The sequence below is a fragment of the Stegodyphus dumicola genome, chromosome 11, assembly GCF_044657685.1.
Source record: "Stegodyphus dumicola isolate Sdum_Otavi_A_Nest chromosome 11, ASM4465768v1".
NCBI classification, from domain to species: Eukaryota; Metazoa; Arthropoda; class Arachnida; order Araneae; family Eresidae; genus Stegodyphus; species Stegodyphus dumicola.
In genome coordinates this window covers 78720851-78935500 of record NC_140778.1, presented here as the reverse complement: position 1 = coordinate 78935500, position 214650 = coordinate 78720851, and the positions used below count along the sequence as shown (strand labels likewise).

Below are 214650 nucleotides of genomic sequence, written 5' to 3'. Positions count from 1 at the left end.
AATTTTTAAATTTTAGACCTTCCTTAATCGATCTGCATTTAGAAAACCTCCTTTCACAACAATTAATATTTACAGCAATTGTCAGAAAATTTAGTAATAGTATTATAATGTTCAAGATACTAATTAGCAACAAAAATCACAGCAACGTACAGAAATTTGCAATAAGATTAAATAAAATCTTCGGCAATAGGCATGCTATCGCGATAATAGCACTGACATTTTGACTCCTGCAGCTGCATTGACGTTTGCTTAGTCTTCGAAACTAGTACAGTAATGCAAATTTGTGCATATTGCTCTCATTTTATTATTTAATATTTTTTTTCAGCGTAAATGCGTTCTAAAAATTATATTATAGAATAAATTGCAAAAGTTAAAAGCGATCGTCCTTCCACCTCTCTATTTCGTCTTTCCAAGCAATAATAGAAATAAAAATCTGCATTATTTCTCTCTCAATGAGAAATTCTTCTTTATTGTGATCATAATTTAATCTACATTCGTATTTTTCGTTCAAAAGTTTCGATGCAGCAAGGCAGCAAGGAAGATATAGCAAAAACATGAAACTGTTGAAATCTTGTGATTTCTTTGAATACTCTGTTGAGTTTATAAACAATTCCTTCTCAATTCAATTTCGTATGATAATTCCAGCATGTTGTGACTGATGCATGCATGTTCTAAGCGAATATGAACCAGTTTCTCGGAGTACAAAAATATAGTTTGTTCAAACTGAAGATCTCATTTTAGTTCAAAAAGAATCATTATTATTAAGCTGACAGCTTTCAAGCGCGTTTTATTAAAACTGTACTAAGTTTCTGTCTCGAGGTGGCGATGCGTCTCGAGTGTGGCGATGCATTCTGTCTCCAGTTGCCATTAAGATGCCGCTGTGGAATATAGAAAATAATTCTTTCTTTTCTTTTTTTCATAATTGCGAATCTATAAGAATCCAAAATATATAACTTTTCTTCCTCTTTCTCACAGTAATTTACTATGCTTAAGAACTCTCTTTTTGGTAACTCTTGAATGTATCGCCAAGCAATCGCAGAAATGTTTTCGGTCTCAGTGTTACGCTTTTACAAGCATAAATAAAAACGTAGCATGAAAGAATTCCAGCAAAGTGGAAATGTGTTTATAGCGTTTATTTTAATTAACGCGTGTAACCAATTCTTTAATAAAAACTTTGCAGTCAATATAAACGATGGTGGACTCACTCTAGCAAAGAGGGTGCCTTCTGGTGAGTACCCAGAGAGACTTCAGTAAAGGTCACGTGATAGGTGATGAATCGGTTACTTTGTATTAGGCTCTTGCTCCATAATATTCTTAGAATTAAATTTGATGTGCGTGTGTAACTTAAACCTTTTAATAAATTATTGTTACACTATAAAGGACTCATTTATGAACCCATCCTTCATGACCTTCCCCATATATGCTATTTCTTACGTTGAATAATCTTTCTTGCGCTTCTATTGTTTCGTCTAATCTACCATAAAATTGAAATTAAGATTTAGTCAGTTTACATAACAAAACAGAAGTTAAGTCAGCTTAAATAACACGATAGAAAAGAGTAGTTGTAAACTCCAAACCAGTAAATAATTTAGTGGCTATTGAAAGCCAAGACGGGAGGAAAAATCGTCCAGCAGTATAGTGAGGTTACTCGAGTAACCTCACTATACTGCTGGACTCGAGTAACCTCACTATACACGATCGTGTGGGTTTAGTGTAATTAAAGTGCAACTTCATAAGCTTACACTTTAGCTCCCTCAATTTGATATGTATAGTTCTTTCCTATAAAAGTATTTCATCTCAAGAACAGAATACAAAGCATTTTTTTACCCAGAATTTATTTTTGTATTTTAACACATATATGATAATACAGACGTTACATCATATTCGAAGATTGTTATATTATAAGCATGTTTTACATATGATATAAAAATACTACAGTTTTAAGGTAAACCAGATGTTCGAAGACAATCTCAGAATTTTATTTCCCAATAACGGGCTTTAAATTATTAAGCATATCAAAATAATTACTTTAATATAGATATAAGGTACTATGTCGTCATCATCGTAGACGCTAAGCTTTTTACCGTACAGGACAATCATCTCTGCTTCTATTAAATTCTGCCTGCCGGTGCTTGCTGAAATTCTAAAAATTTTGCCGCCTCTGGCACAATCGCATCGGCACTGGTTTACATAATGTATATATATATGCAAGATCTGCCCAAAACGAAACCGAACTTTAAAATTAGAGAGTTAACGCGTCAACAAGCAACCCCGCTGTGTAGCATCAACCTTGATTTTGGACAAGCTCTTTCCTCAAAAACACCATTTCATTTTGTAGCTGTTTAATGAGCGGCAGAATGAACCGGTATTTTGTGAGTTTGAAGATTATTTACATTTCAAAAACGAAAGATCTCGCAGTGCAGCGATTTTGTGTAAAATTGTTAAAAACCGTTTACTAAAGCATGTCAGATGTTGCAACGTCTTGGAAAGAATTATTTCAGTCAGTCTACGGAAAGGATAATTTCAGTTGGTCTGAGTGCTATGTCCCAATGTCAATGTATCAGATCGGGCAGAACACCAACTGAAGACGAACCGAAAACTGGGTGCCATTTCCAAGTCCACACACGACTTCATGTCGAAGGAGTGGTTTAATTCCTCTAAGTCATCGTTTAACTGTCCGTGAGTTTGCTGAAGATCTAGGCAGCAAAAGCTAATGTCACACAATTTCGACTGAATATCTACAGGCGCGTCAAAATGCAGAAAGATTTCTGCATTGTCTTGATAGAAATAAAAAGTTAACCTGTCGCAGTTATTGAGGAGTTGATAGATCGTTTAAATGCGCATCAAAATATGTCATCACAGGTGATGAAATACAGGTTTACAGATATGATACTGAAATAAAAAGAAAGTCGCCGCAGTGGGTACAAAGATCATCGCCAAGGTCAAAAATGCACGTCACAGTTGATAGAATGCGAATGTGATGTTGACCGCCTTTCTAGTTTGACTAAAAATTGTTTATCACCAGTTCGTTAAACGAAGCTAAATAATCAAAGCACACTTTTAATTGGATGTTATGAGAGATTTAAAATAACATTGCAACGGAAGAGGTTAGGTTATTTAATTACGGCAAAGCCTCGAGGGCTATCTGCCTAAGGGGAGGGATGCCTTCGTGGAGGACTTTGTATGGGAAACTAGCTCGTATGCACGTTACTGTTACACGGACTGCTATCCTGGGCCTTATTACTTTGCAGATTTAATTCCTGCCATTCTTTTTTTTTTTTTTTTCTCTGGGCGCGTGTGTGTTTGCAGAGCTGAAATCCACCATGAAAGGTCGCTGGTTATCAAAGATCAAAAGAAAACTGCATTTTCAAGACTTGCATTGTGATCCCACAAAATAATTTTCAGGAAGCATTCCAAAAACGGAATGTATGTTGGGAGCAGTGTGTAAATAGAAGAGGAGAATATTTGGAAAGAGACTAATCTGATTAAAAGGTGCCCTTATCAGTTAACTGATTTTTTTCAAAAGCTCGGTTTCTTCTTGGACAGACATTTTATGTGTGTATATATATGTATATATGGAATAACCATGAAGGTAACATAACTAATTTGTTCAGAATTGTAGAAGAATTTTAGCCAAACATTGAAAAAAAATCAGCACAAAATCTTAATGCTTTAATGTGTCAATATTTTTGAGGCTATCGCAGTATTACTTGTAGTTAGTAAACTTTTCAAATTAATAAATCACTTTTTAATATATAAAGTTGTGACACACATTTACAGCTGATGTTATCATATACAATGAAAAAAAAAATTTTTTTTCCCCATCAAACAGAAATCTGTTTTGTTTTACATGAGACAGACTGAAAAAGACTGGATTTCGTTAGTTTAAAAGTTAGTAAGATGACTAGGAAATGTATCTTTACTTTCATCTTAATGCTTATGCAATTGCATTTGATTTTAAAGAATGTGCATAACTTAAATATGAGAACTCAAGGAAATGAACGTACATTGGATATAAAAATATACTGATGGAAAGCCTGTAAACGAAAGCAAATTATGCGAAATTTAAGGATTAACACGATTATCAATCAATATTAAACACAATAAATCACGGTATGCAGTTAATTTAAAGGCAATAAAGATTGCTATATTTTAACTTCTCTCTTAAATGGAATCAAGGAAATGTAATACGATTCTGAAATGTTGAACAGTTGATTAAATACTTTTTTACATGTTGTTTTGAAATAAGAATTAAAATTTCGTAAACCAAAAGTACCATAAATATTCATGGCTCTTGTATGATGTTTAAAAATATCTAGTAGAAAAATATTACACCAAAAAATTATTTTTATGAATTTATAATTTATTTATATTGTTGGACATGTATTAAGAGTTACATGGCCAAAGACTCTCGATTGAGCTATGGGTTGAGGTTTATCGTTTAATTTAAGAGATCGAATACAACCAGTGAACTGTTCTAGAGTTTCGACACCTTTCTTTGATAACGATGATTCAGGTAGTCCTCCAATATACAACGGATCCTTGGTATCTGTTGATGAAACACCACCGACTCCTATTCCTGGTTCGCCGAAAATATCATCCAGGCCTACAGTAACAATATTGCCAGTTTTGACTACGCGTACTGTATGCCAGTTACCATCACAAGGGTAATATTCAGTTGGCGGAATATATTTTGCAGTTATTGGACCAGCGCCATTATCAACACTGAACACTAAGGCTCCATCAACCATCTGTAAGATCAGGTAATCAGATCTGCCATGAACAGCCAGTAAAATTCCAGATAAATTACGAGGCTTAATATCCATTTCAATTGTAATCTTTGCCCCCACGTGGAATTTGTCATCTGTAAAAGAAAAAAAAAAGAATAAGGACAATTTATTAAAATATGACTTCACGGCTTTTTAATAATATTTTATAAAATTATTAAAATCATAATGGGAATAATAAACTGTACTGCACTGAAAACGTACACAGAACAAGATATCCACCATCACTTGAAATAAATGTGCCCTCTTCAACTTTGTCTGAACAGCCAGTCACATTCTGCGACAAACTGGGTTTTTGATTAGTGATAAGCTCCCCTTGAGCCTCTACATTTCTTATACATCCTGGGAATGAAAAGGTTACACCCTGAAAAGGAGATACAAAAAAATTATTTTCCTTTGAATTGGTCAAAACAATAAAAGACTGTAATAAACATAACAATAATTTTTTTAAGAATTATTGATGCAATCATTTTTTTTAAAGTGTACTTTCTTTTTTGATTAGTTTATCTACATATCAGTGTAGTAAAATTTAGTATATTCAAGCCACCCCTTAGGCGACGAGGGAGATAAATTGACATAAAACGACATTGAAGCATAAAATAACATTGTATGGCATCAATGATAATATCGTACATGTGCTGTTTTGATATGACGACTTGACTGATTTATAAGTAGTCGCGATCTACCAAAAATTCAAGTCAATTTCTACATTTTAGTGAATTACTGAATTAGCATTATTGTTGTTGATGCATTGCAGTGATATTCTTGTTAGCTTTATTTATTCCATTGCTATGTTTTAACTACTTTTCGTAGAGTTGTATTACTGAAAATGACAATATTCGCCAACATATTTTTTATTAAATTATAATTTGAAATCAGCACATCACTGCATACACTCAGCAATTTTTTTTACTACTTTTAGTCAAAATAAGCAGAGTTAACAGCAGGGCTGTTCCAAGGCCATTGGCTGCCCGCATACTTTCCTAGGATTGCCCCCCCCCCCAAATTAAAAAAAAAAGCTGAATGATTAATAAAATTTTTATTTCATACTCACTAAGTACTTACATATGAAAAATTATATAAAAAGTACTTACATATGACAAGTACGTACAATGAATTTAATATATTTAGTGGTCTCGCGAGAGTCCCTGTTGCCCCTGACTGTCGCCGCCCGCGTATTTTTACGCGTTGCACCCCTATTAGGAACGGCCCTGGTTGGCAGTAACTGTGAGTTATATTGAAAATACTGAGTTCGAAAAAGTACCTTTTTGAAATGCAATATTAACGTATTTCTTTTCTAGAATTATGGATAATTATTACTGCTCTGTGATATGCAAATATTGTAGCATAGTGCAGGGCTTAATTTCTAAAATTAGACGTGCCGGAGACCTATGCAAGACCATCGGGAAAGAGAAATAAGAGTAAATAAATAAAGAAAATGACATTAACATCATTAATAATTAAGAAAATTAAATAGATCATTATTACCAGATTAATTCATAATGATTAATATTTGTATTGTTATTTAATTAATAATTATTGTTCATATAAATAATAATTAATTAATTAATTATTAGTCGTTAAAATAATTAAAGTAATTAAATGATTAAAATTAAATGTACAGAGATAAATTAAAATTTAATAAGCGAATTTAATATAATTTTATTGCTAAAAATAAAAGTTTCGAGATTAGATTTCTACTAAAATTGTTGTTCAGATACAGAAAAGTGCCGGAGCCTTCTTATTTAGGGCTCCAGTGCGCTCCGGCTAGAATTGTGATTTATTCCAAAAACTAAAAACTACCAGACTGCAGTGGGCTCCGGCACAATTTAAGCTCTGGTGTAGTGAAATAAATATTAAATAATGAATTCTGTATCAAGAAAGAATTTAACATCAACTATGAACGAAGAAAGAACAACTTCATGCCATTTGAAAATTCTAACATGAAATGTCTTTTGTAAAATACGGTATGCGAGAAAGAAATTTGAATACTACAGTTGATTCATTTTCAAACAAGCTTTTTTCAAAAACTTCATTTCAAAGTCTCAGTCAATAATTACTCCACACCTTGCCAAAATTCTAAAACAGTGTAATAGCCCTGTCACAGATCACAGAATGATAAAAATAAGCCTAAATTCATTATTTAATTCTGTAAAAATTAATAAGGACAACAGTTCTCTTAATCTCTCTTTTCTTGAAAAGCACATCCATAAACAGTAATAAATTATAAGTTTGAGCCAGTTATTGAAAAGTTCATTAAGCAAACTGACAAAATTTTGAACTCTGCGATTTTTAATCAACTATTGTCACCCAGTCCGATAAATAAAAATATCAATTTAATAGAAAAATAAAGCAGTTTCATTTATTTCAAGTAAGTTCAACAACAAATGCGACTCGCTCTTTAAACGTTTCACACATTTCAATCTTAATAACAATTGAAATAACTGTTTAAATTTATTGTAAATTAATAATCATACAGTTAAACTTTTAAATTTGCAGAATTATTAGAATTTAGAATTATTAGTATTTGCTGGGGCATAAGGAGCACTTTTTTTCTTTGAAAATAGATCTGAAAAACGGGGTGCGCTTACACGCCGATACTGCGTCTTATAACGTCGTTTGTGAATGGGTCAAAGCTTCATGGGATGCTGTGAAAAACAGACAGTGGTTAAATCATTTAAGAAGTGTGGCATTAGCAATGCAATGGTACAGAGGATAATTTGTTGAATGAGGATTCAGATGCTGATTTAGAAGAGATTTCAAGTGACTCCTTATTTAGCCTTGGCGATGAGTGTCTGGGTTTTGTTGAAGGAGATTAAAAAGTGTTCTTTCCCAAATACATTGGATATTTGCAGAAAGTATTACTTTGTATTTGTATTATTTTTTATTTAAAATACCGTAAATTCATTATAATGATCGGTAATAAAGTTTTATCCTTCAAAAATGTGTACAAAAACGGGGGTGCGTCTTATAGGCCGGTGAGTCTTATACTCCGGCAAATATGGTATATATTAAAAACCAGACACAGGCCGTTATAACAATAAAATACTAACCGAAAAAGGGAAGTACTGCCGTAAATTAAATCAGTTACTAAAAGTATATTTAAAATGATGGCAACTTATCAGGGATTTTGCATAAAAATTTTAAGTCAGTTTTTCCCATAGGTGAAGTCAGTTTTTTCCCAATTGTGACCTATTCACAGAGATACACCTAACCTTAAATCATTTAACTAATTCATAACCTTTAAAATTCTCGATTATCAGATACACTTTGCTTTTCTCACCGTAGGCTGTAACTATACGTTTCCATAATGTCATTCAGATATGAGGTATACCTGTGACAAAATGTATTCCCGATTTTTTTGTGTCTTTTATGTTGCTTGTATAGCAGATACCTGTTTTAATAATAACCTCTCCAAAGTAGTAAGTCCAGAAACAGTACGTTTTGTCTTTTATTTATTACTTTGACGATTTTACACACTCTGTGCGTTTTGAATTATTATGCATATAAAGTTATCTTAAAAAATAAATTAGTGGTTCATATTAATACAGCGCCGCAGCTTAGAGGTATAAAACCTTTGCTTGCTTTTAAGTAAGCCGTATTTAAGGCGGTAGAGACCAGCATGCGGTTCGACCCATCTTCCCCACCGCCTACCTGAATTTTCTCCTAGTGCTATAAACGGTACCAGATGCGTGATGATCCTAACTGCTACACAGGAAAAGTGACTGTTCTCTTCTTCACCTTCCACAATCTCCTACGAGGGATACATTTGATGTAAAATTCCTTCTCAGGCTGCGTAAGGAATTTAAATTTTCCGTGAGGTACAGCCTCAGAATAACACTGCAGTATCGCAGTATGCGGTTCGCGAGCTGAAGTTTGGCCACGCCTGCCATAGATCGCTGGCCGGTGCAGCTGCGGTTTGCGGTAGTGGAAGCTTTCGTAGAACAGACTCTGCTATAGACTCGTTATATTGCAGTGGAACAAGGGAGATCGGGGAGCCGTAGACAAAACAGCTGAAGGATACAATTTGGTTTCAAATTGTAACGGCGCTATGGCACGCACAAGTATGGCTCTAATTCAACACTATTCCCGAAGACCTGTTGAGACGCGTCATGGAAACCAAAGAATTTTAATTGGGAGAAGAAGTAAAGCTTCAACGCCACAGCAATGCCACGGAGAAAAATTCATTCTAAAATGGGTAAAGCCTCAACAAACTTTACAGGCGTGAAGACAGACCTTGAAATTCATCCACGACTGTGATCCAAAAACCGCCGGTAATATCTGAGAGCAAAGAAATCAAGAACATTTGGAAGTACCTCAGTCTGAAGTTTCTTATGTAATGCAGATTATCTGCCTCATTTTTAAGAACCAATGGATACCCAAAATTTCTAAAATCCGAACTTCATCAAATTCCTTAAATTTTAAGGACAATCCCAAAAATATCCTCTGAATAGAACAAAATAACATCTAACAGAAGCAATTTCAAATTAACTGTTATCTTAAAACCTAAACATTACTCCGAAACAATTAAAACACTAACCCCAATAAAAATATTTTCGAATTCTTTTGCACAATGAAGGAGCTCGAAAACATCTTCGAAAGCACTAACATTTAACTAACTAACATTTCTTATTAATAACTTGCTGTAATTCTACCTATGCCTTAGTTTGCGTATAATTCTGACCCTCTGTCGGCTGAGAGGTAAGAATCGGTTCCTTCGCCCTTCATCTAAAAACCAAGCAGTCAACGACGCGGTTAGTAATTGGGAGGATGACCTCTGAAAAGGGTTAGCTACGTTGCGCGGTTTTTTTAAATTATTATTATTAATAATAATAAATGTTACATCTATGAGTTTTATTTACGGAAATATATTATCTTTGGCATTTAAAATGAAAGCGTAATTTAATACAGTATAACATTAGAATATTAATATAATAGTAACCATTTATTAAATATTTTAAGTGAAAAAATGATTAATTGTAAACTGGACACTTTTTCTGTAAAATTAAAAAAAAAAAAAAAAAAAAAAAATCAAACGCAAAGTGCATTGCAGAATAAAGATTTTAAATATAAATAAGAGCAAAAGCTAATTCTCAAATAGCAGATTTATGCTTCGTACTTCACTAACATTTCAAGGAATTTCGCCAGCACCCTGCGTGTTTGCTTCACCGCACGCTGGCTTCGATTCGAAAGTCGCTTGAGGCTAGTCAAGCTGGTTTACATTATGTCTACGAGAGCTTGCCTTCTTCTGCCCTTCACATTCTTTGTGGAAGCTTTCCTGCCTCGCCTCAAAGCCATCATTAGAAAAGACTGTACCACAGATGCTCATTGATGAGTATTACCGTGGAACAATGAAGATCGCAAGAACTGTGGACAAGACAGTAGGAGAATGTAATTTGGTTCCAACAAAATGGCGCAACAACAAGCGCAAGTTGGCCTTATTCCGACACTATTCAACAAGACATGTTGGTATGCGTCATGGAAGCTGTCCCAACTCTCCAAAAACAGTGCATCCAGCAGAAGAGCATTTTAGAAAATACTGTTTCCATTGCTGTTTCACAGTCACATAAAGTATTACAAGTACTCATTGTCTTTCTATTATTATTTAAATTTGGTTCAATATGCATCACACTATTAATTAGTTCTTAGTATCTAGCCTTCCGTTATTCTGTAAGAAGAGTAAGACAGTCTTAAGGAGACAAAACACTTAACTTTATTTACTTAATTTGCTTCTTGAATTTATCTTAGGTCTGCTTACTACATGGAGAGAAATACTAAGCTATAATTAATAATGTGGAAAATGAGACACACACTGCAAAAACATGAATAACAACTGAAAGAAATTATTACGATGCAGACAAGTAGGAACAGCAGTGAAATACTATGGTAAAATATAATAATTAAAAGAAATTATTAAAGCAAAGGAGCGGGACCAGACTTACTCTTAAATTATTTTTTGCTTCTCTAGCTACTTCTTCTGACAAACCTCCTATATAAAATGGTGATTTGACATTGACTGAGCTAGCTGCACCTAGTGAATTTCCTCTAACTTCCTCTTCATCATCAATCACAAGTCTTCCTTCTACACCCTGGCGCGAAAATACAACTCTGTGCCACGTGCCATCATTATATTGATTTTGTGAAGATATAACAGCCGTTCCCGTACCGCAGTTGAAAACATAAATAATCTAGAAAAAAAAATAAATAGCAAACTTCAACGATGAACAAGTATTCACAGCTAAAAAATATTTACTAGCCCTCTGGGCGGCCAGGGTTTTCGCTAAGAAAGCACAAATTTCCCAAAACTACTATGAGAACAAATTATTTTTTTGATTTTAATGCAAAAACTCTCCTGGTATTTCATACCCGGATTTGTTTTCTTTTGATATATTGCCTTAATTTCGTTGACATATTTTAATACGCACGTATATATACGTTCCTACAGATATCACAATAAATATTCTAGGCCGTATATATACGGCCTTGCCGCTTAGAGGGCTAGGATGCATGATTAGAATAGTTATTTGTATAAAAAGATACAAAAAAATTCAAATTACTAACTAACATATTAATCACTAAACATATTAATAAATTTTTTGTTTAATCTTTCTTTGGATATCCAGAAATTATTTAGATTTCTAGTTACACAAAATTTTACACAAAAAGAAAGTAAAAATTATTCTTTGTTAATTAATTATTATTAAAAGAAATAAAAAATGCACATCCTACATCCACTTTACGAAACAAAAAAGATATAGGATAAATTCAAATAAAAATTTAATTTGGATTGGATGTTGATACTTTCGAAACTAACGTTTAATTTCGATGAACCCACACAAATGAACAATGTATTCTTTTCAACGTTGGATAACTTACTTTGCCACCTTGTAGAACTAATCCAACAAAATCTATATGATTGCTGCCAGCAACATAGAATAAAACGCCGTGTTTTCGTTTGGTGCGGAACTCTAAAGCGAATGTGCTGTCATCAAGAATGCTTCCCATGAATGAACCAGGCTTTGAAAATTCTTGTCTACTAGCTGGCGCGTTTCCAAAACGAATACCATCGCCAGGCTTCACACTGGTATCAATTCTCGGCTCCAGTGGAAGTGCACATTGTCCAACTGGCGTAGGTTCTGGGACATCTGGATATTCTGTGGTGTATTCCACATCCACTGAAGGAACGGTTGCTTCTGAAAATTAGTTTGAATTAAGCTTCGAAAGTTGTTATCACATTAATTTATGACTCAGATCAAAAACAGATTACGATTCTTTCAGTTATTTAAGGATGAGTTTATGAATATAAAACTGACGTTAAATTGCAATACCTCATGTATTAAACTGGTCCATTAATATTTTTGCAACCTGCTATACATTAAATTACACACTTACGCTCGCTCGTTAATAATAAACTGCAATATACCCCATGTTCTTAAAAAGTCTATATGTGGCCTTTATATTTGCAACCGTTGGTCGTTGACACATACTTTCTATAATAGGAATGTTTCAAATAAACAAAGTATTTATGTTTAGTCATATTTATTTGAATAAATTTGTAAAAATTAAGAAATCTAACATTTTATACGGTCATCAGGTCCATACAGTAATATTTAGTACAAATTTGTATTCATTCTGAAAAATAAAACGCTGAATATTTGGTTGTGGTACAAAAATAGATGAGTAAAATATTTAATTTTAAAGTTTGAGATCGGGTCACCTGAAATTCACGGATCGTACGCAAACTGAGCCGAGAACTCTTCAAACTTATACTAACTAAAAATGAATTATCAGTTCAAGCTGCCGTAAAAAGTTTCAAATAATATATTTTTTTTTTTTTCAAAAAGGAGATCTTATTCATCGAATAACGTCAAGCATCAGCACTGGCACATTGCTGATTCGTACATTATTTGCACAAATTAAAAATAAAAATGATTTCTAGCACAATTTTTTTGGTATGACTATTACATCATAATCCCGCAGTAATGAAACTACAAGTGAATATTGCTATTATATTTTTAAGCATTTGAAAACTTATAAATTATTTGTGCAAATACGTTTTGGCATGCCAAATGTAACAAAATTATAAATGAAAGGCTAATTTACTTATTGATAAATCACAAAACAATATCATTGGATAACATTAAAGTGAAAAAAATTTCAGCCAAAATTATTCTTATTTAATTTTTGGTCGATCAACTAAGGAAGCCCAGTCCTAGCACTGAAAATCTTTTTTGAATGCAAAACTTTGAAATTAGATATTTTGGTGAATTTTCGTCGCACAGGAATCAAACGTTTTGCATTTTATTTTTTTAGATTGAGGTCAAGCTTTTACCAAAATGAACTATATGTAATACGCTACCGGATAACACGCGGTGTTTTGTAGTTCTCTCAAAATCGACTTAAATTTTAAAATGCCGTAATATGAATATTGGTATCATTTAAATATTTTTGCAACTGGACCGATGATAGCAAACATAAATGCCAGATACGAACTTTTCAGGACATGCTGTCTATATCAGATATAGACAGCATGTCCTGAAAGTAGAATAGCAAATAAAAACTGTATGTGAAAAAAATGCAATATAAAATTTATATATAATACTTTACTATCAAAACTATTATTACTTCTCTGATATCATTCATATAATCTAAAGACTTACTATTCTTTAAAAAGAAAAATGCTATTCTTCCTGAAATTAGACAATATTTAATTTTAGAATCGTATGCTTTGTGCTTTTCTAAGAAATTAGGTAAGACAAGCGCATTATTATTATTAGCCCAAAGGGGCTTTCTCCCTAAAGGAATATGGTTTTCGTTTTGCGATTTTGCGTTGGTTCACTATAAATGTCCGTTTCACTTTTCAAACTGTTGCCACCAAATGTTAGAGTTCTGCATTATATTTGAAGAAATTAAATAATAAAAAATCTGCATAAATGTATATATATTTCTCGCATTGTGATAAAACAACGGTACATAGAGCCATCGAATTTTGAATGACGTAATCCTACTGCGAATATGGGCATCTGGAAGCCCAAATTTGAAATTTGGAATTTGTTTTAATATCGATTTCATATTTTGTAAAACTTTTACAAATTTTTGATTAACAAACTCAAGGATTTCAGAGCGAGCAATGTCAACGTTGTAAAGAAAAAAACATTTTTATCTCCAGCGCGCGAGACTGTGTCTCGAAATTCTAAACATATGCTCAATTTAAAACTATTTTGCGATATTGCCCTTGAACTGAATTTTATGGTTTAAGTGCGACAAACGTGATATTTAATAAATAAAGGTAACAGACAAATTGTTAAAAAAACACCCCTTTGGACGTAATTTAAAATCTGAAACCTTTCAGATTTTCTTTTTTTATTATTACTATTATTATTATCATTTAAAATTCAGCTTTATCTTAAAACCGTTTAAAACATCGTAGCATCCCTTTCTCAGTGAAAGTCAAAATCAAGAAAAAGTACAATTTAAGTACATTAAGATGCTTTTATTAGAGGAAAAATGTTCTTACTGTCCGGTGGAACATAGTCCGGAGCTGATGGCAGTTCCGAGATAGATGGAGGCGTTGGTTCTAAGGGATCTGCAAGTGGACAGCTAGCTAACGATACACCTTTCCTGTCCTGTGTATCAGCAAAATTCATAAATTTATTATTCACAGTTGTATCCCCAATACATCCAATAAAAGGTGAATATGATGACAATACTTCAGCAGTAATTGTATAATCATCAGGCACTCCTCCAAAATACATAGGAGTAGTTGTCGAAATGATGGCATCAACAGGGACTTCAACTTCAACAGAGTTAATGTCATCAATATCTAATCTCAGTTGTCTCACAGCTTTTGTTGCTGAAACATAATGCCACTCTCCATCATTGTATTTAACGTTCGGATTTGTTCTTATTTCACCTCCTGGGTTACTGCTCATAACAAGAACTCCATTATGTAATGCAATTAATAAATAATTTGATTGGTCTTCATTTGCAGTATAAAATATTAAACCATCTTCTTCAACAGTTTTGAATTTGAATGTCAGTTGAGCTAATTTTTCGAAATTATCTGATGGCATTGCTACATACCCAGTCGATACATTGCTGAAGGATACTGTTCTAGCAATCTGAAAGAAGATGAGTATAAATTATTTAATTTACCTTTAATAGGTATATTACACAACATGCACATATATATATATATATATATATATGTATGTACAATGAAGAAGCAAAACATTCTGGCCACCAGATTTTATGAGAGCAAACGCAGGTAAACGTAGATTTACTCTCTCTAAATAATCTTTAAATATTAAACATAAAATTCAAAAGAGAGTTGTTTAAAATCACAATTACTGTTGCTCTTAAGATGAAGAAGTAAATTTGACAAAGCTTAAGTTGTATAACAGGAGTTAAGCAGTTCCAAGATGTAAACATTTTCTTGATAAGGTATGTGTGATCAGCTTTTGGTTGATAGTGGTATGTAATGGTAATGGTCAAACGAAGAAACACTGTAAACCAGAAAACTGTGAGATAAGATAAGATATGGACTTCCTGACTCCGGAAATTGAGCCGCACTGTGAGTTTCTTTGCCCCTTACAACATGGCACGGAAGTTCAACCTTTGCTCTCGCACCTCGGAGAAAAGGACGCATCGCTTAAAGCGACACTGGTAGTCAATTTGCTACCTGCCAGTCGCTCGGGTTGCCCGTTGCAGTAGGATATTATCCAGCAAATCCGAGGCCGCCACCCCCGGGCTACTAGAGCCACACCGCTCTTGGACTCGCCAGACCACCAGGCCGGCCAGTGAGTGACTTTCCAGGGCCTCCAGAACTACTAGGTTAATACATTTTATACCTCCGTGGCCGAGACTACCTAGGTACAGATCTTAGCCAGTAGCTTCGCAGACTCAGTGGATACTGTCGGATAACCAAGGCTTGTAAATTTGAGTTCAAAAGGCTGTGTCATAGCAGATAGTAAATCAAACATTTTTGAAAATACACTGGCCTATTTGCACACTCTTCCAGTTACTTGTGTTTTCTTTGATTAACATCAAAAGTGCCATTTGAGCTTAGAGCTTTTTAACATCAAAAGTGCCACTGGAGAAAGAAAAAAAACCTAGATCTTAAATGACTGAAATAAGACTGCCTACTCCAGTAAAGCTCCTTTTGTGTTGTTTTCTGTGGACAAATGGCCTCAGTATATTTCACTTACCTGAGAAAGAGTTCTTACCAGAATGCAATTTAAGACAAAATTAAGCTTATGAAAAAGAATGCACATGGAGTTTTTCTGCACATAAACTGAATACAGGAAGCCACGAATTCAATCATCCATATGCAGAAAAGTATTTGAAACCAGTTACCTGCATGCCACTGTAGCCGAGGAATTCCATGACCATGTTTGTCATCTGGAATCTCATTTTGTCAGTAGAGTATTTTAATATGTCATACCACCATGCTGTTCAAGGATAGTTCCCAAAAACATGATGACGATTTGTAGATACTGTTTGGCCTCCAAATTCCTTTAGATATCAATCTAGTGGTATGTGTAGCAGATATGACAGAAATGCACACTTAATCTGAGTCTTAACCCTGATCACTTAACACTGTAATATAATATTTAAAAGAATCTGCTGGTAATGTATTAATATTATAAACCATAAAATATTTTTAATAATATTGCAGCATCTATGTCTTATTGCACACAAGTTGCTCTTGCAGTAAATGTAGTTCAAACTCTATATTAGGGAGGTGGTCATGAAATAGTTTTGTTCTTCAGTGTCTCTCAAAATTGCATTTGTAAATTACTGAAAATAAGTCGTTAATATTTAGCATATGGAAATACATAATTATGTTATGGTTCATACCATCACAGGACAGCCATTTACAACACCCAAAGCTTTGTTATTTTTGGTCAGATCTATCAATTCTGCACCAATCTGCATGTCCATAATGCAGCCTTCAAATCCAGAGGTTGTAACTTCCCTAAAACATCAAACATATTAAACATTAATTTAAAGCACTTTTAATCAAATTCAGCAAATGACTTCATGAAAATAAATTTACTCTAAAATATTGATTTTGCATTTGTAATATAAAACGACAAAGTATTTTTTTAGAATTTTCCATTTTTTCAGATTCACAATACACTTTAATTTTTAAATACATTTTATAAATACATTGTTTAACAGTTTCAAACTAAGCATGGTGGGGTGACTAAATTGTTTTCTTTTCTTTAATATATTAAATATTGGCATCTTGGGTACTCTATCAATCTCAATAGTGAGCTTTAATGTATTATCAATTTTTGATTTACGCAACTTTGGTACATCAAGTCAAGACCTTGGGTATAAGACCAAAAGTTCTTTATGTCTCCTTATAAAGTCATTGGAAACCTTTTTTCCCTTTACGTACACTTTAGCACCCTATTTTCCTCAATTCTGAACTTCATTTTATCAAAATATTTGCAACTATTATGGCTGTCCCTCCATCTGAGCTTGTTTGTGTGTTGTACGTATAAACATGCATTCTTGTAAAATAACTTAGAAAAGGGTGGAATAATAAAGTGAACAGATGTTTGCGCTCACAATGTACAATAATTTATAATACATTCACCACAGATTGCATTGCGTTAATTAATAAATTACATTTGTCCGCACCACAGATTGCATTGTGTTAATTAATAAATTACATTTGTCCATTTAATGTGTCAAAAACTGAAAAAACTTCGCATGTTTTGATACAATACGTATGAACACCCGACAAATATTTTACACAGTGCAGATCCTCATAGAGATTTTGGACTGTTTTTCAAGCGAATAATTTTTTTAATAACCAGGCTTATCTGATACAAGGCATAATATTAAATCTAGTATGTTATGATATTCATTTTTATAAAGGTATAAAGAGAAAATAAAGTTTTTTATAAAGTTCTTTCCCTCAGCCCCCATTTGTAATCTTTAATCCTTTCTCTACCAGTTTATTTTTTATACATGATTAATATTTTGTGTTATACAATACGTTCCAATTTTATGAAGCACAGATTTTTTAACTTAAGAGTAATTTCTCAGGGTTCGTGAAATAAAGATGTTCCAATGTTGTTTTTAATGGGATACATATTATACATATCTCAGTGAGTCAAAAATTAAATGAGACTTACATGACCCATTTTTGTAAAAAGGATAATTTCAGTAAGAGGGTTTTTTTTTTTTTTTTTTTTTTCTTTTTTTTTTTTTTCTAAAGTAGTATTATTCGAAAGATCGATCAACTGCTGTTTTTCTCTGACTGATAATCTGATAGCAGAGAAATAGTCAAAGAAACCAGTTTTTCTTTTCTCCAGATTTTAGGAAGCTTTCTCAAAAGTTACTTTAATTTTTTCTAGTAAGTGTTCAGGCATTTCCTCACTCCTTTTTGTTTTTTAGATTTCCAAAGAAAGCTTGTTTTGTTATGCAGAAATGTAGAGTTTTAAATACTTCACACTGAGATTTTTAATTCATGAATTCCAGAAGTTTAATTTTTCAAGTTTTTCAAATTTGCATGAAACATTGAATATCATTAATAAATTATTTCAAAGAGCCAAATTTTGATCATTTGTTTGGAGAAAAAAATTCAATAAATATGCAACAGCATAATGATAATCACAGTCATATTGTTCAGAAGAAGGTTGGAAAGGATGATCACCAAAAAACAAAATCTGAACACCATATCTAAGTTCAAATAGGTTATAGGATTAGACGCGAAAGTTACAGCCGACAACATCACGGCAAAAACATCGCGAACGAAGATGTCGCGGAGAAAACAATGCAAGGCGAAAACGCCGTGATATAAAACATCGTGGTTCTAAAACATCGTGGTCTAAAACATCGTGGTATCATGGTCGAAAATAAAGCAATTCAAAACCATCGTCGTCGAAAATATCGTGTAAAAAGTAAGGTACCTAAAACTCATCGCATGAAAATAACATCGCACACATGCGTTTCGAAATCCCATACTGACAAATTCTGTAACTCACTTTCGTCATTACTAAAAAATCGACATTCAAAAAATTGATTGTATGCTGTACATGAAAATGTTAAAGACACCTTAAGAAAAGTTTTTAAACGGAAAATTTTCCCTGAAATAATATCAAATTAACAAATGTGAAAGAAAATAATTTGATCATTAACTAAGCAATTTTTCTAGAGATAACCTCAAGCAGTTATTTATCTTCTTTTTCCTCAGAACGCTCAAACTCTATTTTTCATAAAAAATTATCAGTAAAACTTTATTAAAAAAGGTTAATTTATTAATGACTTTCGTTAAATAATTATGCAAATTTAAAATCAAGTCCCATAACTTGCATTAATTTTCTACTCATTTTCAATTTTTAATGCTTAAGTTTCCTTCTTATTTTTTCGGCAAAAATTTGTTAGTTCGTTTAAAAATATTAAATATAGAAGTAAAAGAATCCCTCTTTCCTTCTTGTGCTCCCAAATCATCATACGAACATGCATTTACAAATTTTAAAACCTGAAAACGCTTGTGTGCGATGTTATCGTCATGCGATGATCTGCAGATTCTTTATTTTTACCACGATATTTTCGACGACGATGTTTTTAAACTGCTAAGATTTTTAACCGCTTTATTTTCGACTGCGATATTTTGTACCACGATGTTTTAGAACTGCGATGTTTTTTCTTTGCTTTCTTTTCTCCCACGATGTTTTGCACCCCGACGTTTTCGCCTTGCGTTGTTCTTTCCGCGATGTTTTTAGCGGACACCCACCTTACTTCCGTATGAAAAGACAACGTATAAAGATTTCATTTAGTGTTTTGAAATTCTCATATTTGTAAATTCCCATATTTGTTTATTTTACAACAAGTATAATAACTTAATCGAGTTGTATGTATAAAAATAACAAATTTTATCATCTTCATTAGGAATGAATTCTGGTTCATACGGAGATTTCTAAGATATTAGGCTTTGCTTAATCATATGACAGTAACTCCAGCTCATCACTTTTCCGGCAGCACTAGCTAAACAACAAAATAATATCTTAACACAGATTTCCTCTCATCAGTGAACAGTTCGCATGAATTAAACAAATTATGCCCTTTGCCATTTTCTTTGAAGTAATAATCAATGGCATTGTCCTTACTTCTACTTCTTTTTAAGAGAAGACTGCAAAACAAAGAGTTTGCTTCGGCCATGGTGCGTCCTCTTAAGGAAGAGGTAACGTTTGTGACATACAAAGAGTGAACTAAGTAACACATGTGTTTTCTTAAATTGAATAGCAAAGAATTTATTACTTTTAATACTACCAATCAGCCCTTAAGTGCACTAGGACATATTGTAAATTCTTCAGGATGCTACATTGTTTGATGGAGGGAGAGAATTTATTTTTCTTTCTTGTCCTCGAAGTGTAAATAGAACAATGGCAAGCAGAACAGATGTACGAGTAAAACAAAATTCTCAACTGCAGCATGCCTCTTATCATATCTAGCATTATGATAATTTGTATGATAGAAATCCTCAAGCGCATTTCTTTTGTCTTATATACGACATTATATAAGACAAAGACATTATATGAGACAAATTGTCTCATATATTGTCTTATATATGACAGCATGGAGTCATACTCTGATGTGTCACTAAGCAATGAAAGAAGCTATATTCTTTGCTTGTACAGCTAGCATGCTATGATGGTATACGCCACAATAGTAAAGAAGGTTTCATACTACAGCTGAACAGTACTTTACACGTGGGATTAAGACACTTCTCATCTCATTTATACGAAAATCCATATTTTGTGTATTTTCTCATATACATGCTCTAAAAACTGACTTTACCCTTCCATTGTTTTATACTGAAGTGTTAGACGTGTTTCTAGAAATTTTCCATGATTGATTTATATTCAGAACATATTTCTCAATCATCGTCAGTTTTCATTTCATAACTAATAACTAACGAACGGAAGGCTCAGGTGCTGGGCACTTCAGCAGGCTCCTAGGCTGGGACAGCCACATCCTGTGCAGAATTCATTGTAAATAGGCGTATCTTTCCGGCATAACATGTTAGAGAATATGATTGAGGAAGAATGAATTTTTCCTCAAGAGAATTCAGTGGTCGTTGTATCATGGCATAGGTAAAGATAAGCAATTCCGAACGATAGTCAATTCATGAGCCTTGCGCATATACAAATCGTATAGTCAGAACGTCCATCAAGAGAGATAAGCGTAACAGTTACTGCTTCGACATCCGGCTCTCAAATGAGTGAGAAACAGATAGCAGGGCAGGTCCATGGCTGGATGGTAGGAGCTACTGGTCATGTGATCCAATGGGTGTCCTGGAAAGAGAGTGCATTTTCTTGCTCGACAGGCATTGGTGGGGGCAAATTTTAAAGTTTAAACTTGGTTGAAATCCTGAATACATTTATTTGATATAATAAAAAGAAATTTATCAAGTTACAATACAATAATGAGAAGTAAAGGGATCCTGGACTGAAATAAGTTGGCCTAATTGTGATGCGTTCTGAAATAAGTATTAAAATAAGATATATTGTAACATACAAGGTGTTGGTGTAACGAATTAGTGATTCATATTCTGAAATACAGATGGCGACACATGAGTGTGAGCTTTTAAGGGTTGCATATGAACGGTGAAGATTTGCAAACGTAAAACAAACATAGAAATACAGAAAAGCAGTACTTAAAACAGTTGATAAAATTAAATTAAGTGCCGGAGAACTGCTCCGTTTTTTTTTTTTTTCTTCACTGGTATAATCATAATTTAATCTTGGAATAGAGCTGTTGTTGAAGAATTTCCTTGCTATTTTGGCTATGTGTATACTAATGCTTTCAATATTTAACTCGTTCTGAATAGCCTCGTTCCTGAAGAACAAAGGACTATTGGATATAATCCTCAGCATAACATTTTGGCTTTGCTGAATTTTCAGCATGTGAGTTAACGAACGGAACTGACAGTTTAAAACTTATCAAAGGAAAGATGAGAGAAAACATGGAAGAAAAATCAGAAAACATTATTCATAGGAAAAGACTAGGATATCTGTTTTAGTTAAGGTAAAGAAGTTGAACCATTTGCATGATTATGAATAACATCCAGAAACTTTTGAGTTCAGAAAAAATACGATTCTTAAACTTCCGTTTTCTGCTATTTTTATCACACAGGAGAAAATTTATGCTTAATGGTTAATTAAGTAATAAGGTTAATGGTAATTAGTTATGGAGTTACAATGTTTTAATTTCGAAGAAAAATGTTTTCAAAGGTATCTGACGAAGTGATAAATTTCTCAAGGAATATTGCAGAATAGGAAGTGCCTCTTAGAACTCGAAATATGAAGAAAGCAAATTATTGCCACCTAAATACTTTATGGCGGTTTAACCGTAACTGAACTTTAAAACAAGTGTAACAATGAAATATTTATTACAAAGTGCATCTGAAAAATGAACAGTAGATGTGTAAAAATTGTAAGAACTATGAAAAATAAATTAACGGTTATTCCTAAGTAAATATTGTACATAAACTTATGCATTCTCACTTTGATCCTTAATCTATAACTTACGTATAAGAATGTCTGCCCTTATAACCTCCGACAAATATCTGGTTTGTAAAAGATAACACACTTTCTGAGCCAGGTGACTGCCCACTATCAACTTCAACTTGATCCACCTATAACAAATGAGATGTCTCAGAAAAGTACTGAACAAAATATATAAAAGAGGCATTCATGTAATAAAAAATAGAAATAAAACTTTGGTTCATCTTTAATTACAATTTATTTCACAGTCTGTATATTTACTATTCAATGAAATCAAAATAAGAAAATATTCTAAAGAGTCAACTAAGCCCTTTGTAGACTCTTACATGAATGAAAACTTTTTACAGTCTTTTTAAAGCTCTACTTTTCAAAGCTCTTTTAAAGCTCTCCAAGAAAATGAAGTTACCATGCAAGACAATTTTGAATTATTTTGTTAAGCAATCAGGCCTTGTCTGCTTTTCTATCTGCATCTGTTTATTTTAAACTTCTCACTCCAGAAGAACAAATGGGGAATGAAATGGAAACACTTTAGAAACTGAAGTTATCACGCAAGAGTTTTTTTTTTTTTTTTAATTATTATTATTATTATTATTATTATTATTTTGCGAACTAGCTAAACCCAATTAGTTTGCTTTCATGTCTGCCTCTGTTCATTTTTAACCTCTCGCTCCAGAAGGGCATATACGGAAAATGAAATGAAAAGACTTTAGGAAGGCATGAATACAGTTATTTAGCTTGAGTTTATGAATTTATTCACAACTTTAGGAGCATTAGGTATCTCCTTAAATTCTTTCTAAACCCTAAATATAAAGTAAACTGTCAGTGCTTAGATTTGCAGCTGCTCTGGAAGAAACAAGAGCCACACGGAAGTTGATTTGCTGAGGGGGGGCCAGTTGATTTAAATCAAATTTGTATAACCTATCACTTTTACTCTATTTATGTAGGTCTACTACCGACTAGCTGTTGGTTCACGTTCACTGCATACACGTATAAGCAGGAAACCATACTTAAAACTTTTATTAGTAACTAGTTACTTAACAAAACTAACGAAATTACACAGAAAATAATTGAAAATTGAAACTTAGATTCTTGTCTGGTGTAAATTCTTACAAAGCAACAGTTGGATTCAAAATCGATAATTTACAAAAGCTGCTTTACTGCGGAGGCACAATTTACTACGCCATCTATTACCACAATCAAACTTGTAAAATATTAATTTAAAATCTCACTTACAAAACGGACCCCTAAATTTTCTTACAATATCTTACTGACGCTACTAAGTCTGACTCTTTATGCCACAGTCGAGCACCTACCATCTGCTCTAGAGATGGACAAAACCGCAGATCAAGAGGATCGAATCAAAACGGTTCGCTTACTGAAATGAATCGGTTCTATTTTATAATCCACTACTCACTAACAGTAACCTTCACGAAGAAGTCCGGAATGACGGGTGAACCATGAGCGGTTAGCGAGCATGGTGGGAAGAGCAGAATGAATCAAACGGGTAGTGGAATCAGAAAAACCGACTCATTCAAACACTAACTTCCTGAACTGATTTCTTTCAGCTGCAGATTTCAGATTCCCTAATACCTCCTTCGAGGCCCTGTGGCTAGCGTGTTGCACAGCAGTGCCACAGGTCCAGAGTTCCATCTCTGGGCTGGGCAAAGATGACTCAGCCTTTCATCCCTTGAAAGAGTCTGTAAAATGAGTACTAAGTTCGCTTGGGACCTAAACATCGGAGGTCCTGCAACAAGCTGACGATTTGCCCAGGGTACTATCTGGCTACGAGAACGTTCCGCCACACTGTCTGGCTAGTGGTGGTCGCTATAGCAGCAGGGCTAGTATATTTCAAATAGGGGCGAACCAACAGTTGCTTTATCGTTATATTGTTTTTGGCGACTGTTGGCTGAGGGGAAAACAGTTTATCATTCAAAACTCCCCTACGGAAAATGGGTCAAGGCTCGTTCCTAAGGCAACCGACAGCTGTAGACTAACTGGCTAGAGCTTTTCTTATGATAGAGAGACTGTATATGCTCATCCACTCCGGGCCTCACGGTCAAGAAACCAGACATCATGGTACAACAGACCATGGCTCACTAACGGCTGTTGCGCCATTAAGATTTTAGTTTATTACCTCTTTTCTTCACAGAATTAAAAAATTTTGAAAAGGTTGGAAAATTATAATAATTGAACTCACTTATAACATTGGAGGACAAACATTCTTTACACCTCTAAAACTGAAATCGAACTTTTCTGTCACACTTTCAACAACAGTCCCGTTTTTTCGCCAGTCAGGCGTAAACGTGCCCATTAAAGTGAATTATTTCGTGAATTAATATCAGATGTCTGTTTCTCTCTCGCTTCCAACAAGATCCCACCGTAAACTGTAAAAGAGTTACAACTTCCCTTTCAGAAATTGGAGTAAATTTACCCAGTAAAGTGAATCACTGCCAGATTGGATCATCTAAATCTAATCCACTCACGCAAAATGGAAATCGCTCAGCAACTCATTTAAGAATTACTATACCGTATCGTATGAGTTGCTTTCTTAAACTACTTTAAACCTACTCCGAAACTGAGTAATGTGTTTCAGAAACGAGAAATGAAGGAACAGATCAATTTAAAGATTTTACCTTTCATGCTCCTAAAGTGAATAATTTGGTTCAGGAAAAGAGAACTGAACGAACAGAGCAATTTTAGAATATGATTTGATCTTATTGATGTTTCAGTAATGTCTCTGTGATGTTATGAATAATTAAATGAAATCGTCTACAGTCATGCTACAAGTTACAATATTTTTCAATTTAAAATTTTCGAAATCGAATGAGGTTAACAACTTTAATAAATTTAAGCTGTTGGTTATAAGCTCGTGAGCTTAATCCTAATTGAATCACTTAACTATTATGTTTTAATGACAAAACTTCACAAAGGGTAGACTTAAGTAAGGATTGAGAATTAGCGAAAATCACACAGACCTCATAACTGTTGTTCTTGACAGCATGACTGCAAAAGGTATTTGGAAAAGCTTTGAATCCTAAATCAGACGTGTCTGTTTGTGATCCCGTCACATACAGCCTGGCTTTCAGAGAGAGACTCTTAAAAAATCTGTCTTAAATAGTGTCTTTTTAGGAGGGGGCACTTAAATCTATCGATTCAAAATTCATCTAGAGCAGTGATTGTCAAACTTATGAAGCTTCTGACCTGCTATACCATTTTTAAAACCTGCTGTGAGCTACCTAAAAGAACTACCAACTCCTTTTTAAAAAAATCTTATATTTGTGTATTATAAACTTACATTTCTAGTAAATTTGAAATCAATTTTAATTGAACTGTATACAACGAAAATAAACTGAAATTGAATTTTAAATAGGAAAGAAATTGAAGTGCAGTTAGTAACAAATAACAAATGTAATAACAGACTTTTTTATCAGACTGATTAACATTAATGAAGAGGGTGGAACTCTATTTTTTTTTATTTGTTTGTTCGTCATCAACAACTTTTTAATGTTGGGAGAGTAGATAGTGACTCCATTCGAATACAGTTGTCCAAGTGTTCATCAGTGAGTCTATTTCTGTACTTATTTTTAATAAATTTTATACTGGAAAAAGAAACCTCTGACAGATATATATAGAGCTCAATATTATTGCCTTCACTCTGACAAAAACCTGGATTAAAACTGGGTATTTTTTTTAAGGAGCAAGAGGTTAAATATTTTCATAGCTTGAAGAAAGCGATTTTACAGATAAATGACTTTGAAAAATCAGTCAGTTCCAATTCCACTGTGTCTTCTTGTCAGAGTCAGCTCAATGGAGGAATCAAGATTAGGCAATCGAAGATGGTGTTGGTGTTGGTGTATTTAATTATGGCAAAGCACACTAGGGCTATCTGCCTAAGAGGAGGGATGCCTTCCGTGGAGGACTTTCTAAGGGAAACTGGCTCGTATACACTCAATCGAAGATGTCCCCGAACCGAAGATAGTTAATGCGATCTACCGAATATGTCTCCGAGCTACTAGTAGCTCGCGATCGATGGTTTGGCGAAGACTGACTAGAGAATGGTAAAGGAAAAAGAGACAGAAAGCCAATGACTTTTCAACCCCTGGGGTTATTACCTGTCAAAAAGTGGGACGGCGCTTTCATAAGTTCTGTATAAATTAAATCCCTAGTTAATTAAAATTAATAATGTTAATCTCTTTTAGAGAACAATTATATTCAAGCCAAATGCTGTTGCTGCACACTGAACTTTAAAAATGCTCAATTCCTTTTATGCTTTTAATTTTTGTGAAATAATTGAGCATTTTGTGAAATAATTGAGCAATCTCATTAGTAATTTTAAAAGAGGTTCATTTACCTTTAGAACAGCTTCTTTTTCAACTCTGGTTGCCTCCAGCGAGTGCCATTTACCATCATTGTACGCTTCTGGCGATCGCAAGACAGCTGTTCCACTTCCTAAATTATACTTCAGAACTATGTGACCCTCTTCCATTTGAAGGGCTAAGAATTTATTCTGTTAACAAAATTATAATTAGTATCATATCGCTTGAATCACATAGTTTATTTAAATTTACATAGTGCTGAAAGAGCAATACTACTAGCATTATTATAGTTCATATCATTATCATAACAGTATACAACGCAGCAACAACAAAAGTACAAATGTAACAAAACAACAAATGTAAACTACATTTATACTAGTACGATTTATTTTTGCTTTTGTTTGCATTTCTTTTCTTGTTTAAGGTGCCAGGCGAATCTCCATTTGTTTATGCGTTTGCATTAACTTTTCATAATTGGTTTAAGTTTATTTTATAGTAATAAATATAAAATAGACTAGTCCATATATAAATTTTGGGTATTCATGTATACCTATGTACACTGTGCCAATAAATAAATAAAATTTTTAAAAATGGTACAGTTCTAAATCTCCCGTTCTACTGGGCCGACTGAGGAAATTCAAATTGCGTTTTCCATGTCTCGAAAGCGCGACTTAGGATATATATTAGATTTATATATAGCATTGCTCTAACATAGGTATTTTGACAAAAAATCGGACTTTTTCTGAAATGACATGCCAATTTGTTTCCATATTTCAATTCTATGACTCAAATTATGCCTAGATATTAAATTTTGCAATTTGTGGTGCGAAATTTAAGGAGAAATTCAAAACTTTATCTTGGCGTATTTTTTTCAGTTTGCAACAAGAATAATTCACTTGGCGAACTTCTTAATTTATAGCAACCTATTTTCCTTTCCTTTTTACATTGTCTACAAGTGGAAAATAAATCATCGTTCACACTTTCAAATAACTTTAACAGAGTTCGTAAACCACATTTTCGTTATTATCGCTTATAATAAATACGCCAAATTTCAAAAGGCGCCAAAATGTAAATTCACGTATATCTTAGGCAATTTTGATTAAGAAACTCTAATGTTTTGCAGGTATGCTTAGAACTACATTTACTTTAAGATGATAGCAAAACTTTATAGGTTATAATTCAAATTTTTTTTCGAAAAAATTATGAAAATTATTTAAAAATACAAATTTTAAAAATAAATCATAAAAAAAGTCGAATTTTATTTGGAATGAAACTAAACTTCGAAATATGAAAGGAGGAATCAAATAAGTTTAATAAACAAAGAGATATTAATAAATATATATCAAATTCAATTAACATTGAGGAGCTAAAACTTTGAGAGCTAATTTTTTAAAATCTACACATGCGATTTTTTCAATACTTGGCAGTTTGGCATAATTTGAGTAGTAGAATCGAAATATGGAAAAAAAATTATTAGCATGTCATTTCAGAAATGGCTGGTTTAGTGTCAAAATACCTGTATTAGAACAACGCTATATATAAATCTAATACATATACTAAGTCGCGCTTTCGTGATATGAAGAACGCAAGTTGAATTTCGTCAATCGACCCACTAGAACGGGACTGATATAGAACTGCCCCCCTCCGTTTTTTTCCACAGTATACTTAACCGAGGCTCAAATTGTTACATTTAACTTATCCAGCCATAATTAATCAAATTCCAAGAACATGAAGTTTCAAATAAGAATTACAATAATAAGTAAAACAAACATTCAGCGCTTAATATCTAAACTTAGAAATGCCGGAGCCCTATGGAAAACCGTCAGCAAAGAGGAACAGAAGTAAATAAATAAATAAATAAAATGACTATTAAAATCATTAATAATTTTAAAATTAAATAATTAATTATTACCAAATTAATCAATAACTATTTAATTAACATTAAGATTTAATATTTATCAGTTATTATTTAATCAATAATTATTATTTAATTAAATAAAATTAATTAATTAATATTATTAAAATAGTTAAATAATTACAGATTAAAATAATTAAAATTAAATAAAAATATTTTACTGAAGTCGTTGTCCAGTTGCATAAAAGAAGTGCCGGAGCCTTCTTATTTACGGCTCCGGTGAACTCCGCCTAGAATTATGATTTATTCCATAAACTGAGAAGTATTGGAGCCGGGCTCCGGCGCAATTTAAGTTCTGCAAACATTCAAAAAAAATTAACTGATAACTATTACTATTATAAAAATCACTTCATTTTGCAAATAATAGGATATCACTTTTTCACTAAAAATTAAAAAAAAAAAAACACTAACATTTTTCCCTATCAAGAAGAGCAATCCCTCTTTTGCGTATGTTTTAAACTGCATTTTAATAATTGTTTCTGTCCCGAATTGGTGCTTCTTTCTGGGCAAAATAACGTATCCAGCTCCACTAAAACGAAGTCCATTTGAAGGCTGTAATATAACAAGCTGATCTCTATCTGCACATCCTTCGAAATTATTTTCGGCGTATACAAAATCCCAGAGTCCAACTGGAGTTCCACCAAACTCTACATCCTCTATACATCCTTCAAAGTGAAAGTGCTTTACGCTGTCTGGTAGCTGTTAAAAAATACAGAAATTACAAATTCATGCATTATTTTCTGCATATTGAAAGAATATCGTAATGGAATTATAAATATAAAAACATTTGCTTCAATTTAATTCACAAGAAAACTAAATCTTATCACATAATTTTAGTGGAATTAAATTTAAGCTTTTACATGTGAGTAAGAGACAGCAATTATTTACTTCGAGGGGGCGGGAGGGGAAACTTAATTTGAAAATCGAATTCTAACATTTAGTGCCCATTAATTTGAATTAACTTTTAACAGAATATAATTACCTACTCTTCCATATGCCTGTTTTTTATATTTTAAACTAGCGGAAGTACACGATGCCAGTTAATTTAGATTGAGAATAATGCATCTAACAACAGAGCGAACGATACCGCTGGAATCCTTCTCTAATAAGGATGCAAAAATTACTCATGCATTTTTCAGTCTGATGCGATATGGAACCCACATTAAAAAAAAAAAAAAAAAAAAAAAAAAAAAAAAAAAAAATTCGATAGAAAAATAAGCTAAATCTCTCATTATATCAACAACAAATGGTAGGCAATTTTTAATGATTTTCGTCTTTCTAATCAAATGGTCGTAAAAGTTCAAGTTCTATCCAATATTTCACCTATATTCACTTTTATTCGATTAAATGTGGCCAAAAATATTAATCATAATTGACCAGAAATCAATAACGCGAAAAAACACACAAGCACACAAACAAACATTCTTTATATGTATAGATCTTGTAAAACTTACAAATTTTTTATTAACAAACTCTACGATTTGAAAGCGAGCAGTAGCAACAGTTTTCGAAATAAAGCATTTTTATCTCCAACGCGCAAGATTGTTGCCTTTCGGAAAAATGAGTGCGAAAATGAGCGCTTTTAGAGTTTTTAATTAATATTTCGGCTGATTAAAATCGTCCGAAGATGGGAATAGTCGAAATGGCTTCCCACGAATTTTTGGAATCCGGAATATTGTATTTAATGTTTGGCAATGCTATTTTTATTTCATCGTAAATCTTAGAAGAAATTTTTTATTAGCAAACTCTAGGATTTGAAAGCGAGCAGTGGCAACAACTTTCGAAACGAAGCAGATTTTAATCTTCACCTTACGAGACTGTTGCCACTCGGCAAAATGAGGGCGAAAATTATTGTATTTCGAGTTTTAAATTAATATCTCCGATTTTATCTACTTTTTTTTTTTTTTTTTTTTTTTTGAAAATAGTGTACGTCGACCTTTTCCAGGGTTCAGAAAAGAATTGTAGAAAGTTTGGTGACGATAGCTGTAGTAATGACTGAGTTATTAGAGGACAAACACACAGATTTTCTTCTTTATATACACTGCTCGACATTGAAAAGGCAACACCAAGAAGGAGTGGTCAGAAAGTGATGAAATTTGGAAAAAAGACAGAGACAGCAAGCAGCAATAAGTGATCATTTCAAAATTATAGTCAGAACACAGAGCGGGAATGGCGTCGGCTCAGTAGGATGTAGGACCACCGCGGACAGCGATGCACGAAGAAACACGTCTAGGCATAGAGTCAATAACAGTGCGGATGGTATCCTGAGGGATGGCTCTCCATTCCCTTTCAATCATTTGCCACAGACAGTTCGTCTTCTGAACGAGGCAGGGGCACAGTCTGCAAACGGCGTCCAATCACATCCCACACATGCTCCATTGGTGACAGGTCAGGAGAGTACGGTGGCCAGGGAAGCATCTGTATACCTTGCACAGCAGGTTGGCAGATGCGAGCACTGTGTGGTCGGGCGTTATCCTGCTGAAAAATTGCATTAGGCAGTCCCTAAAGGTAGGGGATTGCCACCGGCCGCAGTACATTATCCAAGTATCGTTGGGCCGTCATAGTGCCCTGAATACAAACTAGAGGTGACCTGGAATCGTAGGCAATAGTGCCCCAAACCATTATACCACGTTGTCGCGCGGTGAGGCGTTCCACACTTACTGCCGGATTAGATCTGTCTCCACGTCGACGCCACACACGTATGCGGCGACCGTCACTGGATAAACAGAAGCGTGACTCATCTGAGAACACGACTTTTCGCCATTCTGCCATCCAAATCGCTCCAGTCCGGCACCATTCTAAACATTGGCGTCCATGCTGTGGGGGTCAATCGCAGTCTTCTTAACGGACGACGTGAGTGCAAGCCACTTTCAACCAACCGACGGGAAATGGTTCTAGTCGACACGGGAATATCCAGGGTATCTTGCACATGCTGCAGAATCGTGGTACAAGTGACTTGCGGGACCGCCGCAGCTTGTCGGCGGATGCGTCGATCCACGCGTGCTGACGTCACTCTGGCTGCACCTGCACCCCTCCTTCTTCCCATATTTCCTTGTTCCAACCATGTTCGCCATGGCCGATGCACCGTGCTCGCATCCATGTGGGTATGAGCTGCGATTTGACGTAAGAACCAACCCGCCCTTCTCAGTTCGATCACCATACCCCTCGTAAAATCGTGTATCTGCTGGAAGTGCCTTAGTTGACGGCGGCCTGGCATTCTCTCCTATTACACGTATCCTCCGGGACAAAAACCAACTTTCTTCGACAATTCGACTGGCAGAAATAACGACACGAATATTGCCCATTCTGCACGTTCTTTCTTTTACATCTTACTTCACGTGCGTCGGAGAGCTGCGCATTTCACATTATTCGTATAACTCAGTGACATGCGTCTACTCTAAAATTTGCATAAATTTCTGACCACTCCTTCTTGGTGTTGCATTTTTAATGTCGAGCAGTGTATATACATAGATAGTGAACTTGTGAATGAATGGCGGAGTGCAGCAACTTTTTATGAGCTTTTATTTAACTCATGGTATTTGCAGCTATGGTCAAAACTTTATCATCAGTTTTAAAAATTTTTTCTGGTAAGCTATCAAGCTCAAATTTGACTGTTTGTGAGTGACAATATAAGGTGCAGACATCACTTTTTCAAAATTCGATAAGTTTTTAAAAATTTAATATTGAAACGATTTTCTGCACATATCTTCGTTTAACTTACAAACTCGGTCTCACAGGGGAATGGTGTTTCATTTGTCTAACTAGTATAGTGCCATTATATATTCGGTTATATTGTAAGGACCCTAAGTTTTACTAACGTTTATTTTGTTTTAAATCTTTACTATCACTTCTTATTTTCTACTTCCGGCCAGAATTACTTATTTATGCAAATTTGTCTTGCTAACGACAAGTACTTAAGTTGTGGTTTTTTGCCAAGCAAGAGAGAGGAAAGAGTTATTGCAAGCCGCTTGCCATAGTAGTTTTACTCGGTTGATGGTTGCCTTCAAGGCCAGAGGTTTAGTCCTCGTGATAATTTTAAACGTATCGTAGTTTTAGCAGCTCTCTGTACTACATACGGATTTTGTTAAATAACGGCCAATCTTAAAGCTAGGCACTTGTATATTAATCCAAAGTTAGTTTTAGTTAGAGTTTTAGTTAGTAGTTTTATATTCTTACGTTCAGACCACAAGTGGTTGGTCTCTGTATTCCGAAGTTCCGGAAATCTCTGTAAAGATAAAGGGTTTCGTATACCTTTCCTGTGTGTATTGTCTACTTCACAATTTATTAAACATAGCTTGAGTAAGCTCCCTGTTCCGAGTCAGGAAAGTTCATGTTTCCAAAGCAAGTGAAGAGGAATACAAGTCCTGATAATATATATGTATAAAAGTGAACCTGGTTAGTATTACTTGTAAGTTACGATGCAGACTCATTATTCAGATCATTTTTATGCTTTTGATCTGACGACTCTACCTCAATCAGAGCAAAAGGATAAAAACAATCCAATTCGGAATTCGGCTGATAAAGACATAAAATGACAAACCTGAAAGGAAAATTCAGAAAACTTCAAGACAAGCAAAAGTCATATTTCCAGTATAACTTTAGCCATTAAAATAATAATAATAATAATAATAAAGTAGAATCTTAAAATAAATACTACTTCCAAACTTGAAGAAATCATTAACAGACCAAGATAAAGAAACTTACTGAATTTTTAAATTGTATCTATATCATTGTATGGAAAGGGGAGCATAAGCACTATTTTCATTTTGAAAAGAATTTTAACATTTAAAAAATTACTTTCCTTACATACACTTTATTAGTACTACAGGAATTAAACTTCAACCTTTTCAAACAGGAAGTAATAAAAGTTTTGAAACATGCTTCTTTGTGTTAAATGAGCTCTATTTCTGAAACTAATAGCGATGCATTTTGTCATTCTATCATATCAACACTTCCTTTTATTCATTTATTAAGTTAAAAATTTTTCTTTCTATAGCACAATAATTTTTCTTCTCTTCAGACTTATTAATTTCGGAAGTATAACTGCTTGCTTGCTTATTAATTTTAAACAAAATATCACATTCAATGTTTATTTCTTTCAAATTAAGCTTTCTAATTTAGTTATTGATTTTAGTCAGGATCTCTTAATCTTTAATCTTAATTTTGTTGTACTGCCTCATTACTAATTTGCTGCACGGTTCACCATAAAAATAATTACTGGGCAAATCTCAATAATTTCTTTCTATACATCTTGATGTTTATAGTTTTTCTGCAGACAAAACTACATCGGAAACTGGAAACTTTAAGCAGCTGTCCCCTTATTTATATTCCTGGATTACCTAACACATTACATTACATACAGCAGTTACATGAAATATTAATCGCAGCAAAATATTATCATATTTGCATGATATTGTATGTATTAATATTAAAAGTTATAAAGAATGAAGCATTATTGCAAAATTAATGTGTCATATATTGTACTATATTAATTTTGCCTCTTTAAAGCAGAAATTCACAGAGATAGTAGAAAATAAAATAGCATCATAACAGTGGGTTATATTACCGAAAGTTTTTCTGAAATTCCCCCAATGAAGAATTTTGAAACTTTCTTGTCTAAGTTGAAAACACTGTATGTGCCTGGTAAAAATCCTTCCACAACTGCATCCTTCTCACCTTCAGTTCTAACAGTGAGAGAACATGTTTTTCCAGTTCTAAAATTAAAAAAAAAAAAAAAAAAAAAAAAAAGTTTAATTTTGTATTTTGTATAGCTGTGTAAAATATAACATAATCAGTATCAAAACTGATTTCTAAAAACTTCATAAAAAATAACACAAAAAGTACATACCAACGTTTTTAAAAACTCAGATTACAGTTTCAATTCATTTTATTTCATCAAAATTAAATGAATTAAGTAAATAAAATAAAATAGCTCACGGATCAAAAATTAAATTACTAAGTATTTAATATTTCAATTTGCAGAATGACTGAACTATATTACAACTTTCAGCCTGGTTGCGCAAAAAGGAGATGAATAAGGAAAGATAAAATTCTGGAAAGTCAGTCCTGGATCCTCGAAATCGTGTTTTCCAAAATATTACCAAGGCTTGATAGACTTCAACAGCAAAATTAAGAGAATTTTCAAATTATTTTTACAAAAAATATTGAACCAAAGGTAATAGTTATGCCGCCAAAGAATTATGCAAATATTCAGAGTTGAATACGTAAGCATACACGTGCGTGTTAGCAAAGCTGTGATTGTGGATGGAGTTCAAGAGGCATTTTAGGCGATTTGGGTGCCCGTACTCTTTCACGACATTCGCCATGTCTCTCTCAAGAGTTCGTTAAATTTCATAAGGTATCAGGTAAAACTAGTAGCCACGAAGATATGGATGACGGAATGAGATGGACAATTGTCAGGTGACTGGAGAAAGGCCAATAACAAACGCAGATGGCTACAGAGTTCAATGTAACGCCTAGTATCGACTGCTTATTACTAGACACAGTTTCAGGGCATTTGATTCATATCGAAAGACCTGGGCAAAGTTGACCAATGGTTGTTCTGGAGCAAAAAGTCCAGAACAACGAATGAGGATCGTTATTTGGTATTTTCAGCCCATCGATACAGGAGAGCTACAGCTTCGCAGCTCTCACGTGAGCTGTATATTGCTACTGGAACCCAAGTTTCACGGTCTACAGTTGCCCGAAGACCTCATGAGATAGGGTTGTATGCTAGAAGACATACTATTTGCATATCCGCTCGCTCTAACACACACGACTAACACGTCGTGTGTTTATCTGAGCTATCTGAGTGTGGGTTTATCTGAGCTAACGAACACAACTAACGCAGTCGACCCATCTTCAAAAACCAGTTTTTCCCCATAGAGCAGCAAGTTGAAAAATCTGAACTGCAGACACAGCGGAGCTAGTCGACGCAGGAAACTGACTCCGTTAGCTCAGATAAATTGCCCGAAGACCTCATGAGATAGGGTTGTATGCTAGAAGACATACTATTTGCATATCCGCTCGCTCTAACACACACGCGAGCGCTTTTAGCATAGTGCAGATAACATGCGCTTTGCTACAGACTTCGGTGGGGCGCCGAACGGTTTACAGATGAGTAGAGATACAACCAGGACACTGATTCTAGGAATACCTGTATCTGGAGAAGGCCTGGAACACAATATCATCCCTTTCTCATTAGAGGTAAGCATCGTTACTGTAGTGGAGGTGTAATGGTTTAAGTAGGTATTATGTTGGATGGCGGCACACCTCTGCATGTGTTTGAAAAAAGGCTCCTAAACCGCTATGAAGTGTAGACTGTGAGTCTCTCTGACTGCGATGAGGATATCTTAAGGGCCGTTCCCACTGGGGTTTATCTGAGCTAACGAACACAACTGACGCAGTCGACCCATCTCCAAAAACCAGTTTTTCCCCATAGAGCAGCAAGTTGAAAAATCTGAACTGCAGGCACAGCGGAGCTAGTCGACACAGGGAACTGACTCCGTTAGCTCAGATAAATCCCAGTGGGAACGGCGATTTAGAGCCCTACGTTCGACTTTTCAGGAGCGCAACTGGTCTTCGGTTCTTGTTGATGGACGTCAACGCTCGACGTTGACGGACATAGGGTCAGCCGGTCAACAATTACCTGGAAAGAGAGGATATTCGCTGCATAGATTGGCCAGCCAGATCGGCTGACCTTAACCCTATACAGCATGTCTGGAAGGTTCCTGAGAGGGAAATATCATCTCGTCATCCCCCTCCGAGAACCATCCTAGAGTTAAAAACTGCAGGCCTGGGAGTGACTGCCACACGGACTTTTCAACTGCCTTCTGTGTAGCATGTTGTCATGCTACGTGACCTGTCTGGCTGTGAGAGGGGACCGTATACTATATTAGGCTCATTTTCAATTCGATATCCCAACGTGGATTTTGGACATCCCTGCATTGAGGTTTGTTGATAATCATGGGTACATAAAACGACTTTTGATTGGAACATCTCTTTCTCTGTTATAAATGTATATTCATATCAAATTTCATTGAAATCTGTCTATTAGTTTTTCAGGAATTCGTCATAATGTGCAGTTTCTCTTAATTTTGCACAAGAGTGTATAATGTTATTACTGAGGTGACTCGCCAGTACCCAGATTTATGGACGAAATGCTGTTATGACGGATAATAATTGCCCCTTTGACTGCTATTATCTGAGATTATTAAAGCAAAGAGCATCGTTAAATTATTAGTTTATGATAATTATAAAAAGAATAAATATTTCAGATTGAAAGCAGAAAAATCATATGAAATTAAATATACCTTTCAATAATGGCTTGATGCCACTTTCCATCAGAAACATAAGTATCATGCTTAATTTCTGATGCTGAGGAACCCAAGTCCATCACTAACACAAGTCGTCCACCTCTAATTTCTAACGCAAGATAGTCATCCTGAAATAAATATTGAAGCGGCGTAAAAATCGATGAAGTTATTTATTTCCTAATTTTAAGCTAAAAGTATGCTTTAATATCTTTACTACATACTGCGAAGAAATTTTGGAGGAAAAAAAAAGACAGCCACGCCTACTCAGTATTTATTTTATTTTCCTTTACTTTTTAACTACTTCAATTATTTATTAAACATCAATATAGAAGAAGATGAACGTAATTAAATGCGACTATTAGTAAACTCTCTTTATGTGTGTAGTCTGACTGATTTTAAATACAGAGAGAAGTTAAAAAATATCCTTTTTTTGAATTTACAGGTTTTTCTTTTCTTTTATTACTGTTTTTTACTCAGAAAATATTTCTGTGTGCATTAGAGTCAATTTTGTTATGCTTCTATAGAAACAGAAATTATTTTTGATAGATATGAAAAGAAAGATGAGGTATAATGAAAGAGATCAAGTTTCTGACTGTAGCATTATTTAAAATTGTGCTGGTAGAAATATTAAACTTTTAATTAATTAAAGTACTCCGAAATAAATTAAAAAGGGAATTTATATACGAAAACAAATGGATAAAAGAAAAGGGAAAAAATCACATATGCTGCTGGGCAGTTTAAAATTGAAAATTTCAATGTCTGTTCAAATTTCAAGTTACAGTTTTTGAAAAAAATTAATTAAACAACAAATTAATATTATTAATATTGATTATATACGTTTCAGAAAAAATATTAGAATTAATTTATGTATCATAACTGTTTTGAACGTTTCTTACAAAACAAAAAGACGTAAAGAAAAATACTACTTAGATTTTATGATTTTTCCTGAAATATTTCCGATCACATAAGGCTTTCAGATAAAAGCTTGCAAGTTATCTTTATATTCACTCATTGAACAGTAACGGGTTTAATTTTAGATATATGTTTATTGAAATTCAATAAGAAAAATATTAAAAAAAAAGAAATGTTTTGATAACCATTTTAAGAGTTTATTTGCATTTTTTCGATAAATCCTTTTACACAAAGTCCTAAAGCTTACACAGATGTGGACTAAATTATTTAATATTTTTACAGAATGTTTATTACTATGTACTTTATAAAAACAAGGATAGGATTTGCAAAATTTTGGAAAAACAAAAAATTATTGGAAATGAGAATGTAATTGAAATCGTATTTTTTTAAAAGTTTTTGTATATAAACATGCTTTTTATTTTCCCTCACAAACTAATTCATTAATTGCAAGATTATGATAGACATTCCAATAAATGCAATAAAAAAGTGGAGTAGAAACATTAAAAATTGTAGAAGAGAGAGATATTTATATCGTTAAATTTTTCTTAAAAAAAAAAAAAGAAAAAAAAAAAAAATTAATTTGAGAAAAATTATCGGCATTTTTTTCAGCTTAAAATTATTGCATCTGACAAAGCCATTTAATAATGTGGGATGGCATCGTTCATTATAATCGGATGACGCGACAAGCTGCGAGAATAAATCTTTTACTTTTCCGATGATAGAAGTCAGACCGCCATTAAGACGATGATGCGACTGAAAGATGTTTACACGTAAAAGACGGTCGATTCTCTTCATCTGTAAATATCATCTATGTAAATTCATCCTTCTACACATGTAATCATTTTGTAGTTCGTAGCAACTATTCATGTTTCCATTAAATATTCAAGTTATTTGTAAATTGGACTAGTTTATTAGCCCCTACACAGCCACAAAAGAAGTAAGTTTACAGACATCATATCCCTAGAATTCCTTTTTGTATCTTAATACATTAAAAAGACTAGAAAGTCTTTTTAATGTATTAAGATACACAAAGAGAGAGAAAACTACTTACCGTTAAAACATGTTTCATTTGCGCATGTGCTCCTTTCTCATTTCCAATGAAAGCTAGCAAACCGTAGCGTTCTATTGTGTTAAAGTACAATGACAGATGTGTATAAGTCGCCGCTTTTTCCATTCCTTCTGGATTACGAAGTTGCAAAGTAGTATTTTCAAAGAACTGAACTCCTAATTTTATCTGAAAATACACATTCAAATAAATTAAAATAGAAAAAATACATAAAATTAAAAAAAAATCTGAAAGCTTTCAAATTTTACATCACCCTCAAAGGGGTTTCTTTTTAACACTTTGTGTGTTACCCTTATTTATTAAATACCATGTTCTTTGAGTTTAAACCGCAAAATTCAGTTCAAAAGCAATATGGCGGGAAAAAAAAAAAAAACCTTAATTGAGCATATCTTTGAAATTTCGGTTCTTACGCGCTGGAGATAAAAATGTTTTCTTTCTTTTTTACTTTCTTTCTTTCTTTCTTTTTTTTTTTTTTTTTTTTTTTTTTGTACAGTGTTGCCATTGCTCGCTTTGAAATCCTTGAGTTTGTTAATCAAAAATTCGTTAAAGTTTTACAAAATATGAAATCGATAATAAAATAAATTCCAAATTAAAAACTTGGGCTTCCATATTCGGGTGGAAATATACGTTATTCAAAATTCGATGGCTTTAAATACTATACGATTTAGGCTTTATCACGATGCGAGAAACAGAAACATACATACATTTATGCCGATTCTTCATTTTTTAATTTTTTAAATATAATACAGGGCTGTAATATTTGGTGACAACAGTGAACCGACATTTATCGTGAACCAGCACAAAATGCCGAAACGAAATTAATAGCCCTTCTGGGCTAAAAATAGTTGACAAAATAATGTAAGAAACTTTATAAAATGCTTCAAATACGCTTTATTAAAACCATGCAAAAATCTCTTTTTGTCCAGATTTCAGAACTGGACAAAAAGAGATGCATGGTATGAAGAAACTGTGCTTTGTTTGGTATGAAGAAACTGCTTCTAATAAATTGTTTAGTAAAATGATCTTTCTAACAACTTAATTATCCAAGAAAAAAGAAAAGTTTTGTATATTAACTATCACATTAAATTTTGAATTAATATATAAATACTGTCTAATCTAAGGCATTTAAACAAATGAGTCAACAGTTTCCAAAATAACAGCTCTGAATTTTTGAAAGATTTACCTCATATAATTATTTATTTTTAAATCATCATTTTTTTTTTCAGATTTTAAATTACGTCCAAAAGGGCGTTTTTTTTAACGTTTTATGTGTTACCTTTATTTATTAAGTATCATGTTCATCGCACTTAATCCATAAAATTCAGTTCAAGAGCAATATCGCAAAATAATTTTAAATCGAGCATGTCTAGAATTTATGATACAGAGTCTCCCGCGCTGGAGATAAAAATGTTTTTTCTTTACAACATTGCCATTGCTCGCTTTGAAATCCTTGAGCTTTGTTAATCAAAAATTTGTTACAGTTTTACAAAATATGAAATCGATATTACAACAAATTCCAAATTTGGGCTTCTACATGTCCATATTCGCAGTAGGATTATGTCATTCAAAATTCGATGGCTTTAGGTACCGTTGTTTTTATCACCATGCAAAGAACATAAAACATTTACGCAGCTTCTTCATTATTTAATTTCTTTAATACAGGGCGATAGTATTTGGTGGCAACAGCTTGAAAAGTGAAACGAACATTCAGTGTGATTCGACGCAAAATTGCAAAAATATTTATGCAGTGTAATATGCAGTATGATGGAAAACTTACTCGATTTGCTTGATTTCTTGCTACGGCAACTTTCTGTCTTAATTTGGCTAGTTTTTCTGAAACATCAGTTCCAATTATTCTCATTGCTGATTCTCTTTTGCTAGCTTTGTCCATCAGCTTATTCGTATCAACCACAATAGGAGCAATGCGGTCAACTAAAGGTAAAATCAGTAATATCAGAAACATATATCAGAAGTTATATCAGAAACATATATCAGAAGTTATATCAGAAACATATATCAGAAGTTATATCAGAAACATATATCAGAAGTTATATCAGAAACAAATGAGAGCTCTTCTAATTGGATGAGCTCTCTTTGTTGAGAGAGCAACAGAGGGTGATGTGATGAGAGCTCTCTCTCTGTTGTTACATTCTAGTTTTTATTGAAAGCACCTTTGGTGCTTTCAATACAAACTAGGGCACTCCGCGAAATTGAGAAGAAAAATAAAAGGCAAGGAATTTTTTCATTTCTTTTCGGACATATTGATGTTCAACGATACTTAAAAACAACTATCTTTTAAAAAATATCTCCTCTTATGACCTCTAGGACAGCAATCGTCAACCCTTAGAATTTCACGGATCACTACATATGTAATTTTATATTTGGCGGAACACTAATATGAATTAAAAAAACACCTTAAAAACAACATATTAGTAAGCAAAAACAATATTCAACTTTCCAATACATGTAATATATGTAATTTTCATTTGTTAATATAATTTTCGAAACATTTGGTGTTCAGCGGCATGCCTTTATGGAAATTCAGTCTACGCCCCTGATTATGAGTAACAATTAAAACAATATTATCATTAATTAACTCACTGATGCACATATTTCGTTCACATTGAAAAATTATATGACAAGTACAAAAATCTTACCTTCTTGAACAGAAAGCATCACATTTCCATATCACTGAAAAGGAACTTCACGAAAAGCAAGAACAAATCAGCGAACGCAAAGTAATATCAATCAGCTGAAAGTGTTATGCCGCGAATTTTTAATTATTGTAAACATAATAATCATCGCTTACTTGGCAATGACGCCATCGATCATAGACAAAACAAAAGCGGAAACTTCCAGTGATTCAATTATAAACAAAAATACAGATGGTTCTCATAAAAATCCATCAACTTGCCTATTGACATGGAGAAAAACTGTGTTGTTAACAACTACAATAGGATATATTTGTAATTCAAAAGGAGAGAGAATTCCAGTTCGCGCTATTATCGAAAACGGCAGCATATTCATGGATGCCAACTCTCACTTTCAAATGTCGCTAGATACACCTGCAAAAGTAACCAAAAAGTCGCTAAATTCATTGAAGGAATTTCGCTAAAAGTAATAGCTAAACTTAAAAAAACTATAATCCATATTCCATAATAGGATTTGCTACTCGTCATTTTTTAAATTGAATCTTCATTCTTCATAAAAATATAAATATTGTACCAGTTTTTCTGCGGTTAATCAAAAAGTTTTCCCGAACCACCAATGATCCGTGGACCACCGGTTGCCGACCGCTGCTCTAGCACACTCGTTCAAATTCCTCTTCATAATAACATAATTCTCCCCTTCTTGATTGCATCTGAGGACCGCATAATACTTGGCTCAAAATACCCAGATATGTGAGAGGGACTCTAAGATCAAAATGGACAAATTATCTTTCAGTATTGGGAAATTATGCTATAACTCGGTGGAGAAATCCCAATAGGTCTCTGTATGTATATGCACCCCCCGGGGTTGACTCAGGCGAAGGCCTAAGAAGTACTGGTTAGGATCTGTAACTAGGCATAAAACAGATAGAGGGCATAATAACAGACTTCACAGAAGGCCTGAGGGCTCTCAGGATAGAGTAAGGCTCGGCAGGGACCGTACTGGTACTGTCTTGTCTGCCCTTACTCTGTGGAGTCGCAACATGGAGATTGATCCAAGGGCGGGGCAGTATTAATCCTGTTTGGCACCCTTGAGGTTGCATTAGGTCAGGAGCCGTCTCGTTCCAACAGCGTTGTATGTATATACACAATAATATGTATCCAGTGCTTTCGAACTTTTCGAACCTTACCACTATTAGAATATCTTCCTTTAGACAATCCTTTAAAAGTAGAGATCTTTTGAGAAATGCTATAGTTGGACACCTACCTAACTAAGCCATCCCTTGTAATGACACATAAACTCTGAAGACATATTATGATCGATCTTTTGAAGAGTAAGAATTAATAAAAAAAAAAATAAAATATACATCAGAAATAAAGAAATTGAGCATACCATAGCTATGAGCAGCTTTGATCGCATGATTAGCTTCTTCAATATCTTTTGGGACCTGTTCGGCTCTTTCCTGATCAGCAGGGAGCTTGCTGACTATTTCCTGTATTCTTTTCCGAGCTTTCTCAGCTCTTTGATCGGCAATTGCTGAGTCATTCGCTGCATGCTCAGCGAGTACCCACAAAGAATCTTCAAAAAATATTAGGAGATTGTTAAGCAAGTGAAGTTTTCATGACACATGAGTACAGTATGAGTTATAATAAAGCAGCTGTTAAAACTACATTTAGCTTTACTTGTGTGATTTTGAAAGTAAGTTGTACCACTAGTAAAGAGGCAAAAATGAAAACCCTAATATAGATTAGTTGAAAAAAACAGGGAGTAATTTAATTTAAATGGAAACTGAAAATAAATAAATAACTATTCAAAATAAAATAACTAATTTTCATACTGTAAATCAGGAAAATCCATTCCTATACCCGGGAACATAATGAAAATCTCTAAACTGTTTTCATGTGCCCACGTGTGCAAGTCCATAACGGTTAGGTTTATTTGGAATTTTTTACAAAATTGCACATCAGTAATTTTTATAAAATTTTTCAGTAACCGAAGCTAAGGATCTTGGACTTTCAAAGCGGCATTTTTGAACAACCCAGTTAAAAATGAGAGCTTACGGTACAGTAATACTTATTTGTTATTAATACAAAGCATTTTCAGTTAATATCTTTTTTTTCAAATAATACATGATCCAGCTTGCCTTCATACACAAAAGAATTGACTCATTTTTACACATGCTGTTTTCATCAGCAACGTTAGTTTTTAATACATACAGAAATTTCAGTTTTAAGTATTTTTCATTTGCATTATAAATGAAATAATATGGAAATGTAATTCATACGAATGTACTACAAGATTTATTTTAATAATTCAGTGAAATTTTGAAGTACACTTTTTGGTACTTAATTTTCAGAGATTTTTTTTTTTTCTTTTTTTTTTCAAGCACAACTTTTAATTCATATAATCCATCAATGGTCGTCGTTACTTATCCCTAGACCAGAGATTTCATTTCATGTTTAAATACAAATTGCCTCGCAGTTTATCAGCCAGACCGGGAAACTAAATTCAAGAAAAAGTAAAACTGGCTGCAGTTTATCAGCCAGTTTTACTTTTTCTTCAAAGTCAGTTACAGACTTGTTTTGACAAAGATATTTATAAAAAGCTTAGAAGTTGTTGAGACTGATTTATGAGAATGAAAACTTAGATAAACAGACAAAAAGGAAAGATCACATTTTCCCTAAATTCTTTGTTACTAAATACTTTGTTATTGAGTAATTTAAATATATGTTTAAGGCTATAAACAATGCACAGAACTCTCTCAAATGATATCTTATGTAGCATTTTCAAACACATACTTTTAGCTCAATCTGATGTTAATCGAAACTTCACCAAGATTTTAGAGAAATGGTTAAGTCTTATGTCCTAAATTTACTCAACGCTCCACGGGTATTTTTCATGAACCCATGAAAGTTCCTGATTTTTAAAGTGTTTCCCAACAAGTAGCGTTAACTCGGTATACTCTCAAGTAGCGTTATTCTTGCTTCAGAAAATTAGTTTTGATATCCTTTAAAAATAAGAAAGAATTATCAGTATCTTCTGCGACAACGTTAATCACAACATCGGAAATTATTTCTAATTAATGACTGATTTCTTATTAATTAAAAATAAAAAGTTTTCAAGCACTTCCATTATTATTCAGGAGGTTCTTGATCTAAAATTCCTGTGTTTTATATATTTTATAGCACTTATAGCTCATCGATAACTAACTCCCTGGTTATTCTAACCATTTTAATGTTAAGAAAATTGTATGCGCCTGGTGCCAGCAGTTTCCAGTCCCACTTCATGTTTCATGGCTTATGGTGCTTCAGAAACATATTCAAAAGATATATTTTTCTAGAATTAGCACTGAAGAATACTACAGTCTGTCTTTCATAAGAAAAGCTCTCGCCAGTTAGTCTGCAGCTGTCTGTTTCCACAGAAACGAGCCTTGACCCATTTTCCGTAGGGCTGTCTTGAATGATAAACTGTTTTCCCCTCAGCCAACAGTCGCCAAAAACAAAATAACAATAAAGCAACCATTGGTTCGTCCCTATTTGAAATACACTAGTCTTGTTGCTATAGCGACCGCCACCCGCCAGACACTGTGGGGGGTCTGTTCTTCTCATAGACAGACAGTACATTAGGTTTATTTTATCAACTCTAGGTAAACAGAAAGTTAAGGACCATTATGAATTATTTAATTTTATATCAGGGTGCAGTTTTTAAATTGATTTAAAATTCTAAGCTTTTCTACCCACTTTTTTTTTTGTTTTGTTTTGTTTCTTTCTAATATAAAATTTATGGAAATTTAGAAAATGATCATTATGAAATTCCAAATGATCAAAATACGATGGATATCTTTCTTCTTAAGACGAGGATGAGTCATAGTTTTAATTTATTTATTACATATACGAGGAAAAAATTTTGAAACAAAAATATAAAACATAGTAGCATTTTGTATAGTTTACAACACTATAAAAATAACTTAATTTCTTTTTATATAAACTGTAGCAAAAGTAATTTTTTTCCCCTGAAAACGCTCTGAAATTCATGTGTTTCCGTTCACATTTGAAAAAGAAAAATACATGTTACACATTTTTTGCTCATGAGAGAAGTTTCAATTAAGAAAGTAAATCCATTTACAAGTCCCAGATGGCTGTGAGATTTAACATTTACATTTATTCACCCCTTCGTCTGATGACTTTTATTAGTTCTGCATCACTGATTAATTAGTAAGGAATTCATTTATGAAAGTGAAAATAATAAATACTGGGCAAAATTTACAAGACCACAATTGTGTTGTAAATAAGATAGAATTAAAGTGATGGAATTTCAGAGGGAGGGTAACTAAATTCTAGCCCATGCAGCAATGAAAGTGCAAACCAGAAATGCATGTTTTACTATAATAATAATAATAAATAAATAAATAAATAAAACAAAAATTTTGAAACTAACGTAATGGTAACTTTTCCAACTCCTTTTTAATATTATCCAGTCCTCTTGATGTTTTCCCATTTTGTTTGGCAACAAGAGCTACTCCTTCCTTTGCATCCTCAAGCTGAGGTTCCAGTTCCTTAACTTTTTCCTCTAATTTGGTGGCAGAATCTAAGTACTCCTTTGTTAGATCTTTAGAATCACTTGTTTTATCCAAAACACCTTCTGACTACGGAGGGAAAAAAAAAAGCTCATAAAGCAAATGAGTTAAATTTTCTATTAACAAAAACTTCTGCATAAACAAATCATGTAGTTAAAAAATACACATAACAGATAACATAAATAAAAGAAGGTTTCTAAAATTCACAAAAAATATGAATTTCCAGTAACCCTAGCAAAATTCGATGTGACAACTAATGTAAATATGTTCATTTCTGCAGACACGTTTCTAAGCATACTATCTCAGAAAAGGGACATTAGCTAATTTACCAACACGATGCAGTCTTATATAGGATTATCGGCAACTCGAATTCATTCGTAGAAACAAATATGGCAGCTCACATTCTTGTTAAAATGGCGCCACTTGGGAATAGGAAAGATAATTTTGATATCCAAGATTCAAGAAAAAAGACCATTGCTGAAATGGAAAACTGGATTTATACAGAATGGAATTTTTGCTGAGAGTCGTCTAATAAGAAAAAAGAGTTAATGAAAACTAGAAAGTTAAAAAAGAAGATGAATATTATAAATAATGTTGATATAAATCAGATGCTGACTAATTATGGGCATTTCCCGGCTTATGTTAATCGGTTCCATCTACAGAATAATGATAAATGCTTAATGTGTGATAAGTTTGGGGAACTTCGTCGATGAATGTACGCTTATCCGGAGTGCAAGAGAGAAAAATAGAAAGACTGTTAAGGAAGATTTTAAAAGGAACTATTCAAATTTGAAAGATTTTGCAGAGACAACAATGAAGATTATGAATAGACAAAATTTGAATTCGGCACTGAGAATTCGGCACTTTTGAACTTTATATGTTTTTTCATATATATATATATATAAATATAAGAAAAAACATATATATATGAGAAGAAGATAAATTGTAGTTAGCTCGCCAAAAAGTTACCAGGAGCTGTGGCTCCAAGAAAAAGTTCAAAACAGTATTTTTTAAAAAACAATGACATTGAAGGGTGAAAAATTAGGCTACACGCGAAATGAAATGTATAATATAAAACACAGCAAAATACCCATCGATGTGATAGGTGAAAAGTTAAAACATATAAAACCTATGGATGGAAGAAGTTAAAACTAATAAAACAAATAAAAAAATATGAAAAAACATAAAAAATTATAAAGCGGAAAATGGTAAATTAGCTCAATTCGATGTCCAACCTGGCTTTTCAAGGAAAATTTCTAGTTAAACGTCCAACCAAGCTAACTCCATAACGCGTTTCGCCGAAACAGACAATTGAAACTTTTGTGTTACGAAAATTTTTTATAATTAGATGAATTGTCCTAAAAAATTTTTTTAGTCTCAATTCTCTGTTCCAATTTCCCGACGCGTCCGCACAAAACGACACATTAAGGTGTAAAAAATGTAAATGCAACTCCGATGTACAGCTGGCTAGTCCTATTTTTTGATCATATGGCCGGCTTGTGCCGGCTGAGAGGATCGGGGCTGTGCCCTTATGATAATAATGATGATGAATTAGCAGCTCATGAGTGATAATGTATTCAGTCAGTTTATTGCAAACTATCAAAGGACACTCTCAACAAGAACGAAAGGAAAATTTGAATACAAACAAAACATTGCAGCTATGACCACTACCAGCATTCAGCATGTCATACCAGATTATGTAGGCTGAACAAAAGATTATGTAGGTAATACAAAAGTCAAGCTAATTTACTAATTAATTGCCAGGAGCCACCCAAAATCCACAAGTTATTGGATTGTTCCTTTGAAGTCTTCATTTCCTATACAGTATTCAACATAATCCAGCGCAGTCTTTACTGCCAGCGAAGAATTTCTATCACTGCTTTTTTTCTTCTTAATGATTTGCAGTGTTTAAATGTATCATAATAATAATACACATGTTCACACATTCCAAGAAATCAAGGAAATGGATGGTCTTGTCATCTTAAAAAGAATAGTCATCATGAGCATCTGTGCTCATTACTGGCTCTTGAACGTTTTAAGGCCTTGGAAAAAAGGGATAGGACTAGTTTCTTTATGATTCTTCGTCTGTGGTTTAGAAAAGTATGCCTACGTTTTCTAACACGTTACAAAAAAATACAAAAGCGCTTCTTCATTCGCTTTAAATGTTTATAACAAATGAAAGTAAATAACTGTCATTTATCCTTCATATTGGATTTCAGTTGTTGGGGTACCCGTTTTGCTCACACTGTACGAATTAAATTGTGTCCTGGTTAATGTTGCATTTTTAATAAAATTCAAAGTAGCTGTAAATTACGAAAATATAAAATATCGGAACAGACGGTGCACTAAGACCTTTCAAAGATTCTTCCTCTCCTCCCATTCTTCTGCTCAGAAAGAGAGGTAAACTGCCAAAAGTTACTTTGCATTCTCAAAATAATCAAGAACTTGTGGTTCCGGACAGTGCTTCAAAGAAACGTCCCCTTGCCCAGGAAACCAAAAAAACTGAGACTACAGACAATATTACAAGAGCTCCCAAATCTTCCAGTTCTGCCTCCTTGCCGGGATGTCGGCGGAGAAAGAGGGGGAGGTTGTTTTTATCGTTTAATATAAACTTTGCTGCTAATATAAATTGCTGGACTAACTGTAAACACAAGGGTGCCCTCTGGTGAGTAGCCAGAGAAGGATTTCAGTAAAAGCCAAGTGTTTAAACCGATAGGTTGTTTCAGACTCTTGCTCTGTAATTTTCTTTAAAGTTAAATGTATTGTCCGTGTGTAACTTAAACCTGTTAATAAATAATTGTTACATATAAAGGACTGTTTTATAACCCCATCCACACAACCCCTTATAATATGAATTTAAAGAATGGTAGTAACTCATATTTTAAAATATATGCAAGCAGAAAAGAAAAGGATATATTATACCTTGATTTCAGCTTGGTCAGAAGCTCTAAGGGCTGCTTCAGCAGCTAAATATGCTTGATTTATAGCATCTCCTATATTTCCATAAGCATTGGCAGCTTTAACTGCAGCATCAGCACTATCTCTAGTATCTGCTAATGACCTAAAATATAATTATAGTATGAAGTAAAATAATTTATGTTGTAAAATCATGTAACAAGCACGATTTTTTTAACTCATTAAATCTCCAACTAAAAATAAACCACATGATTTTTTTCTTTTTTCCCCTGTATTGGAAAGGTGAATGAATGAGCTACATAAAAACTAAAAAATTAGACTATGCATATTTTTTAAGTTGTTTATACAAAATAGAAACTCTACAATCCATATTGTAGAATAAGACAAGAAGAAAAAAATTACTCAGCATTCATATTCATAAACGTCATATTTTGAATGTAACTAACATATAGAGCCGTAGCTAAGGTTTTCAGTGACCAGAGACAACTGAAGATTTCGCGCCCGCCTGTTTGGCAAGCATGGAAAATATTTCATTCTAAAATTTCGTACCGGAAGCTGAGCCCAGGGCAGATGTTCTCCCTTGCTGGACATATGCACAGAGTTACATACAGTGTTAAATGTTACTAAAAACACAACATCATTTTATCTTGGATAAATTTTTAAAAAATTCTTAAAAATCCTAAATTAAGAGTATATGGTAAGACTAAGTCTTTCTGTAGGTAAAAAAATGCAAATACCCATTTGTCTAAATTTTTTAAAAAATCAGCAAAACATAAAATATTTTAAAATTTCACATAATATTTGTAATCGAAAAGCAGATTTACATATATTTAAAAAATTTATAAGCATAAGATTTATTTTTGTGAAAAGTAATTTAATTACACACACAAAGAAATTTAATAATACTAATTAAATAATAATCTGTTACTAACTGGTCCAAAATATTTGCTTGCTCCACCAAAGCAGCAGCGTGTGCTGATGCTTTTTCAACTAACGGTTCGTTATTCTTTATGTGATCCGTATTCTCGTTTATAAGATCTTGCAAATCAGTTCTCCTTACACCTAGTTTATCTGTATCCGCATCTAAACGCTATGAGAAAAAAGATAAATTTAATTATTCAGTAAAATAAATTACATAATAGAGACTAATTTTTATTATTATTCAGTTGATTATGGAAGAAACAATAAAGTTTCTTCTGAAAGTACTGTCTTTTATTATAAATTTTGGCTTTACTATGAATTGTATTACATTTTCTTCTACAGGCAGAACTGAATGTTAGATGGAAACTGTATGAAAGGATGAGGAAAACATTTTAGTTCTGCATATAATTTTGGCTGCATTGAAACGTGAACATTATAACGAATTTCTTTTTAGAATTGATTTCAAAATTTTAAATTAGCAATTGTAGAAATTGGCTGTGCTGCCACTGTATACGTATACTACACAATACACATATGCATATGTGTATGTACAGGTGCGGTAAGATGGCTTCCCCGCAAAACAGTTTTAGGGTTGCCACAAAAATGGCTAGGGAAGGCAGGGTTGCCACATTTGGCGAGAAATCGCCCATTTCGCGACAAAATTGGCGATATACCATGGACGGATGGAGAACCTTCTGGAACGAATTCTTACCGGTTTAGCCCAGAATGTTCTCAAACACAAGCCGAAAGCTATATAAGCCCTGCTGGTCCGCAGTCAGTTAGTGTCTGCGTCTCTCATCGAGTGTGTGTGCTTCGTCTAGCGAGCTGATAGTCAATCATTGAGCGAGTGTCTCGAAGTCTAGCGCCGAGTTGGTCGTCGAGTGTGTCTCAGAGAGTGTGCCTCGTCTAGCGAGCTGTGCGGAGTCGATCGAGTTGACAGCCGGGCAACGAGTGCCGAGTGGGTCGTCGAGTGCATCGAAGGATTTTCTTAGTGTATCGCGGTTAGTGCATCGTCGAGAGAGCGTGCTGAGCTCCGTGAACGACTGAACCGAAGAGTCGAGAGCTGTGCTCGTGTGTCGTCGAGTGCATCACGAGTTGTAGCGTGGAGAGTCTAGAGAGTACGTGGAGTTTCGAGAACGACCAAGCAGAGTCAGGAGCTGTACTCTGATGCTTTGCAGGAAGCTGTCTCCACCGTCATTGCCTGACAGTGTGAAGGCTGTGTCACTGATTGTTCCAGCGTGTTTATAGTAGTTCATCGACGACTGTAAAACGTGTTTTGGAGCTGTCCTGACAATACTGACTAATAAAGTGTCTTTCGATACTTCATCAAGTGTCGTCGTTTTTCACTCTAAATCCACACAAACCCCGTACGAACGTGAAGGAAGAAAAAAACGTAACAGTTGGTGTCAGAAGAAAAGAAAAACGCAACAATATGTTACAATATCTTGAAGTCTTATAGCCATTCTCGACTATTCAGCTTTACTGTATTGATATTTAATATTTTATTTCATTTTTGGCACAACTCTATTGCAAATATAGGTACCACCGACCTATTAATATATAAAACTAGAAATACAAAATGTATAAGCATATTTTTTTCTTTTATTTTGCATTCGTGATAGAAACATCGAGGCTGTACACATAGAAAGTTGGCATCATTATCTCTCTTCATTCTATTTTTGTAACAATGATATTTTTAATTTAGATTTTCATGACTTGCTAATTTTGTAAATAAATTAGGTAGAAGCCTATTCAAGGATTAAAAATAATAAATAGAAAAAGCTCAAAAAAGTAGACAGAAATTTTCTTATATCAGACTTTCACATACATGTGTAAATCTCTCATTAGAAAAGCTTTACCTTAATTTAAAGATATATAAGTATATGCAGAACATTTTATGATTAAGAATAATAATATGGTGCAATTTTCAGTTTATTAACAGAAGTAAAAAATTTCTTTTTGATCTTCATGTTACTCTTGTCTGTAAAATCTAAAAACGTACCTTGTAATCTTTTCCAGCGCTATCGAGGGAGGCCTCAGAGAGTTTTAAAATATCGGAGGCATTTTGAAGTACCTCATAAGTATCTTTTGATCCTTGTTCAATGCTACCTATCAATTCCTATCATGAAAAAAAAAGCAAAATTATTATTAAATATCAATTACAATGCAAATAAATTACTGCAAACCTATATTTAGAATTCTGAATTGTTTAATAAAAAGAGTGAAACTTAACACATGATTATGTTTCTATTTTTAAAAATAAGCAAACATAATTGAAAACTAGACAAAATGAAAAAAGAAAAGGGAATCCTAATTGCACATAAATTAGATGAGTTAAACACATGTAAGCATATAAAAATTCCTCTCAGTATTTTGTGTAATTCCCTCGGTATAATAGAATACAGTTTAGCCTTTCAAAATGCAGTCGTTGCTGTTTTGATCAAGTCTTCCCTATTTCTGATTCATCAGTATTAGTATTTCAATACGCCAGTATATTCTTATGGCTTAGCGCCGTTTCAGCTTATTTCTACCGCAGTCTTGGTACAGTACAGCTCCTATTATCCGAACTCCGACTATCCGAATCGCTTTCAGAATTTAAGAAAATCAACGATTTCAGACATTCAAAGGAGCAAACCTACGATTTTAAACTTCGTGTCATTGCTTGAAAGAAGGTGGAAATTCTTCAAGAAAATCAATGAAGGCAGCAACAAATAAAAATTCAGAAGACGTCGTTTTCAAATGGTTTTCGCAGCAACGTTCTATGGGAAACCCAATTTCGTGCCGATTCATTGTGAAAAAGCTAAATTCTTAGCTCAAAAGTCTGGTTGTTCATCCTTTAAAGCAAGCAACGGCTGACTAAGAAATTTTAAGCGCAGCACAGCAGAACGGATGGTGTGTGATTCTTCAAATCCTTGGTTTCAAATTCTAAATGATGATGAACTTATTGAAAGTGCGAGAGAAGAAAGTGTAGATCTTCTTATACCCGAGTGTGACTACATGCACTTCTCATTGCCAAGCGGATGGGCGACTTGGCTGCCCAAAAATGGTTGAAGACAGTCAAATAGCTTACTTTGACCGAGGTGTTCAGCAAGTATTTACTTTCAATACTTGTAAGGACTGTACAGTACACTATAAAACATGTACGCAAAAAGTGTTGCCTTTTCATTTTAATTAATTTAAACCTCTTTTTCTTTAAAAATAACTTTTTCTCCCATTTTTAACATACAAGACATACAGTAATTAGTCAAAGTGTACATATACCCTTTCTTCGGGAAAAAATCCAATTATCCGAATTTTTCATTATCCGAATAGGGTTCGGTCCCAATTGATTCGGATAATTGGAGTTCTACTGTAGTTTTATTCCCAGCTCGGCCTCACCTGGAAGGATTCAATAAATTTATTCTCATCTGAGCCAATCTTGAAATATCGCTTCGTTTCACTTACAGCTAAGTCTGCGTTTTTGCACTCCGTTTTATGTGTAAAATAAGATCGAAATAAAGCCTTTAACGGCCTAACAAATTTTTAATGAGATTTATTGTTTTAGGATATGATTGTGTGTGGAAACAATACAACACAACTATTTTGGCATTAGGTTTATTTTGTACTAGCAGCTTTGCTGCCAGCCTTCGTCTGGCTTTTAAATGTATCTGAAAAATGGCTGAAGGAAACGCCTACGCAATTCTTAAATTTAACCAAACGTTAAATTTAAAAACTGCGTAGAATGTTACTCTGCAGAAAAACTTCATAAAAAAAAGTTATTACGTATAACAAAATTACAATGAAATAAGCAATATCCCTTAATATAAATATTAATTATCCTAATAAATAAATTAACCAACTCCCCTTTACAAAATCTTAAGAACTCAAATGGTATATAGGAGGTTAAGAGCTCTGTTTCCTAAAAAAATCACTCAAAACTTTTCAATATCTTAAAAACAGTGAAATGAGCAATAACTAACATAAAAGAATACAAAAAACAAAAAATTCTGAAAAGCAAAGTATAATTAATGATATTTTATCTTATATTTTCAAGAGAAAAAATTACAATGAAATAAGCTATATCCTTTAATACAATTATTAATTATCCTAATAAAAAATTAACCAACTTTCCGTTGAAGAAACAAAATCATGCAAAACTTTTCAATATCTTACAAACAGTGAAATAAGCAAAAAATAACATGAAAGCAACTCAAAAAACATAAAATTCCGCGCAGAATTTTACTCTACAGAACAACTTTATCAAAAAAATCAATAAAAATGTATTATATATATGTAAAAATGACAATGAAATATGCCAATCTCTTAAAAACAGTGATATAAGAAATACGATGAAAAATTGTTGCCAAACCCACATTTCTAAAAGAATGAAACTATTCAAAATGAAGCGATTTCATCAAAAATCCATCAACAACAATAAGACAGGAAAACTGTTGCCAAAATCACATTTTCAAAGATGTGAGATGTGAGAAGTGTACTCGGAAGCTTCATTAAAAGAATTTTTGTTTAAATACAAAATATTATCATTTTTCCAAAATTCTTTTTGTAAAAGCAGTCACAAGGATGAAAGTTTAACGTGTCCAAAAATCAAAGAAAAATAAACTGTACATTTTTAAAAATAAACTTTTTTAGAAAAATCCCATTGAAAAAGTGTTAAGTTCCTTTGTTAAATAAATTCGTATTTAATCGATTTATTGAAACACAAAAAATTTATTTTAAGTTCGTAAAATAGCTAAGTGCCTACGTTTCATGACGATGTGAAATTGGAGTATGTAAATTAAATTTCCCTTTCCTATAGCCCATTATGTCTCAAAATGACGCGATTTCGTCACAAAACATAAAATAAAAAAAATTCGAATTCGAATTTCGAAAAAATCGCTTCGAGGTGCACTGGCTCTTGTCTAGATGTACCAAATTTCATAAGCCGTCGGCGTATTAGCTTACCCGCAAAGCGCGTACGAAAAACACACGCACACAGACAGACTCTTTCTTTTATTATATGTAGAGATTATTTTAGTAGAAATTTTTAACCTTGCTTTAGGAATTTGCAAGAGATGACACGAGAAGACATCTGTTATCGTCTCATACACCTTTAAAAGCCTTAAGATCTTCAAATATGTAACTGTTGCAGAATTGGTATATTTTATTTATTTTAAAAGAAAATACTTCCAACTTTTTACAGCCGACTATATTATATAGCTGCTTTGGGAACTACAGTAATCAGAAAGTTTGTGTTGCAACAAATATTTTTATAATTTAATCTACTTTGTGAAAAAATTTTTATGCGTTCACGTCATGTTTCCACCTTGCGCGCACAGTTTAAAACATTTTTTTGCATAATTTAATTCTATATGTAATATATAGCTTTTTATAACATTTGTAAACTACTGTGAACCAAAAATCCTAAGAACTTCATGTTAAATTTTTATTTTATTTGGGGTTGAGTTTATAAAATGTATTTTATTAAAAAAATCTGTAATGTTTTCGGGCATAAATTTTTTTAATGTTAAAATATTCATCACATTTTCGGTCCACTTAGAAGATAATGCCCATTTAAAGAATTCCATCAAATTTCAAGTATGTATCTTAAGCCATTTTAAAAATACCATGCGCGCAAGGTGGAAAAATAACGTGAACGCATAATAAATTTTGTCACAGAGCAGATTAAATTATCAAAATATTTGTAGCAACACAAAATTTATGGTTAATAGTTCCCAAAGCAGCTATATTATGTAGTCAGCTGTAAAAAGTTGGAAGTAATTGGTTTTAAAATATATAAAATATCCGAATTCTTGCAACAGTCACATATTCGAAGATCTTAAGGGTTTTAAAGTGTATGAGTCACCTCAAACAGTTATAGCTACAATTTTTTTTTTTTTTTATCGTACTTCGTTGAATACAGCAAAGCATATAAAACCTATATAGCCTAAGAAGAGCAGTGCTTTAACAGAAGATTTCCTGAAAAAAACTGGATCGTATTAAAGTTACATTTCGAGAAATCCAAGAAATTATCCATGTAGCCAGCCTGTTTGCTGGGATTCAAACCGGAATCGAATTGCCAGTGTTCAGCAATCTTCGTTATTCAGTTACTGGTGGACACTTATCGCTGAAAATATAGACGATTAATTGAGTGAATTTTATAAACGGGCAAATATCGCAGAGAATGAAAAACTGAATAATCGTCTTCTTTGTCTTCATAAGTACGAATTTAAAGCAATTTCGAATCATAAAAAGGGAAATTTTTAACAGGAATTATTCAAGATAGTTTTCGTACTTCAATTCGCCTTATTTTCAAATATTTTACTTCCGTACTTGCACAATCTGCGGTGTAAATGGATAGGTAAAGACTGTTGGCTCAGAGTGTTAAGTACGCGGGTTTTGGTATCGTATGCTTGTCTTTATATCAAATTTTATTGATGGACGTTTATTTTAAAAATTATCAATTAAATAATAAATTAAGAATAAATTTAAAAATACACTCAAATAGAAATAAATGATAAATTATTTACCTCAACTGGAACTCGCTGCGTTTCGTCAGTCAAACTTTGAGTGTCATCAGCTACTATGAAAATATTCTGACTGTTGTTACTAATATCATCAAGCAAAGACATTATATGCGCAAGTTTGTCATTTTCTTCCTCAAATTTCAGTTTGTTTTCAAGAACAGGGATCTCAAATGATTTCACATTTTCAAACACTAAAAAAAGAAAAATAAATAAGTAACTAAATAAACTTGAAAGGTTTCAGATTTTAAATTACGTCGAATTTTTTTTTTTTTTTAAATAGGGATGAGCGCCAAACTTGGCGAAAGCTTTTTATCTGGTGCGATTTTGATTTGGTTGTGGTTTCCGACGGTATGTTTTCTTGTGGCAAACCTAGAGCTTTATTTCGGTAATTATAAGAGTGCGAATTTTAGTGTAACCTGCACATTTTTTTTAAATTTAATTTTGAAATACTGTGCTTGTTTTTAAAAGCTTTACTGTTTAACATTATATATATATATATATATATATGTTTAATATTATATTTAGATAAACGTTTGCAGAAGGTTAAAGTGTTGTTGATGGGAGAACATTGGATTTCAGATGACGTGAAGTTATGAATGTTATTTACTTAATTTTATTTAGTTAATTGATATTATTATTATTATTATTATTTTTAATTTTGTTTCTTGCATGTGGCAATCAAAAGATGTGGAATATTTAAAGTTTTCAACGAAAGTTGTTTAGTGTGTTGAATTCCACGACGTTGTTTTATCATAATCAATTTCAATTTCATTCATGTTTGCACATAATAATCGCTGTTCACCCCTGAAACAAAAATTTGCTATTATGCTTACGTTTAAAACTCATTTCGCAGTGTTCTTATCTCATAAGTGTATATATTTATTTACTCAATAATTATTTACAAGAATTGTTCATTCTATTATTTTGTGATGAATTATATTGATAAGACTATGTTTTTACTTGCAAAGCTCTTGGGCTCATCTAGTATTTTATCATCTCATTTTGCTATTCTATTTACACAAAATAACGATGTTTTACTACCGCAAAACTTAAAACTTACTATTCTGTTTACGTTTAAAAATCGCATCTTAGTGCTTTCATTGCCGCCATAAAAATTCGCTAAATTTTGAAGGCCAAAATAATTTGGCGCCAACTTACCCCGCTTATGGAATATTAGCCACATTTTGATTTATTAAATATCATTTCAAACCATAAAATTCAGTTCAAGAGCAATATTGCAAAATAATTTTAAAATCTTTAGAATTTACAATACACAGTCTCGCGCGCTGGAGATAAAAATGATTTTCTGTACAACGTTGCCATTGCTCGCTTTGAAATCCCTGAGTTTCGCAATCAAAAATTCGTTAAAATTTTACAAAATATAAAATCGACAATAAAACAAATTCCAAATTTCAAATCTGGTCTTCCAGATTCGGGTGGAAACGTTCAATATTCAAAATTTGATGGCTGTAAGTACCGTTGTTTTATCACAATGCGAGAAACATACATACATGTAGGTAGATTCTTTCATTATTTAATTTCTTTAAATATAACACAAGGCGATAATACTTGGTGGAAAAAAATTTGAAAAGTGAAACAACACTTGTGGTGAATCAATGAAAAATGCCAAAACGAAATTAATACTCCTTCTGGGCAAATTGCCCCTTTGGACTTGAAAAAAAAATTCTTAAAATGCTATTTTTATTACAATTGAGTTAAATTAGGTGAATAGCATCACAAAATACCAACCAGTACGTTAAAAAAGTTATAAATTTAGTTAAACTTCATAATCTAAGCACGCTTTAATATCTTCAAGTATGATAATTACAAAAAAAAAATTTATTTACCCATTACCTTAGAACAATCAGATTCCTGCTTTGACAATTTTTATGTAATTTAATTATAAGCTGTGTATAAATGATTTGGGAATTTTTCAATACTTATGCTTCGAATATCACATTTTTCAAAACTGAAAATTCTGTTGCACTTCTAGACATCAAGAATGTTTTTCAATTATTACTATCATCTTTTCACAGTATTTCAAGGATTGTTTTTACGTAAAACAAGAGTCATGCTCATCGGAAATATTATAGAGAAAATTAGCTCCCTTCCTCAATAAAAAAGTTGAATTTTACTGCTAGATTTTTTTCCTGATTATTTGAATTCCAAGCGCAGTCTCGTTACGTAGGTTCTATTGGCAAATGTGAAGTTGCTTGTCTTCGTAATATTGTAAAGGCTTGTAAACAGTTGTGTGATTTACCCCTTAGAAATCATATTTTTGTCTCGGTGTGATTTCAGAAGAAGAGGTTGACTGCATAGGAGTTTTCATGATTTCCGCCATATGTTACGTAAATGCTAACTAAACATATGACTACAACAATTTAATATCTTTATTTGTGGAAGATACGTTTCTTATATGCTACTTTGGATGAGCTTAAATCTTGATTTATACAAAAACAAAACATGAGATACTGTAAAAAAGTTCGTAGTATGTAAATTTAAAAAATTTTCAGTCATTGTCTTATTTAATATTTATTATAATATTTGTCTTATTATAATATTTGTGCCATGGCTTTTACAAAAGTTTATCAAACTGAGGAAATTAATTTATTCATACTTAATACATCAATGAAGCTATTTACTATAAATAATGTCTATAGAATTAATACTTACGTTCTTCACAAAGGTCATACTCTTCCACTGTATCATTTTGGGGTGCATCAAAATTTCTTTCTTTCATCTCATCCAAAATACTTTCAGCTTCAGAAACGAGTTTATCTACATTGGGTCCCAATGATCCTCCAAGACCTTCAGAAAGCTTCCCCAGTTCATCAACAATTTCTGAAATTTAAATATTTCATTTAAATAAAATAAGAATTATCGCTCAGTAACAAAACAGCAACATTCATAGCATTAAAAATAATTCGCCGCCCAGACGATATAGTGGTTAGGGAAGCCTGGCTGCGATACCGAAGTACCCGAGTTCGAATCCCGGAGAAGGCATGGATATAAAAATTGTCTGTACCCTCATAGGAGGCAATGGTGGTCCAATAAAGACCAGATAATAACCTATTAAGATAATAACCAATAAAGATAATAACCTATTAAATGCCTCCAAAATAAAGAGACCTCCACGTCTGATCTTAGAAGTGGCCGATGCCGGGATAGGCAAGTCCCGCCTTTAGAGGGGGGGGGGAGAACTTTAAAAATAATAGGTTTACAAACAGAAACTTAATACTCAGTAGCTATTAAAATCTTATGAATAAGGGGGGGGACTTAACTTGCTTTCATGCAACTGTAACTAAAATTCAGATACATTGAATTATTGCTTGTTCGTTCCCAAAGAAAAGATGAAGAAGATGAAGTTATTTTAGGTATTAGTACAATTTCTTTGTTCTGCATATGATGACACAATATCATTGTCTTTCGAAAACAAACAAAATGTGAACAAGGAATTAACTGGTTCTCATTTAGGACAAGTCAGTCCAGAATGAGAAAAGAGTAGAAATTAATAAAAATGTGAATTAGCTGCGATAAACTGCTTGTAAAATAAACAATTTAATATTTTCCTTCAAAGTTTTATATGCAACAAGATGTACTTAAACATTTCATATTCTATCATTCGTTACAGTCCAAAATGTCAAATAAAAAATATTCGCATCAAGGAGCACGAATCCTATGTTCCAAAACGAGGAATAAACATACCTTTGATAGTTGAGCATAGTTACGCATTTAACCGTAATTTTGACTTCGGCGAATACGTTATAGCACAACTGCGCAAATCATAGCCCATAACCCAGCTGCGCGAATCAAGGTTTTCCCCTTTGTCTGTCCGGGGAATTTAACGATCTTAACGAATTTAACGACCATTCCGAAGAAGACCCTTCCCTTTCAAGAAGCTGAGGGGTTACTATTTAATTCTGCTTTTCGAAGCCAACAAGAAAAGAAAAATAGTGAAATAGAATTACATATCACAAGAACACGTAAAGAATATCTAATAAGCAGGCTAATCATTTGAATAACAGTAATAAATGCAAGTGCTAGCAAGAGAAAATAAAATGTATTAGTAAACACACATATTAGCATTGGAAACACGTTTCATTAATTACAGGCCTAGAGCAAATAGTGTTATAATAGTATTATAAATTAAATACTTATAAAGCATACGAATTTTATTTCTTATAATATTCTTCTTTTTCTTAATTTCTTATAATATTTTATTCCTTCTAAATGTATATAACTTAGCTTTATAATCTTTCAAACAAGTTCCACTTTCGAAGACCTTCCTTGTGAGAAATAATCATGGACAGGAAATAAAATTTTTGAATTAGTTTGGAAGGCTGACTGTCATATCTTGTTATTAAGAAACATTTTGTTGAGGATACTTTAATATCTCTTATAACATATAATTTTTGTAAAATCAAATATATCTAAAATGAATTATAATGCTTTGCCTTTTGCTTTATCTACAGTTTCTCTAATCAATTTTTGTAAAATCAAATATATCTAAAATGAATTATAATGCTTTGCCTTTTGCTTTATCTACAGTTTCTCTAATCAATTTTTGTAAAATCAAATATATCTAAAATGAATTATAATGCTTTGCCTTTTGCTTTATCTACAGTTTCTCTAATCAATTTTTGTAAAATCAAATATATCTAAAATGAATTATAATGCTTTGCCTTTTGCTTTATCTACAGTTTCTCTAATCAATTTTTGTAAAATCAAATATATCTAAAATGAATTATAATGCTTTGCCTTTTGCTTTATCTACAGTTTCTCTAATCAATTTTTCAACTTCAAGTGCTTCAATTCTTGTACCATCCGCATCAGAGCTTACTGCATCTCCTTCAGCATGTAAATGAGTAGCCTGAAAAAAGAATACGAGTATATATATATATATATATATATATATATATATATTATCAAGCAAAGCAGTAATAACAATTTTGACATATATATATATTGTTATATGTTCATAAACTAAAACTAAATACTTAACAGCTAAATAAAGGGCTGACTGAATTTCCCTCCTGAAAATATGAAATTTCTCCCCAGTGGTGAATTTTCCCTGGTTGAGAGCCACTGCAATAACTTTTCGCATCGTTAGCTCGGGGTTGTGCAAAGCTGACCAAAGTGGGGTCAGGTTTTAGACCTTTCTGCGCCAGTGAGCCTTATATGCGTATTATATAACCTATTTCCATATCAAATTTCATTAAACATATGTCCTTCAGTTCTGGAGATAACTAACCAAATGTGACAGTTCTCTTGACTTTAAATGTAATTAAACGCAAAAGAATTAATTAAACGCAAAAGATATTAATCTATTTTTTCATTAATTAAAAACTATAACATTTAAACATTATAATGACGAAATATTAAAGTTAAAAAAATGCATGGCTATAAATAGATAAAGAAACTGCACATTTCTAAAGAGAAAAAAAAAAAAAAAAAAAAAAAAAAACACATGCAAATCTGGGGTTTGATAACATATTCTGATGCAATGGGAGGAACATAATTTTATATCCAAAACTTATTACTATACGTATTATATGTTAATATTAAGAAGTACATATGCCTTTCATTATTATTTGACAAAATGAACAAAATCTGCATTAAAAGTTATGTTAAGAAAATAAATTTTAGATTATTATGACTATGCTTCATTTAAAAGAAATTTACACAAATTTTCATCAAATTATTCAAAATACTCGGGCGTAACATTCTATTACAAGTCGTATTTTAATTGTTAAATCAATCCTCGGTGAAGAATTTCCAACAGTTTGCCAGAATATGCGAAAATACATAAAGAGCTATGGCACTTTATATACTTTTTAAAAATTCTTAACTAATTTTATAAATTATACATACATGCTTTTCCCATAAATTACTTTGAACACCGTCGTTTTATTCATTCATAAACTGACCCAAAAGAAAATATGTCAAAGCTCACGAAAAGAAAGTGTATTGTAATCTATCTATCTATATATATCTAAAGAAGAAAGTTTATGTGCTTGTCCTCTAATAACTCAGTCACTACTACAGCTATCGTCACCAAACTTTCTACAATTCTTTTCTGAATCCTGGAAAAGGTCGACGTCCACTTTTTTCAAAAAGAAAAAAAAAAAAAAAGTAAGTAGATAAAATCGGAGATATTAATTAAAAACTCGGAAAAACGATCATTTTCGCCCTCATTTTTCCGAGTGGCAACAGTTTTGTAGGCTGAAGATTAAAATCTGCTTCGTTTCGAAAGTTGTTGCCACTGCTCGCTTTCAAATCCTAGAGTTTGCTAATAAAAAATTTCTAAGTTTTACGATGAACTAAAAATAGCATTGCCAAACATTAAATACATTATTCGCGATTCGAAAAATTCGTGGGAAGCCATTTCGACTATTCCCATCTTCGTACGACTTTAATCAGCCGAAATATTAATTAAAAACTCTGAAAGCGCTCATTTTCGCACTCATTTTTCCGAGTGGCAACAGTTTCGCGCATTGGAAATAAAAATGCTTTATTTCGAAAAGTCTACTGCTCGCTTTCAAACCGTAGAGTTTGTTTATCAAAAATTTATAAGTTTTACAAAATCTATACATATCAAAAAGAATGTCTGTTTGTGTGTGTTTGTTCGCGTTATTGATTTCTGATCAATTATGATACGCTTTTTGGCACATTTAATCAACTAAAATTGAATATAAGTGAAATATAGGATGGAACGTGAGCTTTTACGACCATTTGATTAGAAAGACTTAACTGTTTGTGTCTTTATATATAATGAGAGAGAATTAGCTTATTTTTCTATCGAAATTTTTTACGCGGGTTCTATATCGCATCAGACTGAGAAATGTATGACTATGAATCGTATTTTCCCCATCGTATTAGAGAAGGATTACAGCGGTATCGCTCTGTGTTGTTAGATGTATTAGTCTCAACTTAACATAACTGGCATCCGGTACTTCCGCTGGTAGAAGAAATAAAGGAAGTGAATGTTGTTTCTCAAAATGCAAGTTTTGGGTACATTCGAATTTAGATGGCAAAATTTTACAAACAGTTTTATCCAACATTCACTGTAGCCATGAAAAACATAGAACTTATTTTGTAAAAATTTCATCAAGGTAACTTTTTTTAGCATTTGTTTATACTAAAAGCTACACATATATCTGAAATTTTTTAAGCACTTGTTGAGCAAAGTATTGGGTGAAGATAGTTTAAACAAAACAAATCAAATGCATTTCGTATTCTGTAATCTACTCACATTTCGATCTAGTTGGTCTCTTTTCTTTTCTAACGTCTGAACACTGTATACCAAAGGACTGAAATCTAGTTCATTCGGATCCAAAAGCATCTGATCAACACCGAACTGTTTAAAAAATAATTCAGCATAAAATTTAAGCGTTCAAATAATGAAAACATATTATTAAAATACGTTCAATAACGAAACATTTACAGATGTTAAGCATTAAAAAAATCATTACATATTTGCAAGACAGTTACAAAATTTTTGCTTACCCTCAGTGCATCAGCAGTTTTGTTTACATTTTGCAAACGTCTGTTTGCAAAATAACTCAAGGAAACATCTTTCATTTCCTCCATTACAGGGTCAATTAGGTTCTCCAACAAATCAGTTATATCCAACAAGCCGTGGACGCAAGGATCACATTCTAAAGAGCATATGAAGAAATAAAGTATTAAAATAAAAGTGTAACAGAACTATTTAACCGTAACCGAACTATTTTATTGAACGCCATCTGGTGAAAAAATAGAGCAATCTAAGACAGTCGGCCTCCAGCCGCGATGATGTTAGGTTACCATGTATTAGATGTCTCCGTAATTCGAATGTGTATTCTGTTTCGTATATGTTTTATTTTTATGTATATTTTCTTTGTACTCGTTCCTGCGTGCTCTGTTAATAAATATTTTGAGCTAGCCGGCGTTTGTGCTTATTCAAAAATGGCTACATTACAAAAGGAGGATATCTAAAAATTTTCATCTCTTAGTATATTTTTGCAATTTTTTCAGGCATCAGTTATTTCTATGGATCAAATTTTCACGATTGCATGCTCCGTTAGTAATCGGAAGATCCGGAGTTCGAATCCTGGTGACAGCATATCTGATTCCTTCTTACACTTCTCGGCTTCCGTAAATTTTAACCGCGCATCTACCGAGCTTAGGTTTAATTTTGACTAAATGCATAGTTATGCTCTGAAAATGTTTTATGGGAATTCTTGATTTTTAAAAATTAAAAAAAAAAAAAAAAAGAAAAGAAAAAAAACTACTAAAATTGCTTATGTTATTCGTGCAATTTCATGTCAAAGGAACACTTTCATAATGTACTACTTTTATTCTGCTAGAACACTAAACATGAAAAGACACTTTATGAGATATAAAAATGGAAGATTTTATTTACATTCTCTGTTCATACTGAATGTTAAAGTACTTGAATTGCAAAAACATATTAAGTTAAATTTTAAATACATGTAGCAGAAGCTAAGCACGATAATTTTTTAATATTTTCCCTATATGAGAAATTAATTGAATATAACAAAAACGTAATAGAAACGTTTCTTTGAAAAAAGCAAGTATTCTATGTAAAATGTTACATTATTTTAGTACTCTAAATCGTAAAAAAAAAAAAAAAAAAAAAAAAAAACCCTTATATTCCGACTGAAAAATATTGAAATATTGTTGCCTTTTTTTTCTTCTAACACCAGTTGTTACGTTCGTACGGGGTTCGTGTGGATTTGTAGTGAATAACGACGACACTTGATGAAGTATCGAAACACGCTTTATTTACCAATATTCACCAGGACAGCTCCACAACACGTTTACAGTCGTCGAAGATCTACTAAAAACGCGCTGACACAATCAGCGACACAGCCTCCACGATATCAGGCTATAACGGTAGAAACAGCTTCACTGCAAAGCACCAGAGTACAGCTCCCGACTCTGCTCGGTTGTTCTCGGAACTCCACGTACTCTCGAGATTCTCCACGTTACAACTCGCGATGCACTCGACGACACACAGAGCACAACTCCCGACTCTTCGGTCCAGTCGTTCCCGGAGCTTAACACACTCTCTCGATGATGCACTAACCGCGATACACTAAGAGACTCTTTCGACGCACTCAACGACTAACTCGGCACTCGCTGGACGGCTGTCAACTCGATCGTCTACGCACGGACTCACTCGCTGGACGGCTGTCAACTCGATCGTCTACGCACGGACTCACTCGCTGGACGGCTGTCAACTCGATCGTCTCCGCACGGACTAACTAGATGAGAGGCACTATCTCGCACTCCAGACGAGGCACTCTGACTCGCCCTCTCGACCAGGCACACTCTGACAGCGGACCAGCAGGGTTTATATAGCTTTCGGCTTGTTGTGTTCGAGAACATTCTGGGCTAAACCGGTAAGAATTCGTTCCAGAAGGTTCTCCATTTGTTCATGGTATATCGCCAATTTTGTCGCTAAATGGGCGATTTCTCGCCAAATTTGGGAACCCTGCCTTCTTTTACTATTTTATGGCAACTCTAAACCTGCTTTGCGGGAAAGCTATTTCACCGCGCCTGCACATTTCGTAACAATATGATAAAAAAATTTCGTTTTAATTTAAGTGTTTACTTACCTAAACAACCTTCATTCTTTACAAAGACCCATCGGTAAGGACAACTGTCACATTTGGGTCCAATAACTCCTGGTAAGCAGTGACATTGCCCATTGATAGGATTGCAACCAACACGAGCAGAATACTTTTCGTCACAGTTGCAGGCTAAAAACGTTTTACAAAGGTTTATTCATAAACAAAAATAACTATTAAAACATCAAAGACGGTATTAGAACATTAGAGAACAACTCTTTATACTACAACCACTCAAATAACAACAATTAAAACATCAGAGATATAAGCAGAATTTTCTTATTGAAAGTTCTAAAATTTCCGTATACAATTTAAGATAATATATGCGTTTATACAAGTAAAATATGACTTATTAATACTTAAAATCTATAATTACAAAAGCTAAGAAATCAAGTGTAAAATCAGTATTCTGCTATATGATTTTTTAAAGTAGTCTTTGAAAATAAGTCTAAAATTGGTGTGCAAAATCAAAAGATAACTTTTAAAAGTCTGCATTATTTGTGATTTATGAAGGGAACGTACTTGATTTTTTTTAAATAAGGTATTTCACCCGCCTTCTTAGCAAGCCTTCGTGGTGTAATTGTCAGCATGTTCGGCGCGTATTCAAGAGGTCCAAGGTCAAGTCCTGGCGAGGGCACTGCACTATTACTACAACAAGGGCACCGTAGAGATAATGAAGCAAGTGCATGAAAAGAATTATGTCAAAGAAAATGAAGATTAATGTAAAATGTAGAGGGGCGGCCAAACCGTCAGATTACTAGCAACGATTAGGACGACTTCCTAATCCTGTAGTGCCATTAACTTAGTTTGGCGTAACAGGTTAAATAAAGTGGCCATATATATCTCCTGCTTAAAAAGAAACTGATATCTCTAAAATTTTAAATGAATGTTCTTAAGGATTTAATGCGCTATTCATATACACATAATATTTGTATTGCGGAAATGTATACATAATCACAAAAGACACGAATCATGATACTTTCAGTATCTTTAATAGAAATCGTGTATTGTGTGTAATCAGGGTGAGCTAATACACATAGCTAAGTCTAAACTAAACTAAACTTAGCTGCGCAACAGCTCTAGTGGGGCAAGGCATGAAATCTGCCCGAAATCTGCTTTGGGGCTATCCGTGGGTTCGGCCCGAAATTCGTGGGTTCCGAGATGCGTGAGCATATGCCCTGAACAAGTGATCAGCTTGTTGCAGGACCCCCGGTGTTTAGTTCTCAAGCGAACCTGGTACTCATTTTATCGACCTGTTCAAGGAAAGAAAGGCTGAATCAACCTTGCCCAGCCCGGGGATCGAACCTCGGACCTGTGGTGTTGCTGCGCAACGCGCTATCCACACCGCCACCGGGCTTCCTAGCTGTGTTTATCCATGAAATTAAACAGATTGTGAATTTAGTCATATTGTGTTCCCTCAGTTTCCTCGCAGTCTAGGTTTTCAGATCTAACTCTCCTCTTTAGTTTCTTACATTATTAATCTCCTCTATTTTCAAATCACTCGTTTATATTGATGGTAAATTAATATTCAAATAATTATTAGCAAATATTTTTTTAATTTATTAGCAATTAATTTAATTGAATTTCGCTTTATGATTATTAAAACGAATTTGGATTCATTCTTAAGGCATGAAGGAATTAAAATTGATGCACAGAATTTTAAATAAAAACCCAACAGTTTTAAAAGAAAAGTTACTAAACAATGAAATTTTGTTCGTGAATTCATCGATATTGTAAGTTACTACATGTGTTTATACTTAGAAATACAGGTGTTGAATAGGTGATAAAAGATTTATGCCAATACATATAAATCAAATTCATTGTTAGTTCTCTAGTTTCGTGTCATTTCTTATTATATGCATTTTTAAAATTTTATCTCCTTTTGGGTAACATATTATTACTGAAAAATGCTTCTCTTTTCAGCATAAATGAGCATTATTAATATGGCATTTTAAATCTTTATTTATTTATTACATACAGTTATGTACACTGCGAAAAAAAGACAGTTCTATATCTCCCGTTCTACCGGGCCGATTGACGAAATTCAAATTGCATTTTCCATGTCTCGAAAGGGCGACTTAGGGTATATATTAGATTTTTGTATAGCATTGTTCTAACATAGGTATTTTGACACAAAATCGGGCTTTTTATGAAATAACATACCATTTTTTTTTCCATATTTCGATTCTCCGAGTGAAATTATGCCTTAATTTTAAATTTTGTAATTTGGTGCGAAATTTACGATGAAATTAAAAAATTTAATTTGGCGCTTTTTTTTTTTTTTTTTTTTCAGTTTGCTTCAAGAATAATTGACTTCACGAACTTCTTAATATATGGAAACCTATTTTCCTTTCCCTTCCATTGTGGATGGCCGGAAAAAAGGCCACAGCGTTCCTAGCTTTTGACAATGTGCATGAGTGGAAAGTAAGTCACATGGTTTCTACTTCCAAATAATTTTAAAAAAGCGCCTGAACCACATTTGATGTTATTATCGCTTTCAACAAATATGCTAAATTTCAAAACGCGCCAATATATAAATTTACGTTTATCTTCGGAAATTTTCATAAAAACTGTAATTTTTTTTAGGTATGCTTAGAAATACATCTACTTTAAAATGATGGCAAACAATTTTATAGATTATAATTCAAAATGTTTTTGAAAAATTTATAAAAATTATTTAAAAATACCAATTTTTAAAATAAACCATAAAAAATAAGTTAATTTCATTTGGAATGAACCTAAATTTCGAAATATCAAAGGAAGAATGAAATACGTTTCCTTTAAAAAAAAGATATTAATAAATATATATCAAATTCAATTTACACTGAGAAGCTAAAATTTTGAGAGATAATTTTTTAAAACCTACTCCTGCGATCTTTACAAAACTGAACAGTTTGGCATAATTTGAGTCCTAGAATCGAAATATGGAAAAAAATTGGCATGTCATTTCAGAAAAAGTCTGATTTTTTGTCAGAATACCTACATTAGAACAAAGGTATATATAAATCTAATACATATCCTAAGTAGCGCGTTCGAGATATGAAAAACGCAAGTTGAATTTCATCAATTGCCCCAGTAGAACGGGAGATCTAGAGCTCTCCCCCCTTTTTTTGTTCGCAGTGTACCATAAGCAACAATAAAAATGCATCCGTTTCTAATGACGGTTAAAGAAATATAATAACATTATTGTGACTATAAATTAAACTTCCACACAAATTAATTAATGTTTATTTTTATATATAACAAAGTTTAGTTTTTCATTTGGACTTTCAGTCTTTTTAATGTTAAACATCGATACTGCACAGTAAATAGTGTAACGCAAACATTGTTACTGGAAGATATTTTAGAAATTTATTGTGGAAAAAAAATAAACCATTTTCAAAGTTACATTTTTTAACACCGCCGTTTACTCATTGGAAACAAAACTCTTTTTTTTTTTCTTGGTGAATACTTTAATTTTGCATTAAAACTCTTAATGATTTTGACGGTGAGAAATTAAGACATTAACAGAAGCTAAAATTTTCATTTAAATTTATAAAAACACGTTTTCAACTGCGTAAATTAAAAGAACGAATACCTTAAAATACTTATTCAAATACAAAGCAGTTTTGAAAATGTCGCAAAATACTGGAAGTACGCTGCATTCTATTCGTGGTTGCTATGGTTGCATGAGGAGATAAAAGCCTAATGCGTGAGTACTCATTTGTAACTTAAATTTATAACTTGTTATTATTAACATCAATCTTAAGTGTACACCTTATAGTCTTTACATCTCGAGTATCATACATGAAACATCGATTCCGTGAACTGCACGGTCGCTGAGAAGTCGTACATAGGGGAGTTACTTTATGACCATCCTGTACATAACTGTACATTGAATTTTAAGTACTTTAAATAATAATCAAATAAATCGATTAACATATTTTATAACTGAGTATTAATATTCCATTATAATTTCTACGAACTGTTCTCCCATTCTTATTAAAATGAATACAAACAGAGATCTTCAAGAAAGTGATATATGAATTAAATGGTAGTGGATTGTTATAAAACGTGCATGTGAGTAAGTTATGTCTATATTATTTAGCAAATAAAGTATCTGCTTACAAATACATCCATCCACTGAATACTGCCAGTAGCCTGGTTCACAAACATCACAAGTTATACCCGCAGCACCAGGTTGACAATCACATTCACCAGTTTCTAAATCACATTGTTCAGCTTTTGAGGCAGGTCCACAATTGCACGGGCGACATCCACTGCAACCCGAAAAGCCCCAGTGATTTGGCTGTAAGCGAATCATGATATCAAAAATAGTATATCGAATGGAAAATAAATTCAGTCATTAATATAAAATAGATTTTTTTTTTCAAGCTTAAAAACATATTTTAAAGCCAAATACATTATACAAATTTTATAAATTAGTAACCTGAAATAATATATTTAATGTATAATAATAAAATTTAGTTTAATAATTATGTTAAATATTATCAAATAAATATGCAATTGAAAACGGATCTTAATAAGAGAATTTTATAACGAAACATAAATTGATAGTTGCCGTAAACATAGTTCATAATTATCATTGTAAATTCATAGTTAGCGTAGTTAGTATATTCATCACGTAAAAACACAGCATTTAAGTATTTCGCTCGCCTTCTTAGCATGATTAGGTCAGTGAAATGGTTAGCACACTAGGCGAGTATTCGAGAGGTCCGAGGTTCAAGCCCAGGCGAGGGCATTGCTCATTTTTCATGACTCCTGCTTCAAAAAAATCCTGATGAGTCTAACAGTGGCGCCCAAACTAAAGCAGGTGGTGGATGATGATTCTCCATCACCAGGATTTGGCGACTGGGTCCCCTAAGCCCCAGTGTTCCTTTAAAAGGGGGAGTATATAAAGTTTTTCTCCAGCCTTCGTATCAGCAAATTGTTCAGCGAAAAGTTCGGCTTTCTCGTCATCTGTGTAAGCAAAACCGCTCCCGTTACAGATGGGTTTGTTATGTGAGCTGGAGCTTAACAAATTTTTCACAAATTTCCAGACATTATTATTGTTGAGGTTAGATCTTCGATTTTGTGATTCCAAGCTGCAGTTTTGTGCTCTTGAATTTTTTGCTTCATGCGGCGGTTGAGGCCATTTGTTTCCTCAAACACCGTATTGAATTTTCATCAACCTCTGATAAGATGCTAAGAAGGAGCGGAGAAGGATGGCTGAAGAGTTACTGAATAAAAAAGAATTAGTTATATTCTTAAAATATATTTTGATATAATTGCCTTAAAAATGAAGTACTTGCCATAGCATGGCACGAGGTCCAATGGAATATGGTAAAAAAGTGACACCGGAAATAAGCGAACTTCTTGTTTCTTAAAAGCGCAGGGGGAGGGAATCCCACCTCAGTATTTCGCTAAGTAATCTTATTGCCAAGAAGGATTTCTGCAGACTTTTTTCGAGTGATAATTTGGTCATTAAAGCACTGACACCGATTTCCTAAGATGGCTGAGTATTCTTCCTTAGTAGTATTCATGTTTCACACTATTCTAGAAACAAAGGCCATATTAAGGAGCGATCGCCCAGCTGCTACAATTGATACAGCGCGAACTTTCAACAGGCATCATATGTCTAACTTGAGTAAAACATTATACTTTACTATACACATTTTAACACAGTTTTTCTTTAGACTGCTAATTCCTATTTCTCATTTGAAGCAGTCTTTATTGCTTAAATTTGTAAAATGTGTTGCATAATATAAGCTAGTAGAGTCTTTGTCTTTTGCAGAGCATTTACAGTAGACCCTACGTACAAGACTGCGTAGCGAAATCTCCCTATGAAAACAAAAATGTAAAATCACAATAAATTAGGATGGCTGAGCGATTGGCTCCTTAGTTATCTAAACTGCTAAATCGGCTGCACACAGCAAAGCCGAGCCTAGAATATAATCTGAAGAGGGTGGCTAATACCAAATATAGAGCTATTCCAAATACGCAGCATAAACTCGGAACTAACTCTGCTACTACTCCTACGAACTCTTAAAACGCAGCTTAAATACTGCTTTTTTAGAATTTAGCTTTAATTTTTTAGAATTTTACAAACTACGTCATTAAAATTTACTTTCTGGCAGGAAACTGAAATCAGGAGGGAAAGGAAAGTCAACTAAAAGTAATTGGTTAGAATACAATAAGGCTAATATTATGAAAGTCGTTGTCTGAGCTTTTTGTCAGCGCCGAAAACTGTCTGTTTCAACCCCACAGGCAGATAGCTCTAGGTTGCTTTGCCAGTATTAAACTATCCAATTCATTCCTATTTTATAAAGCTATTACTGCGTGTTGCCGTGTGTAACTACTGCAAAACCTTTCGTGGAAACCACCTCTTATACACAATTACCTGAGAAAGTAAGGTATATCTTAGAACATAAATCAAAAACAGGAATGACTATCACTTTTCTAACGTGACCATCTTCATGACCATTCAAACTGTCTGGAATTGTCTTAGGAACAAGAATAATGTTTTGTATATATCTTCAATACGACAGCTGTATAAACTACCATGTATAGTGAAACTCTCTAAGACGACCATCCTTAAACAGACCCTTGTATTTTGGTCTTCTGTAGAGCTAGTCGCTTTAGAAAATATAACAACTACCGATATTTAGTACAATTAAACTTCATTAAGACGGCCGCCATTGGTTCCAAATAATTTTGGCATTATGTAGAACTGGTTTTCTTGGTGAAAATGTTTATCCGTTACGTTCAGTACCCCATAATACGGAAACAATTAAATTTTTCTGTTTCACACTTTAGCTTCAGTTTGGCTTCAAAAGGTAAACTTAGCAGTAACCCTTCAACATTTTGAAAGGGAACAACCCTGTTAGATATTTTTTAAAGCTGCTCTGTCTGTCAAATGTCTTCTTCGGAAGGTGTGAAGATGGTTGTGATGTATGACGGTAAGGAAAATATTTTTTGCACATATGACTTTTTGAGGACAGAATATTGCTATTGCAATTTTTCGTCTTGTCAGTTAGACTACATCGACGATGTTAATACCCCACATTATTTTTTATCATTGTTTCCAAATCAAAACGCAGAAAATTTGGTAGATTATTAAATGACCATGGTAAATCATGTGAGGGTTATTTAAGAAGGTATGCTTAAGTTGAGAATTTTGCGTAGGAAACTTGCTCATATTAAGTCAAAATAACCATACAAAAGTCTTGTGAAGTCAGCTCTTTACTGTCGATAGAATCCGGACGGAAATACCAGTTCCAGCAGTCGTATCATCGACTGCTAGAACTGCGATCGCTCTAGCAGTTTAGCTGTTCGTTAGTGTAGTGCAGAAAGACTTACTTAAAGTACTTAGAGTCACAAAGCATTTGGCAAATTCAACCTGCACTTAGAATTTTCAGTAAAGGGGGCAAACAGTTTTCTTTCAAAAGCATTTTAATATTATAATTATTCTTTAAGCAGTACACTTTGCCTTCAAAAATACATTCTACTTTACAGCTTTGAATAAATTGTAGGCTTTTATGGCGCTACTTTCTGAAGTGAGATTTGTCGACTTGAGGTATTTAATAAAACTGTGTCTCAGTTACAATTGCGAACCATTAAAACTAATGTGATTCAAACTTACCGCACAGCGATCACAATACGGAGGTTCTACATTAGGCAAACAGATACATTCTCCATTCTCATGGTCGCAGGTTCTGTAGCCGCATTCATTACAATTGCATTCTAGAAAAAAAGTTTTCAGTGCATTGAAAAAGGAAATAACGACAAATGCTAAAGGTACAAAATTTAATGGCAGAAGCTTATCAATAAAATTTTTACTAAAGCTTTTAAGATAAAATACTTTTCATAAAGCATTTCTTTGGAAGATTTAACAGGAGTTTCTTCAGACAAATATTTCTTAACAGTAAATAAGAAATGTAGCTTTTCATTTTTACATTATAAATGTTTTCTTCAGAACTTTAGAAATATTTTTAAGAATATATATATAACATGAAGTTTTTGTATTTTGGATAATTCTAGATTTCCTGTTAGTCATTTTAATGTAACTCACTTTTACAGTCCTTTTTAGCGATAGCGTCTCCATAGAACCCTGGTGCACAGAGTTCACAGGCTGCACCATAGGTGTTGTTTAAGCATAAAATGCAGTCACCAGTTACAGAATCACAGCTCCCTGGTTTACTAGGATCAATGTTCCCGTGGCATTGACAAGGCTGACATGTACTCCCTGGTTTTTCAGGATTTCCAAAATAACCAATGTCACATCTAATCAATGAAAGATAAAATATGAGATTATATAAAAATGTTACACGTATGCGAGACATGAAATACCTCTCATATTATTCTACAATTTTGTGAGAAATACTATAATTATTTATGCATTTGGAATTATTGATGTATTTGCAATAACGTATAAATTACATATGGATATATAGTATCATTAGCAACATTGTTGCGGAATGCGAAAAATATGGGATGTACAGGGTGTACCATAAATGTTGCGACAAACTTCTAGGGGAGGTAGGGCACATCATAAGGATTAAGAATTGTATAGGAACCTATACCCGGAAATGTTAGGGGTAAGTGGTAGCAGAGGTAGAAGAAGGGAAAAGAAGCAAGAGTGATTAAGTTGAAACATTTATTGGACATGAATACCAATGGTGTACGACAGTTTGAATGTTACAACAGATGCTCGAAGTTTGCACCATCAGACGCCAAACATGCCTCACACTGACGGACCATTTGAATGCCGCGAATTATTTGATCTTCCTGGAGCAGGTTCTTCCCGATTTGCTTGACGATGTTCCACCAAATGTGAGGCGCAACATACGATTCCAACATGATGGGGGTCCCTGCTCATTTTGGACTGGATGTTCGTAGCCATTTGAATAAATCATTCTCACATCGATAGATTGGACGTGGTGAACCAGTTCCCTGCCCCCCCCCCCCACGCTCACTGATTCATCCAGCCTTGATTTCTTTTTGTGGGAAGCCATCAAAAGTATCGTGAACCACGATCCTATTGTGTCTGAAATGGATCTCGTGACAAGATCCGCCTGCGCAGCTGCTACAATCAAAGAAACTCCCAGTGTGTTTGAATATGTCCGGCAATAAATGATCCGTCGGTGTCAGGCATGTTTGGCGTCTGATGCTACAAACTTCGAGCATCTGTTGTAACATTCAAGCTGTCGTACACCATTTGTAATCATGACCAAAAAATTTTTCAAATTAATCACTCTTGTTTCTTTTCCCATCTCTACCTCTGCTACCACTTACCCCTGACATTTCCGAGCACGGATATGCGATTCTTAATCCTTAGGATGTACCCTGCCTCCCCTCGAAGTCTGTCGTAACATTTAAGGTACACCCTGCATACAATACTAATTAATTATATTTTTCACGCTTTTAGTTCATAAATACTTATTAAATTTAGACCTCAAATATAAAAAGATCTGCAACCTCAATTAATTTGCCTTTGGACTTTAAGTTCCTTTTCTGTTAGAATTTATTAAAAATTCTAAAAAGCTGTTCTAGTTGTCTGAAATTCTGTCAAGTCTTGGTTTCAACTTCTAAAACTATATAACGAAATTTTTAATGCATTAGACATACAGACAAAATGTGACACTATAAATACATATATACCAAATTTCTTAAAGATATATGTAAGCTATTACTAAATTGCAATAACGTTATTTTTTTTAAATCGTAAAATACCATTGTTATTGGCCTTTTCCCCTCTTGTAAGACAAGCATTTTCTTATCTGCCTTTCTAGAATTTCATCAGATACCAATTAAGAAAACGCTAGATTAATTGTCATAAAACCGCTAAAATGAGCAAAATTGGTTAAAAATTAATATGATTTCGGTATTCACTCAGAAGTTTTAAAATAGGAAACTGTTTACAAGATAATAGTCTCAGTAACGTCACTAGAATTAAAGGGATACTGAAAAAAATATTTGTCAAAATAAAGCCATTGAGAACATGAAAATAATATGTAAACCATATGAATTAAAACAAAATTTATCCACCCATAAAAGTGATACAGCATAAAAATGTTTACGGATAGGATTTATTACATAATATTGATAAGTCACTCAAATTAGGGACATTTTCTGACCTAAATAATAATTGAATTTCACACAGCAAGCAGGAACTGTCAGTGAATTTTGAAGAAAAATTAGATTATCAGATAAATAAAAAAATCTTTTAGGAAAACAGGCTTAATTGCATAAAAGCTCATTTCTGAAAAACAATTTTTTAATCAAAATGAAAACAATTACACAAAATTTGCAATAATTTCCAAGAAAATTGTCTTAATACAAAATTATAATACTAACACTTCACACCGCAATCCATAATATCCAGGTTTACATTTGCAGCTGATTTCCAGTCCACTTGGAGAAATTTCACAACTTTCAGCAAAACTAGAAAATGAATTTTAGGACGTAAATTTACATGATGTAATAAATCGTAGAAATTTATTGGATTATCCGGAAAGTTTTGCGTCTTTTCAAATCGAAGAGCCTTTTCTTCTAATTATTTTGTTACTGCTGACAAGGGATGACTTTGATCAAAGCTAATGTTTAAATATGGTCTTTTCTGCTCACATTGTGTAATTCTGGCATGTACTGCAGCATAATTTTTGTTTCAGTGTAGTGCGAAGAATGGAGAACTTAGAAATTCATTTTCGTCATATTTTACTCTTTTAAATTAAAAAAAAAAGTGCTACGAAATATGAAATCGATAATAAAACAAATTTCAAATTCAAATTAGGGCTTCCACATGTCCATATTCTATTGAAGATTACGTTATTCAAATTTTGCTGATTCCAGGTACCGTTGTTTTATCACAGTGCGAGAAACATACATACATTTATGCAGATTCTTCATTATTTAATTTCTTTAAATATAATACAGGGCGATAATATTTGGTAGCAACGATTTGAAAAGTGAAACAACGCTTATCGTGAATCGAAGCAAAATGCCCAAACGAAATTAATAGTCCTTCTGGGCAAATTGCCCCTTTGTACAGTCATTCGAAGAAGACTGGGAATGTAAGCCGCTATGATGTATGGGTAACCTACACTTTAAAAAAAAAAAAGCTCTTATCATTTTCTTAAAGGTTACTATGCAATAAAGTTGCAAGGGAAAGGTCATGGGGTAAGCCGAAAGAACCTTCTTTAGTAACATCTGGAGGAAACGTTTGTATGATCAGAATAAAAATAAATTGTATATTATGAATTGTTGTCACCACATCAAGCAATAAATTCGGAAAAATACGGTTCAAAATGGCAGTTATAAAAGTAGAAACTGAAGCAAAGTGACCAGAACTCCTTAATTGCCGAGGCGTTGTTTTCCATTATTATAATATTTGACCCCACATTTCGATGAATGTGAGGTAGAATATGGCTGTATTATTTTGTGTCACGCCCCCCCCCCCATATTCACTAGAGCTTGCCCCCCTTCGATTTTATACTCTTCAGATCACTTCAGAATCGTCTGAACGGCCTGAAAGTCATTTCTTTGAAGACTGTTAAATAGCATCTCAGTAACCTGCAATAACTTTTTTATTGTAAATGTAATGACTTCTTAAAAAAAAAATGAATTTCTAGCTGCAAGATAGATGGAGAAAAGTCATAGCGTAGACACATTAGGGTGTTTTGTTTGTTTGTTTGTTTGTTTTTTTAAGCAGGAGAGATGAAAAATTAGCAACGCTTTCGCCGGGAATCGAACCACGGACCTCTGGAATACGCGCCCAGCGTGCAGACCACCACACCAAGAAGGCGGGATAAATACCTTATATACTCCCCCTTTTAAAGGGTGACGGGAGTTTTAGGGGACCCTAGTCGCCAAATCCTAGGTGTGGAGAATCATCATCCAACACCCTTTTAGTTCGGGAGCCACTATAGAGACATTAGTTTTTTTTTTTCGGGGGGGGGGAAGCAGGCAAGATGAAAAACTAGCAACGCCTTCGCCGGAAATCGAACCGCGTAAATTTGGAATACACCCCCAGCATGCAGACCGCCACACCACGAAGGCGTGCCAAGAAGGTGGGAGAAATACCTTATAATAGAACAAAATGGTGCTTATGTGATTCCATGAATTTGTTTCATGTTTTTGTACTTCTTCATTAGCATTTACTCGTATCATCAAAAAACCGCAGAACTTTCCGGATGACACAATATTTCATGAAACGTGCATTCTTTTTTTAAAATCTATGCATAATAAATTTGAATATTTACATAAAGTATGCTTTAGAAATAATTAAATGCTGGTATATTAATAGCAGATTTGATGCAGCATACAATTACATAAATTAAGAAAACATGAATTAAAGAAATAGGAAGCATTTTTATATCATTTTTATTACAATTTAGCTCCAATATCAGCTGTAAGTCATATTAGACACGAAAAAAAAAATTGACAAATATTTAATGAATTTAGCAAATAGTAAATCGAGAAAGGAAAATACTTACTTGTTTGTCTCAGTTGGTAATGGGCAAGCACAACGCAAGCAGTCATAAGGTGTTCCTTGGGTAGAATCGCCATGAAATCCCACATCACACTTTTCACAATGGTCGCCAATTGTGTTATGCTGGCATCCCTGAATAAGTCATTTGAAGGCAAAGATAAATCAACTAACTAAGTATAAAACTCAGTAGTATTAGTTTTATAATTTCAATTGATATGTTAAATAATCACATCAGATAGTACATATTACATTAAAAAAATTGCAATCAGCAATTTTAAAATTTAAACACTAATTTATGATGAAAATTGTGCTTACTATACACTTCCCGGTGTTAACATCGCATGTTTGCGCGTGGCCATGACACTGACAAGGAACACAGTACCCTAAATATGGACCTGTCTTTGAGCGATAATAACCTGGAGCACATTCCTAGTTATAAAAAAGTAAACAACAAATAAATAGGTAAATAATTAAAAATCATTAAATAATACATAAATAAAATATTTGACAGAGGTAATTTGCAAAGTAGCATGAAATATCTTTATTCCGTGGAAAAAAAATAGTATTTGATAAACCCTCTATTTCCAATTCTGTTATAAGAGGAAACTATGATGTTAAAAGAAATCCCAGATGCACCGAAAGTAACTTTCAGAGTTAATAACTTGGTCTTAGGGAACCAGACTCGGCCTGTAGACTGAAGCCATATAATGACAACAAAGTAACGTTTCTAGTATTATAGGTTTCACACTATTTTCACTCTTCCAAAACATTCAGACAGGCACATAGTTTCACCAAATCATATGCGGAGGCTCTCAGGTTATTCAAATACTCATTATAAACATATCTGCAGCAGGCTGTACAGAGCCTACATTGTATTAACTCTTTTGTGATTTACAGGGATCAGATGACTCCCTTTCTGATTCTCCAGTGTTTTCAGCAGTTGAATAGTTAAGTGAGTAGCAGATCCAGTAACCCCTGGTAACATCCACTCTCCTTTCAACACTGGAACAAAGGACCGAATGTCTAGATACAAGTCCATGCATCTGAACTTTTGATACAACTGAACTTCTAGATAAAGTCCATGCATCTGCACTTCTGGTACAACTGAACTTCTAGATAAAGTCCATGCATCTGAACTTCTGATACAACTAAACTTCTAGATACAAGTCCATGCATCTGAACTTCTGGTACAACTGAACTTCTAGATAAAGTCCATGCATCTGAACTTCTGATACAACTAAACTTCTAGATACAAGTCCATGCATCTGAACTTCTGATACAAATGAACTTCTAGATAAAGTCCATGCATCTGCACTTCTGGTACAACTGAACTTCTAGATACAAGTCGATGCATCTGAACTTCTGATATAACTGAACTTCTAGATACACGTCCATGCATCTGAACATTGATTTTTGGACTTTTTCATGTTGAAAGAAAATGTAGTAGAATATTTGAATTACAACGTAACGCAAAACTATCTACAGCATCCAATCTTGTTAAAGGTTACTCAGAGTAGTGTTTATGCAGAACAGTGAACCTTTTCAAGCCAACCATACTGCTAGGCAGTTGTAAATATATCGGGTGTTTCTAAATGAATATCGGGGTTTTAACGCTTTGTAGTATTTATTACGTAAAACTTAAAATAATAATTAATACATAAAATGAAACAGCAACGACAACAGTTATACCTGCAAGCTTACAAGTGTTCAATGTGAGCACCTTTCGTCACACAGCGCACGTCAAGTCGAAAACCCTTGGTCGTCCCGTACTCTTCCCTTTGCAAAGACAGCCCGTATTTTCAAACTGATGATACCATCTATAGATGTTATTATCACTTGGGGGATCCCATATGAATTTAATCAGGAACGCACGTTGCACAATAGCTACAGATTCGGTCTTTGCAAACTGCAGAACACAAAAAAGTTTCTGTTCACTAGAAGCCATTTTTGCTACTAGCGCTTTCTGACGCATGCGCGTACCAACAGACAGAACTGTTTGAGCTGCTCATTCATTTCATGTACTAATTATGATTTTAAGTTTTACGTAATAACTACTACAAAGAGTTAAAACCCCGAGATTCATTAGAAACACCCTGTATGATGAAAATTGTGCTTACTATACACTTCCCGGTGTTAACATCGTACCCTGTATATTATCATCTCAATTTAGAACCATGATCAATGTATAAAAATTACAGTTTGCCTAGTTACTACATGTTCATCTCTGCCGTTTTATGTTTTTGCCTAGTTACTACATGTTCATCTCTGTTTTTGCCTAGTTACTACATGTTCATCATGTTCATCTCTGCCGTTTTATGTTTTTGAATGGAGTGATTACTTATGTAAATAATTTTAAAACATAAGAAATCACATTAGAAATTTTCTACAGTTAAAACACGCTGAATTCTAGAAAAATAAGAATTTACTTATCTTTATCACGGTAATCTGCTCATACCATACTCATAAGAAAAATATATGGGTATAATGAGTAAATAAGGAAAATACTAATTTTACAACAATTAGTCATCAAAGCCCATATGATAGGTATTCGCAATTATACGAAAGCGATTAGAACCTTCCAGCTAATTACAGTTAAATCGCTATATCTGTGATTACTTTAAGCAAGTTTCATTGCACATAGAATAAAATAAAGTTCAAATAATAGTTTTAGATGCAGCTTTTAAATTATTGAAGATCTAAAATTCGGATTAAATTTCTTACTTCACAAGAATTTCCGATGTAGCTTGGTGGGCATTGACATAGCTCAACTCTTAAAGCTTGAGGAGCATCAGCTACAAAGTTTTCGTCGCCAGTATCCAATAAAACATGTGCCAACCTGCAACATCAGCAATTGAGTAATACCTGTGTGATATAAGCTAAAAATGCAGAATGAATATTAATTCACAAATTTCATATAAGTATGCACAGATTTCATCAGCCTTGGAACTTCTTTTAAGTATATTTTTAATCATTCCTTTGTTTTGAATGCATTTAAAAGAATTTTGGCAACAGATTTTTGATAAGACTCTAGGATCCACTTGCTTATCTTCTAAGTGACAACCGTACGTGTAGTAAATTCGTGTAGTACGTGCAGTAAAACGTCAAAACTAGTGGCAGCAAAGTAAATGCTGTTATACCACGTAAATAAGCAATAAATGCGAAAGTAGCTCACACTACATAGGTAACGGCAGTGGCCTAACTCTCTAACTTTTCTCCTAAAACTCGGTATTTAAACTTTCTCCTCAAGGTACAATTTGCATTTTCTCACGCGCGCTACCAAATTTAAATATTCTGACATTGACAATTAGAGGAATGAAGGCTTATAGGAAAGAACGTGAAATCAAATTAACTTGGTTATTTAAAATAAATATAAATTCTTACAAGACAGAAAGAAAGAAAGAAAGGATCCACTGACATTGCAATTAAGAGAGAGGAAAAATTAAAATAAAACAAATTAAATCATTATGTTGTAGGGTTTATATTTATTTTAACTAACATTTATTTTTAAGCTATCTTTCCTGTCAAGCCTTTACTTTCCCCTAGAATTGCCAATGCCAGAGTATGTAAATTGTAGTAGAACGCGCAGTCTATTCACATTTTAGCAGAAGTAAGTTGAGTTTAAATAGAAGGGAAACGAGATTGTATGTGTGTTTCTTGAATCACGAGCGTGAAGGTTGCTAGGTAGAAATTTAAGAACCGCGCGTTTCGGCCTGTGTGCCTATTTCGGCAGTTCGTTGAATCTTCAACTGCTTAATCAGTAAGCTTGCTGAATCTCAGCTGTATCTTAGAACGCGGTTCAGTTAGTTACGATTTTACAGCCTCGTAGGTAGTGATCTCGTTATTTATTCATCCTGTCATTTATTTTTAGTTTCACATTTCTGTTTTGTTAAACCGCCGGGTCGGCGTAGTTTGTGAGCGTCGAGGGAACGCAGCTGTTATTTCTAAAGTGGAATAAAAAGGGATTTAAACCCTTTTTACGATTTTGTGTAATTTACAGTTCATAGCAGTCACTACCACCGTTGCTGACAAGTTGGGGCCTCGCAACACTATAATGTTAAAAAGTTAAACAAAAATATTCAGTGGAAGTAATTTATTGGTGTTATCAGAAGGACAACTTCTAGCGGAGGGTTTATCCTTCCAGTAACACTCCCTCCCCCTTCATCCCAAAGCCAGGGCCGGATTTACGTATAAGCAACACAATCTATAGCTTAGGGCTCCCAGCTTCTTGCCTCCAAAAGTTAAAATATAGTATAAATAGCATTAAAATATATTATAACAGACTTATAAAGGGTTCCATATCTCAAATAACTTAGGGCCTTATCAAGTTATCTTAACGAGAATAAACTTAACACTAAAAAGTTAAGTTTATTCTCGTTAAGATGCTCTCGACTTACATTTTTTCAACTTGCAAGGTTTATCTTAATTTATCTAACAGTTAATTTTTAGTTAAAAAGTTACTTTCCTGTCCTCTCTGAATTTCAGTTTACAACTTCCGGCCAGAACGTATATTCAGAATCGCGGTAAAATGCAAATGAGGAGAAGAAGTATTTAACCGTGAAGTTCTTTTGACTTCGTTAGAGAGCCAGAGATTCCATGCAGCGCGCGTTCGCCTTTCAAGCTACTCTCTCTCTCTCTCTCTCTTAAGGGGAGTTGGAACCCCAAAATCTGCAAAAAATTGTGATTTTGGATTTTTGCATTTTCAAATTCTCTACACTTTTATCTTCCTAAAAATACCATTCTTTAATCTCTATGAAAATTAGAACTGTAAAAAATATCTAGTTTAAATTTGTCATCTACTGCTTTGATCAATGAGGATTTTTACATAAAAACGCGTTTTTCGCCAAACGTGATTTTTTTATACTCGATGTACCTTTTCTCAGGAACTACTGCTCACAGGTATCTAAACTTTTTATGGCTTATTTATTAGGTTCCCTAATATTTACTAAAATGAGCTTTTTGTAATAAATGTAGAAAAAAAAAATTTTTAATTTTTTTTTGTGTGAGAAAAGTGCTAAATTTTACTATGCCTAACAAAATATTCTGTAGTTTACTCTAAAATTCAAAATGTTTCAAAAGCTCATTTCAGTATAATCAGATAGGTATACTTTAATTACAGAAAAAATTTCAAGCATGTATCTACAGCAGATTTTGAGAAAAGGTACATCGAAAACGGCCAATTTAACATTGTCGGTATAGGGGTTTCTGATACCCCTTAACCCTTTGCGGCACAGTGTGTCCGGTTTGGACACACCTAAAAATTTCTTTCTGTACGCACAGAAAAATTGAATGAAAAAGGATTTATAGGTTACTCTGAACCTTCAATATTTACAGTAGATGGCAGCTCAATACAAACCAGTCCATATATTTTAGTCATGTTCAGCCTCATTTTTCAAAGAAATCTTCCAGATTCTTTTTAGGGTATAAAAGGAATTGCTTGAAAAGAAATTTCTATGTTATATTTTTGGCTGTATGCTAATCTCCTTATTCTATATTAGTTTTAAATTTTTACTTTGAAATCTTGCCTAAAATCAAACGGCGAGCCCTAGGTCTGCCCAGACCGGGCTCACCGATAATCTAGGACAACTGAGAGTTTGTATTCTTTGTTTTTCCGCATCTCATCGGTCAGTTCATTGACAACAATGTTCGGTTCAGCACTCTTTTCGAAGCTCTATTCAAGCAGTGTGCCCACTTTGGGCACACCCACAGAATTAAACGATAAGTGATAGCACTTATCGTTTAATTCACAAAATTTTACTTGTGTACTCCTCTACGCCTAATTAGACTGCCTACCTTTTTTTCTTATCAAAACTTTAAAAGGTAGCGTGCCGGAAAGGCTTAAGCTATTATTACACTCGGCTGTACTTTAGGCCCTTGATAGCTTCGCCGTTAGTTAGCGTTAAGGAGACAACTCTGTTAGAATCTTGATAACTTCGGCTATATCTTTTTAGCTTAGTTAAGCTTTATTTCTTAGTTTCCTGAGTTCAAGCTTGAGTGGAGGCTTTATTGTAAACTCCAAGAAGGAGTCTACTGTGAACTTTATTTGGAATAATAAAGGGTATTTAACCCTTCTCGAGTATCTGTTCTCTGTTTACTGAAATAAAGCGATTATTCGCTTACCTGTTCTTAAGGTTCCTTAACTTTAGCTGTAACTCAGATAAGAATCTTGCAAACTTATTTGTATAAAATGACAATACAGCATAAGCAACGGTATTTTATGTCAGATAATTAAGCATTTATATTATTATAACTAAATAAACATGCGCAATATTCTAAAATTAAAATTTATTTCACAACTACCCATTCACTTAAGGTATTTTCAGAACTTCGCGAAATAATTTAGGACTATAAGATGTTTGTTTAACTGATTTGTTAAAACTGACATGTTCTATTATAATCATGAAGGTTTTGAAAATGACAAAGCCGTAACATTTTATTTGGCCAAAAATTTTAATTTCCGCATTTTAAGAGGTATTTTTAGACAAGCCACTTCTGATTCTGATGAATTTCTCATGATACAGCTAAATGAATGTTTTTCCAATTTTGCTGTGAGTAATTCTGGATGCAGCTGAGTAATTTGTTTTAAGGCAGTTTTTGCTACACAGATATTCATCATGTGACTCGCTAATTGTGATTTGAATTTATTGCATAACAATGCATCTATTATACTGATTTTTAATATTAGCTTAAAAGGAAACTATTTATATGTCAGCTACGGAAATCCTCTAGTGGCCTACTTACTGGTAGTTCACTAGAGAAATCTTGGCGACCTTTGTTATGAGAAAAGTTTTCTATGCATATTTCAGGGATAAAGGAATAATACCACAATAACTGAGAAGACGAATGCGGATTTGATTCAATATTTAATTTCAAACTAAATTTTAATTAAAGTATCATTTTTTGATTAGGCTCTCTGCCTTTGAAGAAGATTGAGTTTTGATCAATTGCTGAGACACAAAAAGTATTAGCCTAGCAGAATGATTGTCTTTACGGAATGTTTTTCAATGTGATTGTTAGTTTTGATTCCATCATTTGAGAAGTGATTCCAGATATTTCTGCAAAGGAAAAATGTGGTTCAAGTTTAGAAAAAAATTATGCTTCCTTTGAAATATTTTTTCTTCTAGAATACGTTTGTCATTTTTTAGTTAATGTAAATAATTTTAGCTAATAAAAGACGTTTCTAACGCCATATATTACGTTTCATGGTACAGAATAATACTTTGCTCGATACCTAACTATAAATTCCTAATAGCACATTCTTTCTAAAACACACTGTAGACAGAAATACATAAAAAAAGGAAATGTTCTTATTATTTTAATGGCAACCGAATGGAAATTAGGTGATATATATATTTCTCCCATCTGGCACGTGGGGATGAAATTAGGAGGAAGTGGGGTAGCTGAGAAAAAGTTACAGTTTGTGTGTTATAAGAAAAGCTCTCATCAGTTAGTCTGCAGCTGTCTGTTGCCGTAGAAACGAGCCTTGACCCATTTTCCGTAGGGGTGTCTTAAAGACGAATGATACTCTTTTCCCCTCAGCCAACAGTCGCCAAAAACAAAATAACAATAAAGCAACCCTTGGTTCGGCCCTATTTGAAATATACTTGTCTTGTTACTATAGCGACCGCCACCCGTCAGACACTGTGGCGGGAGCTCTTCTCGTAAGACTATTAAACCATTTCCGTTTTGGGCCAAACAGAAAAAAAGAGGCATGAATGAATTAGGAATTAGGTCCCAATTCAGCATTGGGACATCAACAAAAAATTATTTAATTGCATTCCTATAGCAGAAGTATGCATTAATATACACACTTCATCAACAAAAGTTGCAACACTTATATCTTAATATTACCTGATCTCAACAGCAGGATGAAAATACGATCCACGAATCAAAAGATGATCCAGATTCTCTAAAAGCATCATCATTTGCTCTCGAGTTACATCTCGACCACTGATGTGATGAAATTCATGCTAAAAATCAAATTAATATGTAGTCATCATTTGTTTAATTATATCCGTTGAAAAGAAAATATTGATAAAATAAATACCTCGATAAGATTCACAGTTATTCTTAATGGAGCACCTCCAGCAGGCTGTTCAACATGATTATGCACAATTGTGATATTATTACCCTAAAAAGAACAAAAATAATGCCATATGCATATTGATATATGTTATTTATATGTAGTTATTTAAGCTTTAGGAAGTCAAATGCATATGATAAAATTAACGCATATATTTTTATTTCTGCTATCAGAAATATTCAAAAAGTAATATCCTAGCTTAAAACACATCTATTTATTTTTCATTCAGCTAATCGTAAAAGGTTTTATGTCAAAAGTAATCTTGACTTATTTATCGAAAAACAAACATTTCGGAAACGATGTCCCCCAGCACAAAATCATGCCTAGACTGAACGAAACAAACGAAGCTTAAAAATAAATATTATCAGCTTTTAAATATTCAATCATTAAGTATATTAAATATTTTGTGCTCAGAGCGAAAATTAAGACCCAATTTTTTTTCTTATTTTTATCCTTTGATCCTCGCTATTTGTTGAGAACCAATTTTTTTTTTTTTTTTTTTTTAATTTGGCATTACCAAAACATGAATACCTTCTTCATTAAAAACCCATCTGTAATCGAAAGTATGTCTACGATTAACGATTGCGAAATTAAAGACCGGGTAAGGAATTTTAAACCGAGTAAGGTGTGTGTGTGTGTATATATGTATATAGAATATTTCTGGAGCATAGAAGAGGAATCAGCTTGCAGTCGTTGTGGCCTATGATGACAGCGCACACATGAAGAAAATAAAACATGAACTTGACGAATTTCCAGTTTTTATTTCCACGCATATAAAATCATCTCAGTAGATACTCGTATTTATTCAATCATAATGAAATCCGAGACATTTCTATGATTCAATCAATAAAACATGATAGATTGCTATGTATATTGGTTCTTCAAATTACGACGCAGGCATTTTAGACGGAGAAGCAGAGCAGCGGGGATATTTTAGCAGTTGCCGAAGCTAGGAAAAGAATTACGTAATTAGCTGCTATAGGTATTTATTTACACCAGAGTAGGTGCGATTCTAGAGACAAGCTATGATTGGTTAATATTAGTTTTGGCTGCCCTTTTCAGTAACGTTACATAACGTAGAAAAATCTCGAATTTGGGAGAACAGATGAATTTAGAGGGAGAGCACCAAATTTAGAATGTTAATTTGTGGTCGCCAAATATTTTTTAAAGCAGCCATCGTATTTTGTTATATCTTATATTTATAAGATAAAAAATACGTAAATCAGTTTTATAATTTAACTCATTAATAGCCTCTTAATTCCTCATTTTTAATTTCAGTATTTCCTCTCTGTAATCTAAAAATTGCAATAACTTTCCCGAACTGCGGGATTTCTAGATCAATCTATGATACATAGCTAGCGTGATTCTAGATCAATCTATGATACATAGCTAGCGTGATTCTAGATCAATCTATGATACATAGCTAATTCTAGATCAATCTATGATACAATGATGCCGCCGCTAATTGGGACCTTGAACTCAAGATTTTGAGAGCCGAAACTTTTTTAATCTAAACCAAACCCTTCCTTTTGACGATCTTACATACTGATAAATGCGCACTTCGCTTCTACTTTCTGGGGCTGCTTGGACGCTCTTTCGCTATGCTTTTCTTGCGATCACAAATGTAAAAAATGTAATGTGCTGGAAATACGCATGATTGAAGTGTCAAGCAGATTGTGACCACAAATGTCAATTTAAATAAAAATGGAATTTAATGCCCTCGGACTGGCAAGTTTCCTCTTCAGTATGCCATTTACGTTCTACGCCATCAACATTTGTTACGTCTTTTTCTATTTTTTTTCATCACACCCTCACCCGCCCAGCCACATATATAATACAGAAGTATTATTACAAAGTATAATTACAAAACAATTTTTTTAAAAACAAAATATAAATTCCTCTTCCGTTATGCTCTTTTTTCTCTAAATTTCATTAATTTTTTTAATTGAGGTACTGCTTGTTTAAAAGTTTGGGTTTTTACATTTATAAAATTCTTTGTAGCACTTATAGGATTATTTGAAATTTATTAATTATAAATTTCAAAATTTCTGGTCTTTGTGAAACATTAGTTCTAAATTTCTTACTTTCTCTCTCTCTCTCTATATATATATATCTACATACACGTTTGGTGTTGCCAATTGCGATAAAAAAGGGAAGTGCATAACTAAATGTTATAGCAGCCCCATTACAAAATTTGAATGTTCTACGGCAAATCGTTTTTGAGTCATGCGACATACTTACATACATAAATATGTACGTACTTACTTACATATGTCACAAAAAATACCTTTCGGATCCATTTTATAATCCTTTTTAGAAAAAAAAAAAAAAAAAAAAAGACTCTAATACTCTGGTCACACGTACAAACGTCACACAAAAAAATCTTCGAAATGAATTCGGTATCGGTCAAAATGGATTTTTTCCGCTGAAATATAATACCTAAAATTTTTTGCAATTGCAATACTTCCTTTGCTTTACATAAGGAAGTAAACAAGACTAAGAATGTTATGTGCATGCATTCGCAACTAATTTGGAAACACAGACAGTAAAAAAACATGAGATTTCGGTAAATGCTTTTAAACTTATTATTCATTGGAATGATGGGAAGTCCCCGAGAAAAATTTTGGGCATGCTGATCGTCAGAAAATCTTTAGTTCAGATCAGTTAATAAAAATAATGGCCAGCAGCATATCATGCTTTAATGCTCAAATTGTCTAATTATATTCCAGATGTTCCAATAATTTCGACTCTTTATTTGTCTCTATGAATAGAAGATGAGAAATATTTCATTTTAAAATTCTTATGATTTAATCAAATCGAAGGTAAATTAGTCTATGTTATAAAAAAGTGTAAGTTACAAAATATTTTTTAATTTTTTAAAATAAATTACTGAAAGTTATATACGCCTGGTATTTTTCTGTGTAGCCGTACATTTGAGAATTTCAGAAAATCTTTCACAGAATAAAAATTTAAGTAAATTATTTTTAATGGCAAATAGTTGACCTTTAAAGCATTTATTTTCATATATGACACTTATTATTTAAAAATTATGTAAAATTATTTTCGGATATTGGTTGTGACCAACGAAATATTATCAGCTAAATATGTCTAACTTAATTAGCTTTATATGTCAGAATATAACAATAAAAATGAACATTAAAATAATCCTAAAAACAAAAATTTTTAAGATCACTTACCATAAGAATGACATCTGCTCCAACAAAGCTATTTACAACGGCATCATCATCAGTGGATGTAACGATAGTATACTGTAAATTTCCACCGTAGGAGGATAGCTGAAAAAAAAATATTAGTTTTCAAAATTCTTTGACAGCATAATACAAATTAATTTGATAAAATGAAAATGCAATTTAATGTACACATTTTTAGATAAAACAGTATGATAAGTTGTTCTACATAAATAGCAGTCAAGGTATCAAACCGATGACCAACTTAAATATTACAGGCACTGTAGAGTTGTGCTTGACATCTCCAGTAGTGCTTTTCTACTCGGTTCTGTTATTCATTATCATTTAGATTCCATTTTGAAAGATGCTCTCAAAGGAAAATTAAAATATTCAGCAGATATGGTTGAAAAGTTGAAGAACAGTTTTTATGTCGATAACTGTATAAGCAGCATCAAAAATGATCAACAATTACATTACTTCATACAGATGGCTACAGACTGAAAGGAAACTCGAATTACGTGGATGGGATACACTGATACAGCAGAGAAGTCCTTAAACACTACTAATGTGTTAAGAATGCAATGGGAATGTAATAACAATACACTAAGCTTGGATATTATTTATGTTATTAATTAATTGCCCAAAAAGGTTGTAAGGTTTATCTTAAGGTTTTAACAGTGATCTTTAGTTGAAACTACTTTCCTTTATATCTCTCCTAATTTCAGCTTACAATTTCCTACTAGAATCTGTTTTTAGAATCGCGGTTAATGTAAATGAGTAAGAGCGGTATTTAAGTCAAAGTTCCACTGACTTCGTTAGAGAGCCATAGATTCTGACTAGCGCTCGTTTGCCTTTTGGCTACACTCTCTCTAAGCTATTGCTAAGCTCGGCCGTATTTCAAGCCCTTAAGAGCTTCGCCAGATATTTGATATTTAGGGACCAACTACCTAGAATTTTGATAGCCTCGGCTGTATCTTTTTAGTTAAGCATTACTTAACCCTCTAAGCGGCCAGGGTTTTTGTTAAGAAAACACAAATTTCCCAAAACTACTATGAGAACAATTTTTTTTCTATTTTAATGTAAAACCATATCCTGGTATTTCATACCTGGAATTGTTTTCTCTTCATATATTGTCTTAATTTCTTTGACATATTTTAATATGCACGTATATATACGTTCTTACAAACATCACAAAAAATATTCTAGAGGCCGCTTAGAGGGTTTTAAGTGTTATTTCTTATTATTTGAGTTTAAGCCCAAATGGAGGCGTTGTCGTACGCTCTTGAGAAAGGAGCCGACTCTTTATTTCTCATTTTGAGAAATAAAGGGCAATTACACCTTCTTGAGTTTACTTCTCTCTTCCTGAACTAAAGCGATTATTCGCTTACAAGTTCACGAGGTTTCTATACACTTAGCTGTTAGAGAAAAGTTTGGAACCCCACAAGGTAACTGAGAGGACAATTTTAGCAATTGCTCATAAAATATTCCTTTTCTGGGAATATTATCTCCTATTACCTTGCTTCCTAAACTCATGCTTCATAGTCTGTGGAAATCTACATTCTCTTGGGATCAAGAAGTTAATTCTGTAACCAAATCTGAATTTTATAAGTGGATAAATGATTTGAAATATTTGAAAGGTTTGAAAGTACCTAGGTGATTGCATTGTGAGTTTGAAATAATATCACTTCATTTCTTTTGCGATGCAAGTAAATTGGCATATTCAACTGCAGCTTTCATTCGTGCTGAAAACGGAGACTCTGTGAAAGTTAATTTGCTGCAAACTAAAACAAGAGTTGCTCCCACTGCGAAGAAAGAGATTGCCCGATTAGAACTGCTGGACGCTACTATTTGTGCTCGTCTATCTTTGTCCATTTTAAAAGAGTTTAAAGTGCAGAACGTTTGTTTTTGGACTGATTCTTCAACTGTACTGCCCTGGATGCAAAGAGATATAGCATGGGATGTGTTTGTTCACATCAGAGTTATGGCAATAAGACAACTTACTCCAAAGGATGGCTGGAAGCACATCCCAGGAACAATGAACTCTGCCGAGTGGAGGTTTGTTCTGCCCGCTATTTAGTCGCGTGCTTTTGGTGGGAGGGGCCAAAATGATTATATTCACCGCCAGAAAACTGGCCAAGCAACAACTTCATTGTAAACGAAGAAGAAGTAGCCAAGGAGAAGAGAAAAAAAAAAAAAAAAGAAAATTTTATCATCTTTGCATCTCATTACACCAGTTCCTTTGGCCTAATAAATACTCTTCGGTTCTCAACTTACCACCGAACTATTGGAATGATGGCTTGGATTTGTCGATTCATTCACCGGCTTAATGAAGCTGAAAAAGAGCTCATTCGTTTGATATGAACTGAATCTTTTGCTGGAGTTGAAGATAAGCGTTTACTATCGTTAAATCCATTTCTAGATCAAGAAATCATTAGGATGAAAACAGCAGTGTATCAAAGAGATGATAAGTCAGAGTTTAGAACTCCTGCCTTTCTACCCAATGACTATCCTCTTATCAAAACAATAGTAATAGAAAAATATCAAATTAAAGGAAACGTCAGAGTTTCTCACGTCTTAAATCCTCTACAAGAAAGATTCTGATTACTATCTGGACGAAGAGCTGTTTCATCCATCTTGAGATCTTGCATTATTTGTAAAAGATATTCCAGTAAAAGGGTCAATCCTCTAGCCCCACCATTGCCCAGTGATGGCGTTCAAGATGCCTCTGCGTTCCAGATTACCGGCATTGATTTTGAAGGACCTTTTGGTAATTAGAGATAAAAGAAAGGCATGGATTTGCTTGTTTACATACGTAGTGTATCGTTGCATTTACGAAGAACTTGTAAAATCTCTCTACAGAAACTTTTCTTCAAGCCCTTCATTGCTTTGTTTCTCGGTGAGGTAGACCCACTATAATTTATTCTGATAACGGTACCAATTTCGTAGGTGCATTTAATGCTTTTGCCTCAGTAGACTTCAAAGAAATCTCCAGAAGAGGAACTGAAGACCACCTTACTTAGAAATTTATACCTCCCGGTGCTCCCTGGTATGGAGATTGGTGGAAGCGTCTGATTGTATTAATTAAGAAAAATCATCGGTAAAGCTTCTTTAGATTACGAAGAAATGTACACTGTTTTGTGTAAATTGTGAAGCCACACCCAATGATAGACCTTGAACAGTTATATCAGCTGATTCAAATCCCACTGTTATAACACCAGCCACATTCTTATTCTTCCATTATATTACGAGAATACATTATATTAAGAGAATTACAGAACGATTTAGTGCCTTTTATAAAGCAAGAAATCAATTCAAACTTCTTCAGCCGTAGATTACGGTACACTCAGAATGCACGGGAGGCTTTTAGAAAGAGATTCCGCCAGTATCGTATCCGCCAAGAGTACTTAAGGATCCTGAAAATTTCAAAAGGAAAATCTGTCAGAAAAGAATAATTTTGGCCTTTAGAAAAAATCCTTGAATTATATCCAGGAGTCGATGGCATAAGTCGATATGCAAAAATTAAAACTCAGAGTGGGGAATTAATGTGCAGTACTACCCATTACGACTGTCATCTGCAGAGAGACTTAATCTAGATAGTGATCCAACACACCAATTCAATACGCCTGCTAAAGTGAAAGCACCTCAACACAGAAACATACCCGTTTCAAATGATGTAGTATCTCGTATTACAAGATATAGAAGGACTGTCAAGAAAACCCAGAGATTAGACTTATGATTACGAATGTTGCAATATTCAGTTCCTTATTTCTCATTGCCAGGTGAGAGGATGTAAGGAAAAATTATTACGAGCTCCATGAAATATGATGTCACTGTTCAAAACGAGAAGTACGAGTAATTTTAGAGACTTTTAATGATTAGTTTTTTTGTGTGTGGGGGGGGGGCAACGTTATTTGTATTCCATGAATTTGTTTCGAGTTGTAGCTTTCGTTTTGGTTTCAGTTGTAAACACTAGTAAATTTGAATTTAAATGAAAGATCTGGAATCTTCTTTTTAGAGTCTGACATATGCCTCAGTTCCGGGCATGCAGAAAATATTTGTAATTAGAGTCTGCTATATTATTTCCTTTTTTTTCCCCTTGGAACAGATAGGTTTTGCGTTATATTTGCTGTATATGTAAAACTAAATCATAATTCTGTAATTCAACAATCTTGCAAGCGGACACTTTAAAACTGCTTGTACCTTTATCAAATATCAAATTTCTCCGTGGCGCTCTTTTCCCATCATGCTTGTTTTTACTCTTTCTGCAAGTGTGTATATGGGTTTAGGTTAGCAAAAAATCTCTGGTTCCATTTTTTCCGTTACTGTGTTATTCTAAAAAGTCTATATTATCTTTCATTTTACTTCCCATTAAAACAAGTTGGTTATTATAATCAGAGAAGAAAGCTGTAAATCAGAAAAATATGCTTGATATTCCATTTGGTGGGACGTATTAAATACACTGAAGGACATTTTTTAACTTGGAGTTTCGTAGAAACATGCTTTCTTGAATCAAGAGCAGAAAAAACAAGAATTAATTATTATGTTCATATCGTACAGCCTTACCTTCTCTGGAAGTATAAACTAACTTGGGACTTTGGCAGGTGTAAGCGAATTTTCGTTATGGTTAGGAAATTATAACAAGACCTTTTAATATAACTCGGTAAATTAACAGAAGGCACTGAAGGCTCACAAAATCAACAAGCATTTATGGTGTAACTCAAAAATAATGATTCAAAATTTAAAACTAAGGTAAGTCGTAAATTAGCCAAAAGCTATACAGAAAGAATACGCGCAAACTGGCTCAAACCTAATACCGGCGTGGCAAGCCTAATGGCGGGAATAACGCAATGCCGCAGATAGACTGCTACCAAGAGATTCAACTAGTAACGTGGCCTTCATTAGATGGCACATGCTCTGGTTAAAAAACCTAAAAAGCTTCCTTTAAATATTATCATCTTCTACCGCATTTGAATATGCGCGAACTAAAATTAGCATTCTGGCAGGAAAACGGAAAGCGGAAATGACAGAAAAGCTACTGGGCATAAAATAACTGGTTGGTTAAAAATAAATAAATCCTTGCAGAGTAAAATAACTGGTTAGTTAAAAATAAATAAATCCTCACAGTGTAAAATAACTGGTTACTTAAAAAATAAATACATCCTTACAGTGTAAAATAACTGGTTAGTTAAAAATAAATAAATCCTTGCAGAGTAAAATAACTGGTTAGTTAAAAACAAATAAATCCTCACAGCGTAAAATAACTGGTTAGTTAAAAATAAATAAATCCTTGCAGTGTAAAATAACTGGTTAGTTAAAAATAAATAAATCCTCACAGTGTAAAATAACTGGTTAGTTAAAAATAAATAAATCCTCACAGTGTAAAATAAATGGTTAGTTAAAATAAATAAATCCTTGCAGTGTAAAATAACTGGTTAGTTAAAAATAAATAAATCCTCACAGTGTAAAATAACTGGTTAGTTAAAAATAAATAAATCCTCACAGTGTAAAATAAATGGTTAGTTAAAAATAAATAAATCCTCACAGTTTAAAATAAATGGTTAGTTAAAAATAAATAAATTCTAAGTGTAAAATCATATTAATTGAAAAGGCAAAATCCTTGTTAGTTTACTTTAAGTCTTGTATTCACAAATTCTTTTATTTTTTTTGAAAGATGTAAATATCTTGCTGTAGCTCTCAGAAAACCTATTTGTGGTTCTCGAATATTTTTAACTTTTTTAAGATGCGGCTCCTGCAGACATCAAGTTTAGCTATCCCTAGAAAAGTTTACCCTCGCAGTTCAACTAGTTGGGGTTCACTGAGAACATGTTGTCGTTAGTTATCATTCCTCAGTGTATCATCTGAGTTCTTGCATTAGTTATCATTTAATTATGTGCTAGCTAAAGAGCATTTTATATTTTAATTCATGGTTTAGCTCTGTTTTCATCTTAAATAAATATACTAGCAGTATTACTATATCATTGAAAAGATGGATATGACATGGAATCAAGTTTATTAAGTTAAAATAAAACAATTAGTTGAAATTTTCAGCGGAAAAAAAAATGTTATCACCTTTTGTATTCGTCACCCAAGCTGCTGACTCCAGAATCTGAGAAGAATAGGATTAAAATTAGCAAATGTGTTCCTCTAAATGAAACATTTTTCACGCCTTTTTCCCAGCGCGAGTTTCTTTAACAAATATAGATTCGCAGGGTCTCGGACTTTTCGCCGTCGCCATTTCACAGTGGTCATTTCGCCGTCGGGGACGTTTCGCAGTCAAGATATATTTTCTTTACATGACTGTATTATATCTTGCCGTATTATGCTCGTATTAAATTTATTTAGTTTAATCATTCTGTTTACCTTTTGTATACTGAATAAAGGTTGCTTGTAATATATATATATATATATATATATATATATATAGTTGTTTACAAATATGAGGCATAAAGAAATTAGACATAGTTAATTGGAAAATTATGTCAGTAACAAAGACAACTGGGGCTGAACCCCTGATATAACAGAAGTTATATTATCGATTTTAAAATTATGCGGGCACAATATTTACAAGATTCGTCACAATTTCTTGAAATTTTAATCAGCTAGTTCAGAGAAATCACTTATACAACAAGAAATTCACATTTTTATGAAATCTGAATGGGAAACTGAATTACTTTGGAATTTTGTCAACACATTACTCTCTTAAAATTAATATGTCATGTGTAACGATGTATTTGTATAAAATTTTACACAAAAACATCCTACACATTATCTTATATAAAATATTTATTAAATTAAATTATTAAACTAAACAGAATTATTAAACTAAATCAACTTAATATAATACGGTTAGGTTATTTAATTACGGCAAAGCCTCGAGGGTTATCTGCCTAAGGGGAGGGATGCCTTCGTGGAAAACTTTCTAAGGGAAACTGGTCCGTATACACGTTACACATGGGGAAAACCACGAAAACCCCATGCAGTCGGCCTGTTCGCGGGATTCGAACCTCGGACCGAACTACCAGTCTTTAGCGACTTTACTGCTCGGTCGCTGGTGGGCTAATATAATACGGCAAGATATAATATAGTCGAGTAATGGAAAGTATGTCTTGATGGAAACTTCCCGATGATGGTGAAAGGGCGAAACGGCCACGGCGATTAGCCCTATTACCAGATTCGCATTTGTTTAAAGTGAGTCTGAAAGATCAGATCCGGATTTGAAAAATGATAAATGTTTTTCTTTTTCAAATAACTCATTTTTTATGTACGTATTTTTATGTATATGCATTAAGCCATCCTATCCTCGGCATAAGATTGCAGTTAACGAAAACAATGAAATTTTAGTTACTAGAAATTAATCAAAATTCATTCAACACTTTTCTTTAGCTTTGAATTCAATCAAATATAACATCACAGAGCAGAAACAATAAACGGCATCTGTAAATTACCTCTTCCACAATAGGTTTACATCAAACGCTAAATTTTATTCATAAAATTACCTTATTTCCTAAGTATGAAGAAGGAGCCGAAAAATAAAACAGGGCACCACTTTCATCAGGCCATTCGTCAGGTAGCAATGCTTGAATACCATCAGCACTTTCGACAAGAGTGACTGGAATATTTACAACTGCCATATCCTTTGCAACGTCTATGACGGTTTCAACCCAGTTTGACATGTCAAGTATCTGTGAAAACATTAAAAATTAAATAAGATACCTTATGAAGTAAGTTTTATATAGGTAGTTGATTCCTAATTACGAAATCAACAACTTTTTTTTTTTTCAGAAATTTCTTGTAACTGCGTGAAATCATGCTCATGAAGCTTTATCAGGCTCATGAAAAATCCATGAAGTACTCAATAAATGATTAAACATTTGTTCATGGACACTGCGAAAAAAAAACCTGATGTGTACACCACATGACTTCCTTGTACGGAATATTAAATTATACGCACTTTTTCTTGCATTTCGTTTAAACTAATTGAACTGAATTAAATCTACTTCGCCGACAGCGCATAAACCACAACAGAATAAATGTATTCTTTAAAATTTACTCTGTTTGTTTACCATAGCGACACTCTGGCGCTAGGTTCACTTAACAGTATTATATTTCGTTCATATTATAACTCAGAATGCACAAAACTTATATCATTTAAAGAATTATCTAATCGTTGCCACATGTTCTATTCAAATATTATAATAAAGCTAGAACGATGTATAAAAAAATTAAGCAAACAAAACAAAAAAGAAACAGTTTTTCACAGACGATTGAGTATTTCTCATTCAATTAATTCAGATCTCACTTCGCGACAATGCAAAAATACATAAAAACTCAAAATATCTGTATTAAAAATTACGAAGTAAATCTTAAACACTTATTTCCTCGAAAAAATTTCCAGAAAGGATTAAGCATGATTTAATTGGCAATAATAAATGAAGGCGTTATCTTTGTTGTTGCGAAGCTAAGTTTCTCTAGATTGGCAACAAATCCACTAGTCTGCTGTTTGAAATGTAAACAATCAATGGTCGCCATAAAGAAAAGGCTTAGCGGCACTTAACACTTAAACAACTTTTAAATTGTTGATAATTCTAAAAATATTGCATACAGATTTACTAAAGGCATAAAAACCTTAACCGGAAGATAAGAACAATATAATTCAATCATTTTTAAAGCAAAAAATGTACAATTTACAAACATATAAGAGAAAAAAAAGCAGTTTTACAATTTTTTTGGAGAAAAGAGTCTTTTATTCTGTCCTTATGTACAGATATCACGCAAAAAATCTTTAAATTGCATTCGAAAGCGGTCAAAGTGGATATTTTCCTTGAAATATGCTGCCTGAAACTTTTCGCGATAACAATACTTCGTACAATACCTTTTTACTTCGTACAAGGAAGTAAAAAATGGGACAGTTCTATATTTCCCGTTTTATCGGGCCGGGCCGATTGACGAAATTCAAACTGTGTTTTTCGTGTCTCGAAAACGCGACTTAGGATATGCATTAGATTTATATATAGCATTGTTCTAATATAGGTATTTTGACATTAAATCGGAATTTTTCTGATATGACATGCTAATTGTTTTCCATATTTCAATTACTACTCAAATTACGTCAAACTGCCAAGTTTTGTAAAAATCGCACGAGTAATTTTTAAAAAATTAGCTCTCAAAATTTTAGCTCCTCCATGTTAATTGAATCTGGTATATATTTATTAATCTCTCTTTTTTTATTAAACTTATTTGATTTTTCCTTTCACATTTCGAAATTTAGTTTCATTCCAAATAAAATTCGCCCATATTTTATGATTTATTTTTAAAATTTGTATTTTTAAATAATTCTTATAAATTTTTCGAAAAACATTTTGAACTGTAACCAATAAAAGTTTTACCGTCATCTTAAAGTAGATGTATTTCCAAGTATACCTGCAAAAAATTAGAGTTTTTTATTCAAAATTTGTGAAGGTATATGTGAATTTATACATTGGCGCGTTTTGAAATTTGGCATATTTGTTCAAAGCGATAAAACATCAAATGTGGTGATAAACACAATGTAAAAAAGGAAAGGAAAATAGGTTGTCATAAATTAAGAAGTTCGCCAAGTGAATTATTCTTGGCGCAAACTGAAAAAAAGTCCGCCAGGATAAATTTTTCAATTCCTCCTTAAATTTCGCACCAAATTTTACAAAATTTAATATTTAGGCGTAATTTGAGTCGTAGAATCGAAATATGGAAAAAAATTGCCATGTCATTTTAGAAAAAGTCCGATTTTCTGTCAAAATACCTATATAGGAACAATGATATATATAAATCTAATATATATCCTAAGTCGCGCTTTCGAAACATGAAAAACGCAATTTCGTTAATCGGCTCACTAGAACGGGTGATAGAGAGTTGTCCTTGCCCCCCCCCGCAGTGTACATGGATTTTACAATTCAATTTATAATAAATAAGTAAAATATGAAGATTTGGAAATTATTTGTAATCACTACATTAATATAGATCTTAAACATTCTACGAACATTTTCTGAAATTATCATTTTCGCATATGTTCCACTTTCGTTTTAAAACCGCAGCTAGTCTTTACAAATGTAAAATCTTTAATTTAATTGCAAAATTTAAAAGCCATGTGCAAAAAAAGTGTGAGCGGATTAACTTACAAAAAAAATTTTAAGGGTAAACTTTATTTCAAAGTTCACTGTAGTCTGAAATTTTCTGATAGCAAGGCCTTTTTCCCTCAAAAAAATGCCCTTGAAAAATTGGATATACCTTGCAACTTGAGTAAATGTGGTACGCTGCATATGAATGTTTTTGTAAGTTCATAACTTTTATTTTTTAGATTTGTGCATATGATATGCAACGGATTTGATTTGAGACCGTAAAAGTTTGACATTAATTATCTGTATTCCGAAAATACTGTACTTTTTCTACGTTTTCTATCTGGAAAGAATATGAATATTTTTGCATGTGTGCGAGTTCGTAATAGATTAAATGCACGCGTGCGATAAAAGTTAATAAAATTTATTCTTATTACAAGAAAAATATAAGAAAAACGCTGGATTTTTCCTCAAAGATATTCGTACAGTATCGCAATATCACGCAATATAATCAGTAGCAGTAGTTTAAGCTACTAAAACATCAACTAAACGCAAACCGCAGAAAAAGCTTATCCGATCTCATCGCGAATTCTCTGCAGTCAACAACAACAGTTATCTAAGCAACTGAACTGAGATATTTCTCTCCGGCTTTTTAAAGCTTTTTAATCAGTCACGAGAAGCTTCTGTTAATTTCCGTTTACTCGAGATTTCTGGAAAATAAATGAGTAGAATTAAGAGATATCTATTAAATATTAAATGTTGCGTGCTCCTGTATTTTTACTTTTCCGGTGTAGCTTTCTCTTAAAATATGTTCGTGCTGCATTGCACGGGGATTTAAAGCAATTATAATGATAATTCTACTAAAAACAGCTAACTAAATAAGAAATCTGTAACAATATTAAAAGAATTATCTTGAAAAAATAGTAATAATAATAATAATAATAATGAAATCTGAAAGCTTTCAGATTTTACATTATGCCCAAAGGAGCCTTTTTTTCAACGTTTTGTGTGCTGCCTTTAGTTATTAAATATCCTATTCTTCGCAATCAAACAATAAAATTCAATTCAACATCAATATCGCAAAATAATTTTAAAATGAGCATATCTTTAGGATTTCCGATACACAGTCTCGCGCGCTGGAGATAAACATGTTTCTTTTTCCGTGCAGTTTTACTATTGCTCGCTTTGAAATCGTTCAGTTTGTTTATCAAAAATTCGTTACAGTGTTACAAAATTTTGTTTATCAAAAATTCGTTAAAGTGTTACAAAATATGAAATCGATAATAAAACAAATTCCAAATTTGGGCTTCCAAATGACCATATTTGGTAGAAGATTACGCTATTAGAAATTTGATGACGACGTCTTTTTATCACAATCGCAAACATACATACATTTATGCAGATTCTTCACTATTTAATTTCTTTAAATATAACACAGGGCTCTAATATTTGGTGGCAAAAATTTGAAAAGTGAACCCACATTTGTAGAGAACCAACGGAAAATGCTAGAACGAAATTAATAGCCTTCTGCGCTAACGCCCTTTGGGCTAATAATTCTGATGTAATCATATTCATATATCTCATTAATTAACTGTTCATTAGAAGATATTGCAATTCTAATTATATATATATGTTACCGTGAAAGACCGAAATTGGAGAATGTCGACTTTCACCGGAGAATATCAACATTCACCAAATACGTCGGTGAAAGACCGAATATTTCACTACATTCTTGTATATTCGGACCCTCACCGGTGTATGTCGACAATCACAGATATGCTCTGGTGAAAGTCGAAAAGAGAGGTCATAAAGTGCCATAATAGTTTAAGTTGTTGCAATAAATAAGATTTGAATCACATAATTTAGTAAGTTTTTTATTACTGTTATTTTATTTTCTCATTTAGAACGTACTGTATAATTAAGTAAGTTTTTAACTTCTATTATTTTCCTTTCTCATTTTGAATGTACTGTGTGTTTTAGGTTCTCATGTTCTTAAGTTCTTATTTCAAGTTTCAAGTGCGTTTATTCCCGACTGAATTACGGAGAAGAAAATATAATATTTTTATATGTTCAACATTCACCATTAGTACATGGTGAATGTCGACATTGACCGGTGTAAGTCAGAAATAAGAGTATTTGGAAAACATTTCGGATATACACCAAGAGACTATGTGAATGTTGACATTCACCAGTGAAAGTCGACATTCTCCAGATTTCCGTCTTTCACCGTAACATATATATATATTTCTCATACCATCAGTAAATAAGTAATCATACCTGTGTGAGTTTGGAGCTATTTCACGTTTCCAGTTTTCAGTTACAGGCAATTACAGCTTTGACGCGATTCTTTCACAGCAAATAGATTAAAACAATAACATACATAACTGACTCTATATTTTGGCAAAATTATCTCTTTATGACACATCAATTCCAATATATTAGACAAAAGTAATTTATTTTGACTCTTGTAATACCATAAACCATTTTGTAGTTAGTAAATAGAAACCTTTTATTGTTTGCCATTATATTTAAAAATTAACTTGATGATTATGAAACATACCTGAACTAAAGATAAATAACCACTTTGGCAACGATCCGTGGTTCCGAAGCAAAAGCATTTTGTGCACCCCGCAGGATTAACTTCTTCTAAATAGAAAGTTCCTGGTTTACATTGGTCACATGAATCTCCATATACATTTTCCTATTGGAGAAGGGGAAAGAAAAAGAAAATTTCTACACTATTCTCCAAAATTCGATGAGGATTTCTATAAGTTTAATTTCATGAAAAGCATTACCTTGCAAAAGCATCTAGCAGAATCTTTTTCACAGATATCTTCTGTGCTACCTCGTAGATCACAGTTACACAGTTGGCAGTGTGGAAATGCCCAGTAACCTGCTTTGCAGCTGTCACATGTTCTTCCAACAATATTGGACTTGCATCTAAACGGCAGAAAAAAAAGGAAAAAAAAAATTCCCACACTAAAAATCAATAAGTTTTTTGATTAATAGTTATTTTTTTAAAGTTTTTTTTAAATCTTTCCTTGTTATTTGCTTCGTTACTTGCGAAGAAAAAATTTTATTGAACTTCTACTGTACGAATCATATCAATAAACTAGGTTTTATTTAAATGATGAAATTTGAAAAGATCATGTGACTGCATAAAAATCACGAATAACATATTTAAAAATTAAAATATTAATATAGATCAGGGGTCTCCAAACTACAGCATCTGGCCCGTGAGCACTACTAATCCAGACCTCCAGGGGTTTCTTTAAAATAATTTAATAAAATTTAAAGTAACAAATAACATACACATTAACTATTTTATATAACATCCAGTCTAGAAATGCGTTGCCTATCATGCACGTTCTTTATTAACATATAAACATTATGCAACCGTTTCTAAATTTACTACGAGTGAAATACTGTGACACTCTATATAAAAAATCTCACTTGGACACACATGACTTTCTCATACGTCCTATTAAAATACACTAAATAAAAGTCCTATTAATATTCCCTCAGATTTCATTAAAGATATATTTCTCATTCAATTAATTCAGTTCTCACTCGCGGCAAAGCATAAATACATGAAAACTCAAAACGTCTTCAAACAAAACAAAAGTTTAAAATGAATCGTTTTAGAAGAAAGAACGTCATTTTAGAACTTCGTTTTAGAACAAATATTTATTCTGAAAGATTTTATTATAACTCACTTTATGCAGAATTTCGGAAGAATATTATTTTTAAATTTAGGAAACGATATTTTAACTCATCGCCAAAACCATCCCTCACTTTCCTTTTATATACAATATTAGCTTCATCCATGCAAATATCTGAGATCCTAAATATTTTTCGATTATTTCTTTTAAAAATTATTTTTTTAAAGTCTAAAAATGTTTTGCTTTCCTATATTTTCGGAGAGGCCAATGTCCAATCAGTCCCTCTGTAATCCCTTTGGGGAGGGATGTAATAAAGATTGATGATTTTGCAGAAACAGGAACGTTTTTCACAACCGCAGAAACAGGAAGAAACCAAATGAAGACTCTGTTTGTTGGAAATTGTTAACATTTTTACATGGCATTCATAGTAATGATAATGGGAATGAATACTTATTATGAAAAGCATTTATGTATATTTTATAAATAACAAATTTGTTAGCATAATCGAATTAAAACAGTGCATAACTGAAGTAAGACAACTCTGGATGAAAAAAACTAACCCTTTCATTCAAAAAAAAGTTAGATAATAAAAGACTTTTCAAAAGAAAAAAAAAAGAGTAACTCAAAAATTAATTTCAGCCTCCTATTTTTTTATCTTTCCAGAAATAAAACGTAAATTCACCTGCATTGACCACTTTGCAAATCACATTGAAGAAAGCCATTAGCAACACCCAAGGGATTACAGTTGCACTCCTGAAACACACAAATAAGCATTTTAGAAAATGTCTTTATATATAGAACTTTACATATGATTGCGTCTAAATAAACTTTAAAATTCTTACTTCACAGCCTATGATAGGATCAAAACCATATGTATATGGAACGCAAACATCACATCGATCCCCAGTTACCCTAGGAGGGCAAATACACTGACCAGTCACAGGTTGACAATATGCTGTAGATGGACAGTCACATGGTTTACAGTTTGGAAAACCAAAGAAGCCAGTACGACACTGTGAACAAGTTCTACCGATGACATTAGGTTTGCACTGGCACTGGCCACCAAATTCTTCACATTCATAGCTTAGGGATCCATCAGTATCACACTGGCATGGCAGAGCTCCATTGTTGTACTCAGACGTCAGAGAAAATGCAGCTTCCCGGCAAAAGCCTGAAGAAAACATACAAAAATATATCAAGATAAAGTACAAAAACAAAATTAGCCATTTAAAGTTGAATTATGATAAATTTCTTTTTGTGGTAACCAATAACTACTTCATGTAAAATGACTTGATACAAACAATCTCTCTAACTCACGTGAAGTTCTGTAAATGTAGTTATTTAGAGAAAAGATTATTGGTGATGGCGATAATTTAGCATAATGAATTCATCTTATTCCAGGTTCTGAGGCTGTGACAAAACTGCTGAAGTAGAAATGCAGTCAAGAGGTTTACTAAATATCAGTATACTCTTTAATGAAATTACTAATTAACTAATAATATAAGTAATGAATAATATTAAAGAATACAAAGCTTTAAAAAAACGTTTTATTTTGAACTCACGTTTTCTGAAATGCAGCAAATGAATAAAATTGTACAATATGGAAAACATGTCTCTTGTGTAAAACAAAATACATTGTATAAAAATAAGGAAATAAAATCGCAAGATTATTTTTGTGGAAAACAGTAAAATACATTAAGTTACATTCCTAAGTCTTACCATAATATCATAATTATTTCCATGGAAATAATCATGATATTATGGTAAGATTTAGGAATGTAACTCCTTGATCGTTTAATGCAAACAAATATTTTAGACCGACCAACAGCAATATTAAATATTTTGATGGTCATTTTATTAAAACCCCTTCGCGCCGAGTATCATGTATACGTGCCAGCAACGAACGCACTTATCTACCGGCCGACACGCAGGCGTGCCAGAGCATTGTTGCGTTTTCTACCGAATGTCACGTATTTGTGCCAGTACCTTGGAACGTTTTTCAAACTATAATTTCTGCCACAAGATTGCACTGTATGTCCATATGGTTTCAGATACATGTACATTAGACCTTCTACTTGACATGAGAGAAGCATGACTCACATACACGTGTTTTCGATTATATAAACAAACGGGGAACTAAATGTTTCCGAATGGCGTGATTTATGACATCTCTTTAAATCGCACTTTCTTCGCACGTGGTAGTTGTTTATTGTAAGTAGAAGTTTTATATGCGCTAAAGCGTTGAGTATTTTGGTTTACAGTTCAGTTTTTAGAAAATAATTAGATCTTGTTAGACGTGAATTCTTTCTGTTTTTACCGTTTCAATGTCGAAGCGTCGAAAATGTTTAACAGAGCATGAAATAGCAGAAATGATGCAAAATATTTCAGATATTGATTCTGAAATTCTGATATTCTGATATTGATTCTGAAAGATTAACTGAAAGACATTTTCCAAAACTTTGTTCCGAAGAGACTGATAAGAAAATGATACGACGATGCTTCGTTTGTTCTCATTCCCGGAAAAATCCTCCTAAACGGCAAATGAGTTATTACGAGTTCAAGGAATGTAACGTAGGACTGTGTGTAGATCCCTGTTTTAAAATTTTTCATACGAAAAGAGAATTTTAAGTAATATATTTAGTTTTCAGATGTATAATGTTATACATCTGAAAACTAAATATATAATAGTCATAAAATGGTGAGTAATTAAAATAAAATGTGTAAAATATGCATTTAAACAAGAAATAAGGTAAATAAAGTATATATATAAAAATATCTATAAAGCATAAGCCGTTTAAATACTCTATAGAGCATTATTAAACAATGCGTTGATACTTCGAAAATTTCATGGATTTAGGCTTAGTAGCAAAAAAGCCCCCGGCCCTGGAGAGACGCTCGCGGAAGACACTGCCGGCTTCCGCGATAAGCGCGCGTTTTCGCTACCCGACTCGAAGGGGTTAATAGTCTTGAATGGTTTCAGTGTACTTGTGTACTACAGTGTATCATGGAAAGGTTTCAGTGTACTTTACCTGTGCAGTGTGCTCTTCATCATTGTTAAGACTGTCTTTAGCAATTCTGAATAACTGAATAAAGCAAAGAAAAATAAAAAAAATAAATAAATAAATAAATAAAAGAGGCACTCTGGCTGTACGGCAAGTGCTAAAAAACAGTTTCTATGCAAATAATAAGCATATTATGGAAACATTACAGCTGCAAACAATTATATTGCAAGTGTTTCATGTGAATTTTATATTTCTTCAAAGATATTACGTGGTAAAGCATGAAGATTCAGAAAAAAAAATTTCAAGAAGAGACCTAAATCTTTTATTTTCAATGACAGATCTATCACGTTAAGTTATCATATGTAATATGTTAAAGATAAGTAAATTTATAACATATCAGCTGCGATTACCTTAAGACTCTAGAAAAACATTCCTATTACAATGGAGACTAACCTGAGATATCTGAGTCCAAATGAAAACTGTTTTGCCCACACTGAGTAATAAATTTTCCAGCTTGGTCTTGCCTGAGAGGATTTAGTACACTTTCATCGAATTGTTTTGCAGGAATTATTAATACATAGTCCTGAAAAACAAAACATTTTTTGGACATTAAACAAGTAGAACATAAATGAAAATTTTAATGCTGAAATTAAATTTAATACGGTAAATAATGGGGTGTACACTGGAGAATGTTATTAAAATTGATTTAAACAATTTTTTTTAAATATTATATTTAAATTGTAATATTTTGAAAGGATAGTTTAGAACATTACATTTGTTTCCTGTAAACTTAACCGTTTACTTTTTAGCTGCAAACTTACTTGCATTGCTAACAGATATGCAACAAGCACTACACTTATTCTTTTCCGTCCCCCACCTCTCTCTCTAATACCAAAATTAAACTCAATAATCTTAGTGGCGTAACAGCCCTAATGGGCCAAGCCCTGCAGTGTCCGAAACCTGCTTTCTTGACCGTGGGTCCCGGGGTGCGTAAGCATATGCCCTGAACAAATGGTCAGCTTGTCGCAGGACCCCCAGTGTTTAGTCCCCAAGCGAATTTGGTATCGACCCAAGTGATGGAAATCAAGGGATAAAAGGCTGAGTCTACCTTGCCCAGCCCGGGAATCGAACCCCGGACCTGTGGTGCTGCTGCGCGATGTGCTAACCACTCTCTTTTTTAATACTATTTCTAAAAATTAATGCAATTACATTTATTGTTCTTAAAAATGTATTTAAATCACGCTTTGTTATTGTTACTGAGGAGTTACAAGCACTACCTAATTTAGTGCTTATATCAATGAATTATCAAAATGCTTAGAGATAATCATTGGTTTAGGATGTGCTCGTTCTCTTTAAAGCTGATTTGATAATTTGGACATAGGACATCCACAAGAAACGTCACATATTGGTAGAAAAGCTTAATACAATACAACACTTACTCACCTTTTTGGTTGGGGTGATAAAAAATGAAATAGAAGCTAATAAAGAGAAAACTGTCTATCAGCCTTTCATTTTGAATAGACTACCATCGGACACGCCTTCATGTAAACACTCTAAGACAGAGGAGTCTGAGGATACCAAATACACAAGCAGTAACTTTGATTTAAAAGAAAATCTAACACAGCTTAAACATGTTGATGATGAGAGGAAGAGAGCAAAGGCGATAACAGTCTTAGGGAAATTGCCTGAAATAATTTGAGGATGTACTGGAGAAAGTCTTGATAAAATCAGTCTTAGTATTTTTGAATTCAATGTATAACTTGCACATAAAATAAATCTTAGTATACTGCTTTGAGGCCTTGATGATCAGTAATGATAAAGATTCCAACCTAGACTTTACAGCTGTGTGAATGGAACCTCGAGAACAACTGGTAAGCGAATAATCGCTTTAGCTCAAGATGCAAAAACGTAAACTCAAGAAGGGTTAATTACCCTTTATTGATCAAAATAAAGGTTAACAGATGGCCCTTTCTCGGGACGTACAACAAAACCTCCACTTGGGCTTGAACTCAAGAGTACTATAGAAAATCAAACTTAACTAATGCTTACCTAAAACGATATAGCCGAAGTTATCAAAATTCTATAGGAGTTGTCCCCTAAATATTAACTAACTGGCGAAGCTATCAAGGGCCCGAAATATGGCCGAGTGTAGTAATACTAGCTTAGAGAGTGTGTAGCCGAATGGCAAACGCGCGCTAGTTAGAATCTCTGGTTCTCTAACGAAGTCAGTGGACCTTCGACGTAAGTACTGCTCTTCCTTCATTTGCATTTAACCGCGATTCTAAAAACACACTCTGGCCGGTAATTTGTAAGCTGAAATTAGAAGGGATAGGAAAGTAGCTTTAACTAAAGATAACTGTCAAAAACTTAGGATAAACCTTACAAGTGTCATATTGTAATTGCAAGTTCCTGTTGTTGTTTTAAATGACTATACACCTGTAACTTAATCAGGAATGGCCGAAATCTGTTGATCATTATCCGCGTCATCATCGAGAACGTTTGAATGACCTCTGTGGTGCACAAAGGACGACTAAACTACCACAGAGACGACTAAACCACATCCATAGAACACACTGGGTGTATCCTCAGAAGAACTGTGTAAGGTATTTATTTACCTTCTGATGAGGAATCAAATGATGTATGAAGACGAAATGTCATCAGATGTCAGCAAGAGAAAAGTCTAGTTTTCCGATCCATTCGGTACAGATATTAGGAAATAATCCCAATGTGAACTTATTCCCCCATTTACTCAGCGAAATGTTCATAAATTAGTAGTAGAATAAAACAGCTACAGAAACCAGCGATATTTCTTTTATTTTGTACTTATCACCTCCTCAAATTCATTACACCACGTATTTATTGCTAGATGTTCATAAATTAGTAGTAGAATAACGCTGCTAAAGAAACTAGAGATATTTCTTTTATTTTGTAGCTTTCACCTCCTCAAATTCATCCCACCATACCTAGATGTTCATAAATTAGTAATAGAATAACACAGCTAAATAAACTAGCGATATTTCTTTCATTTTGTACCTTTCACCTTCTCAAATTCCTCACACCATACATTTATTGCTAAATATTCATAAATTAGTATTAGAATAACACAGCTAAAAAAACTAGCGACATTTCTTTTATTTTGTACCTTTCACCTCCTCAAATTCATCACACCACATATTTATCGCTAGATGTTCATAAATTAATATTAAAATAACACAGCTAAAGAAACTCCTACTGAAATTCTTCACACCATACATTTATTGCAGGATGTTCATTAATTGGTATTAGAATAAAACAGCTAAAGAAACTAACGATATTTCTTTTATTTTGCACCTTTCACCTCCTCAAATTCATCACACCATACATTTATTACCGGACTCTTACAAATTAAATAACACATCTTGTGTCCATAAGGCACAGAAAAATGTCGACTAGGTGGGATAAACCATTGTTTCTCAATCATTTTACTATATTTTTTGTTAAATATTTTTTAAAAGAAATTATCTTCTATAATCTATGATTATTGAGAAAAACAAAACTAGGAAGTTAATTTGAATTTAGTAACGAAATTTATTACGGTGCATTTTAGAAGAGTACAGTAAAAAGTGAAAAAGTTAATTTATTAAAAATTATGCTCAATAAAAATACACTTTCAGTAATTTTTTTACGGAAATAAACACTGCCTTACCATCCAGACTGTTTTATTGGACGGTTGCTTAATTGTTATATAAAAATTTTCCAGGATTTGAAATGCTGTTGCATCAGAGTCTTTTGCATGGATTACAGTTCGGCATCCTGACACACTAGGGCAAAAAGGCAATGGAAGGACCGCATCGTGAAATTCTCCATTCTGAATCATAACACTCGCTTCAAATTTAGGATGATCCGGCTAAAAGGGGAAAAAGCGTGGGTAAATAAACTGCAAACAGTTTCAGCTTTTTACTTTACTGCATAAAAATAAATAAAAAATTACCTGATAGTAATGCACGATGACGACGTATAAACCAGGAGATGGAACAGAACCTTGAAGATCAACAACATTATCATGCTCTTGAAGACTAACTAATCCAATCTCTGCATCAATAATGCCGTCAGGTAAATGTGAAGCTTTGTTATATTCGTGGTAACCAGATTCGAATTCCAGCTTTATCGACTCAGGTACGGGTAAAAACACAGATTCAGTGCATGTTCCATCTCTTCGAACGCACAGAGATTTTGGTACAATGTAATCCATATGCCAAAGATTTGCTGGGACCAGAGCTACATTATCTATAGCTAAATCCGCTTCTTCGTTAATTTCTATTGTTGCACTAACATAATTTGAATCCAAATTAAACACAGCAACTTCTCCGTATTGATCGATTACAACTTGACGGCAAAGAAATGAATATCCGCATTCGTAAAAGATAGCCATTCCTTTTTCCATTTGGTTGGCAGATGATACTTCAACTGTGGCTGTTGTGCCTTGAACGCTTTCTGGCGTATGGTATGTAATTATCATAATGTGAGGCCCCGGACGAGAGATTCTGAAATCCAGATGCAAAGTATCCTCTTCTTTATCAAGTAAAGCCATGCGTCCAGTCTGAAGTTCCTATAAAATGAATTAGGTTATTAAAAATTAAATTTCATTTCATGCAGAGGCATAACTAAAAATGCACTAGAGGGGAAAGTTAGATAAAACTGAGAATCCCAAATATTGTTGTATATCTCCCATCTCAAATAAAGTATTACTTTCCAACAATGTTTATTAAAAAATTTACTACTAATTACTAGATTTCTTGAGAACTTTTTACATATATGGTAATCTTATGACATTTGTCTGGGGATTTCCTACTGCAAAAGTCTCATTTAATGCTATGTAATGCAACAGCTGAGCTACTCAAATACGCTCCTGGGATCGAACCCTGAGCATTCAGCGGTCTTAATCTCTCGGCCACTGGTGGGGCCAATTAATTGACTAGTTGCTGGACTACTTTACAGCATAAGGCACGAGAAAAATTTCTGCAAATCTTGTATCTCTGTTGTTGTTATTTTGTCCATATTACATGGAACAATAGCTACCAGAGCCTACTCCAAAGAGAAGTTGGACTTCTATTTGCACCCCCCAATTTTGAGGATGAGCTCTCCGGGGAGTACCCGGGGGTCTCAAACCCCTCCCACCTTCCTCCCACCAATCCACACGAGAGGACTTTCGGCTCGCCGCATATTTAGAGTGCCGCCATGCCGCACCAACACTATACATTTACAAACATCCGTGTCTCCTCCGGGATTCGAGGCCTGGCCCTTCAGTATCGTAGTAAGCTGCCCTAACTACTATACCGTCTGGGCGACTCTTGTATCTCTTATACATGATAGAAGTCTCTGGTGTCTCATTCTCTTTTACCTGTACATGTCCCCCTTCATACTCAAACACAGTAAGCCCTTTACTGGCTTCCTGGCTAAAAAATACCAGTTACAAAACCTTGCTTAGTCCCTATGATTTATTCTAGACCACTGGCTAGACTTGTGTCTGGACTGCTCTGAACTGCAGAGTAAATAAACAGTCTTCACGGTATAAAGACTAGCGTCATCGTTCATTCGATGGTGATTCAGGCTTGACAGGCACCATATGGTACTGTCTTGTCGGTGACCAAAGCTGTGGGAACGTTACAAGATGGATGGTGCTGACCGTCTGGGAGGAAATGATTCCTCTCGGGTCTGTGTAGAGGGACGTATGATCTCCAGTTTAAAGCATACTGTCCTAGAAAATGAGTACCGCGAGAGGGAGTGGTACCCCCGCTCGTGGGAATTTAAACGTAGTTTTCACTGCAACTGAGCAAAAGCAGTCGGTGTTGGGATCCGCCCTGTGGATCTCTTCGTGATGGTCGCCCGGTCCCCTCACTGACGATTAAATCTGTGAGGGAAGTTTTCCCTCTGCAGCGACCGGGAGGGGTGGCGCCCTACCAGAACGGTCCTGAGGTTGCGGTTTTATTAAACCTTGAAAGGAAGTCTCATTCTCCCAGGCCAGGGGCTGTCTCCTTGTTGTTCAAGTCCCTATGATTTGGGGGCAATTACAAAGTTAAAACTTGTGCTTCAGGAGCACAGCTTTGAATTTTACTATTACGGATATTTCTACTCATTTAATAATTCCAATAATTTAATCAATCAAACTCTTGTTCAGCTTCCTAAACTAAAAATGTTTAAATTCTATAGCGGTTATAGAGCAAGGCTGAAATTTTCGACTCATATCAAAGTAGCGGTACGTAAAAATGGTTTACTGACAAAGTTCAATTATTTGATGACCTATTTTTAGAAGTCAGTGCTTTATCTTTTCTCTTAAGTGTTTCCTTCATAGATAAGAATGACTCATTCATTGTATTATTTGAGAAATAAAGTTTAACCATCAATTAATCTCATGAATGTACTGCTAACCATACCATCAGGGGAAAAAAGTTGTCAAAATACTGAGACAGCAATGTTGGAATTTATATAATTGTGTTGAAAGGATTTAATTATTTGCATGAAAATTATACAGTGAATGCAAAGTTCAAAATTTAAAAAAAAAATCAGAAGCACTAATACTTGCAGCTTGCAGTTACAGTAATTTGGCTACTACAACTGCCAGCTACAGTAATCAAATTACTCTAACTGCCGGATTTTCTAATATGCCTGCTATTCAACAGAATATGAGGCACTTAACTGCATTCCACAAAATTACTTCCATGCTTGATTTTAGGAATTGGAATGTTGTTTAAATCACTGCAAAGTCACAAAATGGGTATCTTGAAGGCGAGAGATTCACTTATATATTGTTCCATGCACATATTTCTAAGGTGCATTTCAGTAATTAAATTGTGACACTTTGCACATGCATAGTGTAGCATATACATGAAGATAGTCAACAGAAATACTAGATAGTCAACAGAAATACTGCTAAAGACGTATTGCCTATTAAGAATAATCATATACCGCATATCATAAATAGTCTGCATTCACATTACTGTCCTTGGAAAAAACTGAAAAATTTCAAATTTTCAAGTTACTTTACATAACGCATTTAGTAGTCTATGCTAAACAGAAAAAATAACAGTAACATTCCTGAAAGCAGAAATTTTTACTTTGCTGTGACGTCAAACAGAATTAAAATAGTTCAATTTAATTAGAAAATTTACGAATTTTAATAAAATTGTTGAAAACCCGAATAGTTATGCACACTGACAACTAAACGATTGTTTGTAATCAACTGCATGGGAGGGGGAAACCGGCCAATCTTGCAGCTATTGGTTCAGTTTATAAGGGCATTCAAATGAAAAAGTACGAAACTACACTATGGGTATAACTGAAGTCTTTATTCACAAGTAATCATCACAGGCATGAGCACAACTATCCCACTGTTTACGAGCCGAAGTATTTCCTGTTCCCAGTATTCCTATGACTGTGACAGGAGCCAGACTTCCATTGCGTTCTTCAGTTCGTCGTCCGAGTTGCAGCGCTTAACTTTGAGATATGTTTTTAGCGGATCAAACACATAGAAATCGCAAGGCAACATATACCTGCAGATGCTTAAGCTGCTCCCACTTGAAATGGGCCATTACACTTTCTGTGGCCTTGGAGACGTGTGGACACGTGTTATCCGTGGAGCAGAATCACTCCCACGTGAGCAGGATAGATCGTTTGCTCTAGATGGACTTTCGTAGATTACGGTCTGTCTCACAGTATACGTGATGGTTAATGTCTTTTCTGTGCTCGGGGAATTCGATGAGTATTGGACCTCGGACGTCGAAAAAGACGGTGAGCATCACCTTGCCTGCTAAAGACGCAGCTTTTAATTTTTTAGGGGGAGGTGACGATGCATGTCTCTGGCTCTGGCCCGCTTTGTCTCTAGCTCGAAGTGATAGCACCAGCTGTCGTCACCAGTGACGATCCGCTTTAGAAAATTGGGGTCTTCATGATATCGGAAAATGTGTTGAAGTGCTAGCCTCACACGCAGTTCCTTTTGCAGTTCGTTGAGCTTCTTCGGAACCCATTGCGCGCACAGCTTTCGGTAACCCAAACTGTCGTGCACAATTGCTCACAATGTTCCAATGCTGGGCCCACCATCACTGTCAACATTCGCATTGTGACACGCCGATCATTTTTCACGAGGTTGTTCACCTTGTCAATGACTTCAGTCGTGATTACCGTGTTTGCCTGGCCTGGCCTGGGATTATCACTCAAACACTCCCGGCGTTCACGAAAACAAGTACTTAACTTTCTCACCGAATTGTTGGACACTGTCTTCCCCGTACACGGCCATTATCGGGTGAAGAATATCGGCTGGTTTAACTCCTTCCACTATCAGAAAACTGATCTCGCTGCTTCTCAATTGTTGATTTTTACAACGTGAAAGCCACGATCTCCTCACACGCACTGGCCGCATCAATAGAACAGAACACATAACTGCCTACTTATCTCCTGCCTCGCGCATGCGCACAACCATGCAGGGCACTACATTCGCATCCCTAGATGTCCCACTACGTTGTCCCAAAACGGCATATTCGAATATCAACCGGTTTGATTGTCACGATGTTTCGTACCTTTTCATCTGAACTTTAGAAGAGACTGAGACTGCTACTTTTATTCCAGTCAACAAGGCTATGTACAGGGGTTGGACAAAAATATGGAAACACCTTTAAAAAAACATGTTTCTTTGCTTAATATGGTGTAGGAAACCCGCTGGCATCCAAAACAGCTTGCAGTCTTCTCGGAATGGATAAATACAGTTCCTGTATGTATTACATGGGAATATTATACCATTCTTCCTGCAAAACGGTGGCAAGTTCAGATAACGATGTTGGCGGTGGATAACGAGAACGCACTTTCCGTTCCAATGTAGACCACAAAGGTTCGATAATATTCAGATCTGGTGACTATGGTGGCCAGGGGAGATGGGACAACTCACCCTCATGCTCAGAAAACCAGTCCTGGACAATGTGAGCTGTGTGAACAGGGGCTTTGTCGTCTTGGAAGACACCATCACCATCGGGGAACAAAGTTTGTACCATGGGATGAACTTGATCGGCCAAAATGTTCACATAAGTTTTGGCAGTCGTGTGCCCTGACACAGTTATCATGGGGCTAGCAGAGAACCACGATATGGCTGCCCAAACCATAACAGAACCCCCGCCATGTTTCACTCTTGGCAACAAGCAGTCTGTATTATAGGCTTGAGATGGCGTTCTCCAGACGTAAACTCGGCCAGAAGTGGGAAACAATGTGAAAGAAGACTCGTCAGACCATATTACTCGCTTCCACTGCTCTTAGTCCAGGCTTTATGACTTAAACACCACCTTTTCCTGTTACGGGCATTAGCATCACTGATGAGTGGCTTCTCAATTGCAGCACGGCCAGCAATTCCCTGTTTATGAAGATCCCTTCTAATTGTTTTGGTACTCACAGGGTTCGGTAACACAACATTCATTTCAGCAGTAACTTTTGCAGCTGTGGTCTTCTTATTTTTCGTCACAATTGCCCTTAATGATCGCCTGTCACGATCACTCAGGACACACTTTCGTCCGCGCTGTGATTTAGCAGATGATGTTTTTCCGCTTTTCAAATATGCGGAATAAATCTTCGATACAGTACTTCTTGAAACACTAAACACCTCGGCCACCTTGCTTACGGAAGCACCTACCTTACGTGCTCCAACAATTTGCCCACGTTCGAAGTCTGTTAACTCTGACATAATGCAATGACAACCTCACATAACAGTACTCCGACAACAACTGAACTGTTTAGCACATTTACGAAGTTGTATAGGTGGCGTCAGTAGTCAAAAACGCCAGCGCCACCTACATATTTCATTAAAATCAATCTTTCTTTTCAAACATGCATTTCACAAGGTGTTTCCATATTTTTGTCCATCCACTGTACTTTCTCTCGCCTGTAAACTCTTAAAACGAATGTACTTGCAAATTTACCATATCTCTAGATTAAATGAAGTCAGTTAATGATGCTAGAATAGAAAAATAAATTAGAATGAGTGATATTAACATAAGATGAGACATTTTGAAGATTTATTTTTACACTTTTTTTCCACATATGGAATTTAAAATGCTAAAATATCACTGAAATGCTAAGAAAACTGGGTACCTACATTTATGAAATACTCGTAAATCTGGACAAATAGGATTTTTCTTGTATAAATTAAAAATGAAACGGTTTCGCACTTAGGTAATCGATGTATTTTCGTTTTATTCAATTGAAAGAAACGTCTGACCATTTTTTTTTTTAAACCAGCAGCTATTCAGACAGATGTGATGCTTATAACAATAAATGAAGTGTATGTATATTGAGAAAAATTATCTTAAAACGCTATATAAAATAAGCTACTCACAGCTAAGACTTGGCTATCCTCATAAACGTTCGCTTGTCTCCTTTCATCCTTATCTCCATCGTGGACATATCCAGCTTCACCTCTCACAATTTCAGAATCAGGAGGCAAAGGAGGATATCTGAAATTTCGGCACATTTCATTTTCTCCATTGTTTATAATACATGGTTCAGAAATGTCTTCCTGAAGAAGGGTAGCTTCATAATATGCCTGAGGCAGAAGAACCATATAATCCTGCAAATAATTACATTTGGTCTTTTTAAATATTGTTTCTTAATATTTATGCACATGCATAAAATGAATAATAATAATTTACAAAAATAACAAACACACTTAATACTATAAGAAGTTTAGCTGAACGCTTTCAAAATTTCAGTCATTACTCGTAAGCATGAAGAAGAATTATTAACAAATTCCATTAGCAACATCATCTTTAACATTGTGCTGCCACATTTTACAGATGAAAGTACGAAAAGAAACTACATAAAATTAAAGTTTCCGGTGAGAATCTTTACGCATATTTCAAGGATGTTTCTTAAATACATAGAGTGTTTCCAAAGTTCTAGGAACTGAACTCTGGTTCAATTTCCAAAGTTCTGACTGACATTGAATTATTTAAAAGCACGATGAAGAATTATTAGAGAAACAAATTTCATTAGCAACATCATCTTTAACATCGTCCTGCCACATTTTAAATATGAAAATACGAAAAGAGACTACATAAAATTAAAGTTTCTGGTGAAAATCCTTACACATACCAAGGATGTTTCTTAAATACGTAGGGTGTTTAGAAAGTTCTAGGAATTGAACCCTGGTTCAATTTCCAAAGTTCTGGCTGACATTGAACATTAAAATACTACTCTGGTTCTATTTCTAGAACTTACAGGCAAAGCAATCGGTCAGAGATAAGTCTTAACATATTTATGCAGCTACCTCGTACAATATTGTTTACTCCGATTTTGTTGTCTGGCTGACCCAGTTGTATTTTTATAGTACTGTTTTAGCAACTAAGAAGATGAGAAGCGCATTTATTTTCTTTTTCTGGAAAGAGGATGTTGAACTTCAGAAATTGTTCAACGTCAGCGACGAGTATTCTGTTCCCACATTTAAAAAAAAACCATTACAGGGTACTCGATTTGAGAGCTTAACCCTGTCATGAATAGGTTGGATTTAGGAAACACCGAAAAGTTCTCTAAAGCATGGCTTAAAAAATTAGTTTTTCGTTCGGATACGCATATTCAATTAAATGAGGATTATGTTTAAAAATGTCATTGTGATACTGATCAAAATTGACGAAAAAAACAATTATACCAGAATTCCTAGAACTTTGAAACCATCCCTTGTGTTTAATTAAATTTTTAAAAAAAATTAAATGAAGAGCATGCTTCTCATACTCTACACTAAATAATGTCATAATGAAAACATTAAGAAATATCTATCAGATAGAGAATCATATATCAAATAACTCTTTATGATAACGCTTTTTTCACGAAATTTATAAAGGGCTATCAGAATCTGTGACTAGAGGATTTAAAAAAATTAAATGAAGAGCATGCTTCTCATACTCTACACTGAATAATGTCATAAACAAAACATTAAGAAATATCTATCAGATAGAGAATCATATATCAAATAACTCTTTATGATAACGCTTTTTTCACGAAATTTATAAAGGGCTATCAGAATCTGTGACTAGAGGATTTAAAAAAATTAAATGAAGAGCATGCTTCTCATACTCTACACTAAATAATGTCATAAACAAAACATTAAGAAATATCTATCAGATAGAGAATCATATATCAAATAACTCTTTATGATAACGCTTTTTTCACGAAATTTTTAAAGGGCTATCAGAATCTGTGACTAGAGGATTTAAAAAAATTAAATGAAGAGCATGTTTCTCATACTCTACACTAAATAATGTCATAAAGAAAACATTAAGAAATATCTATCAGATAGAGAATCATATATCAAATAACTCTTTATGATAACGCTTTTTTCACGAAATTTATAAAGGGCTATCAGAATCAGTGACTAGAGGATTAAGGAATACCAACAATAGGATTTATGGCAAACGCTTTTTTTCTATTAGAAATCAATTACTGAATACTAAAAATTAAATAATTAACAATATTGTGCAAAAAGTATGAGCATATTTATGTCAATGAAACCTCTTAATGCATGCTTAAGACTATTTAATTATCGCACACAGTAGTTAACTTGATGTGTGTCCTTCAATCATTTCCACACAAAAGAAATCCAAATTCATGTTTAATATTTCCTGCTTTTGACTAATATCTTAGAGAAAGTATGCGGAATTACTGCATTAATTCTTTGAAGGATGGTGGTTACCTACAGTAACCTTTTTTTCCTACTGAATGTCTTACTCACTCGTGTGAGTGGTTTTCAAGACTGGCCTTTTCTGAAGTTCACTTGTAGCTCACTAAATGGCAATCAAGAAACATAAGCCAATCAAGAAACATAAGCTAGTAGTTGATGCAGCAATTCGTCTTCAAGAAAATAAGCATCACCCATCGAACACAACATCACGACAATGTGCACGCTGCAGCACCAAGAAAAAGCCTGTAAGAACAGTGTGGGAATGCAACACATGCAAAGTTGCACTCTGCTTGAAAACGATAAACTATTTCCATGAGTACCATAGAGACTGATTTGTAGGGATGTGTTCTGTGGACGGTCGTCACTGACACTAATCACAAGAAGTGTTCATTTTTTTCCCACGCGTCTTGGGCAAAATATGTATAATTGTCGCAAATAATTTCATTGCATCACCTGATATAGTAAATAAAACAAGAGTTTTGCTAAAAACGTTAATTGCCTTTCCTGCCCCTCAAACAGTTAAAATAGTACTACTATTTTAACTGTTTGGAAGAACTCAACAGTTACAACTCAACAGTTTGGAAGAACTCAACAGAACAACCCTAAGGAACTCAACTGATACGTTAACAATGTTAAACAGGTGATGTTGACGAACCTATTGCAGCTTAAATAATTAGCATTTTTTTCGTTCTTATGCCTTTCTATTTATAATTTTTGAGGTCCACTCTGTCATGTTGAAAAACAAGTGAAACAATATTTAAGAAAGAAAATTTTATAAGTTCATTTAAACTTACTAAAAACAACGGCTTTTCAATTCTAATAGATACTGTCCAACGGCCTGGGTTTAAAACGAATGGTGATGCAACTTGTCCTTGTTTACCAGAAACTTTCATAAATTTTGGTCTATTAGTTGCTTCAAAGACCATGTCACTGCTTTGCTGAATATCTGAAAAAAAAATATTTTACATTTTAGGTAGATTTAACTCATATTCATGGAAGGTAGAACTATAATGCACAATCTGTTTTGTTTTCCAGTCTTTTTAATAACTACTATTTGTGTTGTCAAGGTATTACTATGTATCTAAAATATGTCAGCATCGATGTATTTTTATATAGATAAAAGCTGCAGAAACATTGAGATATGCAAATGCTATTTAATATATCTTTCAAAAATATATACTGTAAGCAAGATGACCAAAACTGATTACACGATATTCAATTGCTTCATCATAAAAAATTCTTTAAAATTCTGATTGAGTCACATTAAAAAATTTATGACAATTCTGATAAACCTCGGCTCAAATTAGCTAATATAATTTTTTATTTCTTAAACTTTACTATAATTTTTAAATGAGCTAAATAGCTTCAGAAAGCTGAAGAAGAGAAATAATTACACTATAGAAACTGGAATGTGTCAAACTTCAAGCTTTTTTTTCTATTTGTTTGCCAGCTCTCTTCCATGCTCTGTTCCTCTGAAAACCAGCTCTGAAACTGCGAAGCTTGATGCTGATTGTAGGTTAGCCCTAGAGTTGAGTGCGGTATAGTCCAAAGTTCGAGATCCGGACCCGGCGAGACTTCAGCGATTCCGGATTCGAGATTTTTCTGGACATTAGATCATCAAGACGCAAGAGAAACACGCCGACGTGGATAATAAAACAGGCAAATCGACAACCTTGTATTCGGCGTAGATTTGCCTTTTTTTTATTAGATTATCAGTTTAAAATTAGTAAGATGACATGTAAAAATTATAAAATCTAAAATATGAAATAATGATTCATAAAATAATGAAGCATTTATGACTTTAAGGGAGTCAAAATTTATCAAAAAAAGTAATATTGTTACGAAATGTACAGGCGTGGTAAGATAGCTTCCCCGCAAAGCAGTTTTATGGTTGCCATAAAATGGCAAGGGCAGGCAAAGTTGCCACATTTGGCGAGAAATCGCCCATTTGGCAACATTTGGCGATAAACTTGTCGGTATACCATGGACGGTTGGAGAACCTTCTGGAACGAATTCTTACCGGTTTAGCTCAGAATGTTTTCGAACACAGGCCGAAAGCTATATAAAACCCTGCTGGTCCGCTGTCAGTCACTGTGTGCTGCATCGAGAGGGCGAATGTGTGTGCCTTGTCTAGAGTGCGAGTTAGTATCGAGTTGGTGTCTCGTCTAGCGAGTCAATCCCTGCGGAGTCGATCGAGTTGACAGCTGGACAGCGAGTGCCGAGTGCACCGAAGGAGTCTGTTAGTGTATTGCGGTTACTGCATCGTCGAGAGAGCGTGTTGAGCTCCGGGAACGACTAAGCAGAGTCGGGAGCTGTACTCCGGAAAGCAGAGTCGGGTGCTTTGCAGGAAGCTGTCTCCATCGTTATTGCCTGACAGTGCTGTGCCGCTGATTGTTCCAGCGTGTTTATAGTAGATCTTCGACGACTGTAAAAAGTGTTTTGGGAGCTGCCCTGATTAATATTGGCTAAATAAAGTGTGTTACTTCATTAAGTGTCGTCGTTATTCACTCCAAATATACAAACCCCGTACGGACGTGTGTCAGAAGAAAGAAAAACGTAATAATATTTATTTATTTGCTTCGTTTTTTGTGTTAATACTTTCTTTTTAATTCTTATAGATGGACATGATTTCTTCACTTATGATTGGGGTATAAAACATTTGCTACGTCATTTCTACTTATTACCACTTCTCCACACTTCTTCACAAATTCCATTAATTGGAAATTTTCTCTTTTTGGTTGCGATATCTAAAACCTTCAAATTTACGGCTTTCATCATTAAGCTTTAACTACCATCCGTTGTACCTTATTCGCGATGTTTCACAAGATTGGCGACTAAAGACATGTTGTTCCGCTGAATTTTCTCTCGCACGCTAACGGAGTTAAGTCCGAATAAATGTTAGTTCAATTATTTATTATACCCACTTCTATTTTCCGGGCATGCTTAAGGCTTGTAATCATCGCCAAGTGTAATGTCAACATAAAAGGTTACCATGCTCTTTGGTGTTTACTAATATTTAAAAAAAATGTTTAGACATCGTTGCATGAATCATTTCTCAAGCTGCCGAGTGTTGACATTACGCAATTATGAACGCAAGAAAAATAAATAATGATTCGCCAGGTTGAAGTAGGATATGAATTATTTAGTAGATGTAAAACCAACAACGTTTCGATGTTGAATGTTTCGGTTTGAGACGTATGCCGAGCAAATTGTTGATCATACAGATTTATGTTAACGGATGGTTGTTTCTTCTATCTTTCTAGTATTTAATTTTGTGCCAAAGTGAAATATTAATCGGTGATGTTTTATTATGAAAAAATATCAGATGCGCGCAAGCGTAAAGCAATCAAAAATTTCTAAGAGGAAAAAAAAAAAAAAAAAAAAAGAGATTGCTGGTTATCCCCGATGGTTCGGATTTTAGATCATTCCGGATATCGGACGCTCGGTTTTCTGAATTGTACTATATCAACAATGAAATTAAAGAAAAAACTTCTGTGTCTATGTTTGTAAAATTTCCTAGAACCCCCAAAATTGTACAAGCATTTATCTTATCTTTGAAAATTCTTTACCTTTGATGTTTAGAACACTTCCCAATACTAAATTTTGAAACTACTCTTCCAACTTCGAAAGTGGGAATCATCAATAAAATACTTTCACATGGTTTCAGCTTTATTCTCAATAACAAAAGAATAATAAATTATTTATTTGCATTCATTATTTATATATTTACAATTGAAGATATTTAGTAAATTCATTTCTTTATATACCATGTTATCCATAAACATAAAAATTTACAATTTAGAACAAATACCTAAAAGTAAATAATAAATATAAAAGAGGCGTAAATAAAAACTAAAACAATTAAAAAAGTGAAAAATAAAATAAGTAATGACCTAAAAACCAATCATAAAAATGAATCTAGATAAGTAATAAATAGCAATCCACTTATCAATAACTTTATAATGATAAATTCACATCTTAAGAAATTTTAACATATTTACCACCAAACGTATCAGGTGTAAAAGTTATTGTTCCGAAAACATTCTCCCCTCCGAAGTTCAAGTAATGAAAGTAAACTTCATACAGGCTTGGTTTTTCCACAAATAAATCCAGAAGAACTTCTTTCTAAAAGAGTAAATGAAGTTTCTTAGAAACAGGGTAATGAATTTTACATACCCTTTAAATCTGCGATTAATTTAACATAAAAAATTTATGAAATAACTTTTATGAAATAGTATTCAGTCAAAGATTCAGATATTTTTGCAATATAGTGGAACCTCGAGATACCAGCTTAATTCTTTCCAGCACTGAGTTCGTATAGCGAATTTCTCGTATCTAGAAACAAACTTCCCTATTGAAAATAATGGAAATCCAGTTAACCATGTCCGCCCCCCCCCAAAAAAAAATATCAGCATGAAAATAAAATTTTCTAATAAATAACACTCGTGAATAATATAAACGTAGTTTACCTTTGTGATAGCTTCCGACACCGACCTTTTAAATGCTTCTCGTTAATCCACACCCACAACAGCTTCTCAACATCTTCTAGGAGTTTTGGACGCTGCTTGGAAGTAATGATAACTCCTTTGGCTACATCAAGTTTCTTAATTTCTTTCTGCTTCTTCAGAATAGTGCAAATTGTCATGTCTAAAGGCTGTAAGTCTTCGCCAATTCCGCCACGCTTGCTTATCTATGATTTCTTTCTTAATTTCAACGGCCATGGCTTTCTTATTTTTCTTCGCAGCATTATCTGAGGCAACCATCTTCTTGGGAGGCATCGTGAAATAACTATTTTCACGTTAAACATAATAAACAATTGACTCACAAGCGCAAGAATACCGAGTGATCTGACGATGGGATTCCCCGAGTCGAGCCGGATCGGGAAATGGAGCCAAGCATACCGACAGCTTGCCTCATTGCTCGTTACTTGAAACAATGCTCGTATTTAGAGACAAATGTTTCGCTCATACGTACCTCTTATCTCGAATTTTTCGTATATAGAGATGCTCGTATCTCGAGATTCCACTGTATAATATCATATGCTAATAATTTTTATTTTCATTACAGTTTAAAGATAATATTAAACATATCTAATAAACACAACAGATCAGTATATTACTATTGTTAATAATGGTTTCATACCAAGGTAAAACCTTTTAATAAACTAGAAATCAAGCTGATTAATATTCATGTTTTACGCTATGGAGAAGTAGAATTCCTTAACTGAATCCTATTTAATTAATATTAAAGGCCCTGTAAACAGAAGACATTTTATGATATAATATGCATAGAAATTTCAGTTTTTAGGTAATAAAAGAAATGAGTAATATATACTGCAGGTTAAAACTAGTTATATCAAATTAAACAATAAAATTAAAAGGAATATGAGTACTTTTCGCCCACATTCTGCTACATTTGGCATTCAGCTATCCTTAAGTTTATTTATTCGCAAGAGGATTGCGCGCAAAGACTATAGTATTCCACCTACTGTTGAATTAGCACTGATGAATTACATAGCTTCTAAGCTGAGCAAGGAGACTCATAAAATCATGGATTCCCATGAACACCAGAACTGTTTTAAAGTCTAACAGTTTTCCAAGAGGAAATAAGAAAAATAGAGTTTCTAAAGGCGTGCTTCAGGGAAGCTGCAACGCCTTCAGGTATTTTTTAATGACCACCCCACAATTCTAGGGGAAAATGATTTTCTAACGACCACATAGCAATTCTCGGGAAAACTGAGCGTGACCCATCACCATGAAGCGTTCGTGACCCTGTGCTCCATTTCATGGTAGTCAAAACTGAAAACATCTAGATGCAGAGGTCTCGAAGTTGGAGCTCAAGTTGGAGCTTGAGGTCCCAATCACATTAGTATGTTTCGGCTACACGAGACTTGTCATCGAAAGGGACAATTCTCAGAAGCCGCAAATTTCCAAGAAACCCACGTAGATAGGTTACCGTTTTCACTTACTACAAAGAACGCCAAATAGTAATACTTGAACTCCAAACTATAATCGATCACATTGGAATCACATGATCCTTCAGGCAGAACTTTTGCCTGATTGGTTGTCTCTACCAGGGACAGAGCTTTAGCTGAGACAGTTTCAGTGAGGATTGAAAAAAAACCCGCGTAGCCGCAGCATCGTTTCCGTAGCTAGGCGAGACTTCGCTTCAGAATCTCGTTTCTCAGAAAAGTCCCGTCTAACAGCGTCTGTAGCCATATGTGATAACCTCTTGAGAATTCTCGAGGAAATTTTCTGAGGCCTATCAGCATCATATCCGCAAACAATCAGGGTGTTCTGCCAATCGAGAGCTCTCTGAAAACTTCGGGCAAATGACAATTCAGAAGTCTTCCCGACACGACCAGAAAATCTTGAACAAAAACAACGAACGCAGCTCCAGAGAGAAAGAGCTCGTTAGTATAGTAAAAAAGAGAGAAAGCTTCTCTTTTACATTTCCAACTCTGCCAAAAGCATTTTGTTTTCCTGTTCGCTCTGTCAAGAGCATGCTTATCTGTCTGCGGAGAGATCCAGTAACCGGTTCCATTCCGCTATCTGATTTGAGAGCATCTTGCTTGAAAAGGTCAGTTGCGGCTAGAAGAGGCAACAAGGCTGTTTGCCTTACAACAGAATTTCTCCATTTAGCAGCCGACTAACGAACCTCTTAACAAACTCCGTTGTCAAGCCATCATGGCTTCTTTCTTTAGCGAATGCTCTTTCTAATTTATTTCAATTTTATTAACGAAGATGTGGAGGTGACTGCGTTTACTTGCAAAGGTACTACGTAATCAAAATGCCTTAGTCCTTCATCCGACTAACGAACAGGAACTTTCGGAGAATTTGTACATGACCCGTTTCTCTAAATCATTTTCTCCCCTTCTTCGACAAGAACTAATGAACATCTTATAAGGTATTTCTCCCGCCTTCTTAGCAAGCCTTCGTAATGTAGTGGTCAGCACGCTCGACGAGAATTCGAATGGTCCATGGTTCGTTACATCCATGAGTCCCGGCGAGGGCATTGCTCATTTTTCATACCTCCTGCTTTGAAAATACCTAATGTCTCTACAACCTTATCTTGAATTCATTTGCATATAGCCTAGAATTTTAAATAACTCAAGTAGGCTGCCTCTTTGTCAACTCGTCACAAGTGCAAAAATGTCAAAGCAGTAATAGATAAAATTCTGACCCACATTTAGCGGATCTTCAAAAGCAGAAATTTGATGATGTATTTGGCATTTTCAGGGGTAAGTTTGATTCTCTACTCAAAAGCTCACTTCCCTCCAGTAATAATAATATTAAAAGTAGAGATACATCTGAAAGGAAAGCTATCATTAATGAAAAAAGTTATAATAAGACTTTTCTAGGGACACTTTCAGATTTATAACACCAACTAAGATAGCAAAATTTATTAAATGTAAACAAATTGGTCAAGAGATAAAGCTAAAGGACAAATTCTTTAGTCTAGAAAATGTCAGACAGCTCTAGTCTTATACGTCAGATGAGTGCAAATGAAAAGGAGACCGGAGACCACTGGGTGAGCAGCTGTGCCGCCACAAAGACTTTCAGCTTTATTGCTCACTCAGAGAGACAATGTTTATTTAAATTTTATAACTATGAAATTTGGATATATACATTAAATCATTATACATAAATATACACATTAAATAGAGTTATGAGAATGATATATATATATATACAAAATTAATTAATTATAATTTGAAAGCTCTGTAACAGCTGCGGAGACGAAAAATCTTGAATCTTGGATATACTTTATGATCTAAATTATCTCAGTTTTCTATGAGATATTTGATTAAGTTACGCAGCTTATTATGAAGAAAGTTACTTTTAAGAAGTTGTTTCAACCAGATTTGTGCGTTGACAGCCGTAAAGGGGCTAAAATGGAGATCTTTGGTTATTGAGCATTCGAGCATATAATGATCTATTGCTCCTATTGAGCCACAGATGGAGTTGTCAGTATGATGGAAGCCAAAAGGATGAAGATGTGAAATAAAAGGTCCATGTGAGGTAAGGAAATATGCTATTGCACTACTTGAAGTTATTAAATTCCTTGACGGTTTTTGTAAGAATAAGTATGTTCGTCTGCCTGTAATGTCTGTTGACCACTTTGCATTCCAGTGTTACGAAATGTACAGGCGCGGTGAGATAGCTTCCCCGCAAAGAAGGTTTAGAATTGCCATAAAATGGCAAGGAAAGACAGGGTTGCCACATTTGGCGACATTTGGCGAAAATATTGGCGAATACCATGGACGGATGGAGAACCTTCTGGAACGAATTCTTACCGGTTTAGCCCAGAATGTTCTCGAAGCCGAAAGCTATATAAACCCTGCTGGTCCACAATTAGTGTGTGCCTCGTCTAGCGAGTTGATAGTCAGTCATTGAGCGAGTGTCTGGAAGTCTAGCGCCGATTTGGTCGTTGAGTACATCGAAGAGTCTTTTAGTGTATCGTGGTTAGTGCATCGTCGAGAGAGTGTGTTAAGCTCCGGGAACAACTGAACCGAAGGGTCGGAAGCTGTGTTCTGTGTGTCGTCGAGTGCATCGCGAGTTGTAGCGTGGAGAGTCTCGAGAGTACGTGGAGTTCTGAGAACGACCGAGCAGAGTCAGGAGCTGTACTCTGGTGCTTTGTAGTAAAGCTGTCTCCACCGTTATTGCATGACAGTGCGAAGGCTGTGTCACTGATTGTTCCAGCGTGTTCATAGTAGATCTTCGACGACTGTAAAAGTGTTTTGGAGCTGTCCTGATTAATATTGATAAAATAAAGTGTGTTTCGATACTTCATCAAGTGTTGTCGTTATTCACTCCAAATCCACACGAACCTCGTACGAAAGTGAAGAAAGAAAATAACATAACAACTGGTCAGGGGCGTAGCTAGGGTTTTCAGCACCCGGGGACAACTGAAGATTTTGCGCCCCTCTCTGTGTGCCACGAATGGAAAACACTTCATTCTAAAATTTCGTACCATCAATTTAGCGCCCCCTGGATGTTGCGCCCGAGGACAGATGTCCCCTTTTGCCCCACCCTAGCTACGCCACTGCAACTGGTGTCAGGAAAGAAAAACGCAACAGTAAGTTCGTCTGCCTGTAACGTCTGTTGACCAATTTGCATTCCATTGTGTTATTAAATCTTTTTCCAATCTTGATTTTAATAAAATAGGATTTGGAAGTGGAAAAATATTGGAATAATAAGTATTGCTTTCTGTCTCTCTTGCTAATGTATCTGCTAATTTCGTTCCTATATATTCCTTTGTGAGTTCTTGTCCAGTGGAGTTTTGGTTTGTATTCTTTATGAAAATCAGCAAGTATGAGTTGTATGTCTTGAACCAAAAATGATTTATTTTTAGCTGTTATTGCTTGTATGCTTGAGGCACTGTCAAATATTATGCAAATGTAAATACAAATGCAAATGAACAGTAGCAGTAGCAGTTATCACCCCTGCATACACACAACTTGTAAAACAACTTTCTACCACATAATAGCTACACTTTTTCGCCTCAGCCGAAGATGTCCTAAAATTTTTCTGCAATAAGAATGCACCATAAGACTTGAATTTTACTATTCCAAATAAAACAGCAACACTTTAAATCACCAAGTCAGTGATAAATATAAAAGCCCTATAAGAATTCATTAATTAAGGGGACATCGTAGCCCCAGTATAGTCTGCAATTCATGCGGTTCTATTGATACAAGATCCAGTATAGTATACAAACTTCTACAGTTAATTAAACATAAAATTAACGCTTCTAGTGGTCGCATTTCAAATAGCAAACTGTAGTACCCAAACAACCAAATTGAAAGTGCTTGTGAACTTTTTGACCTATTATTATGAATTAGAAAGTATTTTTATAGAAACCAGGAAGGGAAGTTTTAAAGGTCCTAGTCCTCAGAAAATAGTTTGTTACAGCGTCGCTAAGTGGACAGATGCACAACCAAATTGACAGATTTAATACTTTGTATGTAGTTACTGTTACTGACAGCAAGCAGCATTACTTAAAGTTTTTCGCAATCTGACAGTAATCAGGTTCGTCATGTATTATACATGTAGACACATTTCTAGTTCAACAATAATCATGTTGAAAAAGATCAAAGCACGAGATATATCCCAGTTAATTATGCTACATCTGCTTTATCTACGCAGTAAAATAATTATGCTGATAAAAATAACTCTAACAGTAGAGGACTGCTTCGTTCAATTTTAAACTGTCACAAATTACTTAAAACTGCAGAAAGGTAAACTGCAGAAAATTAAAAATTGCGATAATAAAATTAATAGGCTCATTTTTGAACATGCAGATAATTTTCATATTATTAAAAGTACACAATAATCAGCTTGTCATGTTGATGATCAATACTAGTCTCATCAACGGCAAATGAAATTAATGAAGAGTCGCAGAATATTTTACTGTTACTGCGATTCAGTTTTATAACATTTGTGTCTTCACCTGGAATTTCGATTTTCATCAGAAACAAAATACTGTCGAAATACGATTCAGATGGGCTCTTGTTAAAATTAAGTACTGAACATACTACCGGTGATGATTTAAGCATAATTCAAATAAAATTAATAGTTATATTTTTGTGAAAAGTATAATTAATTTATGATATAAAATTCCAAGATCTATTAACGAATTCGCAACGGTGCTGCTGCTGGGGTCGAAAATTTTCATTTTAACAAGTTTTTTTATTTTTCTGAGAGACTCACTAGTTAGACATCATTGTCATAATAAATAATGAACTCAGACTTACTTGTATGTCAGAGAAAACAGCATATCCACGCCACGAAAAGCCTGGAAAAATATTTTCTTCATATCCATAACGAACCTGAGTTCCTACTGGAGTTCTACCGTCTTCAATCTCAAATTGGTGCTGAAAAAGTGTTGGGAAATAGTGAGTTTGGAGAGGTTTGTCACATTTTCTCCCACTGATCCTAGGTCGGCATGCACACTGTCCAGTTTGCTTATCACAAATGTTATTCACAGATCCTCCAATATCGCAACCGCAATCTGAAATTTTTATAATTCACATTAAGAAACAGGAAGGTAAAATATAAGGATGAGAAGCTTTTTAATTATATTAAAAAAGCATTTCATACATATTGCACTAATTCTGGGCATAATCCATTAATTTATGCCCAAAACTTAAACTCTTCGAATGTTGTAAAAAACTGCTGCAATAAAATTGTTTTACAAAGCAGATGATATTAGAAAAATAGTTCATAAATGGTAATATACCTTTACATCCAAATAAGTTATCATTATCTAATTCGTGGTATCCTTCTTTGCATTCCGAACATTGTCGTGAACCTACATTTGGTTTGCAATTGCACTGACCCTGTGTCTTTCCACAGACAGCTATTCCACCAACAGTGCCACCCAAAAAGCAATTGCAATCTAAAAAAAAGAAACAAAACAAAAAAAACAAAAAGAAAAAAAAAAAAAAAAGAAAAAAAAAAGAAAAAAAAGTAAAATATTTAATAAATACAACTACAGTATGAAAACATTCATCAAGTTGTTTTGCTTTAAGTTCTCGTAAATAAGTGTTTTATTTATAAACGCACAGAAATACATATGAAATATTAATGGGTACATACGGAAAATCCCGTCGACCACAAGAGATGACGCCAATAGCGCCAAAAAAAAAAAAAACATTTACTAAGTACAAGAAAAAACGTTCTATTCTTATTTTTCTTTCAAATTTATTATATTATCATTTATTTATATTTAATTTTCATTAAAAATTTCCATTATTTTGTATTAAGGAGATATACTGTAAAAGCAATTATTTTCGCTATGTTTTAATTTTCGCGAGAAAATATGTGTCTCGTAAAATACTACACACACACAACACTTTTTTTTTTTTTTTTTTTTTTTTTTTTTTTTTTAGGGTCGGTAAGATTTTATAACTTTGAAAATATTCAACAGCACGCTCTTCTGTAGTAGGCAGGTCCCAAAGTTTAACCTTTTTTTTTTCGCTAATGCATGATAGAGGGGGGAAAAAAGAGTTTTACTGAAGAATAATACCTAAACATGTAATCAAGGTTACATCAAACCCAGTGTGCTTGAAGAAGACTTGGCGAAAAATCGCGTAGCTTGGCGTCTTTTCTTTAATAGGCAAAAATGGTCGACGGGAATTTCCGTAACTAATTGTTACATTACCATTGTTAACATTAGTTTAATGCTAGTGAAATTAGTTTATACCTAATGTTAGTGAAACAAGCATTTTCCGTTAAAGAAAAATTAATGCGAAATATGAAAATATAATTATAATTTATTTTCTTTACTTATTAATGATGAATTTTCATTGCAACAGTACGTGCTTTGAATAAATAAATCAATTACATTTTTAGGACAAATAATGCTTTGTGCATAATTTTCTAGAATATGGTCATGCGTTACCGGTAGCATATTTCATAAGTGCACATCAGCGTAGCCACTGAGGGAGGGGCGTCCAAAAATGGACCAATGAGCTTCTACTGCTCTTGTGACGCTAATTCTTCATGCACGTGAGCGTATGTTATGTTTTAATTTGTATTTGTTTCGTAGTTATAAATAATACAATAGTACAAAATCTCTGAGTGCTTTCGTTTTATGAGTATAATTAATCGCTGGCATTTCCCTTTCGCGATTTTTATCATGCATTAATATTTGGATTGACGTTCACGGCATATTATCGCTCTCGAGAAAATGACTCAAGTTACAATTAGCCTCGAATATTATGGATTTACTAACACCTGCTGATTAAGAGAATTCAAGTGTATAGTTTTGTTTTAATTGAGCTGAGAAAGGCTGGAAGTTTTACAATGAATCTAGTGTTTTCTTGTTTCAATGCTTGCATTCTTTTTGTTTGTATATATTTCAAATTCTTTCAGCCAGGTAGCGAAATCTTCACAATTGCTTATATTTGATCTAACTTCGCAATGAAAATTTTCAAAAGAAATCGACGATGCTTTAATTATTTTGTACAGAAAATTGCGTGGCAGAATATTTTCAACCATCTTGTTTAAATCTTAAAGCACGCGAGAGATCATGACAGAAAAATTACTGGATGCCCATTGGTCCATCCTAGAAGCCACTCCCTCGGTGGCTACGCAGATGTGCATTTATGAAATATGCTTACCGGTATCTACGACGAACGTAAAGTAAGCTACCGCTCTAAGTAACAGCCAGTAGAGTAAATTGACCTCAAGGATAACAATCAAAGCTTAGAACTTTTAAATATTCATTATTTTATGTCATATGCTCAATTGGCTCCCACAAAACTAAAAATTTAAATATTTTCGGGTAAATTTATTGAAAATAATCCCAGTGATTATGAACTACTTTAAAATAATTTAAATATCCTAATTTCATGTTATGAATAGCATTCAGGTTTAGGCAAGTTTTTATTATTATTAATTAGCATTCAGGCAAGTTTTTATAATTATTAATTATCAGATATACACTACGATAAGTAGCATGCTAAAGTTGCGTAATGTGTGATGATCGTGTTCACATTGTGGGTTTCAACCCTTTTATCTAACAACTAAATGTGGAGGAACCTAGTGGACAGCTAAGCAAGTAATCGCTCTAGTTCAGTAACAGAAACGTAAACTCGAGAAGGGTTAATTACCCTTTATTGCTCAAAATGAGAATGAACAGTTGGCCCCTTTCTCGGGATGTACAGGAAAGCCTCCAATTGGGTTTCAACGCAAAATAACAAGAAATAAGTACTTAATTAATACCTAACTAAAGACATATAGCCTAAGATCTCAAATTCTAAGAAGTTGCCCCCTAAATATCGAATTAGCTAGCGAAGCTATAACCAGCTCGTAATACGGCCAATCGTAGTACAGCTTTGAGAAAACGTGGCCAAAAAGCAAACGCGCGCTAGTCAGAAACTCTGAGCCTCTCTCTGGAAGTTCTAAGTACTGGGTCATTGCTTGTCTGAGTGGTGTACGACCTAAGTCTTTACCACTTTATTTCTGTCCTAAAAAGGAAAAAAAAAAAAAACCGTAAGTAATAAAAAAAAACTGGCATAAAAACCAGTGCAAAATGGCGTCCATTCTTGGGCAATGCCAAAAATAACGGACGATGAGCCATGCTAGGCCCGAACTCATGAAGACAGGATCTGTAAGACTTGACTTTACCCGCTCAGCTATGGATCGTTGCGTAACACCAAAACCAATTAGCGCGCCTCGAATTAAGCGTCTTGAACAAAAGTTCTACAGATCTGAAAGCGATGAGAAACTCTGGAAGTCAATTAAAGTTCGATTTAAATATTACTCTTACTCATTTGCATTAAACGCAATTCTAAAAACACATTCTGGCAGGAAATTGTAAGCTGAAATTAGGAGAGATAGGAAAGGAGCTTTAACTTAAAATAACTGTTAAAAACTTAGGATAAACCCTACAAGATTCCTAAAGACTGAGGAATATTGTGGAAAGGCAAGGGGGGCAGGAATGCTAAGTAAATATTACCTTGCTGATCTAGAATCTAGAAACAAAGTTTATGAAAGTATAAAAAAATTTGAAAAGACCTGTAAAACATATATATACAATATCAATTATGCGAAACATTTTTAGCGTGTAACACATGGCTATTTGTTACAAATGAGATAGTTTTTCGCAAAAATTATATTTTAAAGAAAAATAAAAAAATATTTTGATTACCTTCACAACCCAAAGGATTACTTATTTTCAGATTCCAGTACAATGGTTTACACTCATTGCAAATTCGTCCACTTACGCGCTCTTTACATTCACAGAGTTTACCACTTGTAAGACTACCACATCCGAGGAAAGTTGGTAGAACGCCTGCTGGATTACAGTTGCATTCTAAAGCAAAAGGAAAAAAAAAATCCATAAATACTTATAGATCAATTATTTTGCTATGATATTATGTATATGATAGAATAGTTTAAAAAATTATCCATAAAAAGCATGAAAATTTTCTGAAAGTCAAAATTAAACCGTGAGTTCTCTGATTAAACAGAATTTGAACTTCAGTTAGCACTCATCCCCAGCAAGACCTTCAAATTATTTAAACTAATACTGCTTTAAACTTGCTCAACCTAATCAATAATCTAAGCACCATTTCTTCTGAATTCGCCTTTGCTCCAATAAAGTACAGTTATTAATTATTACTTAAACAAGTAATATAAAAAAATTTTAAAGTCAATTCCTACTTCCAATTAAAAAACTGTATTAACATCAAGTGTCATCCATTACAGATTTAAAAAAGTGTGAGTGAACTTGAGTGAATGAATAAAAAGTATTTTATTAAGGATTGAAAATTTGAACAAGATATAGGGAGAGTGTGATCTAATAGTAAGAATTTAATAAAAATTTTAACTCACAACCTCGATTAATTTTAAATGGTTTAAAGCCTAATTCAAAATTGATATATAGCTTACAAGTTTGTCTAAATGATACACATATAAACGTAAATGAAAATTATTGAAATCCCTAATTCAATTCTTAAATTGAAAAGCAAAGATCAGAGACACGTAAGTAAGAAGCATAATAAAAAATTTTAACTTCGATCAATTTACCTCCAGAATGTGAAAGGTCAGAACGCCACGTTTGGTAATTTAATGTTATGCTCAAATGACAAGTAAAAGAGGTGGAAAAGCAACTAAACGCTAATGTATTGCGTGATTATATATATATATATAACTCTGAATTTAAAAAATACATGCGATCAGTTTAATTTCATATTAATGTATTGCGTGATTATATATATATATAGAACTCTGAATTTAAAAAATACATGCGATCAGTTTAATTTCATATTAATATAGCAGCACTCTTACATTCCGGTAACATTAATACCTAGAAATTGGCTTACAACAGAAAATGGAAAAACACAGATATTGACCCATAACGGTAATCTGTTATGTCAGAGTATTAAACATATGGCAGACTTTTCGCAACATTTCACATGCATACTGTTCTGATATAAACAGCATCCTTAAACGTTTGCCACAACTGCTAAAAAATTAAGCATTTCTGGCTTTTATTTTCAGCAACAAATTTTTTCTTTCAGAAAAATCTTCTTTTTTAAATCATACGCAGATGTAAACAAACTCCGCATTAAAAAGATCACTTTTCCTTGCTATCTTATTAGTAAACTTCCCATATCGGATCCAGCCCATAGTTAAATTTTACTTTATTATCATATACAGTATGGTTAGATAAAAATGATCTTACTCTGACAGAAAAAAAATTAATAGGTCACTGAAAATAATTGTACGCAACTAAAATTAGAGACAATGCTTGAGATATTCCAACTTTAATTTCAAAACAGTTAGGAAATGGAAATTTAAAAACCTAGCAAAAAATTCCAATGAAATAACTACAGTAATTTCTTACCAATTTTTTAGAGTCGTTGCCCTTAAGAAAACTAACAGAACCACTTGCAAAATGGGAAGAAAAGCAAGACTGAAATGGAAACAGCGCTTGAAAGCTTTTGGCGCCGAATTTTCGTTTAAATTTAAATTTCGCATTAAGGAACATGGGGCATATGTTAGAAAAAAGGAAACACAGAAGTCCTCTGTTGTCCAGCACTGTTGGTCCGAAAATCACATTTTCAATTTTTCGGCAGCCAAAATTATTTAAAAAAAACATCTTCCATTGGTTAACTACATTTTCTACAGGCGTTTCACATTCAAAAAATCTTTCTGTTCTAGTTAACAACCCTAATTCCAATTCATCTTTGCCCTTCAGCTTTTAAGGAAATTATGTTTTAGTTTTCGTTTCATCAATAGATGGCGCCAGTAGCTTAACTCCTGTCTTGCCATTCTTATCTTATCTTATTTAATCACTATATCTTATCTAATCACTATATCTTATCTCGTTCATTTGCGCTTTGACAGCTGAGCATGATGGTTCGGTAAAACCATCGAAACTAGTCCTGTAAAATTTTACAAATAATAACGCTGATTTTTGTTGTTTGACTTCTAAATTAATAAACGTTCCTTTATCTATCATTTTAGTAACTCCACCTTTTCTCAGCATACATAACGATTTATGCTTGCGCTTATTAGTACTAGCACAATCTTCTGCACTTATGGGTATTTTATTTGATATACTGAAGAGTAACAAATATAGCTGAATATAATAAATTAACAGGACAGCAAAGCCAACGCATGTGCCTGCGTGTAAACAGATTTTGAATCTTGAGAAAGCATCAGCCCTGATGAGAAGATCCACACATTAATGGAGGCAGATTCAAAATGTGCCGGATTATGGGAGTAATCTGGCAAGAGACATAGGGTTATAAAGATGTATAACTAATTGAGATAATAATAAAAACTAATACTTAATAACTAATACTAAAAACTACGTAAAAATAGAAGAAATCTATAAATAATACAATAAAATAAAAATTCTTCAAATACTAAAGAATAATTCTTTTAAATAATGCATTGTTAATGTTACTAACAATTAAAAAAATGCGCAATATTTTCTCTGTAATTCAAAATTAAACATCTCCTTGAATGTTTGTTATAATATCCTATGTAAATATACGTACTTACCTTAATTTCTCGGCTTAATAAGCATGAGAATTACGTTTTTATAAGCAATAAAAGTTATGTTCAAATGTAGCAGTTACCTTCACAGTAGGGGTAATTGTAGAATCCTTCTTTGCAGGTATCGCATTTTATACCAGCGAAGTTATTTTTACAAACACAGTGACCTTCATTATTGCATGAAACTCCAATAGATCCAGTAGCTTCACAGTCACAAGCTGCAAAATATAAAATTACATAAGCAAAAGCATTTTAATTTTTTTTTTTTTTTTTTTTTTTTTTTACATAGAAAGGAAAGAAGTGCTTACAGTAGCAATCGGGAAAATTATAATAGCCTGGAGAACACTGATCACATTTTAGCCCAGCATAATTTATTAAGCACTGGCATCTCCCACTGATGTCACATACTGATCCGGAAGATCCAGCTTCATGACATTTGCATTCTGTTAAAAAGTACAAAATTAAATGTGAATGCTAGAAATAAACTACATTTAATTACATAATGCAGGAAATAAACTATGTTAATATACGATAATTCAAAACATATAGTTCAATGATTTAAAATGCATATATTTTTTAAACATATAGCATAAAATATATCGTTTGAAATATACATTCTAAAGTTATTCATCTCATTCAATGATATTTTATAAAGCAAATACTAATTATGATATCTTACCTGTAGCAATAAATTTACACACACTCCATGTATGACTATTACTAAAGCTAAGAAAATGAGAATTCGTCCTTTTATATTACATAAAAAATTGTAATAAGCAAAGCGTCAAATAGTAGACTGCATCATATTTATGCTTGTTTTTTTGGTCGCATTGTATATATTTACATGATACTGCATATACTGTATATCTTATATACTTTACTTCGTATATGCTTTATCTTTCATTTCTTGTGTGCTATGTATTTTAAAGCATCAAATATGTATCGCATCATGTTTCGTTTTCTTATAGTATCCAATGGCAGATTGTGAACAGCTGCAGAAAAAAACATGAACAAAGAATATAGAATACAGCAACACAATATAAAAAAAGGCTGCAACAGAGTCCATTAATCTAACATATCTCTTGCCTCCCAGTAACGCTCAGCGAGAAAAGTCTTGCGCAGAGCAGGACAATGGGGTAGATGTACGGCATCCATCACCTCACCAAAGCTGAACAGAGTGCACATCGGAGAAAGAACAATTTTGAATCTATGGAGATGATATCGTAGGCAGTCATGTCCGGTGGTAAGGCGGAATTCAGCGACCGCTCTACGCCTTGGGCCATTACACAAATTATGAAAAGCATTCTTCCAAAACTCAATGAGAAACACGACGACAGAGATTTTTCTGAGCACGTACTTTGAAAGATCTTTTAATAACATCCCTACCAGTATGGAAAGCCATAGGACCAGAAATATTCTGCGTGATTAAAGCACCCTTTTTTTGCCAGGAAATCGGCTTTCTCGTTATCCCACAGTGGGCAGGAACCCACTGGAGAACTTAGTTTTTTCAAGGGATGTCAGGGTTTTTAGGCAATCCAATACGTCCTGTGATATGGCATTTTTATAGTGTGTGTATATCGTGCATCATATATTATCCATCTGCTCTTGTATACCTAACTGTATTACGTTACTAATTTAATTGCACCATGTTATTATTATTAACTGCACTGTATTATTATTATCTGTATCGTATTTATACTGTCTTTGTCTTTTGCTCTTGTTTAATAGTACCGTTTATACACATGCTAGTAACTGATCTCATAATTTGTAACCTACGTCCAAAGCTTGTAACGGTTCTCAGATCTCCCTTTAGCGAAATCTAAGTTCATTTATGGATGGTTATCTGTTTGCCAAGGCACATTTGCCCGCTCCTGAGTTCATTCTCTTGCCAATTCTGAACCACTTTTGAGTTTATTCTCTTGCAAAGTCAATTCTGAGTACATTCTCTTGCCAAGTCAATTCTGACCCACTTCTGAGTTCATTCTCTGGCCAAGTCAATTCTGACCCACTTCTGAGTTCATTCTCTGGCCAAGCCAATTCTGACCCACTTCTGAGTTCATTCTCTAGCCAAGTCAATTCTGACCCACTCCTGAGTTCATTCTCTTGCCAAGTCAATTCTGAACCACTCCTGAGTTCATTCGCTTGCCAAGTCAATTTTGACCCACTCCATTATGCATAGCCTGAAGGTGTAGAGACATTAAGTTATTTGGAAGCAGGAGAAGTGAAAAATGAGCAATGCTCTCGCCGTGTCTCGAACCACGTACCTCTCGAATACACGTCGAGCGTGCTGACCGCTACACAACGAAGGCATGCTAAGAAGGCGAAAGAAATACCTTACATACTCCCCCTTTTTTGAAGGGCGACTGGGGTTTAGGGGACTCAATCGCCAAGGCCTGGTGATGAAGAATCATCATTCACCACCTTTTAGTTCGGGCGCCACTGTAGAGACATTAGGTTATTTCGAAGCAGGAGACGTGAAAATGAGCAATGGTCTCGCTGGGACTCGAACCACGGACCTCTCGAATACGCGCTGAGCGTGCTGACTACTACACCACGAAGGTATGCTAAGAAGGCTTTTGGCTATTTTAACAGAATCTGATACGCTCCTGAAAAATTTTAAATGATGATATCTCGGATAATTTTGATCACATAGGGATATCAAGTCATAGTCAAATTGAGGGGAGTGTGTGGGGGGATTTTGATCCCCCCACACACTCCCCTCAATTTGACTATGAGAAATATTTTTTCCTTTGAGCCTTTTTCTCCTGTGAACTTCAAAGATTTGAGTATTCGTATAATTTTATTCTGAAGACGTGTTTAACTTATTTCATAAACTGAAATCGTAAGTCTAACTAAGTATTAACGAGATACTTAGTAGAGTAGTCTTTATGAAACAACCTATATTATGGAACACAAAGATTAGAAGCTTACATTTTATTGAATATAATGGCTGCTTTTTTTGGTAATGAACACTACCGATGTATCAGTATCTGTATCTAGGAAGAACGGTCTAGAAAGCGAATAGAAACTGAATTAAAATCATTTCTCTGATTTTGAATGCTCAGTATATATATTTATACACTCCTAGAATGCTAGCTTTTGGTGTTTAATTGCCAATGATTGAGTATACGCATCTAGCTCCTACTAAAATGTGCGGATAAATAGAAATGGAAGTTGATAATGGACAAGTTGATAGTGGATTATTTGATAATAGAAACTCTTAAATGTTTGTTTTACAATATTAAAGAAATGGTCGTGATTAGACAAAATGAATGACTACTACTCAACAGAATCCTTCTCCATGCGTATATAAAAATAGATGACTGACCTAAACTAATAATTTTGCTACTTTCATTGTGTAAAGAAAAAATAGAATTTAATGCAAAATTAATAATAAATATTTTATATAATACACATTTACCTTCACAAAGTGGATACCCAAAAAATCCAGGAGCACATCTGTCACAACTAGGACCTCCATAACCAGGTTTACACAAACATACACCAGTCGCACTGTCACATATTTCTTCTAGGCAGCCAGTAGGATCACAAGCACAGTCTAAATATTGTAAAAATATAAAACTAAAGGTTTATGAGAAATCGGCAAAAATTAAAGAGCTGTAAAATTAATTGCCGAATAAATTATTCAAAATGAAACTTTGACGGAATGACAAAATATTCCATTGGATGCTTTTCAATAACAATTTGCAACAATTTTAATACCATTTTCAAATTAACTTTTAAAATTAAACCTATAAAAGAGTTTATGTTGCTTAGTGTATAGGGAAAATTTCTGTGCCAACATGATTAAAAAATGATTATGCTTAACGTTTTCCAAAATTTATGGAGGAATCGTATATTGTTGCAATTTTATTACATGATTACATAGAATTTTCCCCTCCAATTTCATTAAATATGGCATTTGATAGTTATTTTATTTATGACAGCATAAACTTATTATTAATAGTTCAATGTACTTCTGTTTGTGAAAATTATAACACCATGAAACAGTCATGCGAATAAACTGAAAAAAAATTATAGTTATTGCAATGGAATGAATGATATGCAAAATGATTAGAATTTTGAGTGATAGTTAGATGAGTAGTTTCCGTTGAACTATCGTGGGTAAAAGTTTACAACTGGGTGCCCGTGTATTTTTTTGACGCCAAGATAGGCGCCAGAAAGGCACAATTTCAAGATGGCCACTTCATAAAACCAAAATAAGAAGTCAAAGAATTGCACAAACTCCATGTCCATGTGCACATCTATTTTCACTTATAAAAAATCAGACAATTGCACAAACTAGGCACTGCGCACTGCCTTAACTTTGTTCAATGTACACATCGATCTATTTTCACAAAAAAAATCAGGAAGCTAAAACAAAGTTAAAATTATCATGGTAACCAGAAATGGGGTTTCATCGCCCAAACTGAACAAAATTTGTCGCTAATCGAAGGGGCACACAATTCTACACTAGATCCCTATCGTGTTAGCCGTATAAATAGAGGACCGTAGCTGAACATCAAAAGTACTGCTGCATTATCTTCCAGGGATAAACATTTCATAAGTCGTTGACAAAGGGTCCATTATGAGTAAGTTACGCAATCTGAACGGGGGCGAATGATCGGCCTGCGAGAAGGAGGACCTTCTTATCGTGAATTCGCACTTGGTATGGAGCACAACGGCCTCGTTCGTGATGTGTGTGTGGAAGCATTGGGCTCAAGAGAACAGCACATGTCGCAGACTTGGCAATGGACTACGAAATGTCAAGTCAGAACGAAATGACAGACACTTCATTAGCATAGCAGTAATGTGAAGCTTCATTTCCACAACTGGCACGATGTTGAAGTATTGGTGCAAGTTTTGCATCGTCAGCTTCAACAGTTCGCCGACGTCTGCTGCGCCCTGGATTGCATGCATGTGTTCTTTTGTGCAAGATACTCGTGATGCAATATCATCGAATACCTGAGGTTACAATAGGCCTCTAAACATTGCCATTGGCATGCCGATTGGCAACAGATCTTTTCCAATGTACCCCGCTTCAGTCTCGAGTGCAACAATGATCGAGTACGCGTTACACGTTCTAGGGATTAAATGCATCTTTTACAGTGCGATATCCAACATCAAACTGGATAATGACCAAATGCGACAATAGGCAATGGGCGATCTCATCTTCTAATAACTGTAGGCACTCTTCGCCGGCAATCACTATATCAAGGAGGCTGAGGAGCCCTAAATCGTACCTTTCATTCAAAAGAAAAACGCACTGTCGCATGTTTGTAGAAAAGCTAACGAATTCTACTCAGCATGTAAGGTAGCGTTTTGTTCTTGACCTACCCATTTACTAGACAAGTTGCTCATTGAACATGTCTGAGATTTTACTGACCGACAACTCGTTTGTAAGACTGGAGAATACGGATCAACTTTAGACTTGAACAGAAGTAATATGTGCCTGTTCTGTTCAAGTATGTAAGACTTGAACAGGAGTAATATTGAACAGAGAAGTGCCATTCCTCATGTAAACACTGAACCTATTTGATTCAATGCCACGACGACTGCGCATTCTAACTGCAGCGCATAGCGGCTTCACAGAATACTTATCTTTAGTATTTAATAATCTGGTATTGTTCTGTAAATTTAATCGCTTGCTTTGTATCACGATAGGTCATATGTGGAATAAATTTCCTTCAGTTCTGATGATTCCTTCACGGTGATACAATTTATGAGTTAGCATGTGAAACTGAAGAGTTTATTTGAAATTTATGAGTGAGCATATGAAATATTTTACTACCGCTTGAAAAACATGATGGTTTTTTTATATAACTTTTTAGCCTATTTATATTAAGTGACCATTTTCAGCATTTTTCTTTCAATATTTCTTCTTGATTTAAATTTTGCCTGATTTACAAAGTCATATACCGATTTAGTTTTTATTGTAATATTTTGAATATTTTGCGATTTCTATGAAAAGAAACTACAACAAAATATTAATAAATTTATGAATGAAACTGGCAGACATTTTGCTTAATGGAATTAGTTAATTAATCATAGCTAATTAACAAACTCATTATGTTTCCTAATTTAATATTCCATATCAACATCATTAAGCAATTACATTTATTTAAAAATAATACATTTGCTTTACAAATGTGCGGCCCGTGAATGGCCGAGTGGTTAATGCTGTTTTACATATGTAGTTTACCTTGAGTTAGATTCCCTAACAAACGGGCTGACAGTATCAGGTTTTCGTAGTTTTCCCCTAAAAATCATATAACACTGAATAGAAATATGTTTTCCTTAGAAAGTTCTACTTGAAAAGCAACCTTTTCTGCAGGCTGACAGCGCTCTTGCATTTTACTATATTCCATCAACAACCAACTATTAAAAATGTGCACTCTAAAAAGAAATGCATGCAACTGTGACTGGCCGCCGTAAAGTGATGGTTTGTGCCTGAGCTGTGCTTACGTAACTTTTTCACCTGAGGCAAAGAAGTAAATATACGACCCTATACACACTGCAAAGTATCACAAAATGCAAGTTAACTATAGATGTACGCTTTTAAATTTCTTAATTTCTGAATAAATGATTCAAGCGCAAGTAAAAACAATCACAAAGAGCCAGACATATCAAGTATTTTCGCTATTCTCCAATTTATCACAGATGATCTTCGAAAACAGGAGTAAAAATGGATATTTTCTTCCAAAGAAACATCATGTAAAATCCAAGCACTCCAGTACCAAAAATCGGTGTCCGCCGATAACATCGCGGCAAAAACATCGCGGACGAAAACGTCGCGGAGAAAACAACGCAAGGCGAAAACGTCGTGCTACAAAACATCGTGGGAGAACACATCGCAAAGAAAAAACATCGCAGTTCTAAAACATCGTGGTACAAAACATCGTCGTCGAAAATAAAGCGGTTCAAAAACTTCGCAGTTTAAAAACATCGTCGTCGAAAATATCGTGGTAAAAAATAAAGTATCTACAAATCATCGCATGACGATAACATCGCAGACATGCTTTTTTCAGGCTTTAATAACTGTAAATGGATATTCCCATAATGATTTGTGAGCGCAAGATGTAAGGAAGGATAATTTTTACTTTCATATTTTTTATTAAATATTAAATTTTTGCTGAGAAAATAAGAAGAAAACTTAAGCATAGAAAATTAATGCAACTTATAGCACTTAATAGAATTTTAAATCGACATAGTTAACTAACAAAGACCATTAATAAATAATTTTTTATAAAGATTTTACAGGTAATTTTTCATAAAAAGTATAATCTATTAAGTTGCATTTAATTTAGTTAATAAAAAAATGTGAAAGTAAAAATTATCCTTCCTTACATCACTTGCGCTCGCAAATCATTATGGGAATATCCATTTACAGTTATTAAAGCCTGAAAAAAGCATATCTGCGATGTTATCGTCATGCGATGATTTGTACATACTTTATTTTTTACCACGATATTTTCGACGACGATGTTTTTAAACTGCGAAATTTTTGAACCGCTTTATTTTCGACGACGATGTTTTGTACCACGATGTTTTAGAACTGCGATGTTTTCTCCCACGATGTTTCGTAGCACGACGTTTTCGCCTTGCGTTGTTTTCTCCGCGACGTTTTCGTCCGCGATGTTTTTCCCGCGATGTTTTCAGCTGTAACCCCAAAAATCACTTGAAATATTAAAAAAAATTGAATTTTAAATGTCAATATTTAATAACACCCGCGTAATTATATTCCTGTAAAACGTTTCTGAGAGTTACAAACACTTCTAAAAATTACATCTTAGAAAAACGCCACCGAGCATAGTTGAGTAGCATCTGAGTTGTATTAAGAGAGCAATGCTGTAATCGATGACAACAACTGCTTTCTAAATCACAGATTTTACAGTAATCGAAAAGCTCTTCTTTTATACCACCAGCACCATAAACATAGCATTAAGAAGCCTGTAAACTTTAGTCGTAACGAACTAGTTTGCTTTTACGAAAGTTGTGCTGTCCTGGTATTTTATAAAAGGCCTGCTTGCTATAAGATCGTAAAAATTAGTTTATTTGGGAGGCAAAACATTCGCAGCAACAATGATCCACACATTCCTCCGAATCGAACTTCAAATGCAAGAGCAACAGTGAAAGCGTTCAGTGCATCCGAACCCACAGCATAAAATAATATTATTACTGCAAGTACTGCTTTCAGAATTCCAGACTTGAAAGACTCAACGCTCGGCGTAAGTTGCTAATTATTACTAAGATGTTTCTAGAGACATCCCGACGTTTTTTAAGCATTTTTAGAGTACCCAGTCTAATCTAAATCTTCTAAAACAAAAAATATGTAAACGTAATTAGTAGATGAAATAACTACCTAATACTTATTAGACTGAAAATACCTGTATAAGGGAAGAAGAAAACAAACGTGAGATATGTGTGAGTAAAAATAAATGTAAACAATTCAGTGATTATATTTTTAAATATGAGAAGAAAACTTACAGTCACAGTTTGGATAACCGTAATAACCAACACGGCATTTTTCACACTGGCGTCCTCCATAATTTCCCCGACAGGCACACTGTCCGTCTTCCTGGTCACATTCATTTCTCACAGATGTGGAAGGGTTACAGTTGCATGCTGTAAAATAAATGTTAATTGTGATAATAGAAGTCTCGATATTTTTTTTTTAATTCCAAAAAAGAGGAGACAGAACGTGTGGATAAAACAGATGTTTAATATAAAAGAGATAAAAGTCGATAAAAAAGGAGTAAAAACAAGTAATATAAAATATTTTTTGAATCAATTCCTATTTAGGTCAACACAGAAAAATTTTATTAAATACAAAAAAAATTTTTAATTAAAAATTTAAAAAATTTCCTCACATATTAAAAAATTTTAAAATTTTAATATGTGAGGAAACTGTATTGACGTGTCATTCCCTACAAGTTTTAAAAAATGCATTTGAACTTGAGTGGATGAATATAAAGTACTTTATTAACGACTGAAAATTAATTAATTAATAATTAATTAAATAAAAAATTTAAAGTCAATTCCTACTTGGGTCAACAAAGAAAAACTTTAAAAATGAAAAAAAAATTAATATAAATAAAAATTTTTAATTCTTAACTTTTAAATAAAAATTTAAAACATTTTTAATATGTAAAAATGTCTGTATTAACATCAAGTGTCATCCACTAGAAGTTTAAAAAAATGCATTTAAACTTGATTGGATGAATAAAAAATATTTCACTAACGATTGAAAATTTAACCAAGAGATAGAGAGAATGTGGAAGTAATAGTAGGAATTTAAAAAGAAAATTAACTTACGTAAACAATCTGGGAAGCCATAATATCCATCGGCGCATCTGTCACAATTCTTACCACTAAAATTTGGTTTGCATGGACATTGTCCACCACCGACTTCACAAACACTGCCATAAATGCCACTTGGGTGGCAATCACATGGCTTACAGGCTGGATAGCCATAAAAACCAACATTGCAAGAATCGCAATATGGAGGGAGAAATTCTGGTCGACATTCACACTGCCCACTTCCATCAGCACAATTACCAGTAGAGAAAGCTGGATCACACTGGCAAGCTGAAAAATTAAAACAAGCAGAATGAGAATACTGCAGTAAAATATTCCAATGATAAAATATTGAAATATCGAAACAATGTAAAATTTTCCTGTCGCACTTACGTTGACACACATCTGTATCATTGAGAAGTTTCCCATATGGTCGATAAAACGTGGGTTTACATTTATTACAGTTTATGCCTTCAGTATTATGGCGACAATTTTGGCACACACCACCGCCTTCATAATGCCCATGGATATCCAAACTTAAGCGCTTCTCATTTATTTCCTCATCATATATACACTCATCAGAATGACCAAAGCAGTTGCAAGCTGAAAGAAAACAGCGATATTTCAGGAAAATAAGCAATATGAAAGAAAGATTGAATTTCTACGAATGAAGTAAAATAATATTACGTTCACAAACAAATGGGTTGTCTATTAAAGCATGTCTCCACGCTTTCTGCTGGAAGCCGGGACAACACGTTTCGCATTGTTGACCACATGTGTTATGCTGACAACGACATAGTAAAGTATATGGATTCCTAGGATCTGTCAGGTCACAGGTCTCAGCATGGCCATTGCATACACAGCGACCGCCAATGTTAATATCTTTTATGCTGTAGAAATACTGCAAAAGACAAATGTTAATTAAAACGAGTAATTTTTTTCAAATCTTAAATAATTACAAATAAATATTAATATACTAAAAGGTTAATTAAAGCAGGAAATTTTATTATAATATTTTAAACATTTGCATGCAAATATTAATGTACAGTACAAAGTCCGTAATCCGGACTCGTCGGGACTTCGGCGATTACGGATTAGGGGTTTTTCCGGATTATAGATCATCAATTTAAATCTGGTAAGATGGCATGCAGAAATTATACAATTAAAAATATGAAACCGTAATTTATGAAATAAAAAGCAATTATGATCTAAAGGGTGTCAAATTTTACAAAAAAAAAGCTTAATATTTATTTTTACTTTATTAAACATTTCTTTCAATGCGCGCATGCGTAAAGCATACATTACGTGCATGCGTAATGTATGCTTTACGCATGCGTAATGTATGCGCATTCTCTACGCGCATGCGTAAAGTTTGTGGCTTTGAGGTCCGGATTATAGATCATTCCGGATAATGGACGTCCGGATTACGGACTTTGTACTGTATTTTGTTACGGACTTGAAACATACAGGTAAATAAGACTTTTCAAATATTTAAATGATCAATTAGAATAAGTTCAGTCACATAGTAGGTCAAATGTTAGACTGCTATTGTAGTCCATCGAAATACGCTTATTTTTTACAGTAAAATTCTTTGTGTTAAGGAAATAAAAGGCGAAGCTTACACAGATGATAAGCTCCCTTTTTCAAAAATTATGTCTAGTCCAGTTACACGTAACCAATATGAGTGCCCGGTAACAAATAAAACATTCAAAAAAAAAAAAAAAAAAACTACTTACAAAAAGTTTATTTTGTTAAGTGCTAAATGCAAAATTAAATAAGATTTACAAGGAATTACTTAGGCAAACCATGATCACAAACAGTCGGCAAACCATGTCTGAATACTATTTTTAACCACTAAATTGTCATTCATAATCTCAAGACTGTTTTGAATTTTGAATCAGTTCAAAAGTAGTAATTCACAGATGGTCTTCTCTAATGCCACAGCAAGTACATTTCCCAGTGTACTCAATTTGCAGCTCACCAGTTATAAACAAAGTGTAGAAATTATCAAGAAATTTGATGAAAAATCAATTTATCAATAAATTTGGAATTTAAAGATTTCAGAAATTACAGTGAAGAAGCTCAACAATCATACCCAAAATTTAAAGCTATCTGCATCACCTCTCATTGCAACAGAGGAATATTAATCAAAAACTACACCAAAGAAATGATGAATCTTTTTACTTAAAGAATGAGAGAAAATAGAATCAAGTTTTATACCTAAAACGTAAATTTTATAATATATGAATGAATATAAAGCACCATTTTGGTTAGCATGATACTACTTTCTTATTAATTGCAAACACAATAATTGTTAGAAAGAAAATTCTGTCTATAAATCTACATTTTTAAAAAACTGTTAGTCATACAAAATTCATATAAACATGTAATCTCTTGAAAACAGTCTTGCAGCTCAAAATACAAGAAAAAGCGAAAATTGAAGCAATAATGTAATATAGAAGTAATTAATTATTACATTGAAGGAACGCATACATCATTGTGAAGTAAAATAAAAAATGGCATCTTTAAATGCTTAAAAGATATTCAAACCTTCTGAACAATAAATGTTTTCATGTAAAAAAAATGTTCAAAAGATGTATGCAGGCTGCACATCTTGCAGCCATGGATATGACAGTTGCCGAACTATGGAAAAAAATAGCTGAACAATAAACGTTCCCTAAGAGAATCCCTTTATATCGATCAACATAGGGCATTTTATTTAATTGCTGTATCACTGCATGTTGAAAATGGGAGAAAAAACTATTTTTAAAGATAAAGATGTTTTAATTAATTAAAATGAAAAGGCAATACTTTTACGTACATGTTATATAGCGTACTGTACAGTACTTAAAAGTACTGAAAGTCATTGCTTGTTGGACATCTCGGTCAAAGTAAGTTATTTGACTGTTTTCAACCGTTTTCGGGCAGCCAAGTCGCCCATCCGCTTGACAATGAGAAGTGCATGTGGTCGCACTCGGGTATAAGAAGTTCGACACTTTCTTCTCTCACACTTTCAATAAGTTCATCATCATTTAGAATTTGAAACCCAGGGTCTCTGTCGAATCACACACCATCCATTCTGCTGTTCCTCAGCACTAACTTCTTCTGAACAATCATGGAAAAATCTTTTGAAACAAAGAATGTTTCTTAATTCAAGTGACATCTTCTCCTGTCTCTTCCTTTTCCTGTTCTTGACCTCCGTTTTCCTTTTTCTCCTTTTCCTTCTCTTGTTCAGTTGATTCTTAGCAATTGGTATAGTCGGAGTTCGGGTAATTCGAGTTGTACTATAATTAAAAAGCTTATAAAAAGTTCTGATACTTTCAACTTTCCTGATTTTTCAAGCAAAACTGTCTATAAAATATCCTCTTTTGAGTAAATTATAACAGTTGAACAATTGGATATCATGGTGCTCATACAGCCTTTATAAACATTCGTTTGTGAAACATTTCCATTAATTATACCTTTTTAAACATATGTATTGATATATGTCTGAATGTTTTCGACCTAGCTCCATCTTTTACACCTATAGGCTTCTTAAATGACATTCTGATGAGCAACAGTACGTTTGAATGCAAAAATTAATAGGACTGTAAAAAAAAAACAGTTTCGGTTGCAGCGTAAACAGTTTTGAACCTGAAGGGCTATTAAGAGCACCGCTCTGGTTTCATATCCATAAACCAATGCGAGCAGATTCAAAATAATCTGAATTAAAAAGGCACAATCTGCATTTGAAAAAGGAGGCTGCAGTTTTAATTAAAAGAAGGTAAACTGCCTGGCCAAAAGATTTCAGTTGCGTCTACATTTTTTATGAAAAGTTAATTGAAATATACCATGTAAGGAATGATTATTATGTTATTTCTATAAATTCAGTTTCACCTATCAAGGAAAAAAAAAAGAGGAATGAAATCACAGACGAATTTATTTTACAACTAGTTTTATACATGGAGCTCTAATTTTTAACTTCAGTCCTCAAAACAACAAAGCAATAATGTTCTAACTTTACAGTTCTTAATGGTCCCAAAAGGCAATTTTTATTTCATATTTTTTTGTCTTATCATTTTAAACATAATTTCATTTCAACAGCATTTATGTTGCCGTTATGTTGCCTCGGTACATGTTACATACAGGATGCGGCTACCATCCTAGGTGCCTGACAAAAGTGTGCAAACAGCACACTGCCTTCAACAGCCTTCAACAGCATTTCTGCTAATCTTCCTCGCTGTTGAAAGTACTATTTTGATACTCTATTAAAATTTATTCCAGGTAACTTAAATTCAATTTAAAGATTTAATAAGAAGCAAATAATATAGCCGTATATATATAAATATAGATACAGATATAGATATAGATATATTTTCATATCTGAGAATCCTTTCAATATTTTTATTCTTTGGCATTTACTCGTCATTTAATCGTTAGCTTTACTAGGCCATTTATGATTTAGGATTTCATTTTTAGTTTATGTTTCAATTTTAGTTTCTATTTGTAGTACTTTATTTGCATTTTTTAACTTTATGTGGCTTAGAAAACGCAGACATGTCGGGAAAAGAGGCAAATATAATGAGACTTTATATTTGCCTCTTTTCCCGACATGTTCACTTTTGTTCAGTTTAAACTGGAAAATAATTTTGAGTTCATTTAATACCGTTTGAAGTCTGTGAATTTGTCGGACGAAATATGTTTGCGTGGTCCAGTTAATTAGCTTGGTTTGAGGCTTCAAAACACTTTTCCCTTGAGAAGTTCTGTTTGAATCTTTGAACAGAGGGGATTGACAAAATATTTTTGTACTCGAATTTTTTCTGTTGCTTTTAAGAAGTTTTTTAGCTCATTATACGTAAGATAGGTTAAGTGTTTTTAACGGATTTTTCTAGGTTTTAAATTCCTTTCCTATTTAAATTCATTTAAAAAAGTCAGTAGCTCAAAGCGCTTTTTTTGACTAGATACGTCTTCTGTTTTTTTTTTTTTTTTTTTTTTTTTTTTTAAATGCATTTTTTTATTTCTTTATTTCCTATATATATATATATATATATAAAGATATAAAGTTAGAAATTTAGAACCAATTTTTCACAAAGACCAGAATTTGAATTTCATCATAAGTCTTTATTGATGGTTTTTTAGTAGCTTAATACGCGAAAATCTAGGCATGATTATATTTTGTTTTTAAAAAAATCGTTATGCAATTATATATATATAAGGAATGATTTCTTTAACTATACCTATACATACATGCACACAACATGATATTACTTGCTATAAATGTATGCAAAATGCATTTATTTTCAGTTTATTTTAAACTACTACTTACTCTCCTTGTGACTGTAGGATCCTGACGTGCTACTGACATAAGATGACCTAACAAGGTTTTCGTCCTCATAAACCTGAGGCGAATGTCTGTCGCTTTTGTCCATTCTTGCAAGACCGTCGAATATGAAAAGTTATCAGCATTAGGTCGGTCATTCAAAAGTGAAACAACAATCTGAAAGAAAATATAATTGTAGAAAATATTAAAACGTAGAGTCAACAACATGCTTTCGAAAGTATTCCGAAATAATTACAAGTAATACTTCGTGATTTCATTTCTTGCTATAAATTTCTCATCAACTATGTATGTGTTTTATTAAAATATTTAAAACTTATTCGCACTAAATACACTACGAAGCATTTTAAATGACAGTTTTTCAAATTGAGAAAAAAGATGATTAAAAGCATTACATTTGCTTTGTAACTCAAACATATATTTCGCCTCACTCAAACATTTCAATTAATCAAATAATCCAACTGCATGTTATAATATACTGCACAAACTGTTTTTCCTACACTGTTTCGAGAAACACCATTTAGATAATTTTAACTCGCATTTCTTTACATTAATAATAATAATAATAACGAGTTATGCTGCAGAAATTAGGTAATATGGTTCTCAAAATTTACCGTGAATCGAATATTACACGGGAAAAACAAAAGTATTATTTAAAATTCAGGAGTTAGAATTTATTTTGAAACACTTTAAGTAAATAACAGTTTTTAAAACTAAAGTGTGTCAACCAGTGACATAGCTAGAAATTTTGGACCCTTAGACGAAACTGAAAATAACTATATATACATACTTATATACTAAATGTCATATTGGCGTAGATAATAATCAATTCAAAATCCATTTTAGTCAAATAATTCAGTTTTATTTAATGCTTTTAAACAATTCAAGATCATGTTAATAACAAATAACATTTATTATCAACAAAACTACACAGAAACAATCTCAATAAACATAATTAACTACAAAGAACATGTAACATATTTTTTTTTAAAGTCAATTCCTACTTAGGTCAACAAAGAAAAGTTTCATTTTAGTTACTTTTCATTAATACTACTAGCAGCTACGCTGCCAGTCTTCGTATGGCTTTTAAATGTACCAGAAAAGTGTCTCAAGGGAACACCAAACGTTAAATTAAAAAACTGCGCAAAATTTTATTCTGCAGAACAACTTCATGAAAAAAAAAAAAAAAAAAAAAAAAAATCACAACTTTTTATAAAAAGTATTATATATAAAAAAATTACAATGAAATAAGCAAATATCCCTTAATACAAATATTAATTATCCTAATAAATAAATTAACCAACTTCCCGTTACCTTCTCTCAACAAACGTCCAGTCAAGAGAAACTTTAAATTTAAAAATTGCACTGAATCATCGCCGTCATTTTTCCAAGTGGCAACAGTACTGATTTTCAACAGCCAGCAGTCGAGTATACAATTGAATGAAAAACTGTTGCCAAAACCACATTTCTAAAGAATGAAAATATTGAAAATGATGCGATAAAATCGAAAAGATAAAATAAAAAAAATAATTCGAATTTTGAAAAACTGGCTTCGAGGTGCCCTGGCTATTGTATAGATGCACCTATCTACCAAATTTCCTAGCCGTGGGTCTATACGCATCTTCTTACGCACAAGCAGGAACGAAAGACACACGGACTCTTTCTTTTATTATATGCGGAGATTAACATTTTACATCGTGCCAGAAGTCCTGAAATTAGTTCGCTGAACATCAGTCTGACTTCCAACACCTTCCCGGGCCACCGCCTAACCCGTATCTTAACCCTATAGAAAATGTGTGGGATATAGTGGAAAGACGTATCCGACAGCACTCTCTTCTTCTAAATAATAAGATCTAAAAAGCTGCATAGCCAATGCATGGTATTGTCTGGACGTAAATGCACTCCAGAAGCATGTTATATCTATCATCCTCATCTCTTTTAGCAACAGGTAAAATTTCCAAACGCAACGTATTTGAAGCTACGCTAATAAGCAGTTCACGGCCTCTACATGCCAAAAGACTTAATACTCTAAAAATACAATTCATTTCTTTGAAGGTGAGCAAAAGTGCTGATCCAGCCGACTCTGTAAATGTCCAGAAGCATGTAGCCTCGATGCCCAAATGAATCAGAGCAGTTACCCGTGCAAAAGGTGGTCCAATAAAAAACTGATGTTGTGTTACTAATTCATTGGACAGTGTGTGTATCTCAATACTCCGTACTCGACTCTGAACTGAGAAACTAATACTCTCTCCACGCTTATAAAGTTTTACTCCGGCCGTCGAGAAATCTCTAGTGCCATCCATTTCTCGAAGCTACTGGAAAGCATATACGTTCAAAATTACACATAAGGGCTGGATACGGTTACAGTTACACATAAGGATCAATTGCAATTGTTCAATTACAGTACCAATTATAGTTATGCAGAAATGGACCCAAATAGCGCCAAATGACCGCCAAGTTTGGCTTTTTTGGCAATACCCCGCCAAATTTGGCGACAAAATTTAGTTACCAAAACTATCACCAGCTTGGCGATATCTCGCCAATTTAGCGAGATAGCCATTTACTCAATGTTAGACAGATTTGCCCTGTATTCTTATTTTTCCGGCAGAGCTTCGGCTCTTCCAGGCATTTCATCTTGCATTATAAGAAAGATACTACAATTTCACATATAATTTCACTCAAATTATTTACATATATACAAAATTCGTAACAATAATAATAGTAGTAATAATAATGATAATAATAATAAAGGCGATCTTTAATAGGATATGAGAGAATTTTCTTTGTGGTAGGCATACATTAAAATTTTAATTGTATGCACTGTTATTAAAAGCGGTCACAAAACCAAAATCGTTGTAGTTTAAAAAAAGTTCCCTAATTTACTTATTTATTTTTTTTAATCACTTGTGAATTCGAATGAGATTTATACGTAACACCACATGATAATTCGAAAGCTTTCATAGCCATAGTTGGCAAAAAGTTCTGTCAATGGTTGATAGCTACGGTTGAGATCAATCCCATCACGTAAGTGACAAAAAATCAGAAATTAATTACTTTTCTTTAGGTGAATACTTTTCAGCTATACCAGTGAATATTTTACTAGTAGATGCAACAACATATTGCCACAACCCTGTTTTCACAAATTCTTTAAACTTAAGCCAGTTAAATACAACTTTTCAGATTTGTTATTTGAAGTGACATGAATTTATTAATTTCGCAATCTGTTCAAATGATAAAAATATTGGTGACAACGAAGAATTTCTCAAAAAATACTAAAGAGCTGTGTAACTTTAAAAGGATTTTGCAGCTTTGTCTATTGCAGTTTCCTTGCATAAAACATACTAAGTCAAACAATTCTTAATTTAAAATTAAACATATAAAAAGAGATATTTAAGAGATAACACCGTTTTAAGGAGTTAAATGAAAAGAATATCTACAAAAGTTTAATGAAAGCAGCAACATTAATATTAAATTATGCACTAAAAAGTACCTATGAAACTTTTTTTAAATATCACAGCGTTAATTTAGGTCACTTATTAGGGTTAATTTAGGTCACTTTTATAGCAAAGAATGCAGGATTATCTTTCTTTATGGAAGACATTCTGAGGTGAACTGAGTCGCATTCATGTTGCACATGATGAAAGCTACGAAAACTCTATACAGGCAACCGTGTTTATGACCAAAAATAGAACTACATACCAGTGCGCAACAGTTTTATCCATTCTGTCACTGATGACTTCCATACCTTGAAAACTGATCTTGTTTGTAGCTTACAACTGCTGATTGTAACTGTAGATAGCTTTTTTGAACTACAGACTAGTTTTTCTCCTAGTGATTAAATGGTTATCTCCAGCTTGATGGTACATAGTTGTCAGTGCCAATTTATATGCACATGAAAGATTTTTTCTTTCAAAATATTAAAAAAGGCGGAGAGACAGCAGTTATACTGATAACCCATATAAGTTAGCTATTATTTTTTACCAATTAAATTTATAATAATGCATTTGAATTAAATTATAGAGGAAAAAAATCACTTCGAAATATTTAAAGAACAAAGAAGTAATAAGGTTTTCAGACTCCTGCGAAATTATATGAAGTAGCTGTACATGATAAGGGAAACAAATTAACAACTAATGGTTAGTTTAATTATGGCAAAGTACACAAGGCATATATGCCTAAGAGGAAAGATGCCTTTCGAGAAGGATTTTCTAAGAAAACTTAGCTCGTTTATACGTTACACACGGGCAAAACCACGACAACGCCCATGCAGGCAGCCTGTTGGCCGGGATTCGAGCCACAGACAAAATTACCAGTGTTCAGAGACTTTAGCGCTGGTGGACTTCAACGATTCGTGGCAATGAGATGTACTCACGTGGATAAAAATGTAAGGAATGAACTCATTCCATGTGCTGTTGGGATGAATTATATAGCATATCTCCTCCTATAATTTAAAGCGTCCAGGTTAGAGTCCGGGCGAAAACTTGTTTTAACTTGTACTGAGAAACTCCGATTTATGTACTTCTTTTCTAGTACCACCGCCTGGATTAAAATGGTGGGCGACAATTCTTCAGGCCTAGAATGGTAGACCAGAAGTCATTATCCGTCACCTCAGTCCATTTTTAGGCTGGAGAATGTCGAGATTTAAAAAAATCATTACTCTTAAGTGTTTGTACAGAGTAATGGTTAGCTAATCCACCATGTAACTCAAATATTCATAATTCGAACTAGCAAAGATATGGTGTCATTTTCTGAGAAGCCTCATTCCATGTACACTGCGGAAAAAAAGGGGGGACTGTTCCATAACTCCCGTTCTACTGGGCCGAATGACGAAATTCAAACTGCGTTTTCCATGTCTCATAAGCGCGACTTCTGATATGTATTAGATTTATATACAGCATTGTTCTAATATAGGTATTTTGACACAAAATCGGACCTTTTTCTTAAATGAAATGCTAATTTTTCTCCATATTTCGATTCCGCGACTCAAATTATGCCAAACTGCCAGTTTTGTAAAAATCGTACGAGTAGTTTTTAAAACATTAGCTCTCAAAATTTTAGTTCATCAGTGTTAATTCAATTTGGTATGTATTTAATAATATCTATTTTTTTTAATTACACTTATATCATTCCCTCTTTCACAGTTCGAAATTTAGGTTCATTCCAAAACAAATTCATCCATTTTTATGATTTAATTTTTAAATTTGTATTTTTAAATAATTTCTATAAATTTTTGGGAAAAAAATTTGAATTACAATCTATAAAATTTTTACTGTCATCTTAAAGTAGATGTATTTCTAAGTACACCAGCAAAAAATAGAGCCTTTTATTCAAAATTTTAAAGGATATACGTCAATATATATATTGGCGCGTTTTGAAATTTGGCATATTTGTTGAAAGCAATAATAGCATCTAATGTGGCTTACGCACTTTGTTAAAATTACTTGAAAGTAGGAACGATGTCACTTTTTTTCCGTTCCTGCACAATGGAAGGGAAAGGAAAATAGGTCGCTATGTATTAAGAAGTTCTCCAAGTGAATTATTCTTGGCGCAAAGTGAAAAAATGCGCCAAGCTAAATTTTTGGATTTCTCCGTAAATTTCGCACCAAATTTTACAAAATTTAAATTTAGGCATAATTTGAGTGGTAGAATTGAAACATGGAAACATTAGTATGATATTTCGGAAAAAGACCCATTTTGTGTCAAAATACAAATGTTAGAACAAGGCTATATATAAATCTAATATAAATCCTAAGTTGCGCTTTCCAGACATGGAAAATGCAATTTGAGTTTCGTCAATCGGCCCAGTAGAACGGACAATATAGAACTGTCTCATTTTTTTTCTTTGCGCAGAGTACATCTTCTCCAATCATTAATTAAATTCTTTCCGTCAGTGTTAGCATCAAGCTTGTTAGACGCACTAAAAACTCCTTACAAGCTATTGTAATACCATTTTTCTTGTCGATAAATCTTCCAGAGGAATAAATGATACTATCGCGTTTTGTTCCTACCACAGCACGCAATACTACACCATGAAATTTTTAATGAGGCTTATTTCAGTCCTGTTACGGAAAATGTTAATGGCGTAGAGTTGTATTTATGAAATAGTAAGCAGAAAAAGAATAGAATTCGCCATTTTAGTATAGTTGTCGTTTTATTTATTTTCTTACACGTACAGTTCTGTAATTTCTGGACTACTGTCTGTCTACAAGAAGAACAGCTCCACAATGTCTGTCAGGTAGCGGTCACTATAGCAACAGGGCTAGTATATTTCAAATGGGGGCGAACCAAGGGCTGCTTTACTTGTTATTTTGTTTTTGGCGACTGTTGGCTGAGGGGAAAAGAGTTTTATCATCCATCTTCAAGATACCCCTACGGAAAATGGGTCAAGGCTACGGTAACAGACAGCTGCAGACTAACGGGCGAGAGTTTTTCTTATGATAGACAGACTGTACATTGTTTTTGAACATAAAATGATTTCAGGCTTGGCCACATACTTAGTTCCAAACAGGATAACTGACGAATTAAAATGCAACGATGAGCCTAAGAATCTGATACAATATACATGGTTGCCATAAATTGTTGTTTCGTTATAAATTTGAGCATTTACTTTTAAATTAAGTGACAGAGTCTCTCTTTCTTAGATTGAATATTTAAAAATTATTACGAAACACAAATAGTTTAAAAAATATATAGAAATGCAGCTTACCTCTCCACCTTCTAATGGGACTACTTTCGAAAATTTTGTTTCACAAATGACTGAATCATCCCGCACAAGAGGCTCCAATGCCTTTTCACCAAAATGCTGCACGCAGTCACTGGGAGTATCAGCAAAATATTGCCACGGTGTGTAGGTCTTTCCATTATCCGTTGAACGTTCTAGGACCCAAACACCTGGCCTCGGCGAATTGCCCATTTTGATAAAAACGTAAGCCACGTGGAATTCCTGAAGAAAAAATGTATACAATCGCAGTTACAATAAAATATAATAATCATTGAAAACATATAGAAAGCAAGATGAAGTAAAAAAACTTTATGGAATATTATAAAAAAGTAAATACAGTATAAGTCTAATTATCCGAACTCCGACCATCCGAATCGCTTTCAGTGTTTAAGAAAAAAATTGAAACGGAAACGTAGTGTTGGGCAATCAAAGATTTCAGACATTAAAAGGAGCAAATCTCCTTTAATTAACCTTTTAAACTTCGTGGCACTGCTTGAAAACGAAGATGGAAGTTCTTCAAGAAAGTCAATGCAGCAACAAACAAAAATTTTGAAGACGTCGTTTTTAAGCGGTTTCTGTAGCAACGTTCTATGGGAAACCCAATTTTGGGTACGATTCTTTGTAAAAACGTTAAGATCTTAGCTCAGAAACTTTGTTGTTCATCCTTTAAAGAAAGTAACGGCTAGCTAAGAAATTTTAAGTGCAGCCACGGTGTCCATCAAACAGCTTACTTTGACCGAGATGTTCAGCAAATAATGACTTTCAGCACGTGCAAAGTACTGTACAGTACGCTATATAACATGTACACAAAAGTGTGTCCTTTTTATTTTAATTAATTAAAACTCTTTTTCTTTAAAAATGGTTTTTTTTCTCCCATTTTAAACATACAGTAATTAATTAAAGTGTATGCAGACCCTTTCTTCGGAAAAAATCTAATAATCCGAATAGAGTCCGACCCCAAATGATTCGGATAATTGGAGTTCTACTGTAACTGAATTTCCCATTTTAAACATACAGTAATTAATTAAAGTGTATGCAGACCCTTTCTTCGGAAAAAATCTAATTATCCGAATTTTTTATTATCCGAATAGAGTCCGACCCCAAATGATTCGGATAATTGGAGTTCTACTGAAACTGAATTTTCCATTAAACTCATGCATACTAGTTTAACTGAGGTAGAGTACTACAATACAATTTATGTTATGGGAACTGGATTTAAAGGGTCTATGCTCAACATCTAGAAGATCTGCGCGATGTTACCAAGATTTGGCGAAAAATCATCAGATGTTGGCATTTTGCAGGTGATATCTCAAATAAAAGATGAGATGTGATACTGAGGTTCCGTTTAAAGTTAGGAAATAAGAGACGTTCATTCTCTCGAAAGGTTCGGTTTATTTAATTATGGCAAAGCACTCGAGGGCTATCTCCTAAGGGACGGGATGCCTTCATGGAAGATTTCCAAAGGCAAACTGGTTCGTATGCACTTTACACATTGGGAAGACGATGAAAACGGCCATGCAGCCAGTCCGTTTCCGGGATTCGAAACCCGGACCGAACTACCGCTGTTCAGCGACTTCGGCTGCTGGTTGGCCCTTAAAGGCTAAAAGAGTTATCATGCTACATTGACTAGTTTTAATATTAAGTACTCTTGACAATCATAGCCTATTAGGCTACAGAAGATTCACGACATATTGCAGTTTAGAATAAATGTGCAGCCGAGCAGAAGTTAGTTCTCTAAAACTTCTCAGAAAGAAGAATTAAAAGGAACATTATTTTCACAACAATATTCATACGCGGGGTACTGCCCGTGTCATTTTTCAACAAAACAATGCTTGATGTGAAATGCACAGCTCCGGGCGTTGCAGATAAAAAGGCGCCCCCCCCCGTAGAGTGTTGTCATTTTTTTATTTAAAAGAAATTCGCCAAGTGAATTATTCTTGGCGCAAACTAAAAAAGAGATACCAAGATAAATTTGTGAATTTCTCCGTAAATTTCACTCCAGATTTTACGAAATTTAATATTTAGGCGTAACTTGAATCGTAGAATCGAAATATGAAAAAAAATGGTATGTTACTTCAGAAAAGGTCCCATTTTGTGTCAAAATACCTATATTAGAACAATGCTATATATAAATCTAATATATATCCTAATTCGCGCTTTTGAGACATAAAAAACGAAATTTGAATTTCGTCAATCAGCGCAGTAGAACGGGAGATAGAGAACTGCCCCCCTTTTTACTTCCTTGTACGAAGTAAAAAAGAAGTATTGTAATGGCGAAAAGTTTCAGGCAGCATATTTCAACGAAAATATCCATTTTGACCGCTATCGAATGCAATTTAACGATGTTTTTGCGTGATATCTGTGCGTAAGGACAGAATAAAAGACTCTTTTCCTTCCTATATATATATATATAAAACTGCTTTAAAAGGAATTCTGAAGAGAATTTTTCGTGGCGTCTGTACCAACTTATGTATGTACGTACGTACGTACGTATCTCGCATAACTCAAAAACGAGTAGCCTCAGAACGTTGAAATTTTGTATATTGGACTACTATAACATGTAGATGTGCACCTCTTATTTTGGTTGCAATCGGTAATAAAAATCGGAAATAAAGGTATATAAATATAGTTATAAATATATCCACTCTGTTACCCGGCTCAGTGATCTCAGTTTCTTTACTCTTATATGTTTGTAAATTGTACATTTTTTGCTTTAAAAATGATTGAATTATGTTGTTCTTATCTCCCGGTTAAGGTTTTTATGCCTTTAGTAAATCTGTATGCAATATTTTTAGAATTATCAACAATTTAAAAGTTGTTTAAGTGCCGATAAGCCATGTGTCAACGATTGGGTAATTCTTTAAATGATATAAATTTTGTGTATTCTGAGTTATAATATGAACGAAATATAATACTGTTAAGTGAACCTAGCACCAGAGAGTCGCTATGGTAAACAAATAGAGTGAATTTTAAAGAATGCATTTATTCTATTGTGGTTTATGCACTGTCGGCGAAGTAGATTTAATTCAATCCAATAAGTTTAAACGAAACGCAAGAAAAAATGCGTATAATTTAATATTCCGTACAAGGAAGTCATGTGGTGTACACATCAGATTTTTTTAGTAGTGTACATACTTTTCCAATTTTCTGTCGTATTTCCATAAATTTCCAGAGAAAGCATTCAGCTGGTTTCGCTAAGCCGGCTATGATCCATCATTCATTGTTCATCGCATTTCTCTACTGCACATACTTTGTTTTTGTTTTTTACATTCTTATTACCAGTTGCACTTATTTCGAAGCTGGCAATTTAGTGCACGTAAGCACTTTTGTTTGTTGGTCTTTGTTTTAATTTTGTGAATCTTAAATAATTAACATGAGGTGTCTCAGTAGCCTTGGATTTGTCTACAAAACAAAAAAGTTAAATTTCAGAAATTGCTTTCAGAAAAACTATTTTTAAACCATACGATAAGTTGACAACTTACTGTTCGAGAAAAGAAGTAATTAAACAGGAAATTAAGTAGACAGACTTCATTTTATGAATACTTTAATAAGTTAGGATGTATCATGAATTAATAAATAATATATTATTAGGCTTTTGTAATTTAAAAAAAAAAATAAGATTTGTTTTCCACATGTTAAAATATTATTTACCTACAGTATTTAAGAAAATTAAACATAAAATAAATTCTTCAGTGAGGCTTTTTTCCCGCTTACAGTACACTCTATATATTTAGTTCCTAATTTAATTAATATAATGCTAGTAATAAACCGATATACGTACTTCTGCTATAGTATTTTTCTTTAACAGACACCCAAATTGTTAAATAGCCTAAATCTATTATGCAAATTGATAATCACAACATGCGATACATATCGCCTATGGCAGTGGTTCTCAACCTTTTGACTAACGCGTAGCATCTAAACAAAAATTCAGAAACTTTAGTACCACCAGTACATTTTACAATGATTACTTTTCAGTTTCTCAATAGAAATATTAAAACAAAATATAGTTTGCCATTTGCACAACCTGTTGGCTATATTAAATGTGCACACATAAAAATATATTAAATTAAAAATCGGTTACTATTTTAATTATTAAAATTTAAGTTATAATAGTCTAATTCTAAAATTTAGTGTGAAATCTGGACCTGTTTAAGAGAGATCAATTTCTTTATGTCTGATCTTATTTCCCTTAACTTTAATCGCAAATTAGGATCCAATTTTAATTTTGCTCTGTGTTGCTTTTCCAAATAAAACTTGGAAGGAAATACTTATTCACGCAAATAGGTTGTGGAAAAAGGCAATAAAAATTTAACAGCTTTGTTTGAAACACCTTTAAATTCTTTTTTTCTGCCCAAAGTTAACAAGTGTGTTATTTTTGAAATCTTCAGTTAGAATTAGATCACAGGAAATTTCTATCATTTTTTCGTTTTCTTCGCGAGATCTTTGAACTTAATAGTGAAAAATACTTTGTTTCTTCGCGTACCCCAGTGGTACGCGTACCACCGATTAAGAATCGTTGGCCTACGGTGATATTAGGGTCATAGGTATTCTAACTGAAACGTAACCGCCTTCACAAAAAAATTACAATCGTGTCAAACCTGCTGAATGGTCCTCTTAGAGAGGGTTTATTCTATTCCTATACATTACTTACATAACTTCTCCGGATATTTAGGCATTATAAATCGCTCCTTAGTTCTGTAGCCTTCAATCCGGGTCATAGCGAAAGTCACGTGATGGATTGGATAGCTAAGAGTCATCCTCTTTTTCCGAGAATACATTCTTTCTCCCCAAACGCGAATTTTTTTTCCCGTCATCTGGGCTACGTGACTCGTCTAAGAGGATTTCCCTTATCTAGTGAGAAACGTTTCTTATCGTCTACCCACACTAGAGGCCCATAAACACGGTCCGCCGAAGTCTGTCAAACTGCGTTAAATTCAGATCAGCTCAGGCGAAAGTGTTCATAATTTGGAGCAATTTCAAACACATTCTTAGCCAAAAGATAACAGTATTAATTAAGCTAAATTAATAATCATTATCCGCTATTATATTTTCTGTATATTATCAGGAGTAATTATCCGCTATTATATTTTCTGCATATTATCAGGAGTAATTATCCGCTATTATATTTTCTGTATATTATCAGGAGTAATTATCCGCTATTATATTTCAATCAATTTTTGTGTATTTTTTAAGATTTCGCGAATAATAAAGTTTTTCGTGGGTATTAAAGAATCTATGAATTTCTATTATACCGTTCTACCATTTTTAATTTCTTTTTTAGTTGAAAGGGGAAATTTGCCCTGAAGGACTATTAATTTCATTTTGGCATTTTGCGTTGTTTAACTACAAGCGTTGTTTCACTTTTCACATTGTTGCCACCAAATACTAGCCATCAAATTTTGAATAATGTAATCTTCCACTGAATATGGGTATCTGGAAGTCCGAATTTGGAATTTGAAATTTGTTTTATTGTTCCATATTTTGTAATACTTTAACTAATTTTTCATTAACAAACTCACCGATTTCAAAGCGATCAATGGCAATATGAAAAAAATAATAATAATAATAATAATTTATCTGCAGCACGCGAGACTGTGTATCGAAAATTCTATGGTTTAAGTGCGAAGAACATGATACTTAATAAATAAAAGTAGCACACAAAACGTTAAAAAAAACGCCCATTTGGGCGTAATGTAAAGTATGAAAGCTTTCAGATTTCTTTTCTTTTTTTTAATTGATTTTAAATAATAAGTAAACCGAAAATTTAAAATTTTTGTTTTAGTCAGTCATTAAGGTTTGTTGTATTTAATAAATATGTATTATTTCTATGTTTATATATAAATTATTGTTGTTTTAGGAAAGTGTTTCTATCAATTTCACTGCATTTGCACATGCTTAATTCTCCGTAGGTTAAGAAATCCTGTCAAGCAATTGGAAAATAAAAACATGAATTTCTGTAGACTTAACTGCTTGCACATTTTTCTCCAACAATGCCTGGTTCTTTCTCTCGATTTCAACGAAAGCTAAAGTGCAATCAAGCTGTTTCGCTTCGGTATCAATAATAAAGCGCTGGAAACAAATTAGAAGTTGCTGAATGTACTTTTTCATATCCCCCCTTCCAAATGCCTGGCAGCAGAGTTTGCAGGTTTTGAATAACTACAACCAGGAAACTCTAGTCTACTTGGTTAGTTTTAAAAATGCTGTACGCAAAAGCCTTTGATTCTTATGGTTACGTATCCTAAAAAGTAACCTCTAAGCATTTTGAAAAAGGTATCAAAATAATTGTCACTAACATCTTTTCAAATAAAATTTTACATTTTGCTACTTCACTTCAAAGTCGTAAGATCACCTATAACATGATTAGATAAACTACGAGGGCCATCCAGGAAGTAGATTACGTTTCCGTCTGTGTCCGCTAGGGGCGGGGCTAGCGCGGCCATCTTGGGGTCAGAGCGTTGCGCAGTTCAGTCTGCATCTAGCCGTGCTAGTGAGAGGTTCGTGCTGTGCTCCGTTCAGATACTGTGACGGTTTGAAATGTCTGCGTTAATTGAAAATCCCGCGAGCTGCGAGGTGCGCTCAGTAATAAGGTTTCTGACTGCAAAAAACTGTAAACCGATAGAAATCTATCGGCAGCTTCGTGAAGTGTATGGGGACAACATTATCACTGAAGGTGGAGTGCGTCAGTGGGTCATAAGATTTCAAAATGGCCGAACCAATGTTCACGACGAAGATCGAAGTGGGAGACCCAGCATAGTGACCGCCGAACTTCTCGAAAAAGTCGATGCTAAAGTCCGTGAAAATCGAAATTTCACAATAACGGAACTTTCTTTGAGTTTTCCACAAATTTCGCGAAGTTTGTTGCACGAAATCATCAGCGAAAAGCTTGGTTACCACAAGTTTTGTGCAAGATGGATTCCAAAAATCTTGACAGAGGACCACAAAAATCAGCGAATGGCTGCAGCGTTGAACTTTTTGGACGCTTACCATAAGGATGGTGACTCTTTACTCGATCGCATCGTTACTGGTGACGAAACATGGGTGAAACATGTGAACTGTGAAACGAAATTGCAATCAATGCAGTGGGGGCACACAAGTTCTCCCCAAAAACCCAAGAAATGCATGCAAACAATGTCGGCAAGGAAGATGATGGCGACTGTTTTTTGGGACAGAAAAGGTGTAATTTTGGTGGACTTCCTGGAAAGAGGCACTACAATAAACTCTCAAAGGTATTGCCAAACTCTCCAAAAACTCAGAAGAGCAATTCAAAACAAGCGCAGAGGAATGTTGAGCTCTAAGATCTTGTTGATTCACGACAACGCCCGGCCCCACACGGCAAATGTCACTCGTAAAGTTCTTGAATCTTTTAAGTGGGAGTTGTTTCCTCATCCGCCGTACAGTCCCGACCTGGCACCGAGCGACTTCCACCTATTCCCAGCAATGAAGAAGTGGCTGGCTATGCAGCGTTTTCATGACGACGCACAGCTGCAAGAAGAGGTAACGAAGTGGTTGAAGGCGCAGGCGGCCGAATTTTTCGACGAAGGAATTTCCAAGCTCGTACATCGCTACGATAAATGCCTTAATTTGTATGGTGACTATGTAGAAAAGTAGTATTTGAGTGTGGCTTTCATCTGTATATAATAAAATTTGTTTCCTGTACTTTGTTTATTTTTTTATTCCAAAACGTAATCTACTTTCTGGATAGCCCTCGTACTTTTTAAAAATTGACAGTGCTGCTTTTCTTGTTAAGTAAATTAACGAGTTGTCTCGTTAAATCAGCAATACAGAATTGCTTGTTGTTGCAATACAGAAAGCCATATCATTATTTAAGCGCCCAGACATTTGTTCATTGCATTTTCTAGGAATGGCCAAATCCAGCAGTTATATAGCCGTCTTTTCACCAATAGTATTGTTCAATACATCAACAGGGCAACCAATATCTCACCCGCGAAGAAAGAGGTAGGAAGGCAATACAACAATACCTAAGGTCCACCAGTGGCCGAGCGGTTAAAGCCGCTGAACACTGGTTGTTCGATCCGGGGTTCGAGTCCCGGAGAACGGGCTGCATGGGCGTTTTCGTGGTTTTCCCCATGTGTAACGTGGATACGAGCCAGTTTCCCTTAAAAAGACCTCCACGGGGCATCCCTCCCTTTCCGTGTAGTGCCTAAGGGCGGAGCACGTAATAAGAAAAAAAAAAAAAAAATACCTAAGCCTTAAGCGGGAGTTAAGCCCCTACCCTTTGTTTCGTACAAGTACACTATTCATACTGCCTCCACATAAAAAGTAAAAATATTCTTTTTATGTAACTTTGTAACGTTAAAAGTAACCAGAGAATAAACTTTTCGTAAACATACTCGCACAAGCCATATCTCAAGTGATATGGATTTCTTACGACCTGCTTACATCTTTAATTTTTAAATGCGTAAATTTGTTATCTTAAATTAAGAGGATATCATTTTATCAAATGATAATATCATGTCACAAAATAAGAAAACTCTAAGCAAGTTAACTTAATAAGTTCTGAAATCCAGATTCTTACAGTAATCCACCCCCCCCCCCATAATATACCTTCAAGTTCTTAAATTCTGGCTCTATAAGGAGCTACATGCTTGAGAATTTTTCTCATTTCAACCAACATAGAAAGAGTTTTATACGCCGAATATTTCAAATAATGAAATTAGCAAAGAACAAATTTACCAGTCTGGACCAAATGCAACGAAAAAATTCTAGTTAAACCGTCCTTTTTAAAATACAAAAAGCTTAAGATGCTTTCATAAACGCATGCCTGTCGAAATATGCTTGGTTTCAACATTTTTAAAGACCTGAACTTCGGTTAGGATATTCCAACTCTAAAAGAAGCAGTTACAACCAGGATTTAAAATTAGGACTTCTTACTTTAGCTAAAGGGCTTTTCTTATCAACAAAGCTACAGAAGCTTTCGAATAAATTCTACTTAAAATGCTCCCTGAATGACATTAAAACATGGCTAACGTCAGAGCCTACATAATCTGGCTCTGTTTAAACATTCCTTCATTACTGCAAATAGTAAAGAAAATACATACAAGAATAATTAGAATAATCAGGATAATAATACATAATCAGGATTATGAAAATTTTTTCCATTTTTAAAGAAAGGAATTGATGAAAAGTGTAATAAGCCCATTTTCCCCAGTGCAAACTCGTATTAAAAATATTCGGCTGTGAGTTTTGTAATACTAGAGTGCTGAGCAAGAAATCAGCAGAGCAGTGAAAGGTATGATGTTTCATTTACTAAGCAAGTATAGTAGCAAAACGGGTGTTTCGATTTTATGTATAAAAAAATCTGTCGTCTAATATATGGATCCTATAGTATACACATCAAAATAGCTAACATTCGAGAACGAAGCAGAAATCCAAATTCTGAACTTTCATGAAATCAGAATTTGGAAAATATGCCCCATATCAGCTTATTTTTCTTCCCGTATCAGTCCCGTATCAGCGTCTTCGTGTTTATTTGCTACATTCTCATTCCAGACATTAAGCCTTTGCAAACAGCATTATTTTAGCACATTGCTCAAAACTGCTTGAAATCAAGCGTTTTTCGTTGATTTCATATTCCATGTAACATAGAGGGTAAATAGATATAACTTCCGCTTATAACTCCCACTTTTGCTCAGTTGTTACCTTGAGATTGTTTAGTAAATGCACCTGCATAACAAAAGCAGAATACTGAGTATACATAGTACATTAACATAGCATTAAATAATGAAATATTAATGGCATTTATTTATAAGGTCAATTTTGCGTATTAAGTCACCAAGTTTATAAATACTCCAGTACCCAAAAGTTACAAATATTTTAAGGGCAGCAAAGACAGCAATACAAATTACACAAATTATTAATAAAGCGGAAGACAAAGTCGTTTCCGCTATACTGGGATTAAACATTTTGGCCACATTAAGTGGCTGCCCTAATTAAATGAACTTATAAAGGACTTCTTCCGCCTTCTTAGCATGCCTTCGTGGTGTAATGGTCAGCTTACCGCCTTCGTGGTGTAATGGTCAGTACACTCGGCGCGCATTCGAGATATCCGAGGTTCGAGTCCCGGTGAAGGCATTGCTCATTTTACATGTCTCCTGCTTCGAAATAACCTTATGTCTCTACAAACTAATAATTACTTCTAAAAAATATGTTACAGATACGGAAACTAAGAAACTTCTTTTTGTAATGTCCACGCCGCACGCAATTGATTTTCTTATTGTCGAAGACATGCTGTGCTAAATACTGGTACGCCATTTATATCAGCAACTCTGCGATGCCTTATATTCTATGGCTGTCTTTTAATTTTATCTAGCAGAGCAATTTTTCTCGAAAGTATAAAACAATTTCTCATCCAGGCAAATATTTAAAAATTTTAAATCAGTTTGATATTACATATAATTATCGCTAGCTGCAGTACAAAGCTAGGGTTCTCGACCTATTTTGTCCCTTGCGCCTCTTTCATCATAGCTAGGATACCATCCATGTAAGGAGATAAACATATGGGACTTGATTTTGGTGATATATTGGGAGTCATTCTTGTTATGTGAGGATATTTGTTACAGCTAAGACTACACTAAGCTTCGATCTTTCACGGCAGCAAAAGGAAACTTTAATAAACACCGCTGGCTGTTACACTTCTGATGTTAAATAAAACGGTTTGCATGTCTTTTCACCCTGTTTTCTATCCCACTTTATCACCTGCGAAGGAATGTTTTTTCTTCAATTCCCCCAGTGTAGTTCTAATCTCTGTTCATATGTGCCAGATGGGGTAAATACATATATCACCGAATTTTCATTCAGTTATCATTAAAAATAATTAAGTGAACTTGAGAACATTCTCTCTTCTTATATATTTCTCTCTCTCTCTTTCTCTCTCAACAGTCTGTATCAGAAAAATTGCTCTATAGAATTTTTTCTTTTTAAGTTTCATGTTGTAGCTTCGCATATGCAGTTTACAAACTTTAGTTCATTTTGTTTGTTTTCAGCCTTAATTTAGACATTTATTTATTTACATAGTATACATGATTTTATATCATAAGCAGTAAAAAAAAAAAAATTCTGAAAGCTTTCAGATTTTACATTACGCCTAAAGGGGCGTTTTTTCAACGTTTTGTGTGTTACTTTATTTATTAAATATCATCTTCATCGCACTTAAACCATAAAATTCAATTCAAAAACAATATTGCAAAATAATTTTAAAATGAGCATATCTGAATATAATGAGAATTTCCAAGACACAATCTCGCGCGCTGGAGATATTTTTTTTCCCGTTGCCGTTGCTCGCTTTGAAATCGTTGAGTTTGCTAATCAAAAAATTCGTTATAGTTTTACAAAATACGGAATTGGTAAAAAGAAACAAATTCCAAATTTGGGCTTCCAGATGCCCATATACGAGTGGAAACGTACGTTCTTCAAAATTTGATGGCTCTAGGTACCGTCGTTTTATCACCATGCGAGAAACATACATACATTTATGCAGATTGTTCATTCATTAATTTCTTTAAATAAAATACAGGGCGATAATATTTGGTGGCAACAGTTTGAAAAGTGAACCGACATTTACAGTGAACCAACGCAAAATGACAAAACGGAATAAATAGCCCTTCTCGGTAAACGCCTTTCGGGCTAAAAAAAGGGGGGGGAGAAATTAACCGACTCATTTCGGAAAATCTTTATCCTTTTTTTGCAAACGGATTAGTTTTTTCGTCTATGCGCAGGAATTTAAATTTAATAAATATTGTTACCGAAGAATTCAGGTTCTGAGTTTTATGCGGTGTATAATATAGCTGAATCCTGAACAAAAGCTCAGTTCTAATCTTCGAAAATTACTAGTTTTCGAAAGTCGCATCTCACTTTCGTTTCTTTTGCATAAATTGTAAAAAGACGTTTTTAGGTTAGTTAAAACAGAAATTTGTTTTTAAGTTAGTTAAAGCATGAGTTTTCAACCTGTTGGATTCCTATAGGTCTTCAAACGGAATATGTGCCGTTTTAAATTAAAGTTTTAAAATATTTTTTATTTGCACATGTACGCAGGTATGGGTATACCAAAGGCCTCATAATTAGGTTTTTATCAAATCTACCTATGGATCAAGAAGAACTGGATTAGGTAATGTGCTTATCCCCTGTAAATTGGAAATTATGTTAGTTATTGCTGTCGTATCCTGTTCCCAAAGCGCGTGGAAATTATTGAAACCGGCGCACATATTTTTCATTCTAATATTATTTATAGGTAGAATAGTTCAATTTGTTTTATTTTAATTATTATTTAAATAACGGCAATTTTTCAAATTATTATCTTAAATTTCATAACTCATCGAAACCGCCATAAGCACAGGATGTTGACAGTCATTTTCCTTAATTTTTTTCTTAAAGAGGTGGTTTCAGACAGTTTCTGTATACATTTTATTGCTGTTTCTTGGAGCAGGAAGCCTTGAAATTTTAACCTTTATTGCCAAACGTTGCATTTTTATTATCATTTACTACTAGGATATTTGAATTTGGGGTTTACTTTTTTAGTGTTATCTTTGCATATTTTATTACCATAACCATTTTTTGGGCTTCTTGCAAATACATTTTGTTTTAGCACTAATTGTTCCTTTATTGTATTGTTTTCAAATCTAATCTTAAGGTTTTTACTAAAAACGAATCGTCAAAATTACGCCTAATCGTTTAGCTAGGAAGAAATTATAGCACGTTAAAGGAGTTTGTTATTGTTATAACTTTAAAGAAATATTACATAAGGAGCCTTTGATGAAATTTGAGCTATTAAATATAAATTTATTTCCCATATTCTAAGGGGCATATGTTTCATTAAAGCAAGTATTTCGTCACTCAATCAGTATGGTGGTCGGTGGATGATTCTTTCACACTGAAAACCTCGGATTCAAATTCCGGGTAAAATACATAAGCGTCTGTAACTAAGCATCTTCTTGGAGTGAGAGAGGGATACGTCAAATTGATTATTTGAATGGTTGATAGTACAGGAAGAGGGATATGTAACCCAGCTTCCATATGCAGGGGTGTTCTCGATCAAAGATCAAATCTGGAACAGAGTCTAGAAAGTCGCACAGTCAGCACTAGTATGACTAATGGCTGGCCAGTTGCACTACTTATGTTTATTCATGACGTCTGGCCGTGTGTCTAACGCCGCACTCAGAATAATCAACAATAAAATTATTTTACTAAAAATTGCTATGCATATCAGTAGAGACAGCAGGTATTTTATGAAAGCAGGAGAGATGAAAAATGAGCAATTCCCTAAGCCGGGACTTGAACCACGGACCTCTCGAACTCGCGTCGAGCGTGCTGACCACTACACCACGAAGGCATGCTAAGAAGGTGGGAGAAATATTTTATATACTCCCCCTTTTAAAGGGCGACTGGGGTTTTAGGGGACTTAATCGCCAAATCCTAGTGGTGAAGAGAATCATCATTCACCATCTTTTAGTTCGGGCGCCACTGTAGAGACATCAGGTACTTTTTTAAAGCAGGAGAGATGAAAAATGAACAATGCCCTCACCGGGACTCGAACCATGGACCTCTCGAATTCGCGTCTAGCGTGCTGACCACTACACCACGAAGGCCTGCTAAGAAGGTGGGAGAAATACCTTATATATCTTTCAAAAGTAGGTTTAGATGTAATTTTGCAAATATAAATTAAAAGTTCAGTTTCATTGTAATTTGCTATTGGTAATCTTATCGGAGGGAAAAGTAAACATATAATGGAATTTTTTTCTGGATATTGAAGGACTTTTATCAATCTCAGATGAATATCCCACATTTCCCAAAAGGGAATTTTTAGAAACTTTACGATAGCAACCAGTCAGAGGTCTTGAAAGATCAAAAGATAAGCTACTCGTGACCTGTAAATACTCTTCGATTCGAGATAATCGTAGCAACATTCTTAGACCTGACAAAAAGGGTCACATTTTTCAATCGTAATATTATACATGTAATAAATTCGTTACTTGATAAGAAGCAATTTACGTAGCGAATTCGTTATAATCTAATAGTCTTAGAAAGATGAACGTCTAATGATATATCAAAAAGAGAATAAGGTTTCAGAAATTTAAAAATATAAAAGAAACAAATTTATTGCTAAAGATGGATATCAGTGAAATATCTGTTAAAAGAAGGAAATTTCAGCGCCTTATTATGAAGATGAATGTACAAAGAGAAAATAAGCTTTTGAAAAAATATTTGAAAACATTAATAAACATAATTTTACACGGATTTAAGAATTTCATTTTCCACAATAGAAAAATTAAATCTAATCTGGCAGAGTATATTAATCCCTAAGATAATTTACGCAGAGTATAGTCCTTAGCGAAATACTGTCGGAATTTCTAAGCAGTACTAATGGCAGATTGCATTTAAAAATATTTCGTCATATTGGACTACAGGAAAAATGTTTGCAAATCAAATATCTATTTATTTATGTAATAGTATCTGAAAAGTAACATTTCTGATATATACTCCTTAATAAGGAGTTAAATATTGATTAATTAAATCAAGTATGGTCATCTTTAAGTGACTCTGGATCTAAGTCATAAAAAGTAACATTTCTGATATATACTCCTTAATAAGGAGTTAAATATTGATTAATTAAATCAGGTATGGTCATCTTTAAGTGACTCTGGATCTAAGTTTTGTACCTCTTGTCGAACCAAGAATCAAGCTATATAGAACTCACTTAGAGTGAAAGACACAAGTTGATGGTGTTGGTGTATTTAATTATGGCAAAGCACGCTAGGCCTATCTGCCTGAGGGAAGAGATGCCTTTCGTGGAGGACTTTCTAAGGGAAACTGGCTCATATACACGTTACACATGGGGAAAACCACGAAAACGCCCATGCAGCCAGCCCGTTCGCGGGAGACACAAGTTGAAATATTAGCGATTAAAAATTAATAACATAAGTACTTTACTAACAAAATATTAATTAATTAACTAATAAAAAACAATAATGTTTTGTTAACATTTTGTGTGTTACCTTTATTTATTAAATATTATGTTCTTCATACTTAAACCATAAAATTCAGTTCAAGAGCAATATCGCAAAATAATTTTATAATAACCGTATCTTTAGCAGCTGGAGATTTAAAAAAAAAATGTTTTTTTAGTACAACGTTGCCATTGCTCGCTTTGAAATCCTTGATTTTGTTAATCAAAAAATTCGTTAAAGTGTTATAAAATACGAAATCGATAATAAAACAAATTCCAAATTTCAAATTTGGGCTTCAAAATGCCCATATTCGCAGTAGGATTACGTCACTAAAAATTGTGTCGCATTGTGATAAAACAACGGCTCTAGGCGCCGTTATTTTATCACAATGCGAGAAACATACATACGCAGATTCTTCATAATTTAATTTCTTCAAATATAATACAGGGCGATAATATTTGGTGGCAATAGTTTGAAAAGTGAAACGAACATTTCAGAGTGATTCGACGCAAAATCACAAAACGAAAACTTGATAAGAAGCGATTTATTTATCAAGGACCAAGCCCCTTTGGACTGAAAATGAAAATGAAATTTGAATTATAACATAATTAAGATGCTTGCACTAAAATTTTGAAGACGACTTATATTTGAGTCATGACTCATACTTAGCCTTATACCTGACTTTTCGTATTGTGACGTTACTGACACATAATCGGAGAAAAATTTTTAAGATTTTCATTAGTCATCTTCGTGCGCATTTGTGAACTGTCCTCCATGCTCAGAAACAACATCTCTCACATATATGTACCAGGAAAAAAAATTTTTTTGAAACCTAGAGATTTGCTTGAATTCGAATATTTTTCTTCAATCAAATGCAGTTTATAAAACTCTGCCAGAACAATGTCGCCAAATTCTGATTTCTAGATTTCAGCTTTTCACTTTAAATTTTGACTTGCTGCCAACTATTTAAGCGAAATGATTGTTTGAATTGAGCGTCAGCAAGGTGGAATCTATAAATAATAAACTAAAGTGCCAATCAAAAAATAGTTTGCTATTTTAATGCTGAGTTAGAATCCCCGACCCGATATGGCTTGTGGCTTTTGTTTGCCTACTCATATATTAAATAATTGATAAATAAAAATAAAATATAAAAAAAAAAATTTAAAAAAATCTGAAATGTTTCAGATTTTAAATTACGTCCAAAGGGGCGTTTTTTAACATTTTGTGTGTTACCTTTCTTTATTAAATATCATGTTCCTCGCACTTAAACCATAAGATCCAGTGAAACAGCAATATCGCAAAATAGTTTTAAAACGAGCATATCTAGAATTTCCGATACAGAGACTCACGCGCTGGAGATAAAAATGTTTTTCTGCACAACGTTGCCATTGCTCGCTTTGAAATCCTTGAGTTTGTTAATCAAAAATTCGTCAAAGTTTTAAAAAATAGGAAATCGATCATAAAACAAATTTCAAATTTCAAATTTGGTCTTCCACATGCTCATATTCGTTGGAGGATTACGTTATTCAAAATTCGATGACTCTATGTACCGTTGTTTTATCACAATACGAGAAATATACATACATTTATGCAGATTTTTCATTATTTAATTTCTTCAAATATAATGCAGGACTCTAACATTTTGTGGCAACAGTTTGAAAAGTGAACCGACATTTATGAGTCCGACGCAAAATGCCAAAACGAAACTAAGAGTCCTTCGGGATTCAAATCCCTTTGGACTAAAAAGTGAGAAACAGCCACCGGAAACAGAATCTTCCATAAAACAGAAACTAAAAATTTTATGTGTAGTAGAAAAGAAAGAGACAGCAGCTTTAATAATTACTTCTATAATTCATATTTAACTCATGTTAGCTATGAATACTTTAAATCATTCAAGAAAAATTATGCGCTAAAAAAGTTTATTTTACTTACGCTATTCAAAATATATTGCACAGAGAATAAATTTATGCAAATAAAGAGTCAAGATTTAAACAATTCAAAGATCAATGCAAGTTATTACTTTCTAAACACGAGTGTTAATCCGTGAGTTACATCTCCCTCTAATTTGAAATTACTTGAATTCTGGCCATTTTGGGCAAATTCTAAATATTATTCAGTTTAATAATATATATACATTAGTTTAATAATAATATCAGTTTAATAATATCTAAATATTATTAACCCTTTGTTGCATACAAATAATCTAGAGAAGTTAAACGAAAATGTTTGTATTTTTTCTATTTAAAATTACCTTAGTAATAATAAAAAATAATAATTTTATTCAAATTTCGTTTTAAATAATTGCTACAGTTTGTTCACTACAGTGGACAGCATGCATATACGTACATGCATACAAATCAATCTCTTCCCAACGATTTTGCTTTTGAAATCATTTCCTGCCTTGTTTGCAGTGATCATTACCATCTTCTGAATGGTAAATCTATAACTGACATACACATACAGATCCCCCAAATACCTTCATTTCGTTGATTGTGATTGAATTCATTTTGCTACGATTTTGTAACCTGTACCTATTGGATTCAAATGTCAAATGTTCTAGAAATTCCTTGCCAAACATAAACATTTCGAGTGGTGTTTTGGCTTGATAAGCAGTACATTTGGGTTTCAATTCACTCTTTTCGGTAGATCTTTATCTATCCACTCCGCAATTTTTTAAAACTGACATTTAAAATAAAATGTCTAAAATGACTAATTATGAATAAAAAATGGCAGTATAAGAAAATGTAAGCAATGTTATATAATATTTACTATGAGAAATCGTACTAACTTGGAAACGGAAGTAGCAGCCATTTTCCAAATAGCAATGCGCCCACCAGCGGCCGAGCGGTAAACTCGCTGAACACTGGTAGTTCGGTCCAAGGTTTGAATCCCGCAAACGGGCTGGCTGCATGCGCGTTTTCGTGGTTTTCCCCATTTATCGTGTATACGAGTCAGTTTCCCTTAGAAAGTCCTCCACGAAGACATCCCTTCCCTTAGGCAGATAGCCCTTGAGGCTTTGCTATATCACACACTCCAAATAGCAATGCTTTACTTAGTGATGCTATACAGCCATCTATGATCAACAGTTGAAAGTTCTAATAATATAGAATGAATAAACACAGGAATGGAATCTGTTAAGGCATTTACGGAAGAATAAACAAATTTAAACTTTTGTCTACTAGAGTGGATATGATGCAACAAAGGGTTAATTTAATAATATAATATTTATTCAGTTACTGATCACAGTTTAGGAGTTGACTTGCTTTGACAGATTTAGAAATAGATTCGGCATACGAAAGTTTTCAAAGATTTCCTTGGAAGTTATGGTTAGAATTTAGACTCTAACTTGAAAATATTTATCTGAATTTAGAATGCACTTAATTCTATAATTTTAGAACTCACTGTTTAACTTTGGAACTGGCATAGGGATAATAAAGTTAAATCTGTTATTTGGAATTGAGCTTGTTTTACGAACACCGCTGTCTGCAGTTAATCAACTTGTAAAGGGCCGTTCCCACTCCCCTGATGTGACGTCACGAGCGAGGACAATCGTACTAAAGCCATCTTCTAAGTATGAGTGTAAACAGAGCGTACAATTAACTTAGAAGTTATGTAGCATTAACTATTCCTTAACTAGAGGAAATTTAATTTTTAGCAAGATGTATCGAAAGTTAAGTTTATTTACTAACTCACTTTAATGTTTTCCTTTAATTCCTTCTGTTTGACCTGTACTTCTTAAAGTTAGTTCGCGATGCTAACAAATATTTTTATGGTAAATGCAAGCTAAAGAGACTTCCCCGTTTTTATTCATGTTCTAACACATATTTATTACATAAGCCATAACACTCATATTAAATATTATAACAATCTAGTAAATTTCTCTTGTATATTCCATTTTCAAACTATGTATCAAGCACAAATCTCATAATGCTTTATCAAAATAATTCCTTCTTCTAAATTAGACAAGAATAATAATATTAAAAAAAAATTCTTAAAAGTTAAAAAATATTGAGCTCGAGCTTGTACATATATTTTGTACATTCACTAAGCTTAAATAGGAGTGCGTTAATAATTATAGTCTACAGCATATTAATTATATAGAATTAAATAATTCACTGTAATTCCTTTAGTAATTATTTAATTAAGGTGCATAATACAGAGTTAATTGAATTTTTACAGATTCCGCGAAAATGTTGGATTTTTCCGGGATGCAAGTCAAATTGCTATCCAAATGAGCTTTAAATTTTTATATTTAGTGAAAAATTATTCAATGATAAATAACTGGAGACTGTTTTTATTTTGATATGCAGTATGAAGTAATAAGTATATTAGATTTTAATTTGTTTAATAATAGGTGTATTTACTATTCTGGAAAACATTATATATACATATAGTATGTGTGTTTCAGCATGTATTTGTGAATGTCCAAATTTGAATGAATTAGAATAATCTGTATTGTATATTATGAAGTTATATCTAAAATAATAGCCTCAGGTTTTGTATTCATTTTATACGAGGGAAAAATCTATGTGTAAATCAAATAATGAAGAAATGGAATGTGTTTTTATATCCCAGATAACATTTATCTTAAAATTATCTGTTATAAACAATTATATGTAAATAATAAGAAAACTTATCTGAGAGACATAACTTTCTGTTGAATGTCAATCTTTTGACTAAACCCGAAATATAAATTTTTGAAGCTTTCGAATTTCTGGGTAATGTTTTTTATATAAGAGAGCAAAAACATAATTTCGTGCATTGCTTGGAAATAAGTGAAAATATTTAGTTATGATTTAATTTTGAATGCCAGTCACATTACGGTTAAAAATTTGGTATAATATTCATTTTAACCGATGTAGAACTATATGATTTTGCAGTGTTTAATGCTATTAAACTTCACATAATATTATGTAACAAAAATATAGTATTGTAAAGAAATTGTAAATATAGTATTGTAAAGAATGTTACTGATTAGCAAGCAAAAATTAATATTATTTGAGAAAATCCCCTCAGATGCAACCCCATCGTCTAAGTGTAAAAGATCAGTACTCAGCTCTTCAGTATTTTTGTTAATAATGCTTATAGAAAGAGAAAAATATATTTGTTTCTCATATACTACCAGGGAAAAAAAAGCACGCCGACGCAAGATCATCTTGGCTGTGACGTCATGAAATGTTAGTTTCGGCCTTCTCCCATCAAGATGGCCTTGGTTTATCTGAGCTAACGGAGACAACTGACGTAACCGACCCATCTCGAAAACCAGTTTTTTTCCTATGGGGAGGGAACTTGAAAAATCTGAACTGCAGGCATAGAGGAGCTAGTCGACACATGGAACTATGTTAGCTCAGATAAATTCCAGTGAGAACGGCCTTTAAAGAGTTAGATAGTAGTTCGATTTAAAATTAAAGATCATAAGACCACTCTACACGTTGAAGTTTTTTTATTTAACTCCCTCCCCCCCAAAAAAATTAAAAAGAAAGAAGTCAAAGACATATATATAATTCTCATAAATCAAACAAAGATCACTCTAAAATGATACTCTAGCGAAGTAATTAAAACTAGACATGCAAAGACATTCGCCTCCTAATACAAGAAGAACATCTGAGGCACATACCAGAACTGGTGCCATCTTGATGTATTTTAGTACTTTTATATAAATATTTAATTCATTTTAATTTTAGGATAACTCTCATATTTTATCTGAAACAGGCACTCACTAACCCCTCGACATGAGAAATCTCGTCTTTTTCCAATTAGATTAATGGTATATTATGAGATCAATACAAAAAAAGCATTATTTATATCATTTTACTTTTCTCTTGTATGCGAATGAAGTTTGTTCTGTGAAGTTCTGCTATTTGGATTTGTTATTGAATTCTTGTGAATAGCATGCACTTAGTCAAAACCGAAATTTGTAACCCTGATTCCCTCTTGAAGTAATCCCGCCGAATGGAAATTAAGAATACACTTTAGTTGAATAGTAAACATTTTGCAATAAAGCAGTGATCAGCTAATCGTCGATCGCGAGCTACTAGTAGCTCGCGGGGACATTATAGGTAGATCGCATTGACTATCTTCGGTTCGGGGAGATCTTCGGGTGCCTAACACTGATTCCTCCACTGAACTGACGTTGACAAGAAGACATTGCTGCAGCGGAGTTGGAACTGACTGATTTTCAAAATGATTTATCTGTAAAATCGCTTTCTTCGACCTATGAAAATACTTGGCCTCTTGTTCCTTAAGAAAAATACCTAATTTTGGTCCAGGTTTGTCTTAAAGTGAAGGTAATGTTCAGCTCTATATATCTGTCTGAGATTTCTCTTTCTAGCATTAAATTTATTAAAAATAAGTACGGAAATAGACTTACTGATGAATACTTGGACTGTATTCGAATGGCAGCCACTACTTACTCTCCTAACACTAAAAAAAAATGTTGATGGCAAAAAGAGAGTTCCATCCTCCTCATTAATGTTAATCAGTCTGATAAAAAATTCTGTTATTACATTTGTTATTTATTTACTAACTGCGCTTCAATTTCTTTCTTATTTATAATTAAATTTCAATATTTATAATTCAATTTCAATTTCCTTTTGTTATTAGTCCAAAGAGGCTTTGCCCCTGAGGGACTATTGTTTTCGTTTTGCGATTTTGCGTCGAATCACTCTGAATGTTCGTTTCATTTTTCAAACTGTTGCCACCAAATATCATCGCCCTGTATTATATTTGAAGAAATTAAACAATGAAGAATATGCATAAATATATGTATGTTTCTCGCATTGTGATAAAACAACGGTACTTAGAGCAATCCAATTTTGAATGACGCAATCCTCCTGCGAATATCAGCATCTGGAAGTCCAAATTTGAAATTTTGAATTTGTTTTATTATCGATTTCCTATTTTGTAAAACTTAAACGAATTTTTTGTTAACAAACTAAAGGATTTCAAAGCGAGCAATGGCAACGTTGTACAGAAAAAAAAAAAAAAAAAAAAAAAAAAACATTTTTATCTTCAGGGCGCGAGACTGTGTATCGGAAATTCTCAAGTTAAAATTATTTTGCGATATTGCTGTTGAATTGAATTTTATGGTTTGAGTGCGAAGAACATGATATTTAATAAATAAAGGTAGCACACAAAATGTTAAAAAAAGCCCCTTTGGACGTAATTTAAAATCTGAAACCTTTCAGATTTTCTTTTTTTAATATATAGTTTAATTAAAATTGATTTCAAATTTTATAAGGAATAAACAAATGTAAGATTTTTTAAAAAGTAGTTGGTAATTCTTTTGGGTAGCTCACAGCAGGATTTAAAAACGGTACGGTAGCTCAGAAGCTTCATAAGTTTGGCGACCACTGCAATAAAGCAAAACTGAAGCGTACCTGAATAGTACTGCAATTAAAATTAAAAGTATTACAATAATGTTCAAACTCTCCTTGTAATTTAATTTTTCTTTCTTTTGGAGTAATCAAATAGACAATAATGCTTTTCAAAATCTGTTTGATTATTTATGTTCTATAAAATGATATTTGAAAATTCTTTCAAACTAATGTGCATAGGGCTTTCTAGGGGAAGCAAACTAGCTCGTATATACGTTACACATATGGATGGGGGAACATAATAACACCAATGTAGCCAACCCATTCGTTGGGATTCGATATTAGATATATATTCTGCTGAAAGTGCAATTTTGGAGTCTTTAAAAGTTTTGATTGCAATGCTTTATTTCACTGTTCCTTTTTCTTGCAGTATTAAATTCCAAAAAGATATATGTAAAAGTTTAAATTAATTTGCTTAAAGAGATTCTTAGTTTCAAACTATTATGATTTGATGCTTTATGTAAGTTTGGACTTCGTACAAATAATGTAAAGCAAATTAACGAGCACAAAATTATATAAAATATATCATACTGACTTTTTTAATCGTTAACAGTTAATAATGTTTTTGATTTAGTTTGGTTAATTGATTAAGAAAAAAAATCGCCCTCGTGGCTTTCCCCATGTGTAATATGCATATGAGCCAGTTTCCCTGAGGTTTCTCCACGAAGGCACCCTTCCTCTTTGGTAAATAGCTCTGTAATGCTTTGTCATAATTAAATAAATCATACCAAGCCAATCGAATTAGTCTAACTTAACCAACTGGTATGTCAATGTAAGTTTAAAATGACATCAGAAATGGCAAATTTTGAATATCCTGGTCACTTTTTCTCATACGACAGGCAAACTTCTTCTAATTTTATTTTTGCATAACAAATATAAAACTTTCTCTAATATAAGCAAGTATAGGAACCGGGAGACCGCATTAAAAGTTAGATTTCGTTATTTGTCGGAAATTTAAAAAAAAAAAAAAAAAAAATTAACAGTATCAAAACATGAATAGTTCCGTCATTTAAAACACTACAACATGACAATGACCAACGATTGCAAAAAGAAAGGCCGGCAAAGTCGGTGACTGTATCTATACCTATATATCTCTCTCTAGACAGAGAGAGTACATAGACATAGATATAAACATATAAATATATGTTTGATTCTGCCCACTGCAGTAAAAATGGCAATTGCACAACTAGATCTTATAGCAGTCTCATATACTAAATTTCAGCGTTCCACGGCTAATCGTTTTTGAGTTATGCGAGATACATACATACATTGTTATGTACGTACATAGATACGCACAGACGTCAAGGATAAAAAATCCCTTTTGAATCCACTTTAAATCCATTTTTGGGGAAAAAAGTTCTTTATTTTGTCTATACGTGCAGACGCCGGATATTTCAGTTGAAATATGATACTCGGCAGCAGACGGATATTTCAGTTGAAATATGATACCCGAAATCTTCCGCGATTACAATACTTCCTTTACTTCGTACAAGGAAGTAAAAATAACGAAGAATGTTACGATTTCAGTGGATATGGGTCACCATTATAACCTAGTGGAGGCGAACAATTCTTCATCATTCGTTATAATTCCGTATTTTTGTTTGTAGTAGATTAGAATTGTAGATATTATGCACTGTTATTAAATTTAGAGTTATGTAGTGTCTAAATTTGTTAATAATTATTAAATGAATTAGATATAAAACCTAGTGGAGGCCCTGAAAGCCCCATCCTTAATTTTTTGAAGAGAATTAAGCATTCTAGGTTTAGTGTTTATTTGTGTTACTCTTGAAATAATGCATTCCCCTCTACACCAGCTTTGATTTAGGAGAGTGAGCGTCGCCTGAGATAACCACTGACCTGACTTTGTTGTAAAAGTCTTACAGTGTTAATAGTCATCCTGGCAGAAGGGATTATGTCTTCCGTATAAAAATATAAATATTACATGGGCATACAAGGCCTGCGTATAAGCAAAGTTTTATTAATTACAGACATTGTCTTGTACAAGCTACATGAGGTAGTTAGATATAATCCTGACAGTTATGTGCGCATTTAAACATTACCTGAATTCCTATTTACAATGCTTTTACTGAGATAAAATAAACTTGTAATTTGTACACATTGACTAGATTTTCGATGTCATTTTAACTGCTTTACAACATTATTTTTAACAAGCACGTAAAAAATGGATAGTAATAAGCTTACATTACAATAGTTTTTGAACTTGTTTGTAGCCCTGTTACTATTCTCCGAGGTGAGCTATTTATCTAACGTTGATTTTCAGCTGTTATACTACTATTTGACTTAAACTGGGTAGGGAGTCACGTGACGCATTTTTCTGTTACCTTAGCTGAATTGCTTGGAAAAGTTGCAACTGCTTTTAGAGATGTAGTACCTATCAAGGGAGGATCTTTGTTAGTGTTCAATTACTTGGATATTACTGCAAGACACAACTACACTAATCTGTGTAGGAAAAAGTGCAAAATATGAAAGGTTGCTCAAATATTTTTATCAAATTATACCGAAAAACTCAACCTTAGAATTCAGAGATTTTTAGTGGTATACTTCCTTTATTAAATTCCATTTATATCTTTTTAATAAATATACGTAAGCCGCCTAGACAGTGTAGTGGTTATGGAAGCCTATTGCGGGTCGCCGAAGGGATCAGAAAGCATGGTTGTAACTGTCCGTCCGTCTTTTCATAGAAGGCAACGGCGGCCACTTATTAGGTACTTCCACAATAAAATGGCAACCACTTCTGGCCTTAGGAATGGCCAGTGCTGAATAGGAAAATGTTCGCCATTGGATAAATAAACAGATATGGGTGTGAGAAACCATACTTTTCAGTTTGTTTTCATTTAACGAGATTTAAAATTTTTTTCTTTAATGAGAAAATTTTAATATTAAGTAAAACCTTCCCCCCCCTTTTTATTTTCTCTTTTCTTTTTTATTCTTAAATGAAATATTTGGGAGATTCGACGACACTTGAGGATCCGGATTAGAATTCTTTATAACTTTACTCGTCAGAAGAAAAACTCGGAGAAATGGAGGGACAAATTTGCTAATTAATACAAATGCACTTTGGTATATCATTAAACAGGAACTGTTACTTATTAGTCCAAAGAGGCAATTTTACCTGAAGAACTATTAGTTTCGTCTTGGCATTTTGCGTTGAAAACTATACACGGCGAATCACTTTTCAAATTGTTGTCACCAAATATTACCGCCCTGTATTAGATTTAAAGGAATTAAATAATGAAGAATATGCATGAATGTATGTATGTTTCTTGCAATGTGATCAAGCAGTGGTACCTAGAGCCATCAAAATTTGAATAACGTAATCTTCCATAGAATATGAGCATATGGAAGTCCTAATTTGAATTTGAAATTGGTTTTATTATCGATTTCATATTTTGTAACACTTAACCGAATTTTTGATTAGCAAACTAAACTATTTCAAAGCGAGCGATGGCAACACTGTACGGACAAAAAAATTATCTCCAGCGCGCGAGAGTTTGTATCGGAAATTCTAAGGATATGCTCATCTTAAAATTATTTTGCGATATTGCTGTTGAATTGAATTTTTTGTTTTGAGTATGTAGAACATGATATTTAATAAATAAAGGTAACACATAAAACGTTAAAAAAAGCCCCTTTAGACGTAATTTAAAATTTGAAAACCTTTCATTTTTTTTTCTTTTTTTAATATTTAATTATAGTGCCTAATTATTTTTAATAGTTTTGAAACATTTTTAATTTGAGAAAAATATATGCTTATAGCTAAAATTTTTAAATATTGCGTTAAACAGAACAAATGATACACGATGTAATTTTGAATAATAGTTATAATGATCATAATAATTCTAATATAAGAATTTAAGAATTTGAACAGTAATTCTGATGATGACCAGTTAAAGTTGTAACAATGAAAATTTGAATAATGATATTGAGCATGAAAAACAGTAGAGATGAAACAATTTGGAAATATACGAGATGTACGTAAGGTATATAAATGTGGACGCGAAGGTGAAATATAGAGAAACAGAAATGGAACAACGAAGAAAGAGATTCGGAGCAGCGAAAAATAAGAAAAGGATTTGTTGTTTTTTTATTTACTGATTCCGTGAGTCTGAGTCAGAAAAAAAATTATCAGACATGTAATCGTAGGCTAAGAAATATGGGTTTAGTGAAAGCAAAAAAGATCACTCAGCAATGAGGTCATTATCTTGAAATATCTTCAAAGCACAAAGATACACTTATCCTTATCTCTTCTAATCAAAAACTTCGATAAAATAAGGAAACTTTAATATAACAATGTAGGTCTAATCCATATTACGTTGAGAAGGGAGGAAAGGATATCTTTCAGCAGAGAAAATGCAGAAATTTCAGTTGCTTTTCCAACAACGCCTTTGAACAGGCCATTGGGTAATGGTTATCTTCAAGCAGGAAGTGTAAGAAGGAAATACGAATGACTTGATACTTGAAGTAACGGAAGGACGCCAATTAATTGGAGGAGTTGTGAAGAAAAAAAATGGCACATTTCTTAAATGAGAAGGAAGGGAAGCTCACTGCTTGCGTTCTGTAATTTCCAACATAGCTTTTCTAATCTGTCTTATAAGACTGGGCGGATGAAAAACGTAGTAATAGAATGTAGATATGGATGCGAATTTGCTACCCTGGGATACTGTCTCACAGGCTAACAATGTCTGCCCACGCCAGCCAAGATTTTTAAGAAAACTGCAAAATTTATTTGAGCATTATTTACAAGAATTCCTTCCCTTTGTTCATTTATTCTTTCCATGAATATTCCTTGTATTTCATGGTTAATAATGTCCATGTCCATGTATTCTATAGTTAATAATGTTCTGTCCATGTATTCTGTGGTTAATAATATCATATAAATGCTTTCCCTTTAGAATATAATAAAAATGGAAATATTCGGGCTAATTAGGGATCTCGTGGAATTATTCAGGAATTCGAAAAATCGGAACAACTCGGTTGTTTTGAAACTGTGGGCCAAATATGTATTTACTGAAATGAAATGAAATGTGACTGTAATGAAAGTGACTGAATTTTATTTTTTTTAATTCCGTTTTAATTCCAGAGCTTAATTACTAAAATTAGAAGTGCCAGAGCCCTATGAAAAACCGTCAGCAAAGAGGAACAAAAATAAATAAAATAAAATGACTATTAGAATAATTAATAATTTTAAAATTAAATAGTTAATTATTACCAAATTAATTAATAACTGTTTAATTAATATTAATAACTTATATTTGTCAACTATTATTTAATCAATAATTATTATTTTATTTAATAAAATTAATTAATAATTATTAAAATAGTTAAATCACTAAAGATTAAAGTAATTAAATAATTAAAATTATAAAAAAATGTAAAGACATAAATTAAAATTTAATAAGCGATTTGTAATATAATTTTATTGCAAAAAAAAAAAAAATTCGAGATAAAATTTCTACTGAAATTGTTGTTTAGTTGCATAAAAAAAGTGCCGGAGCCTTCTTATTTAGGGCTCCGGTGACAACTCGGGCTAGAATTATGATTTATCCTAAAAACTAAGAAGTACCAGCGTAATTTAAGCTCTGTTTAGTTCAGCAAAGAGATTATATATAGAGAAAAAATTTGTATTGCCTTAAAATAAAACTTCTCTGTGTGACACAATTGAAAAATGAGATTATTTATTTATTTACTTAAACACACGATCCATTTCTGTTGCAAGTAAAACATTGGAATTATTTCTTCTTGGCTTAGGTTCTAAAACTAAATGCGAAATATTCTGCTCTTTTTAATTCTACAAAAATTTAATCCTATTTCACTCACATAAAATAAAATGCATAAGCTATTTCTATTCAGTTAAAATTAAACTAACATTTTGATCGATGTCAAATAATAAAATTAATGAAATAATACAAATTTAAAAAAATACGAATTTATGAAAAAAAAAAGAGAAGTTTGCTTTGATGCAATAATAAATGTTTAACCGCCAATTTAATAATTACATATTTGCTGAATATTGTAAGGAACTCAACATGTTCCGTCATCTGTATTATCGAAGACATAACCCAGCACCACCACCACCACCACACCAAAAGAAAAAAACGAAATTAAGGTTTAATACCTTACACCAATTTTTTAGTTTTTTTTCCTTTGATTCTACTGTATTTGTGTCATTCTTTACCAAACCTTCCCCTGTAGTAATTGAGTAACTTTTAAAGTAATTTATATATGTACTTATCGTATTACCTATTTACATTAACGGAAACATTTAAAATATGTTGTAGTGACATTAAGTTATTTGGAAGGAGGAGAGATGAAAAATGAGCAATGCCCTCGCCGAGACTCAAACCACGGACCTCTCGAATACGCGTCGAGCGTGCTGACAACTACACCACGAAAGCATGCTCAGAAGGCAGGAGAAATACCTTATAATGTAAATAAACTAATATTACTCAATTTAAACTACGGCTAATAAGAATAAAAGATACAAATAATTGGAGTTTCGGTCACTTAAATCCGGATAATTGGAGGTCTACTACAATTCACTTCCAAAAGTTAAGCACGACGATGTAAAATACAAAAAAAAAAAAAAAAAAAAAAAAATCACCAAATACTGCTTTGATTGACACAAAATTCGGCAGGAAAGTAGCATATATATTTATGCATAAAACAAAATCAATAATTATATACAGAAATGAAAACAATATTAAATTTTTATAAATTATCAGATAATGACATACTGGAGACTTAAGCAGAATTATGTATAAAGTGAAAATAAACAGCATAAAATGAAAAAAAAAGCACTAATAGAGTTTGTGATCCGTCCTCATCTGTATACAAAGTTTACACCTTGTGACCATGCTTTCAATTAGGTGGTCAACCACCGTAGAATTAAGCAATCGCCATTCTTCTTGTAGAGCAGTTTCCAGCTCAATAAGAGTGGCTGGAGGTGGGAAACGTGAAGGTAATCACGGCCGAGAGCATCCCAAAGATTTTCAATGGGATTAAGATCGGGCGAATATGCTGGCCACGCCATACGCGCAATCTCTTCACTCTCCAGGTAGTCATCGACGATGTCAGCTGTTTGGGGACGTGCGTTATCGCCCATTAAAACAAAAGTAGGGTCAACTGCTGCAGCATACAATCTCACAATGGGCTCTAGGACTTCATCTCGATACCGGACAGCCGTCAAAGAACCCCGTTTAAAGATGTGCAGGTCGGTGCAGTATCCTAATGAAATCCCTGCCCACACCATAATGCTTCTGCTCGGAATGCGTGATGTTCGGTGATATTTTGGAACTGATTGCGTGTTCGTTGTTCACGCCGTATCCTTATACGCTTGTCATCTGGCTCCAGAGCAAATCTTGACTCATTAGTAAACATGACATTGCCCAGTCAGACACATTCCAATTGACATGTCGGGCACCACTGTAATCGTGCCCCTCTTGATTGGACGGATAGGAACACAAACTCGAGGTACCCAGGCGTACAGTCCACTCATATGTAATTTTCGGTGTACAGTAGCTGCAGATATCGCCTTACCAGTGGACGCTGTAACCATAGATGTCACACGTGTGGAGGTCGCTCTGCGATTCCGCTTAGCTACAATAGCAATGTATCGATCTTCCGCGTAGGTTGTAACCCTTGGGCGACGGGCTACAGGCCTTCGGACAACTGTCTGTGTGGTTTGGAATTGTTTTCATAAACGTGAAATTACAGAATGATGAACGCCGAAGAAAAGAGCAACATGTGTGATCGACTGTGCTTCAATGCGCCCCACAGCACGCCAGCGCTCAGAATCTTCCATCGTTTTCTGGAAGTCATAGAAGCACGTATGTCTTGAAAACAAATTGTACGGAAGTTTTAAACACCTTCTATCTGCACTTGCAAATCAATTTCTGTAACCCTTCATAAAGCTGGCTTCTTATAAGACTGCCTTTTTTGCATATTTCTTGACATGAAAGCGCGATTGGCTGTTAAACATATTTGCATCCTTCCATCTACCTCTGCAACGAATTGCATCCTCTTTAATTCTGATTGGCTTCCGGAAATTAGCATTTTCCTCTCCGTGCTTAAGTTTTGGAAGTGTGTATATTCTTCAAAAATTACAGTCCCTTAAACACATTTCAAGCCTTGCGTCAAGTAGGTAGTTTTGGAAATGCAACTAATTTATAGCAAACTACTAATTTATAACATAATATATAAACTAATTTATAACAAACTACGCGGATCTTAATTTTGAAAATTTATTTTCTTGTGTGATATGGTAAGAAGATGACATCATTTATAACAAATGAAAGATAGGAAAATTAGCTTTTGGCAACTGAACTACTATTCGTACTATGTAGAAAAATCAATAGTTTAAAATACAGCCAAAAATCTTCAAAAAACGGTGATTTCGGATTTTTGCATTTTCAAATTCTCTACACTTCTACTTTCTAAAAATACCATTCTTTAATCTCTATGAAAATTAGAACTGTAAAAAATCTAGTTTTAATTTTTTATAAAATGCTTTGATAAACGAGGATTTTTACTTAAAAACACGTTTTTCTCTAAACGTGATTTTTTTTTTTTTCTTTCATACTCGATGTAGCTTTTCTCAGAAACTACTGCTCACAGATATGTAAAATTTTTATGGCTTATTTATTATGTTTCCTTATATTTACTGAAACGAGCTTTTTGTGATAAACTATGAAAAAAAAATTATTTTTTTGGTGTGAAAAAAATGCTAAATTTTACTATGCCTAACAAAATATACTTTAAATTACTCAAAAATTCAAAATGTTTCAAAAGCTCATTTCAGTATAATCAGATAGGTATAGTTTAATTACAAATTTTGAGAAAATTATATTAAATTTTGAGAAAAGGTACACCGATCGAAATGGTACCGAAGGGCCGGGTTTCGATTCCCAAAGAAGGCATAGATGTTTGTAAACGTATGGCATCTGTGTGGCATGCGCGCACTCTAAATATGCGGCGAGCCGAAAGACCTCTCGAGAAGTTGATGATAGAGGAAGATGTGTGGAAGACCCTCGGACCAGTCCCCACGGGATCTTATGGGCGGAACTCAGCAAAATTTTACTGTCACCTGTATGGTGCTCAAGGCTCTTGCCAACGACAGGCGCAATCTTGCTCCCCTCGCTCCTTGCCTTGTTCTAATGTTACCGTCAGACTAGAGAGATAAGTCATTACAACATATTATTCCAAGAGATGCCAAATCAAAACCGGTGCCATAAAGCCCATGCGTGAACCTAATTCAGTCAATACATGCGGTTTTTTTTTTTTTTTTTTTTGTATGTTTTAAAAAAAAAAAATTGTTGGTGAAAATAATGAGCTTTGAAAGTGTTTAAGGCTTTTAAGAACTATCAAAAGAATCAATTTAAAAATTATCAAAATGAAAGCTTTACAGTGAAAATGATTTCATAGTCTTAAATAAAAAATTTTGAAAATATATTTATTAGTCCAAGGGGACAATTTGCCCAGAAGGACTATTAATTTTGTTTTCGCATTTTGCGTCGATTCACGATAAGCGTTGTTTCACTTTTCAAATTGTTACCACCAAATATTATCGCCCTGTATTAAAGAAATTAATTAATGAAGAATCTGAATGAATTTTTCTCGCATTGTGATAAAACAATGGTACCTAGAGCCATCAAAATTTGAAAAACGTAATCTTCTATGGAATATAGGCATGTGGAACCCTAATTTGAATTTGAAATTTGTTTTATTATCGATTTCATAATTTGTAACACTTCAACTCATTTTTGATTAACAAACTAAACGATTTCAAAGCGAGCATTGGCAAGAAACACTGCACGAAAAAAAGAATACATTTTTATCTCCAGCGCGCGAGACTCTGTATTGGAAATTCTAAAGATATGCTCATTTTAAAATTACTTTGCGACATTGCTGTTGAACTGAATTTTATGGTTTACGTGCGAAGAACATGATATTTAATAAATAAAGCTAACACACAAAATGTTAAAAAACTCCCCTTTGGCCGTAATTTAAAATTTGAAACCTTTTAGATATATATAGGACAAAGAAAAGAAAAATTAGATTGGTTTAAATATCTGAATATTTTGCATCTTTTGAAGAACTCATGTTTCTTGTTATATTAAATCTGATGTAATCAAAGTCAAAACATATTACATTGAGTGTAGTGTAAAATCTTTAGGAAAATTATTTTTTTTTTGCACATCTTAAAATAAAATTTCGTGTTTATTTTCATTTAATTGCAGATATGAATTAAACAATACATTTGATTACTTTCTTTATTAATTAATATCTTCTCCTCAGACAACTTTACTCCTCATTCTTTTGACAGCTCTTGGAGAAGAGTACGGTCTTATACTTAATACAATTACAAAAAGAAAATCAGACTTTAAATTACGTCCAAAGGGACTTTTTTTAACATTTTGTGTGCTACCTTTATTTATTAAATATCATGTTCTTCGCACTTAAACCATAAAATGTAATTTAAGAGCAATATCGCAAAATAGTTTTAAATTGAGCATATCTTTAGAATTTCCGATACAGTCTCACGAACTGGATATAAAAATGTTTTTCTGTACGACTTTGGCATTGCTTGCTCTAGCCAGCCTGCAGAAATTTACTTAAATCAATAAAGGCAAATTTTAAACAGCACCTTTTTTTTTTTTACTCTCACGCTAATTTAATGCAATTAGTATTTGAATAAAAGGTAAATGCGAATTATTACTAAGTAAACAATAGACATATAAAATCAATTTAAATTTTCGTTTTATTATAAATCACTCAACTTTTTGTTTAACAGTTTTGAACTAAAATTTTTTGGGTATTGGTATTTTTTTGAAAAAAATACCAATTTTTCATCAAAATACAGACATTCTGCTTTTGATTAAAATAAAATAATTTGAAAAGCTTCTCTTAACTCACTTCATACCGAGAAATTTTCTTGATGGCAAACAACTGTTTAATTGAAATTTAAATTACTAAAACCGTTAGCACTTCTCGTCTGAATGAATGAATTAAACTGCACACAAAAATCATAACTATATTTTAGAACACAACATTCAAGGTAACGCAATTTTTGACACCGAATACAAATTATTGGATGTAATATTTCAAAATTAATTATCCTTTAATTAATGAAGTTAGACTTGTTTACACATAACTAACACTGAATTATCCTACACTGAATAAATTATTTTCTTTAAAAAAACTGTTTTACAGACAAAAATGAGTACAGATAATATTACAAAAGATGGTTAAGTTAAAAATAACTTGGTTATTTCTTTATGAAATGTATACCATCACAGTCACATCTTTTTACGAAATGGATTATTAATTAATGTAGCATATTTTCTTTCTTTATCTAAGATTTCATAATTACAATCATTGCTATACTACGAGTTGCTAACATTTCACGTTAGCTGAATTTAATTAATCGAATTAAAAAGTGAGTTAATTATTGTATTCAAGTAACTCTTGTAAAAAATGGCGATTTCGGGTTTTTTTTTTTTTTTTTTTTTTTTTTTTTTTTTTGCATTTTCAAATTCTCTACACTTTTAGCTTTCTAAAAATACCATTCTTTAATCTCTATTAAAATTAGAACTGTAAAAAATCTAATTTTAATTTGTCATCGAATGCTTTGATAAATGAGGATTTTTACACAAAAACGCGTTTTTCTCCAAACATGATTTTTTATATTCGATGTACATTATCTCAGGAACTACTGCTCACAGGTAACTAAAAATTTTATGGCTTATTTATTCTGTTCCCTAATATTTACTGAAATAACCTTTTTTGATAAACTATGAAAAAAAGTTTTAAAAATTTTTTTGTGTCAGAAAAGTGCTAAATTTTACTATGCCTAACTTAATATTCTGTAAATTACTCTAAAATTCAAAATGTTTCAAAAGCTCATTTCAGTGTAATGAGATAGGTATACTTTAATAACACAAAAAGTGTCAAGCGTATATCTAAAGCAGATTTTGAGAAAAGGTACATCGAAAATGCCCAATTTAACATTGTCGGTATAGGGGTTTTCAACACCCCTTAAGGGTCCCGCTTGAACTTTTTGAGTAACTTAAGTATACCTATCTGATTATACTGAAATGAGCTTTTGAAACATTTTGAATTTTAGAGTAATTTACAGAATATTTTCTTACGCACAGTAAAATTTAGCACTTTTCTCACACAATTTTTTTTTTTTTTTTTTTTCTTAGTTTATCACAGAAAGCTCATTTTAGCAAATATTAGGAAACAGAACAAATAAGCCATTAAAATTTTAGATACTTGTGAGCAGTAGTTCCTGAGAAAAGATACATCGAATATAAAAAAATCACGTTTGGAGAAAAATACGTTTTTTTGTGTAAAAGTCCTCATTTATCAAAGCATTCAATGACAAATTAAAACTAGATTTTTTACAGTTCTAATTTTCATGGAGATTAAAGAATGGTATTTTTAGAAAGCTAAAAGTGTAGAGAATTTTAAAATGCAAAAATCCGGAATCACCTTTTTTTTTTTTTTTTTTTTTTTTTTTTCCAACACTCCTTTAATAAATTAAATCGGGAGCAAAACTTAAGCAGAAGTAATTAAAATCGAAATTGATCAAAAGAAACGGAATTTTTGTAGCCGTGAATAAATATTATGTTTAAATATAAAACTACTCGAGAATGTAAAGCTACTCGAGAAAGATGTTAGTTTTATGAGAAATGTCAAGGCGAGCTCTTCATTACTGCAATGAGAAATAAAGGATAAACATATATATACTTAATAAAAATATTATAATAAAAAAAAATGAAAAGTCTAACCTACCTGGCCCAAATGGATCGTCAGATTCACTTGATTGTATTGTTTACCCCTGGAAAGGGGGGGACTTTGCCACCGATTTTCGGTGCCATCAATTGCGTTTGACGGGGGGTAAGCTCTTTTCGGGTCATTTGGGTCACAAAAGTCGCAAACTTGACCGTAGATTAAGTTGATGTTCGGGTTGTCCTGCCTATCGGTGTTGGCTCCGACCAATTTACAGTACAATTCGGGTTCATCAACGCCTTCCCCGCATGTTGCACTTGCTTCTATTCTTCGCCCTTCCGCCAAGTTAAAATATGGGGGATTCAAAACCTCACCCCCCACTGTTCCTAGTAAGAACAGTAAGAAAGTCAGGAATATTTCCACTGGGGCAGGCCTCCTCCAACACACGTGCATTTTTGACTGCTCTGAAAATCGCGCTCCGTCGGCAGAACACTTATAGCCTTAGGCGAGTTCATTTTTGTTTGAGGTGGGGGTTCAGATCTCACAGGACAGAAGTCATCTCCTTATCTGTTCTTTTGCCTTGATCCTTAATAACGGACGGAAGCATTGAAGAAAATAAAAAGCAACAGTGATAAGCATATAATATGCTCTTTATTTTCGCGGTATTTATTAACGGGATAGCGTAGGTGGTGTCAGTTTTTGGCAGTATATGAACTGAAGAGAACGAGCTGGAATATTTGTTCGCTGTTGTCGCTCAGAGTTCTTGCATTAGTTTCAAACATTCAATACATTCATTTCTTGAAATTCAATAAGTAAAGCAAACACCTTCTGTTGACGTTTAATCTTTATTAATGTAGTTTCTTTTTTTATTTTATTTATGCTTCTTCTTCTTATTATTATTACTTACTTTTAGTCCAGACTTATTTCTCTTCCTAAATCAGAAAAAAAAAAAAAAAAAGTCTTCAAATAAAAAAAAAAAAAAAAAAAAAAGAAGAAGAAGAAAAAAAATATCTGAAAGGTTTCAGATTTTAAATTACGTCCAACAGGGCGTTTTTCTAACATTTTGTGTGTTACCTTTAGTTATGAAATATCATGTTCTTCTCACTTAAACCATAAAATTCAGTTGAAGAGCAATATAGCAAAATAATTTTAAAATAGACATATCTTTAGAATTTCCGATACACAGTCTCTCGCGCTAGAAATAAAAATGTTTTTTCTGTACAAAGTTGCCATTGCTCGCTTTGAAATCCGTGAGTTTGTTAATCAAAAATTCGGTTAAAGTTTTACAAAATATGAAATGAATAATAAAACAAATTTCAAATTAGGGCTTACAGATGCCCATATTCGCAGGAGGATTAAGTTATTCAAAGTTTAATGGCTCTAAGTACCGTTGTTTTATCACAGTGCGAGAAACATACATACATTTAGGCAGATTCTTCGTTATTTAATTTCTTTAAATGTAGTACAGGGCGATAATATTTGGTGGTAACAGTTTGAAAAGTGAAACGGACATTCAGAGTGATTCGACGCAAAATCGCAAAACGAAAACAGTCGTCTCCCACGGAGGAAGCCACTTTGAACTAATAACCTCTTTAAGTTATCACGCTACACATTTATAGCTTATTTATATACTTTAATAAATATATCATTAATGTATTACATAAATGTATCATTATATATATATATATATATATATATATATATTAAATATATTAATATAGATGTATCATTTCCATCTTTTATTTTTGACTTTTTCTTTTTGTCAAGCACTGAGTATTCAAGACATAGCAAGTCGATTAAACTACTCCTTGATTATTATCCTGGAATATAAGGAGGATCTTATACGAGATGATAAGAAATAAGAAAGATCTTGTATATATAAGGGAATCTTATATGATATCGTACTTCGTATAAATACTATAATTTAACGTTTGAAGTTAACTTTTATTTCTTTTTCTCTAAAACCTGCATGTTTTCCGATCAGATATTTTGATTCGCATATAAACTGCGCTATGTACATCGTTTCAAATCAGAAGCAATATGTATTTATGTAGAGTTAAATATACAGTGATATAAAAAATGATTCTGTTTCATTCGGTTAATGAAATATTCTTTCCTTACCCAGACACAAGTACCTGGTATAAATAACTACTAAGTAAGTTTTCTAACTATAATAGTTGACTCTTAAACAAATGGAGAATTAATGTATCATAATGTATAATATTTCGTGGCAACAATTTGAAAAGTGAAACAGCGCTTGCAGTGAATCAACGCAAAATGCCAAAACGAAATTACTAATTACTTCTAGGACTAATTTCATAAACATTGGACTAAAAAAAAAAAAAAAAAAAAACTCATAAGCAGATTCTCTGATTTTGATGAGATAGTTCCAGTTTTTAGAATCATTTAAAATTATGTTTCAATAAATTCCTTTGGAACACTTTTTTTTTCTTTGACAAAGGCTATTTTTACTCTAAATTGACAATTTCCCTGTATAATCTAATTTTAAAAATCTTGCAAGAAATTTCGTACTTATTAAAATATAAACTTTTATCTTAGTAACAGATTACTACATGTATATGCAGGGTGACAATTATTTTTTGATGAGGCAAAAATATTTACTTAAGGAAGGCAGCAAATGATAGAAAGATATAACTTCTGTAGTATCTAGTGATGAGTCGGTACTACCGAACCGGGTATTTTGTAACGCGTACTTAGTTGTAACGGGTACTGAAAATCGGTACATCCAAGTATCCGTTACTTCAGTACCGAAATCGGTACTTTTCGGTATTCGTTACTTCTGTACCGAAACGGATACTTTTCGGTATTCGTTACTTCTGTACCGAAACGGGTACTTTTCGGTATTCGTTACTTCCGTACTGAAAGGGGTGCTTTTCCGTATTCGTTACCTTGTAACGAAAATATGCGTCTCTTCTCGGTATTTCGGTATTTGTTACTGGACGATCGATGAGGGTTCAGCTCACTTCGGTTTTGGTACGAGGACAGTAGTATCTGGTTGTATTTGCGAAATGGTGATATGCGCTCCTTGTGTCCATGAATGGTCTGCTCTTCAGACACTTCCGTAGTTGACATGTTTTCTGATATTCAAAATCTTACTCCGTACAGATAAAATCAAACACGTGGTGACGTGGCAGAGTTAATTCAGTGCGCAAAATCGTTAGCTGCGTATTTTGGTACTCCAAATCGTTACTAGTGCACTTCGGTACTCCAAATCGTTACTAGGGTACATTGGTACTCCAAATCGTTACTAGGGTACTTCGGTACTCCAAATCGTTACTCGGGTACTCCGGTACAGTAAACCGTTACTAGGGTACTCCGGTACAGCAAACCGTTACTCCGGTATTTCGTTACTTCGGTACTCCAAATCGTTACTTGGGTTTTCGGTACTTTTCAAAGTAACGGTTACTTGAGTAGCGGGTATTTTGTACCGGGTACTTGTCTGTACCCGTTACTCTCGTACCGGGTGCATGAATGTACCGAAGTTGCCCATCACTACTAGTATCTGCTTGAAATGAAAGCAAACGGTTGATAAGGTTTTAAAAATGACTGTCTTCGGAGGGACGGCATAACGAAAATGCATGATATACTCCAAATACCTTCAAGTAATCGCAATTTGGTCTGACTCGCTAGGTTAAGTGGCCCTCAGTCCACTTTTTATCGAAGAAAGTGTGATTTACGTTTGATCCGAGTTCTTCTTAGAAATTAATTTTACCAAAGAAACGAAAGATTCAAGAATTAGGTATGGTAGATGATTGGTTTCATCAAGACGGAGTGTCCCTCACAAAGCAGAGCTTGTTATTAATACGATCTATTCGACATTCAGAACAAAAGTTAACTCATAGGCTAATCAAATCGCTGTCCCGACAGCTTGCACCTCAATATCCTCCGGATCCGTTTACTTATTTGTTCCCCCTGACAAGTATAAAAAAAAAATAAGATATATCACGGGGCCCGAAATCAGATGATGATTTCAAAACAGATATTCTTAATGCTTTTGATAACCTTTCCCATTTTGCCAAAGCTCATATGCGATGAAATTCATTATGCTTGACACATCACTTTTGGAGGCTTATCTTCGAAAATCTAATCAGTTAATTGCCTTTCATACTGTTCATTACGGATTTGGCATTTAAATAGCTAATGCTAAAATAATTATAAATTAAATTATTTTATTCCTCGTGCAGTGCAATGCGTGACGAATATTAAGAGAAAGCTGAGCCGAAAATTAAAAATACAAGAACTCGTACATTTAACATTTAATAACTAAATATCTCTTTTAATTTATATTTAATTCGAGTAAATGTTATTTGACTAGCCGTAACCGTAATTCTACTCTTTTTGCTTTCGAGAAATTGCTAGAACAATCTCGTGCGGCCGATTTAAAAAGCTATAAAAGCCAGAGAGAGAACATCTCAGTTCAGTTGTTTTACGAGTTATTTGGAAAATTGTTGTTATTGACTTTAGAGAATTCGCGGCGAGATCGGATTAGCTTTCTCTACGGTCCTCTGTTTTGAATTAAGTTCTCTAGAACGTTTTAGTAGTTTAAAAGATAACTACTGTGAGATATTGCAATATTGTACGAATATGAGAAAATTTAAGCATTTTTGTTTTATTTGTTGCGATAATAATAAATTTTATTCACTTTCCATCGGACTTGTGCATTATTATTACCAACCCCTATGCCTATGCACGCAACAATACGAAATAGATACTGCGGAATTTGTATCACTCGATTTATTCTCATGAAAGAAAATATTTTCCCTGTCGAAAAAATGCTTGTCACTCTGTACGTAAGGTTGTCCGGTGGTCCGCAAGAGAAAAGTAGTGGTACACAAAGAAACAAAGTATTTTTAACTATTAAATTAAAAAATCTCATGAAGAAAAAAGAACAATTGATAGAAATTTCCTGTAATCGCACTCTAACTGAAGATTTCAAAAATAACACATTTGTTAATTTTCCTCCTTGTTTTATTTGAAAAATAAATGCGGAATGAAATTAAAAGTGGATTCTACTTTACGGTTGAAGCTAATAACATATAAGACCAGACATAAAGAAACTGACCTGTCTTGAGCAGGCCCAAATTTCATTCTGAATTTTAAAATTAAAGTAATATAACTTAAATTTTCATAATTAAAATGGTAACCAATTTTTAATCTAATATTTTTTATGTGTGCATATTTAATAGAAATAGCCAATAGGTTGTACAAATGGCAAAATATATGCATTCTTTTTAATATTTCTATTGAGAAATTAAAAAATAATTATTACAAAATGTCGTGATGGTACTAAAGTTTTTCAATTTTTGTTTGGGTGGTACGCGTTAGTCAAAACATTGAGAACGCTGTTCTAGAACACACTGCGGATAACAGAGAATGTTATGTAGAACAAGACATCACTGTAAAGTATATAAATTCGGTGAAATTTTATTCACGAATATGGTACAGTGAGACATTATTAATATCAATAAATCATAATAAAGTATACTGTACACTCTATCTTTCCCTATACTATATTATTAATAAAAAACGCAAAATTTATTGCCCAGACTTCTTGGTTCCTAGCTAATGAATAAGACATCGCGGCTTCTCTTAAGTTGGCAAACACTGGTTGTATCACTACTCTCACACTTGAAGGCCATTGTGACGAAAATGCTCTCACACTTGAAAGCCATTGAATCTCACACATGAAGGTCATTGTAACGTAAATACTCTCACACATGAAGGCCATTGTAACGTAAATACTCTCACACTTGAACACATGAAGGCCATTGTAACGTAAATACTCTCCCACTTGAAGGCCATTGTAACGAAAATACTTTCACACTTGAAGGCCATTGAATCTCACACATGAAGGCCATTGTAACGTAAATACTCTCACACATGAAGGCCATTGTAACTCGGCTTCTCTTAAGTTGACAAACATTGGCTGTATCATTAATCTCACACTTGAAGGCCATTGTAAAGCGTTTTCTCTTACGCTGACAAACACTGGCTGTATCACTACTCTCACACTTGAACAATCCCGGATCTAGCGGGAGGCGAGCCGGGTTTCTTTGCTCCATGCGACAACTTTTGTGGGCGGCAAATTCAAATATAGCGCTAGATCGTATTTGATATGTTGTTCGCTAAAACAGCTGTTTAATTTTAGTACAATGTCAATACACTGAAGTGCCACTGAATGAGTTATAGACATGGCTATGCAAATTTTATAGCGCTCCGCCACATTTGTGCTCACGGGAGGAAGTTGTGGTAAATGCACATACAGCTAGTACTATGGTTGTTGTTAATCAGTTGTTTCAATTACCAGGATGGGTAAAACTTCTGATTTAGACAGCTTCAATCTCGGATAGATAGTAGGCACTCGACGAATGGGCCATTTAATTTCCAAAATCCTCAGCGGGCTAGGATTTTCAAGGTCGACAGTGTCAAGAGTATACCGTGAATACACGAATGGTAGGATAAAGAACTAGCGATCGGGCAAATTGCAAAGGATAATTAACCTAGAACAAGCGTGGTGTGAGACGGCTCAGCCGCATTGTACATAATCAACGAAGCCAAACATTAGCTCAAATTACCACTCCGCCTAATCAGGGCGACAGTCGTACAGTCAGTAAAAGGATCGCTTCACCATATGGGCTTCGGGAACCGTAGACCCACGAGAGTACCATGGACTGGAAAGGAATAGCATATAATGATGATGAGTCTCGATTCCGATTACTTAACACAGGCCTGTCACTCACATAGAAATAGAGTATTCCGGCAAGATAACTGCACCTCTCACAGGTCCCGGTTGGATGAGCATTTTTTTGACACTTTTCTGTAATAAATTGGCTACCTAGAAGCTCTGACTTAATTCCTACTGAGCACATTTCGAATATTTTGGAGATAAAGTGAAACCATATCACACAACACTAGCGACCATTCTTGAAATATGGACACCTCTATCCGAAGTTTGGCAAGCCATTCTCGTACAATGCTTCCAGAAACTTATTTAATCTATGCTTCGTCGTTTTTCAGCATTTATAAAGGCCAGAGTTATTGCTCAACACGTTATTGATCACCTATCCCTAATTCAGTGGCACTTCAGTGTAGTTTTAAGGCCAAATTTAAAAACCTCTTTCAAGAATATTTCTAATTAAATACTAAAAACCCTTTTAAAGGAACATGAGTTAAAATAAAGTTAAGTACAGCCGATTACAACTATAAATATAAGATCAGAAAGACCCCAATAGAGGAACTCCAGACGTCACTGATAGAATCAGACTGACCCTATCGGTAACGTCTGGAGTCCCTCTATCGTTTCCTGTCTGAACTGTATTCAAATAAGAAATAGAACGATAGCTTGTTGAAGATTTCCATAGCAACGTCTGCTGGGAAATGGAGAAGTTTCTAAGAGCTAATCCAAAAAATTGACCTTGGGCCATCCTGGACAAATGAAATAATTCGAATTAATATTCGTCGAGTATATGCAAGACACCGTCATTATGTCTTCAAGATGAAGCAAGGCATTTAGATTTTTTTGCAGTCAGTCGGCAACTTAGGCTCACCTTTGGTTTGACTCGGAACGGTGGAGCGCATTTTGGATTTTAAAGCTAGATTTATTTTTGTTATCCTTTTTTTTTTTTTTTTTTTTTTTTTTTTTTTTTTTTTTTTTTAAGTTTTCAAGTCTCTTCTGTACTCTTTTTTTTTTTTTTTGGTTTTTTTTTTCCCTTAGATATGCTTCCTTTCAATAGCCAGCACTATATTTAGCGAGACGCGACCATTTATTTAGGACTGTTGAGTGTAATTGCGTCAATTTTTAGTTATTCTCATTAAGACAATTCATAGTGTATTTCATTTAGATTAAAAGAAACCATCTGCGCGCCGAGGGGGAGAAAAGCGGAATATAGAAAACGAGCCAAAGATAAGGCCAAACAGAGAAAACAAATTTCAGCTAAGATGAAAAAACAACTTTACGGGAGAAGTAAACCGTCAGACCCTGCCGCAGTTTCGATTATGCTGAGATTCTAGAGGGTATTAATATTTCTTGCAATCTACGCGACAAAACATGACTGCATATATCATCCTCGAACGATCTACAGGTCAGCATTTGAAAGAACAACCTTCTTCATCGACATCAAACGAATAGCTGGAGGACATGAAACCATGATATAAAGATCTCTTCATTTAGATGGGAGCGGGCAGCAGAAAGACGAAAAACTAAAATTTTTTCATTTTTTGGACCCATGCAGTTGGCTGGTCATAGAAAAGAATGAACAATCACCAACAATCTTTCTTAAGCAGTCAGTCAGTATTATTAGCCGGTAAATATCCAGAAAAGGTAAACCTCAGTCCTCAGTTGAACGTGATGGCAGACATTTGACATGTAATACAAAACATTAGTAAATAATGAAAAGCTTAGAAGATTTTGGTTTACATATTCTAAAAATAAGAATGCAATTTTTTGTACACCCTGCAAGATTTATCATTAACATGGTGCTGCCGCTACACCATGCTACAGGACTGATTAATTGGAAAAGAGTTTTAGGAAGATTAACTGAGCATGAAGTGTCTGGAATCCACAGAGGTGCATGATTAAGTGCAAAATTCGAGTACAACAAATGAAATCGTGCCAAGGCATCGACCACGACGCTGAGCGACTCATTCACACAGAGAAAGAAAAATGGAGAGAAATTCTATATAATCATGGATACGGTAATGTATCTTTCAACAAACTGTCGTTCTTTTTTTGGGTCTAATGAAATCCCAAGTAGCCTGTTCAAAAAATGTCCTCGACCTAGCGAAAGAAATTTTCTGAATTTAAAATCTCTCCGCTTGCCAAACATAATTCAACTCTTAAGTACCAGTCAAAGCACCTAACAAAGGGAAAGAAATCATACTTATCAAAAATAATTCAATATGAAGTTATTAACTTAAAGGCAAAACTGTCTGAAGTAGCATTTCAAACGATATTAAAAAAGCCAAATACTACACTCCATATGCGTCTCATATAGATAAAAATGAACCAGGTGATTCAATACGTAAAAATGTGTGGTGATGTGTGTGAGATAAAGGAAAATTTAATTGATTTCACTGAAGTTGGTGGAAAGATGGGAGAATGTATTTCTGAAGGCATTATAGAAAATTAGTTTCTTAAATGACACTTGATGGTTTAGACATTGGACAATGTCGGTGTCAGACATTGCTGGTGTCAGACATTGATGGTTTAGACACTGGACAATGTCGGTGTCTCATTACTCTCACACTTGAAAATCCCTCTTCTGCGTTCTGTGTAGTTAAGGAAAGAACGGGTCTAATATGGCTGGCATTTCTAAAACAGTACAAGCTAGGATTACAGAAACGAATAAGCTGGAGGAATTTGTGTCATGTTTGGCTCACTCCTCGTATCTTGTCTGTACACTTAAAAGGAAGCAGCCAGACGAGATGGCCGGCAAAATATGTGGTTGTGAAAGTCGTAATGAATTTACTGGAAGTATAAAATGTTTAAAAGAAATTAAAGATATTTCTCTTGATGCGGAATCAAAGCACGGGTAGGACATCTGGTACATGCTGTGAAAGATTTTGAATTTACTATATCAACTTGAAAATTCGAGCTAATATTTTTCCAGAATTCAATCGAGTAAATGTAGAAATTTAAAAGGAATCCCTCTGCTGCGTTCTGTGTAGTTAAGGAAAGAACTGACCAAAACTGATGAATTATAAAAAATGAGAGAAAAATCCTATGGAATATTGGATACAAGAGTAAAACAGTAGCCGAAAAAATTGCAGTTGAGTCTACTCTGACAAAGAATTCCAAAGCACAAAAAGCAATCTGATGAACTATTTGAGGACGAATCACGAAGACTTCAACCTGTTCAGATCGAAGTTTCAGTAAATTAAAACATACTAAAAAATATCTGCGATCATCGGTGACCCAGGAGCGTTTATCAAGTCTCGCGATTCTGACAACCGAAAATCAAACCGCAGATCAAATTATGACGATTCCATGCACTTAGTTGCAGAACAAAAGGCTTACAGAATAAAATTTTAATTTTCGTTACTAATTCAACTAATTACATTTTAATAGCGTTAAGGCCAGGTAAGACCGATGTTTAAACCTGCTACCTTGCGGCAAAAGCAGGGATTATTGGAACCTTTCAAACTTTATAAAACCACCATACCGTACTCGTACTCTAAGGGAAGATTTGCTGACCTCACCAGCAAATACCTTTATTTAAACAAGCACATTTTACAAGACAAAATAAATTATTTCATTTACAATCTTTCTCTTTACAAAAAATAAAACAAATACAAAGAAATTTCAAACAAAACAATTCATCCTGAATTTACTTAAATTAATATTTATAAGATAAACATAAAGTAATTTACAAAAGATTATTTGTTCACATATTATTTCTTCTATTATAACAATTATAAATTACAGTGACTGCTCAAATATAACATTTTCAAACTCAGTAATAAATTTCATAATTTCTATTATTCCTTTTTTAAATTTTTCAATTTGAAATATTTTTACAATATCTTTTTCTCTATTCAAATATGGTAAGAATTTTAACCACTTATTTCTCAATAATTCACATAAAATTACATGTTCTACATCAGCTTCTTGTTCACCACATAGACACTTCAAATATTTAATATGAAATCTACTATAATACGTTGGTACATGTGCATGATTTGTTAAAAATTGGGCCAAAACCCCATTACCAATACATCTCTTTTTATTAACTTTTTTAAAGAATCTATAAGTATATCTGCCTTTTAAGTCTTTATCTCAGAAGTCCTGCCATAAATTAATTATACTGTTCTTTAAAACATTTTTAAAAGTTTCTAAAGAAGTAGGAAGAAAAATGTCAATTGAGTTCTTCAACGTAGCCTGTTTAGCACAAGTATCAGCAAATTCATTTCCTTCATGCCCAATATGACCTTTAATCCAATGAAGATTGACTTTTCCTTCCTTTAAATTTTCAATCAAAAGAATATGAGTATCGTAAACCAATTTAGTAGAAGATTTACCAGAAACTATGGCAAGTAATGCACTTTGACTATCCGAATATAAATTAACATCGTTTTTAATATCTTTCCCCAATATCCATTCCAGAGATTTAAAAATGGCAAAGTCTTCTGCCTGAAACACTGTAGAATTATCACTTAATCTAAACTTTTTAATACATCCAATTTCACCATTTGAATACGCTACAAAAGAGCAGCCAACTTTTTCACCTATCTTTGAACCGCCAGTAAAAATTTCGTGTCCTTCACGAGTAGGAAACTTCTTGTCCCAATAATAATCAGTAAGTAAGGCAGGATGAACATCATTAACTATTTTACAAATCTCAATATCTGAAAAATCCACTTGTAAATCAAAACTTCGATTAGAACTTCGATCGAAACTTTGATCAGAAGGCCAGGTAAGAACTTAAAATTACTTATGAAATAGGAAATATGAAAAACAAGAGAGGAAGCACGAATGCTCTCAGTAATAGCCCGTATTTTGTGTGCAATGGCCCCATTAGTGACTGAGTGATAAAAGCCGCTGAGCACTAATAGTTCAGTCCGAGGGTCGGGTATATGTGAATGACTGTATGAGCATTTCTATGATTTTCCCCGTGTGTAACATAGCTGCGAGCTAGTTTCCCTTACAATTTTTTTTCCACGGGGCATTCCTCCATTTCCATGCAGTGCCTAATGGCGAAACACATAGTAAATAATCAGGCAAATCCGCTGAATACTGGCAGTTCGACCTTGCCTGGGTTCAAACCTAGGCGAATGGGCTGGTTGCATGGCCTGTTTTTGCGGATTTTCTAATGTGTAACGTGAATACGAACCAGTTTCCTTTAAAATGTTCCTCCACGATAGCAGTTTCCTCTAGCAGATACGAGCCAATTTCCCTTAAACAATTTTTCCACGGGGCATTCCTCCCTTTCCATGCAATGCCTAATGGCGAAACACATAGTAATTAATCAAAAAAATATCCTCAGCAGTGGCCGAGTAATTAACACCAATGAATACTAGTAATTCGACCTTGCCTGGGTTCAAACCCAGGAAAACGGGCTGGCTGCATGGTTTGTTTTCGTGGATTTCCTCATGTGTAACGTGAATATGAACCAGTTTCCTTTAAAAAGTTCCTACACGAAAGCACCTCTTTTCTAAGCAGATAGCCATCCTGTTTTTGCCATATTCATATAATCTAACCTAACCTAATTTAACCAGTATGCAATAATACGGAATAGTGAGAAGCTTAGGAGATGCCCGTTCTCAATAGAACGGGAAAACGAATGGTGGCGAGGACTAGAGGATTAGTTACGATTAGGATTGAATCCGAAAGTAAGCTCACCAGAAAGGCGATTCTCCTAGAAGGGAACGATTTTCTAATTCTGTAACTTTGGTACGTATTTATATATATATATATATATATAAAGGTACGTAAAGAATTTGGTGTAAAATGGTTATAATATTAGTTTTTTTTTACCTCAAACCCTATCTATTTTTATATTTATTAAACAAATTAAAACTTGTTAGAGAAACTTAAAGGATGATGGGTTAGGGCGGCAGATTTAGCTTTTGCCCCATATCAGAAAAATGAAAGATCCGGCACTACACTTGAAGGCCATTGTAATACGGTTTCTCTTAAGTTGACAAACACTGGCTGTATCTCACACTTGAAGGCCATTGTAACGCGGCTTCTCTTAAGTTGACAAACACTGGCTGTATCACTACTCTCACACTTGAAGGCCATTGTAAAGCGACTTCTTTTAAGTTCACAAACATTGGCTGTATCACTACTCTCACACTTGAAGGCCATTGTAAAGCGGCTTCTCTTAAGTTGACAAACACTGGCTGTATCACAATTGAAGGCGGCTTAAGTTGAGAAAAGTAACGCGGCTTCTCTTAAATTGAGAAACACTAGTTGTATCACTACTCTCACACTTGACGACCGACTCTACTCACAATTTAAGGCGGCTTAAGTTGAGAAAAGTAACGCGGTTTCTCTTAAATTGAGAAACACTAGCTGTATCACTACTCTCACACTTGACGGCCATTGTAACGCGGCTTCTCTTAAGTTGACAAACACTGGCTGTATCATTACTCTCACACTTGAAGGCCATTGTAAAGCGACTTCTTTTAAGTTGACAAACACTGGCTGTATCACTACTCTCACACTTGAAGGCCACTGTAAAGCGGCTTCTCTTAACTTGACAAACACTGGCTGTGTCACAATTGAAGGCGGCTTAAGTTGAGAAAAGTAACGCGGCTTCTCATAAATTGAGAAACACTAGTTGTATCACTACTCTCACACTTGACGACCGACTCTACTCACAATTTAAGGCGGCTTAAGTTGAGAAAAGTAACGCAGTTTCTCTTAAATTGAGAAAGCTGTATCACTACTCTCACACTTGACGGCCATTGTAACGCGGCTTCTCTTAAGTTGACAAACACTGGCTGTATCATTACTCTCACACTTGAAGGCCATTGTAAAGCGACTTCTTTTAAGTTGACAAACACTGGCTGTATCACTACTTTCACACTTGAAGGCCATTTTTAAGTAAATAAAATATTTCTGAGTGCAACAGCTTCAATCGAACATCTTTAATGAGAACAGCGAGATATTTAAAAACAAAGCCGATAAAAATTTGACAGAAAAATCTGTGTATGGGGGGAGGGCAGGAAGGAGTCCGATGTTTAGACCATTGATAGTCGCGGTCCCGACATGCAGTCATGGGGAAAATTTTAATTAAGAAAAGTCGGAAGCGCGACCTGTTACCTAAGAACGTACTTCTTAAGATGACCACTTTCATTTCCCCTCCCATTTAGCTCCATCCTTTACGAAACGTTATGCAGGTGTCGTGTGGCAATATTGAACTTAGCTTGACGAAATACAGTGACTGTATTTCGCATTTGGCTATAAGCTGTTTATGACTTGATGCTTATTATTAAGTTCAAAGGATATTTTTCCCTCTGTTGTGTTCCGTGGGTTACTGAATCCGCATATACGAGAGTACGACTGTATTGCATCAAAGTCTGACTTCGCTTATTCCAATGATGTATGCTCAGATCGTACCACTCATCAGGGCTTAATTTCTTAACTTAGAAGTACCGGAGCCCTATGGAAGACCGTCAGCAAAGATGAACAAAAGTAAATAAATAAATAAAATAACTATTAAAATCATTAATAATTTAAAAATTAAATAGTTAATTATTATCAAAGTAATTAATGCGTACAGACATGACTGGGACAAATTTTGCTATCATTCCTACAAATATTAAAAAATTATTTAATCAATATTAATAATTAATAATTAATAATAATTAATACTAATTCTTTAATTGATAATTATTATTTAATTAAATAAAAATAAATTTATTATTATTTGTGTAAGTAATTAAATAAAATGTAAAGAGATAAACTAAAATTTAATAAGCGATTTTTAATATAATTTTTTTGCAAAAAATTAAATTTTCGAGATAAAATTTCTACTGAAATTGCTGTTCAGTTACATGAAAAAAAAAGCCGGAGTGTTCTTATTTAGGGTTCCGATGTCCTTCGCCAAGAATTATGATTTATCCCAAAAGCTAACAAGTACCGGAGCCGGGTTCTGGCGCAATTTAAGCTCTGACAACTCTAGCAAATCGTTACTGTCCCAGCGCAATCGTTATCCTCGTTCATTCTACTCCGGCACAGTGCAAAGTGGTAATTTTTATGTCGTAGATGTGGGAGTACTATGATTTGTTTTGCTTAGTGAGTCTAGTTTCTCTTTTTTTTTTTTTTTTTTTTTTCATTGTCTTTTAAGTTTTTTTATGAAGAAAAAAGTATTTTCTGGTTTATGTTTAACGGAGGCTTTGTAGGTTATACCCGTTACAAAGTCTAGTCATCAAGAGGGGCACAAAGAGGGCAAAAAGGATAAATCAATGCTCGAGAGATATTTTCCCTCTCCTACAGAATGCAACTCTAGCGCCCTTTAGTGTCGTATCAACACTTAGAAAGCAACTTATTAGCCCAAAGAGCGTTAGCCCAGAAGGGTAATTTCGTTCTGGCATTTTGCGTTGGTTCACTATAAATGTCTGTTCACTTTTCAAATTGTTGCCACCAAATATTAGAGCCTTGTATTATATTTAAAGAAATAAAATAATTAAGAAGCTGCATAAATGTATGCTCGTTTCCCGCATTGTGATAAAGCAACTGTTCCTAGAGCCATCAATTTTGGAAGCCCAGATTTGGAATTTGGAATTTGTTTTATTATCTATTTCATAGTCTGTAAATCTTTAAAGAACTTTTTAATAACAAACTCAATGATTTCAAAACGAGCAATGGCAACACTGTACAGAACAAAAAATGCATTTTTATCTCCAGCGCACAAGACTGTGTATCGGAAATTCTAAAGATATGCTCATTTTTGTGTTCAATTTCATAAATGAATGACCTTAGGGCATAAAATTGAACTATCTGTTAAAAATTCTATGTAATTGTATGCCAGTATTGAAAGGAACAATCCATCTGATAAGAAATGGCTGCGACTTGTTTTGAAAATGAGATGTAAAAGGTTACCAGCGAGGATATATCCGTTTGGCATTGGTTGTACCATTACTGGCCACTTTATCGCCTGCGCCAGCGAAACGGAAAAGTACCCAAATTTTTTATTCTTTGTTCTTAGGGAAAACATTGTATTTGTAAAGAAATCCAACGCTTTCTTTCTTATAAGTACATAGACTCCAGAATACTATTGTAATTCATTATGATAAAAAAGTGTTTGTCAGTGAAATGACGTTTAACTATAGTGTACAGTTTTCTTTTCTTTTGCTTTAAAACATCTTTGAATATTCCTCCCTTTTTTTTTCCAGTATGCCCTTTATGTAAAATATGTAAATCCTTTTGCTACGCTGCCTTTGGTAGCATTGGTTCCCAAAATGCATAAAAAAAAACCTGACACTTTTATAAAATGCTGAAACTAGGGGTTGGATAATCAGAGAATACTTAAATATTTAGTATTTGAATGAGGTTGATTGTGTATGCTTCATATAGCTTTGTCCAGAAGCAATGTACCATTCGTATGTAACACAAAATAAAGTATATTAAATTACTGTTGACAATTTCAGTTTCTTGGTGCATATTTCATAGCTGATTGTACACATGTAATATGAATATGTGCCGGTTTTGAATGGAAAGTACTACACAAGGACATCATCTATACCCTTAGGTAGATAGCCTGAGCGGGCTTTGACGTAATCAAATAAACCAGAACCATTTTACCTTACACTATTCATTTAACAAGTGTGGCAAAATTTGGTACACTTCTGTTATCAGGACCGAATTCAGAAATGTGTGTATGGATGAATGCGTTTACATAAGCACGTATATACTATGTACGAATGGCATGTATGTTTGTGTATAAACACACATATAAAAGTACATACACACATACATACATTTCCGAATCCAGTCCCGATAATAGAAGAGTACATAGATTTTTCTATATATAAAGCATAACATTTATGTGTGTATTTTTTTATAAAGAACAATATTTCTGACTTGAATCAGTTGCCATCAACTAATGTAAAGTGCAAGTGAAAAACAAAAGAATAATTATATAGAATTAAGATGCAATGTATATTTAAAAATTTTTCTTTACTGTAACTGTTCTTTTATTCATAGAACATTATACTTGTATTTTCTTTTATTAAATTAGTAACAGTTAAGAATTGTTCACGTGTGTTTCGTGTGGTTCTATTTTTAGTATTTACTCTGTGACATACTGAATTTCATTTTTATTTGGAAATTGAATAAATTAATTGTGAGGTGTGTGCTGAGAAATGGAATTTTGTGAAGAATATTTAATACTTGCCAATAAAAATTGAAATAATTTCAAAGTTTCTATCAACATTTTTAATATTGTTATCAAAATATGACTTTCAAAAATTCTTTTTTTTATGGTAAAATGTGAATTACATTAAAAGGGTATCATTTTATTTTAATTCCTTTATGAAAATAGTTAACCTAAAAGACACACAGATCTCATTAACATATGAAAAACACAGCTCAAGTACGTTTTATAGGCATACTGGAAAAAAAAAGGGGGGGATATTCAAAGATGTTTTAAAGCAAAAGAAAAGAAAACTGTACACTATACAGTGGCTCCCAAAAGTGTTCATACACTTTGGGAGCCACTGTGAATGGAACCCTATTTCAATGATTTTCATTGAAATAGGGTTCCATCCATTAATTAAAAGTAAACTTCCTGAATAATTTAATAAGATCTTTAATCTATTCGTAACAAAAGTACATGAAATATTTTTTTAAGTATAGCGAAACTTTATTTTTAAGAAATTAATAATAAAAAAATGACAAACATTTTTATCTCACAAAAGTCTTCGCACACTTAAAAAAAATCGTGACATATTAGTAAATATTTTCATCATTCGGTTAAATTAATATTTAGTAGGATATCCTTTAGCATCCACAACAGTTTTTAAACGTCTGAGAATACATTTTACTAGTTTTTTTTGTAATTTTTGTATCAATGTTCATCCATCATGATTGTTTTGAGTTCGCTTTTCGTTTCGATGTCGTGTTTCCAAAGCCTGTGGACAATTATATAGAGACACCACAGGCGAACATTAAGAGCCGTATGCTCAGGATCGTTATCCTGATTAAAAATAAAGTTGTTTCCAATACCCAAATTTTGGGCTGATAATTTTAAATTGTCTCTTAAAATATTTAAATAAAGAGAATGATTCATTATGCCATCAATAAATGCCAAATTACATAGTCTTGGTGTACTGCCATTCACCCCCATACAAAAACACCTCCATGCTTAACTGTTCCAACTACGTTCTTAGAATGAAGTTCCTTATTTTATCTGGGGCCACCAGCGGCCGAGCGGTAAAATCGTTGAACACTGGTAGTTCGGTCCGAGGTTCGAATCCCGCGAACGGGCTGGCTGCATGGGTGTTTTCGTGGTTTTCCCCATGTGTAACGTGTATACGAGCCAGTTTCCCTTAGAAAGTCCTCCACGAAGGCATCCCTCCCCTCAGGCAGATAGCCCTTGAGGTTTTGCCGTAATTGAATAACCTAGCCTAACCTAACCTTATTTTTTCTTCTCCATACAGTTAATTATTCAACCATCGGAACCAAAAATGTTAAATTTGCTTTCATCAGAAAATATTATTAATATTATCCAGTACGTTTCGAGTGTATTTATCATTAATTTTGCGAATAAAAGTTTAAGCTTTCTGTTTTTCTCACTAACAAAAAAATTTTTCCGGGCAGAACGCCCATGTAATCCAGCTTCTCTGAGAACTCGTCGAACAGTTTCAGGTGAAACTGAAGTAAAAAATTTTCCATTAAATTGTGTAAAAACTTTTAAAGCACTCAAACGTGGGTTTTTCACAAATTTTCTAATAATAAATCTCTTATCACGTTTAGTTAACTTTATCGGTTTACCTTTTCTTACCTTGTTTTCAATCTGATTTTCTTCTTTAAAGCGTTTTATCACATACTGCATTGTAGAATGGGATAGATAAAATAACTAATTTAGCTATATTTCGAATTGATTTACCACTACTATCGTGAAAAATTATAAATTTTCGAATATTGTTTGTAATTTCTTTATGACTGCGACCCATTTTTCAATAATAATTACAATATTATGAATTAAGCAATAAAAGATTAAAGCAAACGATTTTCTTAAATGCCACCACAATTCAAGAATTAAAAAAATCTGATATGTACGCCACATGACTTCCTTGTACGGAATATTAAATTACACGCATTTTTCTTGCATTTTGTTTAAACTTATTGGATTTAATTATATCTATTTCGCCGACAGCACATAAACCACAATAGAATAAGTGCATTCTTTAAAATTCCCTCTATTTGTTTACCACAGCGACACTCTGGCGTAGGTTTACTTAACAGTATTATATTTCGTTCCTATTATAACTCAGAATGCACAAAATTTGTATCATTTAAAGAATTATCTAATCGTTGCCACATGTTCTATTCAAGTACTATAATAAAGCTAGAACGATGTATAAAAGAAATTAAGCAAACAAAACAAAAAAGAAACAGTTTTTCACAGACGATTGAGTATTTCTCATTCAATTAATTCAGTTCTCACTTCGCGACAAGGCAAAAATACATAAAAACTCAAAATATCTCTACTAAAAATTATTAATTATTAAAAATTAAATTACTAATTATTAAAAATTAAGTAAATCTTAAACACTTATTTCCTCGAAAAAATTCCAGAAAGGATTAAGATGATTTAAATCGCAATAATAAATGAAGGCGTTTATCTTTGTTGTGGGGAAGCTACGTTTCTCTAGATTGGCAACAAATTCCCTACTCAGCTGTTTCAAATGTAAACAAGCAATGGCCGCCATCAAAATAGGCTTAGCGGCACGGCACTTAAACAACTTTTAAATTGTTGATAATTCTAAAAATATTGCATACAGATTTACTAAAGGCATAAAAAGCTTAACCGGAAGATAAAAACAACATAATTCAATCATTTTTAAAGAAAAAAATGTACAATTTACAAACATATAAGAGTAAAGAAACTGAGATCACTGAGCGGGTAACAGAGTGGATATATTTATAAATATATTTATATGTTGAACCAAATTGAACCGATTGAAACCAAAATACGAGAGGTGCACATCTACATGTTATAGCAGCCCTATATACAAAATTTCAACGTTCTGAGGCTACTCGTTTTTGAGTTATGCGATATACGTACGTACGCACGTACGTACATACGTTCGTACAGACGCCACGAAAAATTCTCTTCAGAATTCATTTTCAGAAGCAGTTTTTTAGTTTTTTGGGAGGAAAAGAGTCTTTTATTCAGCCCTTACGTACAGATATCACGCAAAAACATCGTTAAATTGCATTCGAAAGCGTAAAAGTGGATATTTTCGTTGAAATATGCTGTCTGAAGGTTTTCGCGATTACAACACTTCCTTTTTACTTCGTACAAGGAAGTAAAAAGCGGCAAACAATAATTCTAATTTTGATTTTATTCAAAAATATTTCAGTGTACGAAGACGTTTATGAGATAAAATGTTGTTATTTTTTTTATTATTAATTTCTTAAAACATAAGTTTCGCTACATTAAAAAAATATTTTATGTAATTTTGTTACGAATTAATTATGGATCTTATTATTAAAGTCTCATTCAGAAAGTTTACTTTTAATCAATGGATAGAAGGCTATTGCAATGAAAATCATAAGTGTACGAACACTTTTGGGAGCCACTGTAGTTCTATTAGCCACTCGAAATATATATTGTGAAATATTCTAAAAGCAAAATCATATAATACATAATGATATAAATTAAATGTTTATAATAAATATATAAAACTCAATAATAAATAATGATCATAACTGTATAATAAATTCGAACACACGTAACACGGTAAATAGCACTGCTGTGATAGGGAGAATATTTGATTAGAAATTTACCTTTTATATATATTTGATAACAAAAAGTTATGAAAACAGGTTATGCAACTTAAGAAACAAGTTATATGAAATGCCCTTTAAGTTACTGCAATATCATGACACCGTAAATAAGCATATCATAAGACATATTACCAAGATAAATATAATTTGTTCCTTCTTTTACATCAATAATAAGTTTTTCTTTAAAAATTTTAGCAGTGAATGCCAAAACAAATTTATTATCGGTGCCTTTAATGCAAGGTCACACAAAGATAAACTTGATTTAGCAAATTTCTGAAAACATTAAAATCGAAAGTGTTAAATTACAGCAACATCTATTAAACTATTTTTTAACTTTAATAGATGTTAAGAAAGCAATTGTCTGGTAAATTTTAATTCTTATATGAAAACTGAATTAAATTACGAATAAGTGAATAAGTGACTAAGCTTGTACAGTATTCGTGTTCATATATTGGAAATAAATTGCACTTAAATGAAAGAGCGGGAAATATAGTCTGCATGATGCATAAAATATGATCAAATCTATTTGTTAAATACTTGAATTAATGCTTACTTTTAGGGATGTAGCTAGAGAGGGACAGTTTTTACATATCATTATGAGAAATAACTTAAGATTGATTTGCAACACTTGGTATAAAGAAAGATATTTTTACCAAAGAATTAATATTATTTTCAGACTTTTTACTGTTGCCCGAAATGTAGAAGCTGGACAATTTGAATATTTCATCTAGCCTCATCATTTAATAATTTAATGTATTTTTGCTCCTTCGAAATATTTAAATGACAAATTTATTCATTCATTTACAATGTTTATCAGATAATATCAAATCAATATGTATATCTGGTGTTACCAAAGATTTTATTATACTTAGCATTTTTTATGTGTACAATAATTTTCTTAGTAAAAGTGCTGTATGCAAACTGTTACGTAATGCCGTCAATAAACTTAGCAAGATATCCACGAGACTGTTTTATGAATAACTTTATTGAATGAACACCTGAC

At 33.5% G+C, this 214650-nt stretch overlaps 1 protein-coding gene across 1 annotated transcript; it reads right to left on the bottom strand.

The window, feature by feature from the left end:
- Window positions 1–4342: 4342 nt before the first annotated feature.
- On the bottom strand, window positions 4343–193633 carry LanA (laminin subunit alpha). The gene is made up of 58 exons (XM_085826882.1): window positions 193229–193633; window positions 158059–158295; window positions 151341–151511; window positions 146723–146936; window positions 146429–146638; window positions 146054–146326; window positions 145226–145363; window positions 140160–140297; window positions 137047–137181; window positions 136822–136956; window positions 133878–134042; window positions 130461–130619; window positions 129976–130232; window positions 123221–123344; window positions 120014–120165; window positions 116883–117113; window positions 110502–111119; window positions 110217–110417; window positions 106985–107114; window positions 104372–104700; window positions 104212–104282; window positions 102663–102807; window positions 102428–102568; window positions 97273–97458; window positions 89786–89884; window positions 86553–86636; window positions 86357–86475; window positions 81230–81344; window positions 78824–78937; window positions 78513–78640; window positions 76375–76461; window positions 74090–74301; window positions 73661–73761; window positions 70147–70327; window positions 66028–66171; window positions 63911–64062; window positions 63657–63761; window positions 61163–61274; window positions 59078–59245; window positions 56408–56595; window positions 51904–52020; window positions 49913–50070; window positions 48987–49125; window positions 45926–46133; window positions 42881–43066; window positions 40617–40771; window positions 38825–39007; window positions 36859–36989; window positions 34113–34260; window positions 28958–29245; window positions 26667–26822; window positions 22340–22446; window positions 16647–16764; window positions 14305–14908; window positions 11664–11980; window positions 10730–10975; window positions 4992–5151; window positions 4343–4864 (listed from the first exon to the last, which is right to left on the bottom strand). Exons 1-58 carry the CDS (start codon window positions 193616–193618, stop codon window positions 4368–4370), a joined length of 10977 nt encoding a protein of 3658 aa, XP_085683008.1. The 5' UTR covers window positions 193619–193633; the 3' UTR covers window positions 4343–4367.
- Window positions 193634–214650: the final 21017 nt, after the last annotated feature.

What these genes read in the sequence shown, in the direction of transcription:
- LanA (XM_085826882.1), bottom strand. Translation starts at nt 193,618, where the DNA reads ATGCACGTGTGTTGGAGGAGGCCTGCCCCAGTGGAAATATTCCTGACT. An exon ending in CGCTAAAAAGGACTGTAAAA is followed by an intron (nt 73,762 to 74,089) that starts GTGAGTTACATT and finishes CTTTTTTTCTAG; the next exon opens with AATGCAATTGTAATGAATGC. An exon ending in AAGCAAAAAATAATTTAAGA is followed by an intron (nt 5,152 to 10,729) that starts GTAAGTCTGGTC and finishes TCTCCTTTTCAG; the next exon opens with GGTGTAACCTTTTCATTCCC.